This window comes from Balearica regulorum, chromosome 3 (genome assembly GCF_011004875.1).
Source record: "Balearica regulorum gibbericeps isolate bBalReg1 chromosome 3, bBalReg1.pri, whole genome shotgun sequence".
NCBI lineage: Eukaryota > Metazoa > Chordata > Aves > Gruiformes > Gruidae > Balearica > Balearica regulorum.
The window spans coordinates 67104945-67331209 of NC_046186.1; the positions used below are offsets into that span (position 1 = coordinate 67104945).

Sequence of the window (226265 nt, forward strand, 5' to 3'; positions counted from 1 at the left end):
TCACATCACATTTATTCATTAGTGTATGTAGATGTATTTATTTTAACACATGCAGAGCACTTCAAAGATGTTAATGTGTGATTTTTATTAAAGGGATTTCTGCAGAGTTTTTATATGACTTAACCATGTTTCTACTCTAGAACAGTTGTGGGGGAAACTGATCTCATGCAACTCATGACGTGCCTCCACAGTATTTTTTAAAATGTATTTATGTACACACTGTCATAGGAAACAGCGCACAAGTTCAACAATGTGCTTTTTGGTTGGTTTCCTTCAAAAATAAGGCTTTTGTGATCATACTGTCTTTGTGACTGTCTGTCTGTCCTCTCAATAATTTCTAACTTGTTAGATCAGTTGCAAAGATTTCAAAGCTAGGCAAGTTGCTAGCAAGTTCATGGAAATAAGTGACCAGATAAAGAAGAAGGAGTTCCTCTGATGGTTCACAGAGGGAAAGGACAGTACACGCAAAACCAGCAGAATTTGGAAGCAAATTAGCTGTAGCCACGTGGCGTTGCATTAGGGATATTACATTCCGCTGGACCTGAGCTGTGCGTTACATATGCACAGTAATACTGCAACATGGTTACTCTATCCACAGATAACTAGGGCTTGATTGTAGTGGATGGAGGATTGTTGTTGTTGGAGGTGGTAAGATCTCTGTTGTTTGCAATAGGCTTTTAAAACTCAGGCAGGAAAGAAAGAAAACATGGATTCAGTCATGTTTAGTGAGCTAGGAACAGTTTAAAGTCACTGCTTCTGGAAGCTGTGGTAGCACATGAAAGTACTGGTGGACAATGAACGTGCTGAGGAATTTGGCTGTACTTTCCTACAGCAGCAGCAGCGGTGGCAGACATCGCATTGTGAGACATTATCAGCTGCAGCTTAGGACAGGAAGCCCAAAGCACAAACCCTGTTGACTTGTTTGTCGCTTGAAGAACTTGCATAATCCATGCTCTGCTGTTAAGTCTTAGCACATCTGTGCAATTTTTTTATTTTGTGGGGATTGTTTGCTCCACTGAATTCAAGCATTCATTCTGATGGAAAGAATGTGTTAAATAAAAAGGAATGCCAAAATGCCACACAGCTGTACACATTCTGCTAGAGCGCACTCTGAACGTCTCTGCAGCATTTATTGTACCACTGAATGGCTGAGACCTTAACAACGGGCTGTCGATGGAAAGATTCCTCTTTCTCAGTAAGTTTTTGCACCTGCTCAAGGTAAGTTTTTCTTCTAATACCATGTCATTTTAGGTGATACTGGAAATGTAGTAAGAATATAAAGAGAACAGAAAAATCAGAGATCAAAATTGCATAGCTGAATCCATAGGTGGGTGTCCAAGTGAAAGAAGACTCCCTTCCAGAGATACAGTATAGGGACACTTATAATTGTTATCTCTCATACCTATATGACTTTGTGAATATTCAACACCTAAAAAAACCAGACTCCCAAGCTTAGATCTCAGTTAAGCCCCTGAGGCTGGCAATGCTAGCCAAAGGCAATATATGTGACAAAATGTCGTGGGTTTCATTTGGCTTGAGGAAATTTATAGTATTCCAAGAAGGTTTGAACTCAATTTGTCTTCTCAGATCTCAAAAAGTTCTCCACCTTCTGTGAGCTTTGAGTCATCGTATTTAAAGTCAAAAACATTCTAGAGCATTAAATCCAGCCTATGATGTATGAACCATGATATAAATAACTTCGGGGCCTGTGTACCCAGAGAGCACTCTTCTAGACTGTGTTCATTCCCTTTAGAATTACCCAATCCATCATTCTTAAGAAAGATGATGGATGAATGATGACTAAAGTAAAAGTCACTTGGAAGCTTGCCAAATTTCAACCATCTTGGCTGATACTGTCCCTGAAAGGTATTTCTCTTGGGGGAACTATTTTTTTGGTGGAAAACTTTTTGTCAGAACAAGTCATCTATTTCCAAGTGCAAGTCTATGAAAAAAAACCCCTAAAAATCATGTCTGGAAAACTTTTCTCTACTTTTCTGTTGCTGTGGAACTGGGTCTTTGGAAGAAGGACAGCATTATGTTAGTAACAGTTCTGAATTATGGGGAAAATCTATTCGTCTTTGTCCAAGTTTTAGAAAAATATGCCTGCACTTCCCTGTAGTGCACAGGTAATTCTCCAAAGTGTTACTGGCTTTGGGAATGACCCGTCCTGTGGCTAAATGGGATTTTCCCTACCATCCCTGATCTGTTGACTTTCTCCAAGCCTGATTACCCAAGGCACACACCAGAATGGGGACCCCAACTTTGTTTCCCATGTATTGTCAATACCTCCCCAAAGCTGATGCAAATAAAACTGCCTAGACCAAATAAGGAAGGAACGAAGGAACGAAGGAAGGAAAGCTTTGATGAAAACCTGAGCAATGAGAATAGATTCTAGTTGAATAAGTGGAAAAATCTAGCTTTTCTCTTGAGGACTGCTGTAAAATTAAATTAGTAATGTTTATTGAGTATGTCACAGCTGCAATGATAAACCACATAGAAAACTCTGTGAAGGAATCATTAGTTTTGTTGTCAGAGAAGAATATAGCATGCAGTAAATAAGGCAGGCTGCCACACCTTGAACCACAAGGAAAAAACCAAAATACAGTTTCATCATTCAGTGAGCACCGTCCATCATGTGTATGAATGAGGCATAGGAAAAAATATTGTGTGATCATCTAATTAAAGGCAATATCATAATTCATACTCACAAGGGGCCAAATTAAGGTTGAACAGATGGCCTTAATTCTGACATTACCTCACTCTTGAATGCCTTACTTTGCAATCTTAATAATACTCTCTTGTCTTAGTATAGAACACAAAAAAGGAGGAAATTTTTTTTTTTTTTTTTTTTTTTTAAGGCTGGTTAGGAAGTAGCCACAGAGTTGTCATGAATTTCAGCATGAATGTATCCCCTATTGGGCTTTAGAAAGCTCATCCTCACTTTCTGCATGCGTTTAGCTACCCTAAAACATACATGCACAGTTCCCATACCACTCTGTTACAAGGTTGCCATAATTTGCAAACTTTTGCCACAATTTCAAAACTAAATTATTTTAGTCTGTGATATAGCTTGTGTGCAATAAAACCATTGTTTGCTGTGTCTCTATAGCAACCATTGCCTTATTTTAAAGGAAAATGACAAATATTTTCCCTAATTTTAAGTTGATTCTTTGCTTCTCTCCCCACATGAGTAATATTAACTAAATTGCCACCAGTGCACATCAAAGCCACTCGGACACTGTGAGGAGACTGAAAAATGGCTAACCGTTCTGCAGGCTCCCACGTGGCAGTTTGTAATGACAGTGTGTAAGGTATATGCTTCTTAGTTCATTTTTCCTATTGAATTTGCTATTCAAAGACTATTTCAAATCCTGACAACAATTTCTTCCTCGCCTTTTATTTTCTTTAGAGATTGGACAGTCTGCAGGGCTCTGATAGCACTTTAGTAGCCTTTGAAGTCTCGGATACCGTTAGACTGAACACTGGAAGGATTTATAACCTAAAACTTGAAGTGTAGTCCTGAAGAGACCATCAGCCTGAGGTTAGCATCACTGAGGTAGGTTTGGTGTTCCTGCCCTGGGAGTAAAGGAGCAAGCGGTAGGAGATGGGTAGGTTGAGGTTGCCTTTGAGCGCAGCCTTGGAGGAGCTAGGGTACTAACCCTGCCTTTTAATGCTCCCGTGTTTCATGTGAACGGCGGCTAATGTCGGTGACAGGTATTTTCCATCAGCAGCAACAGAAGAAAGCTCCTAATCAAAGCGTATTGCGTACTGGTAGAAGAGGTCATCTCTGCTAGGGTATCCCAGCTGCTCTGCTCTGCTCCTGTGCTTCAAAGCTTCACCTGCTGCTCTAGCCACCCACTTAAACTGGGGTGACAAGTGTCGCAGGGAAGGAAAGAAACCTGAGAGGTTTTTTATATATTTGGGCCATTATGTTTGGCCCAACGTGCTTGTACATGTTGTAAAAGTGCAGATGTCTTCAATGTGTCTGACTGCAGTATGAAACTGCAGTTTAATAAAAATAAAACAGGGCTTGACTGTTGCAGAAGTCCCAGGAAAAAAAGGATTTGCAGGTTTGACGGGTCAACTTTCTACAGTGGCAGTGATCTCCACATTTTGAAGCAAGAGGAGCAAAGGAGAAATGAAATTATCCTGGAAAGTAAAAAGATCTAGCTGTTGACATCTGTTTAGAAAAGTACTTAAGCGGATGCTGAACCCAAAGCACATGCACAGGTGCTTTTCAGCACAGGGGCTTCGCTGAATGGGGGGCAAGTGGACTTGCAGGTGGGATGCTTTCTGTAGTGCTTCTACTGACTTAATGAAACGAAAGAGCTTTTTGTGCTTGAGGTGAAAATAGGTCTTTTGAGCATACTGACTTCCTCTTACTTGTATTATTAAGTAACTCTTATGAAGAACAGAACCATCCCATTTACAGACCATAAACATCAAGTATATTTCATGTATATTCTCCAAAATAAGCAATTTTATTTTTATCAAAAATGCAGTCTGTTTTGTTCAAGTAACAGATGGAAATCAATGGATTTTAATGTAACCCAGAAGAGCAAGTTGTAGTCTTAGTCTCTTAAGTGCCCTTTTCTTGTTCAGACCACAGCTGTAAAGGGATTTGAACCTCAGCACAATAAATGCCAGTACGGGAATTTGAAAGGTGAGCCACGGACTTTGTGGCCCACTGGAGGAGGTATCTGCTGTTCCTTAGAGCTGTGTAAAAGGAGGCGGAAGTAAAATAGCATCTTTTTCATATAATTCATATTGTAGCTAGTCATGGTGTCCAAGTTCAGCATTTTATATATAGCTTGTGTATTAAAAAATAAACATCTACCATTAGGCTGGAGAAGTATCTCCGCAGTGTGCCTTCTAAATATAGAGATGACTGTGGTACAGTCAGTACTAGGGCATAATATCTCCTTGCTTTTTAATATGCAGATAGTCCTCACTGTATGCATATTGTGCACATAAAAGTTAAACACACACATGCAGATATATATACACACACACGTATACACACAGGCACACGTGATCTTCTGTAGAAACAAATCAAGATGTTAAGTGGCAGTTACTTTCTTAACATGGAAAGAAATCAGGCACTGAAAGGTATCATTCTTGACACGGGCAGTAATTCCACCGTAACTCGGAACCGGCAGCTCCTTGTGCTCCCACTTTTCCCCTGGGAGTGAGGCCGGTGAGCTGCCGGCCATCCTGCCCGTAGCAATAGGGACGATCTGCGGCTGCGGTACCCTGCGGTACTGCATCTCTGGATGTTTCATTCTGCAGGCAGAGCAGTGCCTGGCTAGCTTTCTACATATAGTTGTCTCAGCTTATTTACTATGTAAAATAAAATAAATTGTTCTTGTTTAACAACGGCTCCCAATTTGGCTTCTAAGTTTACACCTGACAGATGTAATGGGATAAAAGAGGGGGGGGTCACCTCTCTTCTGCCACTGGTATTAAGCTGAAAACCATTTTCTCTCAAGGTGCCTTAACAGAACAGGAGTGTTATTAGTCATGGAGTAGAAAGAGGCAATTAAGTGCACAATACTTAGAGAGGCAGCGAAAATTATGATAATGGAGAACCTCAACTGCCTGTAGATAGTCTGGCCAAGAGTTGCCATGGGACCAGTTATAAAGAAGGAATTTCTTGAATGGTTATTTCTTGGAATGAGCAGCTGTGGAGTACACAGAGGCAGGGAAGGCTCTCAGGAGCTCAGGGTGAAGCTCAGGCGCTCATTGGAGACATAATCCCAGCTGAACCATTACGCAATACTGACCACAACATAATTACATTCACCCTGCCTGGGGAAGGTATGGTACCAACGCTGTGTACAGTGATCCTAATAATTGGAGAGGAGTGGTGGGGAGGACAGGAATGTGGGTGGGGGGAAAGATATAAAAAGCTGCCACCGTCTGAAGGTGACTTGCCTCCAGCAGACCATTACACAAGGGAGCTCCCTCAGCACCGACAGTGGGAGCTTCTGCCACCCAACAGGAATGTTTTGCAGTGAGTGCTCATGAGACAGCTATGTAAGAAAGAAGACCAAGAGAAGATAAACTAACCTGGTTGGAAAAATCACCTCACTTTGGTGTAGCCCACAGCTAGGTGCATCTCCAGCCCAGAGAGAAGCACTCAGTCAAAGAGGATTTTGGTGTGTCTCTGCCAAGACCATTGAGTTATGCTGGATTTTGAGCCCATTCTTTGGAGGAGGAGCTACTGAGACCGACCCTTAAGTAGAAACAGTGCCACGGGCATCCTGCCAAGGACAGCACAGCATGTAAAATACCAGGTCTGAGGCAGAAAATACGTAAGTATGTGACGGTATATTGTGATACTTTTAATGTCAGAACCACTGGTAGGATAGGCATAGTGAGAGATGTATATACATATATATAGTGGTATGGTTATATTCCAACTATTTCTAGTGTTACGGAGTTTTTGAAGGGATCCACGATACTGAACAGGCAGTACCTTAGCAAGACGTCCACTGGATGGCCTGTGATACAATTAAATCAAGAACACTTGTAAAGTCAAGTACCTGGCTGCCACTGCTCTCAGAGTTGCAAAGATGGTTTTACCACGCATTGTTTCAGCCTCCCATTTGTACTGGCCCACAGCTTGGCCCTGTGTAATGCACTTTTCCTTCAGCGGGAAGTCCATGTAGCCCAAGCCGTCCTGGGGGTTAGACGGACCTTGGCTGCAAACACAGAGTATTCTGCTCTGCTTGTCAACTCAGCTCCCACATAGGGCGACATATATATTGACATGTGCCATAGGTATGGTTGGCATGTGTGTCTGGAGATTTCAGACTAACTCAAAGCAAAAAAAGAAAAAAAAAAAAACACAAAAGAAAAAATATGTAAGGCTTTGTTTAATAGAGCATTAATTATGCACGTACTGGAAGATTTCTAGTTCCTTTCAGCACTTTTACTCAGAATTTAGATTCTGCTGGATATACTTAATTTTTTAAAACCCTCTACATTTTGCAGTTTACACATTTGCATAGCGTAGGACTACTGTCAGGCACATATATCTGCAGATCTGGGGCATGAGCTGTTCTCATCATTTCAGTGGGATAGAGAAGAGAAAACAGTTCAAAGGAGGAGGATGGGGGAAGGGAAGCATTTCCATATTTTTTTTTAACAAATCATAAAGACACACAGGCAAGTGTGTCAATCATGAGACATATTTCTCTCTTTAATATTGTCAGGAATACAAAAGTTCACAGAGCACATGTGTGAGAGGGTGCTGCGCTGCCTTGACTACATGATCTGCATGATACATGTCAGGAGATGGGAATGTTGCTATGGCAATTCTTCCCTTTCCTGAATACTAAGTTGATGAAGAAGCCAGTCCACAATCAGGCAGGCTCACTTATGAACTTGCCTCCTTGGAGATGATAAATACTATGTATAGTTTCTCTTGAAAGGAGACATCATTTTCTGCCCTGGCCTTTAAAGGCCCCCTGCCCCAGTCCTCCTATATTCCCAGGGTTTCTGTGATTTGGAAGCTGCTGAAGGCAGAGACTTAATTGTATTTTGTCCTGAAGACTTTTGGGGGTTTCCCTCAGCTTACACGGTGTCCAATTTCCAACTTGCTAAGAAGACAACAGACAGATGGGTCTTTGTGCATTTCCAAAAAGTCATCTTGCTGGTTTATAAAGTTCTGGATCAGGTAATCCATAAATCTTTACTTTCAATCTGCAGAGGGGTAGCAGGAGAGGGACTGGAAGCCTGTTGGTTCCCCCTACCAACTTTTTAGCTGCCCATCCTGTCCCTGTTTGTACTATCGAGCCTTTCCTGCTGTGCTGTGTGGGTACTGCGACAGGAAAGTGATGCCTTTACCACTGGCACTCTCCTAATTGCACCTTTTATTTCCCTTAGAAATATATTTTGCTTTGCTTCCTGCCCTAAAAATCTGTATAGCGCTACTTCGTGGAACCAAAGCAACTGGCAGGTCCATTGCAGAGGTGGCAAACATCAGTAGATGCAGTGATTCCTCTTTTATGGTGTTTCTCATTGTCCAGGTTGTATCATATTTTCTAGTAGCAGGCTCTGATTTCAGTTATTTTCCTTTTTCCCAACTTTCATTTTGTAGAGTGGAATATTCCCTGCTAGGAAAATTCTACATGTTTGATTCAGGCTAAATACTGGGGGGAAATTTTCTAAGATGGCTCATGTGCTCTCAAAAATGAAGCTAAGGAAAAATAGACTGTATTGTCCATATCAAAAAAAAGTTCCTTTAAATTAGTTGATCACATTGGGTTTATTCGGGCTTTTTTTTCTTTTTTTTTTTTTTTTTTACTGCTCTAGGGAACTGTGCAGGGAGACAGGATGTAAAAGCTATAGATGAGGCAGGACAACATAGGCAGAGAAAGGGAGAATCTGAAGGTTGCTCTGCAGAACTGGATGCTCTGCTTACATGTGTGATGCTGGGTAAGTTAATTATACCACTTCACAGGTGGCCAGTAACTTTTTTTTTTTATAGTTTGAAATGTTTATCTAGCACCTCCCATGGGCTCTAAAAGTACTGAAATAAATGAGTTCTGCAAGGGCAAATGAGCAAGGCAAAAGGTATCACTGAAAATTACGGCAATCTGTATACCAAATCACTCCCATACCCACCTCAAACAGAGAATGTATCCGGCATATGGATTTATTTGATGCTTCAGTGTCCACTCATAGAGTTACAAAACCAACAGGAAAAAATAACAATCTGTCATGGGGAGAAACATGACCAAAACAGCAATAGAAGAGAAATTTTATATCAAGTTTAATATGTGTGCATAAATTCCAGTAAGACCTGCCGAACTCTCTCAGACAAGTCACAGGTTGGTGTAGGTCCAGAGGCATCCACAAGTACAGGACATCTTTGAAAACTGCAGGAGCAGGTGCTCTCCAGAAAAAATGTGCCTTCCTGATGTGGCATTCATTTGTTCTCTGTAGGAACAAGAAATAAATGGAAGAATTTTGAATTTAAGGGTTAACTCTGAAATACATATGCAGGCGCAATTTACACACCACCCCCCCAAAAAAAAATCTCATTTACTTAATTATTTATTTTGTGTCTGGTTTCTACTGCACTCGTCAAAAGAGCATTGCTCAGTCCAGCTGGTCTGAGGTTTTTGATACCCATCTGACTCAGGCAGCGTTTCAAACCACAGCGGCCAGTATGGAGACGTCAAAAGTTTCCACAGTGCAAAGGACACAGGAGTGAAAAGCATTTACTTCTTTAGTGGGATTAACACAAAGAGGACGCTTAGCAGTTTGCAGCCACCCAGACCTCAGATTCTTAAACTGTGTGCTTTCTTCCTTCTTTTCCATCTGAGCTCATTTTGTTTCCAGAGATTTAAAGGATGAACTTGAGAAGCCACTCCTGCTGCAGGTACTTTCCGCGTTTCTGAATAAGCAGGCCAAGAAAAACAGCAGACGAAGATAATTTTCCTACAGTGTTCTGCACCAGCTAGAAAAGATGATGAACTGCAGCAGAAAATTCGCTGACAATTTTAGTATACAGCACAGCTCACCCTGCTGAAGGGGGACCAGCACACGCTGCTTTCTGACGGGCAGCATCGCCATGCCTCCGGGTCACGATGCTGTGCTGCAGCTTACCCAGAGCAGGTGTGGATGTTGCATCCAGAAGGACTGAAAAGCTTAAGATTTCTCTGTTCAAAGAGTGGCTTTTACCTCGTGTTGCTAAAACCTGTCCGTAACCACGAAGCATCACCCGGGAGGTGACCATGAGAGCTTCCTCAGCCGCACTGTTTGCAGGCTGCCTGCCTCTAGTGACTGCAGCACTTTGTTTTCCCCACCGAAGCTGAGAATTGCTTGCCCATCCCTGGAAAAGCTCTTCAGCATTCATGGCCATAAAAAAACACAAGAGCCGGAGTAAAAAGATTTATTCAGAAAGAGGGTGTGAATCCAATTAGAGCAGAATAAACAGTCTACATGACGCATTTCTTTCTCACCTCGGCAGCAGCTAAGCTAGCTAATCCTTTTGTGTTGTAACAGGAAAATAATCGATACCCCACCACTCCGCAGCCAGTATCGGGGGACGCAGGCAGCAGACACCAGCTGTCCGGGCCTCCAGCCCATCCAGCTCTGCGCTGGTTGCTGTGAGCCAGCAGCCGCCTCTGGTGCGTCCTCAAACTTTCTGCCGCGGTGCCTACACACAAGCGCTGACTTGGGGCCACATCTCATTTTCTTATTCCCAAATAAGCATTCTGCTTTGCTGCCGTGATGCGAGTTTCCTAAATAAGATGATTTTCTGGGAAAGAGATCTTCCCGTGTGCTCTTGAGAGGAGACAGGCATTTCTTTCGGCACGCGCGGTGTTCGCACAGGCTGCACTGACATCCTGTGGCTCGATTTCCCCGCCTGGAAGGAGCGCGAAGGGACAGCTTCGCCCCCATCGCCAGTCCCCGCAGAGTACCCCCCTCTGCTCCCTGCGGGTCACCCATGCCCCAGCCAAACCCTCTGGGAGGGGAAGGGGCACCTGCCCCCTTGCTGGCTCCAGCGCCGGCTCCCGCCTGCCGCGCCAGGCTGGCAGACGCGGGACCTGACCTCACCGCAGCCCCACGTGCCCAGACACCACCGGCCTGGGGAGCGCGTGACCGTGTCATCGTGTCCCGTTCCCCGCCTTTTCGGTGTCCCCTGAATTGATTCCCACAGCAGCAGAGCTGGGTGAGGATGAGCTGTAGTGACCCATGGCTGGGTGGGGTGTTGCTGGAAGGGTGGGGGCTTTTTTAAGGGAAAATTGATGAAAATCCCTCACATCCCCCCGCAAACCTCTGCCCACCGGGACTCCAGGTAGAGCCTGGACAGCGTTCCCAGTGCCGAGCCCAGCCACGGGGCACCAGGGTCTGCAGTGGGCTGCGTCCCCCAGCCTGGGCTCAGATGCTGCGCGCAATAGCACCCAGCCCCATCAGAAATAGGGGTTAATTTTACCATCCCCTAGGGAATAGCGTTAATCTGTAACTTTTTAGGCATCGCTCGATCAGCTGAATAACAGCTATTAGCTTTGGACTCTAGGCATTTTTATGAGATATTAGTTCCAGGGCTTGTGGTTTGGCATAGAAAGCATATTATTCACACACAAAACAACTGCATTAAAATAACATTAGGAATCTGGCTTAAACTGACAAAACCTAGGAAACTCAGAATTAAGGCTGAAAGCATGTCCTTAACTCACCCACCGCGTGCCTGATACGGCAGCTCGAGCGGTAGGTGGGACCCGCTGGCTGCGGCCCCCGTGTGCTCCCCTCCACGCTTCCAGGGAGGAAATGGGGCTGCACCTCGACCGTGGTTCCACCACCCCCAGGGAGCAACGACCCGTCTTTGTGCCATGGAGTCCTTGTTCCATCAGGCAAGGTTTGAGACTTAAGTGTAATGCAGCTTTTTTCTGTGCGTCTCTACTTCCAGAGCAGGGTTTCCTCCACCGTCACCAGCATCACTGTGGTCAGAGCAAAAACTGCTCAGAAAGCAACGCAGGCTGAGGAGGAATTCGTCCGGCGTGTGGTCAGGAGTGAGACGTGAGCCAGAAGAGCAAATCCACGTGGTGCCTGGCTTTGACCTGCCCTTGATTTGCTTTGATCGATCCAAGTACTGCAGCCAGAACAAAATGCAGCCGGGGCAGCAACTGCCGGCGCACACCGGGGACGGTGCTCAGCTGCGGGGGCTGGCTGGAGGTAACGCCAGCCCCGGGAGGAGCAGACGGGCCTTTCTGAAACCCACCAGGGGAAACCCTTGGCCTGGAAAACACCTTCTAACATTCACTTTGTGGGTCGCCTGCCTTACTGCAAGGGGACCGAGGCCAAGAAGTAAAGCGGGGACAGAAGCTGCTGTCGCCGGAGCTGAGGGGCTGAGGGGAACTCGTGCGTGAGCTATGCCGAAGGGCTCTCCGTTCACAGGGCTTTCGATCGGAGGAAGCCACGCCGCACGTCAATAAATGTGTGTCATAGCATCCAGCGGCTGAAAAATGAAGGTGGGTCTCTGAAAGTGTCACACTTTGGGTCAAAAAGCAGCAGTGCTGCGGGCATTCCCAGCGCAAACATCTGCTGCGCTCCCGGTGTTCTCCCAAAGCCCTGCCCTAGGCCATGGCACACAAATACCAAAACGCTCATCTGGCCACTGGCTTTCTGGAAGGTGTATCTGAGCTGCAGAAAAGGTGATCTCAGCTGCAACATGTTCGCTGCAAAAGCAAACAAATGAAAGCAGCAGTCTTGGCAGTATCACAGCTCACGTCCTCCAAGAGAAGAATCACCACGCAGGTTCTTCAGGCCCCCGGGAAGGACCAACCTGCCCACTCCTGGTGACAGACTGGCATGGCTCATTTTAAGATTTTTTTTTTCCCCTATGGCCAAGTATTTGCCTCCAGATTGCAGTTAAATCAGCTCCTCTAAAATCACATTTGAAATGAGCTTCACTTCTTCTGCTCTACTCGTTCCTTTTATTTATGAGCTTTGCCGTTTTGTAGGAAACAACGCAAGATATTCACGCATGAAGCATCTCTCAATGATAAACCACATTAAAGGAAAAAAAAACAAAACAGAATGTAGCAGACCCCCAAAAAAATTGTGTTCAAATTGCAAGGTTGTCACACTGCTCAGTAAAAAGGGGCACACCTTAACCATATTGGGTGTGATTTTTTCCTCTCAGTGAGGTGAGAAAGACATTTGCTATTCCCATCTTGGAAGCAAAACAAATAGAATAATTATTTCCTTTCCCAGCAAAGGCAAACGCAGCTGAACTTAGCTCTGTGATTTTTATTTGTGTGCCATAAACCAACACATTCCCTCAGTGGCTGGCATTTGCAACAGACCACAAACACAGTACTACACCTGGCACCAAATTCGTGTTTCAGGTCCGAATGGAGACATTCTGGTGATAAGATGAAGGATCGTTGTTCCTGTCCCAGAAACACTGTAGCTAATTGACTATAGAATAATTCCAGTTTAAGTCTTAGGAGGTCTTGTAATGAAAAATGTATGTTTTGCTTCTTGTGGAACCATTCTCCAAACGTAATTTGGGACCCCAGCATTAGGCTTCCTTGGTCTTCTTTTAAAGTTGTTACACGTCTCCGTGTCTCTCAGAGTACAGCCGGCACCACGGGTACTCGCTGCTTCTGAAAGACAGGTCTGAAACGAGTGGGCGCTGCATGACGTACGGTCTGTGTCCACAACATGCAAGTGATGACCGCGTGTGAGTAAACCCTAACGTCTGCTGCGCTTCCTAAAGGAAAAGAGCTTAACCTAAAAACAGCAAAGAGCAAAATCTCCTCCATATTGCGCTCACCTCGTGCCACAGAGCCAACGTGACCTGTCACAGAGCAAACGCCCGTGCCTTCCACTTCCCGCTGCCGCTAGGCGCTGCACGGTGCGGTGCCTCCCCTGTGCAGGAGCATACGCGCGTCCTTTGGATGTCATGGAGCTGTGCCAGTGGGTGTCTGCGGGATGGAAAGCATGTGCAGATGTACACATATATGCAGTGCATTTACAGAAAATGACAGAAAATAGGCCTGGATGGGTTTTCAGGGGCCACCTGGAAGGATCTGTTGTCTCACCCATGCACATCTGCAATTCCCACAAATATATTTTTAGCAGAAGATGAAAAGAGGGTGAGACTCCAGGTGTGTGCATCTTATTAAGCACACTGTGCCCCTTTAAAAAAATACGGTTTAAATGGCAGGTGATTGTTTCCATATTAAGGAAGGCTTAAGAATGACTGATGAGATCTGCTTTTGCAGTTCTTATTTCTGCCAGTCAAATTACTGAGGACAAGAGTGAATAGTGCATATTTAGAAAATGTATTTTTAAAGTTGGGCTTTGACTGAACAGTAACTTCACGAGAAAGTGAAGCCTCCCGTTCCCAACTAGCTGTGACTGAAATACAGCAAATGAAACAGGGAGGGGGAAAAAAAAAAAAAAAAGAAAAAAGAAAAAAGAGACATAATAAAGAAACAAAGCTATAAACCAAAAAGGCAATTTTGCCAGATGTGCACCAGCACTCTACACCCTCTTCTCAGGCTTGGGATCAAAGCTGGGTGCTCATATCCAAGGGCTCTGATTAACCCTTTCCTCCCACCCTGGCTCTTCATCAGTCCCTTCCCACTTCATGTGCTTTTGCTGCCAGGTGGTTTGGCATTCCCTTATCACAGCCTCAAAGGACTCCCCAGTATGGGGGATTGGAAAAACAAACCAAATTCTCCTCCTGAGCCAGGCAGGTAGGTCCCCAGGTGCCTGTCCTCATTACGGAGATTGCTTTGGGAGCTGGATCCAGCTGGAAAAGGTTTCTCATTAGGATGGCAAGGCTGAATATGTGAAGCTGGAGGGAAACTATGTAGTTGCGGAGCAGAGGTGGCGGTAAGGTGGGTTTTTTTAATTTTATGTTTATTTTAGCTTAGCATTGTGGGATTCTGTTAGTCATGGAAGTGGCAGTGCATTTTGGGTATGTTCAGGTTTGGATTTCCCCCTACCTCCCCTGTTAAAGGAGCATTATAATCTTGGAAGTGTTAAATTTTTTACTAGTTCTAGCATAGGCTTGGGACAGGAAAAAGCCTGGTTTAGGGCTGCTTGAGTCTGAATCTTGTGCAATGTGTGGGAGTTGTGCTCCAGCTATTTTTCTGGTAAGTATATGAGGAAGGGCAGGAGAGTGGGCAGAGCTCAGACTCTGCTTACTTTTGGGCTAGCAAACAGCACAGCTTTGGCAGAGGAAAAAGGATTTAAAGTGTGAGCTGACATGTTAAAGCTATGGGCAGCTCCTGAGAGCATTTTCTCTCTTAGAAATATCACAGACAATGAGAAGGTGGTCAAGAACATGGACTGCTGCTACTGCCCTTTTGACTGGAAAGAGTAGGCACCAACAGAATACAAGTGGGAGAGAGATATTAGATGCAGGACAATTGTAGAAGCTTTAAGGATCTCGGTCTTTGTGTTTCAGGTCTGCTGGCTCTGCAGCAGCTCTGTCTCATTTATATATGTGGCTAGCCAGTCCCCTAAGTGACAGCCAGCCTGTGTGGCCACTAAGAAGCTTTTACAAAAGGCACTTTATGTGGCTGATTATAAGCTCTGCAGTGCTCTTACAACAGCACAGTATTTACTAGGAATTGTTGGGCCAGCTGGACCACTATCTACACAGCCACGCACCTTCCCAGAAGCGGGCAAGGCATGTGTTTGCACATCCAAGGAAGCTTTGCTTGGAGTGCAACTCCACTGGGATTGTTTCAGTGGCTGCTTTCCCCCTTGACTTTGTGTACAGAAGGAGAGGTGTTCTGTGTAACTCCGCCAAAAATTGCCAAACTCCACCCTACATAAGTTTCAAGGGGTCAGTAAGTCTAATAGCTGTACTTACTTAGTGATAAATGGTGATAAACACTAGCTGAGGCAGCTATTGTCTGTTACGACAACATCCTTGTGTCCGTTGGCTCCTGCTGTCTCTTATTCTGCTTTTTTTGTGCTGATGGCATCTGCCACATCCAGTGTTGCCTGGGTGCCAGCTGACCGCGTGATCTAGCCATCCCATCGCTTTTCCGTCATAAATTACTACAGCTGCTGCTGGCTGCACATGGCAGGTCAGTAGCATCACCTGGTTACATGTGGGGAATCTCCATAGCAGCTCCTGTTTGCTAAAGAATGTACCCGAGGAGACTTAAGGAAAAAAGAGAGGGAGAATCTCCCTACCCAAGTGAAATAGTATGGGGGAACAACTAGAGGAGTCTTTTAGTCCTTAGCTCTGTAGCTTGGTTCAGCTGAGGGCACAGGAAAGCTGGACAAACGCATATGAACTGCCAAACTTCAAAATTAGCCACCTCATCCATCCCTATTTCTTTCCATGGCGGGGAGGTTGAAAATCTCCATGAAGAAAAATTATGATCATTGAGTCACTCCAATAGCTGCGATCCCGGCTGCCTGCCCCTGCCAGTCTGCACACAACTTGTATGCTAATGTTTGCATTTTAGTGGTGGGAAACAAATGTCAGGCTGTACTCTCTTCATGCACCATTGGGCTGTGCTTATGGTCGCTCTTGGCAACACCAAATGATTAAGCAGATAAAACCATCAGTCTTTTTATTTCCAAACATTAACCTAACTGCTAATAAAGCACAACCCGTGTCATCCTTATGGACTCCGCGGAGCTGAGTCACATTAAAAACAGGATCCGAATGCTGGAAAAAGCCTCGTACTTCTTTCCTGTGCCGAGAGGCAATACCTCTCTGTGCGCAGAGCTTCGCTTCGGGGCTGGAGTGCAAGAGCGGCGTGGGGAAGCGGGCTGGGCTGGGCTGGGCTGCCAAGGAAAGCAGGGAGCTGTGACCTGCACGCCCCGGCGTGGGCTGTGCAGGTGTCCCGGATGGATGGATGGATGGATGGATGGCTACCCATGTCCCTGCCCCTTCTCCTCTCCCTCCTAGCACTCAGCAGGGATCTCCTTGCAGCCCCCCAGGACCAGTGGGGAAGGTTTGTGGGGCCCCGAGGCAGAGGAAATGGAGTGATTCTCCCTCTCGGTGGACTTTGCCCTCAGTGGCAGAAGATATTTTTCCCCAAACATCCCCAGGAAAACTGGAGGGGTTTTGTAAATTCATTATGTCACTGAGGAATCTGTTTAATCAGCTGCCTTTCCCTGGAGGCACTTTACACTTAATGAGACACATGATGGAAGGAATCAAAATTGGTTTACGAGAGTTTAGCCTCAAACTCCCAACTGATGTATTCCTGAGCGTGCTGTAATTTAGAGGAGCGAATGGAGACACGGAGCAGCTCTCACCCTGCCTGCGCGGGTCAGTGGCAGAGACAAGACGTGAAGCCTCGAGCTCTGTATGGCATCATTCCTCTCCTAGGTGTTATCGCAATGAATAGCAAAAGTCTCCAGGTTACCAGGAGCCTGATCCGTGCTCCTGGTGCAACCTGGCGAGCACTCTTATCCCCAGTGCGTTTTGCCAGTTACACAGTGAGGCATATCCTAATTAAGCTTATTTATATATGAATATACTAATTTAAAAAGCAGCCAAATGAGAAACACTGCATATATGTGAGAAGGAGCTTTGTGAATTAGGTAAATAGTGAGACCATAGAGCTGGAATATGGAGTAATTTCAACTTTAGTTTCAAAAACCATTGTAAAAAACTTTGCATGTAAAGCTAACATAGGAAGAAAGGGCACTTAGTTGTTTTCTCTGCTTGCTCGCTTTCCCCAGTTGCCCATGCTATGCCTAGTCCTTTCAGTGAACTTGTACCCTGTCGCCTTAGCGTGATGGGACAGGCTGATGTAGCAGCAGCTTTCCCACTACTAAGTTATGTGTATGGGTGCAAGGTCCTCAAGAAATCTTGCTCTGAAGGACTCCCTATGGACCTGTGCATGTTGTGTCCTTAGAAACATGCGAACTATTTTATTACTGTAAAATATTTCCCATGCCAGTATCTTGTTAGCCTTCACCTTTTAGCTTTTTTTTTTTTTTTTCTGAGTAAATAAAGACTAAATTATTTGGAAGTGGATTTTCCTGCAGTGTGGTTGCTGTGCTAGCAACAGCCAAGCGTTTTCCATAGAGCAGGGGAGCAACACACGCTGCCGGGAGGGGAGGGTGGTTTGTTCCGTCCTCTCGAGCAACAGCCACCGGAGCCAGCGCTCTCCGCAGAGACAGGCTTTTCGTGATGCCGCCCCGGGAGGGGACCAGCACTCTTTGCCCCTCGAGCAATTATTGTGGAGATAGCCAAAAGTTAAAGCCTTTAAATTGGTTGGCTGCTTTTTGACCCACTCTGGGTCCCAGTGTTCTCAAAGACGAGCTGTTCTAGATTATGAAGATACTGTCCGAAATCACGCCCCAGGATCATGTTTATTGAAAGAAGTGCAAATTTGTAAGGATTAATCTATTAATTTACCTGCCAAAGCATGATAAATAGAACTCCACAGAGAAAAGACCTAAAACTGGTGGTTTATTACTCATTATGTATAGTTTATAATACACTTATGTGTAATTGTGCGTGTCTTGGATGTAGATATTTAGATTGTGATATGCCTAAAACATTGTTTGTGTTAACTTTATAAGATGTATAGCTTGGAATAAAAATAGCATTTTCTCACAAAGATGAGATGTAATGGATAGTGAAATAGATGTACATTCATCGCTTTTACTTAACTTTCAGCTGTTATAATTGATTGTCTATATAGTGTACATACATGAGGGTTTTTTAATATAAATATGGGTTTGTGAGAATACCACTTACCAGCAGTCTGTAACACATTATTTAGAGATTATTTATGGGCTGTTGGTATCTTTCCCACTTGTTTTTAAAGTTTAAAAGGACTGAACACAATTTAGCATGGAATTGATTTTTACATCAGCTGCTTTTACATGAAAGAATATTATAGTATTAAAGAATTGCATTGTCATCTCTTGCTGTGAAGTTGCATTATGTTCTGTAGCCTTGGCTCACTTATTAACCCTTCAGTAGCGCACGCTTAATTGTTCAACAAACGACACAACATGTGAGGAAATAATACCTACGATGTGATTTGTATCTCTTCAGGCAGAGACACCGAGAACTGGATCATCTGCCTTTGCTTGTTGTACTGCAACACAGGAACAGACACAGGATCTGAAAACTGGGGCTGGCTAGGGCACACTGAAAATACGTACCCTGGAAACAAAAGGTGCGTCTGCTCTATCGGTCAAGTTTAGTTAAAACTAAACACGTGCGTAATGTATGAGTGTATGCATCCTGTGGTGGACAGAACCTTTGAGGCTCTGAGCTTGCCTACGCCGGGCAGATCAAGGGCGGTGTGATCACGGGAGCCCAGCTTGGTTGCTGTACACTCCCTGCAGGGAGCAGGGGCGTGCAGCCAAGTAAGTACAGTCTGACTCCAGCGGGATGTAGACACGTTGAGCCTGCAGGACTTGTAGGGGGAGAGGGAAGAGGAGGGTGGGCAGAGAGAAGTGATTTTTATAGTCGGTGGGGTTTCCCACTATGAGTTTACCTGGAGTAGCGAAGCCACTTGCCAACACAAGCATCAGTTCACCAGTTTCTAGACAGTGGCTAGAAGTGGTGGAGAGCAGAGTCTACTAGAAATAGGTTTTTAATAGCTTTCCCACAGCAGAAAGATTGCATCCAGCGCAATCCCAAACTTGGGCATGCCAGGCTTTGAGTCTCCCCAAGACTTAAAGATCAAGTAAAAAACCTGGCATGTGTAGATTGTGTGGCTCATTATGATTACATCTCCTTGTGTCTTGCTCTCTACCTTGAAGGACAAAGGGTGCAGATCTTCTGGTGCAACCTGCTATGGAGAGTAAAGCCAGTTCAGTCCATTTGTTCTCCTTCAGCCTCCAGAAATAGCTGAAGAGCAGAGACCTGGTCTCCACCATGTTCTGTGGATGCATGGGTCACTTCTTTAATTAGTTCAAACTCACAGTATTTATTTTTCCTCTAACTCCGCCGCACCCATTTCTTTTGCCATTTCCCAAAGTAATTAATTTAAAAACAAACATGTTTTTAGCAAAAGGAAGTTAGAAGATAAATGTATTGGAAATAGGACTGTTTTCTTTCCTTGTAAGTAAAACAGGCTCCCATGCATGCCCTACACGTTTCACAGGATCAAGGCTTTAATAATACTGCCTATTAGCATTTTGCATTTGTGGCACTTTCACTTGCCATCTCTTTCACATTTATTTGAATTTTTCCTTTCCATGCCTTTTTTTTTCCCTCTTCCCCTCTATTTCTGATCTTTTTCTTTTGTTAGGAAGAAGATAAGCGCGCTCTGTAGGCCAAATTGGAATACCACTTGAGTATTCCATAGATTGCATGAAACGCTCTCCCTGGAGGATGCTACTTGGAAAGTGTTAAGGCAATGGTAGCCTAGTTCAGCCAAGTTGCTAAGTGGTAGGGTCCTCACACACAGTATAGCTCGACTGTCTATAAGAGGGATCTTAATTTCATTCACAAGTTCAAGTCTTGTGTGCCACCTACAACGCATGGCCACGGGCTACGTTCTGGAGATGTCCGAAGGGAAACCTTAATGTGGGTCCAAGGTGGTTTGGATGAGTCAGGCGTGGGCAGGCTCTATTTCAGCCTCCTAGCATGTGCAGCAAGGCCGGGTCTTGATCTGTAGAGGGTGCATGGCCCAAAGTACCCATAAGATACACGGTGGGGTTAAAAGATGATGGTATAGAAGGAAGGTTGGAGGGATGGATCACAGAACTTGCTATGCTCTTCACCTCACGGTGCTTTCAGACATAACAGGGCTTAAAAACCTTTCCAGGCTCCTTACCTCAATTTGGGAGAGTCTCTGAATCCACTGAGAATCCTTTATGCTGATGATTTTGTTGATTAATCTGCTCAGGTCCCAAATGTTCTAAATTATCAAGCCGTGTGGTTATGAAGAAGCAATATAGTGAGGGCCTCTTGCTTAATGGGACTCAGGTGCACAACTGCATTGTACTTACATTTCTAGGGGAAGCAAAAGTAGATAAACCTTTGCTTACAAAATGGTGGAAAAACAGAAACTAAGAGCCATGTGTAAATGTCTGGGAACTGCTGGCAGTGCACTACAGGAAGGAAAGCACAGGGTGTTATGCGATTCCTGTGCATGGTCATCTGTTGTACAAGCTACAAACCCTGTGGACTTCAAGGACGTCTCTTTTGAGTTCTAAAATCCTGTAACTAATCTGAGTCATTTGCACAGCTGAACAGACTCAAGGTCTCTTAAGTAATTGGAAATACCTATAATTCTGCAGGAAATTAGGGAACAGTTAGGTAGTCCCATAGCAGAGGAAGAAATAAAAAGGAGTCATAAAACCTCTGGTCTCTGGGAAAGCTCTGGGTGAAGATGACTTTCTAATAGAATTTTCTAAACTCTTTCAGTCTCACTTGGCTCCTGTCATACGGAAAAATTTTCATAAGGCCAAAGCAAAAGGGTTTCATTTCAGCATTAATTGTGATGTTGGGTTTTCTTAACTCTCTTTCCTAGGAAATAACTCACTGATGCACCATTTGCAATAATTAAATTACAGGCCAATTTTTTTGGCTAATGTGACTCAGAAGACACAGGTTAAAATAGCATCTAGAAAATGCCTGAACAGCGTACCTTATGGACAAGAACTTAGCATATATCTTGAGGTTCACATTAATCAGAAAGCTGCTACAGAGTCTGTAGGCCTGTTATTATAATTTGCTATTTTTAAAATTCTCTGAAGTAATCAGAAAATCAACCAGCTCAACATCCCTAAAGAGAGCTGCTTCCCACCCACCAGCAGTGGCTGACTTCACTGTTGACATAAAAACCATGAAGATCTCAGTCTAGTGTTCTGCCATGTAATTGTACCCTTAATTTTGGCCTTGTTGAAAGTCTGCTGGAAAACTGAGCTTGTGTGTCCTCATTAGAAGCAATTCATATGTAAATCTTTTTTTTTTTTTTTAAATTTTTTTAAACTTAAAGAAAGAAAGCGTCCCTGTGACTCAAACATTCTGCAGGCTTTTGCTCCTCTCGTGGCTCCCATGTGGCTGTGACTCCTGGCAAATCTGATGCAGAGTGAGAGGGTTGCTGGCCACACTCTCGGCTTCTCTTGCCTTAGCTGCCGGAGAAAGCATCTGTCAAGAGACTTTACCTTTTGCCAACCTTGGTTTAGTCACTGGAAAGGATGTGAGATGAAACCACGCTATCTTCTACATGCCTGTGCCTGGTATACACCCCTGGAAGGTGCTTCCCTCCCTTCAGTCAATAGTAACCATCTAGTTATCAATTTTTCTGCATATTGCAAGGCTTAATTTTTGCTCTTTTATGTGCAAAAATAAGCTGAAGTGGCAGCTTAGCAGTAGTGGAATGACATCCTAGTGTTAAAATAGAATGACTTTGAAAAGACTTTAAATAAACAACAGTCAGATGAGTTCTCTGGACCTTTATCAATAAAACTGATGAAGCAGCATATGAGGTAATAACCAAGCGCTTGTCTAAGAGTACAACTTTGATAAAGTTTGGGCACCTATTTCTTCTGAGTATTTCTGGAGTTGGAAATGGAAGTTATCATAAGTATGTTATTGGAAGTGTTGACAGGGATTTGAAGGTGTAAAGGAATATCGCGTCTTTACTGTGATTTCTATGCTTTTGAGTTGGATGAGCTGAGTCCTTCACACTCTTAACTGTTCCTAAAATATAACGTCTGAGGTATTTGTCTGTAAGAAAGCATAGTCTTTGTTGCTCATGAATAAATTTTAAACTATTGCTGAAGGTATTCGGAGCTTCCCTTTGGCACCTTTTTATTGTAGATACGTAAAAATGTAGATGAGTGGGACTAGGTAGCAAATGATGAAATGCAAGTTGATTAAAAACTGCAAAACCCTCTAGTTGTTTTTTTTCTTGTATAAAGAATTCTTCATGGAAAGATGGTGGTGGTGAATAAAAGTAGAGTCCAAAAAAAGTAAAGGTAGAGTCCAAGGTAAGGTAATCTGGGAGGCAGGTAACTGTTTATTGTTCATCAATTGTCCAGTTCTTTGCAAAAAAAAAAAAAAAAAAAAAATCTTACACCTGCTAGGAATCTGACCTTGTGCCCAGAAAGTGTGTAAAAGCACAGCTGGCCCTGTCTGGGCTGGAAATCGGCTTTAATACTAATGGCAAAGACTTTATTTCAAGAGAGTATTTAGCTTTAAAAAATGAATAGGGGCTGCATGTTCCAAATGTCATCTGTCAATTTAACAAATGGCAACTATATACACATCTTAATGCCAGGCTGCTGTTTCATTAGGCTCCTTGTGGGTTGTTCCCTCTTGGTAGCTGGCATTATTCTAGCTGGAGCCGCAGAAAGGCAGGAGGGCAGAGGCTCCTCACCGCTGCTGCTTTGGGGGGGGGGGGGGCAGCAGGAGAGAAAAGGGGGCACAAAATGGAAAAAATGCCAGACAAGATCAATAGGGAGGCATGTTCCTCAGTACAGCCGGGTTGACCTTGGCACAGGACCAGAAGACACAAAGATATCTTGGAGTTAGGTTTGTATCCACAGCCTCGGCCCTCGGGCAAGTGCCGATGGCTGCTGAATAGCACTGCCCGATGGTGGTCTGAAATGACGAGGCAGCGGCTCTGAATGGGAGTGCTCTGCAGCTCTGCCACGGGGTATAAAGGAACATTAAAGACTCACCCTTCCTTGATTAAGACCTGCAGGAATGAACTGAATAAACTTTCAGTACAACATGCTGACATGAGTGAGCACTGAGGAAACAGCCATGGCACAGGGTTCAGGTAAAGATGAGAAAGTCTGAGCCACTCTGCTTTGCCCAGCTCTAACCCATTCCCTAATGCCCTCTGCAGCACTGCAAGGACTCTGTAAATCTGTAGGTAAATCCAGAGGTTGAACCTCCCTGAGCTGCAGCTGTCCATGCTAAGGTTGCCAGACCTTCCCTGTGATGGAAATGCTACTAGAAGTGTCCTACATTGTAAGTAATCAAGGTTTTGTTGCAACCGTGGCTGAGAGCTTTCAGGCATCCCCGTTGTCACTGGCACCTTGAGCATCCTGATGGAGCTCCCTGGTGGGATAAACACATTTAAATATTAAAAAGTGCACTAAACAGGTATAGTTTTGAATGATTCACTCAGGCTGCTGCCAGTACAAGTGCTGCACAGCATGACTGGAAAGAAGTTGCAGAGGGTAAGAAAATTAATTTCTTAAAAGAGCAAGTATTTGCTATGTCCAGGGTCAGGTTTAGTAATAACAGGCTGGCCACTACACAAGCGGAGGCTTTCCTTGCCGGGGAGTTCCAAGTGCGTGGGTGAGGCCGGAGCAGAGGAAGGCAGCTAGGTAATTTTGTTCCCAGGCTTAACTGACCTCATTTGCTTGTACCACGGCACTCAGGGGAGTTTATAAACCACAGGTAACGTGAACTACTCTCCCCCATCTCAGAGCACTCCCTCTAGGAAGCTGCTTCTCCTCGGGAAAGTCTCCCTGCTCGAGGGTGAGGGGCTCAGTAAATGAGCTGCCGTATTCAGCACCTCACTGGGAGGCTTTTGGGAAGGGAAAATTGCGTTGGGTCCTCGCAAAGTGCTGGCACGTGCACGGACACGTCCATGCAGGGGAAGCAGAGGGGGGGTCTGCTGGGGACTCGGGAGCAGAGCTTACCGCGAGTCTGGTCGCCTATAACCTCTTTTCCTGCTCAAACCAACCAACAGGCAAATTTGTCTAGATTTTTATTAAGCAAGGTTTGCAGGGAGATAGTATATACAAACGTACTTATTTTCATTTCACTTCCATTAGGTGCTTGGAAAAAGCTGGTAAGCTTTTGAACTTGGTGTCCCCATGTCTGGTTGGTGCAAAGCTTGCCTGTTTTTTCCGACTGTATCATTTGGCTTAATAAAAGATATTGCCTCTCCCTACAAATCTTGTTTCTCTTGCACAATATGGCTGCACAGATAATGGCAGTTGTTTATATCCTCACAAATTAATGTGACTTTAATGGCTACCTCTCAGACTTCAAAAGAGAAAGTAGGAATCAAAGTCATGAGGATTGTCAATTTTTATTACGCTACCTCCTTGCACACAGAGAAAGCTCCGAAGGTTAAAAAGTGCCACGACGAACCTTCCCCCCGTATGTAAATGTGAAGTCCTGACACCACAAAAATCAGTGGCCAGGCAGTTTCCCCTCCAAGAGCACTATGATCTGAGTCACTTAATTTCAGAAGCTGTCCCTGCTTTATCCAGCAATGCGGGCGGCCCCGGCCCCCACGTGTACCGCAGCAGCTGACGAGTCTGACCGTAGCTGAGGTCAGTGCATCGCTCCTCAGCCAGAAAGCAGCAATGAGCCCAAGTCACCGCCCCTGGGAAGGACAGAGTTAATTATACCATGCTAAATGTTCAGGTCTACAGAGCCCTTCATTTTATTTCATCCCCCCTCCCTTTTTTTTTTTGTTTAATCAGTTAGATTTTTTTTAAAAGACAAAAGGAAGGCACCATGTGAAAACATCACTATGGAAACATCACGGGCTCACTTGTACTTGCCTGCCAAGCAACTACCTAACTGAAGTTTTACATCCTATTGGATCACTGTTGGCCATCTGCTCTCCTTCAAACTTCTCTGAATTCCTTATTTCCCTGAAAAGTTCATTTTTAGAAAAGAGGGAGGAGGTGCAAGGGGAGAATCCGGCATTCTTGGCTAGCGCAGAGCTATTGTGAAAAAGGAAGATAAACTCACTTTGGGGCAGCCCCTTAAAAAGACAAAAATCCATGTTTTGCAAAGTAGTTTCATAGAAAATACCCCATTTCTAGATGCACCTTAATGATAAGAGCGTATCTTGGCAGCCACAAGGCAAAACAAATAAACAGCTGCTTCTAGTACTCACAGTAATTGTCTTCCTCTCCCCTCCTCTCATTTAGTGTCAAATGTATTTTCTTCTAAAATGTAAGTTACTGCCTGCACTGGAGCTGTTGGCTGCAGGCTCCCTAGCCTTGCTCCAAATCAAACACAGAAATAGATTTCCTGCCAAGCACCGGGGAAGTTTGAAGAGTTTAGTTTTTAAAAATGCAATCTTTTTATCAGTGCCCTAAGCCTGCCAAAGGTAATTATGGGCCATGGCGCATTTACATTAATGCATAGGACCTACAGACATTTCAAAAGCTTAATGGAGAAACTCAATAAACATACATATCGAAAAATAAATTAATTAAACTGTCATGTAAAGATATCACTTAATTTCGCAGAGCGGAAGGCGCTCTTAATGGGAATGGAATGGATCAGTGAGCATTTCAAAACCCAAAGCTATAATTTAAATTCCGGCTCTCCCCTAGTGTGCAAGTCACAAGACAAATTTATTATAGCCTTGGATTGTCGATTGTAATCGGTTTAGCAGAGACAAAGCCGTGTTGTTTTGCTTCCTTGCCCTCCTAGCTGGTTCAATATATTTTGATGTCAGACTACTGACAAGCAAACCAAGGGCTGAAATAAAATCATGTTTGCCCGTGATGAACTGGCAAAAATGCAGTCCAAGGTAAACGTAATGCTGAAGCCGACATATTTATTTATCAAGCAGCAAGGGAAAAAGGGTGATATGAAGCATTTAAACTTCATTAAATAAACCAGTTGAATATATTTACTGCTGCTCTTGAGGCCTGCTATGTGGCAACATAGACACAAAGAGGTAAAAATAAATAAAAGCACTGTGAAAATGAATAGCATCATTTATAAGCTGCTGCTCTGAGTCTCCCAGGTGGGAGTAACAATTAAAAGTTGTTGCTCTTGATACTCTTTTAGGATAGAGCCAAATCCTGAGACCAAGATCCCCAGCAAGCTGACAGCAGCACTTCTTCCAGGCTGTGCAACGCATCAGCTCTTGGTTCACGGGGTGCCTCTGGCACGGTTTGCTGCAGGATTTTATGTGGTAGCAACAGTTACAAACCAGGCCTGTGCTTCCACTGTCACGAGCAACCATCTCCTCCTCACTGAGGAAGCATTCTAAGAACAGTTCAATTATTCTCGCATTCTTCTTTCTATAGTCTCCAATTTTCTTTCTTGAGAAGTTCATTTTCAGATCTGAAGCACTGAAACTGGTCAGCTCGCTGGGTTATAACCGTCATGGCTGCCTCCTGCCTTCTTCCAGCGCCTGTGCTGAGCTTAGCCTTGGAGATCGTTCTCTGACCCTGAAGCGCTCAGGTTTGTGAATCCGACTCTAAACAGTGCTGACAAACTCAAAGCTCGTGATTGGGAAGAGGTGCAGCGCCTCAGACAGGGACAGCTGCCGCAGGCACGCCTCCGAGGGCAGCGGCAAGCGGAGGCCAAGAGGACCAGCCCCTGTGGGCTCCGGCTGCCAGAGCTGCCGCTGCCCTGGGGGGGAGAGAAGGAGATGAGGGGACGACCGTGCATGTTGAGATGTCACCCCGTGGCTCTGATGAGCGCCTTCTCTTCAACCACAAGTTCATTTCTTTCTTTTATAAAAATACCCGTCTATTTGTTCTTCCTCATAGAAATAATAGGATTTTAAGAATGGCCTACATTTTTGCTTTCAGAGTAATCTTTTAGCAGTTTGTTCCCCAAACTAATCATTATACTTAAAAAAAACAATCCAAAAACTCACTCATCCAATGCACCTCTTAATAGTAGACTGGGGTGTTTGCTCACACATTACACTAAATAGTAAACAGAAGCATCTTTTATAACCTTTTTGTAATACAGTAGTTCTTAGCTCACTATGCTATTCCTCTTTCATACCCCTTTTCTAAGATGCACATTATTACCCTTCATCATTCCAGAGAAATTTTTATTTTTGTCACCCTCTTCACACTCCTTTGGCTTTGAGCAGGACTTAAACTGTTCTCTAAGTGACAGGTTACCACTGACTGCTGTTTACATATATTTCTGTTCTACTTTTAAGGACTGCAGAATTGGACATAGCTTTTAAAGTGTGTTTTGTCCTACTACCAGTAATATTTCTACTTATCTACATGGCTCCTACTGTCACACTATCCAAATGCTAACAGCGTTCTTCTTTGAAAGAAGGCGGTGGGAAGGAAAGTGTTCTTAGCCACTCTGCAGAAGAACAGGTGCAGAGAGATTTAGGTCCTGGTGCAAAATAATACGTAGGCTCCAATTCCTACTACTGTCACGGATGTCAGTGACAAGCCAGAAGTCTAACGTCTTTCCTTTAATTTGGACTTTAGTGATTTCAAGGTGAAAAAAAATTATGGTCCAGTTGAGAACAGAATGTATGCATCTGTGTAGATAAAAAGCTATCTTGTATCACCTAATACCATAACCACAGGTGTGACTGTTTCTTTCCAATAAAGCCATTGCAGTCACTAAAAATGGTCTTTTCCTAAATAGCTTCTCCAGCTTAGCTGTCTGGTTCATGAGCCCTCGCAGCTCCGAAGCTGATGAAATCTACGTACGCAGTCATAACTCCTTTTGCTCAAAGAGTGCTGTAATAGTCAGGAGAACAGGCTAGGTCACAGGTGTCGGGCAAAGGAATACCATTTGTAAACTCTGAAAATAGCTCTTGTGGTAAAAACGCTTCTTTCCCATGTCACTTTGTAAACAATAAGTAAATATACAAAATACAAATTCTAAGCTATTAGAGCAATGGTGACAAAGTAATGCTTTTAATGCTCTTTTTAAAAACACTTTTGAAAGTATTTATTTGAAATACCTAAAAGGCTTAATTGTATTCAGTTTTTATAGTCATAGTATTCTAACCAGTTTTATATTAAAAAAATAAAAATTAAGGCATTTCCTAAATTTCTGAATATCAGACAAAAAATTACGAACAGTTTCATGCTGAAGAAAAGTATCCACTAAGAGGTATAGCATCAAGATTGAACTGTACTTGTGTTCTTAATTCATTAGTGGAACTGTAAGGCCCTCTTCTGGATTATAAATTACTGCATGGGCAAAGTGCATGGAAATGACAAAGCCAACCAACACTACGAAAAAATAAACATCTTAAAGATATTTTCTTCATACTATTACCAATTTCATTTTCTGGTTTTCACATGCATCTGCCTGCCTCAGTTACTATAATTCAGTAACTTCAGAATAACTTCAACTTCTTAGCAGATCCTTAACAACAAAGCATTTCTTATGCTAATATTCACAAGAGTGGACAGTCTAAAGAATTGTGCAGTGTTTCTCCACAACTTTGTATGAAGAGGCTGTGCAGCCAAGTGATACTTGCTTACACTTATTAGCCATAAGCATACACAAACTGAGACATGTGATTCTGCATATATATATGTATAGGCAGGTATCTGACTTTCAGAAGTTACATTTGAAAATTTGACTTATGCTAGAGGAGGTGTTTAAAAAAAAAAAAAAAAAACCGTTACAATGGTCTTATCACAAATCTTCAAGGACTGTACATTTCCTTAAATGCCTTTTGATTAAATATACACACAAGGAGTGTGAAGGTCTTACAAATGTAACCTTCCAAGTGATTTACCTGGATTTGCCTAAGCAAACATTTACTACTGAAAAGTGAGATGCTGCTCCACAGACAGAAGGAAAGAAAATATTCTAGAGTGCGCTGTACAGAAAGGCGTCATTTTAATGCATCCATCTGGCTGTAAACAAGTGAACTTGAACCATAAATTTTCCTCTTTCTAAAAACAGCCACTTATTCTTCTGGTTGGTCACGTACAATAACAAGAAATCACATACATAGAAACACTGGAACAGGTGGTATCCTATTAGTAAAAACTCTGTGCAGATCATTAGACACAGTTTAATTGGACTGCATGTTTTAAAAAAGGAGGACTCTGAAGAAACCTTCATGTATCATTTTTTGGTACATTTCTGTCTCCTATCAGCGTAGGGCTAACTACGATGGTCCTTTTTCCGTACTTTTGATTTTGGTGCTGCCAAGAAGAAACAGAAAGGGAGAAGAAAAAAAAAAAAAATCAGAAGTGAGTTACAGTAATACCAGTGCCAGCATTCTTTCAAATTAGGTTGGGATCAAAATGGATCCATTAACGTGAGACCTACCATTGGGATTTTCCTGTCTGTAGAAAGCTTTTAACAGTTCCACTGCTTCTTTGGCACGATAGCCAGAAATGCACTGTTCAAATTAGAATGATGTTCATGAGCACAACTGAGAATAACACATTCTATGCTTCACAATAATGCCTTAAGTACAGAGTAATTGTAAACAACTGTACTGTCTATTCCACTAATTTAACATGGACCTTTAACTATTTGGGAGTCAGAAAACCTCCTTTTCAGGTTGACTACCTAATACATTTGAAAAACACTATATTGAGGTTTAGTATAATTTCCCTCATAACACAAAGTTAGGCAAAACAAGCTTTCTTAGTAACTTACGTAAAATTTTTATGCAATCTCTGATTTCTTTCTTATTCATGTATTTCCAACTTACTTCGTATACTCTTCAAGCACTTGGAAATGTAAGGAGACATCACCTAGGTATTTGTAGATATGATTCCTACCAGAAAACATCCATCCACACACCTATTCTTTATTCCTAACAGTCACTCTCAGACCTTTTTGGTCCTTCCAAATTATTTTTCTAGGCCATGAACATTAATGACAAAGTGTTTATATGTCATTAACACTAAATTAATCTCCACCCGCACTAGAAAATAATGTATTTCATCTATACATCCCACTACAGTTGCCTGCAGAAACAAAGGAAGGATTTCTAGTAGCAAGAATCTTCTCCTTCCTTTCTTCTGAACATATAGAAAAATTAAATACCATGTGCCTATTAGCAAATGAACACTCTTCCAGTACTGACTATCCAAATTAATTCAGATGTTAGTTTCACAAACTCCCTGACAGAAAGACGCTTAATAGTTTACACTGGACTGCCAAACAGTATCATCTTGCTGACTGAAATTCTTTCTGAAACTTGAGCCGTTAGTGCTTATTTACAATGCTGAAATAGATTACTTTGTTTTTTACACTTATTAAATCATATATGTTAAATGTGGAAAAGAACTCTAAGAACCTAATCAGTATCCTTGTATAAAGGCAGGATCATCTACAACTATGTAATGTAATAAATGCTACAAATACCCTCTATCTATATGCATGTATAGGTATACTAGTACAATGTTGTAAAACATCTAGATTTATGTATACTATACCTCCACTGAATGCTTATCCAGCTTTTCTTAAATGACAAAGATGCCTCATTCTCCCCAGACACTGTTCCAGTCCTTCAGTATGCTTATTTTTCAGAAAGTTTCCCAATATCTAAACTAAATCTCCTCTGTTACTTTTGCAGTCCATATTTATTTTGGGATTTGAACTATATGAAGTAGGTCTAAGCTAATGCATTTTACCTCATATATTGAAAGACTGTGAGCAAAAATACAATCATTTCCAGTGGCTCAGCTAAAAACCAGTAACTTAGTAAGTTGCTGTTACTTGATCTTTATTGATAATGTGTTTGTACATTTTGCAGTTTAATTTTTCCCTCATCTCTTCCTGCAGCATACGCTTACTGTTCTAAGTATTACACATCTTTTAGATATATTTATTCCTTACCTTGTTCCACGACTATAATTCTTTCCTTTGCTCTTTGATGCATCCTTTTAAATATGTTAAGACTGTTATCAGGCTTTTTCTCAATTTTCTCTAATTTAAGGGCTTAATTTTTTTACATTATATTCCTGTAAAGTCAAATTTACTTGACGTCTGATCATCTTTCAACTGAGTTCTCAAACTGATGCGTAACATTCTCAAAGCAAGGTAACAAAGCTAGGCACAGTACCCTAGCTGAAAAACAAGAGAAAACATTTTATAGCTTACTTCAAATGGTTCTCCTGTGTCTACCATATCATCAGATGAGATGCTCAAAACTGAGCCACAGCCTCCAAATCGTTCATTTCGACAGCCATATACGACCCGTGGAATTTATGTGAATAAGTTAAGGTATTAAGTTAAAGTGAAAAGCAAGCAGGAAGTAAAGTAGCCTGATTTGAGTAGTCATTAAATGTCACTAAAACATGCTTGTACATTTCAAACTAAATTAGCTTGCACTACAAATCCTCCCTCATAAAATCAGAACTTACTTCTGAGTAATGTAAGATGCATTGCTGAAGATGCACCTCCAGCCTTCCTCAGGAAAGGAGAAGCATGAATCCCAAAGCAGAGGCACACAAAGCCATGGGTTACCAATTGTTACAACATTCAGAACTGAACATTGAACTGAGATCAGCTCATTTTACATAATCAGCTATCTCTAAAATGTATTTTTACATCCCTAAGGTAAATCTTTGTTTGTCATAATTGCACCATTACTCTCTCATGCTCAAGTCTCTCACTATTTACCATGCTCTAAATGGAGCTGGGTCCAGCCTCTCAAACCGTAAGAAGGTTCCCCCGCTGGCTTTGCCTGACAGCGTCAGGCCCTTCTCTGTGGGCTCACTGCCCAAAGAGCAACATCTTGTCATCTGGTTTCCCAGCATGAATAAGCATGAAAGGATACTCATCAAGCGCACGGCCGCTGCACACATGATACAAGGCTCTACAGTTACGTACAATATTGAGTGTGCAAACACTTCTGTATAATCTGTGTTATGTTGCTTGCACCAGTCAAGGACCTGATCGATTGCGACCATTTCTGCATGTCGAGTAGCCTAGGAGATAAAAATAAACGTTTTTTTAAAGTTTGCATTGATTCACGCCTTCAAGCTTCTCACTTGTACAGATAAAAATGAAATAAAATGCAGCATCATAAAATCATTCTTTCAAGTCAAAAGTACAATGGCTTGATATCTAATTTATTAATAATGCAATTATTTTCACTTCTGTTAAAGAAGTAACGTAATGCTTTCTTGCGAAGTCTCCTTTTAGTACACCCTTCTGCTGGTTCAAGTTGCAGAAGAAATTTCACAGCGATAGGTATGGCACAAAAACCTGAACAGAAAAGAAGTGTTGACTTTAACTGCAGAGAGACAAAAACAATCTGTAACGTCCCAGTATCGCTCTGGAATGTCTGCAGCAGTGCGTTTCGCCAATCAAATGTCACAGCAAAAATATCACAAACTACTAGCTATGAAAGGACTCTCCAGTTACAAAGCCTGATGCTTATTTGAGTTACAGCTGCTAATATTTTCCTTCTTTTCAATCCATGCTGAAAAAAGGATGGGTTTGACACAGCCATTAGACTAAGACTTCATCAATCCAAACTATACTTCTACCTCTGCTACATGTGTCTCTGTGTGACTTTAGGTAACTTTCTCTCAATACATGAACTTGGGTTAATGTTTTAGCACTCTGAAGATCTGTGGTGATACCTGTGAGATGCTCTACATGGCAAAGGACTCATATAAAAAAAAGTCAGTGGTAAGTTTAATACCGTTTGAAAATGTTTTAAAACTCTTAGAGATCTATGTTGCCTATGCTGACATTAGCAAATAGGGCAGTGCAAGAGGAGCGTATCTGTAGAGCACAACAGTGCTGAGGACTCAACACCAATTTGTGTGGGCAGTTCGCACTGGCCCAGCTCCAGTTTAGTCCCATGGACAGTACGTTCCCAGCAGCAGCTGGGGTGCATTAGGTATGCTCCCTGAGTGCATCTTTTCCGTATAGTTTCATCTGAAAGGAAGACCGTCTGCCATCTCTGAGACACAAACCAAAGCATGGTAAGCATGTTGCCATGAAGGTTCCCTACCTGAATAAATGACATCATAACAGCTAAAGTCTCAGTGCACACACCTGATGGAGACACAAAGCACAAGGCCCTCCAGCAGAATGGTGCCTCAGAACTACTACAGCTACCATAACTCAAAAGTGCAAGATGTGGCTATTCTAGTTTTGTGCCCCTCAGATCAGAAGAGACGTGGATACCATATTGGCTTTTTGACTCCTGAACACAAACTGAAAGCATATAAACAATAAACTATCATTACCAGAGGAAAACATGCCTATAACCTATGACACTGCTCTATACTGAGTACACAGAGCAACTTCTAGGCCTCTGCTGAGCTTGGGAGTACAAGTTCAGAAAAGCCATGCAGCTGCTCTAAGTCATACTGGCTTCTGCAGTAATAGAAGACAGCTACACAAGAGAGATTACACTAATACAGAGTATTACTAGATCCCAGTGCATCCACTTCTTAAGTAATACATAGTGGTTTGATCATCTCACCTCGTGAAGACATGGGAACATCAGGACAAATTCACCACAGGGTGAGAAAGTATTATCCAAGTTACAGAACAGTCTCCATATAGAGACTACCTAGACTACGGCTCCTAATTCACCAGATACAGTCATTAGTTTTCTAAGTCAAGATGATGGCAGAGGTTTATTTAAAAAAAAAAAAAAATCAAGAAAAATGTGGAAAAGCAAACACTAAAGAGTGATTTATTATTTCTCATAACAAGCGGGCACCCAATGAAATTAGCAGGCAGCAGATTTAAAACAAACAAAAGGAAGTACTCTTTCACAAAGCACATAATTGAATTGTGGAACTCATTGCCACAGGATGCTATGGAAGCCAAAACCATAAATGAGTTCAAAAAAGGTTTAGACAAATTCATGGAGGATATGTGCACAGACAGCTATCAGAAACAGCGATCCAGATACAGTCTTGTGCTCCGGCAGTCCCTAAGCTATTCACTTACAGAAGTGGAAAGGAAATGCAAGGGGAAGGTTTACATTACTCTCTCCTTGTTTCTCGAGCTCCTTCCTTAAGCATCTGCTAAAGGTCCCTCTTAAAGACAAGACATGGGGGAAAAACTGACCTTCTGGCTCTTATCCTAAGATTTTATTTTGTATTGTGCTATGACTAGATGGTCTTTTTTATTGACTTGCTGTGTGTAAAATAACATACAAAAAAGATGTTTTTCATTTTGAGTCACTGACTCAATTCATAAGCTTCTATAAGCCCCTACTGTTTTTAACTTGCCCAATCTTATATGTTATTTTAAAGCCAAGAAAACAAAAGCAGGTGAGAGTAGCAATGGAAAAAGAGAATTTTTAGAGAATGACAAATGATGTTTCAAGGAGAAATTATTTGAAGCTGATGTCAGTGGGGAAAAGGCCTTGACAAAGCCTTAAAATAGTGCCCCAAACTGTGGCAAATGTTTCATAGACAAATAAAGAGATCATCCCTGCTCTGAAAAGCTTACCTTGATAATTCTCGTCTAAGATTTAGAACTGTTAAGAGTGCAAACAATACTTAATTTTCAGCTATCACGTGCAAATGATTGCATCACACATGGGAATAAAGATGCCAAAGGAAAAAAAAAGTTGGTAAGGGTCACATATGTTATAAGGATGAAAGTTTTCAGGTTAGTCTGAGGCAAGACTGTGAGCAAGCAAGCACAGGAGCTGCCAGAGGGAACACGGCACTGGCACAAGCTTGTGAATGTATCACCAGGCTGTTGAAAACAAATGTCTTACACAGACATTTGCTGCCCAGTGAATACAAGAAATGACATGCCTAACTATTTTGAAATGCTGATGCCACAACCGTGCTCCTAAAAAAATAAAACAAACACAGCTGTGTATAAAGTCCCTTCATCCAATACCAATGTTGTCCAGAAGAATGTGATGATGATCACTAATTTTGCAAGTAACTTCCATAGAGTAAGCAGCAATGTCTCTGACGGTAACGTGTTCTGCTATGGACGTACATGGCAGAAACAAAGTACGTAGAGTGACAGGAGGCAGCCTGAAAAAAATCTGAGAGCTTTCAGAAACTAATTTTTTTGCCAAAATGAGCAGTTTAGGAACAGAACGAAAGAGAGCATAAAGATGCTACCTGCTCCTAACAGTTAGATCAGAGGATGCAGGGACTTACTTAAGGAGAAGACGGAATTTATTTCACACAAAGCCTAGTGGCAAATTGATTCCCAAGCAAGAGCAGAATTGTAGAGAAGGCCTGCAGATTTAACTGGATAAACGATCATTTTTTAAAAGTGGGAAGAAAGTTTTCTAAGAGTGAAAAAATTCAATATATTATAAGGCTATATTTTTCAGGTCAGAAAGCAAACGCTAAGGGAAGAATTAACAAACGTCAACCTTGCAAAACAAATTACATACAAAGAAAAAATGTCTTGAGATAAAATATGCGAAAAAGGAGTTGGAACTGTTACAGTTGAGATGAGACTCAAATATAATCATAGTGCCACTCCAAAACAAAATTAACATTTTGCCTTTTCAATAAAAATTATGTGCAGAATGTGGTCAAAAGGCAGAACAAGAGTATGAAAGCAGAAATTACAGTGTATGACATACAGAATTAGGATGTTAAAATGACAAAATTGCCTAGGGCAAGAGGGATGAGAGGCAAAAACCCCAAGCTGATAGACCACCTCCATCAGAAAAATACTAAAGAACTTGCGTATGAGGCTGCCAATCTCATAGCAATGCTTTTCAGATATTGAGAGAGAGGATCACGTGACTGAAACCTGTCAGAGGAAACAGAGTCACTGTAACGAAAAATAGGAAGGATGCACAATCCTGACATCTACCGATCCAGGACAGTCTCAACAGCAAAACAGGCAACACAACAAACTTTGAAGGTAATATTATAAGGACTAGTCTATAAAAGGAAAATGAAACAAAATACAGTGTGGATTTACATAACATAGTCAACACTAAACTAACCTAGTAACTTTCTTTGGTGTTTCTCTTGCCTAGAAAAAACATTTGTCAATCTCATCTCTCTGGACTTCTACAATGCATCTGGCACCGTGCAACACAACATGTGAAATTATTGCCAGCCTGGGGAAAGGAGTATAGCACAAAAAATGTAAGGTGAGCAAGCAAAGAAGAGAAGTTGCATCGAAAGGGGAAATACTTGTCTAGGGGGAACTAATTAGCGAAGATGCTCAAAGATCATTTTGCTTAAATGTTTTTGATTGTGACATTGGTATTAAGTGGAGAAACACCTACAGAAAACAGCTAGCAATGTGATGAAAGACATCATCAGAAGAGACAGGGTCAGAGTGTCACTCAAGAGGTGGGTTATTGATGGGAGTAAAAAAAAAAAAAATCAAAACAACAAATGAAGAATAACAAAACAGCATAAAAGACCAAGGAAGCTCCAGAAAAGATGGGTGGACTTACTTCCAGGGAGAAGAGGAAGAATTATTGTTATCAAACAAGGCACAAGAGAAAGTCCATGTGGAATAAAGTATATGATTCTGGTTAAGTGAATTTAAGAAAGATGAATCAAAGCTGGATGTACAGAAGAATTATTACAATGAGTACAGAAAGAAAGCCTGTCTTCTGTGAGGAGATTAAACAGTTGGCTTGGGGAAAACAGGGAAAACAAAAGCCAAAAGGGAACATGACTTTAAATACATCCAAGCTATATAAAATAAAGGGTGATGCTGGCATAAGAGCAGAGAGCTAGAAATGGACCACAAAAAGTTTAAAATGGGAAATCAGATATTTTCTAGCCATCTGAAGAATGATGTTCTGGAGAAGTCCTCCAATGACAGCTGGGAAATTACTTTAAAATGGACCTTGACAAATTTATGGTGTCTGCTGGAATTGCCTCAATGGTTCAAGAGTGGGGTTTTTTTGGTTTGGTTTTTTTTTTGGTTTTTTTTTTTTACACCCAGGATCATTCCTAAATAATGCTGGAAATCATTAGGGAAAAACTGAAAACAATTTCCTGCACATTCACATTTCCCAGCAAGCGCCTCTTTCAAGCTCACATTTTCTTTTAGGCTATATGGAGCAATTAAGTATCTGATACAAAATTTAGAAGCACTGAGTACCCAGCATTTCCAATCATTTCAATTTATGAAAAATTTATGAAATTTATGAAAATTTATGTAATTTATGAAAATTAAGCCACAGAAGATTTGAAACTTGAACTAAACAGAAATGGAAAAAAAAAACCATTTGGCTTTTAAAGATATTAACAGTTGACTGTTTCCAAAATGCAGCCACATTTTTTACATCAGGCTACTTGGATTTAAGCATGTACCTTCCCACAACCCTGATGTTAACATCAAAAAAGTCCAAAAGATTCCCTAATATTTTTAAATTTATTCTGATTTTGTTATCACTCTCATCAGTTATGTTCTGCCTGTTTATTAACACGTGATTTTTATGCAACATTAATATATCTGGCACAATTTTCCTAAGAAGTGTCTGCTTCCCCACAGTGTTTACATTGATTTAACTTGAAACACCTAGCTTCTCCTTCATCTGGCTTTCTTAAGTTGTATTAGAATTATCTTAATACATTACAGGTTGTCCTACAGCACAAATTAGTATAATGATTCATCTTTACTGTTACACTTTTGAGCTTAAAAGACTCATTTTCACCTTTTATTATATTTTCATGTTGAGACATCTAATATAAATTACAGCCAAATTCTGCAATCAGATTTATTTTCACAAAACTTCCAGTTGCACAAAATCCCTGTGGGCTTTAATGGGTCTCACAGCACGTTTAAGATCTAATTTGATGGCTAAAATTGCAAGCATCAGGTCTAAAATTTACAGGTAATATTTTTTAGAAAGAACAATTTTGTCAAAGTGAGAATTTTTGTAAACTAGACATGAGATTCTGTTGCCCTACGTATTCTGTAACTCTACACAACTTCCTGACTCCTTGTCTTCCCTATGCCCCTTCCAAAATGAGACTATTATTTATTTATTCCTTTATTCGTACGGCAGTTTTCCTAGAAAAAGCAACAGAGCTGGATTTCAAATTTATACCTCATTGTTTTTCAGATAACCTTATCACATAACACGAAAGTGCTAGTTTGCTAACAACGTAAACTGTTCCTGGTGTGTCCACGGTGAGAACTTCACCGGAAAGGCTGCGCTCGTCGTTCTTTTCTCACTCTTAACCCCCAGGTGACTTCAAATGCCTCCAGGGAGCACGTCTGAAACCCGAGCACCTTTCGGGGACGACGGCCTCCAGTTTACACCATGACTTTACCATCTTCCTCGCTTCGCTTTCTATTCCGTTCCCCGTCACCCCCGGGCACCCGCTTCCTTTCTCACCGCAGCCGGATGAAGCCGCCCGTACCCCCGCCCCCCCCCCCCCCCGCCCCCGGGGGCTGAGACAGCCGCACCGCGCCCCGACACATGCCGGTACGGCCGTAGCCAGGGGGGACCCTTCTCCCCAACTCACGTTCTTCGTCTCGTTGACCTCGTTCCTGCCCCTCCCTATGACCTCGCCGTTGTACACCAGGAGGCAACCGACGGGAACCTCCCCGTTCTCCAGCGCCTCTTTAGCCTACGGGACAGGCAGACAAACGCGAGAAACAGGACGACGTTACCTGTCAGAGGCACAAGCCAGGCTTTAACGAACCCCCGTTCTCCCGCCCCCCTCGGCGTTGCCGTGAGGGAGGCCCCGGCCCGCCCGCCCCGGGGCTCCCCGCTCCCCTCAGGCCTCGCTCCGAGGCTTGCCCCCGCGGGAGAACGGAGCCCGGCTGCCCGCACCCCTTCACGGCCGGGGGAGTACCGGTAGGCGAGATCGCCCCCTCCGCCCGCACTGACCACGTCGAGGGCCTGATCCATCCAGGCTACCGCCTCCTCCTCCTCCATGGCTGGCACCGGCGGAGCGCGGGCGGTGTTTCCGGGAGGCCGGGCGGCGAGGCACCGCGGGCGGGGCCGCTACTACCGCCCCTTCCGCCGACGCGGGGAGGCGAGGGGCGGCCGGGCCGGGTGCGCAGGATGCTTCGGTCCCTCTGGAGTTTCCTCAAGCGGCACAAGAAGAAATGTCTCGTCCTCGGCACCTTCCTCGGTGGTGAGTACCCGACAGCCGGGCCGAGGGGGGCGGCGGCGATGATAGGGTTCTGTGCGGAGCCGGTCTCGGGGTTGTGGGGCCTCGCTGCTGAAGTGCTCCCGGTTCCCGCTGGGGAGGCCCCCTCAGAGCCGGTGCTCGGCCACTGAGCCCGACGAGCCCCCGGTGGTCAGGCGGGTTCCCGGTTGGCAGGAAAGCTTGTCCGTCCCTGGGCAAGCCCGGTGCCGGCCGATGGCGTGACTGGCCCGGCGGTGCCGCGGGCCCGGCTGGCCTCATCCCTGCACCGCCGCCGCTGTGGGCAGTGGGCTGTTGCGCAGGGAGCTCCGCGGTGGTGTGGAGCAGTCCTTCGTCTTGCTGGTGACAGCAAAACGCACCCACCGACCGCCTTTGGGAGAGCTCAGGTCACAGGAGGATTTTTCTTACACGCAGGAAAATCTCCATGTCTTCCCGTAAGTCCCGAAACACAGGGATTCAAGTTGCCTGGGGGTTCTTTACGGCGGGTGTTTGTGTTGGTTTGAAACAACGTTTAACCATGCAAAGTGTAGGTGACGTTGGTATTATTATTTTTAGGACAGAGACTTAAAAAAGTTACATGTGCGTAGAGGTGAATTGTCACATATAAGCTAACTGCAGGCACAAAACTTAACTGGAGAGGAGGATTTACGTTAATTATTCTAGCCATTCTTTCTCCCTTAAGGCTCTTGTAGGGTGGTTATGGTCTGGTAGGCTCCTCCTTTCCTTGGAGTTATTATAGGGTTATTTTTAGTTGGAATTGGATTTGAAAGAACACCTTGGATCTATCTCTGTGTTTATTAATAAAGTACAGCTGGAGATTAGATACTTCTCAAAAGGTACAGCCATGTCTTTGCATGTTTATATCTTATGCAAGTGACACAGAATTAAATATTACAGATTTGCTAAGGAAAGTTTGTGTTTGTTTATATCTACTGGAACTTGCCTGAACAGTTAAATTTTCTGAGGGCAACAGGGGTTTTGCAGTACACTTTGCCTTGTATTCTGGTGAGGTCTTTCATGAAGGTGAATTGTATATACTTCTGACTTGCCTTGGCGGTCGTGTCCTCTGCATCCTTTCTGCATGAATTCCTTCTGTGTTTTTCCAAAGAGTACCAATTAATACACATTGATAGGTTAGATGATGGTTACTGAAGTACTTGTCAGACCGCTTGTCCAGTTCCCCCCCCTCACCTGCAGGTTTTCTGACTCTGTAAGTACAGCAGAACGTAATGTTTACCACTTTCTGAGCCACCACACTTACAGCCTACCATGTTAAGTAAACAGATTTACTTTAATATACCAGGCTGTAACCTGCAAGCTGTTCCCTCTCCCTTTCAGCTGTCTTCGTGGGAGTGGTGGGCGGACAAATGGGAATAGTAACAACATCAGTCGTCCCAATTTCAGCTAGTAAATATGGATCAATGTCCAAGTGGGAAGGCAGATATTGGGGAGCTTGTGGCTTTTGGTAGTCCTCATAGCCTGAAATCCTAAATTCATCATGTATAAACAGCCCTCTGCCAGCCGGCAAACCATGCTAATGTCACTGAATTTGCAGCTTTTTCCTTGTGATTGGCGCTGTTTATGTACAGTTCAGCATCACTTTTGTTAAAATGATACTGACTGGATGAAGTACACTTTAAAAAAAATAATCACAGACTAAACCAAAGTAACTTAAACTATGACCAATCCAAAAAAACCCAAGATGCTTCTCTTCTAACAAGCACTAACTTCTGACTGAAAATACTGAACTATGCTGTCATTGCCTGTAGTGTGGATCAAGTACCTGTTTTCTCAGGCTGTGATGTATTTGAGACTCTGTAGTAAATCGGGGCATCCGCAAGCAGGAGAACATCATCTGCTGCCACCAGCTGCAGCTTGCACTATGGTATTTTAGGGCAGCGTGGGAGATGGAGGGGTTTACCACAGAGTGCTGCGCTACAGTTGTTCAGCAGCTGAATTGTGAGTGCTTTGGCCATCTACATCTCGGTTATGGATCAAACCTTAAAATAACTGCAGGAGCTATGGTAATGTCACCACCAGTGAATCAGAACTCTTGAGATCCACAACAGACTCTCCTCCAAAAAATACTGCCTAATGTTGAAAGGTAGAATGCAACTTCACATCACTGTTTTTACTTGAAGACAGAATATTTGGAAGTGGCTGAATGATTTAAGATAAGCATCTGCTGATTTAATACCCCATCTCTCTGGGGTTTGTTGGGGTTTGTTTTGTAGGTGCATTTTCTGGGAAGGAAGATGCAACAGGGAAAGTGGGACATCACAGGGTTTAATGATTTTAAGTCTTTAACTGTCACATGGTCAGAGATGAATGTGAATATTTAATGATTCATTAGACAGTACAGAAGAGTCTCTACATTATTACTAGTACATGTTGTATCAGTGTTGCATTACTGAAGAATTATTGCACCGTAATCTGAATTGGTTGGTAGTCTTTCTTCTGTTTACTGAGATGGATTCTTTATGTGCTATCAGTTGCTGTCATGCTTAGTGTAATTTCTGACAATCCCAACACTGTGACAGGTTTTTCTGCTTCTGAAGATAGAAAACTCATAAGAGCACAGACTGAGGGAAAAGCAACTGAAATAGGTGTAATTTTCCCGTACCTATAGAGCGGGCTTGAGAAGACCTCAGCTTAGCAAAGACCCTGTACAAATTCTTCACAACTCTGTGCTTTTAGCAATATAAAGTAAATTGCATACTAAAAAGACTTAAATTTCTTCAAGCAAGCAAAATCTAGTGCTCTGGGATCAAACTCACTAGAAGTATTTAAAGTAGAGAGAGAGCTAGTATGACGGAGCTGCAAGGATGTGTTATGTTCACTTGTTCTTATTGGATATGTAGGTTTACCTTAAAGCAATTTCTGTCTCGGTGCTCAGTGTTCAAGGCAGATTTTAATGGATATTACAAAATGATTCACTGTTGAAATTCTCTCATTGCAGTAGAAGAGCAAGTTCAGGGTGTGTCTGCAACATACGGTTCTGATTTTAGTGGTGAATTAATTATTGCTCAATTTAATCTGTTGCAACCTTTGGCTTGCAGGAAGAGCATGTCTGTTCAGAAACCTGTCTGCTTAGCAAAAAAGTTGTCTTGGTTTGTGAGTGAATGCAGGTGCATTAAATAGGTTTTGGTGGGACTCGGTGATGCCAAGAGAGTAAGGCTTTAGTGCCTTCTTATTTAAACCATGTTTAAACCACTTATTTTCAACCATAATGGGACAACTGTACATCAGTTGATGCACAGCTTGCTTGTACATAAGGACAAACCACAACTTATGGAGCCGTCGATGTTCTGGAAGGGTGCAGGCTTCTGTGTGTCAGCACAATTTCTACATAATGAAATTCTTAAAACTGAAAATTTTCTCTTTTTTTTTTTTTTTTCCTGGAGGAAGTATGGCAGTGAGGGTAAAGGTTACATAGGGTTGTAAAGAGGTTTCTTGAAAACTTGATGCTTCCTAGTTACCTATCCCACCCTTCTGCTCATCTCTCCATTCCACCTGTGAAGAAAGGAAAGGGCTGAGGGAGAGGTAAGCCATAATTTATGTGATGTTAGAAACATCCTACCTGTTTGAGGCTGCTGGCATGAATATGTTAGAGCCTGCAGATTTTGTAAGCTACTTCCATTACTTGCATTTAGATGGGAAGACAGTGCTACAGCTGAAGAGGGCTACATAGATGAATTAGAGCATATTTATCTCAATTCACTGTTAACAGATGAATCTAAGTGTTACTTCCACAGGATATGGGTATTGTAGGCCCTGGGTGCTCCCAGTGTTGTAGGGCAGTGTTGTGGATTAATCCCGACACGATGCTATATGGTATGGAGTATCCTTTTGGTCGTTGGGGTCAGCTGTCCCAGCTGTGTCCCCTCCCAACTTCTTGAGCACTGGCAGGGTGGTGTGAGAAGCAGAAAAGGCCTTGATGCTGTGTAAGCACTGCTCAGCAGTAACTAGAACATCCCTGTGTTACTGACACTGCTTTGGTCACGAATCCAAAACATAGCCCTGTACTAGCTACTATGAAGACAGTTAACTCTGTCCCACCCAAAACCAGCGTTGACAGCCAATACAAATGTAAATACATTTCACTTTGTAGATCAATTTTAAAGGAGTATGAATGTAGTTTGAGATCTTTGCTGAGGTTGCTGTACCTGAAGGTTCTGGCATCAGCTGGTGTAGTCCTAGTTTGTACCACTGATCTGTTTCTGAACCCTCTGTGAATCAGAAGTGTTGGGACTGTAATTGTTTGTATAGTTCACACTTTCATGAAGGCAGAAAAAGGTTTACAGAGAAATTATCTTTTGGGCAGTCTCATTACTGCTGAATTTTCTTAGTTCCTGTTTTGTATGGAACATATGGGAAAGATTCAGTATGACATTTCATCAATACAACAGTTTAGGAATTAGAAATTAATAAAATGCTGCTGCTGCTTTTTGCAGACCTCTGATCCCCTACTGAGAGGTAAAATTGAGTTATATTAGCTATTGTAAACAGTTGGTGTTCACTTTGCTTGTTTACAACAACAGGGATTTTTAAAATGTCAGTTTAGTTTCTTACAGATATGTGAGCTGACTTGACGTGGCAGTTCTTGGGATGTGGCTTTCTCTGGTCCTGCTTCCACCTCCAAGTGACAGTGTTTTCATGTGATGCTTTCAGCCTGGACTACTTAGAAGTCCATGTTATTTGCAAGTCTTCTGAATCAATATAGATACACAAGGTAGTTCTAAAGTAGAATGTGAACACACATGCAGACTCACTCCCGGGCTGGCAGTTACTTGAAATGTCCCATAAGCTGGAGACTTGCAAAGGCTCTGATGCTGCATTCAAGCACAAGTGACTAGCAGGCAGAAATTCATTGTCACAAAGCTAACGATGACGACAAGCTGTGCAGTTAATAACAGAGGCAGCCTGCTGCTGACATCCAGACTTTGTTGTTGTTTGTTGGTTTTGCTTAAGTTTTGTGGATGGTGTGACTTTTACCTTGGTTAACTTCTAATGCATTGCATTCCCAAAGATGAAGATGATACCAGAGTAAGTAACATCTGTCGGTGATGGGTCAAAGTTATGGCTTAGTTCAGGGGATTGGGGGAGAAATGGACTAGTAGTAGCTAGTGTTGCATCATTTTAGACAAGTGGTTTTTTGTCTGGAAACTCCTTGTTAAACCTGGATGCTAATGCTACTTTGGACCCTCACAGGCACGGCAGTTCTTAGTACAGAGTAATCACACAGTTTTAATAATCAAGTATTGAGCAATTAGCTGTCTCAATCGTAACTGTAAAGGTGCTGCTCCAGCATATCACTCAAGGGCATGTGTGTGATTCTTCTTGAATTGTTTGCAGGTCTGTCTGTGTATGTTCAGGAATAGCCTTTTTTTTTTATACTTAGGACTTTTCTGCCACAAAACCTGGAGCTAAAGGATTTATTGGGGGGATGACACAGGACTAAACAACAGTGGTCATTTGTACAAATGGCTATGTGTGAATATAATGTGAAAAATGTGGTGGGATAGAATTATTTTAAAAATCTTATGTTCAAAAATTATTTGCTGATACTAAAAAAATTGTTGCTGTTTCAGTATGTTAGCTGGGGAAAAAAAAAAAAAAAATCAGTACCCTGACAGTCGTGCTCTAAATACATATTCTTGGCAGAAATTGATAAATTTTTTGAGAAAAATAATCTGATTGTTATCTATGAAGTCTCATCTTGGTTAACAGTTTACAGCAGTAAAAATGCATGTTATGTATATTAAACCATAATATTAAAGTTTGCATTTAATGGGGTGAATCTTCCACATGGCAAATGCTTGGTCTGCCTAAAGGCTGGAGCAAGAGAGACTGACTTCCCCGTTTTTATGTTATGAGGCTTTTGAGAAATAAATGGATTGTGGTTGTTCCAAACTGGCCTGGGTTGTAGTTGCCTATTAGGAAACATAATGCTGATACGAATAGTTGGATTTTTTTTGCAATCATAAATATTCGGGCACAAAGTTGACAAGCCTTTTGAAATAATGATGATAGTTCGGAGAATATATTGAAAGGTTTTAATGACCTAAAAAATGTAGTTGAATTCAATATCTTGAGGAGTTTGGTTGTTGGGGGTTTTGGTGGATCTGGCTTATAAAAATAATTAAAACTTTCAGCATTCAGCAACTGTTAAATGCCTCATTCATTCAGATATTAACTTTGAAATGTGAAAATTGAACTTTGAACAAAACTTTGTAGCTCTGAGTATGACTTTGGAAAAGAGCTTGGTTGGGAAAAAAAAAAAAAAAAGACATGATACTCGGATTTCTTCTTCGTACCATTATTGACTTGATAGAGTTAGAGCTGATACTCTGTAAAGGAGTTTTAGTACTTGGGGGATTCCTCCCCAGTGGACAGAAGATGATCAATTTATACAATAGTCTTTTCTGCTTGGGTTTGTTCCTGTCTTACCTCCTGCACATACTCCAGTTCTTTCATGAGAGAACATGGGAAGAGCTTGTTATGCACCTAAATAGGTAACTGCTGCTACCAGTGAATACAGGAGGCAGCAAATGAACTTGATACACAGGAGTTGTTAGGAGAAACCCTGGGTGGAGAGGGAGAAATTCAGGCAAAGCAGCTTGCAGTGGGCAAAGATGCTGAGGGTAAGTATAGAAGATGTAGTGGTATCTTGAGGAATGGCTTAGAAAGGGGGTCAGAGGTGAGGAAAGATGAGAAGAGGGCTATGGGCAGCCTGGAGAGATGTCTGAACCCCTGGTAGTGTGGGAACTTTCAAAGTGATGTGTGTTAGGAGAGGAGGTCATGTAGAACAAAGTTTTTTGGTGGGTCTTTGTGGAAATGCAGATTCATAGTGAGGGTGATGAGGGACGATCACATCCTCAGGGTCAGAATATTGGGGCTGGAGAGCAGGAACCAGGCATTCTAAGAAATAAGAGGGCCACAGTCAAGTGCCAGTGAAGCTAAGGTTCTTCCTATGGACAAGTTTCAGGACTGAACAAAGAAACTGTTGGTCTGTAACATTTTTCTCTTATGTGATTTTTTTTTTAAGACTTGAGGTTTAGCTCTAACTTGTGCTAAATTTAGAAAGATATCTTTTAAAATAATTAAATTTTCACCCATCCCCAGACCTGTGCATTTTAGTTTCTTTATTCTTTGTTTTTGTTACTCTACATTTTGTTCTCTTCCCAATATTTGCTTCAGTCTTTTCAGTACTAGTTGTTCACATTGCAGTAGTACCAAAAATGCCTTCTTTGAAAGGCAAGATATTCCTTCTCAGGAAAGTTTCGTATACTGATTCAAGTCATTAATTAATTTTGAAAACATTATTTCTGAGTATTGCTTTGTCAATCGGTGTTCAAATACTCGCATATCCCTCTAAAACCACTATGCACCCTTACAGTTTAAAAGCAAAGAAAGGGGCTAAAGGGGCCTTCCTCAGATTTTTAAAGCAGCTTGTAATATGAAAATCTCTCTGTAGGAGTCTATTTATTGGGAAAATATGGGCAGAAGAAAATCAGAGAAATCCAGGAACGAGAGGCGGCTGAATACATCGCCCAAGCACGAAGACAGTATCATTTTGAAAGTAATCAGAGGACATGCAATATGACAGGTAAGATAAGGAAATAGTTACTGTTCTAGATAGGTGGTATTATTTGGGGATTTATAGTACATATTGACAGGATGGAAGAAGAGTAAGAAATGTAGGTGAATTCAAAATCTTATTTAAATCCTAATGCATAAATTTTGAATAATAAAACCAAAATCTGAAGAACAGAGGATAGAAGGGATTTCTAGAAGTCATCTTAACCCTTGGTTTGAATATACCCATCTATAATGCATACAAATATATGTGCAGCTTACGATTTCTTGTCACTTAAAGACCCTTTGTGTATTGCCCTAAATTGCATGTGGTATTGAGGTGCAAAACAGCACCCAGATTCAAACAACCCTGAATTTACAGCAGATTATTTTATTCATTATAGCACGTTGTTAGTAAGCTACACAGACAGCTTGGTGGGTAATTTTTATTTACAAATAAGAAGCACATCAGCCCATGAGTTCTGTACATTTCAACAGTTAAAAGGGACTTGGTAGCTGGGGAGCAAAAAAATGAAAGTGTTTATATTACAGCACTGGTCTTTGGATTTTTGGAGAGGAGATGGTAGGGGAGAGTTTAACAAAATCTTTGTCATTCTTGTAAATACAGGCCATTCAAAACTATTTCTATAAAACAAATTGGGTGGCATGTTCTTCTCCTGTTGAAATTTGTAATGGCTTCTTGGGTGGCTGCAAGTGCTTTCTGGGCACTGTGTTTACCTTGACATGAAATACCCTGGTATTTCATTTTCATCTTTTTCCATTTTGTAGTGCTGGGATTGATTTTACTGCAAGGACTAAGTTTTTCTTTGCCTTTCGTTGCACAAAGTATCTTCTGTCTGGCAGCGTGCATTCTTGTCAAGATTTTTCATGTTTTGTTCTTAGTATTTATTATGTTCTGTGCATGCTTGTTTTTCTATTTCCTGTTCCCATCATCTAACAGCAGATTGGACATTGAATATTCCAAAACTAAAGGATTTTTTCCCCACCAGCTTTCTTTTGCTTAAAACATACCTTTCTCTGGTTCTTGTTGGGGGGAAAAAACCCAAACTTGGGATCATTTTGTTCTTATCTGGAGAAACGCAACAGTGTAGATTTTCACCAGATTTTCTTCTGGGGAGTCGAAGGCACATGTGTGCAGATATGCAGGATGTGAGTACACGTCTGCAGCTAGAGCCAGCAAAGACCTGTAGCCGTGTAAGGGCAGCGTTGTGCCCAAGCTCATAAGAGGCACGCAGGTGAATGCACTTCTGAGTACCCCCAGGGTTTCCTATTTTGTCTGTCGTCCCAGCTTTGCCTGTTGAGCAATGGGATTTAGCAGCTATTGAGTGGAGCTAGGGATAGGTTTATGATAATTTCTTTTATATTGACAAATTTTTTTTCTGTTTCTTTTTTTTCTTTTAATAACAGTGCTGTCAATGCTTCCAACATTGAAGGATGCCTTAATGCATCAATTAAATTCTGAGAGTCTCACATCTCTTCTTAAAAATAGGTAAGACACTTTTGGTAATTTTGTTAAAGGTCACTTGATCACAAGGTAAGATTGGGGTGGGTTTTTTTTTTTTCAAATCATATATTTATAAGGTAGAGAGCATGCAGGATTTTGGTTCTGTGTCTCATTGAGTCACTAGTTTTAAAGTATTTTGAAATCAACACAAATATTTGTGTCATGTTAGATCTATTTTGATAGATGTGGCTGGCATTTTCCAAACGTTACAAGAAATAGTTCTTTTAAGATGCTGCAATGAGAGCCATGCTTTTTGTTGAAGTGTTTATAAGATAGGTAGATAAAGTACTTACTGGATCTAGTCCTCTCTTGAACAGGACAGAGTATCTCAGATTGAGTTGTTGATGTTGTGTTTGTAAAAATGTTTAGGTAATCTTATCAAGGTCGGACCTGAATAGTAGTGGAAAGTATCCAAGGTGAGATTGCAAATGGATGTAAGCTATGAGAAGTAATTTTTTTTTTCTTTTTAAAGTAGAACAAATAGGAGCATGTCATACATTAAGAGGAATGCTTCCCTGTCAGAAAGCACCTTTGGTTTCCTTGTAACTGCAGGAGCAAATAGCATATTTTTAAATATGTGAAGTGCATAATAGCATACCTTAAAAGTAGAGTAAGCTGCTTGGCATTTGGCATGCAGTAAAAGTGTTATGTAGGCAGTTAACACAGGGTTTCTGAGTCACTCTAGGCTGCCTTTCTACTTTACCTCCCACTAGCTTATTTATACAGCTATAACTTCAGCTGTCCAGCATTTAATAGATTGCCTATCCAGTCATTGTCTTTTTTCAGTCAAAAAACTCCCACAACGAGGCAACAGAATGTGATATTTAAAGTGGGAATTACAGCCTAAATGATGTTTTTATATCAGATTAGCTGAGAATTTGCAACTGTAAATGACTATTATTTATCCCAAACAGCAAGAAATTAGGAAAAGTTAATTTTAATGGAATATTTAATATATTTGTCATAATACAAGTTTTACTCAATGAAAAATTACCTTGAATGAACAAGAGATCTTGTGGATCACCAGATTTGTCTTCTGGACTGTACAGCAAAATAGTCTCTAACGGCCTGTAATCCTTTCTTCAATGGTAAAGACGTAATGCCTTAGTTTGTTCTCTGTAGCCTGCATTTTTTTATCAAACTGTCTGGTGTCTCTAACTTGTTTGACTAGTTGAAACGGTTCATGAGTACGGTGACGCACTTCTGAATTCTAATAATTCTAGTGAAAATAGATATGAGACTCTCTGATATTACAGTTATGCATTTCTAAAAACAAATATTTTTTTAATATGCTGGTTACATGCAATATCCTGTAAGCATGGATGCCCATTTGTAGTGTATCTTACCATGGAGTTTGTATCTTAATTTTTCCTTTTTTGACTTATGCTGACAAAGTTTTAAGTAGATGCTTGACCTTCTTGGACTGAAAAGGTAGAGAAGGGGTAAGGAAGGCACAAATCATGGAATGAGCCATCAGGGCTCATTCCACTTTGAAGTGAGTCTTTGAAGAAGCTCTGCATTCTTGTGCTACGCATGGAGGTATAGATTTGTTTTCTTTCCACTTTGATTTGAAAAGATGAATCAAATGGCTCTGGATGCTTGAGTGTGTTGCGGTTTAACCCAGCAGACAGTGAAATCAATCACACAGCCATTTGCTTACTCCCCCCCACCCAGTGGGATGGGGGAGAGAATCAGAAAAAAAAATGTAAAACTCGTGGGTTGAGATAAAGACAGTTTAATATGACAGAAAAGGAAGAGAATAATAATAAGGATAAAAGAATATACAAAACAAGTGATGCACAGCATAATTGCTTACCACTCACAGACCACTGATGCCTAGCTAATTCCTGAGCCATGATCTAAACCCCCAGCCAGCTTCCTCCAAGTTATATACTGAGCATGATGTCTTGGCTATGTCCCCTCCCAGCCCCTTGTGTACCCCCACCCTTCTTGCTGGTGGGGCAGGGTGAGAAGCTGAGAAGTCCTTGACTTGGTGTAAACATTGCCTGGCGGCAACCAAAGTATCAGTGTGTTAGCGACATTATTCTCATCCTAAGTCTAAAGCACAGCACTGCACCAGCTACTAGGAAGAAAATTAACTCTATCCCAGCTGAAACCAGGACAGAGTGCCATTGTTATTGATTATACAAAAGAGTAGATATGGAGATTTACCTTTCTTAATGTCCCAGAATATGTATTCTTTTTCTCACATAATCAGTGTTACAGCTTAACATGTTATGGATCTATGTCACAGATCATGTTATGGCTTAGGTAAACTCCTTTAACTTAAAATTCTTTCGCTTCCTTAAATTCAAAACCTTTTCACATTGTTTTAGTAGTTTGGGGCACCCAATGGTAGGTTGGGCATATAAGTAGACTGAAGTCTTCAGTCTTCCAGAGACCCTTTTAAAGGGGAAGCAGCACACAAGACCACAGATGTGGTCCACAGGCTGGACATTGTTTGAGAAGAAAATCTTAAAGGCACAGGAGCAGGCCATCCCCATGTGCTGAAGGACAGGCCAGCGGGGAAGACAACCGGCATGGCTGAAGAGAGAACTTTGGCTGGAACTTGGAGGAGGGAAAAGAGAATTTATGGCCTTTGGAAGAAGGGGCAGGTAACTCAGGAGGAATACAAGGATGTCATGAGGTTATGCAGGGAGAAAATTAGAAGGGCCAAAGCCCAGCTAGAAATTAACCTGGCTACTGTGGCTGCTGCTGTTAAAGACAATAACAAATGTTTTTTATAAATACATTAGCAACAAAAGGAGGACTAAGGAGAATCTCTATCCTTTGTTAGATCTGGGCGGGGGAGGGGGGGAACAGAGTGACAAAGGATAAGGAAAAGGCTGAGGTACTTAATGCCTTCTTTGCCTCAGTCTTTAGCAGTAAGACCAGTTGTTCTCTGGGTACCCAGTTCCCTGAGCTGGAATACAGGGATCAGAAGCAGAATGAAGCCCCCATAATCCAAGGGGAAGTGGTTTGTGACCTGCTACACCACTTAGACACATGCAAGTCTATGGGGCCAGATGGGATCCACCCCAGGGTACTGAGGGAGCTGGCGGAAGTGCTCACCAAGCCACTTTCTGTCATTTATCAGCAGCTCTGGCTAACTGGGAAGGTCCCAGTTGACTAGAGGTTAGCCAGTGTGATGTACATCCACAAGAAGGGCTGGAAGGAGGATCCAGGGAACCACAGGCCTGCCAGTCTGACCTTGGTGCTGAGGAATGTTATGGGGTAGATCATCTTGAGTGTCATCAGGTGGCATGTACAGGGCAGCCAGGTGATCAGGCCCAGTCAGCATGGGTTCATGAAAGGCAGGTCCTGCTTGACCAACCTGATCTCCTTAGATTGGATAGTAGGAAAAATTTCTTCACTGAAAGGATTACCAGTCATTGGAACAGGCTGCCCTGGGAAGTGGTTGAGTAACCATCCCTGCAGGTATTTAAGACATGTAAATGTGGTGTTTAGGGATGTGGTTTAGTGGTTGGACTTGGCAGTGTTAGGTTAACAGTTGGACTTAATGATCTTAAAGGTCTTTTCCAATCAAAATGATTCTATGTTCTTGCCCTGTCATCCTCTTTTCAAAGCAATGTGATTGAATGAGGTGAAGCAGCTGCTGCTGTAGCCTTGCGTATGATGTGTATCTCCCACCTATTCAGCACTTAGCTTTATTCCAAACCTCTGTTTTTTTGTTTGCATTGCTTTTTGTTTCCATAGTGGGTAGTAGTTTTCCAAATAAATAAATATGAAATAAAAGCTGAGTTCTGAATAGCAGCTGAGTCTTGGTGAATTGCAGCAGATGAGGACTCAAAAATCCATTTCCACTGTTAGGCTTCATACGTGCAGACAAACTGATACCTGGCTGTTGCCTTATGTTGTGAGGAGAAACTCTGTAAGCATGAGCTCTAGAAAATGTTTTGACATAATAGGTACAAATGTAGTTGGCTGACATTGATGTATTGGCTTCTCTTTCTCTCTTCTGTTGGCATGGAAAACTTACTGCTCATAAGTAACAAATGTGGTTTTGAGTCCTGTTACGTGTTTTATCTATAGAAATATTACTGCATTTTTTTAACAATCTTTCCTTTGTTTTGCTTCAGAACAGCTTTTAAAATTGTTGATTTAGCTTGCAAAAAAAATGCATAAACTGGTTTTGTATATGCCATGTATCCTTGTATCTCTTCCAGCTATCCTTTAATTGCTCTCTTTACTTTTTGGAGTTGTAGACTTCATAGTTTATTATATCAGTTCATTGGCATTATTTGATAACAGTGAGCTTAAAAATTCATTGTTTATGTAAGTGATGTAATGGTCAAACTAATGCCAAAGTGCATGTGTTGTGCCTATAAAGAGAAATTATTTCTGGTGAAAAGTGTATTATTTCTTATAAACTTGGTGTGGTGGGTTGACCCTGGCTGAGGGCCAGGTGCCCACCAGAGCCGCTCTATCACTCCTCTTTTTCATTAGACAGGGGAGAAAAGGTACAATGAAAAAAAAACTTATGGGTCGAGATAAGGACAGGGAGAGATCATTCTCTAATTATCATCACGAGCAAAACAGACCGAACTTAGAGAGGGAATTCATCTTATTTCTTACTAAGCAAAACAGAGTAGAGGAATGAGAAATAAAACCAAATCTTAAAAACACCTCCCCCCGCCCCTCCCATCTTCCCAGGCTCAACTTCACTCCCGGCTTCAACCTCCGCCCCCCCCAGCGGCACAGGGGGACGGGGAGTGGGGGTTACGGTCAGTTCATCACGCGGTGTTTCTGCCGCTTCTTCATCCTCAGGGGGAGGACTCATTGTTCCCCCGCTCCAGCGTGGGGTCCCTCTCACGGGAGACAGTCCTTCACGGCCTTCTCCAACGTGAGTCTCCTCCACGGGGTGCAGACCTTCAGGAGCAGACTGCTCCAGCGTGGGTCCCCCACGGGGTCACAAGTCCTGCCAGCAAACCTGCTCTGGCGTGGGCTCCTCTCTCCACGGATCCACAGGTCCTGCCAGGAGCTTGCTCCAGCGCGGGCTTCCCACGGGGCCACAGCCTCCTTCAGGTGCCTCCACCTGCTCCAGCGTGGGGTCCTCCACGGGCTGCAGGTGGAATCTCTACACCCCCTCATCCTCCCTCCATGGGCTGCAGGGGGACAGCCTGCTTCACCATGGTCTTCACCACGGGCTGCAGGGGAATCTTGCTCCGGCGCCTGGAGCACCTCCTCCCCCTCCTTCTTCACTGACCTTGGTGTCTGCAGATGTTCTTACATCTTCTCACTCCTCTCTCTGGCTGCAAGAGCGCTCTCTCACTGTTTTTCTCTTTCTTAAACATGTTATCACAGAGGCGCTGATTGGCTTGGCCTTGGCCAGCGGCGGGTCCGTCTTGGAGCCAGCTGGCATTGGCTCTGTCGGACACAGGGGAAGCTTCTAGCAGCTTCTCACAGAAGCCACCCCTGTAGCCCCCCCGCTACCGAAACCTTGCCACGCAAAACCAACACACTTGGTTACTGTAAAGTTTAGGTTAATCTGAACTGTCTGTCGTGAATATTTTAATGTTAATGCTGATGCTAAGAAATTACCAAATATTTCTCTAAGTGACTTTCACAAATTATTTCTTCCACAATAGAGAGGCAGTAGCCATTCTTTACTGACAGTGCTTAACAGGCGAGAATTGCTGATGAAACTTTTTGGATGGTTAGCTCGCTCTTATCTCTGTTACTGCTGCTGTATTGCAAAGTGTACTGTTTATATACTGCTTTCTTGAATGAGGCAATTCAATGTAGACATGAATCTGATCTGAGTAATTATAGGAGCTAGATGAGCTCACCTTAGAGCACTGCTATTTCATTTAACATATTTATTAATTTCCAAGGAAAATACACTTTTTAATGTTTAATATTTCCATTTATGTTTCCTACAGGCCAGCAAACAAGTTAGAAATATGGGAGGATTTAAAGATAATAAGTAAGTGGAAATGAAAGATTCCATCTGTATAATATTTAGCATAAATTTAAAATGCACACTTTATGCTGCGTTGTTGTTTCAGTAGATATGAAGATAGTGTAACATGGTATGTGACAAAGCTCCTCCCTGCCCACCCCCCTCCCAAAAGTGCCTTGTGAAGGAATTTTTCACAGCCCCGAGGGGAGTTAAGAGCCCAGAGGCAAAGGTGAAGAATTTTACTGGCCGTTGTTACCCCACTGAAGAAAACTTTGTGAGAACTTTCTGTGCCATCACAGAAAAACTAGTTTTTCAAAAGTTCTATGCTGACCCTAACAGAAAACATCAATCAGAACTGTAGGCCAGCCCTTACATGGCCTGCAGTTTCCTCTTTTCAAGCCTGTTTCAGAGAGCCACTGTAGCAGTGGTTATGAACCCTTTGGTTCATCTTTTTATTTATTGGCTGATGGAAGCAGTGGAAGGGAGGGAAGAATAGTGAAGTCAGGTAATTATGTAGTGAATACTGCTGAGCTCTTTTTACTACTTTTGATTCCTTGGTACCATTTGTTATCCCTACCACCTCCCTGTTTTTGTCTTTTCTTCCTTTTGGTTTTGTTTCTCCTTTTCACAACACCTGTACAGATCCTACTTCTGATGTGGTTCCTTTCTTTCTGCGTCCTTCTCAGCATTCATCCGTATTTATTCATGTCACTTCTTCCACACATCCTCTGTTGCTTAGTGGCTGGTAGCTGATGCTCATTTTATTTTCTTTCTATAGATATTAGCTGCTCCTGCCTTAGGTAACTTTTTTCCCCAAGCTGCTGTTACGCCTTCTGTGTCTTAATTGCATGACGAGGGCTAACATACTGTGCGTATTTCTTGGCCTCATGAAGAAAGATGATTATCCATTTTCCATCTTGAGCAACTTGTATAATTTTTATTTTTTCCCAAAATAACTTGTGTAATGTGCAAATGATATTAATATTGGGCTTTAAATGTGACATTTTAGATGTAGCTCCAGCATATATTAGACTCGTGACTGTCTTGGATATGTGTTGTGAATACGTGTGTTCTGACAATCAGTGAGAGAAATGTGACTGTTTAGCAATTATCTGTGCTTCTTGAGTCTTGGAGAGCACTCTCCCTCCTTGACTCACCCTTATTTCTTTGACTTTGAAGTTATTTTGTTGTCTCTTTTCAAGGTTTCACAAGAAGCATCGTAGCTGTATATAGTACCTGTATGCTAGTAGTTCTTTTGCGAGTCCAGTTAAACATTATTGGCGGTTACATCTACCTAGACAATGCTGCACTCTGCAAAAATGGCACAGTAAGTTTCTTGTTTTGTTTCAAAGGTAGAACTTCTACTTGCTTGGAAGTGATTCTTCAGTGAGAGAGAAAAAGGGCATAGCTTAGGAGTATTAGAATGAAACCAAAAGCTCTTATAAGGAGTGGGAGATGTGGAAGCATTACTGAAAGTAACACATATTGATGTGTTTTAATAGCCTCTAAATTTGGATGATTTGGTAATACTGTTGCTTAATAAAATACTAGCAATATTGAATAATAGCTTTTGTCCGCATTTGTATTGCTTAAAGAGGGTTACTTCATATCTAAACACTGACATAAAATAATTTTGTTGCTTTCATTATCTTTTTGTGAAATCGTAGTACTGTGTGAATGATCCAAGACATGTATGCAAATTTTATATAAATGCTTAGGTCTTCCTTGCACATACATTAATTCCCCCCGTCAAATTTTCCTAGGATTAAAGAAGAAAAATGTTGTCTTTGAAATTTTGACTGTTTTGTTTAACTCCAAAAGGCCATCTAACTAAACGTCTGTTGGTGGGGGTGAGCAAAGTTGAAGACTTGTTTTTTGTTTATATAGTAGATCTATCATTGCTCAATAAAAATATATCGATGCCACAGTAAGCAAGTACCCACTGTAGAGAGTAAGATCTGCAAATTATTGGACGGCTCATCTGAAAATAATGGATACAAACTTTGGTTAGTTCTCGTATGCCCCCCTGCGATAGCTCCTGCTGAGAGTCAAGGAACAGTGTGTCAAGGCAGGTCTGAGAGAAGCATCCCTCAGGGAGGCCAGGGTCGATGGAGGTCATGTTTCATTTTATAAAGCCTGAAAAAGCTTTTTTAAAAGGGCAAGATGAGTTTGGACCTAAAACATTTCCATTCTCTTATTGCTCCTATAGAGAAGTGGGTTGACGGGGCCAACTCTGAGGCACTCCACTAGGTTTAATTTTTGGGGTGGTGGAGGGTCTAGTTTTACCTACAATGCAGTTGTTAAGAGACTTTGCTATATACAAATGAAAAGTGAAAGATTTTTCTGTGCCACTGAAGATGGAAGAGAGCTCTGTATAGTATTGAAGAGAACAGTGTCAGAGGACTTACGAAAGATCCACGAGTTGATGGCAGGGAGAGGGTCAGAAGCTAGAGACTTGAATGAGAATGGGGGAGTCTGTCTGCTGCAGGGTATTATAACGATTAAGGAAATTGGTCACAACTGGTTTGAAATGATTTTTAATTGTTCTCAACTGTTGACATGTCACAGAACTGTTGGGTTTGTGTTTTTTTTTCCCCACAGACACCACTAGCTCCCCCTGAAGTTCAGCAGCAATATTTATCAAGCATTCAGCACCTTTTAGGAGATGGTATGGTGCTTATTATGAGCTAACTACACTTAAAAAAATTCAGCTTTTTTCTAGACTTCAGCAAATCATTAGAATAATTTTGACACTTTCCTCCTTCTAGGACTGACTGAGTTAATAACTATTGTTAAACAAGCTGTGCATAAAGTTTTTGGAAGGTAAGACTCTACATTTCTCTGTGGTTAGTTTTTAATCTTTATTGTGATGACTGTTCCCAAAACAATGAGTTTTATTAGAATTAAAAAAAAAAAGGCATACTGACTTTTCTCAAAACAATATTTGTATTATAGCAGGCTATGTCTGCCAGTGCAAACCAATATAGCAGATTGGGATCCTGCTACTTGTGAACATGTTATCAGTAGGAGGACAAAGCATCATTATTCATTTTGCAATCAACACTGTAGTCTTTTTTTCCTTTCCAGTATTTCCCTTAAGCACACCCTGTCTCTTCTGGAGCTGGAACAGAAACTTAAAGATATCAGGAAGGTAGTGGAACATAAAGATTCAGATCAGATTACATCTTACTCTCCCTTATGTCATTATCTGATGCCAGATGAAGAAAACCCCTTGGCTACCCAGGTACTTGTTTTGGTTTCTTTCATCTGCCTTCTTTTATTCTGCGTTGTTTGTTTGTTTTGGGGAGGGCAGGATGCGTAACAATCCTCTAGTTGTACCATGGCATCTGTATCTTTAATAAATGGCGATGCCTCTTCCGTCGTAAATCAAGTGTACTTATCTCTTTAATCGAGGCAAAGTAAAGCTGAACTTTCTTCAGATTTGATTGAAAGCAAGTGTCATCCTCAGAATGTCAGCTTTGAGCTCAGAAACACAGTCCAATCGCTGCTTTTAGCCTGTGACGTATGCCGTACAGTGCAGCTTAACTCAGCCCTGAGCTAAATTGTATTACCCTGCACTTGGGTACCAGCAAAGGTCATGGATGGTTGTAGCATCTTGGCTGATGCACCAGAAGGTGATGGTGTGCTGGAGTCCTTTGTTGCTTTGGGCTGGAAAATGAGCAGGAGTCAAGAGAAAGGTGTGTCTAATCTCAGTTGTAACATTAATATCCTGAATTTTCTAAAGGAAAATTTCTGTTTGTCTCTATCTGCGCTGCTGGTTGGAGAACACTCACTCTTAACTTGTTATTACACCAGTATAAAGAAGAAACTCATGCTTCAGTGTGTGACTACATGCACTTACTGCTTTAACTTAAGCTCTGATACGCAGACGGTTTTTTCAGTTTTGGAGGTCGGAAGTGGAAAAAATACTTTGCTCAATTAGTCTGGTATTTCCTGCTGATACTGTTTTCAGTAAAAAAAAACCCAAAACAACAAACCTATATTAACAATTTAAAAGGAAAATTTGAACACAAATTATAAAGAATCTTATTTACAACAGTAGATCTTTTCTCACTTAATTCTGTGGTACAAAACTCTTCTATTTCTACTCTTACAGTTGCCAATGAATTTCTTACTAAATACTGTCTGTCTTTGCTTTTTCTAGGCCTGTGGACTCACAGAAAGAGACATTGCTACAATTAAATTACTTAATGAAACTAGAGATATGCTAGAAAGGTATAGAGAAATAGCCTGTATTCATATTAAACTCCTCACAACTATTGTTTATGTAAGACAATTACTCTCATATAAAAAGCTGTCAACTTTCATTTGTGAAATGTGACCACTCTGCTGCATTAATTTTTTATATTCGCTAATTGTAGGCTGGGATTTTCAAAATTTGAGAGCTCTGCAACTTAGAAATAATACTGCCTTAATGAGATGACCAGGATGTCCTTCCCAGTCAGACCCCCGTATCTCTTCCTCACCTTTTCTGTGGTTATACAGGAACAGAGGAGTAGGTCTCTTCTCCTAAAGTAGGGTAAATTGAGAATAACTTTATTGAATTTACTTGCTTCGATTAAATGAACACCAGTTTTGCCTTATCAGAATTTATTTTTAATACATGGGTTTGAGAGTGGTTGTACGTATGCTTTTACTAAGACAGCTATCGAAGTGAGGCTTCTGTAATAAACATTGACTATGAGGGAATTGAGCCAAATGCCAAACTATTCTTACAATTTAGCTGCTAGAGATCTGGGGCATTTTAAGGATAAGTCCCTTCTATGTTATTGCCTAGTAAGAAAGAGAAGTGAGGAATGCTTTAGATTTATCTGGGTTTTATTAATCTTAGGGTAGAGTTTAGGTAGTTGATTGGATTGCTGTGGAGTTACTGGGGAGCTGGTCTTTCTTGAGGTGGCTACGCTAATGGCCTTTTGTCTGCACCATACGGCTTCCTTCTTGGGAGGGGCATCTGTAGCACTGAATACTTGCAGCGGTTTTTAGTTTGAAAAAATAAATCCCAGGGATCAAACAGTTTATTTTATTTTTTTTCAGTCCAGACTTCAGTACAGTTTTGAGCACGTGTTTAAATAGAGGATTCAGTCGGCTGCTGGACAACATGGCAGAGTTTTTTAGACCTACTGAACAGGACCTCGCTCAGAATGGCTCTGTAAATAGGTAAATGTTCTCTTTTGTTGTGGTTCTCATGTGAATAATGCTTTGGGTTCATAGTGAATTCCAAAAAAAGGCCTATGGGTTTTCCTGCCTACTTGAAGTTCTCATGCTGGAAATCATCCTGCTTCTTGCTTTTGAAGAATAAATGCAGTCTCCTGACTCTGGTCAAGTAGACTAGCTAGGAGTATCGCATGTTTCTTCCCACCCATGAAATTGCTAGACTTTACATGAGGTACCTTTCCCACCATTAGTTGCAGAAAGTAGAAATCAGACGACCTATTCCTTCCGCTTTTTGCTTGAACACTGTACAAGCAGACTGCCTTTGTGGCTAAGGAGGATTTACCCCCCGGTGGTGGCACCCGAAAGATGCACCGCAGTACCTCCCGTGAGGAAGGCACCCTTCCCCTAGGGTTAGCGGATGAGCTCTGTACACCCCAGACTCTGGCTGTCAGTCGCTGTAGTTCTCAAGGGAGGTGGGCATTACTGTGATTCGCCAAATACATGGAGCCAAAGCACCTACGGAGCCTTAGGTCTTTGGTATGCTGAAAAAAAGGTACTAGCATTCAGGATCTTCTGCCTCTTCCTAGAAGACTGTTTAAAAATAGTTCTTATTCTGAAGTTAACGTTGGTTTTAAACAACGCAGTGAGTGTGTTACAAATCCAAAAGCTGGGTTCAAACCCTTGAAAAATTATTTCTAAAATATTAAAATCTTTAATAATAACTTGTTTTATGTTTATTTTAATAACTGTTGGCTCCCAAAGAATAATGTTTTTATTTAAACATACACTATTTACATCACTTAAAATATCCCAAAGGCTGTAGTTTGGCTGTCTGTCCTAAGCATGGTTTAAAGTTCAAAATAGTGTGAGATTGTAGACCAGCGCTTCTAACAGCTGCGTAGATACACATGCACATAATGACTCTGGCTAAACTGTATTTCTCTTGCATGAGAAGCAAATGTGAAACTGTGAAAGTTACACCAACTGAAATTTACTTTGGTGCTTCTCTGTGTTAAATGAAAGACTTGCTAGGGAAAAACCCTACATCTGCACATTTTAGTTTGCAGTCGTTCAACTCTGACTCTTGAATTCGTTAGAATTGTAATAACAGTTTAGTGGCTTTGCTAATGTCAGAGCAGGTCTAGGTCAATATTTTTTGTTCTCTTCTAGTCTTTCAAGTGTCAGTCTTCCCTTAGCCAAGATAATTCCAATAATAAATGGACAGATCCATTCAGTATGCAGTGAAACACCCAGTCACTTTGTTCAGGTAAGAATCTTGCTTATTTAAAATATCCCAAGTAAAATTGTGAAATGAATGTTGTATATTTCTTTTAATAACATACTTCATTCTGTTTAATTTCAGTGGCTTAAAAAAAAGTAGAAACAACTGGCAAACTTACAAATTTACAAAAAGTTTATCTTCCAAAAATAGGCTATTTTTCTAGAATGTCTTCCCTCTGCTAAACTGTGCAGAAGCACAAAAAGGTCTCTCGTCTTGGTTCTACTTGTACTTCTGCCCATAAACCTTTCTAAAGCAAGAGATTTCAGTTAGATCTCTGTGGGAGTGCCGAGTGCTTTTCTCATAAGGAATTATGTACTGCAGCAAAACCAGAATCATGGTGGATGTGTTTGATTAAGCAAATTTATTCTTTCCATTTTTTCCAGGACCTGTTGATGATGGAACAAGTGAAAGATTTTGCTGCTAATGTTTATGAAGCTTTTAGTACCCCTCAGCAACTAGAGAAATGAACTGCACATTTATAGGAATAGATTGTGTATTTATAACAAATCCCTTGTGACTACTGATGAGACTTGGGTTAATTTTATAATGGTGTAGGAGTGGTAGACCAGGAGAAAGAACATCCTGAAAAAAGTGGGAGTGAGCCCATATTTGTTCTAATAGAATTCTGTTTCAGACACCCATTAAAAAATATTCTTGTTAAAAGAATCATTGTATGTAAAGACTTTTCTATTAAAAAAGTGGTTAAACTCTTCCATAATTCATCTGATTATTTTTATTGCATCTGAAAGGCATCTGGTGGCAGTATTACAACAAGCTACTAAAAAACCCATTTGTTTGCCTGGGGTGTGCTAGTTTTTTCCAAAACTGATGACAGTGACCTAAGAACAGCACAGAGTAGCAGAACGAAGTAAGGCTTCTTTCTTCTTCCCAATTTTTCTTTTTCTTCATAAAAACTCTTGGGTTTTTCCCCTTAAACTTCACATATCTTATTCCAAAGAGTCTCTCATTCTTCGGATAGCCTTTGCCAACTGATGCATGTTCCTCTTGAACAAGCTGAGGAGGGGTGCTCTCTCTGTTGCTTAATACTAAAGGAATGTGGATTTTTAGAAGTTCTCTTGTTTATGCTGTTCAAACAGCTACACTGTACACATTAACTTGTAAATATTTTATCTTAATTTGTATTAATTTTGAGCCCAATTGTATTGTAATAAAATATTTTAATGTAAAATTTGTGTGTGTATTAACATCACTAGCAGGAAAGGCAATAACCTCATTTGACCCATCACTTAAACTCTTGACATAGCTGAAAGAATAAATTCAACTTCCACAGTAATAGTTTTGCACTTAATTAACATTACTCAGAAAAAATAAGCCTTTGGTCTCTACACTGAGACAATTCATGCTTTTTGTTGTCCTATACCTCCCCCTCTTTGCAAACTTGACACTGGGACATGATGAGTTTAGGAATTTTTCAAGTTGGATGCAATCTACCCTCTGCTTAAAATGTTGTCTCTCTGCCAAAGTTGAGGATCCCTAGCAACTCTTGGTTATTTCTCTTTAAAAAAGTTCATATTGAAGTATATGTTTTGATTAATAGTCCACAGAAGGCACCCTGGTAACTGTGTAAAAACAACAGCTGTAAACAAGAGTCAGCTTTAACCATGTAAAATAATACAAAACAGCAAAACAACCCTCCCGCTTCACTTGTATCCTAATAATGGATAGAATTACTCAACAGTAGAAACATAAAATTAATGTTTTTCATGATGAGAAACAAAGATGTGCATATGATTTCCTAACCCTTACAGGACTCTTTTTGCAGATACTGGAAAAAGTTTATTGTTGTCTCCAAAACTGACAGTTTTTACTGCACAGTTTTGTGGAAGTTGGATTTCTTGCATTAAAGAAGGTATACAACTGACTTCTGTGCAGTTGCTGTCCGATTTATTGAATGCTGGCTTGAGCTAGCTTTGGTCTTCCTCATGGCTATAAAAATCTACTGCCTGTTTGCCCCCCTCCCCCCATTCTTCACATAACTTGGCAAGAAACTGACTAGGAAAAAAAAGTGGAGAGATCAAGGTAGATGCTCAATTTTCACACAAGTTCAAAGAAACAAATTGTTTGCAGAGATTTAACTATCTACTGCTGGATTTCATCTGAGGTTCATTACGCTCCATCCTTTAATAACAGCCCACCTTTCATAGCAGAGTGAAGTTACTGATGTTTCTCAGTCAAGCAAGTAAGAGTTAGAAACCGATGATGAGAAACTGGGCGAAACATGGGCATTCCCTGCTAGCCAAGGCTCCAGCAGCGTATGGCTCAGTTTACATCCGTCAGCTGCAAAGTCCAGCCCCACTGACATGGCAATTCCTTAGGAGTTAATTGAGGCAGAGCTATTACAATTCCCTTTTCCCCCAGTGCAACCCATTTCAGCAGTTCCTTGTAGCCAGTCAGCTTCACCTGAGATGATAGAAACATACACCATAATTAGAGCAGTGACTTTTCAAAGTGCATATAATTGCGAAATTGACTAAAGAAATGCTCCATAGCTGCTTTACTATCCTATTATCCTTAAATGCCACTTATCAACCAAATGAGTGATTAAACAATGGTTAAAGGTAGTAGAAAAATACTTGCAAAGTAGATATGTAAGTAATAAAGCTAGTGACGTTGGGTCTTGAGAAGTACTTAGGTCTGTAAAAGGTAAATAAACACTTTGCAGGAGTATCTGGGTTGAAGTAGGGATCCAGATAACCACAGTACACAGCTCTGTATCACCTATTTCTGAAATGCCCATTTCCCATGGTGGAGCTAGTAGTTTTGAGGGAATAATGTTTCTCACAGAGCGCAGCCAGGTATCTCAGAACAAAGCTGACCTGAAGAACCCCTCCACTAAACACACAAGTAGGTGGTGAGACTCTTAACGCCAGCTGGTGAAATGCTGAAAAATAGCAGAGCAGCTGAAGACCACCAGTCTATCCCAGAGGAACAGTAGTCTTGTGCACATAAAGGCTAGATGCCTTTACAAAATTCAAGATGCATCTACATCATGCATTTCTGAAATTATTCTTTCTTCTGAACTGTCTTGGCACTGGATTATTTTCCCGTGGAACTTGTCTAGAAGAGACAATCTAGAAACACACTTAATACTTTTCAGCAGCTAATGGCCATCCAGTGCATGAAACCAGGACAGAGCTAAACCAAAGCAAATCCCCACCTTAACTGCATAACATTGATATCAAGTTCTGAGCACCAGCTGTTCTGCTCTATAAATCTGCTTCCATTGGGTTACAGTACTTGCCAGTGTAGGTATGACATCAGTGTCTTCAACTTTTGACCACCACTTGCTCCAAGACACACATCTAGGGTCACACTGACTTACTCTTTACAATCCCTGGGCAAGGAAAACTTGTGTGTGCTTTCCCTTTGTGCAAGGCTTTGACTTGAAACTACTGCACCATTACAGCAAGTATATATCACCAAAGACACAAGTATGGATATTTATAAGGAAAGGTCATGCTGAGTTAGAGTCTACACAGGAAACGAGGGGTGACAAGTTTTTTCCTGCTATTTGGCCTCATTTTATGATCCTTGGTTTGTAAGCTAAAACATATCCCAGCAACAATTCAGTCTAACTTTGTTTGTTGGAGAAGAAATATCCCACTGGGAGGACTATGACAAGGAGGTCCCAGAATGAAAACATTTTGCTGGGTCTCTTCCAACATACTCTATCCTAAGAGCTATGCATTCCCAAAGATGCCAGAAACTAAAATAAACATGGACAAACCCTGGAGGTGTTTTCCTTCAGAGTATGCTCATTTCTTTCACTGTGTGTTAAAAGCCTCACTGTTCTAAAGGGGAACGGGGAGTACGGATTGGGGGGGGGGGGGAGTGGTGTCTTTTACCTGTGTTTCTCCAAGCTTGGCCTGTGGTTCACCAAGTTCCAGAGTCCCAGAGACTGGCCAGTTCAGAAAGATAGCATTGACTTTGCCTTCTTCAGGGCTGAAAGTATACCTGGTTGGAAACGGGGAACAGAAACACCTATCAGTTTTTCCTTGTAAATTTTCTGAAGTGATACATGGAGTGCTTTCAAGACTGGAAAAACAGATTTGCAAAGTCAGTATTAATTACATTTTCACACACATAACCATTTTTCAGACAAAGTATACCCTTTAATAAAGTACTGTTTCTTGAAAATATGTTCCAACAAAACAGAGGTAATAGAGACTATTAAAGAACTGAATTTAGAGGTAAACATCTGTATTATCTGTCAGCAACCATGTAACAACTCCCTGCTGCTCAGCCATGTAGAAAGGAGGTACTTGCAGGGCAGGGGGAATCATTAACAGATAATTGTGGGTTATACTCAGAAAAATATGGTAATTCACATCTACACACAAACATCCAGACATTCTACTGAAAAAATTCAACAAGAGTATGCGCAACAATAAAGATTCCACCTCACATAGCTAGTCTTTTTAACAGTTGAATTTCAGTAGACATTATCTGCGCACGTCCTTGGAAATCTTGTGGCATAAACTTGAAACGTTCTCCTCTCCTTCCTTCCTTTAGTTACAATTTTGTATTGCTCTTGGAAGTGGTTTTAGTAAACAGTCAACAGTTCAGCATTTCAAAGCTAAAGCCAGATAGCCAAATCTTGCTGGGGACAGGAGTAAAAACGCCCACTGAGGCAGAAAAAAGGGTCAAAACCAAAACCCTGATGGATCATTAAGGCGTTAGAGCAGCTATGAGGCATAAAGGCTGAGGAGAGTCCAGAGACTGTCTGAATTTAGTGACCCAAAAATTGCTGTTACCTTCCCATGCTTTTTTACCGTAAAACGAAACGCAGAATATGCTAGACTAGTTTCTAGTTACCTTCTCTCTAAACAGTGACACCAAGTATTCCTTTGTACAGATAAACACTTCATAGCAGTTTTATATTTTCACTTTTTTTTTTTTATAGTTTCTGTTGCCAGCTACACTAAGAAGCATGAGATCACTAAGGAAATGTTTGCAACCTTCCCTTCAGCCTCAGCATCATCCCAAAACTAGTCTCTGACATCCATCATCTACCTACAGTTTTATACACACTTTTATGTGCAGTTACTTAAACTGACAAAAGGGTTAATTTCTTCACAGCACACAAACTAAGCTGGTGGTTGCTGTAGCACTAACAATTTCAAAATTTCACATACACTGCTGCTGCTTTACGCAGCCTACACCGATTCAGTAGCCTTACCACACTTCTGGCGTGACCGTGTCATTCTGTGCTCTCCATGGTTTTGTTCCATAGATGGCTTCTCCATTGACTTTCAGCCAGGCACCCATCTGCCTCAGGCGTTCCTCAAATACAACAGCGATGCGACCATCGTGAGTGGGCCCAATATTCATCAAGAGATTTCCTCCACAAGACACTGTTTCTACAAGTTGCTGAAATGTTTTTAAACATATACAGAGAACATATGGTTACAGCTAATGAAATCATGTATTTGAAGTTATTTCTAAAGCCAGGCACACTGCTTCAGAATGATGAACTCAATGAGTTATGTTACTGCTGCATGCTTAGACTTGGGGGTCATCCCAACAGTCAATACAAAATTTAAGCTCCCATAAAACAAAGCTCTGCTGACAATTTTTATGGCAGAAAACAGCCCAAAATACATTTTCACACCAATATGTCTGAATCTACATTAGAATCAGATCCTACAACTTTTTAACATTTTGACTTCTGCAGGAATTTCACGAGGGGTTTACCAATAGAATGGATAGATCAGTTCTCTACACAAGAGGAGAATAAGGCTAATAGATGGCACTTCATTTTTACTGAGGTTGAGAGAAGCAGCTTCTTTCTGCTTCCTCTGTTTGATGCTCTCCCTATTTTACAAAGGTAACTTGTAAAATATGAGGAAGCCTTCTACAGAGTCCATAAATACTTGTGTTCACATCCACACTGCCCTCCAGAGATCGTGAACTGAGATGCACAAGTCTGAGCAACAGACAGCTGGAAACAAGCTGCTGAATGAATTTAAACTTTGTGCCTCTGCAAAGAGGTTACTTCAGTTTGAAATTATCCTTTGCAAGGACAGTACCAGGAACAGATTTGGATTAAGCAACAATAACAATCAATCTTCCTCTCACTAGCTGAATTTTGCAATTAAATGCATTTATCTGAAAGATCGATCAGTCTTCCTTTCATTCAGTTTTCCTAAGCTTCAATTCTTTTTTTAATACCTGAGACGAGCAAAGGGAATCAATGTTCTATTAACAGCAGCCATCTGCATCTACTAGTGTTTATCTGCACGTCTGTAATGACCGTGTTGGGTTTTTTCTTTAAATGAAGTGGGATAAAAGGGAAGTTTCTCTCTACAAGGTAAAAAGTTATTAAGAGTTATACACTGTTTCTAGCTAGAAGGGGGAAAAGATGTAGCTTTCAGTCAGGGGTTCATAAACAGCAACTGTTTGCTTCTCATCAACTTAGAGGTGCAGTTACTAGAAAAACTTAGTAGAAAAGACAATTACGAATCTACCCAGATCAGTCTTTGCCCAGCTACTCGCAGGGGAAACAGCTTCTAAGAGACTGACTGAATTTTTACCAGGTAATTTTTCTCTTATTCCTGTCTACGAAATTAATAAGAATTACATGGATAATCTGTCCTGCCAGTGTTAGGCGCAAATGAACAAAATTACTTATTATTTCACTGATTCATTATTCAATTAAAGTAGTATTTTTTTCTAAAAATAGATATGGAATTGAAATGTTATATAGCATAACAGAATCAGGAGGGAGAATCAGAAGTTGCAGGCAACTCCTTTGTCCCACTGTACCTTCACCAAGTCCTCGATTGTGAGGTAGTCGTCAAGCTGTGCATTCCTCCTGTACCCCCACGATCTCTGGTCAATAGTCATACAGTTCTCCCACTTGTGAGGCAGGAGATGCCCGGGATTATACCGGTCACTACAAGTGTAGAAGCCGCCATGCGTACAGATGCTGCCAACTCCCCAGCGGTCATTGGTCACAACTGTGTCCCGGACTGGACTGGGCACAGAGAAATTTTATGGGTTTTATTCTATAAAACACAGTTACAGCCAGTGTAATCCCTTCCCACACATGCCCTGCCCAGAAACTAACATTTAGGATTATTTCTGTACTATTACTTTATTCCAATTAGATTAAGTGCAATTTCAGGAATCCTATTCTCATCCTTTGCTAGTAAAAGGTCCAGATCAGCATTTATTAGGGAAATACGCTCCAGACTTTCACAGGAGGTCTGCCAGAATCAGCCTGCACTTCACATCCACTGCCAGATGTTTGGTCTGCAGTGACAATAATGTACCCATATTCTCAAATTATCCTTCTATCCTGTTTGTCTGCGCAGTAGACCATACTTAGGAAAGAATATGATTAGGTAGAAGAGCCAATACCACCTTAACTGATTAATTTGCAAATGCAGTTAAAAAAATATGAAACAGTCTTTTTGTAAAGCAAGCTTTGATAGTTCCAAGGAAGACCTGGATTCTGTACTTCAGGACAATTAATATTTAGTTAAGTCCTTGTACGTAGAGGTAACAGGTTCCATAAAACATACAGAAAATGAGGCAAACTAGACACAGAGCAGAATTTCAGATAAGGAGCTAAACCAGCATCATTACGTACCTGTCATTATACAGCCAAGCCAAGAAACCAGTGCTGTTCCAGTAAGTATCTGGTGCATTTCCATCCCCATCAGACCAAATTATTTCTGGTTGGTACTTGGTCACAATTTCATAGAGTTCTGGTAATGATTTACTGGTTGGAAACTTTCTTGTCTTAAAGGCATTGGTGGTGTCCTCAAGGAAGAGAGGATTAAACCATTCAAACAGGGAATGATATAACCCAAAATGCAAGTCAGTCCTATTTCTAACAGATGTTGCTAGCTCAGCCACAAGATCTCGTTTCGGTCCCACATCAACAGCATTCCAAGTCCAAGAATATTTGGACCCCCACAAAGTAAAGCCTGAAAAGAGAAAAATCGAAGGATAAGAAAGGGAAGCAGAAGAGGCGAAGTTACAGTTCCTCTTTCTGGAAAGCAGTTTGCAAGTGTGTTGCAAAAAATAAATATAATAAAAACCATATATGTAAAAATTTTGTTGTCATGGTATAAAGTATGCCTATAAACTGTTTATGCACGATGACAGTAGTCATAACATCACAAGACCATGCCAGATACTTTTATGTATTTTTTTATACATACACATATGCATTTGTATTTTCCAGTTCTATACTGCTTAGGATAATTATTCCTTCTGCTTAATTATTCACTCCATTCATATGTCCCGATTAAATTAACCAAAAATACAGCAACTTTTGAGGCATCTACATTTTTGCTGAATGTATCAAATGTGGTCTGTGAATATACATTCAACAATTGGAAGACCAACTGCTTTCTCAGTTGCAGAACGCACAAGCTATCATTGGCATTCAAAGACTATTCTCCTTTCTGTTTGGATCTTATGCAAATGTTCACTTTTCATTTGTCTTGACTTTTATAACAGCTCAATCAACTACTCGGTACATGTATATAAGCAGAATGCAAAACTTCCTGAAACAGCTTTTGAAATATCGGTGTTAAATATCAGGAAGGATTTAACATTTCAGACATCCAGCACATGCACTTACAAGTACTACTGCACTGCAGACTTAGACCATTGCCAGAGGAGCTCCACTATCATCTTCAAACTGCTTTATACTCATTGCCTAATAAATCTTGCAGTATTTTGGTGAACTGGATACAGTAATTGTATCGACTAGACAAACAAGCTAAAAATTCATGCCCAAGGCTACAGGACAGACTAAATGAATCATGGTTCTTTTGAAGTCACTGGGAATTACGCCACGGGCATCATCAAGATCAAGATTTTATGTGTGTCAGAGGCGAGATTAAAATTCACAAGTTACAAGTTGCCAGTCTTGAACTCACATCTCCCCAAAGACCAACAACGTTCACTAGATGTACTGTCATATTGCATCTTAGTATTTTATACTTTCTTTGCTACCCTATTTCCTTCCAATCACTTTCTTTTTCTTTACTTTTCTCTGCAAAGCATCTTACAATTACAGTGCCAAAAATCAATCGTGCCTGTAAAGTTACAGACATGGTTCAAGGTTTTGGCTTTATGCACTGCATCAGGAAGAGCTATACCTCATGCACATTTCTAACTCTGAAGTTAACTCTGGGAACAGACTCATAAATTCCTTGGAGAAACCTACAGAGCTCGTTAACTGCCTGTACACAGCAGCTCTCCATATGTTAAACAGCGCAGAATTCACTTTTGTGGTTCCTTGAGCAATAAATTGCACAACAATAAAAAATAAACCATGGCTACTGCAGGAGGCTCATCTGACCCCACTGCTTCAAGCTGTCTTACCTACAGCAAAAGAACAATGGCACAATCTATTTTTCCTCCTATGCAAGCTTCACGGCCATAGGTTTTATGTTAGAGTCAGGAAAATGCACACATGTTTCTTGGGTGGTTTGTTTCCTCTTTGGCTGGGTTGGGGCAGGTAAGGCTGCCTGGCTTTCTCTCTCTCTCTTAGCAGGCAGGAAAGTTATCCGGATTTTTCTTCTGTTGACAGAAATGCAACAATTACTAACATTCACAAACCTTCCACTTACCTTCATGATGTTTTGAAGTTAAGACAACATATTTTGCACCTGAAGCCTTCAGAATATCTGCCCACTGGTTGGGATCAAAGAATTCTGCTGTAAACAGAGGCCCAAAATCTTCATAACTGAACCCAGGTGGATAATTTGCCTCCATAAATTTCACATAGGGCTCTCTCTTTTCCTTCTGCCAGTACCACCTACAAAATATAGAGCAAAACATGTCTGCTGGTATATTTTTAGACAAAGAAAAGAGAATTTAAATCATTGGCTCCTATTTCTATTCACACTGAGAGGCACATGCACTGGAGGTACATGACGCTGGCAGTAAGACAAAATTGCTTCAGAACAGTATTAATTATCAAAGGTTTTCTTTTCTCTGTCCTCTTTCCCCATGCTCTACATCTTTTAAGCACCCCACTTCGGAAGGGCCCCAGGATTTCATTTGGAGCAATGAAACAAAGCAGCTACACTTTGAGAATGGAAAAATAGTAGTCTTGTTCAGCACTCAAATCCTGAAACTGTACTAGAGAGCACATGTAAACAGTCTATCAAAGCAGCTCAGGTGGCACGAGGAATGCGCTTTTTCTGGACTAACATGACTCACCCTCCTCAAGTCTCACACATCAGCCATCAGGCATTTCTGCTCTGCCCCCCACACTACAGCCCACAAACATGGAGGCCAGCAGCTTTACCTCTCTGCTGGTCCAGAGTCCTCTATGCCAAATGCAGCTGAGTGACCTGATGTGTAAGCACACGCCCATGGTCCCAGGGTAGGAGAGAGCCGGGACTGCAGTGCGCTGCAGCCACTGCACAATTGAGGCTCTGAAGCAAAGGCACCCTACTAGAAGGGATGTCCTCCAACAACAACTTGCCTTTGCAAGAAACCCACACACTTACAAATGCACCCCCGTCACACGCTGTAACATGCAGGCACACATCTACCTACCTACCAGTGCACACACATTTAGGATCTTGAAGGAAAAATAAGCTGATGATCTCTCTTTGCATCCCAGCTAGCAAAGACAGAGACAGTTTCTATCCTGTGCTTCCCCATCACAGTGACCATTATTGTCACTAGTCAACTGGTCAAATCCACAGCAAGGCTTGGAGCTCCGCCCTGTGGTCTCAGGGGGTCTCTCACCCTCATCATGGGCAGAGGTCAGAAATGACCAATAGAGCACTATGTATTTTCAACCTGCTCCATCCCTTCCCTACCTAGGAATGAAAAATGACCTCCAAAACCAGTCCTTACTGCATAAACAGCCTTATTGCTGGAGACCTTCTAACAACATACATTGTGACTGCTAAGCTGCAGGAAAAGGGTCTGAAAGCATTCACCTTTCTATCAACGAAGTCAAGCAGCAAAAATCCTGTTGGCAAATTTAGACATATATGAAAATAAATTGAAAGTGAAGGAATAAAACAGGCCAGAATCTGAATGTCTGAAATGCATTTCTCCTGACCTGAGCTGGACTCTGATCTCAGTTCTGTAAGACCACAGTAACCTATGGATACTGTTGTAACCTTCCCAGACTTCAGCGTAAATAAACACAATCTCTGGCAGCCAATAAAGAAAAAAAAAATCTAGAAAGAGGCTGAGACAGCTTTTCTGATTGAAAGAGCCTGTAAAAAACAACAACAACAACTCTGATTTAAAGTACGTAATTGCATAAAGAAACAGGTAACATCCCTGCTTCTCTCCCTTTGGCGCATGGTTTGCTAATATGAGCACTACTATTCTGACCTGATTAGACTCTAGAAACGTCCTGACCAAGGCTGTGCTGCTCTGAGGGAAGGACAACGAGCTGAGTGATATCAGAGTTTATGACTTTCCATTTGAAGCTGCTACCACAGGACCTCAATCATCTGACTGCACATGCTGCCAGAAGGCCCTGAAGCAGCTTCACACCCACCCGTGCCTAAGGACAGGAGGCTACAGGAATATAAAAAACAACTTCGTCAACTACATTAGAGTTTTTTTGGGTCTTTTTAGAACAACAACAAACAAATACTTGCTCCTGAATCTGTGCACCACTATCAGAGCACTGCACTCAAGAGTAAAGCTTGAATCCAAAGCTAGCTTCCCACTTCCCAGGAAAGTGATTTATTAGTAAAGAGAGTTCATGTTAAAAAAAAAAAAAAAAAAAAAGAAAAAGCTGAAACCCCTGAACATAACTCTGAAAAGAACAGATCAAATATTGTCAGAAAACAGTGCTTTGTTTGTATCTATGCTGGTTTGTTTTACAAATATTGCATTTAAGGTTTACCATAGCTCTGCCACAGAGCTGCTGTTATCTTCATATTATAAATGATAATGTGATACACTTGCAGTCACACAGGAAGTATTTGGTAGAACATGGAAAGGAGATAGCAAAAAAATGCTTACAGCCAAAGGGCCTAAACCAGTGAACACTCACAAACAAAAGGTTTTATTCAGCCTTTGAATTAGAATTATTTGAAGGATCAGAGCTTTAGGTTCTTTTAAGTGGAAAGTGCTCTTTAATAAAAATTATAATAAGAAAAAGAAGAAAATCATCAACAGCAGAAAATGCGTGCAAGTAAACTGCAGGCAGTTTGGGAAGCAAGTGCAGTGATGGAAGAAGCGATGGACTCCTGCGCTCCCCACACACAGTGCCACAGTGCTCTGGCAAGAGCTGTGCAAGGCTTCTCCGGAGGCTGGGAGATCCCCAGCACCCATCCCCATAGAGCCTGCAGAGAGATCCTTCACCCATCCCTTCATCTGGCCCTGGAGAGGTCTCCCTGTCCCTCAACCAACCGCCTCTTTTGCCAAGGCTGTGGAAAGCACATCTTTCAGCGCTACAAGCTCTCTGCTCAACTTGGTTTACGCTAGCCAACACATTCACGTTTTAGGGCTGGGCAGACAGATGGTCAAACGTACCAGAAGCACATCAAACTCTGCTTCCTTTAAAACAGCACCACAGACCCCGTGGTCTCACTGACCGGCCTCGGGTGGGATTACCCCATCTCACACACCTCAGCTCCAGGGTCAGTCTGCAGAGGGGCTCTAAACCTAACCATGACCTGAGGGGGGGGGGGTCACCAAACCAAACCCTGCCTGCCCAAAGAGCTGCTCTCCAAGCAAACCCTCAGATCGCTGCTATTACCGATCCGCAGCAGCTATTTCCGTGCGATCCTCCCAGCTGCCCCACAGCGGCCGCGCCCAGGGCCGCCGGGGCCTGAGGGGGCTGCGAGGCGATGCCGCCGGGGAGGCCCGCGGGCCAGGCCGGGCTGAGCCGAGCAGGCCGCTGCCGCCGGCGGGACGGAGGCCAGGGCCAGGCCAGGGAGCTCACCAGAACCACTCGCTGCCGAAGCTGGGCACCGAGAACACGCCCCAATGGATGAAGACGCCAAACTTCGCCTCGTCAAACCAGGCGGGCAGCGGCCGGGCGTCCAGCGAGCTCCAGGTGGGCTCGTAGCGGAGCTGCCCGCCGTTGCCCGGCGGCTGCGCCGGTAAGAGCCCGGGCACCAGCAGCAGCCCCAGCAGCGGCGCGGCGCGGCCGGGCAGGCCCGACATGGCGGCGGGCTGCAGGGAGGAGGGTCCGCCGAGCGGAGGTCGCGGCACTACGCTACCACACCGGGTAAGCCGCTGGCCGGAGATGAGGGGACACGGGCAGACCGGGCTGGGCCGGGGCTCAAGGCGGGCTCGGGCTCACCCCGCCCCTCCGTAGCCTGCCGCCCTCCGGCCACAATGTAGCCTGTCTCTTCCGCCTGCAGGTGAAGGGCTCCGCCTCAGCCCCTCCCAAGGCTCCCCCCGCCGTGTCCCGGAGGAGCTGGCAGCGCCCCGTCCTCCTATTCCTCTGTGTGGAGAAGGGCGCCAGCCGTTGGAGGTCTCATCCCCGTCGGTGTTGTTTTATGTGGCTGCTCGATCACAAATTGTCACCTGGATTTTAAGGATTTGAAGAAAATGAAGTAACCTACTTCCTTGGCCAACATCCCACTGTGCTCCTCCTGCCTCTGATCGCCCCAGGCCCTGACCACCACCGTGACACCTGTGTGGTTTGTTACTGTCCTCCCTGTCGGGGAGGGCACTGGCCGTTCTCCTTCAGTGCTTGCCCAGAAGCTGCCTGCTGGGGTCTGCTGGATCTGCAGTCTGATCCAGGTCTGAGTCTTGGATCTGCAGCCAGGGTCTGCTTCAGAGGTGGCCTCGGCGACCTGCTGGTTTTGCCCTTCTCACCTGCTTCCAACCACAAACTCAGCATCCCTGCCCTTCCTGAGAAGGACAGGGTGTAACATTCATGTCTCTGCAGCTCCTTCCAGCCTGCCCGTACATTATGGCTCCCAGGGTAGAGAGGTGCCCCGAAGCCTGTCAAGGAGATATGTCCTTGACCATTAGAGTGGCTTTGGAGGAAGCCTGTGCTGAAGCTGCCTCTCTTCAGTAGATGACACTTTGCCTATGTGCTGCAGATATGGGTGGCAGGCACATACTTTAAAAGATGAAACTTCCAGCATCGTTGATAGCCCGTGCTGGTGCTTCTCCCATCTTTCCCAATGCCTGAATTGTGTACTTTTGTGTTAGACCCTAGCAGCCATAGGACAGATTTGTGAAATAATTTGGTTTCATCAGAAAATACTAACTTTCCAAAATCATCACCACGAATGGAAATTTCTTTGGCAATTATCAGAACAGTTAAAAATTAATGAGCAGACAACGGAATTAATCTGTCTCCATCTGGGAAGGATGTGTATTTTACTGCTCTTCTATGGAAACAGAACTTCAGTTTCCAGAGCCATTGACCACAGCTGTTATATTTCATCCAAAATCATCTAAAGGGCTGTGAAAATGAGAAGTACATAATTTTTTAATTTTTTCATTTATCTATCTTGATGACTGTATTAAGTTACAGGCTGATAAGAAACATTGTGACTTCCATGGTATCATTCTTTCTGACTGACCATTCACATTACTCTGATTTACAAAAGCACTTTGATATCACAATAGGAGCCTCTTCATATCTCTTTTCTGTTCAATGTTGACCTACTTTTTCCATGTCTTCTTTTACCTTCACACCTTTAGATGTCACTTTGCTTCTCAAAAGGAATCCTTAAATGCCTTTGACCTCTTGCTATGGTATATTTCCTAATTTATCTTTGGATTTCTTCATGTTTTCCTTTTCTTTTTGGTCACACCAAAGGTTTGCAGACACTGAGCAGTTCCTTAGTGTGGGAATTTTGAAGGAGACTCTCTGAAGCTTATTCTGTACAGCATGCCAAAGTTACAACTGCTCTGTGGCTCAAAATCCTTTGAAGGAAAAATTATTTTAAAAAAATCTCAGGGGTCTGACCCAAAGCCCACTGACACCTGTGATCTGCCATTCACTGTGGTGAGATTTGGAGCAGGAACTGTGTATTTCAGTAAAGAACTCGATCACATCCTTTAAATTAAAAAAAAAAAAAAAGTAGAAAACAGTTCAGTAAATGGCAGCCATGAGTATACGTCTGATTACGACATAAACAGGTTCAGAAAATGTCACCAGCTCACACAAGCACAGCTACTGAAATCTCCAGAGAGGGATAAGGTCCTCAGTGTCACATCTGTAATGATGCAAGCTGCAAAGGGTAAATAATAAAAATAGTACATTGCAAGTGAATAACGCAAGACCAGCCTCTGTGACTGCAGGAAGCTCTCTAAACCTGGGTACAGCATGCCTGCCTGTGCAACGCTGGAGCCACCGGCCCCCACAGGAGGGTCTGTAAGCGTGGGGCTCACTGCTGCGCCCCGCGAGGAGAAGCCTCTGCCTCTCGCCCTCCCAGCATAGTCCCACTGGGAAAGCTCTCTGCAGCTAGGGAAAGAGCAGGCTGGTCTGGCAGTGCAGGGAAAAGGGAGAGGAAATAATGAAGGCAACTCCCTGGGAAATGCTGAGCAGAAAAGACCTTTTGACCTGACTAATGGCTGACATACGAGACTCGTGTACTGGATAGATTGCTTGGACGAAGGTGAAGGGTGCCCGAGCCGCATGACTACCAGGAAGACCACAAAACCACCACGCCTGGGGAGCTGCACAAGGCTTGGCATCGAGAGGAGGGCACTTGGTTGCTTGGTGGGAAGCAGAGGCCAGTAACTGAATTTCACATGGACACATTTTAGGCTTGATAGGATTTGATTCAGACCTGGGGAGTGGTAATTGCTATAATGTTTTCATACAGCCTGAATGGGACTTTCCTATTCAATAGCTAAATAATGTGGCACTGGATGTGTTAAAAATACAGAGTGAAGTCCTGTCTATCTTTGCCATTCTGCCAGTGGCTTCAGGTCAACGAGGATTTAATAAAATGACTTGCCTGTAATAAGCAATGAGGCCATTAAATATCCTTTTAAAGGTGAATCGTGTCATAAAAGCATATCTGTAAAACAAACACCAGAAAATGAAACCACAGGGCTTGATTTTGCTTTTGCCAAACTCGGTGCGACTCCCACTTCTGATCTGAAAGACAGGAGGAGTATCTTCCACCCAAAACGTTGAGTCACACGGTCGTAAAACTGGTTGTGAAAAGCCTCTTGCCTGCAACCCAAGGCTCAAGAAAGACGAAGTGGGGGGGACCAGGAGATTTGACTCATCGCCCTCCCCGGTCGGCTGCAGGGGTGCGATGCCTTGTGCAACCTCCCGGTTTTGCGGGGGACGGACTGGGGGAGGAAGGAGGGCGTCCTGTTACAGAAAACAGAAGAGGTGGTGTCGGTTGTTCGGCTTTTTTAACCGATGCTCTTTTTTTTTTTTTTTTTCTCCTTCTGAGAGTTGGAAATGACGGGAGCGGGGAGCACGAAGACACCCTGGGGGGGGGTGGGGGGGTGGGGGTGGGCTGTGCAGATGCATACAGGGAGGGGACGCGGGAGGGACCCCCCTTTGCTCTGCCCCTGTGCAAACACAAAATTTAGTCCCCGACAGACCCAAAATCCCCGTCGCCGTCCCAGTGGGGCGGCCCCGCTCCGGCGGGGCGGTCGGAGACGAGGGGCGGCTCTTCCTCTGCAAACTTTCCCTTTCCCCTCCCTCGCCGCCTCTTTCCCTCCTCTTCTCTCCTCCCTGCCCCTCTCGGCTCTCCGACGGCGATGGCTGAGAGGCTGGGGAGCACCGGGGCAGCACCGCTGCCCGCTTGGTCCTTGCCCGGTCCCCGCGGCCGCTCCCAAAGCGACATCTCCTCCTTCTTCTCCTCCCGGAGAACCTGCCTGCTCCGGTCCAACGTGGGCGGCTCAGGTAAGGGGGAGGGAGGGGAGGGTCCTTCTGTCCGAGCCCCCTCCGTGCCGAGCTGAACTGGGGAATTTGGGAAAAAGACACCCTCCTTCACACCCTGCCCTGCCCTCCCGGGCTGGGACCGTCTTCTCTCGGTGGCCAAAGTGTGAGTCCCTGTTTTACGAGATGCTTGAGCTACTCCTCGAGATGATGTTCACCCAGTTCCCAGCTTTTCCAAACCATGTTTTCAGGTTTAAATGAACCCCAGTAAACAAACAAGATGATGTTCATCAAGTTCCCAACTGTTCATACCCATGTTTTCAGGTTTAAATGAACCCCAGTAAAGTCATTGATATCCGCTCATTTGTAAAGCATCTCTGACTGCAAGGGCAGAAAAGCCCCAGGAGGGCTTCAGGGTGTATTACAGGGACATCAAAACTCCTCGTTCTACCGCTTCACACATTACACTTCAATTGCATGTTAGGATTTTACTTCATACACTTATATCACCTTCGGGTTTTACATTAACAGGTGAGGCAAAAAAATGTGTGAGTCAGTATTCCACCATCCTCCTTCAGGAGGTAACCACTGCAAGTGCACATGGGATGGTTTGGGGGTGGAAGCTGACCCTTTGGGAAAGAGTAGACTTCCTGCAGGATTTGGAGTAGCTTTGCTGTGTAAAATGAGGCAAAATGAGGGTCCGAGTTTGCAGTGCAGATATTTGAAGGTGGCCAAAGTCAAATAAATACATACTGAGTTGGACTATTCTTTACTCAGGCTGAGGTTGGGTATTAAGGAAAAAGAAATTTTAGTTTCCACACTGCTAAGCACATTTTGAATATGTGTGCTTGCCCGGTTGCAAATCAGCCCTGCTCTATTGACTAAAATAAGACTGTAGACACATACGTCCCTGGCAATGTAGGTATTTTGGATGCACTCCTACACTCTACTGCACAGGGGTACCCGTGAACTACAGCGCCATCAGGGAAGCTCCAGGGTGTACTGAGGGACCTCCTCTGCTGCAGCACAAGTAGGACAGCACAGTGCATGGTCGGGTCTGCAATGGACCACAATGTCCTCTTCTGTTTGTTCCTCAGGGAGTGCTAAGTTGAAGCAGACCATTTGCTTGGGGAAGCTCAAATGTACAGCTATGCCTGCCTGATGAGGAGAGAGGGAGTGAAAACTTGCATAGGAGCAAGTAGATTGAGCTTGTGGGGCCAGAGGCAAAAACAACTCTGCGTGCCATTTTCTGCATAATTTTCTGCTCTACCTTCTTCTGTGTCTACTTAAAAATTACACTGAAGGACATTTAGGACAGGGTGGAGGGAGGAGTTTCCAGTGGTTTGTCTAAATCAGAAAGGACTGCTTTTAGGTGTAAGGTGTATTTCAGCACTGTCTGGAAGAGTGCTGCATGAACAACGCCCTATGACTTGTGTACACGAGATGCCTTAACCTGGATGCAGAGGGATCGCCACAGAGGTTGGCAAGACTGAGACTACGTCAATGTTAGACTATGTTGGTTGTTAGCCTAACTACAAAGACTACTATCAATGAGCTGGGTTCATTAGGAGAGACTGGCAAATCCAGTGGAGGTAAAATGGCGGTGTTTTCAAAGATGTGTTCTTATTTGTAATTTCTTACACACAAAATTTAGGCCTCCCTGTTGCCATACTTGATTTTTTTCTTCTGATTTTGAGGATGTGCTTCCTGCCAGCAAGTGACAAGAGTTGCTTTCTCTGGGTTTTATTTTTTTGACATCTTTTCTTTCGTTGTGTATTTTCTCCATTGCTGCTTCCTGTATTTTTTTCCAGCTGCTTATTGGGCACAACAAAAATACTTACATGCTACCTCCCAACTGTTGATTCCCTCTTTAAAAAGGAAAATATGCATTAAAGATGCAAAGCTGTTTAATTTTTAATGTGGTGGTTAGAGAATTGTTTTTATACTGAGATGCCACTAAAATAACCTGCTTTTTCATTCCCCCACTAACCTGGAGAACAACTGTAATGGGGACAGAAAGGTGAAGCACTTAGAGAAACAATATGAGCCTTATTATTATTTTTGCTTCTACCTCTTTTTCTAGCTGTACCATTTGATTAATTTAAAGTAGGTCACTCATTTACATTAGATGTTACCTGTGCTCCAGCTGGTCTATTTAGAAAAGAATGATTTGCATTTTAAATAACCTGCAAAATGTTTGCTCGCTGCCCGTTCCTGGAGTGATTCACTTGCAACTGTTGAAGTCACAAGTTGCAGTTTCTGTTGCATATTTGTCTTCGCTTTCTAGATCCCAACGCCAGTGACGTTGAGAAGACGATATTGTCTCCTCGCACTCCATCAGTGAGGGGCTGGTACCCCTATCGACAGTTCACGCTGTCGTTTATTTTACCACCTGCTGATCTGCTGTTCTCAGTGCAGGATCTGTTAAGAGGCAGTATTTGTAGAGACCCTTCAAGCTAAGGGAAATGTAATAGCCTTTCTAAAAGCAGCTTTGGCAGTGGCTCATCAAATGCATCTGTTTGTTATTCTAGATCAGTATTGCGTGTATCTCGATAGCACAGTGTGGCTGGTCGGGTGGTCCCCGTGTTTATGCTGCCTCTGCTTTCTTACCCCCACTCCTTCCTCTGCTATTATCATATGCCGAAAGTAGCGACTTCCTGGTATTACTTTACAGCATCTCACTTCATCAGCTGTGGTCCAGCTTGTGAGGACACTATATTTTCAGTTTTTTCTTCTTCTTAAAGCTGTTCTTTTCTTTCAGCGTTAGTGGTAGAAGATTACTTAACTTCCCTCTCTGGGCTGTCACCTCACCCGTCACTGTATCAGGCCTTTACCTTTCAGCTCTTTCTTTACTTCTGGTAAGACCCTGGGAGGAATAAGGTGATCCTCATCACAAGTAAGGGTGGCACGATCTAGACTTTTGATTTAGACCCTGAAAAAATGCAATGCCAGTGCAGTTCAGAGCCTCTGTGTGAGGTGTTGCCTGTGCATCACTTCAACATCGTGGTCCGCCCCACCTGACAACTGGCTAGTTTGCCAGAGCATCTCAAGGAGATTGGTGAAGAAAAACATATTCTTCTAAAATTTCAGAGCAACAGCAGAGCCACTTGAGGAATGCTGCTTGAATTACATACCTTTAAGCAGCCTTCCATGTTTAGTGACTACATTTAAACCCACCTTAAAGGTGGATCAAGTTAGCTGAGTTTCTTGATTTGCCCAGCGTAGATGGAGACTGAACTGCATTTGAAACACAGACCCTATTCAAATGCTTTCCCAGAACTTCTCTACAGCCTAGATTTGGTGGCTATGGGGCTGAGCGCAGCTCTCAGCATGAGCAGTGAACCCCAGGGTGCAGGGTGAAGGGGGAGGCTGCTGTTTCCTATCAGCTGCCTTCGTGCTCCGGTTGCAAAGCGGCGCCGGTGGCTCTGTTTGTGACAGCCCTCAGGCAGCAACCTCGGCTGCTGCGGTGCCCGTTCTCTATCTGCATGTCCACGTAGACAGTTTTCAGTTTGGTCTCTTTTTAGTGTTGTGGGTTTTGCTATACAGCCTTGCATTTTGTTCCGAAGGCGGCGAGGTTTGTGGTGAGGTACATCTTGTTGAAAAGGGAACTTTACTGCTCAGACCAGAAGTCAAGAAAACACCCATTTCTCCACTCTGGGATTGGCACTGTCGTATTGTTGCAGTTCCTCTTGAGGTCTTGCTCTTTAGCAAGAAGTAGAAGTTTTAGATAATTTGTTCCACTGCTAAAAAGCATACCTTTCAGGTAGAGAGGTGAGCTCCTCATACATGTTTCCATTCCTTTCACGATTTTTTTTTTTGTGCCTTTCTGATGACAGACAAAAAAAAACAAACCAAAACAAAAAAACCCAAGCTACCTGAGAATTCAGACAGCAACTTATCAGTATATCAGGCTATACCCCAGATGCTGGGTCGCATCAGAGAGCGAAAGACTGAGTGCAAATGACAGTCCTGCCTCAAAACTTGTACATCCCAGATTATTCTGGGGCTTTTTGACTAGCGAAGTGGTCCTTTGCAGGTTAATTTTTTCAAAATGATGAGTAACAGCTACAATGCCATCTGCTGCTGATCCCAGAATAGGGTGAGTGAAAGGATAGCTTAAACTCACCCACTTCAGTGAAGAATTAGGGAAGCTTTCATGTAGTGATCAGAGCATCAGAGTGGCTGATTTTGGATGGGAAGAAAAATGATGATTTTTTGTACTTGTTTGACCTTCTCGTGATTAGAGTGCTCCACTTAGCAAACTTAACAAATGTCAGATTCTGTTCTTAAGGGACAAACTTTCTGGATGATGCAAAGGAAAATTTTTTGACAACTGAAGGCATTTGAGCATCTAGAAAGAGTGAAACCCAAAATACCCTTACTCTAGACATTTACTTAGTCATCCAGAGGCATGGAACCTAGGGAAAAAGGTAAATTTTGGGTGGGTGGGTAGGTAACTGTTAAGGATTGCCTGTATTTCCCTCTGTACTTGTACTTATATTTCCCAAAATGGAGACAGATTCCAGTTTCTTGGATCTAATTTCCATATACACCAAGCAAGAGTCCTACCCAGGTCTATGGGACTTGAGGTCAGTGTTTGTGAAGAAGACATCAGATATGTTTTGAGAGGGCAGTTAAAAAGATGGTGGTTTTCAGTCATCAGATGGGGGTGAGGAGGGAGCAGCCTCATGATGTGGAAGAACACTCATAACTAAAGCAGCTGGTTTTGGTACATTATATGCAAATATGGGAGTTACGGGAAAATATGATTCTCCATTGTATCAAGCAGGACTTTGCAACATTAATCAAAGTGCAGAACTTTGCAAGAAGCCTAAGGCAGATAATTTGGGGTAGAAATCTATAGCAGAAGTTAAGATAAATCATTGTTGTTGGGGATTTAGAAACTAAACTCAACACGACTCTGTCATTTCCAAGAGATGGTGCATCCTGTCCCTAAGTCCACACTAATATTTTTCCATCTGTTTGAAAATTTGAACTATCAGGAAGAGGCAGCAAGCATAATCAAATGCAATTTGATATATGCTTATAGAATTGAAGCATCTACTTCTCTGTAATAAACTGGAAACATGCTTAGACCATATCCCACAATGTTAAATCTCGTTCCAGTCATCCTTACATGTAACTTGTAGTTTCAGAAGGGTGTCGAGGAAAAATCAAGGCTTCATATAACATTTTGTACTGCATACATTGATAAAGTTTAAGTTTCCCTGAAAACTTGTTTGGTTTATAAGATCAGACGGGCAGGCAGGGAAGAAGTGTGTGCCAGAGTATAGTCAGCCATTTCTAATATGAGTTTATGCCATAATGCACAGGAAATAAGAATCTGTCTGGTTTTTACTGGTCTAAGAGGTATTATTCCACACCAACTCTTGCAGAATTAAGTGGGGTAGGTTCCTGGTATTGGCCCAGCCTGTTTAAGTGTGAAAGGGGGAACACTGGGAACACTATGGTTTACAAGTACAAACCCTGTATACTATGTGTCATTTACACATGACCCAGTTTCTGGGACAACAACTTTATAATCAAATATTCAGACTTTGGCTCAGGCTTAAAAAAAAAAAAAAAAAAAAGTGTTTTCTAAATGTGGTAATAATCTTTGTGGTTGGCTAAGTAGAAATTGGACTGCAAACATTCGCAGCATAGGATTTAATGCATATTTTGCAGCAACTAATCAGTAGCTGACTGTGCGATCTGTTGAGAGTTTTGCTACTGTGTGTGTTTTAGTTTCTCAAGGCCCTTTGGCATTTAGCACTTCCTGCTGGTGTGTGGCTTCTAGCAAGTAACTATTTAATATCAGATCACACATCAAATATAAAGCCTGAAGAAGTGATCTGAAGAGTAGCTGAAGAAGAGTTTTTATTCCTTCTCTTGCTGAACGTAAACAACTTGTTCCAAAAAAACATTTGTTTTGGTTTTAAAACCTAAACGTTTCATCAGTCAAATCCATCGTTAGCATAAACCATTTACCTTTCTTCCCCATCCCACCCCCCCCACCCCCCCGCCTCCTGCTCTTTTTGCTGTTATTTCATGAAAAAAGGTTAAAGGCCTGGGCATAGTTGGCAGGTTTTTTAAAGACTGGTGAAGAATTTACATTTTTATTTATTTTTGCTTTTTGAAGTCAGAACTTTTCAGTGCCAGAAGTCATGTAGGATTTCAGTTTTCAATAACACCAGTATTAGTCTTGCTTCTGAGTTTTTAGTAGTACTCACTGAATATGCTTTAGCATAAGGCCAAGATATCTTCACTGGTAATTTTTTTTTCTTTTTTCTTTTTTTTTTCTTTTTATCTTTTCCTTTTTTCCCCTAGAATTTTACTTAACATGTTGCTATTTTTAACAGATGCAGAAGATAGGTTTTCTCAGGTACAAACTGAGTGGCCCAAAAGGAAAAATATCTAGGAGAAAATAGAAAATCCAGACTTCCTGACTTCTGAGTTCAATCACTTTTCACTTTACCTTTGAAATTATCAGTCTTAAAACCCACCACAACAAGGGATGCTCTTGCTTTTCATTCATGTGGAAAGCACTGTGATCTTCCTGAAAGACAGAGTTTGTAGGCAATCAACGCTTCTCTCCGTGGTGAGCTGAGAAAACTTGTTCCCCATCACGCACTTTTGATGCGGAATTGGACTTTTACTGCGTTGTGTTGTATAAATTCTACGAGAAGCCACTACGCGTTGTGAGTCTGCCATGCACTCAGGCAGAGGACTTTATAACGCAGTGGAGCTAAAGTGCAGCTTAAAGCACATCACGCTTTGGTAGTAAGATGCTTTCTTACCCTCTCTCGTCTCTCCCATGTTTCTTATATATTTCTGGCACATTCTGGATTGCCTTTCCCATTTCTCATGTTGTTGTTAAAACCACTTGGCCACATTCAGAGAAATACAAGGCCGAACTGCGGGTGGCTGGGAGGGAAATGTGGAAGAGGAAGCGTTCTACCAGAGGTGGACACGTGGCGACCCTTCACATGCTAAAATACTGTGTGTAAATGGCTTCTATTTGAAATACTGATCATGGTTTTTTACTAAACGTCTTATTTTTCAGAAAATGTAGCATTTAATGGTTATTTTTAATTAAATATATATTTTACAGCTCACCCCGCATTTTTTAATGTTTGCACAACATACAGCATCAAGAAGAAAAACTCGTTTGGGGAGAGTGGACTCCTACTAAAAGCAGTTACTTTTTCTTACCCTTCAACTTCAGACATGACTTCAGTCGCGCACACAAATTATGTTGGCTCTTACTTGGGGAATTTGGCCAGTTGCACAGTACCACACGCTGTTTCTGTTAGCTGGATGCATCAGTCAGTAGCTCAGTTTTGGCACCTTTACCCAAGTCATTCCTATCCAAATTGTGCTGGAAATAAAAGGCACTCATCTCTTTCTTCCTTTCACCTTCTCCCTACTGTTTCACTCCTCTCTTCCCTACTAACCTCTTTTCTATATTCTCCACAGCTTCCAATAAATCTCATATACATTGTGTCGATAGCCTACATAGCACTTTCCATGATCCTCTGTCTAGGTCTGGCTGGGTATTTGTTGTGTCCTGCCCATTCAAGTCTGATGCACTGAGATGTGAACGGACGAGGAACCTGCAAACATTAAGTTTATTTTCTGACTGTCACAGGGGGATAAAGGTCAGAATTTGGACAGGACAAGCAGTGATTCATTCAGATTTAGGAATTCATTTGTAAGGGAATAAAAGGTCTCTTAATAATTCTGGGGAAAAAAAAAAAGGTTGCTGAATGTTAGGAATGGTGGAGAAGGGCTTCAGAGCCTTTTTAAGATAAAGCTTGGCACAGTGGTAAGGATCAGGAAAAGGCTGAAGTCTGGCACGATCCCTGTATTATTTAAAGTTGTTAAGTTGTCTACAATTTCTTTGAATACAAATGTATCCTGATGAAATAAGAGTTTTGTAAAAATCCACTTTTTTGTAGAAACAATGCTGATTTCAGTCACACTTCTGCATTTTCAGAGAAATATCTGACAAAATTTGAAAATGCTAAGTTATCACTTCAAAAAATTACCCTATGGTTTTTAGAAGTTTTCATCGTATGAAAATTAGGTATAGGAGGGGTTTTTCTTCTAATTTGGGGAGCAGGAACAGGAACAAAGGCAGGAGAGAAATGTCAGAATTTCCGTGGCACAGAAACGTGATCATTCTAAGGGATCCCATCCACCTACACAGGGCAAGCATAACCGCTGCCACTTCACTTTGTTATGGCTAAATCATTGGATATCAAATCCTTTAAAGGATCAAATGCCTTCTTGAAACAATAAGGATGTTCAGTATTTCATAGAACCAAACCCTAAAGAGCACATTGAGCAAAGCTCCCCCTCCAGAGCATGTGTGTTTGCTTTATCTGGGTTTTTGAGGGGGAGAATCACAGCTTCCAAGACACATCTGTGACTAATATACACAGTACTCAAGAAAATTACAGGCACCAAGTAGAATTGGTGTTACGGTATTGTTTTGTATCATCTACAAGCACAGTAAAGAAGGGGTTGTGGTGCATTTGCAGTTGAATATGTCCTAATTGCAGGCCTTCTTGTGTTCAAACACAGGCAGCTATATTTAAACTTTGTGAGTGAAAGGATAATTAGCAGTCATCTACTTGCTACTTTTTTATTTATTTCCTCTGTTGCCCAGTGTCAGGGCTGAGAGTTAATGTCAGTGGTTTAAACCACCGATGAAACTGTGAACGTTTTATCTAGAAAAAAAAAAAAAAAGAGTGCTACCAAAGCACAGCATGAAAAGGCAGTGTCTACGAGACATAATTCTGTTGGGTTTGGGGGTTTGTTTGTTTGTTTGTTTTCTGATTAAAAGCAGTTTTGGCAAGCTCAGAAGGGCTGGATTTGAAATAAGTCATTTTACTTACACAGCCAAAGTGTAATCCATCGGGGCGCAGTGGACATCCCAAGTCACGATATGAACCGCTCTAGCCCTGAGAATGAAGCATGGCGTGCTGCTTTCATTATTTGGGCCATAGGCACCTCTGTCTGTGTTTCTCTGAGTAGAATCTCAACTCTGTATCCTTAGGAGTGAGCCGAGAGGGAGACTTCCAGCTCTGTAGGTGCACGGCATCTTTTTTCCAGCCGTTTGACTTTTGAGCCCTGAACATTTAAAAAAAAATGATGTTGTCTTCCTGTTATGCCTTGCTGCAAGCAAAACTGAATGGCGATATTTTACACCATGTTTATTTTAATGAATAGCAAATCCAAAAAATATGCTGCCACCCAGCTATTTAAGTCTTTGGAGACACATCTGCTATGAATTTTGCCTTATTCTTTGGAAGTTGAGATAAACAATGGCTTTTGATCTGCAAATAGCAAAAAACATTTTGGGGAAAGATTTCCAAAGGACTGATGCATTTTCAGAGCTTTCTCTTATTCATAAAATCAAGTTGGGATTTGGCTAATGGGACCATGGCATGGTGAATGACTGTATGCATATATGATTTTATTTGTGATTTTGGCTCAGCAGAACCCATTTCACTCTGTGGCATGGATGTTTATCACTGGGCGCATGGTACATGAGTTTAGCGGTCTATCAGAAACTGCATCTGAAAGCTATGGCCTTGCAGTGCAGAATCTGCCAGACCTGGAGGGAAACAGCAGAGTGAATGACTTACTTTCAGCTGTAGGGGTGAAAGACTTTGGGGAAAGCTTGGGGATTCAGACATGCTGCCTGCCCTTCTTTGGCTCTGCGTCAAAGACCTCTCCTGATCACCACCAGACCCTGGAAGAAAGTTCCTCCCCTTGCAGCTTCCATGGGGACAAGTAAAGCCTTTCACTCGGTGCCCACCACAGAGGTAGCACCAGGAGACAGGCAGCTCCACAGGTTTGCCCGTCCTTGGGTGAGGGAAGGTGGCATGCTCTCTCAAAATAGCGAGGTAATTGCCTAGTTGCAAGTTAGGCATTACTATGAAATCGCTCTTAATTCAAGCTGGGTTAAGTAAAATGCAAACCAAAGCACTTTTTTTTTTCCCAATGTCTAAAACAACCCAGCCCCCAGTCTTTTAAAAAGAGAAAGGAAACATCACTGACAGAACGAGTGCTGGCAAGATGTCTGTAACCAGTCTGCTGAATTCAGGGCGAGAAAGACCCACCTAATTTAGTCTTGGTGTCAGTAGTCTGAGTAAAGACTTTCTTTACTTATTTGCTTATGTCTTCTATGAAGTTTGGAATTATCTTGTCTGGCCTGGATGGTTTTGCACTTTGGTGAAATTGTTGTAATTTATTAAAATTAGAAATTATCTACTGCAAGCACCACACATGTTGGTATCCCATAAATTCCTGACGAGTGAAAGTAACTCGGTGGAGCATACAAGCACACAGCTTTTGCAACTTTATTGCATTATTGTGTAAACTCTGTGGGGAAAAAAGATATTTGTTCCACTAGTTCTAGGCCCAGACAGTGGTGCAAGCACTGGAGGGGATGTGTAAAGGAGGTTTCTTGGGGCTGGCGTGTAGCGTCCCAGGAGGAACAGTGAAAGCTCTCCTGCTGGAAGCATTTCAAACCGGAGCTGGAAATGCACTCAAAAGTGTGTGAAAAGCAATTGTTTTGCAGTGGCAATGAGCAGGGTCTTGCGCAGTTGTGGGGTTTTTTTGTTGTTCTGCATTTAGGCCGAGTCAGGAATGACAGTGGGGGACACGGGACCGAGCGTACAAGCCATCACCTGCGCCAGCCACCCTGAGCTAAGGAGATAAAGACGGATCTTGCTTTTCGGCTGGATGGAAGAGCCACATCTACGTTCCCACATTTGTGGCGGGGTGTCCTCTCCACGTCCTTTAAAAGCTGAGGGAAGCGAAAGAGATGGGAAGGAATTCTCCCAAGCAGCAAAGTAATAACTGACAATAAGATAAGCTAAATGAAAGGGCAAAACCAAAGGAAATTTTCCTTCAGTATTTTGAAGAGGAGTTGTGCTAGACTCACTTTTACCCTGGGCCTAAGATAAATATATATTTAGATGAGTTTAGGTGAATATTTAGAATATTTAGATGAATTCTAGGCAACAGGGTCTTGACAGCGAGAAGTCCATCAAATAAACGAGTTTTGTCTGCCTTCCAAGTCCATTGCTATTTTTAAAGAAATGATGCCAAGGAGATTTTAATTCAGGCACTAATTAACAAAGTGAATTCTAATACTTATTAGAACTCTACACTTCTGCTCCAGTGAATTTGTCTCAGTTAAATATACTCCATAGAGGAAATAAATCCCAGAAAACAAAACTTCATGCATAGCATGTATGAAGTAAATGACATTGGATCCAAAATGTTTTTATACAAACACTGATTATCATAATAATGGGAGAAAGGGGAAAAAATCCAGAAACAGCTCTGTAAATGGCAGATACACATCTCTCTCAGACTCAGGATTAGATGCTTCAAATTGTGCACATTTATAAGAAAGACTCGAGTTTTAAAAATATATGTGAATGATTTCTGATCCTAATCCTTTTAAATGTCCATAAAAGATATCAAAATATGCACTTTTCAGTAGTCCTAATCTCCATTTGTTAATGGGAGCTTAATCTTTTAGAAACAGACTTGTTGTAAGAGTAGCTGTCATGTTTTGCAGCAATTTGGGATCACTGTGAAAGTTATTCGGCCAGTGTAATAATTATACCGAGGAAAAATCAGAAGCTGGGCTCAGTGGCATTTCGCAGATGCCAGATGTCTGTGGGGTTCACTCTGAAGACTCGTGCAGCAAAGGCTGGTGTGGTTCAGGGAACCAAATTTCCTTGCTTGTCTTCTAACGAACGAAGTATCTTCCCTTTGTGCCGCCCTGCGGGATGTAATGTCCCTAAGTGACTGCTCTGAGCCCAGGAATTTCTGTAACAGCACTGAACATTGGCTGAGTCGTGTGACTAGTGGGCATTGAAATATTCTGCCATAGAACTGCAGGGCAGTTTTTAGTAGGAGTGTATACTTTATACGTAAAATTGCAGTATGTACTCTTCTGTTGAGAATTCATGACATGCAATGAATAAGAGGATATCAGGTATGCCCTGTCCGTAGGCTTTGATAGGCTCTGGGGTATGATGATGTGTGTAGATATGAAAAAAATAATTAACTACCTTCAGTTCAGTCCATTTCAATTAAATGACATTTTTCTAAACCACTGAAATATAAGCATCTAGCTATCAGACTGGTGGAGTCTGGCTTTCTCTGTGAGAAAATACAAGCACGCAGTCACAGGGAAGGAAGGAACCAATTGGCAGCTATCAGGAAAGGCTGCAGGCTGAAGGCTGGCCATGTGGACCTTTGCTCTGACCAGGGAAGCAGGCTTCAGTCACTGTGCTTTGGGATTGCCATGGAAGGAGAAAGGGCTGGGCATCCCCTTCCTTTCCCCCTCCAGTTTGTGCCAACATTTTTCCTCCCATTTCAGTGTGTTTGGTGTAGAGTTAGTAGATACTACGGACATTTTGATCCCTCAGCAAATGGATTGGCTTTGAGAAAATGGAGAGGACCCAGCACTTTTAGCAGAGCAAGCACTCTTCAATGGAGCATGCAACTCGGACTGTGCCAGTGTGGTCCAGCCAAGCCATCGCTGTGACTGCGACCCACCTGAGCTTCACCTTCAGCTGCTGTGCTGCCCTCTTCTTTGAAATGCGGCAATAACCTGTCGCTGAAGTCTAATGCAGTGCTTCTGGGCTTGTGATTTCTTTGTGAGTTTTCAGCGTTTAATATTGTTTTGATTTGGGTCTTATAGTCACATTCTCAGTTGTGATTTTTTTTTTTTCAATGGCTTCTGGGCTTCTTTGGTGTTGAAAACTTCCAAAAACACGAACCTGCCATGCCCAGGCATTCAGAAATTAGGAAAAAGAGAAAGAGACATAGGTGGTTGTTGTTGTTGTTTTTTAAATGAAGTTGTAATATGCTTTCTATGTCATCCTCATGTTTTTGGAGGGCTGATTCATGATGTTTGTACACTTGTGGCTGGCAATGCTGCTATTGACTTCAAAGGACTTTGGCTCAGGCTGAAATACATTGCTGCAGCTTTTACCCCAGGAAGGCCTCTTCACAACACTTGACAAAGCTGAGGTGACCTGAAGTTCAGTATTACAGTCCTTTGGAAGGCAAAAGTGCCTTTGGGATGAGACTGGAATTTTTAAATTCCAGCTTCTTGGGAAAATCCTGATGTAGGCAAGAGTGACATGTTTTGTGATTGCCCAGGCTCAATAATGATCAAAATAAATGTGAGATTGTTTTCCAAAGGAAATTAAACAGGAGCAAGTAGAAAGCAACTACAGCAGTTCCACAGTAGGTAACATTATACAGCAACTTCTGCCTTTTTCTTGTGAAAGCTCTATGAAGCTACACTTGATGACGTGAGGGTCTCTAGGCAGCAAGAGGGTCTTCACGCAAGAGGGTCTCCTCAGAGGGTGAGAGCTCTGCCTGGGCTCCGTGGTACTTAGGTAAGGGCAGGAATCACAGAATCATAGAATCATAGAATGGTTTGGGTTGGAAGGGACCTCAAAGATCATCTAATTCCAAGACCCTACCATGGGCAGGGACACCCTCCACTAGATCAAGTTGCCCAAAGCCCCATCCAGCCTGGCCTTGAACACTGCCAGGGATGGGGCATCCACAGCTTCTCTGGGCAACCTGTTCCAGTGCCTCACTACCCTCACAGTAAAGAATTTCTTTCTAACATCTAATCTAAATCGACCCTCCTTCAGCTTAAACCCATTACCCCTTGTCCTGTCACTACACTCCCCAATAAACAGTCCCTCACCATCTTTCCTGTAGGCCCCTTCAGGTACTGGAAAGCCGCAATTAGATCTCCCCAGAGCTGCCTTTTCGCCAGGCTGAACAATCCCAACTCTCTCAGCCTGTCCTCATAGGAGAGGTGCTCCATCCCTCCAATCAGCTTTGTGGCCCTCCTCTGGACTCTCTCCAACAGCTCGATGTCTCTCTTGTACTGGGGCCCCCAGAGCTGGACACAGTACTCCAAGTTGGGTCTCACAAGAGCGGAGTAGAGGGGCAGGATCACCTCCCCCGACCTGCTGGTCACACCTCTTTGGATGCAGCCCAGGACACAGCTGGCTTTCTGGGCTGCAAGCGCACACTGCTGGCTCATGTTGAGCTTCTCATCAATCAGTACTCCCAAGACCTTCTCCTCAGGGCTGCTTTCAATCCATTCCTCACCCAGCCTGTAGTCGTGCTTGGGATTGTCCCAACCCATGTGCAGGACCTTGCACTTGGCCTTGTTGAACTTCATGCAATTCGCACAGACCCACCTCTCCAGCCTGTCAAGGATGGCATCCCTTCCCTCCAGCGTGTTGACCACACCACACAGCTTGGTGGTGTTGGCAAACTTGCTGAGGGTGCACTCGATGCCACTGTCCATGTCGCTGACAAAGGTGTTAAACAGTGCCGATCCCAGTACCAACCCCTGAGGAATGCCACTCGTCACCGTTCTCCACTTGGACATTGAGCTATTGACCACAACTCTTTGAGTGTGACCCTCCAGCCAATTCCTTATCCAGTGAGTGGTCCATCCGTCAAATCCACATCTCTCCAATTTAGACGCAAGGATGTCTTGTGGTACAGTGTCAAATGCCTTGCACAAGTCCAGGTAGATGATGTCAGTCGCTCTTCCTTTGTCCACCAACACTCTAACCCCATCACAGAAGGCCACCAAATTTGTCAGGCACGATTTGCCCTTAGTGAAGCCATGTTGGCTGTCACCAATCACTTCCTTATTTTCCATGTGCCTGAGCATAGTCTCCAGGAGGATCTGCTCCATGAAGAGAGAGGGGATTGTCGGTGATGCACAGAGTTCCTCCAACCTCTTCTGCCTGTGAGTGGGAGTGAGGATGTATTGGCTCTTCTTCTCTGACTTGAGGGATATTATCTCTGTCCATGCAGCTAGTTCTTTTATTATGGTGTCAGAAGGAGTAGGAAGGGCAAGGGAAAACCTAGGAGGAAAAAAGTACTGACACAGATAGCAAAGGAAAATGGAGAGGGTTTAAAATGTGAAAATTCCTAACAAACAGGATCAGAAGCAATTATTTCATTGCAATTTTTGATAGTTTTTCGTTAGTCCCACCATTATGTCCACAAACAGAGCAAATGCTTTTTTATCCAGAAAAATCAGCTGATTGTGCTCTGCCTCTTCCACTCCACCTCTCCAGCAGACTACCTCTTGACTCAGCTCCCTTCATTCCTGTTTAGTGGAAAATCTTTATTCTCCAGCTCTTTTGCACTGCAATGCCCACCAAGTGTGGGAAAAGTGGGGATGCTCTCCATCTAGCATCAATTACTGCAGGAGACCATCTGCCTGTGGTGGCCAGCAGAGCTGATGTACTGGACCTTTACCAGCGCCAGCTCTGCCTTGCCATGGAGATGAGGAGAATTGTCCATAGGTTGGGATTTTCCAACAGGTCTGTGAAGGGGCCTAAAACCACAGACTATACAACAGAAAACAGCAAATGAGTAGGATGGTGGCTTTAAACAATTTGTTTGCATTATAGTAATTTCTTGAAGAAAGTCTCATTCATGTGAGTAATGTTTTTAAATTTTTTCCCATGTAATGAATGCATAAGGTAATGGAGCTTTCTTTTGCCTTTGTTCATGATATTTCCTGTCCTATAAGACCCAACAGCTTTGGTAGCCTTCCTGCTGCAGGAGGGAAATGGAAAAAAAGTTGGAAAAGTCAGGCTTTTTGGCTTTTCTGAGGACGCTTAAATTTATCAGTATACAGTCAAAATGGGATATTTTTCCCAGCCATAAAGTAGGATTAACTCCCTTGTAGCTCCTGTTTTGTTACCTCTTACTTACTCCAGTTATTTTTGGTAGGAGTTCAGAGCTAAGAGCATCCCTACGATTACTGCAGCATCTGGCCTCATCACCACTAAAGCAGCTTTCCCTGAGCTCAGCAATACACCTTGTACTGTATGCTCCCAACTGCCCCTGTGGTCTTCTGACCCATTTGCTGCACCTCCAGTTATCTATCACCTCCATACATTTATTTAGGTGCCTTAACCTCCCCAGTCGCCCAGCTGACTGCAGGGAGAGAAAAACTTGGTGGGTCAGAGATTTTGTGTCTCAGGGAGATGCTGCCGTATGAAGCCGGTACACTAGATGGGGCGGTTGTTATGCTGATCAGCAAACGCTGTCTCTCCGGAGTCAGATTTCTGCCTGGATCACCTGCTCGCAGACGAGAGGATTTGAAATATAGGCTTGTTTATACGAAGCGTGCAGCCCTCCTGCAGCAGAGTGGGTAGATTGCCCTGAGCTGGTTTTGCCTGGTTTCTGCTCCTTCCCAGATGAAGTCACAGCAGGGTCATCATTAGTTTTGGTGTCTTTAAATGCAAACTTGGCTATCTTTAAAAGCACAAAGCTGGAGTGGGATGGGATGGCGCAGCAGCATTTTAAATTTCCTGAAGCCCCCCCCCCCCCATTTTTTTTTTTAATCCATATAATGTATATTTAAACAACACAAAATGTTATTATCAGCTGTTGCTCTTCCCTCAGCAAAGGTAATGCTGCAAGCTTGGCATTATCGGTTGTGCTGGTGAAATTGAATCTCCTTGTAGTATTGATCCTGCTGTACTTTTGTCAGGGCTTGCGGGTTTTGTATTGATCTGTCAAAGAAACTGCTGAGGAGTGGGTGAGCAAGATCACTTGGTGTCATTTGGGAACTAATAGAAGGTCTTATTCTTTGCCGGCAGCCTGTTGCACACCTGGACATTGATTCATTATGAGAGAAGTTGGCTTTAATTAGAACCAGGTTTTCCAGTATTTGTACAGAGTGCTTTGACCCCAGTCCACAGCAATTTCGTAAAGGCAGACTCTCAGGCTGAGTTGTTCATTTATTATGTAGTCTTCTGAAAAAGCAGCCATTAAAATAATTGGACTAAAATTTTTGTATGTATTGCACCTAAAGTATTCTTTTCTAAAACAAAACTCAGTAAGATCTACAAAATGTGTTCAGAAATACACATCTAGACCTCCACTGGCATTGTGCATTTAAGTAAGTATTGTTTACCCTGATGATTTCCTGGCCTGCTAGAGATTTAAATTTGATGTATGCAGCTCTAAGGGCAGACTCAGAATCCCTTGACTCGTCTGAAAGAGCCCGAAAACAGAAATTCCTTCTCCCAGCCTGGAAACTCCAGCATTAGAAAGGCTTTCCCCAGAAGCCTAAAAGAGAGGCATCACTAATTCTTTCCAACCTCAAAACAGTTTTATGGCAGGAGAAAACTTTTGGGTTTTTTTTTTTTATTCTTGGAGGAGGAGGGCCTGGCTACGTTTTTGCTTTTAGACTGTATTTAATTAAAAACACCCCAGTATTGTTAAGTGGTTCATATACAATTGATAAGTATCAAAGATAACATCAAAGCATTCATGCATGCTAGTACGTGTGCAACAGAATTTTTTTTCTATATGGAATAATAAAAGTATAGACACTAGATATATGACTAAAAGTAAGCTAAAGCAGTTTTCCCATGACATATCCTCCAAATGAAACATGAAAAGAACACTCTTACTAAATTATCAAAACATTGCTCAATTATTTATTCAATACTGCCTGAAACAATCATGAAAAATGACTCAGTGAAAAATGATTGTGTCATTTTATAGAATGTCATCCATGTCCTATGAAATTATAGCATTAAAGTATTACAAACAAAATCAGAATTCAAGGAAATTACATCTGTAAGTTCTGGCCACCTCCCACATATATGTGCAGATGAATATAATAGGGTGGGGGTGGGGAAAGAAATTTTTTTTTAAAAAGAAGGCCCTTACAATAGCTCTTGTTGGCCAAGTCCCAGCAGAGTACAAGCCCCTAGCAGTCATACTCTTCCAGCAACCCCCAAGCAGCCATTGCAGCATCTGCAAGACTAAGGAGCCAAAGCTCCCGCACCCCACAGCACCCCCAAGAGGTGCTTGGCGCGTTTCAGCCCCGGCGGCTCAAGACTATCCAGGACTGCTGCAGGATTTCTGAAAGCTTTGGGGCAGGCTCTGTGGCTTAGAGCAGCATGATGGAAGATCTTCATGTCCTGGACTTGGAGGGAAGAGGCATGGTGTCGTTCCATCCAGGTCTTGAAATGTGTAGTTGATAATACCCTTATGTCAGGATGAAAAGCATAGTTGTTTTTCTTACCAATTTGAAAATTAAGCACTAACCTATTTCGGATTCAGATACAACATTGACCTAAAGATGCAATAAGTAAGGTGGCCTACTTCACTGCTTGTCATAGCCTTAGGACAACATAGTATCTGAATGCTTCCTTTTAGGTTAACTGTTGAGCATGCTTTCAAAGTGATTTAGTTCTTGATTTGGACATAAAAGCCTGTGGGAGATGTTATAGCAGACAATCTGCAAGTTCTGGCTAAGCACATTAGAAGGTTTGCCTATTGCACTTGACTTTTCTTTCATAAATAGAATTGTGATCGTTGAATCTGTAGTAGGAGAGTCTCTTTGTGGACTGGTCTAGCTCAAAAACGATGTAATTTGCTTAGTTATCTTTAAACATCACCTTTTTTCCAAAATAAGCATGGCAAAATTAATACAAAGTCACTAAAAATGTTAAATTATTGAAATGTTATAGGATTTGTATAACTGAGCAGAGAACAACTGGGCTGCTCGGCTGATTTCTCACACAGATAGGCATTGGCAGGGTTGTTCCCTTAATTTATATGGGGTCATTGAAACATGTGGGGCCAGTACAATCTTCTTTTTAGAGCAACTTCATCTTTGCCATGTCATCTTATAAACCACATGACAGCAACTCGAGAGCATGTACCTCCTTAACTGATTTTTATTTGTGCTCTTCAAAACCATTTCACTGAAGCTGTTTTCTCCCCCTGTATTTGCTGGGCCTCTCTATGGGTTCTTGTCCTTAGTTTGTAGGGTTCCACCATCCCCGACAGCCTTCGCTCAGCCGAGCAACCAACTCGGCCTGGATTGTCCACGCCAGATGTGGAAGAAGCTTTTTCCTTTCGGTGTAGCAACACAACCCTTTGTTTGGAGGTCACTTCTCCAGGATCAGCTGGCAGGAGGATGAGGTGGGCTGGCTGGAGGGGACGAGTAAGTGTAGCATGCTGTCTTCTCCATCCCTGAAAGCCAAACAGGAAAATTAATTACCTGTATGTGTCTTCCTGTTTCCACATAGGGCTTCCCAGAGCAAGCCATGGTCATGTCGGCAGAGCTGCAGCACTCCGCTGCACGGTGGAGGAGCTGAGCTTGCTGCATGGGCCCAGGGCACCTACCTTGGTGGATGATTTTGGCTCTTTGGGGGGGGTGTTTTGCAAATCACTGTTGCTTGACAGTGTCCTGATCTCAGCGTGGTGTTTTATAACAAAAAGTGGAGACCAGTTAGACTGAAATTCATCCCAGGAAGGTTCGAGAATGAGTTATGCTGAATGATTGGCAAGTACTTCGAAGACATTCAAGTCAATAACTAAATGAGAGAAAATGTCTGATAAATATATTTGATTTTCTACTTTTGGAGGGCTAAGTTGCCTAGTGAAGGAAAGCACTAGATGCATCTTGATTCGATACATCTTGACATCAAAAAGTTTTTGAAACTGCTCCACACGACTGTATTTTAGACATAAGCTAAGGAAACTTGGCCTAGATGTAATGTCCATGAAAAGTGGGTGTACAACTGTTCAATAAATTGCTCTCAAAAACATTTATCAGTATTTTTTTGTCAGACTAAAAGGGCACCTCAAGCAGGTTCTTGCAGGGGGCAGTCCTTGGCCCAATTCTACTCAATACTTCAGTTTTGAAGGTAGGATTACAGAATGCCCTTGCAAAATCTGCAACTATTACCAAGCCAGGAAAGTTGCGAGCACTTGGGAGGACAGCACCGGGAGTCAAAACGATCTTCACAAATTCAAGCAAAGAGGTAACATGGCTTTTTGTCAATTGACATACTCCTCCTTTGGTCTAGTTTTCACATAACTATGGCACGCAAAGAAAGCATTAGGTAATTCAGGTAAAATTGCAAAGCACTTGAGAGGTTGATCACTGTCAAGTGATTTATGCTCAATGCTAAGGTTTTCTAAGGATTTAAATAAAGGTGTTTGAAAAAATGCTTTGGAGAAATGCTGAAGCTACCACATAGAAATGTATCATTTCAAGTTTTCACCAAAATGCTTGGAGTTTGGTGGCTGTCAGGCTTGAAGACTGCAGCCTGAGAGGGCAAGTAGGGAGCAGAAGGCTTCGGAGGTTAAGGCTGCACGTGATTGTGGCATTTGCCCCCAGTGCTAAACCGAAAGCAAATTAGAGGAATGGAATTACGGAGAGACAGTATGCCTGTGCTTGAAAACCAAGATGGAAAATGGGGAATCAAAGAGGAAACAATTTTCCTCATAATCCCATTGTCCAGACTGACTGCAGTGACAAAAGAAAAAGATATCAGCAGTGAAATAATTAGCTATTTCAAATTCATTACATTTTAATAATTCAAACACAATTAATAATGCAGGTAAAACATATTTCAAATATGTTTTTCTCAGCATCCTTCTATAATATTCTCTTCCTCACTGAGAGGAAGAGAAGCTTGTACTTCTTACCATCCTGCAATGTAAAGAGAAGGGCAAAGGAGCTCTAAAATACCTAACCGTCTTTTGTAACAGCTTTAATGAGCTTTTTCATATTGCTCTCAAGAGGGCAGCTTTCCCTGCATTTCTAAATATGCTCTCCGGGCAAATTCAAGCAGCATGTTCCTGATGAAATTTTGTTATTTTTAGAACTAAACGAAGCAGGATACATCATTTCCCCTCCTACACCTTTGTTGATGCTTTAATATAAAGACCTGTGTTCAGAAGTTAATTACAGCATCCTAGATTGCACACCAAATAGGCACTGCCACTGCAAGTGGGTGCTATTATAAAGGGAAAAGAAAAGGAACAATGCCGTACAAATGTCGCTTTGGAGTTCTTTTTACGTCTGATTACCACCCCAGGAAAACAGTGCTGACTTGTTTGCCACAAAAGGGATTAAACTGCCTCCCATGACACCCTGGGAATGGATGCCCAGGTGAAAGGCATGTTACAATAAACAGGGTATTTTGGGTAATAGCTAAGGAAGGAAAGAAATTTCACAAACCAACTTGTCATGCAGATTTGGCCCCTTTTTTAACTTTTACGCAATCTTATACGCTGTTTCACTTAGGAGGAGAAATTGATAATAGAAGCAGCAGTGTCTTTGATTTCTTCATCTGTTTGTACACCAAGTTCTGTTTCCCTGAGGAGAGCGGGAGTCAAACAAGAGGGCATAATTTCATTGCCCACGGCACAGTCTTTTTCAGCTGGCCTTTGGTCCTTAGGTTTTTCTTGGGATTTTTTCCCAGAGTTTCCCTGGCTTCATTGTTGCCTCCTTGGTTGAATTCTCTGGTCTTCCTGCCCTTCTTCCCCAGACATGCATGCTTCAGAGCAAAGCCTCCAAGCAATCTGAACCAGATTTATAACATGTTGTTGAGTTCATCGTAACAGACCTCTCAGCAGTGGAAGTTTTTACGTTGCATTACCAGTAGTTTACCCTCTGGCTCCATGCTGGAGTGGAGGACTGTTAGAGTTTTGACTCAGAATAAAAAGTCTGGGCTGCTGAATTATGAGCATTACTACCTGAAATGACTCGGGGGTTTCATTTTTCTTCTGCTATACTGGCCAGCTGTGGTCTAATGAAAGTATAGCCTGTGGTGACACAGTTGCATCCTGAGCTGGAAATATTTACCTTGTCTGTTCATTCAGCAAAAACAAACTCTCTCTAATGCATATTTTCCCAACACCTGCATATGGCACATCTCCAGCTTGCCAATTTTCTGACGTGCTTTGCTGATATCAGTTCATCACTGCGTTTGTTGTCACACACATTTTGCAGTAAGTTCTAGCAAACATATTCATTATCAAATCACAATAAAAATAACCAGTGCTGTTAACTAGCTTCTTTCAGGGCAAATACGTATTTTATAAGAATTAAAACATACCTGTCTTTTCATTACCTTTGAGGTGCATTTGAACATCTGTTTTGTTGCTGGTTTTAGAAAATTATCACGCTGTACAAGGTAAAGTGATCCTCTACGTGGTACCTAAAGTAGTTAAGGACAAGAGTTTAGCAGAAGTCAAAGAGAACACAGACATTCCTGTGACTGACAAGCATACTGAGACTTAAATTACACATACACCAACAGACAATCAATTCACCACACTTTCAGCACTTGAGAAGTGAAGTCAATCTCTGACTATTAGTTGCTAAAAAGAAATATCCTTTGGTGCAAGTATGAAGCACCTTGTAGTGGCAGCATCTGGAGCTGTGATTCTAGTTTAGCTGGATCCCTTGAGCAGGTTGATCAAGCAGAGAAAGTTCTCATTCATAATTATCTCACTTTGAATCAGGAAACAGCAAGTGAAGTAGACAGGGGAAAAGGTGAGTGCTTTATCTCAGGGGTCTCTTCTGGCATGACATAGATGGGTCCATTTAGGCATGCTGGGCATGCCTCACTGTTACACAGCCCATTCAGCTTGAGCTCCTGCCCACGAAGGAGGAAAGTAATCTTTGCAACTCCATGAAAACTCAGGGGCTGAAGTAATAGTAACCCTGAGCTTGAAGAAATGAGACATAATTCCATCAGACCTTGTACAGATACCAGTTGCTCATATGGATACCATAACTTGGACTATATATGGGTAAAGTGAATCCCTTTTATGTGGAATAGAAGTTGCAATTAAGTGAAAATGCAGTCCCAGTACAGTAATATAGAAAGTAAATTTATATATATTTATATAGATAGATAAATAGATATTTTTTAAACTCATTTGGGAAAACACACTCAAGCAGTGTCCTTTACTCTGCTGAAGTCAGGTTCTCCCACCATTCTCCTTTCCAAATATTGCAGAACACCTGGCAGCACCTAACAGTGCTCCTTTATTGAATGGTAACTTCTGGCTGATGGATTTTAATTTCTTAATGCACAGTGTGGAGTACAAAAGCAACACAGGTTAGCAGTGAGATCTACGTGATAACTACCAGGACCTCAGGGGAAGAGTCAGTAAGGTAATAAACTGAAGTCACACTTCTCCGCAATGGATCTTGTCAAGTGTCTCCTCTGGTTGTTTCTAATTTATGTCTGCTCAGATTTCTGTCTCATGAATCAAGTTACAAAACACTAACCTCTAAAGAGTCAGTCAAGTTCGTCTGGCTAAATGTACGGTGCCTAATGTACAGTGCATGACTTCACACTAGCCGTTGTTCATCAGCCTTCAGATTTTGAAAGACTTCTTTTTCTTTCTCAGTATTTTTTTGACCATTTTCCTATGGGTGGCATTTGACATTTAAGTGATAATTACGTAGTTCTCATTTGCCTAAATTTCCCTTCAACTGGGAGGGCGGGACTAAGACAAATGACGACAAATATCTCAAATGCACCCTTCTATTCCATTAAGTCTTTCTTAATGTATTCTTACTCATACTACAGAAAACAAATTGACATACCCAGAATCTCTCCTATCCTTAACATAAGCCTGATCACATGTTCTATGTCCAGAGATGAAGCCCTGGCCCCACTGAAGTGGAAGTTTTGTCATTGGCTTCTCCGTGAGTGGGATGTTACCTCAGATCCTCAGAACAGGATATATTGTCTTTCCTTGGTTTTCCTTCACTGAATTATCTGTTAGCAGATTTTAAGGCAAAACAGAAAAAAAGAACTACGTTTATACCTCTCAGTAAAGTTAAATTCCCTCTCTTTTTATTGTACATAAGATTACAAGAGAGAAACCTGCAGAACACACAAAAGGAAAAGTGGTGGGCAGAAGGTAAGAATATGGTCCCAAGATAAGGAGCAGGGTAAAATGTTTTATAAATCTATTATATGCAGTCATTAAGGCATGATAAAAGTCTGGTATTTCATTTCAGCAATGATAATGAAGACTGGCCTTTTTACACAGATTCATAACACTAATGCCAGAGGGGTTATTAGGTCTGACTTGTGCGATACAAGCCCTTAAATTACTCTCATTTACCCTTTTGTTTAGCTCAGTAACTTACGTTTGATTGTTGTCATCCAGAAAGACATCCAGTCCTGATGTGATGACCTCCAGAGACAGAAAATCCACTGATAGCCTTGGTAGCTTAATCACATTTGCTGATGCAATAGATACTTGTTTTTATTGGAAACTGCCTGTTCTCAGTTTTCAACCATTGCTTCTTACTGTAACTTTCTCTGCCATAAAGGCCTTTTGTTTTACTTGGTGCCTTATCCCTTATGAATCAAAATGTGTGTTCGCTTTTTACATTGCAAAAGAAGGCTGAAGCATTTTTGCTTGTATTAGCCATCCTCCTCGAGTTGAACGCTGAGAGTGAGGTCTTGCTGCACCAGCCGCAGTATGACTGAGCCAGAGACAAATGGAGATCCAAACCTGGCTGTCCTTGTACCCAGAGCTTCAGTTTTGCCTCTTTATAGAAAAATCTGTCCAAATACAAATACTGCATCTAGCCAGATATCATGATGGCTTCAGAACATTCAAAGATGTTCAGAGATTTTCAAAGCCAGAACATTTTATAAACAGGCTTTGTGACTGTCTAGCCCAGGTGTGGGAAACCTGCAGCCCATAAAAAGGGTTTTGAGGCCGGGACTTAATTTCACAAGGTACATATGGATACAAATTGTCTATTCCTTGTTATTATTGGATAATACTAAGGATTATATCAGCTCGCTACATTATAATTTACTCAATAGTCTTATTTTGCCCTGATTTGCCCTATTTCCTATGCCTGATTTAGCCTGGCACTTTGGATAACAAAGGCCATGCTCTGAGGTAAGGTTTTGGTTGGAGCTCATCTCTGTTTCCATAGGAATAGCTACTCGTTTCAATGCACTTGTTTGTGATATTTAAAGAGAAAAGGAGGGAGTTTATTTCAGTTTGCTTGACGGAATTCACTTATGTAAGCAATATGTTATATTAATGCATGAACACCCATAGCAGGGATCGTAAACGGCTGTCCAGGTCTGATAGCCTTTCTCCTAGAAGAGTACTTAGCCAGTTTTCTGTGACAGAGAGGAACATATCTCTTCTGCACTTTCCCAAACCATAGCCCTAATCCCTTTAGTAGCCATTTGCTTTTTCAAGTAATTTCCAATTTTGGGAGACTGTAAAAAGCGAACAGAAGGGCGCATTTTGTTTCTGAGGGTGAACACTCGACGGTTCAGTGGAAGATGCATGGCAGTTTTGGATCCATACACCTTCCCTCTGTCGCAGCCCCACTCAGGTCTGTACAGGCTGGTACATGGCAGGCTCTGAAAGTTTGGCTTCCAGCAAGAGAAGAACAAGGAGGGCTAACTGCAGCCCAGTTTGCGTGTGTATGTGTGCCCAAGAGAGGGAAAGACGAGGGAAGAAGGGGAAGCGATACAGAAGTAATGGCTCTCTAAGAGGGAGGAGAGAGCGCAGATGAGTCTGAGCAACCAGCATGTCAATTAGACCTGACTCTGAGTAGATTTAATTGTAGTCTGAAGGCAGACAGCATGCCAATAGTTCTGAGCTGGTTTAAATAGTCGTAAAAATGCTAGAAGTATTAGACATCTTGTTTCTGAGGCTCCCATTGCCAGCTGTGCAGCTGTGCTCATGGTGGCACCAACAGATATTTAATATATATTTACTTTTGGTCATGTCAGGGCATGGCATAAATTGTTCAAGCACATCCAAATCCAAGAAGTCCTCTAAAGATTTCCACAGCTAGGTAGGCAGTTAGATATGTACAAAGCTGCCCCTCTCCATAACAGGATCAGTGGGAAAACCACAGGGGAAAAGCTCGTGTTTATTTTTCCAGATGTTTCAAACTGAGCACATACCACACCTCTTTCTAGATATGAGTTCACTAAAAGCTGGGATTCAGAAACAAGTTAGAGTTTACTTAAATAATCAAGCATTTAGAGGTGGTTTTCTTGTCCTTGCTTCTGTCTCCCACAAAGCACCCCTCTTCATGATACGCTGAAACTTCCTTCTTGACCTCTCCCCGCATCCCTGCTTTCCCTTCCCACTGCCTCTGTGCCTCCTCTCACTCACTCTGCACTACACTCCAACATGTGCCCAGCCCCTTCCTGCTCCCTCTGAAAACCCATCTGTGCTGTGAAATTCCCCACCTACAACGACCACACATAGCTGTCTGGATCCCACTCTCTTCTTGTTTTCTATCAGTTTAAATCTGTTGACTTCAGTGGTGTTGCTTCTCCTCTTGCAGCTTTTGGCAAGAGTCAGAACCTCTGCATCTGGCCGGGATGTTCAAGGATAAAGTCTTCCTGGGGAGCAAAAGGCTTCTGTTGTTTGCTCAGCAAAATAAAGCATCCTCTGCACTTACAGAGGTATATTAACAACATTTCCAGGTTGAACCATAGCTTCTTCCCAGGAAAAGAGCATCCTTGTTGCTGTCCTGCTCTCAAACTCTTTTTCTCCATGAGGTGGGGAAAAGACGTTTGGCAAAACCTTCTCCTGGTGATGTTGGGAATTGTTGCTGAGGCTTGAGGAAGGCTTCTGCTAGAGGTCAGTCCTGCCATGTGCCGAACCCTCATCCCTAACCCAGGGAAAACTATTCTATGCATATGGTTCAGCACTTCCTCAAGAGGTTTTTCCCTTTTGCCTAGCAATTTTCAAGAATGTGCCAGAGGAGAGATGGTTTTCATATACCGAAAGCCTGAAGAACACACATCTAACAACTTTATATTTATAAAGATGTTACTAATCAAAGGGTTTGATGTGGTTTATAAAGCACCCTTTTGCAGTAAGTGGCAATCTTTGTTACTGACTGAAAAATTGGGATTTATCTGTAGGAAAGCCCAGATCTTTTGTTGCCATTCCTGTGCCTTCAAAGTGTCCTTCCCTCCCTCCCTGTGACACTGCCCCACTACAGGTGGAGAGGAGTGTACTTCGCAGAAGGAAACATCTTTTGGAGGGCGACAGACCCCTTGTGTGCAGCACGGTCATTGCCGTGGGACTTGGTGGATACTTAGAAGAATTGCATGAAGCCGTATATTTAGAGTGTTGGCGTTGATTCTACAAACCCACAGCATCTAAAAACAAGTACAGCTTATCCCAGAGACACCTGCATGATGGTTTCTGTGTGGGAATAAACAGACACAGTGAAAGGGAAGTGAAACATTTTGCCCAAAATGGCATCTTACGGAGTCAGATCTTTGCAGTGACAAATCTGCACTGAGCCGAGACAGATTTCACGTTTTCTAAATGTGTTTTTAGGTGTCTTTGTCACGATTGGAAACACCACAGCTGAAGCTGTCCATCGATTCTGTGGGTTTGTCAACTCAACGTGGTTTTGATGGCTGGGCGCTGAGATCTCTGTTTACCCTGCTTTCTCTGTTTGCTTCTTACCTGGGCAGACTGCTGTGCCTCTGTGAATCCTCATCGATTTTCCCAGGAGTGAAATGTCATTACTGCGGCAGGCTGTGTACATCAGGTACATTGAAGAACGGGATCATTAGTGCTCTGTGTCATTAGTGGTGCTTCTAATGCACCCCATAATGCTTTCTCCTCTAGGAGGTGGCACTGATTATCTGATTTAGCTGCTTCATCGGCTCCTAACACCGTACCACCGGGGTCTCACACAACCTCCAGTGTTTTTATCCCTCACTGCTGAGGTGCGGGGAGTGGGAATGGTACAAGCTGTTCCTGTAGGAGGTCAGATGTTGGAGGAGCTTGCACAAAATCATTCAGGAAGTCTATGGATGAACAAGGACTTGAACCCAGGTCTTAAGTGCTTATGACCAAAATGGACTGTGAGCCAGGACCACCTCATAGCTAAAGAAAACTGGGTTACAGGTTGATGGAGTATGCGATTTTGGGAAGGGGAACAGAGAGCTTTGGACCTGTGCAGACCTGATCTTCTGAGTCCTTACCCAAAAGTGTCCTTAAGCAGACTGAGGTATTTTGGTACCATGCAACTATCGATTGTGATGGAGGTGCTCTGTACTCACAAATTAAATAAGTTTATGCTGGGAAAATATGTATATTTAACTTTTACATAACAATTGCAGCCTGCTGTTCAACCCCACCTCATATCTGTATCTTTCTTTTGCCCATGTGTAGTCAGGGAGACATTGCTTTAATCTTGTAATAATGACATCTGATCATGCACATTCGTTAATTTCTATGCAATAATCTAATTACCTACAAGAAAAAAAGTAAGTAAGTAAGTCATGTATTTTGTAAAGTTTTCTCCTTTTTTTTTTTTTTTTTTTTTTGGAAGGTTCCTGGTGAGATATTTTCTGTTCAAATGGAAGAGATTTAGGTAATATATTATATGAAGTTTCCATTTATAGTTAGCTTTCAAGGGTTAATAAATGGTTACCTGTCACACAACCTTGATGAAGCACCCCAGCTGAATGCTTATCCAGCTGTCCTAACTGGGACTTCTCATACTCTAGTTAGCACCTTACTATCCTGATTCTCAGCTGACCTGAGGCTGTGACTACATCTGATTTGATGTCACTATGGGACCTGGGTACACATTACCATCTTCCAGGGCTTCTTTGGAAGGAAACTTGTGCATGGAGGCAGGAAGGGAGCTATGGTATGCTCCCATGGGTCTTCTCATCTGCGTGGTTGGGGGACCAGCACCCTGAAGTACACCATGAAGCCCACCTGCCCTGAAGGTGGGTTTCAGCCATGGCGCACACACTAGGACCTGTTGGCCACATAGAAGTAGTCACCATCTAGAACTCTTCATTTCCCTGAGGTCTAAGTACGTGCAGCTTTGTGTCTTTGGCACAGGCTGTTGCCCACCTGTATTCCCAGCCACAAGGGTCAGTGCTGGTTTCCTATAGCCGCACCATTGCCTGGTGGCTGCTCAAGCGCATAGCTCCCCTTTCCCAGCCCAAGTGAAGCTCAAAGGAAAAAAAAAAAAAGGATTCAAACCCAGTCTCTCTTAGCTTAATCAGCACAAGACATTTGCATAGTTGCTAGGATTTAAGATATGCACGTGCCCTTCTGCCCTGCAGTCGTTTTGTCACCATCCCTCAGTGTTGTTCGGGCTCAGTCAGACACCTGTAGGTTTTGCAGCTCTACAGAGCCCCATCTCCAAACCAGGGAATCTCTTCCTTTTACGCAGCAGCCTGCTTTTCCATAGTTAAGCAATAGCATCCTGGCACAAAGGCACAATCCTTTACTCTCCCGAGCAGTCTGTTGGTGTCACAGTACATCCCCCAGCTGTCTCCAGGACCTGTGGGCCTTTGAGGACCCACCAAGAGTCCTCGCTTTCTCTCCATTTCTCCAGGAGCCCAGCACTCTCCAGGCAGCTGCCTCCCACAGAGGAGTTAGAGGAAACTGGCGGCATCTATCAGGTGGCCAGCTCACAGCCTCCAGTTTAGTGCTCCTATGCAACTAGATTTCATCAGATGCATATTAACCAATTACCTAAATTGGCACATTAATCAATTGTCATTAACCGATAAGAGTCTAGCAAATGAATAAGCTCCTTATTGGCGATTTTTAACCCTTCGTATTGGTGTGGTTGTAACTATCTGTAAAATGTACTAATACAACATGCTTATGATAACTTCTATTTTTTATAAGCTTTTTTAGAAGCCACTTATAAATAGAAGCTTAATATGAAGTGTGACAGATTTCTAATCTTTATAGTCTCTCCTTAGCCCTCCAAGCGCTTCCTTTCTGGAAATGCGGAATATATCCAGTATGCCCTAGATATTCTCCATTCTTGCTGATGACTTTAGCTCTCAGCCATTGATTCTCTCCACTTCTTAATCAGTGTAAATAGATCAGTGCTGCAACTGTCTTTTTATTTAACATTTTAAAAGGACAAGTATGATCAAAGGGGCAGTGAAAGGGTGATGAATAGAAAATATATTTTGTTGCTCATGTGATGCTGCGGGGCTGAGAGGTGTTCATGTCAATATAATACAGACACAAAAATCTGTATTTCTTTTCCATTGCAATAAAGAGGATTGGAATAGCCGAGTAAATTATTTAAAAGAAGGGAAAAACATTGAGAAGATACTGTGTGGCATTTACTTAGCGTCAGTACTTTGTGACATTCTCTTTCACCAAAGGCAGCGTGTGTAATGGTCTCGCTTTCACCACTGGGCAAACACTCTGGCACAAAATGCCTTGTTGAGGGTTACACAGCAAATCGGTACCAGAACGGGGGAGGGAACCCAAATTTCCTGGTACCCTCCATGTACTGCTGCAGTTCACCTGCTGCTGCCAGGGCACAGGTTCTTTTATTTGAAAATAAGATATTTTTTCATTTATAAGGAGGAAACTCTAGAAGTGTAGGGAAGGGAAATGTTTAGGAATCTATACTGGGTTTGTTTGCTTGTTTGCTTCTATGGGGGAAAAGCCTCTGCACCAGAGACTCAGGTGGTATGGAAAATTGAGAAGTAATACCTGTTCATATCAGCATATGTCATTTGGACCTTGTTGAGTCTAATCCCCACAGCATACAGTGTGGTTTTACTTTGACTTTAAAAGAAGTAAAGCCCTGTAGTTACTTTTCACCCTTTACTTACATTCAGCTGTGGACAGTATAATAAGGAACGTCTCCAGGCTATTAATATGTTGACAGGCATTTGCAGATAACCACATCTGCTGTGTTTCTCACAAACCATAGGGAACATCAGGTGCAGAACTTGCAGGATTTAAAGCACAGCCGAAACTAATGGCTGCAAATTGTAATCTAACCTAACACTTTCTCAGCCATAGATTCCTCCCCCTTTTTTTTCTCCTTAAAACTTTTGCTGTTGCGTCACCGATAAATCACAGCCCTTTGCTCTGTAATATATCCCTTTTTTATGTAGAGTTTGCCTTCCTACCCATTAAACCTTTCCTCCTTATGGTTACTTTTACTTTTCAGAAACATATATTCAATATTATAGGCTCAGAGTTCTTTTGTTTTTTCCCCGAAGAGGTAAAACCCTGGGGGGGTTAAGTATCTACTTGATAGGCTCACACAATCTTAATCAGCCTATAATGGAGCTAATGGCTGTTTGTCATCCTTGGAGATATAAATTTCCTGGTGATGTCTACTGCAGTCAGTGCATGAAGTATGCTCTGACTGCCAGCAAGGGCTAATAACCAGGAGAAGGGCAGTCAGCTTCATTAGCAAGAGTGAGACTGAAACCGTACCAGCTGCTTTTCTGGGGAACTCTGCTTTTTTTTGAATACTGAGGGGGGAAAATGGATAATGCTGGTAAGTAAAAGAAAACAGATCTTCATTCTCAGTGCAGCTATGGGGTTCGTTTGTATCCTGTCTCACTTGCTGCAGGAGATGTGTTTCTCTAGCCTTTGTGGCTTCTTCCTTTTCAGTGTCCTTTATTAAAGCAAATTTCTATGTGTAAAATGTGACACACTTAAGTTGTTAACCCTTTAACAGTCTGGGTTTTTTTCTGTTTTAAGTCTGTGTTTCCTGGAAATGTGATTCTAAACTGTAATGAGGATCTGCCTTTTTAAGGTTTTCAGTGTTATTTCGGAAGCTATATGTAGGAAACGTGGCAGGAAGGGAAAATGCATGTACTTCTGTAGGAAAATATCTGTCACAGATTGCAATAGGTACAGATAGGTAACTAATAAAGCTAAAAAAGTAGATAATGCATGTCTCATGTCTTACTTTAAGCTGTTTCTATTTTTTCCATATAACGCCTTGCTCTCTTTTATATTTAGTACATAAAATATTGAATAGATTTGCACTTTTGATTGTTTTCTTTGATGTTCCAACTTTAGATCATGCATTTTCATACCAAATAATGCACTTATGGTTTCTAAGGAGGCGCACACAATACAAACATTGCATCTATGATGAAATATGTTATTTGCATTTCCTTTTTGCATTACCTTGTAGTACTAAGCAGAGCAAAAAGAGAGCTCTTTGGGATGGATATTTTGCATGTTGCTTTGACTGCTGTAAAACTCGAACATGTCAATGTCACACTGATTTATTGGTATTAGTACAATACATACTAGGACACAGAATCTGCAGTAGATTCAGTGCCCTTTGAAACCTGCTCAAATCATCAGATTTGTCTACTGTTGACCTTAAAAGTGATTATCATGTCTACAGTGTGTGAAAATTATTAAACAGTAGATTTCAGAGGTGATACTATATGTGTACCTTATTTTTGTGGGTTTTTGCAGGTGGGGGGGGTTTTGTTTCAATAATAACAGCAAAACTCTTGCTTATGTCCTCTAAACTGTCCAGGTCAATCTCATCTCAAGTGTATTGCTATCCACTTCTGCAACAAATAGATTAAAGGGGTTTGCTGCTTTTATTTCTATAAAGTCCAAGACAAAAAAAAAAAAGGAAGCTTTTCCAGAAAATAAAATGTTGGCATTGTGGAAAATTACATTGCCAGTACCTATGAACTTAAAAACTACATGGTCACTTTTGTGAAATAAATAAGATTAGGAATATTCTTTGTGCTTTGGCCAGCTTTTAAGAAACCTTAACATAATAAATGATAATGATGTGAGTTCGATATTCCATGATGAGGCAGAATTTTCTGGTCAGAGGGAAAGGATTCCTGTTCTCCAGCACAGAATGCCTGTGGGCAAGAGATACCCTGGCAGGCAGAGCTGCTAATTCCTCCAGGTTTTTAAACTCCTCAGCATCAACAACTAATACTATTGAAGTCTTGACAGAGCTATCACTTTAATCCAGCTATAAGAATTTGTTCTGGAATGAGTCACGTTTATTTTAAAGGCCAGGGTGGGGGTTTTTTTTTGGGGGGGAGGGAGGGGTGAAGAGGGAAGCTAATGTCTGAAAACCATAGAAACAGATTTTTCCTGTGTGTGTGTATATATTTTTTTTTGCCTTAAGAAGATTCCAGTTCGGTTGCCATCCGCAAAATTTGGAAGTTAAAATAAGTAAGGCTTTGTTCTCCACGCAACTTTACCAACAAATCTCGAAGCCTTTTATAACACCGGTTTCCCGAATAACTCCAGATTTATTGTTTTTCATGCAGAAACAGTGACTGATACTTTGCCTTTCTTAGAAAATAAATCTATATACAGTTGAAAATAGTTAAAATAATTCTTTTGGAAGGAGAATGAAAAAGTAGTTGTAAGAAAAAACCCTAAACCAACCCAACAACAGATGGAATTAAGCTTTAGTGAGGGCATCACGTCAGAGGGTAAGGCCATGCTCCAGCTTCCATGGTGGTTACCAGCAAGCTTCTCGCTGCCTGGGCCAGGTTGGTCCAAACCCGCAGTGAGCTTCAGCCCCACGGGTGGCATGGACATCCTCCCTTCTCCAGGCAGCTCTTCCAAGAGTCCAGCTGCTTCCACCCTTTGAGTGGTGTAGGGAATACGCCCCTTTCCAAAAAGTCTGCAGGGGGCTGGGTAAACACAGCCGGGGCTGCAGAGGTGTTTTTAAGGCTCTTGATCCCTAAATGCATCGAAATGGAGTTGGGTGCTAATGTGGGGGCTGCGCAGCTGAATACCTCTGTAGATCTGGCCCGTGCCCTCTGACTTCTACAGGGATGCGAGTGCACCTTTGAAAATCCACATGGTGTAATCTGGGCACTTGGGAGATGAAATGGAAAGGAGCAGGATATTTGCAACCATAAAACTAACTGCCTAACTAATTTGTTCTTCAGCAGTTTGCCAGTTGAAATGTAAACATGCTAATGTATACAAACTGGATACCTGCCTGAATTCTTCCTAAAGAAATGCTATTTCTGGCAATACAGAACTGCAGAATATTAGCACAGCTGTGAGTTTCAGCCACCGAGTGTTAGAAATAACAATTTGGTTATCAGCGTCAGTTAATCAGGCCTTTGTTATTAAATTCATCGAGTTGCCAAAGAGACTTTCAAAGTCAGACCATGGATAATTGTTGGGCAAAACTCCATCTTCTGCTCTGCATAACAGAAATATCTCTGTAACTCATCACTCATCTTCTGTGCCATCATTAAAATCATTTTCTGGCCAAAACTGTTATTTGAAAAGATCGGTGTTGCTAATAGGTCATCTGTGTGCACCTTTTAGCTGTTCTGGTCCATGCTATTTCGTGGTTTTGAGAAACAAAGTTTTCATTAAAAAAGCCCTTTCCTTTAAATGTTAGATTGCTTATATTTTTAATGTGTGTACTGAGACAGCTCCACATATTCGTTGTCTCATGTGTTCCTTTAAAAGCCTTTCCTGGAATAACAATAAAATATTCATCCATCTGTGTATGGCACATCAGGACAGTTCTAGTTGTATTTTTTTTGCCTATTTTGGCATCAGCTGTTTGTGATGGGCTGGCTGCAGGTATTCAGCCACGAGACTGCCTGCTGCTATGGGCAGGGGAGGGCAGCCGGCAGCCCCCTGCCTGCCTCCACCAGCAGGTCCTGGGCTCCAGCTTTGCTGCACATGTCTGCTTCGGGCCAGACACATCAAGCCTGGCAATGCAATGATGTAATAAAACTGGCTTTACAAAACCAAGGAAGGGCTGGAAATAACTCATGGGAAAGAAAGCGAATATAAAAGTAGTGAGAAACTTGCAGTAGCAGGAAGAGAGAAGCTGCGGAAACAGACGTTCCCCCAAGCGATGTTTTTTTTGGGGGGATTTCCTGTAAGAAGGAGGGAGATCAGCATCATCCCTTCCCCCAGAGCTCCTAGTCATCCGTGTCCTGCCGGGGCAGACATCCCACCTTAAAGTGGACAAATCTTGCACACTCATTCATACCCAGGGAGTGTGCTGATGCGAGATGCCAAAAGCTAGGGGGAAGGATCTCGTCAGGGTGAACGGCACCCTAGCGAGGTGCCGTGTCACGCACACCATACCAGTATTGAACAAAAATGGGGGGCCTTGTTTCATCTTTCTTGGGGATTTATATGACTTCTTTGCACTTGGAATATTATTTTAGCAGTAATGAGCTAGCTGTGGTTAATTGTTACCCTGAATTATGTAGGCTCTACAGCTGCGGCTGCAGGCTGTGCCTTCCAGTAAATAATCTGCCTCAAAGGGGCTGGAGGTCTTGTGTATTGAATATCTTATCTCTGAGGAATATTCAGTAGCACATCGAACTTCATATTTGCCCAGTAGTGAAACTTAGAGCTTAAATAGCAAGACTATTTAACTTGAGGCCTGAAATGCTGTGGGACAGGGTGAATAGCAAGTGTCAATTTAACCTTCTGCGTGACATCATGTGCCACAGGAAGGGTCTGAGACACAGGAAGCTGTTTGCTGACTGTAAATCCTTTGCTTTTGAAGTAACTGGTCATTTCTGTCTTTCAGTAAGTTAGTAGGACTTATTTAGCATCCTTTAAATATAAGACTGCTGGGATTGAATGCTGGTTAAGGATTTGACCTTACAGATACTTTGTAGTCTCTTACCTGAATTTGAGGCAAACAGAGCACATCTCTTTAAAATGTAAGAGAAAAAAACATTCAGGTTTGGCTTTTTCTTTCTAACAGCAAGGTGGGCTTCAGATTATGATCCTGGTTTTCTCATCAACTCACAATATTTAGAAACCTCTAATGTGGCCCAGCTGATCTGTGTGCAGAATTAGCCTAGATAACAATCTCACAGTCTATTGTAAGGTTCACTTGTTGCCTGTAAAGGGTTCTCCAATGCTTTGGCCATCTAAGGCTTAAACTTGGCTGAATTGTCCCTATCAATTTGGAAACTTATTGAAACAAAACCACTTGCAATAGAGACAGTGGCGGTATAACCGTGGGTTTGTCAGCCCTTGACACTCAATGACAACTCCAGCATCCTGCTGGCAGCTTCTGTTTTGATCTTTGGTACCTTACCCAAGTGACTTGTGTATGTGTTCTTGGGCTTTTTCCTTCTCTTCTTTTCCCCAAGAGCGGGAAGATGCTTTTGGACAGGAAAACAGCATGTCCTTTCTCTCCCCCTCACTCTTATGTGTAAGTTCACTCATTGTCCTTGCAAAATGTGGCTATCAGTGATGCCATGTTGACTTTTTTTGGCTTCATATGCCATGTTCTATAGATCACAATGATTTGCAGATGGACAATAAAATACAAAGCAATAATCAATTCTTTTATACTACATTGTATATCTTTTTGTCTCTTGTTTGCACTCATGTCCTAGGTTGAAGTAGATGCCATAGTGTGTCACAGGTCACCATCTGCTAGAAAGTTGAATTTCTTCTTGTTGTAATTATAGAATAATACTTGTGGCTTATGCCCCTTTACCCAGAAGCTGGAACAGTGTGCTTATAAAGCTATGGTCTTGGAAAACATTTCTGTAAGGATTAAACTTCCTTATGATGCTGCTGCTTCCAATGTTATTTCCAAGTCTGTATACATGTAGCCCAGAATGACTCTATAGGAGCTTGCACTAGAAGTAACTGGATACCATGCTGGACTAAAACAATGGGGTATCTTCTACTGTAGAGATGGACCACTCGCCCTACTTCAGACAGCTCTCTAGCTAGAAATGCTGTCGTCGCACTGTGTTTGCACATACTCATGATATTTTAAGCAACTATTCCAGTCTCTACAGTACTTCTTAAAAGAAGCACCATGAACTCCAGCTGGTTTGGAGAGAGAGTATAATACAGATTTTGATTTTCTGATAAGTCTGATTCTGTTTTCTGATAAAAGCTAGCAAGTGTCGGATTATCAGGTGCTGAGTTCGTGCCTTATGTTTACATCCGCTTGTTGTGCGGGGTTTTTTTGCAAACTTATCTCAGACCCCTATTCTGAGCTCTGAATCATCACTGCCACCTATGGTGAAGAAGCAAGTGCCGTGTACTGAAGTAGAAATCCAAATTCAACAGGTATCGCTTCCCCATACACTTCTAGCAAGGACCAGACCATAGTTGCAGTGGCGAACCATTTTGACAGCATGAGGGAGCAGTCCGGAGGACGAAAGGTTGCATTAAGAAAAGCACCGGCACAAATCACTCTGAGAAAAGCAGCTTCTGCTCTGGGGGCTTCAAACACCCCAAATTGAGGGGGATGGAAGTGAGCTGCAAGGGGAAAAGCAAGATTGTACGACCAAAAAGCAGGTGGCTGATAATAAGGATCTAGACTGCTGCTGTTTAATCATAGTTCACTGTCTCTAACTGTGAATCTTTTAGGAAATTTGATGCTTAATTATGGGGTGTCTTGCAGGGGTATTGCTTTGGGCTCTAAAAGTAGACTGGATGGAATTTTACCAAAAAGTCTTCTTTTTTTTTCCCTCTGTCACACTATTTAACAATTTTTTTATATTTTCACATAAAACGTTTGAGACTTCTTCCTAAAGTATAATTGGAAAATATAAGTAGCTTAGGACTATAAGAATACCTAGCAACCTTCTCCCAGCAGACAGAAGTAAATCCTGAGTAAAACAGCTGAGTTGCTCTCCAATTGCTCCTTCTGGCAGGTGGGACCTGGCAGTCCCTGGGTGAGTATGGGGGGGCCCAGGGCCAAAGCAAGCAGCCCCCACTGGTGCCCTATGGAGAGGCAGGGTGGGTGAGATGGGTCACCCAGGTTTGTTATCCCACACCAAGGAGCTGTGTGTGCTTGGCACAGCACTAGAAGGGATGTCCCATTTGCTGCTGGAGATGCTAGAATAAAGAAGTAGCCATATTCATTTGAATAAACCTGCCATCTTTATTGCAGATACTGGGAGACAGAAGCTAATGTGGTTTGCACTGGTAGCAGTACAAAAGCATCCCCTCTAAGCACCTCGTGGGGGTAGCGGTACCAATGGTAGGACTGGAAGGAACAGAAGTAGGGATGATGTTTATGGCTAGTGGTTTTCCTCCCAGAGGATACAAACTCAATCCAGACTTGTCAGCAATGGGGTGTTGAGTTTCTGGGAGCATATGGCTCAAACAACAGACTTGAGTGAAGAATCGGGTCTTTCATAACATCCAATTTGCAAATAAAGCAGAAGGCCCAGGAGAAGTTAACTGTCCAGGGTCAAATATTTGCTTAATCTTAGTTTGCTCAGCACCACCATTTCTGTAACATAACTATCAAAAATTACTGTGAGTGCATATTTCACACCTTATTGTATGCTAATGTATCTTTAAATGTATTTCTAAATAGCGACAGGCTATGTCAGAATGATAAAGACAATTCTATCCCTCTGTAGAGAGGCAAACACAGTGGGAGACAATCCCAGAAACAATCTTTTCATCTGTGGCTTAACCATTGCTAGGAGAAGCCTTGCACAATGCAATTCAAACACAAATATGACAGCAGCTGGTATTTCCACAGGAAACAAAGTTGTGAGCGATTCGTCCTAGCTCCAGCTCCTGCTGACTCACAAGTCCCTTCTGTCTTTCTCACTGGGACTTGCGTCGGTCCTAAAAGTGAGGGGTATTTTGTTTTGGAGGCTTGCATGGAAACCGTGTGGAGAGATGAACTGAAAATATGGCGCACTCAAACCAGCAGAAAATGCATGTTGCTGGGACCTGCTTACTGACATTTAGACCATAGTCCAGCAATGGTTTGCTGTGGCCATGCTGTCAAGAGAACTGGTTTGTTAATGTAGGAAGCCTACGGAGTTCACGTGCGTGCGCATATGGCAAAAACAGCCTTTATATTTTAGCTGCTTTTTTGTAGCTGCAGTTGTTATAAGTCCACTTCTCTTTTCTGTTTCTGTTTTTGTTGTTTAATATTATTAAAATAACTAACATGACGCATTTTTCTGTTTTAATTTCAAGTGAAATTTGGCAACTTCTAGTGGTGGGATAAGGTTTAATTGCTCTTGGCATTTTAAAAAGAAATGCAAATGACAAAGATATTAAACTGGCAAATTATGACAGCTCACATAACACTTTTTCCAATGGATTTTTTCCATGCATTTTTATTACCCAGAATAGTCAGCCTTAATACTACCTTATTTACAATAAATCATTATTCTAATGGAGACATTCTGCTTTGTCAGGCAATACACAATCAGCAGTTTTCAATAAAGAATCTGAAAACTGTTTAACATTAATTTTGTGACACAAACTTATAAATGCCAGACAATTTAAAATTGGGGCCAATATGCTGCCCTTAAATTGGGATATTAAGAAATAATTAGAGCATGGTAAGGGCAGGTTGCCAAATGTAACTTTTAAATTCCCTAGTTTGTATCACTTAGCACAGTGATTGTAATATACGGCTTCTGTAAGGCATAAACATGCATTTCTTACACAGCAGCTTAAGGCTCCGAGTGGTGCCTGCAAGAGGTTGAAGTGGCTGTTTGCTTTGGCATGTGTGGCTTCAGGAGGCATAAAGCATCACAGAACCTAGGAGCAAGGATGGCTTTGAGGTTAAAAACGGGAATGGGAAGCAATGGTAGAGTCCACTTTCACACTTTTCCGAAGCCATGGGGTTTTTTGTTTGGTTGTTTTCTCCTTGGACATCCCACAAAGACCACGTCTGCCCTGTCTAACCAGCTCCATGCCAGAGGTCTGTGAGCTAGCTCCGGGCATGTTTATATGGTGCGGTGCCTTTTGCCCGGCAGGCTTTCATCTGAACCTGTAAACAGTGTGGTCACATCAGTACTGGTGGCTGCACCCAGACTGGCTAGCGAGCTCGGGCTAGACGTGATCCAGTGTCTTACATCTGCTCAGGACATAGCTTTTCTACTTCTAGCTTCAGGATGCTTGACCACTGTGATGTGAATTGATGCAAACAGCCTCTGAGCCCAACCCTGCCCATGGGTTTGGAGGTGTCATCCACATTGATGAGTTACCTGTCTTATTTAGAAGCAGAAGAAGGTTGCACAGTGTCATGTGAGGACATCTTGGCAACTTCTGAAGTTAGATAGTCTGGATAGTGGGGAAAAATACTTTCTTACCTACATGTAGGAAGTTCTGGGGCCACATTAGCTTTGATGAAGTCTTAAGCAGGATTTTGAGATCCCTCGAGGTGAACGATTTACTTTGCAACATCAGCAACACCTGAAGGTGATGATCATCACAATTATTTTATTGTCCTCCAGTTCAAAATAATATAATGTCTATTAATGTTCATTGTTTTAGCTCTGGATGTTGATTCTTCAACATGAATACTAGAGGAGGTGGAGTAGTTGTACACATAGCTCTTCATTTTCACACGTGTTTGTCACCTTTGCAAACTCTCAAATTCCATAAGTGTCATGTATATTCTTGAATACTGTAGTTCAGGAAACTTGTCTGCAAAGTAGAGTGGGCAGGTACAGCATTGTCAAAGCAGACATACCGCTCAGCACTGTTTAGAGTCTTATTTTGAAGTGCTGAAGGAGAAAGGACAGCCAGTGCTATTTCCATCTTCCCACCCAAAAATGTTCCCTCCTCCCAGGGAGGAATAAGGAGCATGGTGGTGGGGTCCCCTTCCTCTCTCAGGTGGTAGCTTGCCTCGCTCTTTCTTCTGCATAGCAGGTGAAGAAGCTAATGATATGCCACTTGAGTCAGGGGGGCAGTTTGTATGGCTACTGTTTAAGAGCACTTTTCTGAGAGCAGTGTTTTTCTGCCGCATTAGTAATGCTGTGTGTGCATCAGTGAAGTCTGCTTCTCCCTCCCTGCAGTCCCCTTGTTTCAGAGAAACACACAGTTAACTGTTGTCTACCTGACGCAATCACTTGCTAATTCAGTGGCATCAAAAGCTCGGCTGAGGTAAAGATTGCCCTGAGGTAAGTTCCCTCATTGCTGCTTGCAATCAAAGCTAGATTTCTTTGGGTTTTTTTAATCTAAATTTGAAACTTGAGGGCAAGTTCAGCTTTTTTCATCTGGTAGAGCAGATGGCTCCCAAGTGTTAAAGTTTGTGCCCCTCTTCTGGATGCAGGTAGGTTGTACAGCCCTTTCAGACTACTCTGAGTGAACAAGGTGAAGGCAGAAGTTAGCATCATTCCTATGATCAGCGTTTAACCACAGTTTTGTGGCATCGCTACCTCTTGTCTGTGATCCCCTTTTCCATTGATCTGCCTTTAAGCTTTTTCCCAGATCAGTAAGTGCTACCTCAAGCAGTAGATCAGACTGATAATGGAGAAAAGGGCTGTCACTGCTGTGAAAGACAGCTGATGTGTGCTTGCTTAAAAAAGCAACACAAATAAACTTCTCAGCGCAGTGCAGATAGAGCTGTGTGACCTCAGGCTCTCCTCTTCTCTCCCTCTGGCACACCACATTTGTCTTTTGCACCTTTGGCTTTTTACAGCGTATCAGGAAGCACCTAAGCATCCAAAGGATGCGAAAGTGGTATTTCCCACAGCAAAGCATCTATTGTCTGCTACCGTGTTGGATTGGTCCTGTGGTCCCTCCACTTTCACGTTCCCAAGCTGGTCTGCATGCTCAGCGGCAACCTGCATCGCTGGGGTTTCTAATCTTTTATCTTTTAATTTCTGCCCATTTTCATAGTTGCAGTGTACTATGGGCAGAATGAAAAAGAGAAACAAGTATTTTGACAATATTAGTAGCCTGGCAACCATAAGGCTTTCCTGTAGCTTTGCAGAGGAATTTGGAGTACTTATTTTCTGTACTTCCCCGTGCTCATGCTATGCACTGTGTACTAGAACTCCAGTTCTGCAACTGATGCCATGAAAGTAGGTTGCTGTGCTCAAATCCAGTGTTTGCCTGAGTCTTCTGAGTTCAGTTTTAGCACTGGTGAGACAGCATACGCATTGCTGGTTTAGACTGCTTCCAACGTGGGTCACCTATCGGCTGTCTCGCCCTCTTCGGAGAGGGGAGTGGGTGAAATCTTAACACCTGTGTTCCTAAAAACACAGAAACAACATGGTAAGAGAACACTTACCTATATCAAACTGGGCTGCTTCTCAGGCGAGAGAAAAAGGAAAGGAAGTTTTCATGTACCTCATGACTTCCCTCCTTGCCAACTCCCTGGCCACACTGGCTAGACCTGAACGCTCAGAAATCAAAGGTTCTTTACAACTGGTACAAAAGGACATCCCACAGCTGAGAAGTGGTTCCTAAGATATTTTGGATTTTGCTGTGTCAAAGATGACTAGTCCAAGATTTTTATCACCCTTGTAAAACATATCAACACTTCCACTTTTCTCCCAAATTTTTCCTCCCATTTCAGCAAACACTACATTAAACCAAATTCTGTTACATGTTCATTTATAGAACAAGCTGTCTCCTCATAATATTTATGTTTGATTGCATCACGTTCTTTATGCAGTTCAGGAGGCATTGCAAACACACAGGAGCAAAAATGTTTCCCAAGCAAAACACCACACTCTTCGGCACACGGAGGACTGACCTGCGTGGGTGATATTCAGCCAGAGCGCAGAGCCCGTGGAAAGTCTGCGGTGCTTAGGGACACCATTGGAGAGGGAGGGCTGGGCTACGTGGACCTTTCCTACACATGTAGGAGGGATGCAGGTAGGGTGGGGAGGCAGAGAGGTCCCAGCCTGTTGCAAGATGTGTTAGTGTATAGTAGTGGCCAGGAGAGCGCTACGAAAGAGCTGCAGACAGTTGGCTGCACAAAAGCACAGAGCTGCCGTTTGGTTTGTAGCGCAGAGATGGAGCTGGCAGAGCTTTCTGGCCTTCCATTTGTGGGCTAGAAAGGCAACAAGTTACCTGGGCAATCATCCCTCTTCTGAGGGCAACCAGATAGGGCACACAATGTACCCCCTCGGGCTCCCTTGTGAGAGCGCTGCATGCTTTTAAAGAAATTATTATTAATCTGTGTTGTAACAATTTTTAAAGGGAGTAACTGATGTAGGCTGGTAATCATTAGCTGCTGAGCCTGACATCAGTCCCAGGCAAAAATATGGAACAGATGATACAGGGACTGAGCCAGAAAGAATGGAGAGATTGAACACAAATAATTCCAATTAACATGGGTTGGAGGAAAAACAGGTTTGAAGGAATTATTTCATACACTTATCTTGCTGCATTAGAAGAGGTTTGGCTTGGTTATGCTGTGTAGAACCTAAAATAATACAAAATATGTTATGTATCAAACGAGTTATTCAGTCCCTAAATGCCAGGCTTTGAAATAAGAGTATATTTTGGGAATCGTTACCACCCATCAGGTGTGATTCAGAAAGTATCCAGCAAGAATTGGTTATTTGCTCCAGGCTTTATGGTGCTACTAGCAGTGACTAGCAAGAAAATACAAAACTGTTCTTAGGCAAGAAACCAATGTGTTCATTATGGACAAATGAAAAGCCATTCCCATCAGAGGGGAAATAATTTAGGTCATGGTTACAGATTGGGACACTCAGTGTTGAGAAGCAGTGATTTTGAAACATACTTGCATAATAATAGCATTATGCTGGAAGCATATGCTCAGCTGATGAGCTCTGTCACAGAGCTAATGTACATTTTAAATATATTTGCAACATTGAAAGATCTTGTTTTACTCTGGTTTGAGAACTAGAGCGCGGGGATGCTAGATAATCCTTGGTGCGCCACATCTTTCTGGAAACATGAAAATCTGGAGAGGATTCCAGAAAACCTTGTAACTAAGCAATCTGAGTTACTGTGAAAGTCTGATGAAAGCAAATTTCTTAATATTCTGAACATCCTTTGCACCTCACCCTAAAATCCCTTAACACTTTTCTAACTATAACAATCCTACGAAGAAAACTGTCTCAATGTTTCTTACTGGAAAATACTCATTTGGACCTCTTCATCCCCATTTATGATGAAATATCACCAAGATCTATCTGTAGAGGTGCATTTTTGGGAACACTGGTTTTTTTTATATATATTAGATGTGTGTGTGTATATATATATTACATGCAAATACTGGTAATAGGCAAATCTAAACATATTTCAGATTAGAAAAAAGAAAGTAACTATTGTTTACCACCAGGGAAAAACAATATTGCACAACTTAAAGCAGACAGACTGCTAAAAAGGCTGGAAGTCAGGGGTCCCAGGTGTTAGAAAGCCTCTAGCAAGATGCTTCCTAATCAACACTCAGAATTCCTCCTTCCAGTTTTAATAACGGCTCTGTTTCCACTGGAGCTACCTGCATCTCCCTTAATTGCTGCCTGTCGGACACTACGGTATGGCAATGCTGATACATACAAGCCTTGGCTACCCTGCCTCATCAGCAGGAGAAAAGCTTGTTGAAATAATGCCCATTATACTGTTTTTCAATGCACACGTAGTTAAATGAAAGATGCTCAGTTCTTTTTCATCATCCCAGAGTCAGCACCAGCCAGAGCTCCCGTGCAATGCCTTAACTCATGTTTCTTTTATGTGGTAAGTACCAGCGAGTGGGGCTGGTGGGGGTAAGCCAGAACCAATTAAGTCATTTATCTCCACTTGTGCCAACGGAGGGCAGATTTTGGTGTTATTCCAGTGTCTCTGAAATCAGGCACCATCCTCATTCCTCAGTGTTGCTGTAAGCCTGACAATGTAGCTGGAACTCATACAGGGCCGCAGTGAAGACTGTGGTTAAAAACCGCTTTGGTGTTCTGCCTGGTAGGAAGGGTTCATTAGCTGAATTCTGGTGTGTAAGAGGCAAATTACTGGTGCTGCAAGGAACCGCTTTTCAGTCTTATTATCTTTGCTTTATGCAGCTGGTATGGTTTTCTCCCCTGTGCTCTGATGAGAGATAGTTTTCTTAAATTTTATTTTTCAAAAAAATCATCAAGAGGAACCTTTTAGTCCTGTCTTTCTTCAAGTTTATTATGTTTGTCTTTGAGTGGCACCTGAGAATTCAACACCACAGGGCACCCCCTGCCAGGAGAGGCCCCTTGGGACAAAAGAGCTGGAGGCAGCTGAGCATGTTGTGGGGAGGGTTAACGCTGTGTCAGAGCACACAGCCAGGGTCTGCCTAAAATAATGAGCAGTTCATTAGGCCTTAAATAGACTATGTGCATGATAGTATAGCCTACTGATTAGGGTGCTCACCTGTCCTGCTCAGTTCTTACTCAAAATGCTGAAGGACTTTTTTTTTTTTTTTTTTTTTGGAAGGAAAACTAGAAAGAAGTGCTCAGCCCCATGCCACCATGCTATAGAGAGGTGCCGATACTGCTTTATTCTCTATGCAAAAGCATCACCAGTGTTTCCCCCTAAACCCAACTGGCAGGACCAAAATCCCCACACTTGTACTATACTGGCAAACAGATCTGGTTGGTTTGACCATTGAAAGGTAGAAGAAGCAGGAATTTATCCCTTCAGGCAGAAAAGAGGATTGAGTCAAGAACCCCCAAACTGTTCTGCGTCCTGCCCAAGCTACTGCATGGATGGACAGAAAGGGTGTCTTCCATCTAAATACTGGTTTTGTGTGGGATTTGGTCTGGAAAGAGAGCCACAGTAACACGAATGACAGGGTACCTCGTTATCCAGTACTGTGAGGAGAGGGTGAGAGGATAAACTTTTTTCCCCAAACATGCATTCCTTTGACAGCCCAGTATCACCTGAAAAGACACAGGCTGCTCAAAAAGTGCAGTCTTCGTGCTGCTCTCCAGGACTCTAAAAGGGACTGGACACCATTTCTCCATCAGTGTAAGTGCTAACAGGGCATCGCTATGGTGCAGACCGCTGCGGTGGTATCCCTAAGCAGGCATTTAGGTACCAAGGACGAACACTTCAATGTACGGGTAACTCAGGTGCCTGTGTGGTCAGGTAGCAATGAAGGAGGGGGTGGAGGACTGTGGAACTGAGCTTTTGTGGATCTAACCATGTGTCTGTAAAAAGGAATAATTTCTCATGCGGCTCTCCTGTTACCCCCTAGATTATGCCTGTAACTGATCTGTTTGCTGGGTACTGCAATGATGGGGAGCCTGAGGCTTGCTTTACACCATAGCTGGCCACCTCCCATAGGGCACGTTGTTCCAGCTACTCCGTGTTTTCAGGATAAATGTCCTTCTCCTACACCTTGTTCTCTTCCAAGCTGCAACAAATGGAAGAAAAGACTTTGACCATATTGGAAATAGCTACCACACACAACATATGCTTTCTTCATAGCAAAGGGAATGGGAGTCAAGAAGTCAGGTCTGAGTGCAGGCTGTTGTTGTAACCTTTTGCTCACATTCCCAAACAATGCCCTATTGTTATGTTGTTTCCTGCAGATTATCCTAATAACCAGTGAGCAGTGAAGCATGAACACGTGTTCAGGCTTCTTAGACTGAATTCTGATCTAATAAAATGTGTCAGCTTTTTAAAGGCTGATCAAAAATGCACAAGAAGGCAAACTGGATAAGACAGAGCACAGGGAATTTTGCTGTAACCCTCAAAACTTGAAAACTTCCTGGAAGAAATGGATTTTATACCTGACAACACATGATGCTTGCTTTCTTTTCAGCTATTTTATGATTTGGCAATTAAATACGTAAATTTCTTCTCTGAAAGGGCATAGTCTGATGTTGATAGTAGAGCTTTCATAAAGGCTTGATTGCAGTTATAATAGGGCTAGGATTTTTCATGCACGTGAAATACACAGCCCGAGTCCTCGCGTGGTGCATGAGCCAATACAAACGCTGATCAAGTACCTCGCCGGGGAAAACAGGGAGACCTAGAGCCGCTACATGGTCACATCGCTGCACACGTGCTGAAGAATTCCAGTTGTTACTGCACCAGCAAGTTTGTAATGTATTAGATATAAAACTGATTGTCACTGAAATACATCTTAGTGACTTCAGTGGAACAGCGCCAAAGATGAGCTGAATGACATCTCATTTTGGCAATTCAGTACCAGGCTATTAGCAGTAGACTATGATGTATGCACACAAATGTTCTGTCTGCGGAGAAGGTTGCACGCCTCATATTCTGGGTTTTCTTTTGTCCTTTAGACTGCCTCATGTTTAATGAGCATTAACCTGGAAGGTACATAACGTCATGGCACTTGGAAGGGTTTGCAGAAAGGGTCTTGCAGTCAGACAAATTAAGTCAATGTAAAAATTGACAGACCAGCCTAAAATAACTTTGGAAAGGTTATGGATTTTTCTTAACAAGGTGTTATGGTCCATTAACTAACCAATGTTACTAGACAACACAAACAAAAAATGCCTTGCAGAAATTGTGGATCCAGTTACCTTATATTAGCTTAGTCAACTTGATGGGGAAAATTATTTATAAGATCACCTAATATTTATCATATGATAAGCAAATGCCAGAGTTGTACAGGTGGCCTGCACTGTAATGTTTCACCTACTAGTCTAGTAACAGAATACTTTAAAACTCAGATATTTAATTTTCTTTCTATTAAACTGGCAAACAGATCTATCTGATGTGTTTTCCCAGCTATACCTTTTCCATGGATTTGAACTGCACCAGGTCTGTCTGCTGGAACTCCTATTTAGACTTCTAAAAATTTCATAGGATTAATAGGATGTTTTAACACAAACATCTGTGCACTGAGAAAGCATTCAGTGGTGTTAGCCACACAAGAAAATTTTTACCTTCTTACCTGGGCCAATATTCAACTGGCTGGCATCAGTTTAGCATATCTATACACAGATATCCATGAGCCTAAATACATTCACTTTATAAATTATTTTACTTAAACTGATCCAGCCCTTGCCATAGACATGACCTGCCTTGTGAGGCCAGGAATTAGTAGAGTGCTGAGCAATGGTTAACTCTCTGTACCTTTGAAAAAATTAACTTTTATTAGCTTGAGCTGCCGGGATCTGATCTCTGACAATGTAACGTGATTTTTAACCACTCTTTGTCTTGAATTGAATGGAAGTCTGCCTGGATCCAGGTGTAATATCCCATGCTGAGACATTTGGCTTTTGTGGAATTCAGCTGCGCAAAATGAAGGTGGCCCTGTTTCATCCCTGGACCATAAGGCGATCTCTCCTAAAGGCTGTTCTAGAAAGGAACAAGTATTTTCTCTGTATACATTGCCGGGGGTGGGGGGAAAGAGAGGGGGGAAAAAAAAAAACCCAACCCACTCTGTGCCTTCCTTAAATGCTAATTCTGCATACCGCACTCTGATTTATGTTCAGCATGTCAGAATAATGGGGATGGAAAGCACAGGACACACTTCTCGGTCACATAAATACATTGTAAAACATCCTGAAAGTTTTTGGCATGTCTCCAGCAATGGATCATTAAATAAGAGGAATAAACAAAGAAGGGACTATCAACCTGACCTCCGCATAATGTACTTAATGACTGCCAGCTACATTCACGAATTTACAGGCGCTGGGTTTTATCACTATGTGTGAATCAAGGTTGCGTTTCATATTTACTGCACAGTTCATGGGAAAAAGAAGACACTGACATCTCGTGTTGTATTTTAGGAGTTTAAGTGAGTGGGATCTGTGCTTGAGAGTGCTTAGGACCACCCCCCACACCTTCTGGTACATCACATGTGTAGGCGAGACTTTATATAAACTTTTCGTTACTGTTTTGGTAGAAAACAACTATTTACTGTGGTACACAGCTAATGTGCGAGGAACTGCGTCAGCTTTTCTGGAAAGTAACTGTTTAAAAAGAGAAATGGAGTGGGTTTGGGTGTCTTATGTAGGGTATCTTTTTCCTGTTGTCTTAATGCCATTAAGACCTAGCAAATAAGGTGGCCAGCATTTACATACTCCAGTGACAGGAACGTCCTACACCAGATAGCGCAGTTCTCTAAGTGACTCTACAGAAAACACTGGAGCATAGGGCCAAGCTGGATTTTGTGGATCTTACCGCACAACCAAAGGTACCTGCACTGCAGCCAGAGAGCTCAGCGGATGCTGTTTCCAGTGCCCATGAAGGCACTCCTGCGTGGCACGGGGCTGCTCCTTGCACCCACCCAGGGTTTTAGAGGGCGCTTGGCATCACAGCCTGGCTCCTGATGATGTCAGGGACTGCAGAGGAAGCAGCGAAGGCTCCCTGGGCAGGTCATGTTTTTGGAAATGTATATTTTCTGCCTTTGGGAATGGGTCGTCTTGGGTAATTTTTTTTTCTACACACAAATACTTATAATAAGCACTGTAAAACTAAGTCATTTTTCTCCCAGTAAGTAACATCACAGTAAAGGTCTTATTACTGGCTCTCCCACATCAGTTTTGCAGTTTCTATACAGGAATGTATTTCAGTGAGCCACAGAACTGTGAAAATATCTGAAGTACAATTTCTTTTAAATGGATTTTTCTTACAGACAAGTTATCTTCCTGGGCATTTCTGTGAAAGCTTCTGTCAGCCCAACTTAATCAGATTGTAGCTGAAAACAATAATATTACATTTACATTAATTTTAAGTCTCTGCATTTTTTTCCCCCTGCAGCCCATCTGGCTTTAATGCTGCTGAATTTTAATTCAATGAAATGTGTTCATTTTAACTAATTAAATGTGCTGCATTAATGATCTGCTATATTAAACAGGTAGTTAGGAAAAAGTGTAATACTGATGTTTAGTCTTGGTAAAAGCACTTTTCACAAGAACCATATGGCATTTCTCCTTTGGTTCATATAATTGTTTTAGTTTTCTTATGTGTGGGTTTTGCAACTGAAGGAGCCTGAGCTAAACACGATCCGGATCAGCACAGAAACCACCCCAGGACTAGCGTGGTTAAAGCACCCTGGTTCCCCTGATCACCAGCAAGTAAATGAATGCTACATGAGAATTTAAAAAGCAAAATCAGGCCAACAGATTTACACTCGATTTAAACAATCGCCGTGTAGAGACCAAATGCCATGTGTGCAGGAGGAGCTTGGGGCAAAGCTCCCCAGGCCTTCTGCCTCGTTTGAAGCAGCCTTCTCCAGGGAGATGTTAGCAGGTCACTGGATCACAATTACGACTACTGCACATCAGCAAGGGTGTGAAACCTGACCCCTTATAACCCTCTCCAACCACAACAATGCCCTCAGTAAGATGAAAGTTAAACAGGGATGATGTTTTCAACATCAGGGATGGCTTTAGAAAAGGATGGTGTGTAAAACCTATTGAGAAGAAAGCTACATCCAGTTTGGAGAATGAAAGACCATAGCTGATTCTGAAGGTTCAAAATAAAACCCCCAAACAACTTGGGAGTTAAGGGGAGGGAAGAAAGTGGTTGGCGTGTATTTAAGCATGAAATTGGATCTAATTGTGTCTTTGAACCAGTCACACCTTTTCGACATTACATCTAAAGCACAGGTCCCAGCCACCAAAGTCAGGATCCACCGAACCCATCAGTGTCCATCAGCTTTTGTGACCCTCTTGGCTGGCTGCTCTTCACTGGCAGAGCAGGTTGCATGGTTTGCCAGCCCCACCTGCTTGCCCGTGCCCCTGGCTGCTGCTTGTGAACCCCACAGACCTCATCAGCCCTTACAAGGAGCCACAGCTTGGGCAAGCACCGCAAAGCTGATCCATGCCATACCACCCTTGCGATACATTTTTGGGAAGAAAAAGATGGTGGGCCCAGTGCACAGAGACCCAAGTGGCAACTTTTCCTCTTCTGTCCCCACCTCCCAACTCCCTGGTGACTCCATCCCCCCAGAGAGCTGGGGAGCAGCTGAAGCTGCAGAGCTGCGCGGTCATTCCTGGCTAAGCCCCGGTCCTCCTCAGGGCCAGCAGGTAGGTGCAGCCACACACGTGTTTGGAGGTGCCAAGAGGTTTTGGTCTGCCTTCCCAAGGAAAATGGGCTTGCACAATAATGCTCTAGTATGGTGGCCTCTAATGACAGCTCTTGAGCCCTGGTGGGAGCTGGCACCAAACCTGGCAGAGGACAACCAGCCTGAGTCAGTGCTCTGCAACTGCTCGTGTGTATCTGCAGCCAGACGGACCCCCACAGAGCCAGCAGGGAGGGGACATCGCTCCCCTGTTAGACTGCTGATACTTGAATTCCCTCAGAGGGGGATGGTCCACCAGCCCCACTCCTGGGAAAACTTTCAGTCAGCGTTTGCCTTTTATTGCAAGGCAAGAACTGTGATCAAAAGCCACAAATCCACAGAAAAATCAGGCTGTGCAAAAGCAGAAGATTGATTTTACACCTGTGGTGGTTTTACCCCAGCTGGCAGCTGAGCACTACCAGCTGCTCGTTCACTCCCCCCCCCCCCCATCGGGATGGGGGAGAGAATTGGAAGAGTTAAAGTGAGAAAACTCGTGGGTTGAGATAAAGACAGTTTAATAGGTAAAGCAAAAGCCGCACGCACAAGCAAAGCAAGGAATTCATTCACCACTTCCCATGGGCAGGCAGGTGTTCAGCCATCTCCAGGAAAGCAGGGCTCCGTCACGTGTAACGGTTACTTGGGAAGACAAACGCCATTGCTCCGAACGCCGCCGCCCCCCCCCCCTCTTCCCCCAAGCTCCTTATAAACTGAGCATGACGTCATATAGTATGGAATATCCCTTTGGTCAGTTTGGGTCACCTGTCCTGTCTGTGTCCCCTCCCAACTTCTTGTGCACCCCCAGCCATCCCGCTGGCAGGGCAGTGCAAGAAGCAGAAAAGGCCTTGGCCCCACGTAAACACTGCTCCACAATAAGTCCATAGAACAAAAACATCTCTATATTATCAATGTTGTCTCCAGCACAAGTCCAAAATGTATCCCCGCACTAGCTACTATGAAGAAAATCAATCCTCTCAGCTGAAACCAGGACACACCCTTGATTAGGACACTTTTAACCAGTTGTATGTTTTTCTAATGAATTGGCAAAGGTGCAGACCAATAGTTGTAATCATAGTAGGTGCCAAAAGGGAGTTTTCTGTGATCGAAGACTGCCCATGGCCAGGCCAGCTGCTTTGGATCAGCTGGAAGAAGCAGACCATAGATAGCAGCAAGAGTCTGCCAGGCAGAAGAGTGCAGCTGAGCAGGATGCCCTCGCGCCTTGTGTAGCACCTTCCCTCCCCCATCACACCGGACGAAATGTGGAAATCCTACCTTGGGGCTAATAACCCTTCCCTAGGACCAGTGAGGGGTACTCACACGCTATAATAATAGAGGCTGTATAAGTGCTGCAGATGGAAAGTGGATATTGGCTCAATATTTGCAAAATGGGAATAATAAGCCTGGTCTTATTAGAAGAATAAGACCATTTGGGCAGCGTGCGGTGCAGGAAAGAACATGATCCAAGGAAAGGAGAGCACCTCCGCCACTGGCCCCGAGTCTGTTACTCTGCAGACACTGATGAATTAAGTGTATAGTGTCATGCTGTGCAGGGTAAGTGGAACAGACACAGGGAGATGTCTGACATATATTTTGAGGTGTATTTAATATTGTAGTGCTTCCGGATTCCACTAGCATGCTAGGGGTTTTGGCCTCAAACCAATGTTTGCATCAGTACCATGTGTCTCTAGAACAGCAGTGCTTACTTTAGAGCTGGCCATGAAAATAGTTTCCATCATAACCCCTTGTATTCACATGCTTCTTATATTTTATTTTATTTTGAAAATCCTCTTTTGAGTCAAAAATTTCCATTCCGTATCTTTGCCAAAAGGTGAAGTTTCCTCCCTCCTCCTCTTTTTCTTAAGCTTGGAGGAAGAATCTTTCAGATGTTTTTGAGTCATGGGAGAGTGGAAAAAATGCATTTTCCCAGTAGGGTAAAATAAGGTCCACATTTTCATAGTAGTAGAAACATGGGGAGAAATGAAACTGAAGGCTGAAATTTGTGGTTTGGTCTAGAGATTTCTGTAGTAAACCAGCTTCACAGGGAATGACTTTGATTTGCTAAAGGCAGAGGTTATTCTGATTTTTGGCAGTTCATCAGGCATGGGTCCAGGTTTCAAGCTTTGCTGGTGTTCAGAATATTGTTTAAGGCAGTGTCTTTACAGCTGCCCATTTAAAGAGGAAAGAGCTGGTCCCCTGTGGTCTTCTGTCCTTCGGAGCTAATTATAGTCCAGTGATACATTTAAATTCATTCTAAAATCTGACTGAATGGAGAGGAACTAGAGGAACAGTTGTGCCAAACACTTTTGAAAGTTTTTTTTCATTCTCACTCAAGTCAGCAAGAGCAAATAGATGTGTTGAAGTCACGGACAGGCTCTGGCACTTTGAAAGGGCCAAAGTGCATGACAGTGTATGTACACACAACTGGCTCGAGAAACTGAGAAACTTCACTTGGTATGACTGCCAAATTTTTTATTGATGTCTTTTTTTCCCCCCTTACGTAGGCTAGGAAACATCAGTGTAAAAATCTGTGCTACGTGCAGTTACACTGAATCAGTTAATAAACAGAAGGGGAAAGAAAGAGGTAGGCATCTAACCGTCATGCTGATGAGTGATCCTGCACCCCTATGCTGCCTTCTATTACTGATTTTTCTTGATGACAGCTGTAGCTCACACACTAGTGGTAATCCCCCTCCATGTATTCTAGAAAATATACAAGATGTGAACAACTATTGGGCTAACGGTACTGTTGTGACCTTCAGATTTACATGATCTGGCGTTTCTTGCAATTTTTAGCCACGCAGCGCACGCATTTCATTAAACCTTTCGCTTGCTGTCATTCAAAACCTGCTCTAAGTGTACATACATCTGGCAAAGGCATCCAAAATTATGTGTTTATTTTGCTTCGGTGCCAAAAAGCAGTGATTCATTAAGGAGCTTGGAGCTGTAGAGGGAAAGCCGCAGCCAGCAACAACCACACTTGCCCTGAAGAGCAGAAAGCTGTGTTTTCCTAAGGAAAATGGTTAGTGCAGCTGGGCTAGCATCATGTCTGACTTCTCTGAAGCGAGGAGGCACTTCTGGACAGGCTGGAGAGCGCAGAAGTTCTCCCGGATAATTGGGCTTTGCTGCAGCAGCAGCAGGCAGGAGGCATCCAGAAGCTGCCATTAAGCCCAGACGGGAGGGAGAGAAAAAATGCCTGAGGGGAGCCGGTCCAGCTGGTAGGAGCCTTTCCCTGAAATGATGAATTAGGGAGCTCCAGTACTGTGACCACTGCTATGGTGAACGCAACGAAAGGCACCACAAGCCTTGAGAGATGAGGTGGAGGAGGAAAGGTGGTGTCCCACAGTAAGAACAGACCTCCAGCTGCTTTTGGCTGTACTACTTGATTTTCTCTGCTGGGGACATGCCAGCTTGTATCAGTAAAGGGGCCAGTCCGCTCTGTTTATTGTAACTACTGATACGAACTTGCAGTGGCTAAAGCCTTTCAAAACCTGGCAGAAACCCGACTCTTGAGGAACCCTACACTCCGGCACGTCATTTTTACGCCATTGCTTTCTTCTTCCCCAGTGGCTTGAACTAGGACAGGCAGAATGCTATTTATAATTTTTAATGTAGTCCTTTTTGTCTTTCATCGTAAATCTGGAACCCTGGACAAAATTGATATCTGGTGACAAACACACGCTTGATTGGAAAATGCCTGATGGTTATTTTCTGCCCGGAAAGGAAATGCTGTCCTGTATTGTCACAGCACTGCCACTGCACGGAGAAACGCAACCCAACAGAAGGTGCTGGCATCAAGGAGCCAGTATGAGACACAAAGGAAACAATCACATATGAACAACATTAATATCGAGAGTTCATGTAATTAACAATCATAAACATGTAGAAGAGTTTTTGAAAAATTAAAGTTTAAAATTTAAACCAGGACTGTAGCATTTAAATTATTAAGTATCAGTGTGGGACCTTACAGATTTTGGGTAATACGTCATGCCATCTACTGCGGGGTTCTTCAGCTTTTTTCAGGAATATCTGGTCTAGGGTTAGGGACAGAATGTGATCTAGTATGTCAGTTCCCCTTGGTGCTTTGAACAAAGACAGAAGGTAGCTTTTTTCCAGCATCAACTGCACAGTGCTTAGCCCTTAAAAGAAGGCAAGATCCTTGCCCTGAAGAACACACTTTTCTTAGAGCGTATTAATTTTCAGTAAATTTAAATTAAAAAAGCCCAACACTCTTAGTGTCAGAAGGGTCTGATTAATCAGGATCTGAATCTTTCATTTGCTCATCTTTCATAATCTTGTACAAGAAGTTCTCCAAAACCTGGATTACACCACTTCTGCTACTTACGTCATAAGCCTTTAGGCAGCTGATAACTTTTAAGACAGTAGATGTGAAAGTAATAATACCCAAAATAATTACTGAAATACTCTGGGTCTGTGAGAAAAAGGAAGCCTGCATAGGCCAGGCTTGCTGAAGCAAAGCAAGGGAACTGACTCCAGATCTTCGCAAGGGAAGTAAACAAACGTTAGCAACAACCGTGGGATGGGGGAAAAGTCAGAGAACTCAGAGGGATACAGAGTTTTAGAGTTTGCCTTTGAGAAACATTAGGGAAGGCAAATACTTTTGAAAGATACTGTGGAACAGAAGTGGGGTGGAGATGAAACGTGCAGAAATTGAAGTGTTAGAAGAAAGTGCCGTGGGGGGAGCAGGGCAGTTTCTGACGCTGAGGATCATGCGCAGGAGATGAGTAGATCTGCTCTCCGTGACTCCCAAAGTGTTTGTGTTGGGGCCATTTTCTTTCTATTTTCTGCCTTTCAACCACACACATTATGTAAATTACTTTAAAAGCTCAGTGCGTACAGTACCACAAGAAACTGCAAACTGTTATGAAAATGAAAATGGAGATTTTTCAACATACTTGCAATGTTCATGTCTGTAGAAGTCTTTCCTAGAAAAACTTGCCAAGCGGTTACTTAATATAGGCAATAGTAATAGTAAGTTAAAGGCTATAACAAAAGTTACAGATCAAACCACATGAGCAGATCTATAAGCATTCATTATTAACCATTTAAAATCATATTGATGCAGCTATTGCAAAAGTTTCCTCCAGGTACAGATAGCACCCCCAAGTCAAAGAGCACAGAGGCCCACGGCTGAGGGCGCACAGCCTGGATAATAAATTATTGAACTGCTGTTGCCATGAATTGTTTACCTACTTCCCAGTGTCCAAAATTGGCTTACAAATTGTTACAGTGAATAATTTAGAGTAGCAAACAAGTTTGCAAGTGCATAACCTATTTGCAGATAATTTGTGAGCTGAAAGAATGTGTGTGTGCCAGATCACCAGGAATGAGTTTGCCCAGCTCTGCTCTTTTCCCACCTGTGATGGCAAACAGTTGGTAAGGATAAATAAGAACAGACATCGAGACAGGAGTTGAGATCACCTGAACAACTCTGAGCCCCTCAGGTCTCCCATAGAGCACAGAGTGCTACTTGTCTCCCAGTGCAGACTTAATCTGAACGAGCAAATCTCATCCAAGAAATGTCTGCTATATGTTTTAATCAGAATAGCCCTCATTTGCTTATTAACTCCTCTGGTACAAGGCTTTGAACCTCAGCTTCCAGATTTAGAGACTGAACTGCAGAAGCTCCTCTCAGTTATTCTGTATAGATGCCTTCCATTCTACTATGTAGATAGCATGTACAGTGGGTTTTTCTGAGGGAGAAAGACACGTGATGATCACTCACAAAGATAGGAGGAGGTGACACTGGCAAGAACATAGCATTGCTAAGCCATTAAAAGTAAAAAGGAACACTTAAAATATTTTAAAACATTTTCAACAGAGAAAATAATCTAGGGTTATTACAAAAGTCCCTGATTATTAAAAGGAAAGGGCCTAAATTCCCGATACAACACCAGTATAATTCATGAATATGGCCTGTGATTTTATTTTGACAGTGTCTGTTTAAGAACTGTTTAAGATTCAGTTTCCCAGAATTAGCTTTTTTGCTCAACCACAGCTGATGTTCTAGTCTTAAGGGAACAAACTGATTTTGGTGTTGCCCTCCCCAAACTCTTCTCCTTTGTAACTGTAAGTTCTCTACAGGCAGGTACAAATTCAATGTCATTGTTATAAACCTTAGCATGACCCATGACTAAAAAAATTACTTAGCTTCTTGCTCGTGTTTGCTCATGTCATAACATTTGCATCATTCACTGAATGGTACAGCTCTGCAGCCTGCAGGACACGGTGCTGCTCATCTTCCAGCAGTTCTGCGCGCTGACTGGAGTTGTGAGTGGGTGTCCACACATGAAAAGACCTGTCTGGATCATTTCTGTTCTGGACTCAGTGCCACCCTCTTGGTTTGTCTTGATAAGCACCTGGTAATATTTTTTTTCCTGTTGTAAGGTGGAATGCATTTGCCAGTCCTGCATTACGAATCCTGACATTAAATGTGATCGCCCCTCCTTATAGCTTCTGTTATATTTAGTGCCATAAATTAATCTCGGTGACTGAAGGAAGAGTAATACAAATTCATCTTTCTAAATCCCTCTTCACTTTACATGAACCTACACAACTTTAAAAACTGGGCAATAGCATCCTACAAGTTGTAGGTCATCTGTTGCCATCCATCGTGCCAGTATAGTAAACACACGGAAACGCAGCTGTCTTTGAAGCTTTATTGATGGGAAGGAATTTGCTCTTTGATACGTGACATAGATTATTGTGTGTATTATTTCATTCTGACTTGGGAACAATTTTCAAGGTTTACATTCTCTTCTGTGAAAAGATCATAACACAAATATAGCTCTACATAGGAGAAATGTAATATATCTTTGCTTTCAACAGTCCAGTTTCTCTCATAGCTCACATTGGTAGATGTCTTTTCATACAGTGTTGAGGATTCAGGGTTCATTCCCTCCCATTGGTGAGTCATAAGCTGAATTCTTAAATCAAATGGCTTAAAAAGCAGGACCTAAGCAGAAAAGTGCTATTTTTTTTTTCTGATTTGATGATCAGTAATGACTGTGAGTAGTCTGAGATGTATACATTGCCCCTTTGTATCTTTAGGCAGGGAAAAAAGCAAAAAGAGAAATAACTGTTGTATGGACCAGTACTATGTTATGTATTCAACTAGTATTCCCTGCTCAGGATCAAGAGAAAGTATTCATTTTTGCCCACTTTATGAAAGCTGAATAAAGAATGTAGGATGATAGTATTGGGTGCTCCCAGTATCTTGTCCAACAGGAATAAAATTCCGCTTAATAAGACCTTTACATTTTCTAATGCAAGTAAATTATTTCTTATTTACAAGTTGCTCTTTCGGGTAAACTTTTATAAGCAGAAGCTCCATCTTCTTATTCTGTACAACACGATGCCTATAATCTGTTAGTGCTATAAATTATCATTTCTCTTCCCTATTAGAAATGCCACCCCCCACTTTCTAAAGCAGTAACCATATCTGATTAGTTCTGCAACTAATCATTGCTAATCCCACTAAGCATTGCTGAGGTACGAAGACAGGACCCTTAAAAATGAGGTGGCTGCAGAGAAAACATATAAAAGAAAGTCACCATCATCAGTTAACTTACCAAAAAAAAAAAAAAAATCTGAACAAACACAACCACTGAACCCAAAGAAACTGGCAACTAATTCAACTACACTGGATGATGTGATAACTGTACCCATTTTATCAGCTTACGAATTGACCTTGAGGAGTTTATTACTTCACAGGAATCGTGTCAGATAGATGATACATACTTTTGCATTGTGAACCAGGCTTTTACGTAGCAGGGGAACACAAATTCCTTTGATAAAATTAACAAGATTCACTGGAAGCAGACTGGAACACTTTTATGTTCCTGTTTACAAGTGACTCCAAAGAGGTAACTCGAGTTTCTCAGAACAAACCCTTTAAAAATCATTTTTCAAGGTGCGGAATCAATGCAAAACTCTCCTGAGAAACGAGTGACAGGAGTTGGTTACTCAACAAGCCACCCTTCTGAAAGCCTTTCCTCAGGTTGAAGAAGGGACCACAAGACCATCTACCTTCCCCTTAGCTCCTGCTGCGTAATTCAGCCTGGTGCTGCTGCGCTATCCCCACTTACTCGTCTTCAAGTCCGTGCTTTGTACGAGGCCTGCGTATGAAGGGTCAGGCGAAGAGCCTTGCCTTCAGTGTTTGAATGTCCAGGATGCTATTCTCTCCTCGCAAAGGCACTGTTAGGTTAAAATGCAACACGTCCGCCTTTCCCGAGCCCATCGGCACCAGCCTTCTTCAAGCCTTTTGTTGGAGAGCACTTTCTGCACTTTCCATCTCATCTTGTGGATCTCTTTTGAGAGGTCTCCCATCATCCAGCATTTTTTTGAGGAGCAGACCACAACACTGGACATGGAACAGCGCTTTTTGTCTGATAAAAATTGCAACAACATAACAGGATTTCTACCTACCCCTTTCCTATTTGCACATCTCTATGTAAGTCTCAGCTCCCTTTTGTATCAGCACTAGCTCACTCGGAGCTTGTGTTGAATTTCACTGAGCCCCTACCCGCAGCAGCTTTCTAAGATACCTTCCTTGGCCCTGTAGGCTCTGTTGCTCCATCCTGCAAGGCTGACTTTTTTCTTCTTTTGACCCTATTAAAAATTACTTGTTTGAAAAAGCTGAGTTTATTAAATAATCCAGGTAACTCTGTGACTGCCTTGTCCTCATTATCACTCTGGTAATATTTACTCCCTCTAAAATTGCTGCCGGTGGTGATTTATTTAGTCTCGTAAAGCTATTTGAAGTAATACTCTTCTAGATTGCTGATGAAAACACTGCAGAGCCTCCCCGCAGCTCCCCAGCAGAAACAGCCTCATTAAATGCTAGTGCTACTTGGACAATTGATCTGCTTTTCATTTGGTTCTTCATCTGTTTGTGCTTTATTAATTTTGTGTTGTCCTCACTTTTTTCTCTCTTAGTAAATCAAGCACCTAGGGGAAGTCTCTTACACACAAACCCATACCTCTGGCAATTTAATGTGTAATCATACAAAATGAGGAAATAAAAGACCTGTTTACCAAGACTTATTTTCTATAAAAACCATGAAGACTAGCATTAATTGTCGTCTTTGCTATTCCCCATGTATTAGCTGGCGACCACATCACTTCTGCCTATAACTGAGGCCAGGCTAAGCACGCTGTAGGTGCCTGTGGTGCTCCTTTTGCTTCCTGAGTACGGGCCCCACACTAACACAGGTCTCCATTCCTGAAATGTCACCACAGTGCCAACACGTACAAAGATCAGCAAGTCAGAAATCTCTTCAGCCAACCCCTCGAGGACTTCCAAGCCACTCAAACCCAGTAATTTCACCACCTATCTTGCTAATAGGTGTTCTTTAGCATGTTCTTTAGACGAGCCTTGAGTGTCCTGTGGTGTACGTGCACCTCCCTGCTTGTTTCTAGGCACTGCCCAGTAATAGCTATGAGGCACTTGAGCTTGCTTGGTTTTGGTTTTTTGTTGGGTTTGGGGTTTTTTTGCATCACTGGTAACAGTTATCTGTTTGCTTTAGCATTAAGCTTGTATCACTGCTTAGATCATGGTTATGCATTAAGAAAAACAAATCAAACCTTTGTTCCTTTTGCCCTTGTGCTATGCACAATCTCTATTTCTCCCCATCTCCTCCATTAATTTATCCAATCGATTACGTCCCTTCTTGTCGCTTGCTACGGCAGAGCGTTGTCTGGATGCCGCTGTCTTAGGCTATCTTCTTTCTTTCAAAATTAAAAGTGGTCCTGTCTTCAGTTATGCACCTGTGAGAGAGGGAAGGGTTGGGCGCTTTTCCAGCGCTCTGTGCCGGCACAGCCCGGGCTGTAAGGACCCCACAAGCTGCCCTGCCCAGGCCCTCCCTGCCCGCTCCTGGCAGCAGCAAAGCCCTGAGAACTGCTCCCAGCAGGGAATCGCCTCGGCGCAGGGCGATAGGATGGCTCCCTGCAGCTGTCACACGTTTCCGCTGTACCTTAGAGGAGGGGTGGAAATAATTTTACGTCTGGACCAACGTTTTGGACTTCGGAGAAGGGCAGAGTTAGGCAGGGGCTTGGGACGTTAGCAGTCCCAGAAGGCTTGCCCATTAAGCGCCGTCTTTCCCAATCTCCGTATAATTAAGGGTGCTTTTTCTTGCTTTTTAAAAACTTACTAAAGAATTTTACGATCCCTCCCGCGCCCCTGCCCTGCAGCAGGGACCCGCCCCGGGGCGGGGAAGCGGGGGGGGGGGGGGGTGCGGTGCTGCGGCCGCGGGCCCGAGCCGACCGGCGGCCCGGCGGTATGACAGGCAGCCACCGGCCCGCAGCCGCCCCCCGCCAGCCGGCGGGCGGCGCGGCGGGGAGCCGCGGCCCCGGCGAAAAGTGAGATGGCCCCCCGGAAACAGCCGCGGCGGAGGCTGCGCGCCCGGCGGGCGGCGTGATCGCCTCCCGGCCAAGCCATGGGCCAGACCTCGGTCTCCACACTGCCCGAGCCGGCCGGCGGTGAGTACCGGGGAACGCCGGCGGTGGGACGGTGCGGACGGGACGCAACGAGGGCGAGGGGGCGCACGGCGGCGGGGAGCGGGGAGCGCGGACGGGGCGGCGGCGGCGGCGGGGGTCTGCCCGTGCTCCCCGGGGCGCTGCCGCCGCCGCCCGCCTCTTCCCTCGGACAGCAGCGGGGATGGCAGCGGCGGCGGCCGGGAAAGCGCGGCCGCTGCCCTGCCCGGCAGCCCTCGGGGACGAGGGGCTACCCGGTGCTCCCCAACCTCCTGGGGCGTGGGGCTTTTTTTTTGCATTTTTTTTTCCCCCTTTAATAAATAAATAAGTACGAAGGGGATAAAAAAAGGGGGGAAGGAAAGGAGCTCTGGCACCTCGCCCGGCAGCGCGGCTAGTAACCCGCCCATCTGGTTGCTTTTGGCTTCGGGACATTTTATGTGTAAGCACACTAGTGAAAATAAATAAATAGCGTGTGAGTGGAACTTTTTTTTTTTTTCCCTTCTTCTTCCAATAAAGCAGCCCTAGCTGTTTGCAAATTAACTTTTTGAAGATAGTACGAACTAATTGGGAATGCTGTTTGGAGGCATGTTAGGATAACCCGGTGTGTTTTAGTTACTGCATAACAGAGCAGGTCTCTTCCCACAATAATAGGATGTAGAATCTAAATTAACTCCAGTGAGGTTTGAAGTTTCCTGCGAAAATGTCACTGCACGCATGTTTTTTCTCAACGCCTGTTTCCTTTGCATCCATTAGAAATATAAACAAATCCTGTTGTAGACTTGAATTCTGAAGGCTGAACTTTATTCTTAATTTGCTTATTGCTGTTAATGTGGGAGTGTTTTGTCAAATAGGAGACAGCACGACAAATTTTCCCCTTTTTTTTTTTCTTCATGGGAGTTTCAGAGAATAGTTTTGGTAATAATACGTACATTTTCAGAAAAGCTCCATTATGCTGCCAGTGGTACAACTTCCCAGTCATGCCATCCCAGTCAAAATCTTGGATGATTTCTTCTCCTGCCAAACATTGCATTAAAGAGAAATTTGACCATTTCAATAAATTTAACCATCCCGTTTAAGATTTCTCCCAGCAGCCAGCACATTACAATTATATCAAGGTAGGCGTCGGGAAACAGATGTAAGGAAACAGATGGACCAGTTAGAAGTTTTTGTTAAACTTCCTGTACAAAAATGTGTCCAAACCCTTATGTGCAAAAGCCTATTGTGAGGGAATTTTGCCTGGGAGGGGACCCGTATCTCGACTAACGATAGCTTTGGTGCCTGCGTTCCCTCGGCAGAACACTAACGGACAGTAAGTGGGCTGGATTTCTAGTTTTAGCTAAAAGAAAATAAAAGTCATCCTTGAATACTTTCTTAACTGAAACCAAGATTTTTAATCAGAAGCAATAAAAGACAGTTATCTGAAGGTGTAAGTAATGGTGATTCTACCTCAGTGTTGCCAAGTAAATTCTAGTTGCCACCATTTTAAGAGCCCTGCACTTGTGATGAGACACTGGTAGTGCCTTTGGGAGGTTTCACAGAAGAGCAATCCCACTGCACTTTCAGCCCCGTCGAAAATGTATATCCCTAATAAGAAACCACGGGGACAGGTGGGTTTCTGAGTGACAGTCCTTTGTTTTCTCTAGCCTGCTGCACAGATATGGTCTGAATGCTTAATACATTGCAAAGTTTGGGAGGCCCCATCCAGCTCTGATCAGGGCAGGAGAATGACTTCTGTCGGTTCCTGTTCAGACGGGTTGCCCCTTAGGCAAGTAGTCCTAAAATCTTCGTTGATTTTGGCGTGCCAGCCGACTTCAAGCCATTTAAGTCTTTGACAGCTGCTAGAGATTAGAGTTGAAGGAGATCCCTGTCTTGCACACGCAGGGGCTACAAATCTGTTTTAGTGCTAAGGAATCAATAGTGCATTCAGATCCCCAGTGAGCCACACAAAAGCAGCTGTGAGAAGTTACTTGCCTGTTCGCTGCCTTTTTTTTTCCCCAGCCATGCCAGCCTGCAAGGGCTCAGATCCTGCTCTCTGATCCCTGCTGTGCCCCTGCAGGGTTCAGAGGAGCTGTTGGCTGGGCGCAGGGGAGGGCACCACTAGTAAATCACCGCAGGGCCTTCATGGTTTGATGTAGAAAACTGAAATAAAAGATTTTTTCCTGAAGAGAGAAAATACGGTACTTAGTATGGACCCCGGCCAATGTCCTGCCTTTTTTTTTTTTTTTTTTTTTTTTAAGATTTACTTTAAATGAGAGATTTTACTCTTGGAAAGGGAAATGTATACTGAAGTACTTAAACAGCCCAAGGTCCTAGTGGCACTTTCCCATTGGGTTAAGTGCAAGGCTGAGGCCTAACCATAAAACCCAAAGTCCTTCTCGACTGGACAAATGTATGCTCATACCAGATGGATTAGAGTGCCTATAAAGAGAGGATGAATCGGATTTTCATGGAACTTTCTTTAGTAGCAACACTCTCTCACTAGTTTGCCATCAGCTGTGGATGAGTGGGTGTTGAAGTATTTTGGACAGGAGGATCAGGGCTTCAGTCATCTCCCCTAACTATGAGCGGTAGATGGGCAGCAAATCGTGTCTTAGCCACTTGTGGACACCCACCAGGCAATCCTTTGCTCCTTCGTCTCTTCAGTTCCAGCTTTTCAGTCATTTAGATAAATTTTCTAAAGCTTTTTTGTTATTTGTCATGGTTAGCAAATGTGAACAAACGGTGGTAGCAAGAGGGGCTTGGGAAGACAGTATAGACAGTGTAGATACATGGAAAAGGAGGAGCGCATACTGTCCTTGTTCATCTTCCTTCTCTTCTGTGATTTTCCCACGCCTGGCAGGACTTGATTAACGTCTCTCTCCCCATTCATTTGCTGGAGTTCAGTGCTTTTGGGGGTTATCAGCCATCACATGCAAAAGCTATCATTTCTGCTTTCTGATCTACAGCTTATCAAAGGGCAGCAGAGCTGTGCACTTTATTCAGTCTTTTTTTTTAATCTTTTTGGATTTGTTCTTGGGTAGTTCAGTACCGTACCAGCCACAGTACTGGGAAACAGCCAAGTCCTCAAGTGGAAGCATGATCAGCATATTGGGAAGATAACACTTAAAAGCAGACCTACTTAGCTGGCAAAAGATTTTTGTTGCCTCTTGACTGTCGATGCCATGTCGAGAATGAAACTTGCAGTAAAAACAGACCTACCAGCGTTCCTAGGAATGGGTCAGTTATTTCAGCAGGGAGTCTGTGGAGCACAGCAGAGGGTATGTGGAGGGGCAGGACAAGCTACAAAGAGGAGGTCTTGGGAACCTCTTACCTCGACGGTCAGGGTGCTCAGCGGGGCCAGTTGAAGACTGGGGTCAGATCCCTGTGCTGACCTGCAGCTCCAAGCACGTAATCCACAGGCCGGTTTACTCTGGGGTGAGTGGGAGTTCCTCTCATCGTATACATTTTACAGAAACAGAGCACAGGTTGTCAGGTTTGCATTTCATCCTGTTACAGACCCAAAGTTTTTTTCAAGGACGTGAAAATGTACTTCGACAGCGCAGGAAAGCCATTTCACATCCAGCTCCCCCCATGAGATGAAAGCAGTCACTGGTAGGATCCTGTTGTTTGTTGACCTTGGCACTTGGTGAAATGATTACCATAGGTCAGAAGTGAGCATGTTTCTCAGACTGCTCTTTCTCATCTCTCTCAGCTTTATGGGATTTCCTGTTCATGGACAAGGAAACAGCAGCTTCACCTGTGTCTGTGCAGAGGAATTGTGATTGCCTTAACTGGGCAGCCTTATCTTAATCCTGAAATGAAATGGAAGACTAATATTTGTTTCAGCAGCTGTAGGTGTTGGTAAACAAACTAATTGGTTATCAGTGCGGCAATTTCAGGACTTGCCTAGGAAGAAAAGTTACTCCAGTAGCGCTCTTCAGTAGTAGCTGCTTGTGAGCTTTACTGAGGGTGCTGTTCCGGAGCAAGCACTTCTGTTCCTGAGGAGCTTGACATGGAGATACTCAGCCGTAGCCTTAAATTCTCATCCTGACTCAGTCCACTACGAATCTGAATGTGCAGACAAGCTCTTACAGTAATAATTCTTAATGAAGAAAAAAATGAAGTTGATTTTCTCCTTCAGTTTCTCTTCCTTTCAAAAGTGGAAGAACTGTGACATCATTGCACTTTACAGGAGGGCATCTCAAAGTATTTACAGGCATAGTGAGCTACTCGCAACACACCTGTTAGCTGGTCATTTCAGTTATTGGTGTACTTTAAAAGAGCGCAAAGTGGAGATACTGAGCTGAGATGTCAAGTCCCATTTGAAGTGAAGCCCTAAATGACGTGTCCACAGGCACAAAGGAAGTTCTAGGCAGAGAGCCTAATCTTCCTTATTTTTTCCAAGGGTTAAATTGGTTGGGGGCTTTGAGGCTGAAGCCTTGTAATACTGCAATGGGAATCCTACTCCTTTTTTCCTTGTCTTTATGCTTTTGTAAATTATGGAAGAGTTACAAGTACAAGGCACTCTGGTTTTGGTTGCTGCTAAATTTACATCCAAAGCTTTTCAGTCGTGGATCGTGAGCATGGGAAACTCTTTCCTTGTCCTGCCAGTGTTGTCAGATGGGGCTACAATTGTGACAGCTCCAGAATTTGGGTTAATTAAGTAGGCAATTTGCCCCAGACTTTGGGCTGATTGAATGGATATTTTAGATACCTAGTCAAAGGCGTAAAAAGCCCATGTTTTCAGACAGAATGGGTAGCCACAAATTTGCCTGCTACTAATGGGAACCACAAAAGCTCTTTAAAAATTGGCCCTTGTCTGTCTTGAGCTGAAACATCAAAAGTAATAGCAGCTACTGAAAATGTGGGTCTCGGCACCCAAACCCATTCTGGTTTGTGCTGTTGGTGAGGGTCCAAGTGTGAGCATGTGGAATGAATCACTATTTATAGAGAGAAAAACAATTGTACACATTTTTAAATATTACACATTTATAAAATATAAAATGTATTTCCATGTTCATGGGTGCAGCCGTACACTCTATGATCTGCCAGAGCAAAACTGTGCCCAGATGCCTTAGCAGTTGCTGCCAGTTGGCCCAGACCGAGCTCCTCAGCTGCAGCAGTAACTCACTGCAGAGGAGGTTGCAATCTGAGCCCTCGCTACAGGGCATGGCCGACAGCAGAGATCTTGTAAGGACATGGAGGACCAGCCACACCACAGGAAGATGTACGTGTGTGATAATAAAGGCCTGGTGCTCAACAGGTCCCAGGTTGGTGTCTCACCTCTTCTCACTCTGAGGCTGCTTTGAGGATGACCAGGAATTCTCCTTGCTTAGCTGCCAGTGTACGTGACCTTTCATGTCCGGCATGCTGGCTGAGATGCCATCATGCACTGATGTTTGGTAGCCACTAATCACCTGTTCGCAGTGTTAATCATCAGCTTCCTCATCTGCCAGAAGGAGAATGAGAGCTGGCTCCCGGGAGGTCAGCACGGGCAGGGTGACAGAGCTCCGTGGGCTGGCTGGGTTTGTGTAGGGTTGTCTTCTCAGATGACCACCCTGATACTGCCCTCAGATGAAAAGCTCACGGGAGATGTCGTTTCCTCCTGAGCCCCATGTGCTAAGCCCCACTGACAACTGATCCCACTCCATTGGATCTCAGCCACCCCTTGGATCAGTTGTCCTTCCTAGATCCTCTTCCTTGGCTTTCTTACTGCTCCTGGGTAATATAGCCTTGTCCTTAGGTGGTGTGTTCCATTACAGATTTTGAAACACTTTCCAGTCCTTTTTATAATATGTGTTGATTTAAATAGGAAAACTGAGCACGAGGAGGTGGGACAACTGACTTGTGGTCACTGGGTGGGCCTAAGGCCCAGGAGCCAGGAGGAAACCAAAGAGCTCCCAAGTCCTCATCGGTGTTTGAGCTGTATCGCAGTCCTGCCTATCAAAAGCAGAAAAGACTTGGACATTTATACTTTCTTTATATGTTTTTACGTACTTAAAGTTGTCCTGTATTCATTCTGGATACTGATATTTTCAAGATTTAAAAAAATGAAGAAGCAGTGACATTTCTGGAAAATACTATTGAATCAATGCTGGATTTGGATTTATTTTTCACTATATTTTTTTAGAACGTAATGATGATGATTAAAAAAAATAGAGTGCACTTAATGCTTTGAGTCAGTCACTGATGCTTTTTTTTAAAAAAACACTTCATCAGACAGCCAGCTTTCAGAACTTATTTCTGCCCATTGTATTCAAATTGTAACAGTGGCTAGAAAAATATTTCTGATCCACAGCAATTCCCCCAACCAGCTGCCTTTCAGCCACATATAGAGGAGTGATTTCTGAAGAGTCCATTCGTTGCCTTCTCTAGTTGACATAAGGGCGATCCCTGATCCTGTGCTTTTTTCTGATGGGGATCATGACAAGGTGGCAGAGAGATTTGCATTCCAGTAGGTCTGGGCAGGGCCGGTGCTAGTCATAGGGAGAAAGAGAGGAGGTGGTTTGCTGGTGATGCTAAAATCTCTGTAGTAACAGGCAGCGGTGGCTCTGGTCTGCTTTGCCCCCGGCAGATCCCAGAGAGCGAGGCTGGCTGCTGCCGCCCCTGCTGAGACAGCGGCCAGGGCATAGGTGTGTGTCAGGAAAGGGGGCAGTTCTGTTTTGTCTGTGCCTCTGAATCAACAGAATTCAGTTTTGCCAACGTGAAGCCATCAGTCAGGTCTGGTTTCAAGCCACATAAAGATCATAGAATCATAGAATATGATCAAAATATAGAAGATTGAATATATCAGAAGATATTGATTTTAAAAATATGTGCAAAACTTAAGAAGGAAGAGAAAGAAAATGTAAGTACAAACCATCAACAGGGAAGGTAGACAGAGATTGAGGAGGTTTTTTATTTGTTTTATTTTATGCCCCCAGAACAAAATCAAAGGCAAGCAACCAAATTGAGTCATTTATATCCCCTCTTAGGTGAACTCTAGAAGCCCTAGACTGTCAAGTGTATTTTTTGGCAAATGTAAAATTACAGTGGGGCTCCAGAGTGTGCTATTTCCTGCAATGTTGTATGGTAGAAATGGTTCAGTAGGAACTAGGTAGGAATATCAAGGTGATGCATGGTCTGAAGATGGACTGACATCCATCAGTGCTGAGTGTCCTCTCTTTTGGGTTTATTTCCACACTCCCCCCCCCCCCCCATTTTGTTCTGAGTTTAAATATTATGATATGTGAATCAATTTAACCTTGCTTATTTGCAGTCCACAGCATGGTTTGGACTAACAGTCTGTACAGACAATGCAATTACCTCTGTCTGTCATGTGGAGGTTCATTATTAGGAAATTTGATTTAAGACTTGAGTTGCTTGCAGGATTTATACAAGATTGAAATGTGATTTTTTTTTTTTATTAGTGTTGCAGGATGTCTTCATTCTGACCAACTGCCCAAACCATCAGCAAATCCTAGTCATGTAGATGGACCGTCCTCATTTCAGTGTTATTTAATTCTTTTTGTATTTTCTGTATCCTAATGTTTTAGTGTGTCGCCCAGAAGAAGTCCAAGAATGGTGCAGAGACCTTAGGTCCTGGTTGGGCTTTTAAGCCTGGGCTATTGCTGCTCTGTGCAAACAAATCACATAGTTTATAGCCTAGAAATAATTCATGAAAAATAGAGACAGTCTCCAATGTTTATTGATTTAAGCTATATAGGTAATTTGCACCATTAGAATAACTGTGATAGACCATGAAACTTGATGTTTTCACTGTGATCATATAATTTACATTTCCAGCTTAAGCTGTTACTGACAAGACTTAGAGGTACACAGGGACTCTTTTCCAAGCTTTTCCAAGAATTTGCCTTTAATGCTTGAAGCTTCAGCTCAGAAAATTAACTCTTGACTGGGTGTTTGTCATCCCTGGTCGTATTTCTGGGATTTGCAACCCAGAACTTTGTTGATGCACATTACAATTATTGTCCTTTTGCTTGACCTTTTCTGTGGAAGAAGACAGGGCTCTTCTCCTTGCCTTCTGTCTGCATGCCTGCAGAGTGAGGGCAGGCAACAGAAACCGATTCAGATCCCAACTTCTGTTCGGTAGCCAGCTGAACTAAGTAACATAGCACTTGTCATGAGTGAAATTGGGCCTGAATGCCCAGGAAACTTCATGGGAGGGCGGCCTGTCGCTGGAAAGGATGGCATGTGGAAGAAACAAACCACAGCAATGGGAGCCGGGCTCTGCACTCCAGCTCAGCCCGCTGCAGTCGGGTGCACCAGCGATCTTCCTTCTCAAACCAGGAGCTGGGAAACCAGTGTCCGTGTCCGCATCCTCAGCAAACTGCAGCCTCTGCTGATGTATCCCAGATACCAATATAAGTCGGTGTGTGTTGTTGCATGCATGCCAAAAGGCATAGCAGTTCATGGAAGAGTGACGATGCTGTAGCCCTAGGTTATGTCAGTCTGTGCCCCAAGTCAGTTTTTGCAGATCCTGTAGGGAGCGAGATGCCTGAGATGCTCCTAGCCAGCGTTTGCCCATGAGGCACTGGTAGGCCTCTGTGTGGCTTGTAGATCTCGCACCTCTACTTTCTGAGGGACGCACAGAGATTTCTAACACCCGAGCATCAAACCAGTAAAGTTCACCATCGCAGCAGCACCACGAGTTAAAAATGTGGTGTGACTGTGAATTGTGAGGGATGGTCTGTTTTGTCACTTTTCTCCCAGTTGCTTTCCTTGCTTATAACCCCCAGTGATCAACTTACCTGAAGAATTTATGTCATAACAACCAATATAAAGTCACCCAGGCTGAAAACTAATCTGCTGTAGGCTTTTTTTTTCATTCTATTTTTTTCCCCCCAGATCCTGCATGAGTCAACAAAGAAATGGCACTTGCATTGCGTGCTTATGAAACACAGATTCAGTGGGATATAGTCAAGTAGTTTGAATCACGTAACCACTTAAAGTTGTTGTAAGCTGGTGGGAAATGATTTTTAGATACTAGCTGTCTTTACAAGGAGAAAAAAAAACCGAAACAGTTCATTGCCAAGAAATTGGGCATGTTTAAATTATACATATATAATGTGTTATAATTTATTTCATTGGTAATAATTCAAAACTGGTTGTGCATTTCCTTTCTTGTAAATTCATTCAATGTGTCTGAAGATTACTGGTTTGTTTCTTGGAGTTTTATAGATTTATTGCATCTCTGAGGGGAAGGAAGTGTTGGTTTTGGCACGGATGCTAAGAATATTCTTGTTCTGAAAATGCGTAGCAGTGTTCTAGTGCACTGTTAATCTGGCCTCTTTTATGTAGATACAGTGAAGGGTGTAGCGGTTTTCTTGTTCTACACATTATATCACCATGCATGGTTCTCCTCTTGTGATGAATTCTTCAAGTGATTGATAAAAAGAAGGAAAATACTGGTATTAATAATTAGTATTAGGAATCCGTAGGTGATCTAAAAAATTGCACTAATTGCCGAGTAGTTCCTGTGTTTAAATTCTTGAAATGAAAAGTTTCAGAAGGCTGGTCTGACTCCTATAAGAAGACACCAGATTCAGTTTCTTGGGAAGAAGATGCCATTGTTGTTTCTCAGTTGAATATTGCTGCTTTTGACACAGAGAAATAGAGTGTGGAAGAAATACATAAGGCCTGATGGTGAGACATGAAAGAGACTGTGTGTGGAAGGGAGTGAACGATAAAATGGACAACTAAGACTGTGGATAAAGCCAGCTTGTCAGGAGCTGGACAAGGACCAAGCAGAAATGAAAAATGGTCTATACTTTAGTTGGAGGAGAAAGTCAGAGAGAGTAACAGAACATGAGCCAGCAGGAGAAAGAGAGAGATGTTAACTACAAAGCATTGCAGAAACTACGTGACCATGACACTTGACTTTTAAAGCCTTTTGTTGGACAACACCATCATGTAACTGTGTCGTGTTGTAGAGGGAACAAGATTCGGTAGAGGGGAAGAAAGTTTTTATTGGAAAAGTTTGGGGGAATTCACAGAGACCTGAAACTGAAAAACCCAAACATCTTGGACACTTACAGCAACACTTCTCTTTTAACTCCCCTCTGGCACTGCTCCTCCTGCTGATTTAATTTTCCCGTCACTACATGGAGGCAAAGGGGGAGAAGGCGGGGGGGGGGGGGGGCATATTTCAGCCAGACCCAGCAAGACAAACGGTTTGCTTCTGAAACATTTAACACACCTGGGAACTCTGTAGCCTAATTTGAAATACATAATAAAAAATGTGTTGAAGAGAAAGCTATTTAATGAGAGTGTTGGATCTCCAGGATCATGTCTATTGAAAGGAGAGGAGGAGGAGAAAAAGAATGTACCTTTCTAGCTGTCATCCGTGAATGGTGAAAAATACCTTGAGAATGCAGAGCTAGGCCTCTAGAAAGTATCCAAAAGCTAAGCATTATTTTCAGTACATTTTAAACCATTAAGCAAAGGTTTGGGACTTTGCAGGTTTCTCTAGTTAGCAGGAGAAGCTGGACACACAGTCTGATGTACGTAGCACTGCACACTGTATCTAATGCACAGACCGATGGTTAGTTTGGCAGTGGATGCGGTGGCTGGAGATGCACTGCCGACACTTACCTTCCCTTAGGCAGACATTATCCCCGCCTCAGCTCAGCCCCGCTCGCGCGCGAGCCTGTCCCAGCTGCTGCAGTGCACATTCAGCAAAATCTGTTAGTGCGTAAGAACAAAGGCCGCAGCTTTATCACCCTGGAATGATCTGGAAGGGTTCACGTCTCCCAACTCTGAACTCTTCCGTGCGCATTAATCAGTCCTGAGAATGGTCTGGTGTGATAACTAAGTATTGTTATCCCCTCACCTCGCTACAGATGGAGCGTGCCATAGACCAAGGAGCGCAAATGAACAAAGTCAGGCTGTGGATTTTTGTGTTCGTACCTTTCAACCAGCAGTCCTTAAGGGATCTGTTTGCAGAGGAAATGTCCCTCTCTCTGTTGCTCAGCCTCCAGTGCGTTCAGGGTTTCCTCAACCGCAGAAGAAAAACGCTGCAAGAAACATCCCCAGAAGATGAGATGAACAAAAAACCAATTTAAAGTCCTTTGTTAAGTGAGGTCACCATGGTGGAGGAATACAGCTGAAGACAGCTAGTGAGTTGACCCGCTGCTGTGGCTAACTCTTCCTTTAGGTTTTCGAGGGGAGCAGCCTCCTGAGAGCCTGCCTGCCTGCGGTTCAGGAGGTGACACCTGTACACCTTGACAGGCCCTGGCTGTGTAGCGTATTTGGTAACCTGGTTTTTCCCTGAGGATTTGTTTTGGGGGATAATATACCAGCAGGGCAAAACTGAGCGCCAGTGTCTTTTCCTCAGCACAGAGGTGTCTGGTGGCACAGACTTTTTGTTTTTGTTTTTGTTTTTTGAGCTCCCTGACAATTGATACACCCTCTGTATATATGGGGCAAGAGGTTTGTTTGTTTCTTTCTTTCTTTCAGTTTAATTTTTTTACTCTTTATGCAGTAAATGCCACATAACAGTGAGGGGAGAGTGGAGGAAGAACAGATGCAGTGCTGCTAATTAAATTAGCCATTTCTTAAAAACAAATAAATACCAGGCAGTTCAATCTCATAAAAGAAAATACCAGCATGGAGCCCATTCCTTCTGGTTTAAGGGATTACTTTCAAGCCCAGATGTCTATGTGGGGAAAACTTGCAAATCTAGAGAGGTTTATTTTGTCTTACACTGTGTATTTCTCTATAATTCAATGTTTGCACCTACCATTTTTGGTGCTTTTTTTTTTTTTTAAACATATGGGGTGGTAGCAGAAGTTTTGAGACAAAAAATTGTCATTCTTGAGGGGTGAAAAAAAAGGAGCGTGTTTGGGGTGAGAGGGAAGGGAGGGAAGTTCGAGTAGTGCTGAGGCGGTGCAAGAGAGAACTCTTCAAGGAGACGGGTAGCAAAGTGAAAAGTCTTTTATGAGGACTTCCAATAGCCCTCTCTAGCCCAGCAGCTTGCTATGAAGTTATGTGAGAAAGCCAACCTTTAGTATATCTCAATGCAGTTATTGTTGATAGCGTAACAATGGTTTTTTTCTGACATATTTACAGGTATGGTTTTTTTCTAAACCAAGAATTATGGCTGAAGTCCCACTGAGAGACACACATATGTGTACAGTCATGTATACTTGCACCAGATGATGGTTTACTTTATATTTTGCTGTAAATTTCTGTAGCATAATTTTCAAGAAAACTATGACAATTTTTCAAAATATTTCTTGTCTCTTATCAGTTAAAATAGAGAAGCTAGAGCTCTGGTAGCAAGAACTGGGTTTAGACATAAAGAACTGTTTCCAGTTGGAGGACAGGTACATGAAGTCAGTGGACATGAGGGAAGCTGAGAGATGGAGCAACGCTCCCCAGAGCTCCCTGCTAGTAGAATAAGGTAGATTTAGGGTAGGAATAGGTTAATAGCAGGGATTCAATAGCAGGGACTTGCTCTGGGGCTCTCTAGTTCTGGGTAGGTGCCATAAGCTGGAGGTGAATGGGATCCTTCAGTTTCGTGGATAGAGCCCTCCATTTCCTCTAGTGTTGCTGTGCTTGCCCATAGAGCTGCCCATATTAAAGCCATGTCAGTGAAATTGTTGATGAGATCTTTTCCTTGCACAAAAACCTACACTACTAAGTTTTAGTTATTGTCGTTCCAGCACTTTCACCAATTACTCACCTGTTCCTACTGTCAGGTATTTTTGTGCTTGTAAAACAACATCTAGTTACACCTCAGAAAAGTACTTTGACTTCATATAAAATTACGATTACGTTCTTTTCAACAGCTTGACCAAAGCACACCAAGGACAGTACTCTGCCACGGTGCATTTAGCTCTGGATTTAAGCTCTGGCTTTTTTTAGTTGTGAAATAGGTGGGTCATCAAAATACTTTGTGGAGGCAAAGGTCCATTCCAAAAGCCAGCCTGTAGGACCACGGCCTCCAGAGTAGTTAGGGTAACGAGGAGCTTATGTCTGCACAAATAAAGTAAGAGCCACTTTATGTTTTGTATTTGTGTTTTCCCATGTTCGGCCGGCTCCGGAGGGAGCAGGCGCTGAGCTCGGGGTGCTGCTGCGGCTGGGGAGGGGGAACTGCACATCCCCATGAGCAGCAGCTGGGGCTCGCTCCGCGTCCCTGCTGGGGGCCGTTCCTGGCCACCGGCGCCTGGCCTTCCTCCAGCCCTTGCTGCGGCGCTGGTCTACATAAAAGTAGGCAGTATTAGTGATAAGTCATGGTATTCCTAACATGTGAGTAAATTAAGATGGAGTCTTTTGTCTTCCTCTGAGTGTGAATACAATGTATGTGCTATAGTAATGCAGTTTTTCTTCTTCTTAATTATTCACTATTTTTTTCTTCTTAATTTTTCTCAAAGCTAAACTTCCCCCAAAATGCAATTATACCTTAGCATTCTGTGTTGGGATGAAAGATAATTAAAAGTCCACTCAAACCTTTGATTCCCAAGTGGGTTGAAAGAAGTTTAAAATTAGTGTAGGGGCTGGCTGGAGCGGGAAGCCAGTGTCGGTGATGGAGCTTGGTGGGAAGGAGGCTGTTTGGATTGGGAGCTTTGGGGTGGCGTCTGAAGGTATCCTCTTCAGAGCTGGTGTTGCCTGAAATAGGATCCCATTTTCCCTGGGGCCCTGACACAATCCATGGACCCTATCCTTCCGTAGGCTGCTTCAGCGTCACCGAGCCACTTCGGCAGGGGCTGACTTGCACTGCCAGCTGGGTGCTCAGCTGGGCTGCTCCTCCGAACCCTATAGGGCAGCCTTTAAAATGCAGAGGCAACATACAGCCCTGTTGAGATGGGCCCTGCCGCTGCTATGTCATGTTGACAAACGTGAAACTGAAGAGTTTTGGTTTAAGTGAAAATTCTTAGAGAAGTCGTTCCCAGTGAGTGCTGTTCGTAAAAGCATGAGGTGTCATAAGGTTTGCCAAAAATACTTTGAGTTAGTTACATCATGCGTACCTCTGCTGTTCAAGTTTAGTATATTGTTCCTGATCTTATACAGGAGTTTAAAAAAAAGAGCCAGTTAACAATTGGTTTTAATTTAATTTTATTCCTTCTAGAACAAGAAAATACTCAGTGAAGGTTAATGATGCTTTGCTAGCCTTTTTTTTTTAAACTTGAGTCAGGCTGTGCTGTTGTGCTTACCTGCATTCCTTGTGTTATACATCTATATTGAAATACAGAAAATCTCCTATCAAAGAATAACACAGAAATCTTCAATTTTACTTATGCAGCTCCTGTATGTTTTCGTCACTTTCTTAGGTTTTTCCCTGAAATAGCTTAGCTCGCGTGAGCACCGCATGTGAAAGGTCCAGTAAGGACTAGCCAGCGATGTCCTTCTGTAACTGCAATGCCCACCCGGGGCAGGAGCCGTGCGGTGTGGTGCACCAGTCCCCTTTTCGGTCCCTCCTGGGGTGAAAATTGCTGGTTCCCCCTGGAACTCAGCATCCAGCTAGGGTGAAAAGTGAACGCAGGGTCTAAAAATGTTGAATATGTGTGCTGAGTACTTGAACGTTCACAAGAATGGGAGGGAGGTTTAGGGGAAATTATAAACCTTTTTCAAGGCAAGAAAAGTGACTGAACCCTTCATCACTTCTTTTCATTTCCAAAATGTCACAACCACTCCCCTAAGCTCGGGAAAGTTGCCGTCATTTGTTTGTAAGCTGCTTGAAGGCACTTTTTAAAAGAATAATTGTTAACCTCTTTCTATTTCAAAACCTGCTCTTATACGAAGCGTGTTTCGCTCAAGATGGAGTTACATGGCAGCTTTGTTCAGCACAACAAAGATAATTTTCCAGGAGGTATTTTCTGAGGGAGGTAAATTGCCGGGGGCTGCAGGAGGGCCCTCTGCTCCTTTGGTCAAGGCTGGAGCTGAAAGGACTTCAAACCACGCAGTGGGAGGGAGCGGCGCTGGAGGAACGGCTGCACACACGTTGTGCTTGCTGAAGTGCATGGGGACTAAGCTTGACCCCTGGTTGCCAGCCCAGAGCTGCAACCTGCCACTGCAGGGGCGAGAGCATCCATCATCTGCAGGCTCTCTGCTTTCCTTTCCCTCCTTGGATCCCCACAGCAATGCCGTTTGGGGGACCGCTGAGCAGAGACCCAAGCGAGCCATGGCTGCCAGAGCAGGCTGCCCACCTCTGGGCAAACCCTTGGAGAAGGACCCCCGTGGAAAGACCACCAGTGGAAACTCAACGTTTTCTCATTTCTTTATGGGAGACTCTATCCACATATCCATTCATTTTTAAATGAGCAAATAAACAGTCCTTTCTGTCCCTCGTTGAGTGCATCATCTGCGGGGTGAATTGCAGAAAGCCCAGGATGAGAGCACGAGAAACAGTCAGGACAGGCAAAAACTGCCAGCAGGAATTTCTGACGTATTCCTGCGGGCTTTCCTAAGGGATGGCTCGCTTTCCCAGGGGCTGCTGGAAACAGGCGAGCGCTCTGTCACATAATGTTCCCTCTCTAGGAAAACATTTGGTAGTAGTTTAAAAAGAAAACTTTACAGAGCTTAAATAAAGCCAAGGATGAATTTGGTGAACCCTGATGCTGTACATACTTTAGTCGGGAGGATTTTGAATTTCCAGTGCTGCTTGGAGTTGCTAGCAATACGTGCAGGGCTTCCCAGTCATATTCAGGGTTTTTGCACCATCTTTTTTTTTTAATCAGGTTCCTACTATGGCACTTTTAAGCCCAGGGCTAAACATAGCTTTTGTGTTCAGTTCATCTGTATCAGCATGGTCATGGTGCTCACAAAGATATTGCAGAATTTGAGTAATCATAAAATTAATAAAATCGTAATAATTATGAGAACAGTTTCAATTTCATTCATTTTTTAAAGTAAACCATTTCGGTGTTTTCATTTGTATGCTGGCTTGTAATTACTCAAGGGTCATATAGCCTGGTTTACCTGTGCAGTCATAAGGAATAATAAAAACTATTCTTTTTAATGAAAACTGGGGTTTTTTAGGATTTAAAGAGAGTCTTTAAGAAAATGTAAAGTACAGTGAAGAGTGTCATTCCATACAGTGGGAGTGACCTCTGTCAGCATTAGTCTGGCTAAAGTAGGCTAAATTGTTCTTGATGTCTATATAGGGTTTTGCACAAAGTAAATAAATCAATGTATTGCCTGATTCAGGACAAGCTTGAATACATCTTAATGGTAACTGGAAGACTTAAAATTTCTCATCGGGCTACAATGACCGCTTACTCCTAACTGCACCTGGCTCATCAGGCGAAGGAAAGGAACGGTGCTCCCAGATGGCAGTGCAGCGGTGCGTGCCGACGTAGCTGGGTGGGCTCAGATCCCCCCTGCCAGGCAAACAGGTATCATCGCTGGCGCCGTTTGAAACATCTAATGATGCACGTGGAGGATAAGTACTGAATGAACGTTGTCAGGCTCTGTGATGCTGTAGCGCTGAAATGCATTGGCGGGGAGAAGATGGGGTCTGGTATTTCTTCTGTGGGTAGTCGCTTTCTGGCTTGAGGGATGCTCATCCAGCTCCAGCTAAAACAATTCAGTTTAAACTGGCACATCGAAGTTCAAGTTTGCATTTTATTTTAGCCTACAGATGACAAAGATACGTTTTATGATTGCTCAATGCCAATGTCTGAATGAGAGAGGTGTTAGAAAAGGATGTGCTGCTAAAAAATCTTAAAAATGCAACAGCTGAGCAGGTGGCAATGAAAATTCAGAAATCTGTTGTTCAAGCTGTTCTCTTTCATTTTATATTTAGAGCTGGAGCAAGAATGGTCTTTATGGGGTTTTTTTTGTACAGCTCTTGTCACAAAAAGGTCCTGATCTATAACCAACCCTCTTAAGCACTGCAATAATACAGTCATTCATTATTAACAGAGAGCAGAGGAGAAGTGGGGATCTCAAATACAGCATAAGACAACCAAGTGGGGAAAGGAAGGTATCAATTATGTATCTGCCGTGTTGATGATGCTTTTACAGCGTAGTTGTTTTCCCCTGAGGGAAAAATCTGCTGGAAGAGCAGTGTGTATTCTGAGTGCCTTCTCTGACATCAAGACAGCATCCCCCCATCCAAGGCCTCAGCAAGCCCTTTTCTTTAGCCCTTTTTCCTCCTAGGAGGACTTGACACTTTTGTTAATCCTGGGCTGGTGCCTGGCCCTAAAAGGAAAGGGACAGACAATCCCATGCAGGATAAACAGGGCTTTGCACCTTCACTTTACAGAGAGGAGGGAATTGCAGATTAGTCAGGTTCATCTGAAGGATGCATTTTTAAAACCTCACTTGAGTTCACCTCGCCTTTGGCAAGTGCTGCTCACTCTTCCACAGGGAGGTGGGATCCTGCTTTCCAACCCCACCTCCGTGAGCATCGGCACCCCCAGGACACGCTGTGAGCAGCATGGTCTCCCGGCATGGCATCCCGATGCAAGGAGCCAAAGGGGAGCAGCTTTCTCATTTGCAATTTGTTCCAACCAAAGCTTTTTGATTATCTGTGCCTTGCTTCCATAAACGCTGATTCCATGGAAGAATTGAAGTCCAAAATGTGTATACTGAATACCATCTTCAAATCTGCATAAAGATAGTACTAAAATTCCACTGGGGTTTGCTGTAGTGATTTGCAGTGCCACCAGCTTGCTTGATGAAATTACTATTTTTTATTGTGTAGGAAAGGGAACACGCTATTTTTGTAGAGTGTAACAGAATCCCATCACAACTTGCCCACGGACCTGTCCTTTTGCATGAACATACCCCTGAGCATCCGAGTTTAGACTGGTAGAGGAAGAGCAGCTGGGCTGACAAATATGTCAGCTTGTGCCTGATTTTCCCCACCCTGGCCCTAATAAAGAACAAGATACAGGGAATAAAACAGCTGTTTGTTGTGTAGCCAGGGATGGAGAGAGTAATGAAACATGATGCGGAATAAAAGTCAGCTGCAACTTGGCAACTCCCATTTCCTCATAGCAAAGAAGATCATTTAGACTGTGTTCGGGATCGTGATACTATAGGTACAGAGTATATGAACAGTTTTCACATGCTGTGATTTTAGAGTTGACAAATTGGCATTTTGACTGAGAGGATCTGTGTTTAATCATTAATAGTTTCTTCTGAGCGTGTTGAAGTTTTATTATTATTGTTTATCCAAGCTGGTATCTAGCAACAAAGACAAACATTTTAAAGGCAGCTAAAAGACTGAACTTAAAATAAACGGAGTTTTCTCTACAAAGACTGCAGAGCAAATAGCCTGCGCAAACATTTGCAATGACAGCAACACTCAGAAATCTGCTGGTTGGATTTAAAAGTGTCCTTGACCTCCCCGGTGGGGTTCTGAGGCCAGCGGGGTCGCAAAAAGAAACTATTTGTTCGGGTTTGACTTACACACATTTGGACAAGTGCAATATGCTGTTTCCTGTACTGGAAAAAAGGTGTTGAAGTGGTGCCAGTATAAAAGAAAATGTCACTTTTAAAAGGCAGCACAGCGAGCTCCGGGGTGTCCCATACGGGGGATTTAATTACATGACTGACCAAATTGCTCCTAAGGTTTTTCTGTATGTAAATGTTCTGTTATTTGTAGATCAAGAGCTCCTTGATACAGTACTTAAGTGTGACGAAGCGTTGTGATGGGAGCCCGCAAAACCAAACCTGCTCTCAGATGTATAAACATGTTAATTGTGAAAGATTTGGTTAAAGATAGTAATAATAAAGGGAAAAGCATATGCGTAATGTTCATACAGAATTGTATTTAGCGAGGGTGCTGGGTGGGCTGGAATGAGTTGGGGTGGGGTGGGATGTGGAGGAGGGGTGTGTACCTCCTTCCCCAGCTTCATTCATGCGGAAGAGGAAAATAGCGAACAGTGTTAGCACTTCAGGCGATCAGCGTTGGATGTGGTCGGGGTGTGCTGCTGTGCGGAGCAGCTCTCACACCCACCGGTGGTGAGTTCAGGTGCTGACTTCATGACAGAAGTCTTCCATATCTTCCCAAACGTGTCCCCCATGCACTCCTGTTCTGTTCCTGCCCCAGCTCCACGGCAGCCTCACAAACAGTCACCAGCACGGCTGGTTGTTCAGCTGATGTTTCTGCTGTGGTGGTGTGAAAACACAGGCTGGGGTGACCAAAAACCTGCTTGTGTGGGCTGCATCTCTATCAAGCCATAGCTGCATGGTGCTTCCCCCAACAGCAGTGATGGCTTCTGGGGACACATCCAGCGAGCTGCGGGGAAACGCCTCTGTCTTTCCAGCCGAAAGGCATTGGAGAGGGATCAGCAGCTGGGTCCTTTAGCCGATGCTGCAGGGTAGAGTTCTTAGCGGAGCGAACCCCCCCGTGGGGATGATGTATGCCTCCGGAGGAACCAGCCAGCTGAGATCTGAAGCAGCCCCAAGCTTGCAGTTGCTTTAGGTATGGAGAGGAGAGAAGCTAGAAACAGCCTTTGAGGAAAAGCCCAGCATAACTTTGGCTGTGCTTTGACCCCTTTGCTAGGTTGTTGACTTATCTCAGATAGTGAGTAGCTAGGGCCATCTGAGAGTGTGCTGGTTCACTCTCTGAAGGCAAATGGGCTCCCAAAAGGAGTCACAGATAAGCATCTCGACCTGCCCGGGAGTTAGTAGCCCATCTGTATGGGGGCTGCTCAGCAGAATTTGCACAAGACTATGAGGTTTGCATTCGCCTTGCGTCTTTCAGTTTCCCTTTCCCCGAGTTCCCACTGACTGTATTTCTCATCTCGTCAGGTTCCTGGGAGCATCAGGGGTGGGACGTTCAAGTAGGTCAGCAACACGGCGTACCTGTCCCCTTGGCTCTCTTGTCGGGATGAGCCGACACCGGGGACCTTCCCATATTCCCTTCCTTCGGCGGGCGCCCTTCTGCTCAGACAGGCCATCCGTGGGCTCCTGGCCCATTTGGGGCAGACGGGGGAGTAGCTTTGCTGCTAGCTGGAGAGGTGGGAACAGTGCCAAAGGCTTCCCCGTGACACGCTTGGCCCGTATTATCTCAGCATCGGTATTACATACCTATTGATTACCGCAAAAATGTTTTCTTTTAATTCCTGTTTATTACCACACAGGAGAGGGGCCATGTGCTCGCTTCAGTTTACTTTCACACTTCTAGCCAGTATCTGCTGGGAAGTTTTACCACTTGCTTATAGCTAAAAATACTTGTTGTAAAGTTATTGTAGTTATTTTTCTCCCCTGTATTACTGCTATACCGAAAAAAAAAAGTCAATAAGGAAATATTTCCAGTTCAGCAGTTCTGGCTTTCAGATGTGACGTTTTAAAAATATCATTACAGAATTTAACAAGATGAGTACGTGCAGCTTACTTTTAGGTGGAATTACAGATTTAGCCAGAAAGATTTTTAAACTATAAATAGAAATCTATACCATTGTACTCCAAGGAGATTTATCCCTTAATATTCTGACACGAGGAGCATTTAGTTTCAATCCTCAGCTATTCAAAGTAGTTTGGTTGCTCTTTTATCTACACTGCTTTTAGTTGTTGTTGTTTTTTCTGTCCTCCCACAGCTCTGTTACCGTGCCTGGATTTTTTTCCCCCCTGTTTTTGTGGAGAAGTTGCTTGGATCCAGAATTTGACCTTTGACCTGATGTTTCATATATCTGGAAAATGTAACTGTCTGGAAATTCTCCATTTGCTGCTTTCTGCTCAAGCATTGGGGTTGGGAAAAAAGGAATAAGCAGCCTGCATTAAACCTATGATCCCTTTCTTCTGGTCGGAGCCAGCTGTGTTCAGGTCAGAGAGGAGGTAGCAAGAGGATTTTTGGCCAGACCACATTCAAACCTGTGTAACAGGATTGCTAAACGTTCACTTGTGCCTTTCGTAGGAAGCCAAAAGGATGGAAGTTACGCATTTCATTGAAGAGGAGGAGGGGGAAGTCATGCAGGTGTTCTGATAAGGACTGGATGATGCCAAAATGTAAATAATTTCAAACACATGCTTGTGGGCACATTGCAAGCATAAGGTCAGGCACTTATTTTTATGCAGACCTTAAGCAAGGTCTAGTGTGTTTTGACACAAGAAGCAGGTGAGAAGAGAGGTGGTGTGATCGTAGAGGTATAACTGCAGTGCTCAATGCACTGTAGGAACTCCTGCCCAGCTCACATGCCAGCACAGGAGGAGCAGGCAAGAGCTCTGCCCAGATTCCTGCACAAGAAGTGTAATTAAGTTAGGCTGGGAAGCCCTGACTAGCTGTATCGCCTGTGGTATTTCCAGTGTCTCTACACAGCACCCCACAACCACAACTTCGCTTTTTTTCTGTAGAATTAACCCAATGGGACTGAAAACTACACTGTGAAGTAATTCTGAGGCTGCACGTTACAAGTGTGTTATCTGCATTTGGGTTGCATTAGCAAGAGACAACTTGTGGTAACTAATGTGATAATGTGATAGCCCATAACTTGACAAAACAACTAACAGCGCTTAAGTTGATGTGGTTATTGCAACCAGACGAAAAAAGAGCAACACTTAAGGTAACCCTGAAGCAAAGAGGTCCTTTGTGCTTTACCCCAGCGAAGCAGCAGGCACGTCTCCAGCCCTAAAGTTAACACCATTTTATTTACTGTTTCTTGTGTAAGGCAAAAGGAAGCCAAGGTAAAGGCCCCTTCTTGCTTGCTGGGGACCAGTGTCTTGTGGGGCGAGGGCTTCCTACCTGAGAGACAGATAGCTAAACAGGCTCTTCCAGGCTCTGAGCAAGTTAGTCCAGGTGTACAGGTGAGAGAGTGAGAACTAGAATAAATGCATGTGGGAGGCAGCACCATTGCTTAGGACTGTGCTCATGTTCCTCTTCTGTGCGCTGTGGAGGAGGACAGCGTGGCAGTGCATCTCTGTCGGAGCCGTGCAGCTTCCACACCAACGTGTTGTTTTCCAAAGGATTTAGAAGTGCCCGTGCATGTTTAGTGTGGTGCTGGGCTGGAAGGGAGAACAGAGCCGTGCAGAGCTCGCAGCAGACCTTACTCAACTTTTAGGAGTTTCTGCTTTTTTTTCTGAAAGCTAGGGCTCACAAGTTGGAGCACCGGGCACCCGTGCTATCACTTTTGGGGGGAGCGTAGGCCCCCCCTCCTTCCCGTGTCAGTACCTGTGTAGCAGCACCTGTGCTTTGTGCAGAGCTTTGGCAGGGACTGATCACAGGGGCAGAACAGAATGTGGCCTTTTGTCTCCAGACGTAACAAAGCTGAATTTTCCACCCCTTGCAGCGTTTGACTTTCTGCAGCGAGGCAGCATTTTTTGCTTGTGCCGAGTTGGGAGTTACAGGGTTCAGCCTCCTAAAGCCCTCTCCGGACTTTGGCACTGCCAGTCCACGTGTGACTCTGGCAAGCCAAAAGGCGTTTGCGCGCGTATCCTTGTAGAAGGTTGGAGGCATTCAGGCAGCCGTATGCATTGCAGCTGTGGTTATCCCAGGAGGATCCCCTCCGGCTGTTTCAAGGCAGCAGCCATCATCCCTGTGAAGTAGCCGCTACCCAGCCTGTTTAGCTCATCGCCAGCAGGAGGTCCAATTAACATTTTGCAATATTGGCAGTTCCATATGGAAACTACCATTCAGCCGCCTACATTTGAACTTCAGCTTTTTCCTCTCATTTAATTAAAACACAATCAAGTCAATTAGCTCATGACAGAGTTTCCCCAAAGTTAAACTCCAGTTGTATGGCAAGGCGAAAGCATTCAGATGCCAATTCATTGTGCTGCTTGGAGGTAGATTATAGCTCTCCCGTTTGTCAGTTTATCCACTGGGGATTAGTTACATTTTTTCCCTTCCAAGTAGAAAAGAGAAAGGGAGAAAGGAGAAAGACCCATAATTCCAGCTGGTTCTGATCAGAAAAAAATCAATATAGCATTACAGAAGTTGAGAGATTTATTGAAAATGACATTGATAGTGTCAGAACGACTTCTGGCTTTTAATGGCCACGTCAAACATTTTACCAGGGACCGTCTTGATTTTTTTCCAGTGAGCTCCAGGAATAAGCAGCTTACCATACTCCATAGCAAGTCGATGAGTTACTGTTCTTGTCACTAAATGGGGATAATATGCAGCTACATAAACATGTTGATTTTTCTGGCATAAAAGCCATGACTTCCAACTCTGTGCCCTTTGGCAAGACTGTATAGAAAATCATAACCCTGTCAAAAGAGGTTTCGAGGTCTCAATAAACCAAGATGACTTTTGCAGCACATCCCTGCAGGGCAGCTGGGTGCAGTGAGAGGAAGAGAAAAAATAACTGTACTAGCTAACTGGTAGTTAATAAGCATAGAAATCATTCAGACCCAAATCCACACATAAGGTAGCTTTGAACTGAAGCCGTTGCATCTTCTGCTTTGTTTCTTAATTCATTTATGGTTAGATGTGGCAATGCCCTGAGCCACCTGCATTACAACAAAAAGGTTATCCTCACATACTTTCAGGGTGATGTAGTGATACCATGGTAATACTGAAAGATACCCAATGCTAGTGAAAATATTAGGTGCCAGGACTACCTTAGTACTTTGGTATCGGTGGAGCAGTTGGTGCTGTGCCTTTTCCCTTCTTGGTCGTGTTCCCCAGCGGTGGTGAGGGGGAGAGGATGGCAGCAGACCGTTCCTTTGCCTGGCCCCTCTGCGCCTTGCTTTTCTTGACAAGGATCCGGGGCAGAACTGCAGTGCAGGTGGGTGAGTTTTGGGAGGCAAGTGGGTGGGAGAAGGGGTTGCAACAGGGAAGGTGCAGCACCCAGAGGGGTGGGGAAAGAAGAGAACTTGCCTCTCTGATGGTACCGGTTTTTACTTAACAGCCCTGATATGAGAAAGAATCCCATAAATATATATCCCTGTGCTCCAGTAAGATTAGATCAGTTGTGGAGAACAGTGCTGGTGAGGGGAGTAGAGAGAGGAAAGAAAAATCACTTTTGACTATTCATTCAAAAGGTTTAATAGCATTGCAATAATTTTTTTTTTTTAATCAAAAAGATTCAAATGCTATGGTGTATTCTCATCTAAAGTACAACTGTTTTCCTTGCAGAAGGCCCATACTCATTCCATCAGCCACATATATGTGAATTTCCTTGTCTTTGTAGATGAACTACCTGAGTACAGCATCGCATTCCCCCTGCAGTCCTCTCTCTTGCTCGTGGCTGAATGGCACCAAAACTGCTTTCTGCAGAGGACCATGACTCCCACTCCAGTTAGAGTGTTCTTCTTTGGGAAGTGAAGGATAGTAGGTTTCAACACTATTTATTCAGGAAGGGGGAGGAACCCGAGTCTTCCACCCACCCTGTGAATGCTTTAGGCAAAAGCATGCTTGTTTTGTGGACTTAGCCAGGTTCAGGCACACGGCCAGTGCCAGGCTGTGCAGTGCTGTCAGGTTCATGGCTGGAGCGTCCTGGTGTCCTGCCTGCAGCCGTGAAGCTGATTTAGGCTGCCTGCCCAGCCCAGTCACCAGCTCCTGCCCCATGCCACAGCCCGCTCCTCGCCCAGCCCTGTCACTTCAAGTGTTTGTAGGATTGTGCTGAAGACTAAATCACTGAAGTGGCCTAGATTAAAAATAGCCTTTTAAAAAAGGAAAGAGGGTAGAAAGGGGGAGACATTTTTGGTCTGGATCATTCAGAGATCTACTTGCAATGAAGCCCAATCAACAGATGTATTTTTACAACTGAAGGGATGGCATATTTTTTTAGGGTCAAGAATGAGCAGATGGAAGTGTAGGGAAGAAACTTCCCAGGTTGACTTCATCACCAAAGCCACTCTGCTGTGAAACTCCAGTCTGGGATGCTCTTTTACGTACAGAGAAGCAGAGATTTCAGATAGTTTTAATGTCATGATTACAGCATCTGTACCTTCAGAGTCAGGGAGCATCTGATCCCCAGCAAGTGTAGGATCCTACACCTAGGGAGGAATAACCCCAGGCACCAGTACAGGTTGAGGGGTTGGCCTGCTGGGACACTGCACTGCAGAGAAGGACCTGGGAGTCCTGGTGGACAGCAAGTTCTCCATGAGCCAGCAATGTGCCCTCGTGGCCAAGGCGGCCAATGGTATCCTGGGGTGCATTAAGAAGACCGTGGCCAGCCGGTCAAGGGAGGTTATCGTCCCCCTCTACTCTGCCCTGGGGAGGCCTCATCTGCAGTTCTGGGCCTAGTTCTGGGCTCCCCAGTTCAAGAAAGATGGGGAACTACTGGAGAGAGTCCAGCGGAGGGCTACAAGGATGATGAGGGGACTGGAGCATCTCTCATATGAGGAAAGGCTGCGAGAGCTGGGTCTGTTTAGCCTGGAGAAGAGAAGACTGAGAGGGGATCTCATCAACATTTATAAATATCTAAAGGGCAGATGTCAAGAGGATGGGGCCAGACTCTTTTCAGTGGTGCCCTGTGACAGGACAAGGGGCAATGGGCACAAACTGGAATACAGGAAGTTCCATCTCAATATGAGGAAAAACTTCTTCATTTTGAGGGTGACTGAGCACTGGAACAGGCTGCCCAGAGAGGTTGTGGAGTCTTCTGCTCTGGAGATACTCAAAACCCACCTGGACACCATCCTGTGCAACCTGGTCTAGGTGATCCTGCTTTAGCAAGGGAGTTGGACTAGATGATCTCCAGAGGTCCCTTCCAACCCCTGCCCTTCTGTGATCCTGTGATCAGAGTTTCTCAGGCTCCAAACAGCACAACTTTTGATATACATACCTAAATTCTGCCTTATTTCTTTTCTCAAATGTCACCCTAAGTGTTTTTTGCTCCAGGATCTCAAAAATCTTTGTCACAAGAATAAACTAATTGAAGTTCACTTATTAGCATTGATTCCAGTGTGCTTGTTATCAGCTTGGAGTCTCTGTAAGACTAAATCAAAATGATTCATGTTTTTCATATTATACGTTGTTGTTGGCCATACAACACAAAAATCTGTTTAAAACACCATTCAGATAAGAATTATTAAACAACAATTTTATAACATGTTCCCTACTAAATTAAAACAAAGTCTATCTAATAAACTCTTTCTTGTTGGAACTAAATGCAAATGTGGACTAATGTGAGAAAGAATCTTAAAACTATGCAGATTCAGCAAAGGATTCTTCTACAGAAAAATCTTTCGAGTATACTCCTACTGTAGCTAGCTACTTAATTACTCAGGTTTGACCTTTTCTAAATCACCAGTAACTCAAATTGCTAGTAGTAAACTACAAGCAAGGAATTTTGATCTTTTAACTATTAAAATACGGTTCTACTAGAAAAAGAAGAGCATAAGGACATCATGGCGTGGGTTTTTTTCCCCATATATCTTGTATTACTCCTAGTATTCAGTTGTGAGGTTAGGTTCTTCTACTGGCTTTCCACTTTCACCTCCAAGAGTAAAAATATACAGAAGTAAAAATACAGAACTACTTATGGCATAAACGTAGCTGTCTTTTTCTGATCATGAATTTTCTTTAAGTCAAAACTTTTAAAAATGGTCTTACTGCATTCCGGATCAAAAGGCCTGGAACCGCAGAATCACAGCTATGTACTTCAGAGAAATTTATATTAGCCTTGCTTGAAATGATCCAATGGATAGGTTTTTGTTGCATTTTGCTTTTGTAAAGTTAGTTGTAAGTTCTTACCTGAGTAAGGTGTTAGTGCATGTCAGTGCTGAAGCGTACCATGCCCCAGGAAAATGGTGATGAATTCATACACCTGCTTCAGCCGCACAAGATCTCTGGAGATTATTCACAGCAGAAAAGTGTCTTCTAGGTAGCTACAGAGATCAGCATTGCTAATTGTAAGTGGCCTTCCTAGGATAAGACATGTTTGTCTTTGGGTGTTTATAGGAAAGTCGGGGCCATCCATAAACTGATCTAATCTTTGCTGGCTGCCCACACGCTCGGGGAGAAGCTGTCATTTTTGCATCCTTCATCTAGCTCATGGCCTGTGCCAGCATGATTTGGATTCGCAATGTCTCAGCGTTTTTGTTGGTCTTTTACAAGATCTCCTCTTTGTGTGACATCAACATGCATGATCCGTATACTTACTTCTTATCCTTCTTATGTACACTTTTTAATTCTCAGATGTAAAATCTATACATAGAGCAAAGGATTGGAATATAATAACATAAACTATGCAGGCGGTATAGTCAAAAGTCCTAATGTCAAACTTAATAATTATGTTTATTGAAGGCAATGAAGTGACTCAGTGGCTTTTTGAAGGTGGTGGGAAGAAGGCAGGACTTCAAGACACTGTACAAATAAAAGAATAACACAAGTGACCAAGCTCCTCTAATCTTGGAAAGCTAAGATGTTTCCTTTATAATGATTAATAGAAGGTACATAAGCTCTCTGAGGTGAAAAATACACCACTTTATTCTTAAATAGCACATGACCTATAAAGCAAACAGTGTAAATCTTAAACATCAATTTCATGCTGAGTCTTTCAAAGATGAGGAGTAATAGCTTTTGAAAAGATCTTTCCATAAATGCTCTGGAATGTCATTGCTGAATTGTTTGTTTTCTAGGCAGTTTATTAATTGGTAAAATGTGCTACCTTATGGTTGCTTTTGAATCTAAATAAGTCCTTTTTCCTAGAAATGTTACTTTATCTTAGATTATTTCTGAAAGCAATCTATGATGTTTGGCTGTGCTTATTCCTCCTTTCCAGATACATACTTGGGTCCTTTTTTCAAATGAAGGAACTGGTACAAGGTCAATGGTTTAGTAAATTCCAAGTTATGAGGACTTGTTGAACTCATTTGATAAATCAACTCATCTTTTAGTGTTGGAAGGAGTTTATGTTGAATCCTGTTTTCAAAAGTTGTAGTCTTCCCAAACAGAATTATTCACCACTAAATAGATCCCTTTTTCATACGTTAGCTCATTTGAAGAAGACAGATTCCTTTAGCTAGGGTGAATATCATTATTTCAGGGTTAAATATTTTCAGCAGAGGGCAGAGCAGGGACTGATGAAAATTCATGTTTCTCTGTGGGGAGCTATTGGAGCCATTCCTGCTGGTAGGCACTGGAGGAAAAAATTTGGATGAGGCTTTTGTGAAAGTGGTTGCCTGCAATAGACTGGACTCCATGACCCAAGAAGATTTGAAAAGATTCATGTTTATAAAGACCGTGCTGTCTGTCACCACAGGGCAGGCTCTTCACATCAGTAACCCAGCCTGTTGAAGCTGGTGGAGACAAGACGACAGGTTTTGTCCCGCTGCCTCCAAGGAGCAGGTAGCCTTTCCCGCTAATGAGCTGATGGGCTGCCTCTGCCAGTGAGATAATGCTTGGCTCCTGTCCCAGGACAAAATTCTTTAGCCACCAGATCCTGGTGAGAATCAGCACCTCACTTCTGATTCTTTGGATTTACTAGCACAGATTTCACAGAGCAGCCATGTCTTTCGACATCCATTAGCACCATGGGAGTCTTGAATGGGAGGGACCTCGGGAGGTCACTGAGTCCAGTCCCTCACTCAGAGTAGGATTATTACTGACAGTAGGTGAGTTCAGCCCTGGCTCACCTGGCTGAGCCTCCAGAACCTCCCAAGACCTGCTCCAGTGCTGTGTAACCCACCTGCTGGAAGTGCTTTCCTCATGTCTAAGCTGACTCTCCCCAGCTGCACGCAAGCCATGGCCCATGCCTCTTCTTATATCAACTGGAATTGCGAGGATAGATTTAGCCCTCTAATCTTTGTAACTACCCTCCAAGTAAATGTACTTCTCCCTTCATTCCACAGTTTCCAGCAGAGGCTTCTGTATCCCGCAGGGATACACAACATAGGCAGTGTCTGTAAGCCTAGACAAAAGTGCGATCCCTAATTCCGGGTGAGGCACCCCCGCAGGGGTCCTTCTGCTGTCCCATGCTTCTCTCTTTCTGCAGAGCTGCTGGCTGCCTTTGGTGGTCTCCTCATCCCCACCTCTCACCCGGCTTCTCAGGGTCTGTAGGGTGCTGGCAGGTTCATTTTAAGGGAGTCTCAGCTTAAACCTCCCTGAAGATTGCCATGTTACATTCTGTAGGATGCACAAGTGAGGAAGCTGGGGTTTTGTACTTGTGCAAAGGGTAGGCACATCTGGGTCCTTACCAAAATCTTGGCTTTTTACATTTAAAGCCCATTTGCATGCCTTTCTTCCGTCTTATCTCCATGTTATAGACCAGAAAGTACCCAAGGAAAACACTTAAATAAAAACTTTACATTCCAATGCATCTGAATAACAATAATTTATCCTGGAGAAGTTCTCCCTCTCTCTGTTCCATCTCTCTGACGTTTTATGGCATAACTCACTGAGATTTATTGATTTAAATGCTATCATTTTCATACAAATTTATCTCTGGTTTTAACTTAATAGACTTCAGTGAAGTTATACAATGGATCTTTTTCTCCCAGTACTTTATTTCAAAACATTGGAAATAAAGTTTCTTGGACTCTGATTGCATTACGTCAGCTTTCTCACAGAAAAGATTTTCTTTTTTTTTTTTAGCATCCTGGATCAATCTAAAGTCTAGGACAAATATAGGACTCATTAAATGCCATTTGTCTGAGAAAGAGAATAATAAGATTGCACCATGATGTTATATGTCTGAATATGTGTCTTTTTAGCAGCTATGACACAGGACCAGGATTCAGGAAGCCATTTGGCAAACATAAAATTAAGCACTTAACAAATCTGTGCTTCATATTTTCCATCTGTAAAATGGGGACAGGGATATTTCCTTCTTTGAATAGCACTTTCTGATTTAATGATCTATGATTATCATTATTACTGTTGACAGTGGCATCAACTCTGTTCCAAACTGGTTATAATTAGAATGTTTAGATGAATGAAAGCAATTACAGAGCCCTTATGCCACAAACATTTAAGCCTGTGATTAATTTTACATACATAAGTAATCGCAGTTACTTCAGTGAAGCTGCTCGCGTGAATAAAGCACATTTGAAGTGTTTGCAGAACCATGAATGGAAGGCTCTAAGAAACCTCAGTTCTTAAATAGAAATAAATAGTAGTAGACTTCTCTGGGAAATTTCCGGGAAATTTATTTTAACTGTATGCTATGGCATGTTGTGGAATGAGTCTTAATTTTGTTCACAAAACTCGATGTTACAGCCATCAATGATAAATATTGGCTTTCATATCACTCAATATGTTTTTTGCAGAAAAGTAATCCTTCTTTAAATTTTGGCTACAGCTCAAAATCTTATTGTTAAATACTTTTTGTTAATAAGAAGCCTGACTCACGGCAGGCTGCGCTGTGAATGACTGATTACCAGGGATATCAAATGGGCCTATTTCCATTCCACTGCCAGAACAGTTATCTTTAGAGCTTGTTTAAGAAAGGATTCGTTTTACTCAAAAGAAGTAGTTTATGTTTTTACATTGCAAAAGTTTTATTTTCTGTATGATGACAGCCAGTTATTCAGCTTTACCAAAGATAGGGAAAAAATCACCCAAATATGTGTTGAAAGAAATTCTCCAGTAGCGATGAACAAACACAGAAATGTGCAGACGTGCCAGATGTGCGTCGTGAGAAGCAAGTTCTGGCCTGCTGCAGCTGAGGTGCTGAGCAGCAGTGAAGCGCAGGGCTCGCTGAGGGGGGGACTGGCTTGTGACCACGGGTTGCAGTCAAGTGCCCTTTGGCTGGAACAGAAAAACTGTGGACCCACACACAGCCTGTTGCAGTCTGATAGCGGAGGAGTTTAGCTGTTGGCTACCATTTTTGTTTTTCATCCTTCAGTTACCTTTACTTTTCTTGTTTATACAGTCGATGGTTTGGATAAGGCTTCAATCGCTAATTCAGATGGACCAGCCCCAGGATCCCAAACTCCCCCCTTCAAGAGAAAGGGCAAACTCTCTACCATTGGCAAAATCTTTAAACCTTGGAAATGGCGGAAGAAGAAGACTAGTGACAAATTCAGAGAAACGTCAGCAGGTATGTCCATGGCCCTTTGGTGGCAAATAGTAGAAAACACTGTAATGGCTTTGCAGAGTAATACTTGGAGCTTGTTAGGTGTCAGGGACTATTTAGGCACAGTATTTGACACACGGAAAAACTGTTTGATCCTTGGCAAGGAAAAGCCTAACCTTGTTCAGCTTCTGTCCTGAACTTATCACAAAAAATATGCAGTTGATTTGTTTCATGTACATTATATATGATATTCTTTTGATGTTGACAGTACTCTTTTTTTTTCAACTAAGAAACACCAGACTCTATGTTACATATCTTCTATGTTGGAGATGTCTCTATGTCCTCCTAATAGTCAGTGACTTGGATTATGAAACAAACCTTGCCTTTATGGGGACAGAAGTTTGGGCTGTTCAGAGGGAAGAAGCAGACGTGGCCGTGCCCAGCAGAAGAACGAGGATCAACTTTGCAACCACTGACTTCATCCAGGCTGGTCTGCCCCTTCACACCCCATTGGGAAGGTTTGAGGAACAGTCTGAAATAAAATGCTGTGATTGAATTATATTCCTTCTGAAAACAAGCAAGATTGAGGGCTGGGATTCAGCTAGCTAAACACAGTTGCTTGCTGCCACCTGAGATGCTCTGGGGTGTCCTGGCTGCTCTCCCGGCAGGTTCTGCATCATATTTGCCATCCCCATGCAGATATTTCCAAAACCCTGGGGCATCTCAAGTGGCCGTAGACACCCATGTTTAGGAAACTGAATGCTCCCCTGCATATATGTGTGTGTGTCTCTGTGTGCCACAGCTCTGGCCAAGCTTTCACCAGAAAGATCCCAAACTTCTGTTTTGGGATTCAGACATTTAATGCTGTGCTTTTCTAAACTTGAGCCTAGTCAGAGTCTGGGAAGCATCTATGAGCTCTTCAGATTCATTACCACAGTGCAAGCCCTCTGTCCACTGTCTTCCATGGCTCTAGGCAATAAAACCAATACTAATCTCCTAAAGTGTTTTCATTAGGCTCTCCTGAGCTCTCAGAAGTGCACTGCTTGACATTTTAAACCCTGACAATTACACTAAGGAACTTTATGGTTTTGCAATGTAATTTCTAAAATGTGCTTTATTTACACAAAAGGCAAAAAGAAGCCATCTTCTCTGGTGCCATCATCATTCCAGATACCAACTGAAGTTTTGGACAGTCTCTGAGATCCTTAAATCCTTCTCTCAATCTCTATCTTCTTTTTTTTTTTCTTTTTTTTTTTCTTTTTTTTTCTTTCTTTTTTCTTTCTTTTTTCTTTCTTTTTTTATTATTTTCCTGGGTACCCTGCAACAAAACCCCCACAATTTCTTCCACTACTGCAATCAAAAATATCCCTCAGTCTGACATTTCCTTCATTGCTTCAAGTTTCCTTCAGCTTCCCCGTTACTTTTATCATATTGCTAGAGCAAAGTTATTTCTAGTTAATGACTCCTGAATGTTCTGCAGATACTGTTGGACAGGTATGTGATTTTATATGCACTGAATTCTTCAGAATAATCACTATTCATAAGCTGTGTATACAGCTTATGATTCCCTGAACTGTCACAACATATTAGCATGTGTTAAATTGTTATACCATTAAATAATAATGTATGTGTCACTTTGCAGTTATTTTTTACAAATTAATTTCTGGTAAATTCATGTTAAATACAGTATTTCTTATGTTGTACCATCTTTCTTCAGAGGACCTCAGTGTAGTCTTACAAACATGACACATCAATTCTTGTAATACCACGACAAAGCATGTGTTCATATTTCTTTTAAAAAAAGAGGAAATTGGGTGCAAAGAAATTAAGGTCAACATTTCCAAAAGCGTCTGCGTAATTCCTTGCTCGTACTTTATTTTCCTGTCTTGTTTATGATGGTGTGGTCCCTCAGTCCTTTCAGGGGTGTGGAGAGCCCATGGTTCCCATTGGCACTGACTTCAGATGGAGTTATTTAGCAGGACAACTTATTTCAAAGTGAGCACCTGCAAAATGGAGATGCCTACCAGTAGGTGTAATGGACAGAAAACATGAAATAATTTCAGAACTGTGGTGAAAATCGAGCTTTAAAATTATGCTAGAGATACAAATAGACACTTTGAGTAACAAAATGCCTTTTTCAAGTGTCATACAGCTACGCTAGTCGATGATAAGAGTTATTATTTCTCTCCCTGAACCTTACTGCACTTACATACCTAGACCATCAGAGCTAAGGCACTATTAACGTTACAGCAGAGTATATGTAACATTTTACATTCCGAGTCTGGTTTTGCCACTGTGTGCTCTCAATGCATAGTTGTATTTATTACTCTTAAGAAAGAAGTAATTATTGGGAAGCAATGTCATCTTAACTACCTCAAAACTAATTTTCAAGTGATAATATGTCTTCCCAGTTCTCTCAGCTGTGTCTGTTTACTTTCCCTGCCTCCTGTGTACTGGCACCAGTTTGTGATGAGCAGATCACAAACCTGATCTAGCTAAAAACAAATCCAGCAAAACATAATGAGAAGAAGTAGTTTTTAGTCTTCTGCGAAGGTTACCATTGGATTTGTGTGCTAGCATTGTGATTACTCTGCACACTGAAGCAGAGAGGAAAAACAGAGCCACTCATCTGGATGACTTCTTAAAATTTAGACAACCAGATTTTTTTCATTTCAGCTGTGGTTTTGCAGCGCTGCCTTCCAGGTCTGAAAACTAAAAGGGTAATGTAGACCTCCTTGTCTTTTTTTCAAAGTTAAAGCTTTATTTTGTGATCAGTCTTCTCTGAAAAAAAGAAGAGCACCAATGTGCAAACAGAAATCTGTGAAAGTTCGGAGAATTTGCACTACAGATTGGCAGAAGAACAGAGTTGATGGTGAAAGATAAGTATATACGTGAGAGCTCTTTTGGTCAATCAAATACGTGATTATATATAATTATGTATTGAAAAGTGGAAGTTATTTATCTGCACAATGAAGTGTGTCTGTAAATGGTAGAGCGGATGGGAAAAGTTCAATGCAGGAGGAGGGAACACTCAGTTGACTAACTGAAGTCCCCGCTCTGAGTCCAGTCACAAGACTTTGATAGTCCTTCATGGCAAAAAAAAAGCAACTAACACAACTGATTCACTAAGTGCTTCATGTGTCTTGTCTATCTGGAAGTATCATCGTGTATATAGACTTTTAAATTATCCTGAAAAACCTTTCCTTTTTTGCTACATAGTATAGCTAGCATCCTGCTAAATTAGCATGTAGTACATACTCAAGCTCTTAGACAGTAAAGATTGCTGTTGTATTTAATAACATAATGTAAAATAGCTAATAAAACACAAAACCATTCTAATGCTCTGAATTATATAAACTACAGTATTTCAGTGCCTATGTAGTTTGTGAAAAGTAAATGTGAAATTCAGTGCATGTCTTGGTGAACAGAACTTAAGATGTTACACAGGAGGTTTGGGAATTTTTGATATTTTTTCATTATTCAGTAGATTGATTTTTTTTTCTCTAAGGAGTACATATGCTCTATTTTTAATAAAGTTCTGCTTATCCATCCTGCTACGCTGTAAAATTAGTTTTATTTGGGTGGAATTATACAAACATAGTGACATAGGGAATTAATTTTGGGTTTTCAAAACTTCTGTATTATTTTGTACATTCGATATATCAGCTTGTATTTGTATGTCCCAGTTTTCATTTATTTTGCCAACCATCACAATATTTAGTGCTTTTTTTCCTTAAAATGAAACTCTGGGAGTTCTGTAGTATCTGAAAGTCTTGACTTTCATCTCAAAACCAGCAAGAGCTAGGGAGAAGGACCGAAAGTAAACCTGGATGATATGAACTGTAAGAGCTCTAAACGTAAATAAAAGGTTCCCAAATTATTTTCCCCCCTAAATTTCATATGAGAGTTTTACCCCTTGTGACTCTCTGAGATGTAACCTACAAATTCAGGCATTTGTCTGTATGACAGTGGTACAAGAACAGTTCTCAGAGCTTTTATATTGAGAAAGAAGAATGTGTCTAAGTACTGATTAATCTCTACAGAGCAAAGATTTGGAGTACACCTTCAAGGCAAATATAGTTCATAGTCTTGTTTAGGTGTTACTGCTGTTTACCCTTTTCTCTACAAAGCTCTTTCTTCCTAGTCTGGCTGTGGCTAGGTAGATCTTTCATTCATGCTGATTGCCCAGTAGTAGTACTGGTAGTGCTTGTAGGAAAGTCCCCATGTATTTCCATATAGAGAATAATAGAGACAGATTGTACAGTTCCGCAGCACTAACTCTAAGGGGTTGTGTCCCCAGAAATCCCAGAAATGGACAGGGTACCGGCCCCCGCTGCATCGTGAATAAGCCGTAGCTTTTCAGTGCAAATCAGGTTAGCTTGCAGTGAAAGATAATCTTTACATGCTTGAGGACTATTTTGCTGTCAGGAAGCCCCAGAGCTATAGGGAAATATTCATTTGCTTTGAAACTCTATGTATGTAGGGTATGGAATCACTTACATTTGTGCATATGCTTCCTGTGAGGCTGGAATTTGAAATGAAAACTAGTTTGGATTGCATTCATCCTATCTCAAATGGTAGTTTCAGGGGGAAAAAAAATTTAAAAAATAGTTATCCCTGTATTTCTTGAGGCCCAGGACCAACAGAGACTGAGACGATACATTTAGTTGGCGAGTTGCCCCTTGCTACATGCTAACTGACACAGCAGAAGAAACTTGCTTGTCTAACTTGAGAAAAAAATGGGAAAACATCCATACAAAATTAAAATCCTACAGGAAATCCTCTTCCTCAGACTACTCAGAGATGTATTTACGTTACAGAACAGGGTATGTGTATGTGCGCGTGTGTACGCCTGCATCTTACATGCAGGAAGCCGATTTCCCGGCATGAGACCATGGGACAGTATGATGATCATCACATTTGTTGCCCATTCTCTTAACAGGGCTACAGCTTGATCAATCTGTATGCGGTTTCTTCTAAGACAGAATGCGGGCTATTGGAACGAGCTTTTGTTGCTTTATTTGGGTTTTCAATAGGCTTTTTGAAATAGGTTCTTGCTACAGCCTTGCCAGGGCATGTACCGTGCAGTGCTTTGACAAAAATCTCACGTGACTCTCTCATGCTAGCAACTGAAAGATGTTCATAAACAGCAAATACCACAAATATAAAAAAAAAGATGGAGGACTAGATGTGGAAGTATTTCTGCCGATGTGGGAATGATGGTTGGAATTTTTTCCTTTAGCAACATATTTTCCATGCCGTATCTCAGAAAATCTGTTCTCTGGGCACTGGTTGTATACTTTCTGCCTAGAGGGCCTTCAAAATTAAGTAAAAACAAACAGAAAATGGCATCATCTCAAGGGTTTCTCCCCTCCACAATGCTTTGCTGTGAAGGAAAAGAAGGCAGCAGTTTGTGTCTTGGCACGAAGTAGATGCCACTTCAAAGCTCCACTGCAACAGTATATGCAGACAGGGAGCAGAAGGCGATTTTAGCTCTTACTGGGTCAGAGGAAAATTAAAAATCAGAATTCTCTCGGGCTTCTCTTGGACGAGCAAAACTAAAGACTGGAGAATACCCAGAATCTCACAGCACTCTTTGAGTCAGAGAATGGGTTTTAAGACTGCCTGAGGTTTGTAGCTGCTAAGTATCATTAAGCAGTCTCTTTTGAGGGGGAGGGAGGGAGGGATGGAAACTGCTTTTTAAGGTAAACTGTTCTTATGATTAGTGTTACTATTATTTGTATTGGGCTAAAAATACAAATGTTTGTGGGATCCCTTGGACAAGTAAAATTTACTCAAGTAAATGAGAGCTACATACAGTGTGATAAATTCACACGCTTGCTGACAGTTACACCTGAAGTCAGGGCAAGCTTTGCTTTTGACTGCAGTAGGGGGGGTAGTTTTGACAGGGGATTTTTTGAGTCTGCTGGAGCATGATGTCTGAGAGTGGAGCCCACCTCTCTTCAGCTTTCCTCAGCAGGCAAGGACTGATAACCAATTGCACTCAGGACTGACTTGCTTGCGTAATCGATCTTAATACGTACATGTATACAGATGGAGAAATTGTTATTTCTGTCTTATTATTGCTTAATGTTATAAACAATGTTGATATTAATGTTGAAATGTTATATATGTTCACACTTTTGCATGTGCACATCTATATCATATATATGACAGAAATATGTTAAGATATATTTATTCACAGATATATGCACACACATGTTATTATATACACATATGACAGAAAAGATTTGTAATAATAAGATCAGCTGGTGACTCAGCTTAAGGATGTCCGCATGATGGTGGTATAGCTACCAGTATTTATCATATATTTGTTCCAAGATAGTACTAGTCATCTGCTCCTGAGTGAGGAACAGGCAGTAACTTGTAAGATCAGAGATTACAAAAACAATGATCAGCAGGAATACAGAGAGAAAGGTGTGCTTATGGGAGAAGCAGATGGGTAACGTGTTGTGGCAAGTTCTACTAGACAAAGAAGGCAGAGAAGAGAGGTAGGTCTGGAAACCAAAGATAAGAAGCTTAAACTTCTTCAAGTGAAGGAGAAAGATGCAGATGGTGAAGTCATGGTAGCGGTGGGGAGAGGAAGGAACATGCCAAGCGGGCCAATGGTGGCAGCACCAAACTACAGTCCTCTCCCTGTACTGAACTCAGGAGACTGAACTATTTCTAAGGTGACCAATAGTGATGCCCATCCCAGGTGGTTCAGGTAGAAGATAACTGTATCTACAGTTGTCTATGTCATTAGCTCAGCAGCAGATGGCCAATGCTCATAGCTTCACTTCTGTTGATTAGGTATTTTGAACTGTAAGTAGGCAATTCAGCTAGAAGTCCTGTGCTTTGGATTGCTTGTTTGTTTGTTTGATCACAGTTTTAATGTGGGAGATTACACCTGAAAAGGTACCTCAAATTAAACACTTAACAAATATCAGCATGTTTGATAATATGACTTAATCTTTCTATGCCATAAGTTGCCTATCTATACAATCACGAGAACACCTTTGCATCTCTCACATGGGCATCAAGGAGGAAAGTACGTTGTCTTAGGTTCACTCAGTTGCTGGGGTGACTTTTGGAAAAACTAAGAGTTTTCTGTTCAAATGAAGGTTTAGGTTGTTCCTCAAATGAGATGCGGGCCCCAGGTTGAAAGGTAAGGTTAAAAATTTAGGCAAAGAAACCGTTCATTGAACACAGTGCAGTCTGCATTCTAAATGAGACAGAGATGGCAAAGGTAAAATATATAACAAGCAAATAAAAGCTGTGCTGTCTGCACACCCATCTACCTTCATTCACACGTTTCCTGACTTCTGAATGCTTGGTTTTGTAACTCTCTTGTTTTAAGATAGTTTACTGAAACATAACAGTAGTCAAACGTGATTAGCTTAGCTGAGTAGTTTGAGACCCTTAAAGCACAGTGCAATTGGGCTGTGATAGTGAAAATACTCAACTATGTAAATGTGAAACGTATAGTCCAAAGTCTGTAATAAGCAATAAATTATCATGATGAGTCCACTCTGGCTAAATAGCACCCAGTATAGGTTCATACTCATTCCTCTTATACAAGGGGACATATTTTTAGTCACTTTGATTTAAGTTAAAATTCTGCCTTTTCTTTGTGGGAATTAAAATTATGATACTCACAGTCAGTACTAGCATGACTTCTAATGTTCTTTCCATGGGCCAAGTAATATTTTAAATAAATTATCTTTTCAAGCTGATTTAACAGAGCTTAATCAGTTTAAATAAAACCAGCACTCATGGCTAGCATTTTAGATGATGAAGGATTGGGGCTTAAGCTTCTTATCTGTTCATAAATTTTCTAATCTGTGAAATGGAGATAGTTATGTCTAAGGGATGTTATGAAACCTATGTAATGTTAATAAAATGCTTTAAGGTCTTCCAGTGGAAGTGTAAGGAGTTAATGTCTTTTAATGCCAATTGACATTTTCCATGATAATTAATTTGATACAGTTGTTAATTCAGTGTTGTAGAACTGAAAAAATATATCATTCTGAAAACTAGAGACATTGATGGGGGGTCCGATTCAATGTTCTTGAACTTGATGGAAAGAGCATCATTATTTTCAAGTGGTATTGGGTTAAGTCGCACAAATAAATGTATGAGAGACCATCTCATTTCACTGTCCCCAAGAAAACAGATGTAAAAGGAAGCAGAGAGGAAAAACAGTAGGAGGTAAATTATACTTGTAAAGCTGAAATAATAAGATATATGTTCAGCAACATGAAAAACTCTTTGCAAGAATAGGACACGCTCCTGTGCTTTGTTTGCCATGCCAATAACGTGTGGCACACAGGTGCAAGGCATCTCCCTTAACAAGCAATGGGGAAAAATTGAAAGAGCTCCCGTATAATTTAGGATCGGGACCCAAAGCAGTCTAACCTGATCGGAGTGCAGGCTGCCACACTCTCCCCGGGGCGGCTGGCTTACACTGGCTTACTCTGCAGCCACGTTCACGGGCTCCATTACATTGTCAAATGTGGTTTGAGTGCCGTGAAGGTTTGACCTTTAACAGACAGATCCCACAAAGTACCTGAGTACGTAAACACAGACCTAATGCCAACTTATATGCTCCTGTTTGACTTCACGAGCTGTTGATCGCACAGGCATGGGTAGCTTGAGCTGGGCCGGTCAAAATGGTTACTGCCTCCAGTTCTTCTGGCAGGAGTCCGTGCTTTTTTGGCAGGGAAATGCATCCAATGTGGAGCATTTGCTGCATCCCCGCACTTTGCAGTGTGAGAAATAAACCCGGTGCTGTAAATTTGAGAAGCGCAGGATCTGCATCATCTTCTGTTCAACCATCCCCTTCCCTGGCGGAGAAGGGGAGTGGGAAGCCGTGAGCAGTAATGCCTTCGGGCGTCTGAGGTCAGCCAGCCTGGTTGTGAGTCAGCAGCCGGAGTTACCTGCTGCAGGGAAAGGGGTTTGGCTCTGCATGGAGGGTGACTTTCTCAGAAGAGCCAAAGTGCCTTCACAGGAGCCGTCACTTCACCGTATGGCTGTTCACTCCAGCTGGGCTGGTGCAAGTGAGATTGGCAATACTTCTTGCAGTATTTAATCTGCATACAGCAATTAGAATGCCCCTGGAGAGTAATTGGATTACCAGAGTGTTTGAATTAGTTGATGAGATAAATAACCCTATCCCATAGCATTAATAGGATGAAGTCCAGCACGGCTGAAGCTTTGCCACATGCCCTCAGCTTGAGCTCCAAACGTCACTTGGGTTTTGATATCTGTGTGTAAACAGAATCAGGATGGGAGATTAACTTTTCCTAACAGTGAAGACAGAATTTTAAAAGTGATGCTCTTGTTTTATGAACTGTGCACCATGGTTCCATGGATCATTACAGTGGCCTTCCAGATCACTGACCAAGACTCTCTTGGTTTGGCAGTGGGGTGCAGTGGGGAGTTATTCTGTTTTGCCATCTGTAAATACTTTTCCCCATAAAACTATTTAGAAATTTTCCCATGGGAAATAAATATAATAATTAAAATGCTTCATGTCACAGTCTGGTTTTGTGTGTTGTATGTTTCTTTTTTTTAACCTAAAAAACAGGATGCTGCATTTTTTTCCATGAAAGCCAACCAGTCTGGATGAAGATGTTATTCCCTTTTAGAACAGAACTTTCTAGCTTCAGTTTAAGCTTGTTTTGTTTGGTTTTTTTTCCTTTAAAACAGTTTGCATGTCATAAAAGCTACCCTGTGAGTTGCTTGCTCTGAGCAGGCTCTCCCAACTCAAAAAAATCTACAAAGCAGACAACGGTATCTCCAGCTGAGCTAGTCACCCCAATCAATGGTAAAAAGGTGCTTTTACATGTTGAATGCCTATGCTAGGATGAGTTCAGCTTCACTCTGGAAGTACCTTTTTCCATTGACTGTAAAGGAAGCCTCACGGAGCCTCGCTGAAAGCATCGGGTCAGAGGAATCCCCCCCTTCTGTGCCTGGAATAGTGAGACGGTATTTTCAGAGAGCGTCCATGAAAACCCAGACCACTTCTCCTGCACAATCAGAGGAAACAAGATTTCTCGGGGTTTCTTTAAAATAAAAATCTTTTTCTATACTTTTAGCAAGCATCAGCAGTATGAGAATAAATCTATTCTTAACTGTGCTTTTTCTTTAGTGTTGGAAAGGAAGATTTCGACAAGACAAAGCAGAGAGGAGCTGATAAGAAGGGGAGTGCTGAAGGAAATGCCCGAGCAAGGTGATAACACGTTACCTAGAATTTAGCTCCTAAGCGCTAAACATGGATGATAAAGCCACGATTGCATTGTTTCCCTGTAGTATAAATAGGTGTGAGGAGACAAAGTTGAGGAGTGTGAGAAGCATTTTGGGCCAATTGACAAAAAATTTGGAGTTGAGAGATTTGTGTTCTGTAACTGCTTCTGCCATAGGTACACCATCTGGCTTCTGGTCATATCCTGAACTATTTTGATACTGCCTATAAATAATGTGAGTCCTGTGGTTCCTACTTACTGTTTGCCAGAATTTTTTTAAGTTAGTGATTAACCTATTTTTTGAGTCAAGGTCTGCTGTCTAAAGCAACTGGAGTATAATACGAGAAATTTTGGCTGAAAAAATGGAGGCTTTGGGACCCCCAAGCAAATCAATAGCATCCATTTCAGGTGTCAAAAAGTACCAGTGCTGGGATTGTACAGATCCCACCACTATCACACAGACCACATTCACAAACGGCACAAACATCAAACTGCGGCGAAGACACCACTCGTTTCAAAGTGCTGTAAGGTTTAGTAACTGGTATTAACCGGAATTTGTGTTTGGAAAAGCATAAGTAAACCATGGTTAACACCTCTGTGCTACATTTGATTATGTTTCTAGTGATATTCTTTCTAATATTCTTGATCTTCCCTAAATCTAGATCAAATGAAAGTCAAGTGAATAAAATAATTTTCTGTAGCTTAAAATTAAACCATTTGTCATTTTATCAAGGAGTCTAAGAACTCCATGATTTCCAAAAATATTTTTCTCCTAGAAATTGTGTTACTCTGCCTGAGCTGAAGAATCATGAAAGTATCAATGTGTATGGTTAGTATGGTACACACTGATACTTAGAAGTAAAGGGCTTGCTTGTCGATGTGTGACATCACTTGTCTTTACCGTGTTTCACTAATTACCTGGCTATGGCATTCAGCATAGCTGGCTTCTGAACTTGTCTCTGCCACTGTCTTTGACTTAAAACAAGAAATGCAAACTCTCCATACCTCAATTTGTCCCTCTGTGAATTTGTTACATTTTTATGCCACGTGCTTTACTGGAGAGCTGCGTGACTTTGTCCATTGATGGTTGTAAATTGCATTGAGACTGCTTGGACAGTTAATGAAATGTGTTAACATTTCAGGTTGGTTACAAACAGTCTGAACATAAATACTATCATTTGTGCTAAAAGTGTGTATGCTTTGGTCATCAGTGTCCTTGACCCTCTATTTCGCTCTTAAAAGGGCATGGGACTTTGGATCCCCTACACCGATTGAGCAAAGTAAGAAAAGGATGTAAAGATGAACAATTTTCTCCCCTTCCTCCCGTCTTAAGGCATCCATAAATCCGGTCTGTGTTGCCTTCGTCACGTTTTGCTTCCTGTATGATGAAAATTACAGTTTTTAAGGAGCAGTTTGAAAGAATACAGGATTGGTTTGAAGGTGCTAAAAAAGAGATACAGAAAAGACGGTGGTTGAGCAGTGTGAAGGTAGAAGCAATGACTATGGAGGTGAAATCTAGATGGGCAAATTACATGGAGTCTGGAAATGGGAGAGGTAACAAATGTGAAGAAGTGACTGTTTCCCATGAGATGAAGAAGAAAAGTGGAAAGTGGCAAGTGCCACTTGGAGGCAGGAGGTGTTTGCAGAACCGTGACATGGATAAGAGGTGGGAATGCCACATGTGGAGGCAGAGAGGAAAGACTGGGTTTATGAACATCTGGAAGAAAGAAGCTGAAGAAACAACGTTACGGTAAGGTAAGAAGGAAGCATTGTGCAACTGTCAGCCTCAGTGAGTGAGGCAAGGTTAAAAAGGCAGAGCTTAGGTTTTACACATCAAGTTGAAGTTTGTGGGTGAGAATGAAACCATCAGCTTAACGCATAAAGCAGCCCAAGGAGGTAAGAGAGAAACTGCGTAATTGTGTTGAAACCAAGGAACTGCCAAACATCCAGGTCTGATAGCACACAGCAAGGAAGAAGAGCAGGAGAAGAGAGTGGAATTACCACAATTAATGAAGAAACAACGGGAGGAACCAGAAGAGATGCCAGATAGATTTATATATTTTTTGGATGGACAGCAAGAGAATCCTGCAGAAGGAAAGCAATCATCTACATGAACTGCAGGTGGGGTGTGAGAAACATAAGGATAACAAACCTTAGAAATGACCAGAGAATAAAAGCAGCAGCAATTTTAAAATGCATGGAACAGAGAACAGAAATCAGTAAATAAGGGAAGAGAGAAAGCTGTGAGCCAGAGTATGTAGCATTTTTCAGGAATAGAGAGACAAATGGGGAAGAATAAGAAGTTTTTTTCAGGTTTAAAAAACCTGAGCTGAGGTAACCTGTGTGAGTAAAATATCATCAGAGCAGGGAGAGAATTTGTCTTGCAGAATTTAATAACGGTATGATACATGATACAGGAAGGTCTCACCTTGGTTCTTAAGACTGGATAATGACTTTGTGACCTATTTTACTGATTAACTGGGCACGCATATTCTGAGAACTTCTGTCTGAATTCCTGGCTGATTTACTTATTGGGATGCGCCACAGTAGTCCTGCAACTCTGCCCCCTAACTGTCAAGATTTGGGGCCTGCTGGAGCACGTTGCAGCTTTGTTGTGGTCCATGCATACATTTCTTTGCTGTGTAAACCAAGATGCAGGAAGGAGGAGAACGGGATGCTAATGTGTACAGACACAAAGCTGGACCTGAAAACCCACTTGCACTTCCAGGCCCACTGCTGCAGAGGTGTCTACCCAAAGAACATGGAAACCTATAAAGTTCTTTTACAGTGTAAAGTTTTCAGAGCAGATCTGCAGCCTGATGTTTCGCGTCTCAGTAAGTCTTTCTGCTTTGCTTCCCTGGAAACTTGAAAGCTGTGTGTTGTCAATAGGTGCTAAGAAAGCAGTTAAACTAGACAATAGCTTTTTAATTTTCATTTCAGATGGTGATGTAACAGTAAATTTTGAAACTTCAAATGGACATACCATAGCCATTAGTGAAGAAACAATACAGGAAGAAAATGTGGTAAAAGCCAGTGGAGATAATGGCACTTTATCAGAGACAGCATCAGTATTGGAAGGAAAAAAAGAAGATCAAAAAGGTAAATGAACACATTCTTCACAAATTGTTTTTCACCTACTTAAAATATTGACATGTTCTTCCATTAGCACCGATACATGCTGTGAGTACTGTTCTGCCACAAGGATGCCAGCAGAACCTGCCGAGAAGATAAGACTTGTGAAACATCAGTATTTTGTCACTGGTAGGCATGACTTGTACTGTGGGTATAGTAAGGTCATAAAGAGAAGCATGGTCTGAGCATGAAAACGCGTGCAGGGATGTAAGCCTTTCCTTGCACCCATGGGCAAGCTTTGTTTTCAGGTTTTCCTTTTGTGAAAGAAGACGCTAAGTGCATAGCATCACCTTCCGATGTCATTGTAGATGTGGCTCATGGGTTGAAAGTTCGGAAGTGTTTAAGCCACTTAAAAACCACATATAATTTTGAAAGTAACTTCAGCAACTCATTCCTATTGGTTTTCATTAAATCTTAAGCACTTGCAGTCCAGCTCTTCAGAAATACTCAAGGGGCTATATCACTACCACAAACTGAATCTAGATCATTTATAGAAAATGTACTTTATGACTACAGGGTTTTCTATAGATGAGTTGCAGTAAATACTGCTAAATATTTAGCAGTCCCAAAGTCCATATTAATTTTGCAATGTTTACTCAGATCTACCTTGGTAACAAGAATTTGAGTAAGAAAAAAGTAAAGATTAATGTGGAATCACAGGATTTGGACCAGTTTTATTTTCTTTCTCTAGCCTTTTGAATAATGCACCACTTCTTTTCCCTGTCAAAAGGTGTTCTTAAATACAATTCCATTTATTGTATTTTCCTAGAGGAAGGAACGAGGATACAAAAGATCAGGAACTTCATGGCTGGCTGTTAGACTGAGCAGCCTTTCCAATGTCTCATAGTAACCTCTACCTAGTGATGAATGAGCCTCTTGAGGTTGAGGGGATCGGTTCAGCTAATACAAAAATTTGAATTCTTCTCTGAGCTATGTAAATCACTCGACTATGTAAAAAGTGGCTGGGTGTCCAAGAACTGCCTTTCTTATGAGATTTCTACTACTTCCTGTCTCCCAACAAGACAGACATACAAGATTAGCCTTTTTCATGACATTTAAATACGTCTATCTTTTGGTGCCAACTAGAACCAGATGTGTATTGGGTCAGGGTAAAAGAGTTAGAAAAGCCATGGAAAACTCCTTTAAAATGGTTCAGGTTAACTTTGGGGTTATACCAGACCACTTACTGTTTCATGCATCCCTAAATACAGCCTTTTGGAACTGTCAGGTCTTGGAAGTTTTCCTAAGGTACCAGGTTTTTTTTTTTAGAAATACACATTTGTCACTATGTTGAAATCTCCTCTAGCTGACTTTGCAGAATGTAGAACTCCAATGAAGCAGGAAAGGTTCAATAGCTATTTCAAACACATTATTGCACTCTGCACTCCCTATATATTGTGTTGACCTTACAGGGAGAAATTAAAAATGATTGCTGTACAGGATTAGACTCAGTACAGAAGAATATATAGCTATGACTCCAGTCCCTCTCAAAAAATTAAGTAGGTATGGAGGAGGGAAAAGGAAAACAAAAATGAGCAAACTTGCTATTCTAGGCTTCATAGAATGTCAATATGACCATATAGAAGATGTAAAACACTTCAAGTATACTTTCCTCTTACATCTAAACATGAAGTTCTTCTACATGTAAACGTTTTGAGTCCCCTGAAAAGGAACAAGACTTATTGGAGAGGAATAGTCTGTGGGGAAAAAAAAAAAGGTGTTAAGGATCAATTCGACACATCAGCAATGGTGTTACACAGTGCAAATCCAGTACAACTCTCTGGATAGTCATTGTGAATATACTTCAGTTATTCTTTACTTTGTAGCACATTAAGCAAGAAGGTGAGCCAGTCTGTTGAACTCAGTTGGAAGAGTAAGGCCCACTGCATCTCACAGATGCACCTCACCCGACAGATTAATCCTCGGCGGTTTTTTATGGTGGATGCAGTAAGCATGCATTGCACCCACACCCACGGGCAGAGCAAGGAATTAACAACCACAGAGGGGAAGTTGCTAATGTTCACAGAGCATCAAAATCAGAGCTGAAGGAGGAATACCGAGCTCACTGTCTTCTGCTCAGACCATAAAACATGCTGGTGTGTCAGATCACAGCCCTCCATCATGAGAACTGAGATAGATGGAATGAATACTAGCTGGACAGTCGGGAGTAATGGATGCAAGGAGTTCATCTTTAGTGAGGCTAATGTTAGGCTTTTTAGAGTTATGAATTCTTATGTCTAAATCTTGAAGGAAGTTATATACACTTGCCATGTTTATAAGACCTGGAGACAGGATTAATTCCTGCTGTTTAGTAGCACAGTGTGCTGCAATTCCAACTCCGGCTGAATCAAAATGTTCCAAAAAATGCATCTCAGCCCCTGAAAGTTATGAAGTTATTTTAAAAGGCTCTTATGAAATGGTGGTGGTCTTTACTTGCTCTCTTGTTCAAGTAGGTCTTGAAAATGGCCTTCTCGTGTAAATATGATGATGACTGCTGGAGCTAGAAGCTTAAAAAGAACAAGTGAAACAGGCACATTGTGATAATATGGTGAGAGTTGGCAGCAATGCATGGTAGAATGTGGAATATGTTAGGAGTTAAAAGAAGTTAAAGGAGAAAAGTTGTTTCAGCATAAGCCACCAAAATACAGTATCAACAGGGCAAACAATAGGCTCAGCCATGCAATGTAAAAATGAATTAAGCAGAAGTAAGTGAAGACGACGACCCTTGAAAGCTGTTCCCTGTGCTGCCAGGCAATTCCATAAACCATGTACCCATCTGCTGCCTGTCAGCTCACAGGTGCCTTTCGTATTTGGTGAAAAAATCCCCTTTGGCAATTTAATAGTGTAACTGTTACTGTTTGTAGTAATGATGTCAGTCATCCAAGCAGGTTGTTTAAAAGGAAATTTCTAAGGCTGGTTAATAAGAAGCTGGTGGCAATTTTACATAATACAGGCAATTGATGGATAAAGCTTTGCAGATGAGAAATCAGAGGAATCTTTTTCCTTGATCATTTATTTGCATTATGTTCATACTGGGTTGAGTTCTGAATTGTTTTGTTTTGACTAAGAAAAGTCACTAGCATCTTTTGCAGAAAATAAAGAGCTAAACTGTAACCGTTCTCTGTGAGCACCCTGGAAGGGACACAGAGCAGCGAGGAGACAGGCAGTGTGTCAGACCTGGGCAGCAGACCCAACTGTACCATCGTGCCAGGGCTCCTGACCTGTGACGTGAGGCTGCAGTAGCCCCAGCAGATCCCAGTGCTCCAGGTTCGAGGTGGGGTGTGAGCATCGCAGAGGAGATCCAAGGAGTCGCTCTGCCTCCTGCACCCTATAGCAGTGTTGGAGAAGACCAAGAGCGACATCGGTAGAATAGGTGTCAGAATTGCCACTCTTTGCCTCCCTAGGTATAGGGACATTGCATGCTGATGCATCTGCTTTTCTCCTTTCCACCCTCCCAGGATGTGTGGTGCACAGATGTACCAGAGAACCCTGGTTCAGCTTGTAAACTTAGGTCTTACTCATTTTTATCATAGCAAGCTAAATCTTGTCATAATTCTGGTTGATACTTCCACATTTCAATGTTAGCTTGGGCTTGAAGAAGTGAAAGGCTCAGTAACAATTAGGAAGGTACTGCCTGAAAAAAAGCAGTAAGAAGTTTCATTTTGCATGCCATCAGTTAGGTGTGTTAGATGCTGCTTTGATAAATAATTGCATTGCAGGAAGCCAGAGCTCTGTGGTGGGTGCTGTGGGTGTTGTGGGTGACATGGAGCATAGGCTTCTGAAATGTTCCTGTGTTATTTACAGCAGACTGATCCTCTCAGGTTTTCTTATGTCCTTCAGTGAAGGAAACAGTTTCTAGTCCTGTTTCCAAATGAATTCATGGGATACATGTGCATAATGTTTTTTTCCCAAAGGATAACTCTAATATGAGATCTGGCAATGGTTCCAGGTCTTAGTATGTTGGGTTCAGAGGTTCTTTCCTCTGTATTTTGTCTGTTCTCCTTAAATCTACCATTAAATTTAATCTTTTCTTATTCTCATGGGTAACCAAAAAAAAGAAGGTTGGAGACACAAGCTCTGATCTTGTGAGCATGTGTCGTTGCTGACCAATGCTTTAATTTGTCTACCAAGGAATGTTCTGCAAAGTCAAATTTTCTAGGTTCCTTTACTCAGAAGTCTTTTCTTTATTTCCCCAAAAAGTGGAACAAAACCTGTGGAAAAAAATGTCTTGAATTTAAGATAGTAACCCTCATCTTCCAGGGTCTCAGACAGGAGCCTGCTTTCTCTCAGAAGACTAATCCTGCAAACTACTCGCTGTGAGAGACAAGGGAGACTTTCTTACCTCTTGTGTGCCTAGCTGGCTTCCTACTCTCCTGAGCTCTGTAGATCATCGATATGAGCACCATACATAAAAGGGTGGGTTTTTTGCCTGACTCCCAAAGAATCTCTCACTCCAGCTGAGTTATTTGCTGGCTAAAACCAGTTCTTCTAAGAATAGTATATCTTCTATTCATCACCTGAACTATGTAAATGAGGCTGAATCCAAATCTTCTTAAAAGGAAAGCTATTCTAGATAAAGCTGTATTTGGGCAGAGCCTGTCCACTAGGTCAGCCAGGCTGGCTCATTCCAGTAGGCTGACGTGAGAGGCACAGGCTCTCACCCACACAACTTGAGTGGCAGAGGAAAGCGCCCAATTTATAAAGCTGCTATTTCTTTTTTTTTTCTTTTTTTTTTTTTTTAAATAGGGGAGCGATCTTAATGTGGCTCCAGAAATAAGATTGTAGATGTGATTTTCATGAACTAACCGTTGAATTATTTGAGCATATCTATAAAGAACGTATAAGGGAATGTAGAAGCCTACATGCCTTTCACTTTCCAAGTCTCCCATAGACCAAGAAATGGTAAAAGTATGCAGCTGACAGTGAAGATGGTTTAGGTATTCTCTCTTGATTTAACAGCTTACTTTTTACGCAGAAGTTGGACAATGTAAAATGGCAGTTGGTTTTTTTTCCTTTTTTATCTTGGAACCGATGCAAAGTATCTGAATGTGGTGGCTTTAGGTCAGATGTTACACCTGTGCCTTTCTCCTGTTTTCTGCGCTGTCTCTGTTAGAAGACCTCTTGCACATGGTGCTCTTGAAATCATAGAGTGAGTAAGATCTGGAAGTCTGCAGATGTGCAGATCTGCTCATCCATCTTTAAGAAAGATGAATTCAAAACTGCAGAGAGAACTGTGAAAAGCATTGTGAGACAGCTGTTCTTGTTCAGCCTAGCAGAACGGAGCCCAAGAGAACCTGAGTGCGTTTGATGAATGTAACAAATTGGTATATAGCCAGGAGAGAGCATGGCTAAAGGACAATGCTGGCACAAGTAGAAAGGAATAAACAGTGGCTTGAAATACATTTAGACTGGAAATTAAAGGAAGCTTTCTAACAATTAGAATGGGTCTTTTCTTGAACAGAATTTTGGTAGCAATAGCAGGAACAAAAAATGGACCTGGTTAAATCTGAAGTTTATGAAAGGATTTGTATGAGTTGACCACCTGCATCAGCACAGTCAATGAGTCCAAAAAAGAGACAAAAGACACCTTGTCTTGCCCTGTGTCCCATGTTTCTGAATGACAGCTTCTTGGGTTTTGATTAATCAAAACACAGCTCTCTGCATAGGCTGGAAAGGAAACTCATGATTCTCAAAACTCTTATTGAGTTTAATTTTGCAGGGAGTCATCCTGCAAACAACAACAAATCATATGTTATTTCCAACTTCTATTTTACATAGTGTTAGAAGTTCACAGAAACAAAGGAAAAAAATCTTCTGTTCTACAACCCAGTGATGTATGGCTTCTGAAACTATGCCCAGGATTTTCATAGGTCCATTTGGTCCAGAGTTTGCAAAAGGTCTCACATTTAGCTTCCAAAATAAGTCATCTGATTTTCCAGTGCATGTGGCAGACTGGCATCTCTCTGAAAGTCTTTGAGACTGATGAGTCCCCACAAGAGCTGTTGTATACTGAGTACTTTATAACCCTGACCATCATTTAGGTGTTTACATGACAACACAGCTTTCTTAAGAGTCTGGCCCCAATCACAGTTTCTGGGAACAAGAAAATCTGGTCTCAAAGTGAGCTTTCTTGAAAATCTGGCCTTTGAAAAATTTATTCTAAACATAAGCATATTATTGATCCAAATGCTTAATGAGACATTAACATTTGCTTTGCTTTCCTATTTAAAGAGTAATTTATAGGCGGATTGCTTTTACAGCAGATGTCTTGATCAAGGCAGCAGTGAATAAAAGATATTCCTATCTGATGGTCTTTTGGAGATCTTTTGTTAAAAGATCACTTCATGATGAACAGATGTTTACATTAAGAAAAACAACAGCAATAAAAATACATTGCTGCCGGTACTGAGGTACCTGGGGGATTGACTTCAACAAATAGATGGGTGTGAGCTGATTCACATGCCTCCTTGTTTTGGCAAAAGATGCAAAAGGAAAAGCAGGCCTGAAGACCAGGGGTCCATATTCAAGCAGAATCATGCTAGGGAGGTACAATAACAATATAGTTGTATCTCGAGCCATTTACAGACATCAGACTATCCCTGTCACTGTTCAAGACCAAGCCACTTTTGCTGTTGTTAGTTATTTGTATTACTACAGTACTTGTGTATATACCAGGAATTTATTGTAGTGTCTCACATAAATGCAGAAAGGCACAAAAAAGTTCCAAAGGACACTGTGGTTAGGCACTGAAAAACAAGAAGGGACTAGACCAGGATAACAAGCACAATGCCAGCAGCCTAAAAATATCAGCTGTGGCATCACAGCAGAGAGGAATTTGAGGGAGGACAGTCAATGAATGTTCACAAAACCTGAGGGGCAGCACAGGAAAAGCAATCAAAAGCATTTGCTTTAAAATTTGGCTTGTCACTGGCAAAAGCTGGTATAATGGTCTGGTCAGGTAGGAACTGGAAATCTGTATCTCAAGAGTAAATGAGAAACAATAGTTTGGGCAAGATCAGACTTGACACTGAGGGCAGTCAAGTTTATATTTGATGAGGTAAAAAAGATTAAGCCAACAAAGATAAAAATGACAAAGCTGGTAAGATGCCAAGAGGGACGATATGGTCAAAGGCAATCATCTTCACCACAGCTTTCCTCATGGCTATGAGCAAAAAGAAGATTCATTGGTCAAGGCGGAGAAAAGGGCATGTGTATAATCAAGGGGCAGTCAAGACTCAATGAGAGCTGTAACTATCTGAGCAGACAGGATGCTGCTGTGCAGAAAGAGTCTGCCAGTCTTTGGTATGATGTACGTAAGAGTATGGAAAGAGCTGTCCAAGATAAAGATGATATCCCAGTGATGGCAAGGTATTTCAGTTAAAATCGGTGTTATATAAATTGCCATTTTTAATCACAACTGAAGTTTGCAAGCAAGAACTTTGATGTGAAAGAACTGTGTCAATTTTGGTTTTAATTTATAGTTTTTACTTATTTCTCTAAAGAAAATTTTAACATTATTATTAATTGGTTGTCACTAAGATGTGTTTATTTGCAACTAAGTAAAGCTTTAGCCTTCTATTTTACAAAAATCTTACCTTCTCTTGCCGTGTTTGTTATTAATGGAATTAAAATTTTTAAATGTCCTGCTTTTTCAGAATTAAATCAGTTTTTCAACTTTGAATGAAGGTAGGTAGAATTTCACAAGGAGATGCTGTTTGCTATAAAAGAGGAGAGCAAAATGTAACAAATGTGTATGTTTCTTTCTTCTTCCAAAGTCTTTCTCTGGTCAAAAGTTCTTTCTCTGGAAAACAAAGACGTAGTACAAGAATCTGTGCTCGAAAGAATCTACTTGAAAGCTGATAAAAGGTCGCTATGCAATGGTTCTTGCAAAACATTAGCAAGAACATATTAGTCTATAATGGGCTGGAAATAAAGGAAGACGACACTGGACAGCTAATGTTAATTCCTTCAGTTCATGAAGAGACATATGTGTGCATGTTGCTTTTAATAACTGCAGGTGATGCATTAGTTTCATGTTAACAAGCTGTAAGCTAGAGGTTGAAAAGGCTTTGTTTCTGAGATGAAAAATGTCATCATTGTCCAACACATTATTTGTTTTTCATCTACTGATCTTAAAATGAAAAGGTGCTGCTTATCTCTTGGGAATCTTTTACATGGGAAGGAAGAGAGCAGGGAATGGACAGGAGATCCAGGAACAACCATTTAATGTGTGTAAGAGTGAGGGTCTAATAGGGAACATACTGCAAAAAATGGATTGGTTTCCTCTCGAGTGATAAAAGAGACTGTTAAAAGTCCTTGCAATATTTGCTTGACTCCTTTCTTTCCCAACCACTCTAGTTTTTAGTAACATGCAAATAAAGCCCACGTGATTCTGATGGTATGCTCTTGCTTTTATAATATCCTTTTTCTGGAAGGTTTGGGAAGGCTATCTTGAGACCGAATGGGCACAGAGTTGCTGTAATTGAATAGATAAAGATTCCCATCTGGGAACTTTAGCTGTTCCCATCTAGGAACAGCTAGTCTTACAACCATAGCCATTGTGTTGCAAAATTTTATGTTGACTGTAAGTGGCTCACCTACATTAACATTACAGTTGGCATTAGGCATGCACTTCTGAAGTTAATTTTCTGGTCATCCCCACTTACCCTTCTTCAGTTTGCAGAGCATACAAACCAGATTTCTTTTGGATGAAACTAAGCCAAAAGATGCATTCAGGAACTTGGGCTCCCACCACTACTGCGAATGCAATTGGCAGAATTGAAGCTTGTCCAAAGTCAAGTCTCCTGAAATACACGTTGTGGGCATTGGGTCCTCAGTGCTACCTCTTTCACTCTACGGAGCCATTCCTATTGTACGGCACAATGTAGATACAGTCCAAATTCCCATTGGCTAAGGATCTGGCGATTCTTAAAAGTACAGTCTTGTAACAGTACCCAAAGAGCTTGCAGGAGAGGAGAGCATTCCCATGGCAATTGATATCCTATTTGATTTAGCTTCATCTCTTTCTGAAGAGTAGAAATACCCTGGGGAAAATACCCAAAATAAAGTTGCTATGAGCAAGCAGTCTGCAGCTTTGGAGAATGGGTTGCTTCAGGGGAAAATTTCAGCTGCATAGCCATATTTGAACCCACAGCTGAGAGAATGGCCCTGTTCATATTCAGATTCACAGGAATCTGAGTTTTATAGCCTGTTGATCTCACAGGGCTGGAAAGAAGCCGAGGGAATTTGTTAGAGGAGTAAATGACATTTCCCTTGTTTAGTTTGCAGCCAGCAGTCTAGTTGGGGATACTGAACGTTAAGGATGATCCTTGGAGGTCTAGAATAGATGAGACTGAGAGAGTGTGGGGCAGAAATCTTCCATGAGAAGGACTTGAATTGAGACGGATAGTAATTTTTTTCTAAGATAATACTTCAATAAGAGGCAGAAGATGAAGAAGTCTCTACTGATTCCCAAGAGCTCAAGCAGCAAAAAGTAGTCATGATTTTCAGGCTTGCTGTTGAATGTACGTGGCATATGTCTGTGTCAGTTGGCTTCTGTTCACTTTCTTATCCATAGAGAGCACTACTGATCATTGCCCAGAAATACCGGCATCCCATGCTCCACCACTACCCAAGCCTAAGCCTAAATCTAAAAAAGCTCTGCTACCACCAAAAAATGCTATTGCTGCTTCCACCACCACCAGCCATAAGAGTAATGAAGCACCTCATGCTAAAAAAAAGGGAAAGGCTCCTGCTAAGCAGCCTCCTCTCCCACCGCCCAAGCCAACAAGTCACAGTGCAAATCGAGAAGCTGGTGAGTACTGCACAGGCAGTGCCAGTTATGGTGGGTGCATGTGCATGGGGGTGCTTGGCTTGGTCTTACAATAACTTCTGCCTTCGTACGTAGCAGCGTTACTAAAGAGCATGCCATAGGTGTTTTTGGCTAACTTCCTGCAAAGCTCTGGTTCTGCTGTCTGCAGACACCCCAGACAGCGGACAAATCACTTCGCTGTTTAATGAACGTATGCACAACACCAAGCACATCAGAGACTATATTGAATTCCGAGCTTAAGTGTGAATGCTGGCAACAAAATGACCCAGAGAACTGCTGAAGAACATATGAGTTGCCCCAAAGTAAAACTACCTTGGTATTGCTGTAACTTTCTGCTGGAAATATCTACTATTCTGACTAATTTGACAAGATTACAAGATCTCAAAGAGATAAAGGATAAAACCGTGAAGACATCTCTAAAGACTTGAGCAGCGGGTTTTTAGCTAAAAAATAAAAAATAGTAACTCATTAGAAATGGCCAGGCTTCCCTGAGCTGGTTGATGACTTACTGTGATCCTAAAAACGTACTGGAAATGGAAAATGTCCATCAGCAGGCACATAGCAGATGTGTTTATCACTGCACTTTCAAACCAAAATTCAACAGTGATGCTAGATTAAAGATTGTTAAGGTACTGATCTCAAGTTTGAATGGTTGTAATTTAGACGATGACCAAAATGAAAACATCCAAATATAATATGAATGCAAGCAGTATCATGATGAATAGACTGTATATAGGCATTGGCCAGTTTAGACAAGCCTTGTGTTTTCAGTCCTCTGTCAGTCTTTCAAAGCCCTTCAGTCCCTCCATTTTTCTCTCCAAGTATACTTCTTCATAGCTTGTAAATTTTGGCACATTTTGTATTTGAAGCACATAGAAGAGGACTGTTTGAAAACATTGCAAGACCACAAGAGTTACAATAATAACTTTGCCATAAAATATCCATTAACTTGGTATTAACTGTCCCTACTACATCAGACAACCACAAGAATAAATATTTTGAAAACCCAGAATTTGCTGCTTGTATTTCACATTCAGCTGGAAAACTCAGTTCTTCCCAGGTGAAGGAACCTTATAACAGCAGACCTTTCAGAAATAAAACAACCCATCACATAAAGAAATGTTTAGACCAATGGTTGGTAATAAGCTCTCAGGTATCTCAGTTCTTAAATTAAAATACATTCAGATTCCAGATTTGTCTTTTAGTAGCCTTGGTGAAATTTTATACAATGCTTGAAACCATATGGGTATAAAATATATCACTATATCTCTTATATAAAATAGTACATATTCTACTGATGATTTCTTCCAACATTAGGTACATTGTGTTCATTTGAAGTAGGGCAATACTTAATAGTAGACCTGAGCAGTATTTAGTACAAGAGGTTTGTCAGATCACCGTGAAAGCGAACACATGATGCAGCCAGTGATCCAGTTTCATGAAGGAGAAGAGGAATATGAGTAACAGCTGAGCCATGGCCCTCCTGAGGGCACCACAGCAGGTTTCCAATCTGAAATAGTGGAGTTGGGAGAAGGGGGCTTAAAAGTAGGCATGGACATGTGCCAAAAGGCAAATAACAGCCATGAAATTTTTCATTTAATCAAAATTCAAAGCTTCTACTGAAAAAGAGGCATGACAGAAAATTGTCAGCCAGCCCAGTCAAAAGCAACAATGGCAATAGCACTTTTGACCCACGTGAAAGTGTAGGAGGGATTTTCCCTGGGAGAAATCTTTCAAGTTTCTGTATGTGATTGCAGGTCCAGAAAGGTTCTGAGAATAATGTAAGGATTTTTTCAATGGAAACATCTTCTGACATTTTCCCAGCAACAATTACAGTGTGGCTGTATATTTGTATTATGCTGGAGTGTGTAAGTGTAAGCGCGTAACTGGTTCTGTTGACCTCCAGCCTGTGTTTAAGTGCTTTGCTGGATGAGAACCAGAGCCCTTTCTTACTACCATCCACTTACTCAGTAAGGCTTCTGCTAAATAATATGCAGGTTGGAGCCATCTATTTCCACTGCAATTATGAACTGCTGCCTGTACCATTTCTTTGCTTCCTTTTGATTTGCCGGTAAGTTAAGTCAGTGATGTGTAGTGGATGTGGATGATCAGTGCAGTCTCAGTCGATTCTGTACTCTGCCCTTTGCACTGGCCTTGCAGCACAAAGAGACGGTGATTTGCCTGAAGTCATAAGTTTCTGCAGATTTTTCCAGATGTACTGAAAGCCTCACAGCACTCTAAATGTTTATAAACCATAACATTCAGCAACAGAAGAGAATGGTATAATGTGTCTTCTGAATTATTTTCCATCTTCTTTGAGACTGAGAACAGTGTCGCTGTGAAAGCTATTTTTATATTGTGAGCTTATTATGGCCAGTACCCGTATTTTGGTTCTATCCTAATCTGCTGGGTTTTGTTTTTATTTAAATGCTTATAAGTAAAGTAGGCCTTTCAGCAGATTTCTATTACAGCTTTCTGTTTAACTCGGTAAGCTTAGCCGCAAGGCTGCTGCGTAGCTTTATAATGCTTTCATTCGTTCTCTTGAGGTTAATGCGTTTTTACTACAGCAGAAGTGTTTGAGTTGGATGCATTTCGATGAAAAGGACTGAATCATTAAGATGGTTGTCATTTTTATTGCTTTTTAAATGAAAGTCAGAAGTCTGAAGCTCTCAGTCCAGATGATGGGCGCATCAACACAGCAATCAGAAATGTGACTGGAATGCACACGGGCATGCAGGCTAGCTGAAATCTCTTGCAAACTTGGGCATTGATACATATATGCTTCAATATAGTAAGTATCACAGGATTAAACAGCAACATGACTGGACAGCTTATACAGCTAGTGTCAAAACCTTGTTTTGCTACATTTTCAAGCCTACCTGAGTTGGTCACTGGTAAGACGAAGAGCTCCAGGGTATACAGGAGGCCTTCAGTGCCTCCTGCCTTCTGGAGATCATTTGTGCAGAGTGAGAGCAGGGCTTTCTGCCTCTGGTTTATGGATGTCTCCAGCTGGACCTGAAAGTACATCTTGTTTTGCTGTCCTCTGCTGCTTGCCATTAACTGGGAGCACACCACTTGCAATTACATTGTGAAAGGTAATTAACTGATATCCATAATGGTTGAGGTGTTCGCTGAAAAGCATAAGGAAAATCATGGTGTTCTCCTAGTGCTCAGACCAAAAATTCACGTAATAGAAAAGGTCAGGCAGTTTTCGCTGGCAGCAATTTTTTTAAATAGGGCACTAAACACATTTGGAGTAAGTAGTGGACTTTTTACATTATGTGCAGGCAAGTTGTGATGGGCCAGTGCAGAATGCTAGAATCAAACTCTCACCCATTTGTGAGGTTGATCCCCTCCACTGTTCTTGGGCAAGTATTTATCATTTCAGGTTTTTCCACCCCAAAGGTGACATTTGAACTGCAACGTTTGCTCGTCTCAAGCATATAGATGAAGGATTGTAGAAGTATCAAGTGTAACTTTTTCATTTTTTAAATATCAGCACACCTCAATCCATGCAGAAAGAACGGTGCAAAAATCATCTAGTTGCAAGATTGTAAAATGCCTTATCTTTTCTTATTTTAGCTAGCTCCTCTCATGCGAAAAAACCACCAGTCTCCAAATCCTCTTCATCACCATCTCCTTCGTCCACATCATCTCATCCCAAAGCCTCTAAGGAGACTTCCAGCAAATCGGGCACATCAGGGACACCCAGGGGCAAGAAGAAACCTGGGAAACAGTCAGCCCCACGAACAGCGCCGGATGGGGCTGCTTCTTCCCCCTCAGGTGCCACAGCCAACAGGTCGGAAGTGAAGGCGGAAAAACCTGAGCCTGAGCAACCTTCCATAGTAATTTCTGAAACGGAGGACACAGATCAATTGAGCAAGCTCGTTGTCCCCCCTCCTCCCACCGCTGCCCCTCCTCCACCCCCGCTTCCACCCCCTTTTCCTGCTGCAGCCGCTCAGCCCGCTGTCTCCTCAGATGCTCAGGATGTCTCAGACGGCTGCGTGGCAGGGCTGGCCGTCCCCAGATCAGATACTAAACCTCTTCTCCAGGCTGAGCATGGCATGGATGAGAGCCTGAGCAGTACAGCTCTAGACAGCGATCCAGATGCTAGTGGAGAAGACACAAAAAGGTAAGACAGTATGGCTGTCATGAGTGAGTGGTGAGACCCACAGCCAAAGAAGCCACATTCCTTCACGTAAGGGACACTGGAGGCATGTGGGGATCTCCTCTGTTTCTTCTGCTGACTGGTTTGTTCCTTGCCAGTGCCTTTGAGCCATTCACTTGCAAACCTTCCTGCTTCCTCAGAAGGTCATTGCTCATAACCTGCCTCCTAAGTTGTTGTGTGGCTTAACGTGACCACTGCGGTCAGCAGTTCAGCTAGTAGCCGGTAATACTTTCATTTCTCTCTCATAAAGGTACACAAAAAATGATGCTGAATTGCAACAAGGGTTTACTTTTTTGTGGGTATCATTAAATATCTCATTGCTAAAGCTATCGATTCAATAGCTGAATTTCCTTGCAGACTTGAAAATGACAGTTTGAGGCTTTAGTTAGTGGGTGTTTGGTCTGTCACTGCCTAATAGCTTGTCTAAGTCTCAAATACTATAAAATGTATTCAAGGTCATAATTATATTTTTTAAGCAAAGTAGTTGGCAGCAAAAAAGAAATTGGCTTATTAATCTGTCTTTTCCCTGCCACAAGAACCAGCATCTTTCATAACAAGCCAAGAGGGTTTAGTCTAGATGCCAGTGGCCTAGAGACTTTTCTTTAAATTCTTGCTGGTACATCTGTGCCAGCATTACATTCCTATGCTACTTCTCCCCTTGCCTCTACTGCACTCTCTGGCTGATTTCCATGTTTGTCAGTGATAGACATGAATGTTTTGGACTCAACAGCAATAAAACTGTACTTACAATAAATAGAGTTAGGCTTCTAGAACAGGAAGCTTTGTGCTCCCATCCGCTCCTCTCATCCCCAACTTTATAAGCTGTTTTTCTCTTTATAGTAGTTTTTATGTGCTATTGGTCCCATCCCACAAGAAATAAAAAAGAATTAGGATTTTTCTTTATACAGGCTTTGCAGCATGTAATTGCAGATCACTTGCATCTTTTTTCCTAACATAAGATACATATACGCATACTTTATATATGTTTTATACATGTATGCTTTTTAGAAAGAGAGAAGTTAGTTTGAATAACAGAACTTTTATTTTCATACTTGCTTATACAGTCTGTCTCCCGTTCGTGTTCTGTGCTGCTTGCATTAGCGTGACACCACGTTTGCTTCTAAATTCACAGCTTGGCTACCGAAGACCAAGAATCGGAGGCGCCTGACCAGGCACACTCTGAACCGGTGGAGGAGGGTTCTGATGCTGCTGCCCCTCCTGAGAGTGAAAGTAGCAGAGACAGCCACAGCAGTGACTCGGACTCTGACGGACCAATACTGTACACAGATGATGATGATGACGATGATGATAATGCAAGTGCTGAAAGTAAGCCCCTGACAAGAAGGGTGTACTGGGAAGGGTTGGCTACCTTCAGGTATATCTAATATACATGTTTGGCCTGGACTGGCTCAGAGAGCCTACTAAGCTGCTGTGATTGCATCCAGATTGCTAACTGGAACTTACTGGTTGAGTGTAGTCCAAGGACACCTACAACCAGTGAGTTTTTGTGCAGCTGCCCCCATTAAATTGTGGCCTGGAAGAGAGCAAAGTCTTAGGGATGTAGCTGCTTGCAAGCACATCAGTCCATGGGTGATTCTGTTCCAGGATTTGGTTGTCTGGCAGGGCATCCCACCAAGAAGTTGCAGGCTACCTCTTGCACATTGCATTATGTGCATGATAGAGCAAAGTAAAAAGAGGAAGTTTTGGCTGCATGATTTAATATTTTACCACTACTGAGAAATGAGTGTCCCACTTCTCCCAGATAGTTGTGATCAGAAACCTGCCGGGGCCTATGCAGTGATGAGAGCACATCAAGCATTGCACGGATGGAAGTGGAGGTGGGAAGGGCAGGTTCAGAAGAACATGAGGATGGAACAAGGCCTCCATGTTAGGGCATCAGTGAGGCATTGATTTGGCTTGCCCATGTCGTGAACCTCTACCAGTAAAGCACCAGTGTGGCTTTCAACTGAATTGCATTAGAGATCCCGGAGTTTCCTGTGGGAGTAACAGGCTGTGGTGGACAACAGAGAAAGCCCATCAATCAACACCTTCACTGTCTGAAAGTCATTTGTTCCTCTTTGATCAGGATGTTTTAAGCATTAGAGCACCTTAGCAGACAGAGTAGATCACAGTGGATTACATCTAAGTTTACAGCTTTGAGAGTCATCTGATGTCATGACTATATCATCACTCTTAATTTGGCAGAAGTTCTTGCTGCTGCTGAAGGAGTTTGTCCTGCCTAATCCCTGTTCCTTTTTCCCTTAGGCCAGCACTCATGTTTATTTTTGCAGCGGTGGCTCATGAGCTGATCTTCAATAGAATCAGTTCCCTGACCCAGCTCACCTGCTGGCTGCACCTCGGTGGGGGCAGAGGAGGTGGCAGCGGCAGGCTGTCAGGGGTGAAGAGGAGGGCAACCCTACCCCTACCACCTGCAGAGTGGCCTTATGTCAGAACAAAATGACCATCGAACCATAGCTTAGGAGCCTTGCCCACAGCCGCTCAGGAGGACGTTCTTCGCTGTGCTCGGCGAAGGCGACCTGAACACCAAAGTGCTCTGTACTGAAGGGAGTGAGGGAAAATTAACTTTTTTTTTTTTCCTTGGCCATTGGTGCAGCAGAAGGTGAAGTGCCAGCTAGTGCAGGAGGCTGAAATCTTCTGTGTTTGGCTTGAATATGGCATTTGTTTTGGATCCAAAGTGGTAGCAACCAAAAATTCATGTATTCAGACAGCAGCACGGTGTCTTATAAGTGAGCTGGGAGCCTGTGGTCTTACCAAACCGTCTTATGTGGTGAAAACCTGCCAACCCAGGACATAGGTAGCCCGCTCCATCAGAATATCAAGAGACAAGAGAAGAACTAAAGGCCGTTGAAAAATGCTCTTCCTTCCACAGCTGGCTGAAGCTAATGCTGACAAAATTGCATGGCCCTTGTTGCTGCTGCATCTCTTTTATGCGTGAAGAGATTGCTTCAGTGCCTGGGGGTTCCTGCCTAGGTTACTTTACCAGCACTCAGACCACTTTTCTAGACTGTATTTTTTGTTCCAATTTGCAACTTAGTTAGAGATGAAAAGCACTGTACAAGAACTAAGTGGTATTTGATTGAAAAAAAAATTGAAAGAATGAGGGAAATGATGACAGAATGAAACTCAGTCATTTAAGGCTGAAGAAAAAGAGCAGCAGTTTGCTAAATATACTAAGGAGATAAATAAACCAAACTGTAACGTATCAGACTTCAAAGACACTTAAGTGTAGATTTGTCATTTTTATCCTATCACTTCACAGATGACAGGTGATGTTTATAAAACTCCTCTATCAATTTGGCTTGTAGCTTTTTCATCCAAGCCTTTAGCTTTTTATTGTTGTGAGCTGAGCTAGAACTATTTTTCTTTTGATGTTAATTAAAATTCCTCTCCTGCATGTGGGAACAAGGCTGCTTTGGGGAGGTATTAAAGTTCTTACTCAGAGTTTGTGTCTGTAACCTAAGCATGAATGAACTAAATCTACCCTCCTCCTCCTTTCCTCAGGCTCTTTGGCAAGTAAAATTCGTCGTAGGGATACTCTTGCTATCAAACTTGGCAACAGACCATCTAAGAAAGAATTAGAAGACAAAAACATCTTGCAGCGCACATCTGAAGAGGAGAGGCAGGAAATCAGACATCAGATTGGAACAAAGCTAGTGAGGTATCAGTCGCAGAGTAAATGTGGTTTCACTGGGCGGAGGTGGAGGAAGAGAATCGAGAACTCTGGGTTCATGTTTTAAATGCAGCCCAATATGCCATGCAGGATTTTCTTGGTACAGCTGTCTGGAAAAAAGTATTTTTATTTCTCACAAAACGTTAAAAAGTCAGTAATGCATTTTTGTTCTGCAAGAAACAAATCTGAGAGCCTCTGGGCTTTTGGGCTGTTTGGTTTAAAAAAAAAAAAAAAAAAAAGAGGAAGAGAAAAAGAGTGACTCCACAATAATCGATGCCATGGTTCAAGCTTTTTCTCAAATTGGTTAGCAGTGACTTGCACTTGTATATTGCCATCTCAGATGGAGTAGTAGTTCCTGACACACAGAGCTGGTCTGTGCATGTTTGTGCCTCCTGGCCCTCCCCATCGTCCTCCTGCTCTCTAACTCCTTCATTATCCACATGCTGGTTCCAGCAAAAGAAGTGGAGGGAAGCTGACTTCCTAGGTCAGTGTTTAGTGTTTTACTATGCCCACCTCTGAGATGTCTTTCTCATGCTGTTTAACTGCTATGGGATGTATATTACTTTTTCTTCCTGGACTTGAGAACATTGCATAACACACACACCCCTAATTTTTACAAGCTGTTTTTTAAAAAATCCTTATAAGTGTTAATTTTGGCTTTCATGGTCTCTGAGAATAGCCTACAACATGTCTGGATTTTCCCAGACCTGTCCTTGTTTCTGTTGTGCCCAGAAATATTGTCCAGGCAGATCTGGAGGATGTCCTGTGTTTGTTGGAGATTTCCAGATAATGGGTATTCCAGCCAGTACTGCTCCAGTAGAGAGTACGGCAGCCCTGCATCAGCACTTAGAAGATGAGCTGAGTTGCTCTGTGAACCGGCTGGCTGGCTAAGTCATTTATTTCATCCCTTAACCATAAAAGTGATACAACTGTTGTGTAGAGCCCAAGGGTCATTTTTCTTCTGCTAATGAAGCGGTGTGGCTGTTATCACCGCTTTCCTGACCAAATCCGAGCTCCGGTGATCTCATCCTGCTTGTTGGTGCTCTCTTGGGGCTTGAACTGCCGAAGCTGCTCTGGTCCCCGTCCGGAGCTCCTTGCGCAGGGACATTGCTGGTTCTGCCGGGAAGTTGGCACACTCCCCACACAGCTCGGCTTCGGTGGCAGGAGACAACATCCATGCGTGTCAGGGCTGTGCTCATGCCTGAAGTCGTAACTAAGTTTGACGCCAGTTCCTTAAAAATTCCTGGCGTGGTGGTCAGCACCCAGCAGCATCGAGGTCCGATGGGAAACCTGTTCCCACAGCTCGGTCAGGGTCGGGTCGGGTCCCAGCCTGGGACTTCCTGCAGCGGGGACTGGTCACCTGTGGGAAACCCGCCGGTCCTCGCGCCAAATCTGAAAGTCCAAGCATGGTTTGAATCGGATGGGTTTCACAAGGCTGAAGATAATCCATAGTGAACCGTGTGAGGTTTGCTGGACAAGGAGTCGTCTTTAAGACATCTGCAAAATACATTTTACTGCTGAGATTTTTTTTCTTGCTCCTTTTCTCAAGTGAACAAGTGAACTTGTTTAGTAAACATAGAAACAATATCAACCATGTTCTCCATTATACAAACCAGAAAATTAGTATCTCCGTTTGTTGGGGGTTTTTAATGGCACTTGTTATATAAATAAAATCAAGTTTCAATTAAAACTCCCAATTGTATTGTACATACAAATCAGTGAGGAATACACAGCTTATGTTTTGGGTTTGTTTTTTTTTAAAAAAAAAGAATAGGATTTTCATTTTCAAAATATCTGAGAAAATGTTTATGAACTCTTTCATAAAATTATACCTAAAATTATAAATGAGGAATTTAAATTTGCTGGTACAATTTCTGTAATATTATGCAAGTATCAGTTATTTATGTGTTCAAGTGGCAGTAGTACATCTTAAAAGTAGTACATTAAAACAAATGGTACTGAGGTTACATGCGCAGTTATCATAACTGTGTCTGGAAATTAGCTGTGTTGCTGAACATCTCTGCTGGCAGAGTAGCACTGCCATATAAGAAGCCCCTTTTAAGTTGTATTACAAATCACAATGTGTTATCTGGATCTGGTTTTAAATCACTCACTCACTTTGTTCTCACAGGAGACTTAGCCAGAGGCCTACAACTGAAGAGCTAGAGCAAAGAAATATCCTGAAGCGTAAGTATTTTATTCAGATTTCAACTAGTATTTACTTGGAAAGTGAGCATATGTTGAAGTCATATGGAAGCCTATCATTGTTGCTCTAGTGTTAGAGCCATAACTGGAGGGAAATTATGTTCTAGAAAATAACATACCAACACTAGATCCTAACCTGTAATGTTAGCTGTGAAGATTGCATATATTCAAGATGCCAGATTTTGCTTGTCACAATGCTTCTTCTTGAAGCTGGTCCCAAAGACCAGGAATGACTTAGACACCCCTTAGAAGTAGTTCTAGGCTGGTTAAGCTTCTGTCTAATTTTTATGAGGAGGAGGAGGAGGGAATGTCAGTAGGAGGCGGAGGTGGGATATAAGGGTGGAGGTTGGAAGACAGAGTAGAAGGAGGAAAAGTGAAGTGTTCAGGGGAAAGTGAATAGGTGTATGCCAACTACTGCAGCACGCTGGCCTTCATATCCACTTCTGTCATAAATATCTTCTGTACTGAGACCTGCATGAGGCATTCTGATTGAATATCTTCCTGCTGGTTAAATCCTTCCTCAATATCCCTGTTGAAAAATTTAAGTAAGTCTATAGTTCAAATAGTCAGGGGCAGAGGAATGAAGTACATTGGATGTTTACCCTCTATACCTATTCTCCCATTTATTTATGTTGGTTTTGTTCTTAGGCTGACAAATGCTTCAGAACAGGCATTTTTTTGTCTTCCTTTATAAATCTTTCCATAATATGGATGTCACCTAAGCACATACTGTAACAGTTGCCATGCCCAGCTCCTCTATCTCTGTGTTCATTCTGCAAGGGTAGCTAGTACTTGATGCTTAAGTAGAACAAATAAATGAAGGAAATGCACATGGAAGCCTTTCACACATAGCAACAAATCCCAAAACTTATCTATTCATGAGGTATAAGAACTTTCCACACTTGATGTAACTCAAAGAGCGGGCACAATACCATTATTTCCAACAACCGTTCAGAAAAGCTGGAGTTCATCTGTGCAACCCCGGTGCACAGCATGCTAATGGAAGGAAAGAAAATGGGCTGTTTACCTGACAAAGTCTATGGACTGATCACTCAGTCACCTGCTCAGGCCAGCAAATCAAGGAGACGTAGCCATTATTGGCTTTCAGGCAACCATCCATGCTAATAAAATCCTACTGCTGTTGTCCAAGCAGTCAAAAGCCGTGTCTTACTAAAAAGGGAAGCTACAGGTCATGCGTTACGGTGCATAAGAGAGGGGTCGGGGACTCCTGCCCAATGCATAGTGTGAATAGACTTTCTAAGACTGTAACTTCTTAACCTATAGATTGCATAGATAAATAAAGACAAAATTTGAATGAAGAACCTTTTTTTTATATGACAAACCGCTCATGCTGGACTATGTGAGAAAGGTAATTCCAGAACATCCTTGGTGGGCGAGGATATGGCCACTGTGCTGGGAGCACCAGCTGGGCTTCCTTACTGCCCTCTCTGTCTCGCTCATTTTGAGATAACTAACCTAGCAACAAACCTGCGATGTATTTAATATCCCTTCTGCCATTGTTTATTCCGTTCACTGATTTTGCAATAAGTAGCTCAAGACTGGAAAGCAGTTAATAGACTTCTTCTCCGGTTTCAGCTTGTTTACTTTAAGCTTTTGGCGGTGTACCAGCCTTTGCACTCCATACCTCCGGCTGTCCTCCCCTGCTGCTGCTGGGGGCCGTCTTAAAGTGGCAAGGGAGAGCAAGAAATAAAAGCTGGGAAACAGCATTATAAATCACAAAAAAATCGCAGAGTCATCGGCGAGCACGTGGAGAATCCAAAACTGGTTTTTGCTCATCACTGAGACACAGTGTATTTTGAGAGTGATCTGTAAAAAGCAAAGCGAACCAAAGCAAGCCAGGGTTTGTGATGACAGTCTGACTCAGAGCCCTTTCAGGGAGCAAGTTCTCTCTCAGCTCTAAGGCAGTCATATTATTTATCAAAATTACTACATTCCCTTCCTGTGGATCATTTGAAAATGTTTACATCTCTTAAATGCCTTTGTTGTTGTAGGCAGCTTTTGTGAATAAGTTGGAATTTCTTTCATAAAGCTTCCTTCCTCCTATTTTTAAGCAGTGGATGGGGCGAAGGGGTTATGTTATTGCGTGTATGTAAACTGCAGCTAAGGGAAAGTATTGTTTTGAGTAGTATTTATCAGACTTTGAGGATACATTAAGTGGTAAAGGTCCAAATGTTTACTTCAGGATTAAGTTCAGCCCAAGTCTTTTAAGAGGTTCAGAAAAAAGTCCATATTTTTTTCTTTTTTTGTATTTCCAGTTAGTGAGGAAATCTGCCTTGCAAGAAGTTTTGTTGTGATAATATTTCCAGATAAACCAGTTGTTACTGAAAATCCTGTGACTGGGTGCAATTGCAAGACATTGCAGGCGGATTTCTGTAAAAACAATTTGGATAAAACTATCCAGACTTCTGAGTCTTCCCACACTAAAACAAATTTACAATAACTCAAGAGTCCTCTTGAAGGAATAGACCAAGCCCTGTGTTTTTAATAGACAGGTTTGTTGTGTACTGGCTTTGAGCCAGTAGTATTTATAGTATTGCATTATGGAAAAGAAACTTTTTATTCTTCCAGGAATTTTAGATTAAGATAACTGTATTTTTTCCTGTATTTATAAGGGACACTGAACTTCTTGTACTGTGCACCTGCGTGCCTGCCAGTACTGACTTTGTAGCCAACAGGGTTTAGCTCTTGATGCTGGTTAAGGAATATTAATGGTTATCTTTGCTTGTAAAACCAGGAAAGAGAAACTGCTTTGTGCGTTCCAGAGCACTGCAAGAGGCAAGCACTTTGTTTGTCTTTTCTTTCTCTTTCCCTAGCAAGCCCACAGGGAAGTCTAAACATAGCTAATCCCATAGGGACACAATGGAAAGTTCAGTTTTATGCTCCGGGAGTACTTTCTGGTTAAGAACGGAGCAGTCCTCAGGCAGAACAATATCTCTCTTCTCTTTTCCACCTCTGCTATGAAACAAATGCCCCACAGAAAAGAAGGTGACCAGATTTAATATGGCAAAAGTTGCAGGAGCAATAATGTATAGAAGCCAGGGAAGCTGTTCTGCTTTGCCCAGTGGATTGTTTAACCCAAACGCCACAATATGTGATGCTAAACAAAATTGTTTCCATCAGGAATCAAATCCCAGTTTGACCTCCTAGGAGCTGCAGACAGGGAAGGAGGGAAACCATAGTTTTGCTGGGATCTCACTGGAGACTCCTGCAAGCAAAGGGCGCTCGCTGGGCTGGTCCTTTGCCAGTACAGCAGCAGCGGGACATCTGAGGAGGGGACTTGCAGCTGGGAACACTGTGTTTATATTTTCTTTCTCCACATCACACAGATTAGATCTGCTTTTAAGGTGGAAAGCAGTCAGAAGTGTGTTCCTGTGCATTAATGTGTTCCTGTTTGGGCAGGCCAGTCAGTTCATACCTGCAGCTAAAATGTTGCCCTCCAGATGGAATTTTCCACACCACCTGAAGGAAGCAGGAGCACCAGACCCATTATTTTTAGCACCACACATCTTCTTAACTCACTATGGCAACTTTCAAAACTTTTACCCTAAAAGAGCAAAAATATGTTGCAGATGTTACCATTAGTAGGAATTTGCATCAGGGCAGTGTTTCTGTAGCACCAAGCTTAAAGCAGCACTGTGCCCATCAGGGTGGAGATGGGAAATAGGAGCTTTCAGAGCAAGTTGGAGTGGGTCAGTGCTGTAGACTGGGACCATTTGCCAAACAGCAGATTCAGTATATTAGCAACAGCCACCAGATTTCAGTCCTTTTCCTTTAGCTGTTGAGTTTTATTCCTAGAAGTAAAACAACTTGTATAAACTATGTCCTGCCCCCCGACCTCTCATGCAGAAGACTGTCTGTTCCCCACGGGTTCGATCCCCTCCTGCTTTGCCTGGTGCCTCCTGTAGAAGCTGTCCTCCAAAAGATGGGCTTCCAGCTCTCCTTGACGGCCTGCTCCAGGACCTGCCCGGACCCTCTGCCCAGCAGCTAAGATGTTGGCTTTGCTCATCTCCCTTTTCTAGGTGGTTTCTCATGTCCAGCCATCCCTTCGTGCAGTCATCTGCACTCTGGGTCTGCAGCCCACAGGGAGGTAGCTTCACAGCTTGGGATAGGCAGCTAACCTCCTGCCTTCCTAAATGTCCAGATCAACTTTTTTGAGTTATTTTATCCTCCCCCAAACTACAGAAAAACAGTATTTCAGGTGCTGTTGGTAGTTGTTTCTTAAGGTGCGAATTAAGCAGTGTGAGCCCTTGTTTCTTACATCAAGCATCTTATTGCGGCTTCTTAGGAGATACAGTGGTTTAGGTAGCAAAGAAATGTCAAGGTATGAATAATAAGTAGTGTATTTTACAAATTAAATTCAGGAAAAGGCAGTACAGTGATGTGTGTATTCAGCTGCATTTTTCCTGCTGTGACCGCTGCTGGAGAGTTGCTGAGACTTAAGTCTGAGAAACTCAGTTCATGAAGGGACAAAATTTTTTATGTCAAATGATTCCCAGGTGAATGGAACCCCAAACTAATAGTTTGTGTTTAATTACATCAGTTACTCTGTCTATTGATTGCAACGACAGTATGTTTAAACAAAAGTCTACAGATGGTTTACCTGTCCTACAACAGCCAGAGAGCTTTTGATTTTGTTAGGTGAAGAGTTCTCATTTAAAGTCATAAGTCCTTAAATACATCCAACTTGTTTATTGATAAATATATTAATAAAAAAAATTTAAATGAGGATTAATCTTTAGCTCTCCATTCTTCAGTTTTAGTCAGTTTACAGTTCCTCTATGGGAACAAGCCATCCATTTCTTCACCTTTAGGAGAAAAGCTATTAATAAACCATAAATTACATCCACATTTCAGGATCTCAGTAAAATCGCCATCAACACGAGATCCAACCTAATCCTGGCAGCAAGCCTGTGTGACTGCATCTTGCTGATGGAAACCTAGGGTTGGTGTTGGACTCTTCTCTTGGTCTTGGGCTGGCATCGCCTTTTTCCTACTGTAACTTTCTTCTTTTTCTTTTTTATCATTTGTTCCTCTTCCCTTTTCTCTGGTATTCTTCTTACATGAGAGCCTTTGAGTTAGCAAAGGAAATCTGCAAGTAGTAGGAGATGACCTGTTACAGTGTTGCCTCCAGTGTATCGCTCATGATACAGAAGGTCTTCTGCGGCCAGGTTGCTTTTACTGCCACAGCAGGTTGGCCATAGCAGACAGGGCAAATCAGACTATACCAGGATTTACAACTGCCTTTTCATCTAAATAGGTTGGCTGCATCCACAATAGATAAATTAATTCCTTTAAATTTATAGTTAGCCTTGAACTGCAACATGGACTCCATAACCCCCAACCATGAATAAAACAGGATCAGAATTTTACAGGTATCTCTGGATGGGATATTTCATCCACAACAAAGTTAACTTTGCATATAACCATCAGAGGTGGACTGAAAGGGCAAATAATATTCTCCAAAATGTACATCAATTAAAAAAAAAAAGCTGAGTCCATGTGAATGTGCCTTTGTAAGTGTGTTTTTCACTGGCACTCAAGAAATCAAATTTGGTTAGCACAGAAATTTGTTAAAAGCACATGTTAGTCTCATGCCCAAATACATTCAAAAAATGCACGTTATTTTCTGCTGTACTCATTCATTTGGTCTAGCTGGTGGCCCTTAACCAAGAGGGCTTGAGTGCTGAATCATATGCCTGCATCATAAAATCAGAAAAAAACCCCACTGAAGTAACAAAACCAATTTGCACTAACAAATGACAGTGAAATGAATTGTCATTGATTCATTGCATCCTGTAGCAGTAGAGGACACTCGGCTGATTCAGATACTCAGAGCAAACTGTTCCTTGCCCCTTATGAATAATTAGACTCTTACTCTAAAGTCCATAGGTGGCATGTTGGAACTAAAAGCACAGTGATTCTAATGATGTTAGGACAAGTAAATGAAACATTAGGCAGCTCTTTCAGGGTACTTCTTGTTTACTGTTACACAGAAAGGAAATGACAGATGCCTGCTCTTTGCTGTGTTCCTGACCCACAATGGTGACTTGAGATGTCTACAGAATCGGAGGAAATGAGGATAGGGAAAAGAAATGAGAGCACACAAAATCCAAAAAGCAGGCAACACATGCAGGATCACCCAGAAATATGAGGAAACATGAGCCAGGACTTGAAGTCCTGAAGCTTTTAACCAAGAGAAATACAGTACGTGCAGTTATAATACTTAAATACTCACTCCTTTTTATCTCTTCTGAAAACAGAGAAGAATGAAGAAGAGGAACAGGAAGCCAAAAGAGAAATAAAACGTAGACTCAGTAGAAAGGTGATGATGTGTTTTTTTGTTTTGTGCATTTGTGTACATAGGATTTTTTATTTTATAAGATTCTAAAAATTGGTGTATATACATCACTGCAAATGTCCATCAGTCATGCCCCTAGATTAGAAATCTGTTTAAAAAGCAGTACAAGCCAAGTCCATCTTGGGGGAAACTCCACCCTGTGCGGTTTCCCATACCTGGAAAAGCATATGGAGTCTGGGCATGCTCAATACTTGTCGGTGTAAGCAGAGGAGAGAAATGATACGTGAGCATGACCACTGCTGTCATGCGTGTTCGAGGGCAGCCACACCTGCAGATCCTCTCTTCCCTAGAGCAGCGGGGAGGGCAGCAAAGCAGTGGGGGGGGCCCTAAGAAATCCCTTCACCGTTCTTTTAACCACGTCCATGGTCTTGGCCACTGCTGGTGGGATTGTCCCTGGAAATAAAGCAGTTATGGATCTGCTGCCCTGACTTCGGGAGCTTGTTCGGGGAGAGGATGGGGGCGGTTTTCATACGTAGCCCTAGTCTGCCCTTCTCTGCAAAAATACAGTTTCCTTAATATGATTGTCCTTTGTTAATTAAAGTGAATACTGTTTGAGGTGACTGAAACAATTTGGTATTGTAATGACCCCCAGGTGTTCAAAAGCAATTCTTAGGCAGGCACCTCCAAATTCTGCTTATTTTCAATAGTATAGTTGAACGCAGCAGACACTGTAATCGTTATTGCAAAAGGACTTAATGCCTAGTGGGGTAAATGATGTGGCAGTTGCAATTAATATTCCAGGGATAACTGTCACGATTCTCTGTGACCTGCCCGACAAAGACTATTTTTATAATTGAAGAAATTAGGTTGTGCTGCTTCCCCATTCCTGTGCAGCACTCCCAGGATGGTGCCTTTTTATAGACACCTGAAAGTGACCCTATTTAGAAATACCATTAAAGTTCTCTTGAGATTACATCATACCCTCAGCTTTTATTTTATTTTATTTCATCTTATTAAAAGTACTATTTTCTGCCTCCCACGTACAGCTCAGCCTGAGGCCTACAGTGGCTGAACTTCAAGCAAGAAGAATCCTTCGATTTAATGAGTACGTGGAGGTCACGGATTCTCCGGATTACGACCGTCGTGCCGACAAGCCTTGGGCCAGGTTAACTCCCGCAGACAAGGCAAGGGGCAAATGTGGATTATAAGAAAATGCTTGCATCTGTCACTTTTGGGGGGCTTTCCTCTGGTTTACATTCTCTTGATGACGGCAGCAGCACGAATGACATCTGCTGGAGGTAGCGAGATTGTCATGGCACTACTGTGCATCTACTGCTTGCAGCCTAGCAAACCCACTCGGGTGCTTATGAAGAGCATATTTGCCACCTTGGTTACGGCAGTTCTGGCCAGAATGCCTTGCTAAGCCAGGTACACACTGTTAGCAAAAACGGCCGCGAGCCATGGAATTCAGGCAAGGTTTCTGGAGGCAGAAGCCTGCGTCACTGCCACCGAGAGTTATTTCTGCAACTCATTCAAGTGAAAAAAAAGGTAGAAGCTGCGCCATCCTCCTAAGGGTTCTTGGCCACAACCATCAGTGCAGGAGCTGACTGTACGTGTACCGCACACCTTCTTGGGAAGGTTGCCCCCAACATGCTGCGGTTAATAGTTCCTCAGCCTAACTACAAAGGATGAGACAAATGATTCTGTGATTCTCTTTTAAAAAACAGATCAGTCGAAGATTACCATAAAATACTCTTCCATTTCCCTCCTGTACCACTTCCTAAAAGGAAAGCTGTGGGATTTATGTATCAAAAAGCACTGGCCCTTTTAGCACAGGGTCTGAACTAACTTTTATGGAAATCATACGAGATGTGCTTGGCATGAAAAGTGATATGTACAAGAGCCCACTGTCTTTTACCTAAGGACTGTGAAGCACTGATTGTATTTCAGCTTGTATTGTAATATTAATGCCAGCTCATCTGACAATCAAAGGAGAATCTCAAGTCAAGGTGGAGACATTAAAATTGTACCCAGAAGTGTCTGTAGATGTTGGTTCTGGGAGATGCTGAGCACTCTCGAGTCCTCACATAGTCCGTGGGAGGTTAGAGCACCCAGCACCTCTGCTTTCACCTAGGTCCAACCAGGCTAAACTGCACTAGAAAAAACAGCGGAGTTTCCTACCTACTTTAGAGTAGCAATTTTTAATCTCAATTCATTTTTTAATGAGCAGGTGCCCAAGGCTGGTTCTGTGATCCCCATGTTTGTTGACCTCAGCAGAAAGACAAAGACCTCGGGGTACCTAGAAACTCCCTTGCCCTTTTTTCCCAAGGAAGTAATTTTTCTAATTCCAGTGAGAGCAGAAAATTGTACTGTAACTATATTACGGAGCTGGAGCTCTGGTGTCTTTACTGCTGATTTGGTGCTCAGAAATAGTTGTCTCTTTCCTAGCTATTGCAGCAGCCTCCTGTAAGCATGCTGTTGTGGCTAACCAGAACCATCCTCTGCTTAAAATGAAGTTTCTCATTTATGAGATGGCAGTCTGGTGACGCTATAATTTTATCATGCTGCTTGTCTGTTCTGCATTGGAAGGCATGCACACCAGATGGGATTTCTTTAGGGATTAATGAAATGATACTGCTTTTATTTAAAATGGTGAAAGAAAACAGTGAGTAAGAATAAACTGTCATTTCATTTCACAGTGAAAGTAGGAAACCATACGGCATAGAAACAAAAGCCCTTGTAGTATATATATTAGAATATTTCAGAAATTATATTACTTGATAAAGTAAATTGCTTATCACTCTCTAAACATAAGCAACAAGGCAAAGTGCACTGAATTTTTGCTGTTCTTTAGTGTCTGCCAACTGAAAACGCAAGCCTGAAATGTCCGAATATTTCATGTAATTTTACATAAAACTAATCAAACCAAGTGACTAATCCCACTAAAAAATATGCTAGTCCTCTTGCTTTCCTGAAGTCCTGTCTCCAGCGAGGAGATAGAAGGTCCCTGCTGTGTGTGCAGTGCCTGTGCAGGCAGCGGGACCCACCAGCTCCTTGGGGCTGTGCCTGGAGAAACAACCCCCTCGGGGCTGCGTAGTCAGCAGTGACTGTCGAGGTAACCCAGACCCTTGCTTGTTTTTGTCTGCAGCAAATGCCGTATTTCAGTGGGGGTACGGTTCACCTATTGCAGTAGGTTTGGTGTTTCTTTGTTTATCGTTGGTGTTTGATGCTTTGGGTTTCTTACTGCTCCAAATAGCTGTAATTGAAAAAAGTCATGCACGTGGATGATCAGAAATGTGTGAGAGCTGTGGACTACGGTAAGGGAGACTGGAAAACAGGGACTGTAGGGGAAGCTGCAAGAGCAAGGCCAGGTTCCTTTCAGACTCTTTACTTTCCTTAAGAATCATATTTCTTATGGTTGCATATATCATTATTGTTTATTAGGCAGCAATACGGAAAGAACTGAATGAATTTAAAAGCACTGAAATGGAAGTACATGAGGAAAGTCGGCAATTTACCAGGTGGGTGAATAATTCTTCTCGCGTAAGTCGGAGAGATAAGTATGACAGCGACTCTCTGCCTTTCTGCAAATCCTCTGCAGTTGTGTCATGACTGGCTCCTTGCATAGATTCCTGCTCTGAGTCCCCTTGAATCCCACCACTGATTCTGATGGGCTTCCCAGTGTTGCAAGGCCATCCCTGAAGTTGGACGCTTTATAGAGCAGTGAAGGTGACTGCAGTGGTAGGTTGCTACATGGAAAAAGACTGTTTGGGAAATCTAAAAAAATAATCCTTTGAAAAGACTCAGTGTCTCTCCCGGATTAATTTAACACTCCTAAAACACAAAAAAGGGATGTCCTTCTCTGGCATTACTCCCTTGCTCATGAAAGTATACATTTTTGTAGATGCGTTTGGTAAGTGAAAACTAGATGATGTATTGAACTTCAGAAAAGCTCGTCATTGTTTTGGGGAACTTTCTAGGCTCCTGGCAGCAGTTTCAGGGCGACAAGACAGATTCTACTATTCCTTGTTTGCTATTCTAGTGTTTTAATCTGGATTCGTTTCATTCTCTGTCCTGGATAACACCAAGATGTTGTCCGAAACATTATTATTATTTAAAGAGCTCTGAAGTGTCCACCATTCTTAGCCAGACTTCAGATTGGGCAGAGGTATTCCTAGGAGGAGGGAGGCACTTCCTGCCATCCCCGTGGTGTCTGTTTGTACCTTTTGAAGTTATAAAGGCGGAGACTTGCCACCAGCACGCAGAACTTGCTGTGAGGATCAGCTGACACCGCATACATAGTATTATTGTCTTCACTTCCACACAGAGTTAAGTCAAATAAAAACAGTTTCCCAAGACTGAGTCCCTTCCTTTTCCTGTTACTGTTTCGATCAAACTCAGGATCCGAGCAAGTGAGAGTGAATCCTCTAATCAAAGCTAGTGTCACAAGGAAAAATCACAATGGGAGGTGGGTGTTTGGTGATTTCTGGCATATCCTAGTTCATTGCTTGATTTCACAACTTCAGTGGTTTTTTTCCTCAACAAAACATGGATTTTTTTTATAACACTGTAAACTTATTTCAGTGTAGATATAACATGAATAAATTAATTTTAAAAAATCAAACCAGTTTCACAGACAGCAAACCTAAGCCAGGAAATGAACCAGGAGGCCAGGGTTTAATCTAGTGTTGCTTTCTGACCATTAGAAAATGTCTTTTTCAAACACGGATATGTATATTTTCATTGGGCTTCTGATGTCATTTTCTCTTCAGCTAGTAGGTAGTACATCTTCTTCAGAGTATATAAAAATACTGATTTTAAAAAATGGGCATTCAAAGGGAGAGAAGGAAAATGACCAGGAATAGACACCTGGCTGTGCACTGAGAGAGATGAAGGGCAACACCCTGCTTACGTTGTTATGGTTTTTTGAGTTGCATCGCAATATAGAAGCATAAGTACAGATAGGCACGAATCATACAAAAAGAATCGGATATCTTTTCACAAGAATTGAAAACGGTTGACTGATTACAATTGGATTCTTGAAAGCTGAACCAAAAATCTCAGGGATCCAGTTGAGTGACAAACCAGTTAAAAAGTGAGTAATTTTTTTTTTTTTAGGAGGGCCTTGGAAAATGGAGTAAAAAATAGGTACAGCCAAATTGTGATAAATATAGGCAATGATTCTGTAGGGTCCTGGAAGAATTTCAACCTGAGGGAAATCAGGCGCTCTCTGTTCCCTCTTCATCTTCCTTTTTTTTTTTCCACTGGTCATGTTGCACAGAAGTCAGCAGAGTAACACTAGAAAAAGATAATTAAGAGCAGATTTAGATGCAGATGGTTTAAGTCAGTCACAATTTTGAAAATAAGAAGAGATTCCATTTCCTCCGGGACCTCTCATTAAAAATTATCTAGTTCACCACTACATTCGGATTGATACAACAAAAGTGATTTAAGAAAATTGTAGACAAAAGTCTCTATCCAGAGAATTAATTACTTATCTTTTAATTTTTTCCAAGGAGATCACTGGGATAATACAAACCAAAAGGCACTTGTGTTGGCAGCTGGTTAACAAAAGCTTATTTGTAAAGTTCCTGTGATAGAATGAGACAACAAGGAAGCTGCTTAAACAAAAATAGCTTATAGCATATAGTTGCTTATACTATTACATATTCAATATAAGACAATTTAATATTATAATCAGTATTTACAATATCTTTGAATTGTTAAAATTTGATACTAAACTTGGGAAAGAAAAAACACTGGTTTTCATCGTTCATGTTTTACTGTAATGACTGTCAGTTGAACTGTTTTTCTACTCCTAGTAATTTAGACTGATTCCTTCTGTTATGAAATCCAAGAAACTGAATCTCTAAAAATAGAGAAATAAATGAAAGTTTGGGAAGAGGATATTAGTAGGTGATTATAAATTGCTTCCAATGGAAATGCTATATATAGTCCAATATATTATTGTTCCACACAAATACAAAAACCTCGCGTCTTTCTTGCAATGCACTGCTCCCTCATTTAGCAGATGAGCTGCATACTTGTGAACGTCAGCTTTTGTGTACACCTCCTTTATTTGACAAATGCACCCCTGTATTGTACCGTACCACATTACAGGGGTAATGTGTGGCTTGTTTTCTTTTCTCTTCTCTGGAACTGTTAGGAGAAAATGTGTCAAACAAAAACTTAGGGAAATCTGCCGTGTTAGGTGCATCATTACCTATGGGATTGTTTTAAAGTTGCTGCATTTTTTACTACTTCATGGATAGATATATTTTTAAAGCCATTTAAACAGAGATATAGAAGTCTGGTGATAGATATGCTGACCACCTGATATTGGTGTCCTTCTTACCCTTTTGCTTTGGTCCATTACATTTAAGCTGAGTTAGAATTTCAATTGCTGTTGCCTCATAACTTATTCTGGGAAAGGTTGGTGACACACTTTGGATCAACCCACCTCTCTATCCATCATACAGGCAATCTGGAGTGATCTATGTGCCCTACCTAAAAGTCTAAAAACCAGTGAGGTGTATTTGGACCTTCATATGCCACAGTTGGCTGCTATTAATAGGAAGAAAGCATCTGCAGTGCTATAAAATTTGTTGCTTACTTAAAAAAATCCAGAATTTTTGTTAGCCTCATTTTGCACAAGGATTACAAACCAGAAATGTAAGTCTTCTGACATACATTGTCAGTAAATCAAAGCTTTTCTGATTTACTGACAGCGTCTCCAAATAGTGGATGCAATTGTGGCTAAATCTATATTGGCAAACAAAACAGATTGGAGACTGTTCTCTGGCCCTGAGGCACAGCTTGAATTCATACAGTTAGTCTCTTCCCCACACCCCAAAACAAGCTGAGGTCCCCCCATACCTAGTCTGCCTATTGGCCTGTGCTAATTCCAGCCATGCCCAAGCAGTATCTGGAAGAGCACTGGTTGACCCAAGCAAAACTGTGCCAGGCAGGGACCACGGTAACAAGTTAATGGTATGGATGGTGCCTGAGCCACACCATAGTACTGTTTGGTTTTGTAGTGGGTAGAGATGGACAGCGGGGGATAATAAGGCTAATTCTAATTCCACACAGAGCAGGAAAATCAGGAATAATTCTGTTCAGGCAACAAAACAGCTGTGACAGCAGGATGAGGATTTGTGTCGTTGTCCGCGGAAATAATATAATTCTAAGTTTTTAAATGATTTATCATTTCAGGTTTCATCGTCCATAACTGTTTGACCACATCCCATATTTCATGTAACAATTTTCTTTGGGGAAATCGTTGTGTCCTGAAGACCTGAGATTGCACTGGAACTTGACTGTGAGTGTGTGCTACGGCTTACCCTGAGGTTAATGAAGGACGTGGCCCTCGTCTTTATCAACGGACAAATGATTTGTCTAGGAAGAGAACCCACATGAAGTGTTTGTCATTGTTAAGACAGACCACGGTTCTATGGCTAGCCCACACAGACGAGTTGGTGGGCTTCTTCATCGGAGCTCCACAAGTCAGGAAGTGCTGAAGACAATCGCTTGAGAGCCTGTTACCAGGAACTCATCAGACTTCACAGGGTTGTGACTGAGGGTAACTGAGAGGGGGGAGTGTGAAAAGGACTGAGAGCGAGGGGGAAGAGAGACTTCACTTGTCAGTCCACAGAGAAAAGTGGAAGGGATGGGACTGCTTAACGATGCACTTGGCCAGTAGGAGGAATTATTTTTTAAAAAAACCTGAGTGTGGGCAACTGTGCATGGGTTTGGATTTTTTTTTAGTGGCTGCAGCCTGTCTTAGAAAGACAGCAAGCCACAAGTCCTCATGTCATCAGTACTTTAGTGAAGAACTGTAATTTTCTCTGGTGCCAGTAAATAACAGTTGCCAGAAATTAGTCCTAGTATAACTCAGCTGTCTTTTTTAAAATCCCGATGAGCATGCTTCAAGAAAATACATTGAACATTCATACAGAACAAGTTATATTTTTTTTTGTTTTTAATGTTGATGTACTCTGGATCCTCAGAAATACATAAACAGGATTTGAAGGACAAATAATGTGACACTATGAATGCAATTAAATGCTTCATGTTTAGAAACACTCCTTGCCGTCTGTCACTTGCCATTCAAACCAGAGGGATCATTATCTTTCTCACCTATGGCAGACAGTGGTGACAACTTTAACATCATGTTAGTGTGAATCCAAAATCAGAATTGAAATTAGGCACAAAAGTCTTTATTAGTAGGCTTGAGCAGTGATTACTAATGTGACTTCTTACGTTTAAAGACTCCTGCACTGCTCTGAGAAAGAACTCCCAGATGAAGCAGTATGCCTTCAGCCAGTGGGCCTATAAAAGTGAACGGAAAATTGTTAGTGTCTGCAGCCTGTTCTTGTTGAGTGTGAAGAATGCTTCTTAGATTCATAATTTTTTATACTATCTTGAAATTGTACATGTGAATACAGTATTATTAAAATTAAGTGGTATGGAGTGTGAAAGGCAATACATAGTTTTTCTAAGTTGGCCCAAAGGCCTATTAAAAAGCCTGTGACATTGTTTACACTAAGAAAATTTCTGTCTTATATTAGCACTTATTTATCCTTTGAATTAATGTACACAACATTTTGGGGGGGGGGTGTGTCTGGAATTCACATATGCATACAGTTAATGCAGTATTACAATATATTTGCTATTTATCCTTTCTAATGTGTGTACATATTACAATTTATTTTTGTCTTTCATGTGCCCTGTTTAGTTTTTAATTGTGAAGTGTAAGTATTTCTTTTTCAGGCAATAAAAGGTCTGTGTAGATGTAATTTTTACCTCAGAACCTGCAATAGATTCTTGTGGAATGTTTTTAGTTTATAAAATTGAAGGTTGTTGGTTTAGATGTCAGCCTAAAGGCAGGAAGGCAATTTGGTGGCTAAAATTAGATCTCCCTCTTTACTGAAATTTACAACAAGACCAGGTTTGCATAAATGGGGTGGATTATTTTAGTAAAGAGCACTTCTAGTAACAGGAGAGTGCTTTCCAACAGCTGGCACTCTATTTTTTTTTAAAGAGATCGACAAACGTTTTTAAAAAAAGATAGATTTATATGACTGTTAGGATCATTTGCATTTTAGTAAAAATCTAATGATATACAGACCCCAAAATATCAATAACCAAATAAAATAACCATCTACATGCTTGTAGCAAAGAAAAGGAAGCAGCACCTTCCTTTTTTAATGGAATCAATAAGAGCCATTAGGATTCCATTTGCAGAAAACAGTTTAGCTTCAGTGAGGCCCATCATTTTATAAATATAGAAACACCACTTTGACATCAAGGAAGCAGTGCAAATGTATCCTTTGGCACTAAATCATACAGGAATGATCGGGCCATTAGAGTTAAGAATTGTCAGCTCTTCTGGTAGAATCCTGATTTTTATTTTTAGAATTTGAAGAGTAAACTTAAAACTTACACTAGCACTTAATAAATAGTTCTCCTTCTTAAACTTGTTGTTGTTGTTGTTGTTGTTGTTGCCAAATTTAGAAATGTGTGTCCAAAATCTTATAATGGTCTAGTATGTTGACTTTGAAGTATAAAACACAGTATTTAACTTCAAAGGAAACAAGTGGAGCAATTAAATAGACCTCAGTGTTGCGTCGATCACTTTGAAACATTTGAAAGCAGCCAAGACTAGAGGTAGAAAGATAGCTGTTGCACAGGCAGAGTAACTTGGGCAAAGGTGAGGTCAGGCTATATAAACTTTATATAAGCCAGTAGCTCCACTGACATGCCAGGGTATACGGGTTACACAAGCAAACTAAAACTTGTAAAACTCTTAGGATAAAGTGAATGAATTGACTTTGCAGGAAGACATTCCCCTATACTACGCCTGGAGCATGGATGGAAAGACATGTGCCATCTTCTCGTTTTAAGACTTAAAACAAAGATGAGGGTACAGCTTCTGGCTCAGACTTCCTCAAACTGTGTTTTGCTATGAGGATACATAGGTGAGGTATCACTTCGGCTTTCCCTATCCTCCTTCTGGGTTTGGGGTTTTTTTAAAGTATTCACTACAAGCCTTTGCTAAAGGCACAATACTAGCCCAGATAGAGATGCTGAGCTAATCTTTAATTTCTTATCTAATTTCTTATTATTTTGATGATAAATAATCAGATGCATTCTTTGGCTCACAATTCAGCAAGCTACTTTAGCAAATTTATGTAACTGGACAAAAAGAGTTGCCTTTGTTGGAACTTCTGTAAAAATGTAGTATACTTGCAGAATTAGAACTATAAACTATCCATTGTGTATTGTACCCACATGCAGACTCAGATTTGTATATACTATTTTTATATTCTAAATATCAACTGGCAGAGAAATGACAGCTGTAAAGTGTTATCCATGCAATAAAAAAATAACAAGATTTTGGTATGTCACTATGTGCAGTGGCGCAAGTTTGCTTTACCTTACTGAGCTGCCTGAAGTTGGTTTCTGCTGTATCTCCTAGTCTTCTGTATCGATGATTTCAAATGTCTTCAAGTTGCTACAGCACTCTGCTAGAAATAATACGTCATGTACCTGTCTATGGTGCTGCATGTCTGTTAGAAGGGACAAATCAGGATAAGTCCTGAGAAACTCCTGAGTGAGTAATCCTTGAGTAAAAAAATAAAAAGATGTAAAAAAGGCAAAGAAAAAAATAACACTTTCCGTTCAACGCATAGTACAGTCCAGCTGACTAAAAGGGATCAATGTGTCAATTTTTATCAAGTTGGGCAGATCATTTAAATGTCATCCACAACATATGACAAACCTTACACACATACCAATGTTCCACAGAATCATATATGATCTCAGATGTCTACATCCACACAAAGAGAAAATGAGTAGCTTGAAGTAGTGGTTTCTGAAATGAACTCATATATCACATTTATCAGTAGGATCACGCATCACAGCATCTTGCTGTGAGTGCAGAAGAATGGATGCTGAATCAAATCCTAACACTTTCTTCACGTAACGAAATGGTTCTAGAGTGTCTCTCGTCTCTCTCTTCTTTCAGGTAATACATATTAGTCATTATAACTGAAATTAATTGTTTCAAATGAAAAACAGTCTGTCTGAATTTCCTCAAATTGTGGTATATGTATTGACTCAACAAGTACCAAAAAGAATTATTTAAGCTCAATGCTAACAATTATTTAATCAAAATAACATTTCGACTAGTGATTTGAAACAAGGTAGGACCAGGAGCAGTGTCTCTTCAAAATCACTGAAAGTATTCACAGCCATTTGTAGGTCTACAAGATTGTATTTATTTGTTGGAGTTAGCATTTACCTACAGTTGTATGTGTCCCTTGCTGTGGTGGACTTGACCAACCTCTGATGTGTGGGGCAGGGCAGCCCCACCTTCTGCTTTGGCCACACTGAGCAGCTCTTACAGAAGCACCACAACCTCAGTGTTGACGTGTAAAACCCATACCAGATGACCACTTTTTTCTTAACTTTTTTTCTCCTTGAAAACCAAATGAAAGCTGTGAAACAAAGGGATGAAAGCATCCCTGATATTACAGAAATTAGACCCCTACTTTCAGGTGAGATCAGTGCCCAGATCCACGACTACAGCTACATCAGAGAATTTGTTTCAAAATAGCTGTCACTTAACCTGAGTATAAATACAGTCTGAGCCACAATTTTTTATCGTCATAAAATGGGAGAAAGATCCAGCCAGCACAGAATAAAGCTGTCTTATCTAGCCTGGCAGCCTGGGAATCAACTGAAATCCCCTCACTGGCTGCAGCTGGCAGCGGGTTGGAGCCAGGGTAGGCAGAGCCACGCTGTCCCCTGGGGACCTGGCAGATCTCACCGGTAGGATAGGTCTGGCTGAGCACTGCCTGCATCCTAAGTAGAGACTAGAATATGAACCCATGTCTTAATGTCTGTTAACGCTTTAATGATGAACTAAACCAAGCTAAAAGCCTACATTTGCATTAAATTGTCAGGTATGCCAGTACTGCGTATTTTAATGCTTTCATGTCATCTGTTTTTATTCATATCTCAAGGAGTTAAGGCCTGTGTTGCTGCTATAAACTAAAATAAAGACATACTCAGGGTGAATAACAGAATAAACTTGCCTCCTGCCTTTAGGAGCTCCCACATTTAGCTCCATTATTGTTGCTATCTTTATTCTTATTGTACAAAGCTCAGTGCAATGCTCACTGCTGGGACCTAGTTTTTGATGAACAAAAATAAAAGCAATTCTGAAAGATTTTACTTGGTTGATGCTAAAATATTTTGAGGATCAAATTAAAAGAAAAGTAAATTCCCCAGAATAGCTTAAAGCTTCTATTTAACAGATATCTGGGGGGAGGGGGGAAACAAACCCCCAAACCAAAACAAAACCAACTTACGGAAGTGTATCTATATAGAGAAAGGGAGAAACAGAGTAAAACCAACATATTTCACTGTAATATTTTGACAAGTTTCTATTTATTAACTTTAATGATTAATAAGGTCTTGTTTCACTTTGTCAGTGTTCCCATCTTGTTTCAGGATTTTAATGGAAATAGAGCTCATATGAACTAGATACAGCATTTCACCAATATCTCATTATTTTCTAGAAGCTAAATATTGCATTGGATAGGAACAAAGAAAGTAATGGTATTCTCTGTATCTCCTTGTTCAATCATTAATTCTTTATATTAAAAAAGTCTTGCAATACTATGTCAAATTTAACCATATTTGAACATTGTTATAATATAGTAAAATGTTGCTGAAAATATCTTCTCTTCCTTTCACTACTTTGTGTGGTGGTATATTGATTTGTAAACTTGTATAAATTTTGGAATTAAAGAAACACTGTGTTTTGGACAATTACTTTAGCTGGTGTGATTTGAAACAAAAAGATATCAATGGCTTGTTTGAGTGGACATCTAACTGTATGAGCAGGGGTGGGAAAGGTGTGGAGATGACATATGCTAATTGCCTGCAACTGTTTAAATAGCTCTTGAGATTATTTTTTTTTTCCCCTAAAAGAGAAATAGAGTTCCATTTACAACCAAACTGCAAATCTAGGAGAGATGCAAGAACGCTGCAGACCACCTTGCTGTACACTCCGGAGCTAAAAAGTTTGCGTCCCTTCCCAGCGTTTTACGGAACAATTGCTCAAACAGTAAAGCATGGCAATATTAGTATGCCATGCTTTGTACACTGAACATACCTTGAACACTGGGCATTCAAGAACATGTGAATTCTCTGCCATTTCTCTGGCAGAGCTGCAACATGCTGAGGCAAGGTACTACTCAGTAGTAGGAATCTTTGTGCATGTGCCTCTTCCCATCAAGTCTCCAAGGACACCTCTGAGAGATGACTCCGTAAGGAGGGACCCGTCCACACGAGTGCAGGTTGTTAAGCTCCAGTAGGGTCTTACCAGTGTCCAGGAAAGCCTGAAGGTTCTCATGTGCTGAATAAACTGTAAGCGGATCACAATCACCTGAAATGAAATTTTCATGTGAATTCACTGGAATTAAAATTTTGCAGCATGTAATGGAGAGTTTCACCCATTAATAGGGCACTGGGCCAGTTCTTAGACTTTATTGTTTCTATTAATTTGATTAAAAATAGAAACAAATTATGCTCAAAGTAACTTCCTTGAATTTCATTAAATGTTCCTATTTACAAGTAAAGTAAGGCAAACAAAATTCAAGATGGTTCCCCACTGCCCGTCATGCTGGGTAGTTATTGATAACTATAAAAAATGTATCTGAAACATTATCAGCTTAGAATTTCTGGCATTTTAAAATGCACTTTCCACATGATTAATGACTTTTAAAAGATGTGAGGCTGTGGAGAATCAATACCGGTAACTTTTCAGCTTATGCAGTGTGTATTTTACATAACAATTATGAATACATTTACTTGTATTTTGGCAGCTTGACTTAGCATGATTGAACATGGTATCTATAAAGACATGGCTGATCTGATACTGCATTTTACACAGGTGTATGGATATCTGTGAACGTAAATAATTGGAATTGTTACAAATTAATGCTAGCTGCTTCCTGGGGTTTTATCTATAAACCTATACACACACACACAAAAATATATTCCAATATCATCATCTGAAAAATAGAATATGTATTGTCTTTTTAATACAGTACATATATTATGCTTGTTTTATGGTGGTTATATTTAACAAGCAAAAAAAAATACGTGTTGCCTAGTCGTACAGTACTGTAGGATACTCTGCTGTGCGCAGTTCCAAGTTTCCAAGTGCCTTAGACAACTGTTTAGCTCTTCAAACTATAGATACATATGAATTAATATATATAAAATGAAGAAAATTACCTCAATAAAATTGTTCAGAAAATGTTTACAGAAAATATTTTGTTCTTGAATCTCTAGCAAGTACATGGGCATGCATAACGGAGTTAATTTCAGAGAGCTGTTACTTGTTGGAATGCAGCCTCCAGAGACTGAATTAAAAGTCCCTCTGCTTGGAAATGAGATTAAGGAAGGTTCCTGAAACCTTCCTTTGAATTTTGGTAGTCCTTCAAACATATCTGGTAGCTCTCTTGTGGGTGGTGTATTTGTGCAGAGGTGTGTTCAAAGATGTGATTGTTATTTTTAAAATAGAAAGTTAGTGTTGTATCTCAGTGGTTCAGAGACCGAATTTATGCTCCCGGTTTCCCACTATTTTTTTTAATCAGCAAGAGGTGGTTTTCATTAGTTTTGGTTTCATTGACAGGAGATTTGCACCAGAATTGCACCTACTGCACGTGGACAAAACTGATCTGCACAGCTGAGGGTTCAACCTGCTCTGCAGTATGTCTGTCAATCTTTTAACATTACAAAGTGACAGACAATAACTTTTGCTTTTCAATGACTTTGTAATAACTTCTTCTTTGCAAGAAAAATTATTAGCATAAATTTCCTCACACAGTAGGCAAGTTGTTGATTATATTAAGGAAATGCGTGCTTCCAGCATATCATTTTTCAAGTGGCTGCCTCAACGGTGGGAACATTCCAATACTGACCATTCTTCTTCCACAAGCACGAAAGATGTGGTTAGTGACCTGAGTGCTTTTCCCCTCAGTCTCTGTAGATGCTCTTCGCTGAGTTTAAATGGCAAGGTGACTCAGCAAAGAACACAATGAGAGTACAGTCGGATGGATGGCTTTGTAAGGCTTAGATGAGATCAGAAGCTAAACTGGAGTCTCCATCAGAGAGACTCTCTCATACACATTTCACATACATGTGATAACAAATTTTGAATTTTGATCTATTGTAAATCAGTTGGAAGGAGATGACTCACCCTTAGGTATCAACAAAGGAGGCAATATGATTCTTATTATTGCTAATCCCTCACTCTTAAAACTAATCTCTAGATGTATTACTGTTGGCATACACTATCAATCTTCTGTGATAAGGGAGCCTGTTGTTTTAATCAGTGTGAATATATAATCTAGGTCCTTCCCCCTAAATGCTTAGAATCTAAACAGGAAATAAACACAGAATGGGGATGTGAGTTAAAGCAAGACAGAAAAGTCTTGAGACTTAAAAAACTGAACAGGTAAATTCAACTACACATATGAAACAGATGATTAGAAACAGAGCTGAGAGTAAAAGCTTTTTTTTCCCACCTCCAGACTGACATGCTGCTCGTAGAACAGATTTGGGGTATATGGTATGACAGTACTGCCACTATTAGATAGGGGGTCGCCAGGCTTAGGGGATTGTCAGGTGTAATCCTGTTACCAAGTCTATGTACAAGTTCTTTGCACTTCTATGCATGCCAGTGCTACCTCAGGGACCTGGGAGCAATAAGGAGTAACCTAATCTACTTTGTTACCCCACAGATAAATGCTAAGCACTATATTTTTAACAGTTGGGTGATTCTGCTCTTAGTTACCTTGTGAAAAGCTAGCTCTGCTATTCCACACGTCACTGGGTTTGCAGTATAGGCATACTATGGGAAGGGAGTTGCTCCTGTTAGGTGCAGTGCTGAAAAACGCATTGACAGCATTAGCAGTCAAAGGCTTGCTAACCTTCCTGTACCAAGAGGTGTGTACTACAACCTCCAGATGGCTGACAGCAACAAGACACTCACCATGTACTTTTAGGAGGTAAGGGGAAAGGAAGGTCTAGCCTTTGCACAGATATATGCAAGGATAATTTGAGTCATCTGAATAGAGGAGTCATTTCAACTGATGGAGCAGATTGAATTAGTTTGTGCACTTCCATAAGAGTGATGTGATGAAACTTGATGGTAAAGATACAAGACTTTGGAAAGCAATAGCCGGAAGAGTGAAAATCTGGGCTCTTTTTGAGCTTTAGTGACACCTACTGAAAAACAATGAAACCTACTGAAGTATGATTAAAGCTAATATTTTAAGGTATACATATATACATTTAGCCACCTAGATATACACACATAATATGTGGAGAATTCTTTCTTTATTTTCAGTAACAACCTTTTGATAGTTGTTATTAATTGTCTATATGCACATGGAAGACACTGCTCCCTTCTGTGTTTTACACTTTCTTCTTGAAGTGTCACAAAATAGTTTTACATCACATTCTTAATACCACGAATGCTTTTTCATAGCAAGGAGCATGCATGTGTGTGTCATGGCATGGGTATAACTTACACAGCTAGAGTGTCGTACCACAAGAAATAACAAGTCATATACAACGAAACACTGTTAATATGAATATATGCTATTTACACGTGAGCCTTCAAATTCAGCCTGGATACGAGCTTGTGAAGGCCCGATTGCACAGGGCTGTGACGTGCGGAAAATCGGACTCCACAACTGGGAAAGTTGTAAAGTAGGTATGTTTATTCAGCGCTGGGCAGCACGGGGGGGTCATCCCACCAAAATCGTGCGCGCCTTGCGGCAATTCCCTTTGAATTTTATACAACAGAATGCTACATATTCAAAAAGCGCCTATGCATATTCATGATCTTTCTGTGGAAAGGCAGTCTTATTACAATGAGTTCATTTCCATTGTCTCCGCCTTTAGCTCCTCTCAGCTGCGCACGCACGGTCGTGGGCCGGGTCTTAGGGATGAAGGCCATATGTCTTCCTCACTGTGCACTTTTCACCTTCACCACAAAACTTACTCAGACCGGTTCCTAATTAGCAGAGAATCCTCCATGTTCATTCCATTCTGATTTACTACCTCCTTATCTTGTGATTGGTTACAAAAATGCAAGCAGAGCGAAGGGTCATCTTGACCCTTCCTTACACTGGTTCTTGTTAAAACATCTTACGTAAGGGTTAAGATTACTAGATATGTGGCTTAAGCTAGTTAATGGTCCTGCCATTTCCCTTAAGTGTTAGTTCTCTCTATCAGCTGTGTCAGAGACACTGGTGGCACGGCTAGTTGAAGAGGCCCTTTCTGCCGGGCCAGAAGGCAAGTTCTGCTCTGCCTCCTGTCTCACCCAGGTTCTTTACAAAAGGTTATTGTGTTTTATTGTAGCGCCTGAGCCCTCCGAGCAGCAGGAGAAACGACCATCACCTAACCTGCTCTCCCCTCGCCCCGCCGAGGCCCCTCAGGCGCCGGCCCCGCCCCTAACGGATGACCCTGGCAGCAGGAGCAGGGGGCGGAGCCCCGACTCCTAAACCACGCCCCT

At 42.2% G+C, this 226265-nt stretch overlaps 4 protein-coding genes across 8 annotated transcripts; 2 read left to right on the forward strand and 2 right to left on the reverse strand.

The window, feature by feature from the left end:
• Positions 1–29129: 29129 nt before the first annotated feature.
• ADAT2 (adenosine deaminase tRNA specific 2) lies at positions 29130–39019 on the reverse strand. Its single transcript, XM_075748289.1, has 6 exons — positions 38892–39019; positions 38524–38628; positions 31899–32049; positions 31220–31326; positions 29432–29504; positions 29130–29304 (listed from the first exon to the last, which is right to left on the reverse strand). The coding sequence occupies exons 1-6, from the start codon at positions 38937–38939 to the stop codon at positions 29264–29266; spliced, it is 525 nt and encodes a 174-aa protein (XP_075604404.1). The 5' UTR covers positions 38940–39019; the 3' UTR covers positions 29130–29263.
• Positions 38986–61825, forward strand: PEX3 (peroxisomal biogenesis factor 3). Its single transcript, XM_075748288.1, has 12 exons — positions 38986–39141; positions 46631–46762; positions 48160–48241; positions 54160–54203; positions 55382–55506; positions 56781–56847; positions 56948–57002; positions 57267–57423; positions 58345–58415; positions 59235–59357; positions 60525–60621; positions 61020–61825. The coding sequence occupies exons 1-12, from the start codon at positions 39069–39071 to the stop codon at positions 61101–61103; spliced, it is 1110 nt and encodes a 369-aa protein (XP_075604403.1). The 5' UTR covers positions 38986–39068; the 3' UTR covers positions 61104–61825.
• FUCA2 (alpha-L-fucosidase 2) lies at positions 61347–73915 on the reverse strand. The gene is made up of 7 exons (XM_075748287.1): positions 73553–73915; positions 70251–70438; positions 68252–68591; positions 67423–67633; positions 65837–66027; positions 64503–64611; positions 61347–63057 (listed from the first exon to the last, which is right to left on the reverse strand). The coding sequence occupies exons 1-7, from the start codon at positions 73774–73776 to the stop codon at positions 62917–62919; spliced, it is 1404 nt and encodes a 467-aa protein (XP_075604402.1). The 5' UTR covers positions 73777–73915; the 3' UTR covers positions 61347–62916.
• A 3364-nt stretch (positions 73916–77279) lies between these two features.
• Positions 77280–221500, forward strand: PHACTR2 (phosphatase and actin regulator 2). Of its 5 annotated transcripts, none has more exons than XM_075748282.1 (13): positions 77280–77449; positions 168926–169093; positions 179223–179303; positions 182257–182415; positions 192026–192262; positions 195863–196412; positions 197581–197774; positions 199971–200127; positions 202271–202326; positions 208626–208687; positions 209710–209847; positions 212108–212184; positions 215876–221500. In XM_075748282.1, the coding sequence occupies exons 1-13, from the start codon at positions 77305–77307 to the stop codon at positions 215889–215891; spliced, it is 2040 nt and encodes a 679-aa protein (XP_075604397.1). In that variant the 5' UTR covers positions 77280–77304; the 3' UTR covers positions 215892–221500. The 5 variants fall into 5 exon arrangements, with proteins under 5 accessions (XP_075604397.1, XP_075604400.1, XP_075604399.1 ...); XM_075748284.1 differs by lacking the exon at positions 77280–77449 and adding an exon at positions 108464–108623; XM_075748283.1 differs by lacking the exon at positions 77280–77449 and adding an exon at positions 138073–138293.
• The last annotated feature ends 4765 nt before the right edge of the window (positions 221501–226265 follow it).

Bases quoted from the DNA above. Each gene is read 5' to 3' on its own strand.
- ADAT2 (XM_075748289.1), bottom strand. From the start codon at position 38,939: ATGGAGGAGGAGGAGGCGGTAGCCTGGATGGATCAGGCCCTCGACGTG. The intron at 31,327-31,898 runs GTATCCTTTCAT...ACTTATTCACAT, and splicing joins AGCGGCCGTGCGCTTGATGA to AAATTCCACGGGTCGTATAT. The intron at 29,305-29,431 runs GTAGGTCTCACG...TCTTCTTGGCAG, and splicing joins CAGACAGGAAAATCCCAATG to CACCAAAATCAAAAGTACGG.
- PEX3 (XM_075748288.1), top strand. From the start codon at position 39,069: ATGCTTCGGTCCCTCTGGAGTTTCCTCAAGCGGCACAAGAAGAAATGT. The intron at 46,763-48,159 runs GTAAGATAAGGA...TTTTAATAACAG, and splicing joins GAGGACATGCAATATGACAG to TGCTGTCAATGCTTCCAACA. The intron at 57,003-57,266 runs GTAAGACTCTAC...TTTCCTTTCCAG, and splicing joins GTGCATAAAGTTTTTGGAAG to TATTTCCCTTAAGCACACCC.
- FUCA2 (XM_075748287.1), bottom strand. From the start codon at position 73,776: ATGTCGGGCCTGCCCGGCCGCGCCGCGCCGCTGCTGGGGCTGCTGCTG. The intron at 68,592-70,250 runs GTAAGTGGAAGG...TTCTCTTTTCAG, and splicing joins AACTTCAAAACATCATGAAG to GCTTTACTTTGTGGGGGTCC. The intron at 66,028-67,422 runs GTACAGTGGGAC...AAAACATTTCAG, and splicing joins CAATCGAGGACTTGGTGAAG to CAACTTGTAGAAACAGTGTC.
- PHACTR2 (XM_075748282.1), top strand. From the start codon at position 77,305: ATGGCTGAGAGGCTGGGGAGCACCGGGGCAGCACCGCTGCCCGCTTGG. The intron at 192,263-195,862 runs GTGAGTACTGCA...TTCTTATTTTAG, and splicing joins CAGTGCAAATCGAGAAGCTG to CTAGCTCCTCTCATGCGAAA. The intron at 209,848-212,107 runs GCAAGGGGCAAA...ATTGTTTATTAG, and splicing joins GGTTAACTCCCGCAGACAAG to GCAGCAATACGGAAAGAACT.